The sequence below is a fragment of the Microtus pennsylvanicus genome, chromosome 4 (assembly GCF_037038515.1).
Source record: "Microtus pennsylvanicus isolate mMicPen1 chromosome 4, mMicPen1.hap1, whole genome shotgun sequence".
NCBI classification, from domain to species: Eukaryota; Metazoa; Chordata; class Mammalia; order Rodentia; family Cricetidae; genus Microtus; species Microtus pennsylvanicus.
Window position 1 is genome coordinate 5,337,501 of NC_134582.1, and position 239,805 is coordinate 5,577,305.

The 239,805-nt window shown below is 48.5% G+C and overlaps 1 protein-coding gene across 5 annotated transcripts; it reads right to left on the reverse strand.

Moving 5' to 3' along the window:
* Nucleotides 1-34,359: 34,359 nt before the first annotated feature.
* Nucleotides 34,360-135,737, reverse strand: Znf516 (zinc finger protein 516). Of its 5 annotated transcripts, none has more exons than XM_075968139.1 (6): nt 135,603-135,737; nt 85,648-87,586; nt 57,935-59,389; nt 46,126-46,230; nt 44,970-45,037; nt 34,360-38,368 (listed from the first exon to the last, which is right to left on the reverse strand). In XM_075968139.1, exons 2-6 carry the CDS (start codon nt 87,425-87,427, stop codon nt 38,309-38,311), a joined length of 3,468 nt encoding a protein of 1,155 aa, XP_075824254.1. In that variant the 5' UTR covers nt 87,428-87,586; nt 135,603-135,737; the 3' UTR covers nt 34,360-38,308. The 5 variants fall into 5 exon arrangements, with proteins under 5 accessions (XP_075824254.1, XP_075824257.1, XP_075824256.1 ...); XM_075968142.1 differs by lacking the exon at nt 135,603-135,737 and adding an exon at nt 135,161-135,248; XM_075968141.1 differs by lacking the exon at nt 135,603-135,737 and adding an exon at nt 132,246-133,247.
* Nucleotides 135,738-239,805: the final 104,068 nt, after the last annotated feature.

Consider the following 239,805-nt stretch of genomic DNA (forward strand, 5'->3'; position numbering starts at 1 on the left):
CTCCTTTGGTGGTCACAAGAGCTGCAGTTTCCACAGCCGTCAATGCGCTGAGGATGCTGGCTTTCGAAGCGGCTAAAGAACTCAGGCGTTTGGAGTGTAGGGAGCAACAGAACTCTCTGGACTCTGGGGAGCCTTTGTTCTGTCCTCCACAAGCAAACTTGACGCTCCCACTCCTGCGTCCCAAAGCTTCAGTCCCTTTGCTCCGCTCTCTTAGCCACACAGGTGCATGACATTCACTGTCTTCTGCTCAGACTTCTCCAGCCATCCTCAGCACCTGTCCAATGCCACCGTGCGTTTCTTACCGTAAATCTCCCAGTGGCTCACAACGGTGCATTTATTGATTGTGGAGCGTGTTGTTGTGTGTCCACATCACTGTGATCAACATTTTTCTTCATTCTTATCTTTAGCTGAGAGAGAGAGAAACCGCCTCTCCTGGAATGCGCTGGGCCTGTCATCTTGCCTGGGTTTACGGCAGCCGTTCTCAACAAGAGAATGTTTTTCCACTTGGATGCAAAGATCCACTTGGAAGAGAAGAGCCTGTGTGTGCCTGCAGTACCTTTTTCTTCTCTGAGATAATTGGTTTGCTTCTGGTTCTAGGAAATGACTTTGATAATCCTTTAACAAGCAAGGTAAATATTCCTTCTAATTGACCCATTCAGCAGTTTGTGTGCTGAGATCCTCCAGGACCACAGTAAGCAGACGTAAATACAGGGCCGAGAGAGGGGGAGGGAAAGGACGAGTTTGGGAGACCTAGTGTCCCAAGCTACGTATAAGAAAATGTACTAATTAATGTCTGGATTAAGTGTAGCAAGGAGAACATAATAAAATGTGATGGTTAATATTAACTGCCAGCTTGATTAGATTAGAAACACCTAGGAGATCAGTAAAACACCTCTGGCGGGTCAGTGAAATTAAGAATGGAATCTCTGCCCTGGGCAGGGACTATCTTCCCTAGGCGGGGAATATCTGCCCTGGGTGGGGACTACCTGCCCTGGGTGGGACCACACCACAGGCTACAGGCCTCTGTGCGAGGAAAGGACTGCTGTGGTTTGAATCTTAGATCCTCCCAAAAGGCTTGGGATGCTTGGGCCCTAGCTGGTGTCACTGTTAAGGGAAGCAGTAGAGAACTCTTGAAGGTGGGACTTTACTGGTGGAAAAGGTGGGGCAGGTTATCGGACTCTGAGGGCAAAGCCTGCCTCTGGTTCCAGCCTGGTATTTTTTGCTTCCTGGTCCACCACAGCTCTAGTTGCATTGCTGTGGTTGTGATTTTAAAAAGAAATACCCGGACCAAAAGCAATTTAGGGGATAAGGAGGTTTGTTGTAGCTCCGAAATCTAGGCTATAGTCCATCATCGTGAGGAAGTTAAGGCAGGAGCATCAAACAGCTATTTACCTCACAGCCACTGTGAGAGAGAAAGAACAAACACATGGCAAGCTTGTTTGTTGGCTTCTTTGGATTTCTTTACTCTTGAACAGCTTAGGACCTCCCTGATCAGGGACTGGTGCCACCCAGTGTGAGCTAGGAATTTCCACATCAATTAACTCACTTAAAATAATCTCCCACAGACCAACCCAATGAAGACAATCCCTCATTGAGACTCTTTTTCCAGGTGAGTCTAGATTGTATCAAGGTAACAACTAATGTTAGCATTGCATGAATGCCCCCTGCTATGCTGTCCCACCATTGTGGACCATTGTGGATGGAGTGGTTCTACCATGCTTCCCATGTGATAGTGGATTTCACTGTGAGCTGGTGTGAATTCTTATTGCCTTATGTTGCTTCTTTCAAGTATTTTCTCCCAGCAACAACAACAACAAAAAGTGATTAACACAAGCAGGGTCAAAAGATAGCCTGCTAGAGAATAGACTCTCTCTCTCTCTCTCTCTCTCTCTCTCTCTCTCTCTCTCTCTCTCTCCCTCCTGCTTCCTGGACACTGTGGGAATTAACCTACGCCACATACTCTCAATCAATGGAGCCAAAGTCTTCTTGGTCCAGAACCATAAGACAAAATAAGCCCTTCCTCCTTACATGGTTTGTATCACAGTGAAAAATCTGGATAACAGAGAAAATACTGGATCAGTAGAACATCGCTGTGACTAAAAGTTCATGCAGTTCTTAAACCTTTACAGCTGATTTTCTGGAAGGAACCGTCCCAGGAAACCCTTGACTATTCTCAGTTTAGTGGGTAATTCATGGGGGGTGGGGGTTAAAAGGCAAGAATTCGGGCTGGAGAAATAGCTCAGAGGTTAAAGCACTGACTGCTCTTCCAGAAGACCCAGGTTCAATTCCCAGCACCCACATGGCAGCTCACAACTGTTTGTAATTCCAGTTTTAGGGGACCCAACACCCATGGCAAAATGCCAATGCACATAAAATAAAAAGAAATAAATAAGTTTATGGGAAAACAATAACAAAAAAAAGAACAAGAGAAAGAAGACAAGAATTCTTATGTGATGTGAAATAGTAGGTCTAGGTACAGTGACTGATGTCTATAATCTCAGAATTTGGGCAAAGCAAGAAGAATCACAGCAAATCTGAGTTTCAGGCCAGCAAGGGCTACATAGAGATACTCTGTCTAAGAAACTGAAACTGAAACAAAAAGAGAAAGAGACAGGAAGTAGTAAACCAAAGGGGGGGGGGGAGAAAGAAAGAAAGAAAGAAAGAAAGAAAGAAAGAAAGAAAGAAAGAAAGAGGGAAAGAAAGATGTATGGATAGTAAAGGCTGTGTTTTCTAGGCTTCCAATACAAACAATAAACTAGAGGTCATTGTATTGTGGGAAAGAAAGAAAAAAAGGAAGGAAGGAAAAGGAAAAAAATTTGTTTTTTTCTTTCCTGACCTGAAACTTGGTGGGAAGCTGACCTAAAGGTGATGAATTAACTAATCTGATGGAGAAGATACTGAGTCAAGCCAGCAGGGACATGTTGGGTGAGCTCAGGATGTGACATGCTATTGCTAGTAGCTTTCAACCATATTTAAACAGCATAAGGCACAGCAGAAGATTTGAAAGATGTGTGCTCTGTCCATAAAAGGCAAAAGCTGAAAGCTGTGGACAGAGAGACCATGGTTGCCAAATAAGCTGTCTATGAAAAGCAAACCAAATGCTTTCTTTGTACTGGAGAAATACTAAGGTTCCTTAAGGGCATCTTAGAAACTTAAGTAGACTCTACCCATCAAAGCCCCAAGGATATAAAATTGCAAACACATTCAAAAGGCTTGCCCCTCAGGAGCGTGTGTGTGTGTGTGTGTGTGTGTGTGTGTGTGTGTGTGTGTGTGTGTGTGTTGGTGCAGAGAGCCATCTTAGGAGAGCACAGGGCTGTCGTTCATGGAGGCCTGAGCACTGGCTGAACTGGGGACACAGTGGGGTGTCATTCATGCTGTCTGTTGAGGCATGCAGAAGGTCACTGAGAATCCTTTTCACATGTTAGAAATAGGCCTGGGAGAGCAGACAGCTGTGGCATAATCTGAGTCCCACAGAAAGCCCCTGTCAACCTGTGAGGATAAAGTCTAAATTCCCATGAAGACCCAGAAAAGTTAGAGAAACCAGAAAAATTCAGTGTCCACCAAGGAATGCTTCAGGCAATGACCGAAGCCAACCTGAGAGAATAGGAACCAAATTAGCAAAGGCACTGGGATGGGGTTGCCCAAGCATTTTGAGGTTCATCTCATAAAACCACATGTTCCAGCTGCCAGGCATGGATCTACAGTGCTCAACATTGGCCTTGCTGGGTTGACATCTTCCGTTGGCCCATGCCTCTTTTCTATGACCCCATTTCCTCCTTTTGCAACAGGATGCTTGCTCTGGGATGTTGCATCCAGGTAGCACATAATTTGATTTTTCACTTGATAGGGGTTCACAGTTAAGAGCCTGCCTTGAGTCTCAGAGGAGACTTTGAACTTGAACTGCTGAAGAGTCTTGAGACAATGCAGACTCTAGAGATGGACTCATTGCATGTTTCATTCTGACATTAATATAGGAAATTTTGGGAAACAGGGGTGGAAAGTTTGGTTGAAAATGTGTTTGTGTCAAGTTGATGAAGAGTACATTTGTGATGGTTGATCTTGAATGTCTGTTTGATCAGATGAAAGATAAGCAATGAACACCTCTGAGTATGTCTGAAGATATTTCTAGAGAAGATCAACAGAAGAAGGAAGGATATCCTGAACATGAGCACCACCATCCCATAAAGGTGGGAATGTGGATAGAACAAGAGAGGAGAAAAGAATAACCCAGGAACAGAACTTGAGAGGCAGAGGCAGTTGGAGATCTATGAATTGAGCTCAAGATTAGCCTAGACCACATAGTGGTCCCAGGATATCCAAGGCTACATAATAAGTAAGATCCTGTCCCAACAATCAGGGAAAGTGTAGACACATTTTTCACTTTGGGGTTACCATGAAGTGAATAACCTCAGGTTTACACTCCTGTTCCTGCTACCACAATGTTCTGCCTCATCATGAACTTGGATTTAATGTAAGCACGGACCAGGGACTGAGTCCTTCACAACTGTGAGCCATACTATGTACATCCCCTTTATGCTGTGGAGCCAGGTATCTTGTGACAGCACAGAAAAGTATGACTCATTCAGAAAACACATATGACTAAGAACACGTTATTTAGATCTAAATTTTCTCATACAAAAGGAGTCTACCAAGCCAACATAGTTTATCAACACCTTGACTCTTCAGTAGTTAGGAGTGCAGACCTAAACAGAGAACTCTCAATAGAAGAATCTAAAATGACTGAAAGACACTTAAGGAAATGCTCAACATCCTTAGTCATCAGAGAAATGCAAATCAAAACAACTCTGAGATTCCATCGATGGAATAAGATCAAAAACACTGATGACAACTTATGCTGGAGAGGTTGGTGGTGTGCCTTGGAACCTTGTGAAACTCAAGAACGCATGGTCAAATATTTTGAGGAAGAGGGAGGCTTCCCCTCCTCACAGAAGCTGAGAGGAATTTAAACACATGAAAAGTCGTTTTCCTAGGCAGAAGGAGAAGGAGTAGGCCTCAGGTATTTTGTGGTATGATGCCATCATGGTCCAACTGAGGCAGTGGGTGCCTCCCTGGGATTCACTCAGCCACCGAGGAGACAGCTGTGTAAAGGAAGGTCTTGGCCTCTGAGCAAAGAAGGCTTGGTGTGACTTCCACAAACCACACACTGTCATGCTTTCGATGTGGTATCAATGTGTCTGAAAACTTGATCTCCAGCTGCTGCCGTTGTGATGGGAAGTTGTGGAACGTGGTCTGGAGGAAATGGGTCATTTTGGGGGAGGAGGCCTTCCGGATTATAGCTCAGCCTCCCTTCTTCCTTATCCGTGGAGATGTGAGGAGCCCCAGTGCACAGTGGCACCGACATGAGCTCTGCCTGCCCCTGGTTATCGTGATGCACTGCAGCCTCAAACCATATCCAAATAAACCCTCCCTTCCCTAACTCTTTCTTCTAAAGTATTTGGTCACAGAAAAGTAACACACACACACACACACACACACACACACACACACACACACACCTCTAACTGAGTAGGGGCTTGAGAAAAAAGCAGCAATCATTTTTAATCCATTTGTATGTCTTTTTTTTTTTAAATTTGATTCTCATGGGGAATCCCAACTGTAAACAAGAAGAAAAGAACCTTTATTTCTTCTGGCTAAAACTGAGGGAAGAAAGAGCTTTCTGAGACACATCTTCCACCCTCTGTCACTAGAGTGGAAGGCCCACTCTGTCCACAGTCTGCTTAGGTGTACATAGCGCTGAAGGTGGGGCCATTTCTCCTTCCCCTTCATTACTGTCAGAAATGAGAAGAAAATAGCAAGGGTCATTTATTAGCGGTTGCTTTTCATGCAAAGCACCCCATGTCCACTGTCATTCCAAAGGTGGCGTCTACTTCCTCACCCCCATATTAAGGGGGTTTCAGGTTGTAACCTTCCAGGGCACTCACAATCCCGGAACCTCTGATTACAGGCCAATTTACACATCCTTCAGCAGAAGCCGGTCTTCCATGGAAAGGGGCTGTAAATTCATTTGGCCTTTACTCTAGACTGTCTATGAACTCTGAATTCAAAGCAGGGTGCATTAAACGATATCACTTTGTCTTGCGATAGTGTTTCCATTAGCGGGATGCTAGTTAACCCTTTCAAATCAGACCCATCCGTTGTGGGCAATCTTTCCAATAAAATTAATAGTTGTCACTTACTCGAACTACCTTGACCATCTGATCCCATTTATGGGCTTCTGTACAAGAGAAAAATTCACATCCAAATCAGCCTTGATTTAATGGCCTCTGTAGGATTTGAAATGATGGAAATTTACTGGAAGTTTTAAGAACATCATTGAATTATTGCATCGTCACCTTATAGGAAGAGATCACCAATCATGGACTTTCTGATCTCAACAATAAGGCCACATCTTCTGTTTGCATCTCATGATCAATACATGCTTTGTTTTCTTAATTGGTCAAATTATATTGCCGCGCTGGCTGGGGCTGCTCCATCGAGTTGTCTGCTGGCTTGCTGCTTAGTTGCGAGTAGATTGCTGAAGACAGCTATACGTCATCGATAAGCTGTAGGTCAACAATCCATCAACTTGGTGTTACGGAGCCATTTCTAGAAGGCAAAATTTAACTAAGGAAAGTTGTTCATAAGCCTTGGCAGAGGAATGCTGGGAAACAGAGCACTGTGTTCCTATTGCAATTCCCGCCTCACTTTATTGAAGAAGCATGCTGGACTCTTTCAGAAACTGTGTTGATAATCCTCCTTAATCCAATACCCAAGATGCCCTGAGCTTTAAGACAGGTGCTGTATGGTGATCTCGTCCCACAACACAGTCTTCCTTCTGTGATGCTGCACACGTGGATGGCAAGCATAATCTCAAATCTCAAAAGGAATCTCCTATTCAGCCTAATTCCCATCGGAAACTTTTGAATGTCCTTTAAAATGTGTTTGCTTGTGCTCAAAAAAGAAATAACTTTATTTGTTCATGTTATGCTTTCTTTTAAGTATGTGCTCTGCTGGGAGTCTATCCTCAGGAAGTAAAAGTGGCAGGGCTGAGGAACCCAGAGTAAAGCGAAGAAGAGTTCTAAGATCAAAGGTTAGGTGTGCAAAATTCATCCCACTTACTCCTCCTCCTGGGCACAGGAGCCTCGGCAGGCCCTGTGGTGTTCTCCATTCCTCCTTTAGACATTATAACCTGCTTCTCCTCTTTCCCTCTGCCCATCACTTTGGGGACCCTGCATCTAGACCTCATGACTAGCACACGAGGAAGGGCCATCTCACTTTAAAGAACCCAGGGGCTGGGGATGCAGCTTTGTTGCTAGAATGCCTGTCTCAAGTGCACACAGCTCTGGATTCAAGATCGAGCATTATGTAAACTGGTGTGGTGGTGTGAGTGAGAATGGCCCCACCCCCATAGGCTCCTACATTCAAACATTTGGTTCCCTGTCGGTGCACAGTCTAGGACGGATTTAGAAGGTGTTGCCTATTGGAGGTGGTGTCACTGGGAACGAACTATGAGGCTTCAAAAGCCCACACCAGACCCAGTACCTATGTGCGTGTGCGTGTGCATGTGTGTGTGTGTCTTCCTATTTGTGGATCAGATATAAGCTCTCAGCTACTGTTCCAGGGCCTTGCCTGCCTACCACCATGCTACCCCACCATGACGGGCATGGATTCCACCCTCTGAAACTGGACACAAGCCCCCAGTGGAACACTTGCTTTTATAAGTTGTTTTGGTCATGGTGTCTTTTCACAGCAATAAAACAGTAACTTGGACACTAGATTATACTGTGATAGACTCTATAATCCTAGCACTTGAGAAGAGAGGAGTCGGAGTTGCAAAGTCAAACAAGCATTTCCAAATAAATGCAAACAGCCTGGGGATTGTCCGCTGCTTGGGATTCTATCCCCCGCAGCACACTTTCATTCCCGTGGGGGGACACAGCATCTGCCAAGGTCAAATAAAATCATGCAAAGAACAACTATCTGACCAAATTTCGCTGTGATCAAGTTAGGACCTGGTTCTTACCTCACATCAGCGGCAGCTGGCCGGTTACAATCCAGTAGCACACCCAGCCTTCAGAAACTGAAGAGCCTCCAGGCAGACTGTAGAGGAAATGCATTATCCCACTGAGTAGGAGCAGTGTTCTCTGCAAAGGGTCTACAGTTGGCATGAATAAACATAAACTAAGATGTAACTTCCCAGTCCAAGAACACACCCTGCACACATGCAGGCCGCTGTGTCTGTCATTCTGATTCCTTGTGCAGAAACTTAATGCTATACAATTTGCCGAAAAGTAACCAAGCATCTTCTATGTTTCCATGGAACGGAGAGGCCCCTAAATGTGTTTACGAAAGAGAAGGTGCAGAGATGGGGGGGGCGCAGAGGAAAACAACTGGTGACCCTAAGCAAGAATTAGAGAACTAGGGAGAAGGGACACAGTGGAAATGCCAGTGACCTTGGGTGACAGAGCATGGAGACCAGACGGTGATGTCCCCCATACAGACAGCCTTGGCTAGCCCAGCTGTTTTTGTTTAGTGTGAACAAACTCTCTTTTCCTTTGTGGAGAAGAGGGGCGACTAGGTACCCACTGGCCAGTCTCCTCCAACTGCTCCGCTCCCAGCACTTGCTTCTCCACGAAAGCTGTTTGCTATCACAGCATCTAACAGGACCCGGAGGTGATGTAGATGCCTGTGAGCCAGGTGAGGAGGAAGAAGAGGACCATTACTTGGCACAGCAGCTAGGACTCTCTGGGGAACGGTGTTCAAAGGTGTTCAAACTCAAGGTCAGCCCAATGACAAAGCGCTATGCACCGTCACTTCTCACTGAGGATAAGATGACAATGTGTGACGTTTACAAATGTCTCCTCTTTTCTGCAGGAAGAGTTTTGGGTGTTGGTCCTGGCAGCTGTAGAGAACAGATCCAAGCACATATGCCGAACCTCGCAACCCTTGCCCTGACAGGAGAATAATCTGGAAGAGATCCTGGGTGTGCGGTCTTATTACTTGAGACCAATACTTGGTCACCCATATCCCCAGGCCTGAATTACCATGGGGGAAATAATGCCTACAGGAGGATTTCTTTGTCGGCATGCGCCGAGCCCCATAGAAAAGCTTAAGTGTAAATAAACACATTTCCTATGTGCGGTGGCAGCAAGCAAAGCCACAGCAGGAAAGTGACTGCTTCATCCCACGTGCACTCGTGTTTGCTAAGCCAACCCACGAGCAGCAATAACACACAAGTACATTACTGCACCCAAATGCACCGTTCCTCATCAGTCATGTGCTGCCGGCTTTCCAGAAACAAAACCGCGTGGAAGCGCAGAGCCATTTTCTAAGTACCGTCCTCCCATGAAAATTTTTTTCCCTTTTTTTCATTGGCTTTTTGAGAACAGAAGATATAAAATGGGCCTCTGAGAATCCCATGAAATACCTCTACTTTATGCTCAAATAGGCCATAAAATGCACAGAGAGCCGTGAATATAATTTTTATACCCAAATTGAATTCCAACCCTTGACGGCTATTGTGCTATTGACTAGTTGACTGAACTCGTTAGCCCGCACAAACCACATGGGGCAAGCTGTAGCCCAAAGCCCCACGTTGGCCACAGCCTTTGCTTTCTTCTGAGGCCACAGGTGCTTTCGGGCTGACCAGAGTGGCCATTCCCATCTTCCCCCTCTGACATAGTAAGATCTGAATGAATGAGTGATCAGTTTGGAAAATGGCAAAAACCTCAGAAAAATGGTGGTGAGCGCAGACCGAGCAGGGCTCTGGCAAAGGCTGTGAGCCACCTGCCACGCCTGGATCTTCTGGCATGCAAACTATTCTACAGCAAGTGTACTTTATTGCTGCTTGTGCTCCGAACCGGGGTCATTACCACAAACACCCAAACCAAAGTTATGAACGATTTGTGATTAGATCATAAACCGAAAGGCAGGAATTACTTATAAATTCAGAGTTTGGGGAACCTATGGGCTGACCTCCACCCAGGGACTCCACTTCAGTGTTTGATAAATCTGAAATTACTGTGAGGGTTTGGTGAGACTGTACACCGGGAAGCATTTTTTTAAACATGCTAACACAGCCCCAAACACAGTAAGACACTGCTTATATCACACACTGCCCTGCACCTGAACTTACAATCTCTTCCCCAATTCCACTGCAAATGTCCAGCCCCTCCTGCCCCACCATGGCTCCCTCCCCCAGCCCCAGGGTAAATGCTGCCCCTTCCCATGGTCACAGAGGCCATGGACACTGCGCAGCTGATGGTGGCTTCCTTTTCATTACTCTCCCTCTGCTTCTCAGAGGAGGCAGGTAACCATCACGCCCCCCAGTGAACTTGTGTGAGACCCGTCTGTGCCCTTCAGACCACTTTCCCGCCGAGGTAGGGAACTGTGTTGGCTGTGCAGCTTCTCTGCCTGGCAACACAGAGCGAGCTTAGAGCAGCTGTGCACTGCCCCCCTGAGTTTCTGTCACTTAGCCTCTTCTTTGGCAAGAACAGACTTGCTCATCTCGAGGAAGATTGCCAAGGCCTCTCAAAACACTGTTCTCAGACACAAAAACTTGAAGAGACCTGCAAATGCCTATTGTGGATTTCAATGACACTAAAAAAAGAAAAAGAAAAAAAAACGCTTGCCATTTAAGCAACATGAATACACTCAAGACATGAAAGAGCCTAGACCTCAAGGACCTTGTTCGCATGGAGAGCTAACAGGCATTTCATGAGGTCAGCACAGGAGGCCCGGTCTCACACACCTACCCAGGGTCTCCTAAAGAGGTGCCTTTGCAGAGGACCTGGGTGCTACTTTGTGCCGACGACTCAGTGCTGAGGCAGCAGAATCCAGGAGCGGCTGAAAAGCCGGTTATGATTAACCATGTGCACAGCGCAGCTTGACACAGTGTGGTCATGCAGCAGGCGTCACAGGCTAAAGAGAGCCTGGTAAGATCAAGCTATGGGGCTTTTGAATTTTATTGTGAAATTTTATTGTACAATCCCTAATTGTAAAGATTCTTAAAAATTAAAAAAGAAGAAAAAGAAAAGGGTATCCTTTTGCTTAGTAGCAAAACAAAAGACATGGTTTTCACAGCTCTGTTTTTTTTTAGGCAACGCAATGAATAATCACACCAAGGCATTCCCAACACTCACGGGGAAACATTGTCGCCATTTAAATTTTCCAGGGGACAATTCAGGGAGACAGTCATCTGTGTTAGGCTATATCACATGCTCATTTAAAAAAATAATAATAACTCCAAACTTGACAGGTTGCTCTGCCTTTAAAGTAAAATATTCTGAGAGTTCATCAAAACCCACAGAGAGAAGACAGGGTCTTTCCACAGAGGGGCATTCTTCCTAGAGATGCCGGGCCCGCACTGCCTGTGTGCAGGTCTCAGATCTCAATAATCTATTTCAGGCATTATGAACATCCCGGGTTCCTGGGGCTTGTTATTGCCTAGCTCTGTACCCTTTCCTGCCACTCACTGCCAAGAGATTGGGAACAAAAGCCTGCTGCTTTAATCTCAATTTGATACACTAAAAATGCAAAATTAAAGGAAAAGGAGGAAAGTTTAATATTGCCAGAGAATGTGATTGATAACATTGTGTCATGTTACGATTTTTAATATTATAAACTGAGTTTTATGTGGCTGTCTTCTAATAGTGACATATTTAACATTTTAAGACTGGATATAATAATTTTATGGGGTAAAATGGATATTATTAGATGATTATACTGTAGTACTTTGTCAAATTCTTGTATATTAAATACAAAAGAACTACAATAAAAATAACAGAGAATTCTGCCCTCCGCTGAGTGAAAGAAAACAACGGCTGCTGACCTCCACGGTGCACAGTGCCACCCCAGCCCCAGCTCAGAGATCTGAATGACGGCTCTCCGACAGAACCAGCAACACGGACATGTCATCACCATGGATATTTAAAGTCCTGTGTTCCTGGTTCTCGTGGTTGTATCTGCACTCCATTCCAGGCGTGACGCCCCACCAAATCTCCTTCGTTTCCTTGAAAGCATCCATGGGCAAACCTGAATCACATTCTTGAAAGACAATCGTCCAGTGACCAGTTAAATAAGGGCTGAGAGGCTAAGGGAATTGGACCACAGGATGCCATGCTTCTAGAAGCATCTGCTTTAGCAACGCCACCTAAACACTGGAAAAAAATTATCAAAAGGCAGTTTCACCTTTTATAGACATCTTTTATGTGGGTAAAGCTCACATACTTCTTGAGACAAGGAGGCCCAATCTGTTTCCAAGACAAGGTGAACATTGAAGCTTTAGGCTACCTTTGCGGAAAGAGCACCAGGAGACAATGTTAGGCTCTTCACAGAGAGGAGAGGAAGGGCTGCGGAGCCCCAGCACATGGAGTCAAACACAGAGAGAAATCGAGGACATGACTGTAAGCAGCAGAGCTAGCCAACCCCTTCCGACTGTCGGTGATAAGCAGACATCATTGTTCACTGCTCCTTCTGGGTATGCAGGGTGGCACTGAGCAGTCTAAATGTGTCTCTGCTCATCCTCACAGAACAGTGAGGTGTGCCCTATTGTCTTCTGAGGGGCAAGAAATGGCCTTCCTTTTCCCTCCTGAGTCTTTTTGAGTAGCAAAGTGCTTTCCAGAGAGGAAAAGGAAATTAATGAAGACACCAGTGTCCCAGATAAACATCTAAGGCCAGGGGCACCCACTGAGACTTCTACTTTCTTGTGTCCAGTCAAGGCCAACAGACGGCACATGTGGTCTATAATAGAAGTAGGGACCGTTTATTGAAAACAAGAGAGATGCACCTGAAATTGGGAATGGCGGGTGAGTTAAGGAAATGAGTGGGTCAAAGTGCCAGACCACATGTCCCAAGACCCTTCCTAAATCATTTACATGGTGCCCGTCTTCTATCCCATGTGTTAAGCAGGCTGTTTCATGCCGATTCCATGTAGTTCAAATGGTGAAGGGTTTTCAGCCCTTTTTGTCATGTAGTCTTTTTTATATCCCCCTACCGCCGTGTGTGTGTGTGTGTGTGTGTGTGTGTGTGTGTGTGTCCATATCTCTACTCTCTGTCACACTAGGAATCGAAATAGAAAATGGGCCGCCCTCATCCACCTTGGTGTGCAAACTCTAGCAGAACCTCTGGGTCAAGGGGACTGACAAGAATGAGCTTAAACAAGAGATAATGCATCCTCCAGAACACATGGCTTCCTTTGACCAAGACTGGGAAGTGCTTTTAATCATCACCTTCATCAAGGTTAGAACTTACAGAGACAGGATGCCTGGGCCTCTCTACACTAGCCCCCTCTGAATGCCTCTCCCAAGTCCTCTGTTTGCCGAAGCACACTGCTGCAATCACTGCGGAGCCGCAGCCACCTGTTTCTGCATAGAGTGCTGGGAAGGACCCAAGACTCAGCTTCACTTCCAAACAGCGAACGCAATCTCAAGATGGACATCTGTGCCCTCCCCGCCCCACCCTGCCTTTTCTATTTTCCAACAAAACCCTGTTTCCACATTGGCATTCCTACAGGTGCATGTATAGGTTTAGGTATCACTAGAAATGCTGGCACAGGGAAGGGTCTACCTGCAGGCTTGTGTTAGAGGTGCGTGGACGTAGATAATCTGATGAACCTCGGTTACGTCTAACAATGTCAATGCCTGTGGCTACAAAAGCAAGCCAAGTTTAGACCAGATAAGAACCCCAGGGCACTGGGGGGTATTGTCTACTCCCTTAATCCCAGCCCTGGAGAAGAAGCAAGAGGCGGGTCTCTGGTCTGAGGTCATGGTCTCTCTTCACAGCAATATATATTAATATAGCAAAGCCAACTACAGAGCAAGATTCTACCTCAAAAAGAAAGGAAGAGAGGAAGGGAGGGAAATAAAATCAAAGAAAAGGGAAGACCAAAGAGAAAAAAGAAGAAAGATGAAAGAGAGAAGGAGAGGAGAGAGAAGAGAAGTGGAGAGGGTTGTGGGGGGAGAGACAGTCAGACTTTGAAGTCACAACATCCAAATTCAAATCCTGGTCCTTCCATTTCTTAATTGCGCAACTTTCATTAAGTTAACAACAAGTTATCCTGTCTTACTTTTCCTCACTGCTGTCACAAGAACATCTAAGAAAAGCAACTTCAGGAAGGAAGGGGTTCTTTGGGTTCACAGTTCGAGGGACAGATCATCACGGCCGGGAAGTCACAGCAGCAGCACTTGAGACAATGGGTCACATTTCGTCTGCAGTCAAGAAGAAAATGGTGAATGCTTGTGCTCACCTCGTGTTCGCCCCCTTATTCAGCTGGTGGGTCCCATCCCATGGGAGAGTATCACCCATTATAGGGTAGCTCTTCCCGCCCCATTTAAAGCAGTTGAGACTACTCCTCACAGGTACACTAGAGGCTGTCTCCTGTGTGGTTCCTGTCAAGCTGATGATCAACACTGGCCATCACTCTCTGTGCCCAGAACAACAGAAACATGTCCGAACCACCAAAGCCCAGGCAACAACAGGATCACCTGGAGAGGATCCTCAGTAGATAGAAATACAGTATCCACGTAAAGAGGAAAACAAGGTCATTGAAACCAAACTGATCCCATTAAAACATCAGGAAAAGCAAAGCAAAATGAAAAGTTGAAACTGGTAGGGGGAAAAATTCTGGGAATAGGTTTCAAAGTTCAGTGCACCCTTGTTAATGTTATTATTTATAACACAGGCGCAGTGACTAAGACATTTTGCCAACCACCACAGACAATAATATGGTCTCTATTTTTACTTAACAACCAGGAAAAAATAAGCAAGCCTCCAAGGGGTCTGACTAAGATGCTTCATTTTGTTTTAAAGGAAACAAATTTATATTAATATGGCTGCCATCCACATGTTATTTGTGTTGACAGAGGATATTATCACACACAGTCCCCCAAACCTGGAGAAAATATCCAGGAGAAAAAGAAGGGACTTGATGACATTGTAAATTCCTTATCTTATAACCTTAAAGAAAGAAAAAAGATTCCAAACCAAGTTAGAATGTCAATTTTAATTTTAAAAAATTAGGAAGGCACCAGAAAAGTCAGGAAATATAGAAATAATGCATCATCTGCAAGAAATTACTAGAAATAGCAGGTGGTGATTTAAATAAGAATGCCCCCCATGGGTTCATATATTTGAATGTTTAAGGAGTGGCACCATATAAAAGGATTAGGAGGTGTGGCCTGATTGGAGGAACTGTGTGACTAGAGGTGGTCTTTGGGGTTTCAAAAGTGCAAGTCAGGCCCAAGGTCCCTCTCTTTCTGCTGCCTGTGGATTCAGATGTAGAATTCCAGCTACTTCTCCAGAACCACGTCATCCTGCATGCTGCCATGTTCCCCACCACGACGATAATGAACGGAACCTCTGAAACTGTAAGCCAGCCTCAGTTAAATAAATGTTTTCTTTCATAAGCATTGCCATAGTCATGGTATCTCTTCACAACAATTAAACACAGACTAAGACACAGCAGTCAGACTATACTTGCAATATAACCCCAAGTTCAGGGGTAGAAGAGATCCAAGTTCAAAAGTACGTCCAGTCATCAGTGCTCTCAACAAACATCAGGGGGCTGTGGCCTTTCCCAGCTGTCCTATCTGGCACTGTAATAGGGAGACACGGTCACCTCACTCGCTGCCCAATGGATGCCACAAACACTTCCATCCCCAGGTGACAGTGTTCACAGGGAGCACTTTGTTCAGACTGTCCAAAACTCCGGACTCTGAAGTCCTACCACTACTAAGTCAATTGCAGGGACTACTTTATATTATGACATGCGTGTGGCACAGAACAATGGTAGCATATATCAAAACAAATAAACCTTTACAAATATATACATAGTGAATCTACCACACGAAGAGCTAAACAAATTATGGGATAGAAGCAGATGTCTGCTTCATCAGCTGAATTAATCCCTGAAGAGAAATCCAGGAAAGCTTCTAGAATTAACTGGGAACTACTGAGCACCAAGAGAAAGCCATGCTGTGATGGAAGGACAGAAATGGTGTGGTCACAGATGCAGGACAGAGCACCACCATGTGAAATGAAAATGCAATGCAACCAGCCACCAGTTGCTCCTGTGAGGTAAGTCTCGCAGAGGAGATGCCGAAACCACATGACTTGGAGCAGAAAAAGGAAGGCTGTCCCCAGGCTATTTATGTGGACACACTCATGGTCTCTGACATGTAGATTCTGGATAGCATCCAGCTGATTCTCCCTCACTTCTAATCAGAGATGAGGGGCTCAGTGCTAAGCCACTATGGCAACTAGTCCATAGCTGGCATGGTTGATGGGCATCAAAGAGACAGTTCTGGTAAGGAGATAGACAGCCATGCTTAGAAGAACATGATTGAAAGTATGCAGGGAGACGCTAAGAATGGATGCAGGGTGGGTTTGAACAGCTGAAAACATACCAACTAATGCTCTGAAAGGGCAGGGCTGTGTGACAATACTTTTCCTTGGAAGACACAGCACACACCTCAGCTAGGGAGCTCACAATAGGATCAAGTATGACCACCACTGATGTCCGGCGTGGTGAACCATTGAGGTTTGGGGGATCACTTACAGGGATATGGGTAATAAATGGTTATAGGAGCGGAAATGACTCAAAACAACCACATCATCAAACCCAACAGCCCACAAAAGCGGGGGGCCTGGAGCTCACTTCTCAGACAGCTCAGCAGGTTGGAGAGGGTCCTTTCCAGGTGTTTCAGTCCATCTAAGCCTCTTCCAGGCAGCTCGGCTGGCTTCTGCTTGTTGTAGGCAGCTGGTCTGGCCCAGGAAATTCTTTGCTGCTTGTCTTGTCTGAGGGTCTTCTCTGCAATTTGACTAGTCTAAGAGTGTCTTTCAATAGTTGTCTCTGTTTATACAGTCTTGGGACAGGAGAGTGAGCTGCCTAGTCTATGTCAACTTGACACAGGCTGTTTATCTGAAAGGAGCGAACCTCAGCTAAGAAAATGCCTCCAGCTGTAATGCATTTTCTTGATTGATTGGGAAGGCGCAGCCCATTGTAGGTAGTGCCTTACCTGGGCTGGTAGTCCTGGGTTCTGCAGGAAAGCAGGCTGAACACACCCTGGGGAGCAACCCAGCAAGCCAGACGTGCTAGAGGCCCCTCTATGGTATCTGCATCAGCTTCTGCTCCCAGATTTCCACCCTGTTTGAGTTCCTGTCCTGACTTCCTTTGAAGATGAATAGCAATGTGGAAGTGTAAGCCAAATAAACCCTTTTCTCCACAACTCGCTTTTAGGTCATGGTGTTTCATTGCAGCAATAGAAACCCTAAGTAACAGAGGGACTTGGTGAATCTGATCAGTTTCAGGGACTTTCTGAAACTATTTTGACTTGTTTACCTTCTGTCCTAAGGAGCTTCCCTGGGAGATGGAATGTTTCAATCTTAGAGGAAACTGCTCTGGAACAGGTATCCAGCCATCTTACACCCCACCATGAGAGTCAGAAGAACCCAACACATGCATGCATGGAGGTAAACACATGATGCTCCTTGGAGCATTGAAATAACAGAAAACAATCTACAGACCCATGCGGGTGGAATTGGCAAAGCAAACAATGCATCTACAAAATGAACTGCTTTGGAACCATCAAAAATATTTATTAATTGGAAGATACTCACTGTTGAGGACACAGCATGAAGCTCCTTGCGCCCCCAGATCTCCAGAGAAACCAGGAACGTTAAGCACACAGGATGACCTTCTCAAACAAATGGATGTAACAACCTGTTCTTCATCCAGAAAGCTGGGAACTGGGGGTGATTAACAGCCTGGCGATCTGTGTTATCTGTTGGTCAAGGCCATATCTAGCTCCTATAACCAGGACTGGGGGTGGCTAGTAATCTAAATGACCCTCTCAGCCAGGGGCTCCCCAAGCTCTCACAACCAAGGCTGGAGATGTCTAATAGTCTAAAGGACCCTTACATTATCTGTATAGCCAGAGGTTCCCCCAAGCTCCCATAGCCAGGGCCAGGGGTGGCTGATAGCCCAAATGACCTCTATGTTATCTGTGTGACTGACACCAGGCCAGACCCTCCCTTAGGCCCTTGAGCTAGTTCAGGTAGCCTATCTCCAGAACCCATTTTCTTGGAAGAAATGACATGGACCCTGAGTTGAGTTTTGATGTAATTATACTCTCTTGTGCACCAGGGATTGTGTTACACCAGGAAGGCTTTTTTTCCCAAGTTATACTGTTTAAATATGACAATAAACGCCCTGGCATCAGACTCCCTGAGGTGTGATCCAAGCTGACAAAGCCCATCTGAGTCAAGATTTTATTTTCACTTCTTCGGGGTTTGCTTCCCTGTCTGCTGTGACCACCTACAGGGTCCCCCTCCACTCACAGAGTCAACTGGACACGAAATAGCCTCATTTGGGGCAGTACAGCCTATTGGACCCTTTGGTGAGCTACAGCACAGCATAGAGCATGTATAAGAAACTATTTTGAAGTATGCTTATCAAGTATTAGTAGTGGTTATCTCTTTGACATCTGCCCTCATGTTATTAACTTTTCTTTTTGCTTACCTGTCTTTCCTTAGGAAAAAAAATTAACATGTAACCATTACTTTGTTTGGTAATTTAAAGACAAGTAAATCCAGCACCCTCTTCTGGCCCCAGTGAGCACCAGGCATGCGCATGGTATATATACATACAGACAGACAAGACACATAAAATAATTAAATAAATCAAAAGCAATTAAACCAATTGGTATATTTCGTCTAGCGGCAAAGGGAAGTCATTTGGGGGCTAGGGAGATGACTCGCTGAGTAAGATGCTTGAGGACCTGAGTCTAGACCCCCTCCCCCTGTCTGCACGCATGGGAAAAGCAAAGCACAGCGATGTGCCGACACCCATTTCTGGGGAGATGGACACAGGAGAGGCCTGAGGGCCAATCAGTTTAGATGAAACAGTGGGCTCCAGCACATGCATGTACACACACACGCTCAAACATGCAAAAGGAAATCATTTGGAAATTTAAAAATTAGCGAACCAGAAAAAAAGCCTGATCCTCTGCAAGCTGAAGAAGAGGGGAAGGAGCAAGAGAAACTGAGCAGGGAGGTGGAAGCCAGAAGGTCCAAGGCCCCATGACATGGAGTAGGGGAAGCAGAGGCCTGAGCAGCCTTTCTCCCTTCAGTCTTTCAAAAATGGCGTCCATTGCTGAGAAAGAGAGCCAGACATGGCCACAACCTCCTTCTGTTTCTAAACAAAAGGAGAAACTTAAAACCCTGAGCAGCTTGGCCCCTGGATGGCCTTGGAGCCGCTCAAGGTCCATAGCTCATCATTAGCCAGAGGCAGGACACATAATATGATGCCCATTGATTTCCCCTCCCTCCAATTCATTTGGAAGAATGGTGTTGCTAAATCTGAAATGAGGCGAGCTTGCCCGGATGGTAGTCATTCATTAGCTAGGCCGGACCCAGTGCCACAATATATACTTAAAGCAAGAACAGGGGGGAGACAGGACCTGTAATTAGACCGTCTCTGGGGTGAGGCTGGGCAACGGAAACACGCATTATTCATGGGGTGACACCAAGTAATGTCCCCAGCTCTTAGTAACAGTGTCTCCTCCATCAGAAGGTCTGGACCATGGGCATCAGATGGAGACCCAACCCGGTTCTCCACACAGTCCCTGTGCTCCTGTAGATCCATCCCTGGGGCTGCTCAGCACTCAAGTCTCACCCATACAAAGGGCATTTGGCGGTTATTCCTTCCGTGAGTACTTCATTAACCTTGTTTCTCCAGGGACCCCAGGTCCCACGGATGCAGGAAGAGTGTAACCATGGTCCGTACCTCAGACGACTGAAAATACGCACTCTGTCTAATATCAAGTGCTTTGTTTGACTATTGATAGCCAGTCAAACCTGGAAAAGAGCCTGTTCCAGAGAGAGCAGGCTAGAATGAACTCTCCAAGGGACGGCTCACTGTCTGCACTGGCTCCCCACAGGGAGCCCCCTTAGTACCATTTCACATCTTAGAGCCCTAGCTGGTATCAGCAGGAGCCCCACAATAACCCTGATAACTCAGAGTGGCTTTTCACCGAGCCTAATGCAGAGGAACTCTCTAGAATACACATGGCTCTCAATCATTAAAAAATAAAATAAAAAACCAGGAGATTTCTGACAAGTGAAGGGAATGCCTGGCTTCGATAGGACAGAGGCAGGACAGGTCACAATGACTGCTGTCATGTTAGACATACCCACTTGTAACCCACAGACCAGGATACCTATGGATGTGGCCTAAAACAGTGTGATAAACCTGCTTAAAACATTAAGGGTTTTTTCTCATTTTAATTATTTGGATAGCAATGTTCTATGCATTTTCCCCACTCCCCTTCCACCTCCCCCTTCCCCTTCACACTCTCAATTTACTAAGAAGATCTTGTCGTTTAAAACATTATGCTTTTGCAGTTTTTTGTAACCCAATTGCCCACAGCTTTCAATGCATGAACTCTGCTCATGACAATATCTGAAGCACGATTAATAAAAACTCAGAGACAGATGTCAGGTTTCAACCCGAAGACCAGAAAAGTAAAGCAACCAGACACTGGCTCTTACCTCGATCTCAGTTCGAAAATGGTGATCCTGACTCCCAGAAACCTCAGAATGAGACAGAGACTGACAGCTGTCTCTTTCCGCCTTATAATCCTCTCTAGTTCTGGGCTTAAGGGCGTGTGCCACTAATGCCTGATTTCTATGGCAAGATAGTGTGGCTACTGGGATTAAACGTGTGTGTCATTGCTGCCTCGTCTGTAAGGTTGGCCGGTGTGGCTGTGTTACTTCAGGCAAACTTTATTTATTAAAGTACAAATGAAATGCCACTACCCATATCCTATTACAATGTCGAAAGGTTGAGTGTGCATGTGTGTGTGCATGTATGTGTGTGCATGTATCATGTGAGTTTGTGTGTGTGTGTGCATGTGCACACGCGTGTACACAAGCTCAAATGCTGTCTAATGAGCGCAGTGGTGATGAGAGAGGCAGGCATAGAGAATAGCTTAGCAACCCACGCCTCTGCTTGATTCGGACCATCCACACCCTGCTCTTCTAATCATGCACTTGGCAACCAAAGACCCTTGTCCGTGTACTCTGCGTGCACGCTTCTCTCTAAACCACGCACCTAGCAGTCTACACCTACATAAATCTGCACACTCTTTGAACAATGGGGTAAGTTTCTTCTCCCCTTAATGTCCATCAGACTCAGACAGTTATAACTCAAGCTTATTGTTAGGATTCAGGCATCTGTGCTGGCCTGACCTTGGGGTCCTGACAGGAGATGACCTCAGCTATAGCCAGTAAGAGTGCCTGCTGTGCTCATTCACTATGCTCCCTCTTAAAGGGCCCTGCCCACCTCCCGTCTCTGTCCCTCCCTCCCTCCCTCCCTCCCTCCCTCTCTCTGCCTCTCTCTGCCTCTCTCTGCCTCTCTCTTCTCTTCTGCCACTCTTGTCCACAGAGGCTGATCTCCTCCCTCCCCTTCCCTATTTTTATGTTCCCCTTCCCTTAATAAACCCCTCCACGTGAGTTTCATTGCACGGCATCTTTCTCTCGCGTGCCATTTTTTTCTAAATTACAGCGCTTATTCCCAGTTTGGAAAGTATGAGACAATTCAGCCTACACTGGTTTCAGTGCATGCACAATGAGGCAAAACCATATCTCCAGATCAGTTTGTAGAGAGATTCCCCTGTATGCCATCCATGCCTATGCATTATTGCATTTACATCTAACTAAAATCAGACACATTGTGGGAATGAACCTGCATAGTGGAAAAATAGATACAACCTATTTTGTCAGTCAACATAAAGAACCACCCAAACTATGCTCCTAGTGACTAAATTCTCCCACCTCTTGAACACCTTAAAAGGTCCCAGGCAATACTCAGGGCCTTTTGGTATTCACCACATGGCCTGCTCCTCTCCTGCAGTGTCCTCTGGTCTCCTCTGTGGTTTTAACTGAACAAAGTTCCTTACTAGCTTACTGTGTGGGCTTTTATTTCACTCTTGAAAAAGAAGGCACGAACCCAGAAATATTTGTCCTAGACCCCAGCAGCAGCAGCTGTCCTGTCCGTCATTAGGAAAGATATGCCTCGGGCTGGAGAGATGGCTCAGTGGTTCTCCTAGAGGACCTGAGTTCAGTTCCCAGCACCCACATGGCACCTCACAACTATCTGTAGCTCCAAGATCTGACACCCTCACAGGACATATATGTACAGCAAAATAAATAAGTTAAAAAAAGGAAAGGTATTCCTCTGCTTTGTCATAGACACATAGAGACGTAGGACGAGTCCCACAGAAAACACACCTACATGCATTTTAATTTCTGAAGGTCGACTGAAGCAGGTATTGGGCAAACATGATGGTAGAGGTTTTCTCTGAGGCTGAATCCACACAACCGACTGCGACAAGCTGCTGGGTGGCTCCGGGCACACAGGGCTTCCTCTTAAGCTTCCACTCCAGGGTTGTTTCGTCTCTCAGTCGCTTGTGTGCCCTCTGCATCTTCACCACTACTGAGGAACTCGGGACGTGTGACAGCCTCCCACAAATAGAGTGTTACCATCGTGACATTCCACTACAAACCTACCCTCTGTATTGATCCTCCCTGAGGTGGCCACTCCTCAGAGAAATCTGGATGCTGGCCTTACGCCTCTGTCAGCCTCGTTCTTAGCCCACCCAGCTATCCCAGAGAATTTGACTTGCTTCCTAACACAACAGAATAAACAGGATGTTCTAAGGGGAGGGGACACATTCCATGCAGAAGTGACACTCCTTAAGCTTAGGAAGCAAAGGACTCAGAGAAGCTTCTAGAAGTCCCCGAAAATGACCAGATGCGCTAGGCTCCTCCTTTACCCTGTGTACCTAAGCAGTAAGGACCCACCAACATGCCTGGAAGAAGCAGAGACCGGCTGAGCTGCCCAGACAGAACACTCCCAGTGTGTTTAGCTGTCTGCAAGTTGCACCATGTGTTCTGAATCTTCAACTTCACTGAGCCCCCACCCATGCCGTGGTAGGCTTTTAAAGGCGATGCAGCTCAGCTGTCTCTAAGCCATTTCCGCTCCCATCAGTTACCTCAGTAAAACTCAAACCAAGTCGGATTTTCATGGCATGTATACTTTGGTCTGTCATCAGCTCCCTATCTGGTGTGAGGAGATATTTGTTCCCATCTCCCCAAAAATAGTGTCACCCAACAGCCAGGTTTCTGCCATCCATCCACCGCCTCCACCACCACTTCCACCCACCACACCCACATCCTCTGCCTTGGGCTTCAGTTTTCATGTTATTTTGGGGCGAATTCTCTGAGACCCTGCCACTGTAACTAAATCGGGGCTCCCTTTTGTATTTTCAGCATGAAAGTAGCAGGTCTCCATTGTCAGAGCTGCTTGCTTTTGGTTGGCCTTCTATCCCCCTTTTTCCCCGTCCCCAGACCGTGTTTTAGAAATGTGGGTATGTTTTTATGCTTTTGTTACTGCTTGTTAAACATCTTCTGAGCAAACTTGCAAGTATCTAGAGAACGGGATCCTGCTAATACCAGTGTCTGGTCCTGCTTCCCCCCTGCATAGCTCATGCGACCCTTGCTACCGCCCGGACGCATCCATCTTCTGTTTAAAGGGCTTCGTCTTTCACTAATTTTTCAGAACTTTCAAAGGAGAAAATGCACTTAGACTGGCAATACTTTTTACTTATTCATTGGCCATTTCCAGAACACAATGATGTATGAGCCTTAGGCTGGAGACAAAAAGTCGGGGGTCGCTGGCCTCATTCTTGGGGATCTTCCGTCTCTCCTGAGAGCTCTGCTTGCCTCGTCAGTGACATCTCTCAGCAGACATTGCAAGACTTTGCTAATGCACAGCTCTTTAAACTGCAGCTGTGTTTGTCTGTGGCTTGTACTTCCTCAGTTTCCCCAGTCTCTCAAAGGCCACTGGTGACAGACATCACTGTGATCTACAGGACTTGTGTCTTCAGGTGGAGGTGACTGAGCAGAGGGCACTCAACTCAACACTGCACTTGTAGAAGATATACCCTCAATTTCCTCCCCTCCTGCCCTTCTCTCCCACCCCTTACCACTCCCAACCCCCAACTGAATGCCAATCTTGGACTCATGTTTGGGGCATAGACAGTGTGGTCCTTCCCTCAAGAGGTGTCTCCCAACGAACCAACTCAAAGTCTAGCATGCAGCTGAAACCATAGCAAAAGGCTTACTAATACCAGGTCCCGCACTAGAGCATGCATTGCCTGGCAAGTCTAAGAAAACCCTTCAGAGACGCGGGAAGCTTATCACAGTTCCCGAAAGGAATGCACTCATTTTTCTCCTCCCCAATCTTACATTATAACAGAAGCTTCCTCATTTTCCAAAGTAGTGATATTATGAGAGAAACAGACTGGAAATCCCCAAAGACAACTTTCTTCCAAGAAACCATTTAAAATTATGTAACTGATTTACAGTGGCTGCTAGATCCTGTCTATTAATAGTGCAAATTTAAATTCTAATTCTCCAAGCGAACATTCCAGAAAAGGGCTCCTTATTTTGGTTCATTGCAAACCCAGCTGGTATCTGGCAAAGGGATGATGTCTTTGGGCTCCCCTGAGGTGCCAGGGCAGCAAAGTGGTGCCACTGGCTGATGCCTGGTTCCGCAGGGTACAGCCTGATCTTCCACCGTATGAATTCCACCCACCATTCGGGGAGAGTCTGCCTTCCCACAGCAAGCCGGCCCAGCTGCTGTGAACGCATTTGGCTTGGGCTAGCCATGTCTTTGCACGGACCTCACTTAGCATCATCTGGTCCACAGCAGCGCCACATTCTACCCGCCACGAGCTTCATTTCCTCCTCTTCCTTCCCACGTGGGCATCATCGTCCACTGATCCCTGAACTTCTTTTTACATTACTCTTCTTTAGAAAGCTCACACATTCTCCTGGCTTCTGTCTTAAGACTAGTTAATCACACGGGAATCTCTATTTTCAGCCTCTCCCAAATCCTCTGGTATGTGCGTCCACCTGGGGTGATGTTATTTCCATACAGTGCTAATAGTCACGATGAATTTGACGGCAAAGGCGGGGAGGACAACAGTGACGTTATGGTAATGAACGCGGCGATGGCGGTAACTATGGTTGTCTTAATTAGGGTTACTATTGCTGTGGTAAAACGCCATGGCCCAAAGCAACTTGGGGAAGAAAGCGTTTATTTGGCTCACATACCCTGAATCACAGTCCATGAAGGGAAGCCAAAGAAGAAACTCAAGACAGGAACCTGGAGGCAGAAACTAGGCAGAGGCCATGGAGGGGTGCTGCTTACTGGCTTGCTCAATCTGCTTTCTTATAGAACCCAGGACCACCAGCCCAGGAATGGAAACCACCCACCCCGTGCCGAGCCCCCCTGTCCCCATCACTGATTAAGAATGCCTTACAGCTGGATCTTATGGAGGCGTTCCTCCTCTCAGATGACGTCACTTACGTTGTTAACATACAAACTAGCCAGCTCAGTGGTGGTGGTAGCAATAGGATGACGGCGGTGTTGATGGCGGTGAGAGCAGGTGATGGTGGTGGTGGTGATGACACCAACATTATGGCCATGAGTAGGCCAATCGTGATTGTGGTGGCGGTGAGGATGGTGGCAGTGATGATTGTTGTCAAGGACTGAGACTGACTGTTGAACTGAGACCTGGATGGGACTTTCACACAACACACACTACACACACGCACGTGCACATGCACACACTCACAAGCATGCACACGCACACACGCACACTCACAAGCATGCACACGCACACACGCACTCACAAGCATGCACACGCACACACATGCACACACGCATGCACACAAGCACGCATGCGTACACGCACACACGCACACTCACAAGCATGCACACGTACACACACGCACATGCACATGTACACACGCACGCACACACGCACATGCACCTGTACACAAGCACGCACGCATACACGCACACACGCACTCACAAGCATGCACACGTACACACACACACATGCACACACGCACATGCACACACGCACATGCACATGTACACACGCACGCACACACGCACACACCATCATACTCAGGGAACATGGAAGAAGGAGGGATAGAAAAAAATGAAAGTGCCAGAGGAAGGGATTAAACATCCCAGGATGCTTTCTTCCAGGTGTTTACGAGGCCAGTGCACCTCTGAGCCCTCGGTAGTTGTGATTATTCACACGAGACCTGCACAAGATTGAGCTCATCAACCTCTGTCGCAGGAAGTACCAGAGATCATGTGTCTCTCATCCTGGATAAATGGAATCGCGGGGCTCAGATTTGTTGCCAGCGACCTCTTTGGCTCAGGTCCTCCTTCCCCTCTCTCAATTCCATGAGGTCTACTCCTCTTCTGCAGAAAGGTCCAGCCAGGTTCAAGGTGAGACAGGCATCCTCCAGGTGTGTCCACCCAGCTGCTGACCCCAGCCTCTGCCCACCTTCACCTGGTGTGGACACAATGCGGGGTGGGCACTCACAGCTTAGCCATTTGAGAACATGATGCTTCGTACCATGACAGACACACTCCCCCACCCTGTCCTCTCCACTCAGTAAGGAGCCCTGCCTGCAGGGCTGGTGGATAAGGCCTTTCATCTCCCAAATAAAAATCCATTCTGCCAACAGCACACAGGTGGAGTTTTTCTGTTTGGTTGGTTTTGTTTTGTTTTGTTTTGTTTTGTTTTGTTTGTTTGTTTGTTTGTTTTATCGTGGGCTTTTGGCTTTAGTTTTGCAGAACTGTTAGGAACAGAACCTAAGGCCTGGAGTATACTAGGCAAGCCTCTATCCGTGGAACCACACCCCAGCCCTACATAAACAAACTCTGACAAACATAACTAGATGTTTCTTCCTCTGCTCTGTGTCCCTTAAGAGTCACCCAACTCCCTGTGGTCCCCACTGCTTCCTCTCTGAGATACTCTCATCCAGTGCCCTCTGACATGTTCAAAATAAGAGGTCCCTTTCAACCCATGGTCCTCCCTTTGCCTGGATGGAGTATATTATATAGGCCTGAGATCCTGGGACATCCTCCTTTCGTGGGAGCCTGCAGCCTCTCTGCTTCCCACCCCAGTTCCCTGCTGAGATGTCTGCAGGCAGCGGTTTGTGTGACCCCAGAAGAAGAACTTCTGCCATCTGATCAGCCCCTGTCCCCCTGTACCTGGCTTTGACCAGATCACCAGGAGTCTGGAAGGAAGCAAAACTGCCACCTTCATTGCAGGGTCCTGGCGCTACAGCACCCTACTGTGCCATCTTCATCCTGGCAGTCCCTCAGCTTGGGAATGCTGTAGGCACTCAGTGCATTTGGAGACAGCAAACAAAAACCAAGCGGATGAATTTGAAGGAGGCATTCGCGTTCATGTGCGACCTCCATCCGCCATCTAGTGGTAAAAGCAGGAAACTGCACAACTGTATCCTCAGGCAGTCTGGATGCAGCAGAGACAGACGTCTAGGTCTAGATGGACAGGGTTGACCACGGCTGTCCTGGAGGCACCAACCTTTGTTTCCTAGAACAGGAGTTCCGCCGTGCACCAAAATCACCCATATTGTGAAGATAAACATCAACACAGAGGGGAGAAACCCTGTTAAGAATGGGAACTGCGTGGATCCAGGGGGAGGACCTGGGAGAGACACCGCCCACCTGGTCAGCCAGGGTAATTCCAGGCAAACCCTCTGTGGGGCCAGGGCTCAGATGTGTGTGTACGTTTTCACTGGGAGACGTGGGGACATCATGTTTCATATTTCCTGGGCCAACTTAGGGGAGAACTAGGAATAAATTAAAAGAAATGACAGAGTGCTGAATGTAAAGTTGAGGGGTGTTGGTGGAGAAAATTTATTATAATAAAATGACAACCAGCATGTTAGACCCCAAAGATGAGTAGAATATTCCGTGTGTAATGACAAGGGAATAAAATGAAGCTGACACCCGCGTGTCTGAGACAACGTGGGGACCATTCAGTCTTCAAAGGTTCACTTACCTCTTAGCTTTGAGCTCTGGTTTTGAGTTACCTTAACCCCCCCCTTGCCCCCTACCTTAACCCCCTTTGTCCCCCAACCCCTATCCCTATAAGAGTGTGTTAACAACAAGCGCGTGGATGTGGGGATTTCCTCAAGTAACCATACTGATGGGGGTCACACCTTAGACCGAAGGGTGGAAGTCCTATATCAAAGGTGCCATGATCAGTACCTCAGCCTGTGCTTTAGCTAACACTCTTCAAGGGAGCTAAGAGGATCCAGGAGTCCTGGGGAACAGACATTGAAAGCTGAGCTTGATGAGCCTTCCTGGCAAATGGTAACCCTGGCCTACAGGTGTGCACCAAACCGTAAAGCCACCCAGGGTGTCAGATGGATTCAGAGAGCATCTATGAACCCCAAGTGCCTGCCTGGCTTCTGACTACAGCGATGGTCACGGGGAAGGCAGCTTCTTCTCTGAGAGATCAGCAGGAAGCAGTAGCCATAGCCATGAGTCCTGCACACCCTGACGCCATGTCTTTGCCTGTGTGGTGATGGGGTTGTGATCCAGGTCAGAGCAAACCAGACTGCCACCTCCACTCCACATACAAGAGCCCTTTAGTGGTCCTATGCATCACTAGCCGTGGAGCCCATTCTCGAGAAAACGTAGGTTCCTAGCACTCTGGAGATAGAGGCAGGAGGATTATGATTTCTGGACCAGCCTGGCCTGTGTAGTCAGAAAATAACCAATAACCAAAAACCAAAAACCAAAACCTACAAAGGGCCTAGACACCAAAAAGTGGATGGCTTTTATAGCTGGTCCTCCCAAAGATGCCCCATCAACCCTTCTTCAGTAGGTGTTAAATAGGCAAACAATTCTGCTTCAACCACAGTCAGCTTGGTCATTGTCTAGCTGAGGCCTCCACCGCTTTAGGTGGGAAACAAATTCTAGTTCATTTGAACAAACAAAAATAAAAAGACCTTCAGTTGGTAGTGCTTACCTAGAACAAGATATAAACCAGGCAGAGTGGCACACGTTGTGGGGACAGAAGTTCAAAGTAACCCTTGACTAAAGGGAATTTGAAGTTTGAAGTATGAGACCTTTTACAAAAGAGAGAAAGAGAGAAGAAGAAGAAGTAGAAGAAGAAGAAGAAGAAGAAGAAGAAGAAGAAGAAGAAGAAGAAGAAGAAGAAGAAGAAGAAGAAGAAGAAGAAGAAGAAGAAGAGGAGGAGCAAGCTCTGAACATGGGACAGTGGCCTAACTTCCCAAGTGTCACATAAAACTACCCATTTCCTGTGTAAATGCAGGTTTGCAAAAGGTGGGGGATGCATGATTTAAAGATCTACTTGGTGGCAACTGAATGAGACTTGAAAAAACATAAACTCATCAACTAAATTCTCACATTTTTGTGCGTCATACTAACGTCTGGAAAGGGCCCTCATGACGTCGTTCACCACAGGACTGTGTCATAGAACAAGTGTTTACAGTTGAGAGCTTGCAATGAGACTAAGAGGGCGGACTGCTTTCCCAGCAAGCATAAAACCCCAGGTTAGCATAAGCCAGAAGTGGTGGCAAACATCTGTAATTCCAGCACTGCAGATATGAGGCGGACATAAAAGAAACTCAAGGTCATCCTTGACTGCATACAGAGTTTAAGACCATCCTAGGCCACATAGGGAGTTTGAAGCTAATCTGGGCTACTTAAGACACTACTTCTCCAAAAGAGGACATTACAGTTGAAAGATCACAACATCTAGGGTCATTTGGAACATCCATGCCAATGAGCAGACGGAAGGATGAAGACCAATCTTGGCAAAAATGTAACCATTGAATCTGAATGATCAGGAGTATCTGAGTATATTTAATTTCCCCCTGAAAAGGCTATAACAGAGCAATTGGAAGAAGTAATCATCACATTTACTAACTACACGGCCCCTGATAACCTCAGCGAGAGACATCCCAGACACCTCAGGATGCTGACGTGGAAGTGTGGAGAATCAGAGAGGGAGGATGTATGATGGAAGAAGGCACCGTCAACACCAACCTTGTGACACGGGGGCGGCTTGAACACCAACATGAGCGAGGAAAGACCCAGCCAGCTGAAGAAAGGAAGAAGCTAATGGATTCATGAAAGTCACACCATAACTTCAAAATCTGAGTCCACCTCTGCTTTCTGTTCCTACGAGACACAGAGCCAGCCTCTGCGGGAAAGGCTCAGAGAGCCAAAGCCCCAGGTCTCCTTAATGGACTGGCAGAACCCTGCCCTTCTTACCTCACCGGGTGATTTCCAGATCCATGAGAGATGTTCCTGTGTACCACAGAGTGGTCTCATCATTCCTCACCATGGGTGTGGCATCCCATGGCACACAGGGTAGGGACACATAAACCACAACAGATCTGAGCCCACAGCCCAGAATCTGATTCCTGCAAGTACTTGTTGGTTTTTTTTTAATATTTATTTATAATGTATACAATATTCTGTCTGTGTGTATGCCTGCAGGCCAGACGAGGGCACCAGACCCCATTACAGATGGCTGTGAGCCACCATGTGGTTGCTGGGAATTGAACTCAGGACCTTTGGAAGAGCAGGCAATGCTCTTAACCTCTGAGCCATCTCTCCAGCCCCCTTGCTGGTTCTTTTTATGGCCCTCCAGTTCTGCTTTCCACCATAAAATGGAGTTAGGGATGCTGATCTTGGATAGTACTGAGACGACAAAGCCACTTTTCCAGGAGAGAGTCGCCTTAAAATGACAGCACGTTCGTCTCCGTCAGAAGATCCAGGAGAAGATGGCCACTACCCATACCTGTGCCTCAGACCCAGGAACTTTTACAGGCTCTCCCTCAGTCTGTCCTCTCTTGACCCCTTACCTGGCCTGAGGCAGCTTCAGAGACAAGTTTCTCAAGTCTATTGTCTAAGTCCTTGACTTTAAATACTGGCTGACTTTGCACCAAGCCAACCTGTTCTCTCAGATCACAGCCGTCGGTGGACACCTTTTCTTCCTGAAGCTCACTCTGCCTGCCATCAAGCAGTAACTGGCAAGGATTCTTGCTACCTTCCCTCTGGCGAATCTGACGATACGTTCTCGATGCACTCTATCACTGCAAATCAATTTCCCTGGGCTTCTCTGAGAAGCACTACTGTTTTCTGCCTTCATCTTCAGCCATATCAACAGAGCTCTGAATGTCTTGACTGCCCCTGTGATGTGAGGTGACCTGTTCCTAGGTATGCGTGGGCATATGGCTTTGGACCCCTGGCCTCCAAGTGTCCTCTGTCCCTTCCGTGCACATCCTTATACACAGAACATCCCCCTGGACTGGAACCCATCGCCTCTGGGTATTCTCATTCTTGCTCCACTGTGAGCCCAGAGTACAGGCTGCTTCTTCCTGTGTCAGCATCTAACATGATTGTGAGCTCCTGACAGCCAATGCATTCGGCCGACTTCTAACATCTACCTATTCCTGTACACATCCCACAATTTTAGGGGAGCCAAAACTCTTGGTAGGGTGAGACAACCCGCTGCCCTAGCTCTCTGAGCAAGATTATATAGCATTCCTCAAAACCAAACTAAAAGCACTCCAGGGAATTGGCCACCTCAACTGTCCCACAGCTAATCTCCTGATGACTCGATGTGAGTCTGGGCTGCATTCAGCTGAGAAGACCACCCAACCTCAAGGCTGAAATCTCCAGACCTTTCAGGACACTACTCATTTGCATCAGCTTTGTGAACATAGCCTGTCCTCTGGCTCCCTAAGTTCCACACTTTCTGCGACTCTAGAAGAGTTCAGAAAAGGTGGAGGGTAGCATACGAGTTTAAGTGGAAGGGACCATCTTTGGGACCCATATATTGCTGAAGAGTTAAGGGGAAGAAACCATCTTTGGGACCTATATATTGCCTAAGAGTTAAGGGGAAGGAACCATCTTTGGGACCTATACATTGCCTAAGAGTTAAGGGGAAGGAACCATCTTTGGGGCCTATACATTGCCTAAGAGCTAAGGGGAAGGGACCGTCTTTGGGGCCTATACATTGCCTAAGAGCTAAGTGGAAGGGACCATCTTTGGGACCCATATATTGCTGAAGAGTTAAGGGGAAGAAACCATCTTTGGGACCTATATATTGCCTAAGAGTTAAGGGGAAGGAACAATCTTTGGGGCCTATACATTGCCTGAGAGCTAAGGGGAAGGGACCGTCTTTGGGACCTATATATTGCCCGAGAGTTATGGGTAAGGGAGCGTCTTTGGGACCTATATATTGCCCGAGAGTTATGGGTAAGGGAGCATCTTTGGGACCTATACATTGCCCGAGAGTTATGGGTAAGGGAGCGTCTTTAGGACCTATACATTGCCCGAGAGTTATGGGTAAGGGAGCGTCTTTGGGACCTATACATTGCCCGAGAGTTATGGGTAAGGGAGCGTCTTTAGGACCTATACATTGCCCGAGAGTTATGGGTAAGGGAGCGTCTTTGGGACCTATATATTGCCCTTGTGATCCACACCCCCTTGCCCTTTAGAGGTTGTCACCAGTTCGCTCTGATGTTCTATTCTTGCTGAGCCAAGGACTTAGTGTGGGATCCTACACATCTTCCTCAGGGGAGAGGAGACATTGCCACCGAGTGTTTGCACATCCCCAAGATACACACAACAAAACTTATCCCGCACTGTGGTGACCTAAAGTGATGGGACCTTTGGATGGTCAGGTCTTCAGAGCAGAACCAGCTTGGGTTGGATCAGTGTCCTTATGAAAGAGGTGGCAGGAGCTTCTCCCTTCCACCCAGGGATGATGTCACAAAGCCCACCAGTGAGGTACAGCTAGTTCCAACTAAAGGCAAAGTCTGGTGCTTTGTTCCTGGATTTCCCACTACCCAGAACTGAGAGCAGTGAATTTGCTGCTTAAAATGGCCCAAACTGAGGTATTTTGTTATAGGGTCCCAAAGAGAAAACCTTATTATCAGCTTTGCTCTTCCAACGGGGATATCTGATAGATGCCGAGACCACATGTCCCTATACCATACAGGACTTCCTGGAAGTCATCCTAGGCCGTGTGTTCAGTTCAGAGTCCGGGAATCTGATGGACGGTGAGATCACGTTCCCACACCCTACAGGACTCCCTTTAAGTCGTCCTAACTTTTGTCAGTACAGTATGTAATGAACAAATATGGCCACAAGCAAAAGGCACAATTCACTTTTCAATCTAGTAGTGTTTACCTTAAAAACAAAACCTGACCACAAGAATTTGTGTTGACTGGCACCACTAGCTTCATCACTTCAGCGTGTCAGAGGTGTGTGGATGTGTGACATGACCATTTTCAGCTCTCGCATCCAGATCAGGGACATGGTCATTGAGTGGTCCTCTCCCACCACCCCCCAAAGTCAGGAAGGGTCCCAGGCAGCTTGCAGCTGCATGCATGTTCTTCCTCTCACGCAGAGAAGGTAACATAGAAAGTAGCAGGGCTACTTTCCTGGAAGAACAGAGTGTTTCCATGCAGAATAAGGGAAAATGTGTGTCTCAGATGTGAACACCGGAGCAGCGTCAAGTCTGAGAGCTAGTCACCTGTCGCATCTCAGGGGCTGTTGCAGCTCAGCCCAGCTCCACCTCGGCTGCCCTGTGACAACCTGGTATTCCCATCTTCTCACTCCACATCTCACCCTTTTGCGAACCAGCCACCCAAAGGCAGGGAGGTCCAGAAGAGCCACACAGCTCACCTGAGCCAGAGCAGGCTGAATTTCCTCTGCTCGATCCCGAGACCTCTTAGGAAATCCCTCAAAACTGGCAATTCACCTTGAAGCACCGCAGGAGTGGGTAGAAGTGAGGTTGCCCACAGCTCTGCGGTTAGGGGAACTGAATGCAGTGATGGCCACTTTTGTGTTATCAAAAGCCAAGGATTTGTTCATCCCTTTTTTGGGGGCACATAGACATACAGGTACCTCTTTTAAGGCATGCTTTATAGTTAGACATCTGATGGGCTCCATTTTATTACCTAATCAGAGGGCCAAAGGCCCTAGGCTGCCTGCCAAATGCCCGCAGTCTGAGGCAGAGACCAGCCATGATTGGCAGCACCCAGAGCCCTTCCCCACACTCCGCTGTGACTCCCGCTGCACCAAGGGATTGTCTAATTTGCTGCAAATACTAAAGCAGTGTTCATGCAGCAGAAGAGGTGTATAGCAAAAAAAAAAATTAAAACATTTTAAAAAGGCTTTTCATTTAAAACAAAGCAAAAAAGGCATATCCTGGAATCCACAAAAGATGAAGAGGGGAGGGGTCCATCTGGCATCTTTTTAGGTGAATTGTCCCGTGGCTTGTTGTAAAACTATACAAATCAAGAACAGTAACATTTGGGCTTATGTTCAGCCAATAAAAAGAAATAAGCACAGGTCAAGACAAGGCTGTCGAATGATGGAAGCCACCTTCTAAAGGAGGGGCAAAAACCTTACAGCTCCAAGACGTCTTTATTTATTTCAAATTCCAATAGAGTGAATATGTTTTATCTAAATATCTTTTATCACACAGCTGTAACATTGAATCTTTTCTCAGAAATAGTTAAATACATCCATCTAGTTACAAATTCTAATATAAAGAGTACAAAATATAGCATTATAAACTGTATTTTTAAAAAGAAATACAAACTCTATGGTCTTCTGCGTCTTACCACCTCAAAGAATAGTTAGTGAAGTTGGTGAAGGAGGAACATTTGCTTGGTGGTCACTCATGCAGACATTGTCCCCGGGCGCCGCCACTGCAGCAATGACCAGTGTCCTAGAAGGCCTCGTCAGCAGGGCTTTGTTTGTTGTTGTTTTCTCAGCAAATATAAGTTGCTATTAGAAATTGCTGGATTTGTAAGCCTTAAAAAATACAAACCACGTTCTGCAGGTGGTGGCAGGGAAGGGTCCTCTTGTCTTATAGAGGTTGGTCAAAGTCTCTCACAAGGCCAAGGAGTACTTCTTCCCTAGAGAAGGGCACCCCCTAGGTGACCTGCATGACCTGCCCAGAGAGTGGCCATCCTCCTGGGTCCAAGGTGGTGAGTCAATCACCAGTTGCCAGCCTTTGAGTGGCCGGAGGTAGAACTGGCCACCTGCTGGGCTGAACGGGCACCTGGAAGGCCTGTGACTCCTGCCCAGGTGCCTCGCAGCAGCCAATCAGAAGAGGCTTCCCTGCAGCCTACTGGGACACTGGCACTCTTATTTTGATGGAGTGACCTTGTGCTGCCTGGAGCACCTAATTTTCAGAAACCAGTGTCTTTCAGGACTTAAAAAATAAATAAGTAAATATTGGGGAAAACTTCTTAAAATACCAAATACTTGTCAGAACCAAAAAGGCAAAGTCCACTAGACTGGAAAATTGTACTATGCCGGGAAGGCGGAACTGTCTCCTCCTAAGACTGAAGAGAATCGCAAGAGGCAGCAGAAATGTGGACAAGTACCCTGGGCAACTCCGCAGGGAGACAGCTAGAATCCACTATTTATTAATTATTTGTGAATTTAAATCTTCATTCTCTGAATTAAGAAAGACTAAATCACCTAAAAGGTTTTGAGAAACTCCGTATGTTATTTGCATTTGAAAGGAGGGAGAAGTGTGAGAGAAGAGGTAAGAGAAAGGGGAGACAAAGAGGCCAAGGGAGGACTGAGCAAGGCGGAGTGAGCAAGGCAGGAATCGGGGACAGCGCAGGGTGGAAGGGCAGGGCAGACACACAGAGCAGCTGCAGTGTAGACAATCAAACCCTTTATTGTCTAAGGTACATTAGACGCAACACTGTAAAAATCCCGTTAGGAAACAAGGAGACAGCAGATTCATAGAGGTAGTAGGAACTCTGTAACAGTCAGAAATGTGGAAATTATCGCAGGGGGAGCAAATCAAAACAGATTGGCTAAATAAATAAGAAAACACGAATCATATTAAATACTATGGTTGAGCTGAACATGAATGAATTAACAAACCAGTCCAATACTGATGGCCAGCGAGACAAAGAGGCCATACACCCAGGCCAGCACAGAGCTGGTCCCAGAGAGAGTGTGAGCTGGGTCAGGAGGGGGCGGGGATGAAAACTATCTGTGCTTTGAGAACCAGGCCTTCCCGGGATTGGCTGTTCTCCTGGCTGCTCTTCGGACAGACACTGAGCTGCAGGGACCCCATGCACCCGTCTTTCCCCAACCCAACTGGGAAGGAGGTCCACTGGAAGACAGACCCTTCCAGCTCTCGATGCCAGGTGTAGCTTCGGACACAGTAAAAACGCAGACGACACCTTTGTGTCCCTTTGTGTAGAGAACTTTTAATAACTAAAGCACAGAAAGAGAAGGGGCCGAATCACAGCCCCACACATCCTAACTGCCACCTTCACGTTCAGCCAAGAAAACAAAAAGGCAGAGAATGCAGAAACGATGGGGGGGGGGGGAAGCTATCAGAATGAGCAAACACAAATCAACAGGAAGGTACTCTGCTGCCTCAGGCGGAGAGAGGAATGTGTCTCTACGACCTGTTCAAGGTAACGTCTCAAAACCATCAACATTCCCAAACACTCGGTGGCAAGCCTTTCTCATACATACCTGGTGTAGGAGGATCAGGAAAAAATAAGTAAAAAAAATAATTATATATATACATATATATGCATATATGTATCTGCTAGCCAGTTAACATTGCATTGCTTGCAAGTGTCGCAGTCACCTGAACGGTCAAGTAATTAAAACAGTAACAAGTAGAATCCAGAATCAAACATTAGCTAACAATAACAATAACAATAATAATAATATAATAATAATAATCCAACAGATCATTAGAACAGAGAAACCACACGCCAGGGTTCATGTATACATGTGTGTTTGAACAAGTCTTTGTATCAGAAGCCCCTTTCCTACAAAACCTGCACTGACCCACTACTGTGTTAAGTAAACTGTCGCTCTCACCAGTATATTAAAGGTTAGGATAATTTCTGTACATGTAAAATTATTGCTTTTTTTGAAAAATATATTTAGCATGCTCGTCTTAATCCATTTCCTGCCTTTACAAAATTTCACAATAAAAAAAAACTAGTAAAGCTTTTGCAAAAAATTTCACAGAACGTTTTCATTCAAGGCAGCAGTAACTTTCGATAATGCATAAAATCATATGTGCAAACATCTGGAACTTGCAGAAGGATCGCCATCACACACAGTGTCATAGCAACGGGGAAAGGAAACGCTGCTACCTGCGGAGTACAGTTCCAAACGCACACGCTGCATGGGCTCAGGGCCTCTGCTAGGGCCTTCACCCCACTGCAGAAGCGTGAACTTGCGTGACTAAGGAAGAGGTATATAAAGCCGTCCTCGCCCTCAGGCCTGCTGCCCTCCCACCAACCTGTGAACAAAGTCACTCGTCTGATGGTGGTCACCAGGCCCAAGGGGGAGAGACATCTATATGCTGGGGTGGTGTGGGGGAGAGGTCAGGATGGGGAGGGGAGCAGAAGGTTCCAGAGCATTAGCACCCTAATGATTTAGGGCCCCCATTCTGCTCAAGGATTCTTCTGCCATCACTAAAACAGGCCCAAACTGGGAGGATTCAGTGGCTTCATCTGTTAAGACATGTAGTCTTCTCCTGTGAGCAGTTTGCAGAATGTAGCCCTGTTACAAAAAGGTCCTGAGAATAAACAAAGACGCCTGCTCTTAGTGTTCAACTAACTCTCTTTGCAAAATAGGTTTACATGTGTTCCCACCGCTGCCGTGCTTCCTGGGCCAGGCGCGGCCCAAGTGGTGAAAACACAGAGCAGGAGGGGGCGTGAGCGGCTCAGAGGGGGTCATGGCCAGACCTCCAGGCTGTGAGGTGTGAGGCTCTGTCTGTCATCACCCTGCCTTACCAAGCGTGAGCACCACCAAGCCTTACAGCTCCTGACCACCACACCCTCCGTCTTACCTGCTACTGATACCCACTGAGGCAGGGAGAGGCGGCAGTGCGGACCCTCCACAGCCTCCGCGCCCCAAGTCCTGACCGCAAGCACTGGAGCACCCTCCTACCGCGCTTAGCTTGTCCCTCCATCCAAAACACACTCAGTATCTTTTTTCCAGTGTCTCATGCTTGTCTTTGAGTAATACCGATGCCTTGAGCTCCCACTGTGCCTGCCAGTACCACTGCTTACCATGAGGAGACACAGGCCATGGTTATGAGCACATACGTGTGTGTGAAAGAGCTACACGGAATTCTAGGCATAGCATCTTCGCTGTCCCTAATTGTGACCAAAGGGAGGCATCTCCCTCGGTCTGCTCTAGCATAGTAGCTCCCGGGTCTAAGGTTATCTGGTCAGGAGACCCTGGCTCTTCTTCTCCAAGGTGGTCATGGTCACTGCTGGGAGCCTTCCAATCGCCCGTGAGGTCGCGGTCAACACCATCACGGGGCCAAGCGCTGGAGGCGTGTCTCTAGGTCCCCTTTCGGAGGGGCCCTGCTGGCACAGTCCCTGGGCTAGTATGGTCTCTCCCCTGCAAAAGAAAGAAAGCAGCAGGCAAGCTCAGTTGTCTTCCAGTCCCAAGAGCGTGTATCCTATGAATTTTCTTAGCAAGACCCAGAAACACAGGGCGCCCTTCACAAGCAGAGTGGCAGAGGCAACCAAGGCCTCTGGTGTTAGGGGCAGCTCATTGTACACCAGCATGAATACTGTGCTTTCACCTTGTTGTCCTCCAGGGGGCAGCACTAGGAAATCGTCCCCAGAGTTAGCATCAGGGCAATGGCAGACCTGGCTCCAAGCAGAGGAATGGAGGTTTGAAAAGCACACGTCTACGGTATGGAGCACATTCCCAGGTGAACACCAGAGCTTCCAGGGAAACATGGAGCCATATGCCAGCAAAAGAGAAGCCCACATCCATCTGTGGGAACCCGACAGCACTTCCCTTGGTTGCACAAACAGGTCCCACAGTGGAGAAGCAGAAGACCTAGGCTATAAGTCAAATGCAGAGACAAGTGGGAGGCAGGTGTGAGCCTGGACAGTGCTGCCCAGTGAGCTGGGCACCCTGGGGCTTTAGTTTCAAGGTTCTAACAGCGGGTCTCACACAGAATGTCTGCTGGCCAAGACACAGCAGAAACCAGAAAAGGAATCGGAGAACGTCTGAGGGACAAGGCCACCAGCTCCTCCTGCACAGGACGACAGAGAGGCAGCATGGGCTGCCTTTCCTTTTTTTCTTTTCTTTTTTTACATTTCTTGTTAGTTTGATTAATGGAATTATTTTTCCAGCTTAACTATTTTAAACTAACATTTAGAATAATAAAGAAAAACCTATTAATCACAGTCTTTAAATTCTGACAATAAATCCAAACAAATCAAGATTCTCTATTTCACATTACAGAGAAACTCTAAACTGGGGAGTTGGGTGGAGGATTGGGTTGGCTTCAAAAGTTCTTGTAACTCCTTTTAGAAATATCTTACTCCATGTATGTAGTCACAGAGTGTGCACACAGGCATGCACACTGCAGTGCATGCGTGGAGGTCAGGGACAGTGTGCAGGAGCCCTTCCAAACTTCATGCGTGACTCAGGTCATGCACACTGCAGTGCATGTGTGGAGGTCAGGGACAGTGTGCAGGAGCCCTTCCAAACTTCATGCGTGACTCAGGTCATGCACACTGCAGTGCATGCGTGGAGGTCAGGGACAGTGTGCAGGAGCCCTTCCAAACTTCATGCGTGACTCAGGTCATGCACACTGCAGGGCATGCGTGGAGGTCAAGGACAGTGTGCAGGAGCCCTTCCAAACTTCATGCGTGACTCAGGTCATGCACACTGCAGTGCATGCGTGGAGGTCAGGGACAGTGTGCAGGAGCCCTTCCAAACTTCATGCGTGACTCAGGTCATGCACACTGCAGTGCATGTGTGGAGGTCAGGGACAGTGTGCAGGAGCCCTTCCAAACTTCACGCGTGACTCAGGTCATGCACACTGCAGTGCATGCGTGGAGGTCAGGGACAGTGTGCAGGAGCCCTTCCAAACTTCACGCGTGACTCAGGTCATGCACACTGCAGTGCATGCGTGGAGGTCAGGGACAGTGTGCAGGAGCCCTTCCAAACTTCATGCATGACTCAAGTCCTCAGGCTAGGCAGCAAGCAATTTACCCACGAAGCCTCTCCCCAGCTACTAGTTTAACTCTGAGTTGTTGAACAATAAAATCATGATCAAAACAGTTTCTCTGAAATATTAGACAGTCTTTACCACGGATAAGGAACACCCACACTTTAGCATATAATTTTCAAAAAGTATTTGTTTTTTTCCCTAAGGACAGATGCTAAGGAATACCAGAACCTAAACATGGACATGATACATCATCCTTGGAATACTGTCCACCCTGTGATGGTGCACATTAAACAAAGACAGAGAGTGGGCTATGAGGGCCTGCCCTCCAATCAGGAGGCTGTACCTGAATGCCCTTCCACTGAGGAAGAAATAGTTCCTTAACTCAAGGCCAAGACCCTTCATCATTTCCTAAGTTTCTGTTTTTATTTTGTTTTTTACAATAATTGAGAGGTAGCAAGCAGGTCAGACAACAGGTCATGTGGCCAGAGCTGCCTTCTGTAAACTCTCCCGTAACTTCCAAGGTACAGCCTCGAGCCTCTTACTTCTTGTTAGAGACCTGTGAACTGGTGACGTGGCTTTCTGAAGGCCCTGGGCTCTGTGCTCTAGGACAGGCCTACATAGGACGTGTACAGGAAAAAAGATTACCCTCAGGCACAGCAGCAAATTAGCTCCCCTGCTCCAAGTTCATGTATAAAAAAGGCCGAGAGACGACAGGGTTAAACCAATCACTTCAGAGGTTTGCTAGATCCCATGCTGGTTCGATGGTGTCACCAGGAGGTGCAGCAGATTTGATTTTCTAAATCTGATGTGAGAAACTGAAATGCGGGTGTGCAAATGTTTTCCCAGTGATAGTGTCAGAACACCAGGCTGAGTAACTCAGGGAAGGAAGGGACCATTGAGCTCACAGTTCAAGGGTAAAGTCTCACACCTCAGGAAGCAAAGAGGGGAGGGGGAACCGGAAAAACCAGAAGAACCGACTGGAAGAAAAGCCTGCGCTCAGCCCAGCATCCCAGCCCATGGGACAGTGCTCCCCACACATACTGCTGTCCTCCCATCATAGACAGCCTAACCTAGAAACTCCCTCATAGACATACCCAGAGGAGGGTCTCCCACAGGGGTCTAGACCCTGCAAGTTGACAGTATTAGCCATGACAGTTGTTCTGTAGCTGTCAATGCAAAAACCTTGATGCCCCAACTCGCAAGAAGAGCTGCTGGGAAACCACACTGTCAAGATGACTCAAACCAGCGGTTCTCCTGGACTCTCCCTTTTATAAAGAAGCAGTGACTGGTCTCTCAAGTCCATCAGCACCCCTACAAAGGCTGGGTGAAGTGAAGACCAGAAGCCCCAGGCTAGTCCCTAGCATAAGCTACTACTGAAGGTCTGCTGCAGGAAGGGACCTGTGCACACTGGAGAGACAGACACAAGTGATGCGTTCTAGGTCCTGTGTGCACTCACACTGCAGGAGTTTTCCTAGACAGCTAATCACTAGGGCATCTGCCAACAGAGGCTCCCGCACAGTGCGAGGAATAATCTTTCTGCATGCTGTGAATATGCAGCACTCTCATTGGTTAATAATAAAGCTGATTGGCCTAGAGCAAGGCAGAACAAGGCCAGATGGGAAAGCCAGATTGAAAATGCTAGGGGGAAGAAGGACGGAGTCACAGAAATGCTAGCCAGTTGCCTAGGAAGACACCATGAACCACACAGACTAATAGAAATGGGTCGATTTAAATGTAAGAGTTAGCTAGTAATAAGCCTGTGCTATTGACTGACTTATAAGTAATATAAGCCTCTATGTAGTAATTTGGGAACAGGCAGTTGAGATAGGAATTACATATGGTACCCCACATTGGCCATCAGATGAAGTGTTACTCTAATTATTCTTTAGCAATAAAAATTCAGGAGTCAGACATCGAGGTAAGAGCCTGAAAGATAAAGGAAGCAGAAAAGCCAGCAGTTCTCACTACCTGCTCCATTCCTTCCTCCAAACAGAGCAAGAGCCCCAGCCCACCCCACTCCTTATCCCCCACACCCCCATCCCTGTGCCTTACTACTTCCTCTCTCTGTCCACGGTCTTCTAAAATCTCTGTGGTTAAATTTGGTTAACTAGTGGCTAACTCTGTCCTCTGACTCCAAGCAAGCTTTATTTGTCAGAACACATCAAAATATCACACAACACTGCAGTGCATGGCCTCCATGCCAGGAGCAGGGCATCTCCTGGGGACCATTGTGTCACCGTTGCACAGGACCGGGAATTACCCCATTGAGGTGAGAGCCCTCTCCAAACTGTACCTAATAACTTAATTATTCATATCTCGGAGTCGAATGAGCTGAGCTTGAATAAACTGAATGTAGATAGCCATTAAACATGAAGATTGCTGCCAAGATCATCTTCTTCTCCAATCTACCTGCTCACTGAGTATTCCTTCCAGTATTGCTAAAAGTCTTCTTAAACAACATGAATTATTCTGGAAATGGGTTCACCCCACTCCCCTACCCAGGCCTAGGAATAGGACAGGACCCCAGCCCGGCTCAGATCCCCGTCTTTCCTCATCCACAACCTATATCCGACCTGACTCCTCTCTAACGTCTCTCAGACCCCTTCTCCTCCATGCCTATGCCAACCAGGTTACACAGTCTCTCACTGGGATCCACTCACTGCCTCCAAGGGTTCATCTTCCTGGCTGTCCCCACGTCCAGACTCAGCTGAAATCTGGATGTCACCCCTCTGCTTCCTTCTGAATGGCAATGTCGCATGGTGACCAGACAGCACCCACACTTCTGCCTCCCGTGTCACCAAGCCCTCCTCCAGCCAGCTGATTTTCACACTGTTCTTCATGTTCTTGCTCAAGTCCTCGGCCCCAGCAGGAGTTCCCAGACACCTAGCTTCTGCTCTGGCAGACACCATTCCTACACCCTCTTATAAACCACCCACCAGCCTTACCCACAGACTCATTCCCCAACCCACACAGGGCCTGGCACATGGCAGCTGTCAATATATTTGTCAATAAGTGAAATTATTATAAAACTTAATTTTCAAATATTGCCTCAACTGGGTAATTTGGCATCTTTTATGTACATATGTTAAACCCCATCAACTTTTGAGTATTACCTAAAATGATTTTAGCATAAATAGTGTTGTACAATCTACAAAAGCCCAGAGCCTCTAAAGGCCAATTTGAATATTAATTAGCTAATGTTAGGGAAGGACATTGATAGTCATAACATGGTATTAATTTCTGGCATTAACGATGAGATAAACTAGTTCTAAATTAGTGTATCCTATCAAGACTAAACTATGAGAGTCAGGAAGAAGGAAGAGCACAGCTTATGCCCCAACCTATGGCAGATATGTTTTCTGACAACAAATTTCTTTAAAAGTCTTACAGTTCCAAAATCTGTTAGCAAAAGATGGAATTTCCATAAAGACCCAGAACATTCTATGATAAATTAACAAAAGTTACTTTCCAAGGTAAGGGAGGGCAAAGGGGCCAATGGAGCACAAGACCTTAAACATGGAATTAAACCAACTAGCTACTGGAGAGTTCCACAAGGGCCCGAGCTACTTCTATCCCAGACAAATGAGAGCCGACTTGCTGAGGCCTCATGGCAAAGCAAATGCGCACCCCAGGGCTGGATCCACACTAGCAAGATGTCAGTCCTGGGTGAGCATGAGCTTGACCGTAAGGACGGTGGCGATCAGTCTAAAGTGACAGCATGAGTTAAGAGACAGAGAGCAGACATCAGCATGCTTCTCGGCCAGCCTAAAACCTTAGCGACTTCAGCCATCACGTTCTTGTTTCCATGTGACGAAAGCCTGGGAACAAACTAGGGAAGGATGAGTCACAGCACGCAGGCTCCCCAGTTCTAAGAAACTCGCTGGTTCCTGGCAGATCTGCTAGTGCATCCCTCCCCATCAGATACACTTAGCAGGAGTGAGTCTTGGTGGTCTTGAGGTGGCCTGTGAGCAGGAAAACCTAGGGTTCATTCTGGCCGTGATGGCCCAAATGTAATCCTGTCCATATAACCTTCCTGTCACTACATCCCATGCATTCCACACAATGGTCCTCCTGTAGCAAGCGGCCGTTAGTTCTGTCAGAGCGAACAGCACTAACCTGATTCGGGAGCAGGTCCTATGCTGGGAAATCTTTCTATTCGGTATTCAGGAGAGGTTACATTTATTTCATAAACTGTCTCACTCTCACAAAGGAACGACTTTATATTTTTAGACCACAGGTTTTACTGAAATGAGCTAAAACAATGCTCAGAAGTGCCCCAAGGTCTCGTTATAGCGGGACTACAGTGGAGGCCTTCATCCTGTCATCACAGGCCATGGGACATGTTAGGGCCAGGCACACAGACCTTGGGCAAAGGGGAGAGTCTCCGCAGGTATGAGGGCTCCTAGAATACCTGATAACCAAAGCAATGCGAGGAGACTAGAGAGTGGGAGGGGTGGCGAGTGGGAACAGCTAACTATACCACACGCCGTCAGCCCAGAGTAACAGAAAAGCAACCTTGAGCACGGACACCCTTCAGACCCATATGAACCAAGCATGACACGGAGCTTTGCCACATCCCCTGCACATCAAATGGCGTGTGTGAGACAGTCACACTCCCACAGGAGAGGTGTGCAAGGACAGGTGCACACACAAGTGTGCCAATGCACAGGGGCCTTGCTCCACCAGGTGTTCACACAGCCGTGAAACACCAGGCCAGCATCTTTGATGGGTATCTCTTACTCAAAAGAAGTGCTCTTAAAGGAGACAAGATATGATTTATCCACACGACAGCTCAGACCCAGACTAAGAGTTTCCAACGTCTTGGTCACCGCCAACTCCCTCCCCTTAGCAGCGGCCATCATGGGCAGATCTGCAGCAGCTGGCAGCTATGTGGCCTCCCACTCTGTTCACCCCCAGACAGTCCTGGGTGGGTGGGATCCAATGACATGCCATTATTCCACAGCACACCCTATACACAGGTCTCTGCAGACACAGCGACACCCAGACATGCATCATAGGACATACTTGTTTGGGGGCATCCGTGGAGGCTGTGTGAACTTCAGAACCTCGTGGACCATCACACTCAAACACCACTGTGGAAACAAAAAAAAACAGGGTTTGTTAGCAGAGCGCTGGTGAGATCCCTGAGTACAAATCAAAGAGGCCGTTAAGGAGGAAGCATTTTCACAGGAAGACATCAGCGCCTGGCCTGCAGCTGGAAAACACCAATTTCCCATAACACGGTGAGAAACCTCAATAATGGAAGCCTGGGGCCACTACCCTTCCTAATTCAGAATCCACTCTGGGGAAGGCAGCCACTAGCTGCATACATAAATTATCAGTGCGTAGTAAAGGGACCTGTTTTCTGCTCTGCTGGCCACCTGGCCCGTGTCCCTGAGCTCGTGTGTGTGTGTGTGTGTGTGTGTGTGTGTCCCCATCCCACGGCTAGACAGTGTGCCCACCTCCCTAAGACTGCTGCTCTGTGGTGACACACAGGCAGGCCACGCAGGTCTCAGGCCCGAGTTACACAGAGGGCTGGAGGCACTTCAAGACGCCACTGATCAACCAGGGGGTCTGAACATAGTCACAGACCAGCTCTACCCATCGGGATGGAAGTCACCAAGTTTTGGGCTGGAAGAATCATGCCCTGGCTGCTGCCCCTGATGATGGTGACGTGGTAACTCATTGTCATCTCATACGGCCATGCCCCATAGTGAGTGAACAGGCAAATAAGAGCAACTGAGAGGCGAATGGCCCAGTAACAGCTCTGGCAAAGCTGAAACCTTAAATGTCTCCACTGTGGCAGTGAACGGCTCCTAGAAACGTCTCTGTGCTGCTTAGTCAAGTTAACCTAGAGTTACCTGGAGGAAAGAATCTCACTGAGGAAATGCCTGGGGCAGGGGGACCTGTGGGCAGCACTATGCACAGACAGTGGTCTTGGGTTGTATAAGAAAGTGAACTAAGCACAAGGCTGTAAGTGAGCCAGAAGGCATGCCAGCAAGGAACATTCCTTCACCTCTGACCTCTTGCCCTGACCGTGACCTGGAAGGACACGCCAATTTTTGGTTATGGCATTTGTCATGACACCAAAATGAAACTAGAACATATCCCCCGTCCCCCACCCCGCGTACAAACATGCATACACCTAGCACTGGCCAGTCACACGGCACAGGGTTGTTACCTGTGTGTGCCCGAAGGTGGGCCCTGAGTTGGCTGGGCTGGTGGAAAGTCTTGCCGCACTCCACACAGACAAAGTCTCCCTGGCGGGCCTGTGTCCGCTGCGTCCCTGTACGTGATGTGGCATAACGTGGGGATGAAGAGGAAAGAGAGAGGGGAGGGAGAGAGGGAGACACCATTAGTCTATGTGACATATCAATGTGAGAAGCCACCTCTGGGCCCTGGTGACAACTGTCAGCCTTGGCTTGGCTTGGCTGACAAGCCGGGCACACACAGGGCTGCAAGAATGCATAAATCACAGGGAATTAAGCATACGCTCCAGGAGCAGGACAGGGACAGGGTGGCACTGCCAGACTGTGTGGTGGGCACGCGGCTCCAAGCAGCTGGATACATGCCGCCCAGATGTCACCTGGCTCTATCAAGCAGCTGGATACATGCCGCCCAGATGTCACCTGGCTCTATCAAGCAGCTGGATACATGCTGCCCAGATGTCACCTGGCTCTATCAAGCAGGGTGATAAACAAACGTGACATCAGTGTGGCAGAGACAGAGCCTGGGGGTGACGGGGTCCACCATCAGCAGCCACCCCAGCTATGATCCCCACCTGTCTGCCTCTGGAGCTCCTGACTGCCAGCAAGCAGCAGACGGTAGCCCCCAGTGTAGGCTGTGCCTTCCGCAAGGCAGGAGAGCAGCAGGCACCTGTATACCCGGAGCCTGAGTTCCGGCCTTCCCTCAGAGCCAGGGGCATCATGTGACTTTGCCAGGAGAGGGACTCCCCCACCTTGGTTCCTTCTCCCACTTCCTGTACAGCCTGCTGCAAAGAGCCTTCCTCCACTGTGTGTCCTTCCCCAGTCACTCAACTGAACAGGAGCTGGAAGTTGCTCCTGTACCACGAGTCCTTTAAATGTCTCGTTTACCTGGATGCTGACGTCCCTAACATCCGAAAGGTGACCATCAAGGCAAGCAGAAAGAATTGTAGGAGGATACCTAACTCCAGGACAGTCCCCTAAGTCTCCATAATCAACCGGTAAGAACTGGCTACAACTGCATCCCATTCCTTACTGAGCAAATGAAGGAAATGGGTCTGCACTGCCTGAGACTACGGCACTTCATCTCCTGTAGGCTTCCTCGAGACACAAAGACGGCTAAGAACTAATGAGAAGTCGCTGATGAATGCACACAGCTAACACTCACGGTGGAAAATGAGGGTGACGCCATGGGAAAAACCACAGGTCTCATGGTCACGTGGCCTCTCTCTAACATATGACCTGGGCAACGGGTCCAGGGAAGAAAGGCAAAGCCATCAGACCTCACCAAGCCAGACAATGGAAAAGCAACCCACACGGTGACAAGGCCGCCTGCAGGGGAATGTGTGTGACCCTCACCTCACCTCACGACAGAACCAGGCACTTCAGGGCACAGAGGATCCCGGTGCCCACACAGCTCAGCCATCCAATCAGATCCCTGGGTTCTGCAGACTTAGGTCACACTTCCACAACAGAGCTCAGCCATACAATCAGATCCCTGGGTTCTGCAGACTTAGGTCACACTTCCACAATAGAGCTCAGCTAACCAATCAGATCCCTGGGTTCTGCAGACTTAGGTCACACTTCTACAATAGAGCTCAGCCATCCAATCAGATCCCTGGGTTCTGCAGACTTAGAAGCACACTTCCACTCCAGTCAAGTGCTGACAGGAAGCCTGTGGAGAGCGGTCCCCTTTCTGGGAACGCTCATCTGAAAAGGGATCTGTCCCCTTCCGTTTCTACCCAGCTGAATGCCTGACAACGGTCCACTCACAGTTCTTCTAGAACCTTCCTAGGTATACTTCTCTGGCACCAAAACACCTCATCCAGCCACACCAGAGACACCAAGGGATGACAACAGTGCCAACAGCTGCCATACAGCCCCCATCTCTAAGTCATTATCTTTCTCTAACTATTTTTGTCTACTTCCTGTCCAAGCAGTGTTCGCTGAGCTGACACACATCCGCCACAGCACCGCCCTTCTACTTTTTAAGAAAGGACATTTGCCCATGACAGCCAATGATACCACACCCAAGCTGCTGGAGAATTCCAAGTTACTAAAAATCTCTGCGATTTGAATAGAAGACTACCTTGGGAACACAGACAGCTGCAGAGTGTTTGCCTAGAGCCTCGGGCTGCGGAGAGAGGTGATAGGCTCTCCACCGTGAGGACACAGCTCTGCCTGTGCACAGAGAGAGGAGACAGGCTCTCCACAGTGAGGACACAGCTCTGCCCGTGCACAGAGAGAGAGGAGACAGGCTCTCCACAGTGAGGACACAGCTCTGCCCGTGCACAGAGAGAGGAGACAGGCTCTCCACAGTGAGGACACAGCTCTGCCTGTGCAGAGAGAGGAGACAGGCTCTCCACAGTGAGGACACAGCTCTGCCCGTGCACAGAGAGAGAGGAGACAGGCTCTCCACAGTGAGGACACAGCTCTGCCTGTGCACAGAGAGAGAGGAGACAGGCTCTCCACAGTGAGGACACTGCTCTGCCCGTGCAGAGAGAGAGGAGACAGGCTCTCCACAGTGAGGACACAGCTCTGCCCGTGCAGAGAGAGAGGAGACAGGCTCTCCACAGTGAGGATACAGCTCTGCCTGTGCAGAGAGAGAGGAGACAGGCTCTCCACAGTGAGGACACAGCTCTGCCCGTGCACAGAGAGAGAAGACAGGCTCTCCACAGTGAGGACACAGCTCTGCCTGTGCACAGAGAGAGAGGAGACAGGCTCTCCACAGTGAGGACACTGCTCTGCCCGTGCAGAGAGAGAGGAGACAGGCTCTCCACAGTGAGGACACAGCTCTGCCCGTGCAGAGAGAGAGGAGACAGGCTCTCCACAGTGAGGACACAGCTCTGCCCGTGCACAGAGAGAGAGGAGACAGGCTCTCCACAGTGAGGATACAGCTCTGCCTGTGCACAGAGAGAGAGGAGACAGGCTCTCCACAGTGAGGACACAGCTCTGCCTGTGCAGAGAGAGAGGAGACAGGCTCTCCACAGTGAGGATACAGCTCTGCCTGTGCAGAGAGAGGAGACAGGTTCTCCACAGTGAGGACACAGCTCTGCCCGTGCACAGAGAGAGAGGAGACAGGCTCTCCACAGTGAGGACACAGCTCTGCCTGTGCAGAGAGAGAGGAGACAGGCTCTCCACAGTGAGGACACAGCTCTGCCTGTGCAGAGAGAGAGGAGACAGGCTCTCCACAGTGAGGACACAGCTCTGCCCGTGCACAGAGAGAGAGGAGACAGGCTCTCCACAGTGAGGACACAGCTCTGCCCGTGCAGAGAGAGAGGAGACAAGCTCTCCACAGTGAGGATACAGCTCTGCCTGTGCAGAGAGAGAGGAGACAGGCTCTCCACAGTGAGGACACAGCTCTGCTTGTGCAGAGAGAGAGGAGACAGGCTCTCCACAGTGAGGATACAGCTCTGCCTGTGCAGAGAGAGGAGACAGGTTCTCCACAGTGAGGACACAGCTCTGCCCGTGCACAGAGAGAGAGGAGACAGGCTCTCCACAGTGAGGACACAGCTCTGCCTGTGCAGAGAGAGAGGAGACAGGCTCTCCACAGTGAGGACACAGCTCTGCCTGTGCAGAGAGAGAGGAGACAGGCTCTCCACAGTGAGGACACAGCTCTGCCCGTGCACAGAGAGAGAGGAGACAGGCTCTCCACAGTGAGGACACAGCTCTGCCCGTGCAGAGAGAGAGGAGACAAGCTCTCCACAGTGAGGATACAGCTCTGCCTGTGCAGAGAGAGAGGAGACAGGCTCTCCACAGTGAGGACACAGCTCTGCTTGTGCAGAGAGAGAGGAGACAGGCTCTCCACAGTGAGGACACAGCTCTGCCTGTGCACAGAGAGAGGAGACAGGCTCTCCACAGTGAGGACACAGCTCTGCCTGTGCAGAGAGAGAGGAGACAGGCTCTCCACAGTGAGGATACAGCTCTGCCTGTGCAGAGAGAGAGGAGACAGGCTCTCCACAGTGAGGACACAGCTCTGCTTGTGCAGAGAGAGAGGAGACAGGCTCTCCACAGTGAGGACACAGCTCTGCCCGTGCACAGAGAGAGGTGATAGGCTCTCCACAGTGAGGACACAGCTCTGCCCGTGCACAGAGAGAGAGGAGACAGGTTCTCCACAGTGAGGACACAGCTCTGCCCGTGCACAGAGAGAGGAGACAGGCTCTCCACCGTGAGGACACAGCTCTGCCCGTGCACAGAGAGAGGAGACAGGCTCTCCACAGTGAGGACACAGCTCTGCTTGTGCAGAGAGAGAGGAGACAGGCTCTCCACAGTGAGGACACAGCTCTGCCTGTGCAGAGAGAGAGGAGATAGGCTCTCCACAGTGAGGACACAGCTCTGCCTGTGCAGAGAGAGAGGAGACAGGCTCTCCACAGTGAGGACACAGCTCTGCTTGTGCAGAGAGAGAGGAGACAGGCTCTCCACAGTGAGGACACAGCTCTGCCCGTGCACAGAGAGAGAGGAGACAGGTTCTCCACAGTGAGGACACAGCTCTGCCTGTGCAGAGAGAGAGGAGACAGGCTCTCCACAGTGAGGACACAGCTCTGCCTGTGCAGAGAGAGAGGAGACAGGTTCTCCACAGTGAGGACACAGCTCTGCCCGTGCACAGAGAGAGAGGAGACAGGCTCTCCACAGTGAGGACACAGCTCTGCCCGTGCACAGAGAGAGAGGAGACAGGCTCTCCACAGTGAGGACACAGCTCTGCCCGTGCACAGAGAGAGAGGAGACAGGCTCTCCACAGTGAGGACACAGCTCTGCCCGTGCACAGAGAGAGAGGAGACAGGCTCTCCACAGTGAGGACACAGCTCTGCCTGTGCAGAGAGAGAGGAGACAGGTTCTCCACAGTGAGGACACAGCTCTGCCTGTGCAGAGAGAGAGGAGACAGGTTCTCCACAGTGAGGACACAGCTCTGCCTGTGCAGAGAGAGAGGAGACAGGTTCTCCACAGTGAGGACACAGCTCTGCCTGTGCAGAGAGAGAGAAGACAGGCTCTCCACAGTGAGGACACAGCTCTGCCTGTGCAGAGAGAGAGGAGACAGGCTCTCCACAGTGAGGACACAGCTCTGCCCGTGCACAGAGAGAGGAGACAGGCTCTCCACAGTGAGGACACAGCTCTGCCTGTGCAGAGAGAGAGAAGACAGGTTCTCCACAGTGAGGATACAGTTCTGCCCGTGCAGAGAGAGAGGAGACAGGTTCTCCACAGTGAGGATACAGCTCTGCCTGTGCAGAGAGAGAGGAGACAGGTTCTCCACAGTGAGGACACAGCTCTGCTTGTGCAGAGTGAGAGAAGACAGGTTCTCCACAGTGAGGACACAGCTCTGCCCGTGCACAGAGAGAGGAGACAGGCTCTCCACGGTGAGGATACTGCTCTGCCCGTGCAGAGAGAGAGGAGACAGGCTCTCCACAGTGAGGACACTGCTCTGCCCGTGCAGAGAGAGAGGAGACAGGCTCTCCACAGTGAGGATACAGCTCTGCCTGTGCAGAGAGAGAGGAGACAGGTTCTCCACAGTGAGGACACAGCTCTGCCCGTGCACAGAGAGAGAGGAGACAGGTTCTCCACAGTGAGGATACAGCTCTGCCCGTGCACAGAGAGAGAGGAGACAGGCTCTCCACAGTGAGGATACAGCTCTGCCCGTGCACAGAGAGAGGAGACAGGTTCTCCACAGTGAGGATACAGCTCTGCCCGTGCACAGAGAGAGAGGAGACAGGTTCTCCACAGTGAGGATACAGCTCTGCCTGTGCACAGAGAGAGAGGAGACAGGCTCTCCACAGTGAGGATACAGCTCTGCCCGTGCACAGAGAGAGGAGACAGGTTCTCCACAGTGAGGATACAGCTCTGCCCGTGCACAGAGAGAGAGGAGACAGGTTCTCCACAGTGAGGATACAGGTCTGCCCGTGCACAGAGAGAGAGGAGACAGGCTCTCCACAGTGAGGATACAGCTCTGCCCGTGCACAGAGAGAGGAGACAGGTTCTCCACAGTGAGGATACAGCTCTGCCCGTGCACAGAGAGAGAGGAGACAGGCTCTCCACAGTGAGGATACAGCTCTGCCCGTGCACAGAGAGAGGAGACAGGCTCTCCACAGTGAGGATACAGCTCTGCTTATGCAGAGAGAGAGGAGACAGGCTCTCCACAGTGAGGACACAGCTCTGCCCGTGCACAGAGAGAGGAGACAGGCTCTCCACGGTGAGGACACAGCTCTGCCCGTGCACAGAGAGAGGAGACAGGCTCTCCACAGTGAGGATACAGCTCTGCCCGTGCAGAGAGAGAGGAGACAGGCTCTCCACAGTGAGGACACAGCTCTGCCCGTGCAGAGAGAGAGGAGACAGGCTCTCCACAGTGAGGATACAGCTCTGCTTATGCAGAGAGAGAGGAGACAGGCTCTCCACAGTGAGGACACAGCTCTGCCCGTGCACAGAGAGAGGAGACAGGCTCTCCACAGTGAGGACACAGCTCTGCCCGTGCACAGAGAGAGAGGAGACAGGTTCTCCACAGTGAGGATACAGCTCTGCCTGTGCAGAGAGAGAGGAGACAGGCTCTCCACAGTGAGGACACAGCTCTGCCCGTGCACAGAGAGAGGAGACAGGCTCTCCACAGTGAGGACACAGCTCTGCCTGTGCAGAGAGAGAGGAGACAGGCTCTCCACAGTGAGGATACTGCTCTGCCCGTGCACAGAGAGAGGAGACAGGCTCTCCACAGTGAGGATACAGCTCTGCCCGTGCACAGAGAGAGGAGACAGGCTCTCCACAGTGAGGACACAGCTCTGCCTGTGCAGAGAGAGAGGAGACAGGCTCTCCACAGTGAGGACACAGCTCTGCCCGTGCACAGAGAGAGGAGACAGGCTCTCCACAGTGAGGACACAGCTCTGCCTGTGCAGAGAGAGAGGAGACAGGCTCTCCACAGTGAGGACACAGCTCTGCCCGTGCACAGAGAGAGGAGACAGGCTCTCCACAGTGAGGACACAGCTCTGCCTGTGCAGAGAGAGGAGACAGGCTCTCCACGGTGAGGATACAGCTCTGCCCGTGCACAGAGAGAGAGGAGACAGGCTCTCCACAGTGAGGATACAGCTCTGCCTGTGCAGAGAGAGAGGAGACAGGCTCTCCACAGTGAGGACACAGCTCTGCCCGTGCACAGAGAGAGAGGAGACAGGCTCTCCACAGTGAGGATACAGCTCTGCCTGTGCAGAGAGAGAGGAGACAGGCTCTCCACAGTGAGGACACAGCTCTGCCCGTGCACAGAGAGAGAGGAGACAGGCTCTCCACAGTGAGGACACAGCTCTGCCCGTGCACAGAGAGAGAGGAGACAGGCTCTCCACAGTGAGGACACAGCTCTGCCTGTGCAGAGAGAGAGGAGACAGGCTCTCCACAGTGAGGACACAGCTCTGCCCGTGCAGAGAGAGGAGACAAGCTCTCCACAGTGAGGACACAGCTCTGCCTGTGCACAGAGAGAGGAGACAGGCTCTCCACAGTGAGGACACAGCTCTGCCTGTGCAGAGAGAGAGGAGACAGGCTCTCCACAGTGAGGATACAGCTCTGCCTGTGCACAGAGAGAGAGGAGACAGGCTCTCCACCGTGAGGACACAGCTCTGCCCGTGCAGAGAGAGAGGAGACAAGCTCTCCACAGTGAGGACACAGCTCTGCCTGTGCAGAGAGAGGAGACAGGCTCTCCACAGTGAGGACACAGCTCTGCCTGTGCAGAGAGAGAGGAGACAGGCTCTCCACAGTGAGGACACAGCTCTGCCCGTGCAGAGAGAGAGGAGACAGGCTCTCCACAGTGAGGACACAGCTCTGCCCGTGCAGAGAGAGAGGAGACAGGCTCTCCACAGTGAGGACACAGCTCTGCCCGTGCACAGAGAGAGGAGACAGGTTCTCCACAGTGAGGACACAGCTCTGCCCGTGCAGAGAGAGAGGAGACAGGTTCTCCACAGTGAGGATACAGCTCTGCCCGTGCAGAGAGAGAGGAGACAGGTTCTCCACAGTGAGGATACAGCTCTGCCTGTGCAGAGAGAGAGGAGACAGGCTCTCCACAGTGAGGACACAGCTCTGCCTGTGCAGAGAGAGAGGAGACAGGCTCTCCACAGTGAGGACACAGCTCTGCCTGTGCAGAGAGAGAGAAGACAGGTTCTCCACAGTGAGGATACAGCTCTGCCTGTGCAGAGAGAGAGGAGACAGGTTCTCCACAGTGAGGACACAGCTCTGCCTGTGCAGAGAGAGAGGAGACAGGTTCTCCACAGTGAGGACACAGCTCTGCCTGTGCAGAGAGAGAAAGGACAGGTTCTCCACAGTGAGGACACAGCTCTGCCTGTGCAGAGAGAGAGGAGACAGGCTCTCCACAGTGAGGATACAGCTCTGCCTGTGCACAGAGAGAGAGGAGACAGGCTCTCCACCGTGAGGACACAGCTCTGCCCGTGCAGAGAGAGAGGAGACAAGCTCTCCACAGTGAGGACACAGCTCTGCCTGTGCAGAGAGAGGAGACAGGCTCTCCACAGTGAGGACACAGCTCTGCCTGTGCAGAGAGAGAGGAGACAGGCTCTCCACAGTGAGGACACAGCTCTGCCCGTGCAGAGAGAGAGGAGACAGGCTCTCCACAGTGAGGACACAGCTCTGCCTGTGCAGAGAGAGAGGAGACAGGCTCTCCACAGTGAGGATACTGCTCTGCCCGTGCACAGAGAGAGAGGAGACAGGCTCTCCACAGTGAGGACACAGCTCTGCCTGTGCAGAGAGAGAGGAGACAGGCTCTCCACAGTGAGGATACTGCTCTGCCCGTGCACAGAGAGAGAGGAGACAGGCTCTCCACCGTGAGGACACAGCTCTGCCTGTGCAGAGAGAGAGGAGACAGGCTCTCCACAGTGAGGACACAGCTCTGCCTGTGCAGAGAGAGAGAAGACAGGTTCTCCACAGTGAGGATACAGCTCTGCCCGTGCACAGAGAGAGGAGACAGGTTCTCCACAGTGAGGACACAGCTCTGCCTGTGCACAGAGAGAGAGGAGACAGGCTCTCCACAGTGAGGACACAGCTCTGCCTGTGCAGAGAGAGAGGAGACAGGCTCTCCACAGTGAGGACACAGCTCTGCCTGTGCAGAGAGAGAGGAGACAGGCTCTCCACAGTGAGGACACAGCTCTGCCTGTGCAGAGAGAGAGGAGACAGGCTCTCCACAGTGAGGACACAGCTCTGCCCGTGCACAGAGAGAGGAGACAGGCTCTCCACAGTGAGGACACAGCTCTGCCCGTGCACAGAGAGAGGAGACAGGCTCTCCACAGTGAGGACACAGCTCTGCCTGTGCAGAGAGAGAGGAGACAGGCTCTCCACAGTGAGGACACAGCTCTGCCTGTGCAGAGAGAGAGGAGACAGGCTCTCCACAGTGAGGACACAGCTCTGCCCGTGCACAGAGAGAGGAGACAGGCTCTCCACAGTGAGGACACAGCTCTGCCCGTGCACAGAGAGAGGAGACAGGCTCTCCACAGTGAGGATACAGCTCTGCCCGTGCAGAGAGAGAGGAGACAGGCTCTCCACAGTGAGGACACAGCTCTGCCCGTGCACAGAGAGAGGAGACAGGCTTTCCACAGTGAGGATACTGCTCTGCCCGTGCAGAGAGACATGTGCAGATGGCAGGGTTTCTCACCATAACCTTGTGATGGGTGATCTGTGAGAAGAAAGACAAGGCTAGAAACTACTCAAAACAATGAGACAGGTTTTGGGTTTTTTTTTTTAAGTTCTAATAAGGAAGTACAGGCACAGTGTTTTATCCAAAATTATCTCTTTTCCCTGCCTGCAATCCATACTATCATATAACACAGGCATTGCAGACTGAGGACACAGTGTCTTTCCACGACTGCTGTATGAACAAACCACTGATGGTATACCCTGGGTTTCCAGACTACGCAGTCACTCTGCAGAAAGACAGTGAAGACAGCGGGTTTATCCTGAGTCCTGGCCCCTAAGGCAGCAACAAAAGCAGGGGGCCCCACAACCCATCCCTACAAAAGCATCACCTAGACTAACCCAAATTAACATAGGGCACACACAGGGCAGGAGCAGCATGGGCCAGAGGAGTGGGGGAGAGGGACTTTCAAAGCAGGCCATCTTCTTCCTGTCTCCACAGCCTGAGGTCCTAGGGAAACACATGGAGCTGTTGGCTCTCAAGCTGGTATCCCATTCACACAGCAGTTAGTTCTGATTAATTGACACTTTTATGGCCTCCTGAGTGTGGGATCCCTGGAGGCCGAGCTCACCAAGGCATACACTGGCAGTAAAGAGCCAGATCCGTCATAGAGGCCACCAGAAGTAACTGGTTTAAAGAGAGGATCAGAGTCGGTCACTAGAACATGGTGTGGACATCCGGGTCAGTCACCAAAGGTCAGGACGACAGGGGAAAGAGATGTCAGGAACTGGACAGCCAAGAAGACACGCACCGGGGGAACGAAGAACAGCCTCCCACCCACAGCTGGCCCTTCTGGCACCTCACGACAGGGCAATCCACAAACAGCACAGGACTGCGGGCCCAAGAACCTCCCACATAGCCAACACGGAGACCAAGAAAAAGGAACCTCACCAGCAGACACAGCCCCAGATCAAGTGAAAACCAACAATCTCACCAGCAATCCACTGCCATAGAGGATTAGACTACCAACCCAGGTCTCCGGGGGTGCCATAGCCTTGCAGTACCCTAACGGTGCTGCCAAGATCCCAGATCTGAGCACTAGATTACAAAGACAGCTACGTCAAGGAGTAACGGCTTCAAGAAGTGATGGGCTCATGACATAGGAAGCTACTCAAGGAAATGGTTACGCCAACTGGGAGTGGCATGGATTTGACTTTTTGGTGCAGAGGCTCACTTAGGGAGCGAGGCTGGCCTTGAATTTGCCATCTTTCTGTCTTCTTGCTGTTGTTCTAACAGGTAACAGGCTCTCCATTTCCCTGGTGTTACGTTAAAGTGGAAGCGACCTCTGATTTACAATCAAGAACGGTGCCATCATTCAGGGCCACCAGGCCCAAGGCATCTCGGACCAGCAGGGAAAATCTGCAGGCAGGTTCTTAGGAGCGCTACTAGCTACTGATACTCCAGATGTCCACGTGATGCCCCAAAACTTACCACCTCACTCACAACGCTCATCAGTTCACGAACATTAAAAATCACTGTCCCCTGCCCCGCCACAACCACCTCCAGATTGCATGAATTTTGTCTTTAGACTTGGGCCCCATTTCCAAGATACTATCTATGCACAGGGAACTATTCCGAAATCTCAATAGATCCAAAATCCAAAACACCCTGGCCCCAAACGCATGAGATCCTGGACCAGCACTGCTATGAGCTGTCGAGAACGACAAGGAGGACTGGAGACACCATTACGTACTGCTTGAGAAGCAGAGACAGCTCAATCCTCCAGTCCTCATTCATACATCCAAGCTCCAGCAAGACCCTGCCAGCAGGGTCTAAGACCTAATCACCACATCCAATGGACAGTTTCTCTTTTAGGAAGCAACCACAGTGAATGTGGACCAACGCTTTAACGTGCCCACATGAAGTGTGGTCAGACCTGTCTGCTTCTGTCAAGCTGCAGTGTTACAGAGTAAATTAAGTGGGTTTCTAATTCAGTATCCACAGGAAGGGGACAAAGATTGAGACTGACCCAGACACACAGTCTCTAGGGGGAACTGTTGAGCTCCAGGTAGCCGGGTCAGGAAGAGCCTGCAACTTGCTGGTCTCTCTCTGCCTTGAAGACTCAGACAGGAAGGTATGTATACCCATGACCTTTAGGGCAGCCAGGGAGGAAAGGGGCCCAGCCTTCTTACCTCTGTGCTCAGGCCCAGGGCTGCTGACACCCCAGCCCTGGTAGAGTGTGGCGAAGTCCTTTGGAATGTACGTCTTAAAGATACTGAGGATGTCCAAGCGCTTCTCCTGTCCCTCAGCTGCCGGCTCCTGCTTGATGGAGTGTAAGATGGGGGGCGCACCAGGTGGGGCCTGCAAGGCTGGGTCCCCTCTGGACCCCGCTGCACAGGTGGCTAGCGTTCTCAGCTCCTGGGCCGCCTTCACAGGGGGTTCTCGAGGAGGTAGAGGAGAGCCTCCTTCGCTCTTCGTGGGAGGCTGACCCTGAGGCTGAGGACTGGATTTGGCTTTCAGAGAGTCTGGGGCACTGTGCTTATTCGGAGGGGCAAAGCCAGCCCCCACTGCAGGGACCCCGAGTTTCTCCACCGGCTTGCTATTGGCTGAGGGCTGGGCACCGACACGGGTTATAACCGAAGGTGTGGGGGTGGCACTTCTGCTGAGGCCCCCACTGCCTGGGGAAGGTGCCATCTTGGAGCTGGACTCCTGCTTGGGTTTGGTCAGGGGTCCCTGCACACCAGCGCTGGGAGGCTCCTGGCTATGGCCAGCTCTGGTCTGTCGATATCCATCGGGGCTGGAGGCCCACAGAGCACAGGGGCCCCCAGAATGGCTCTCCTTATTCTTAGGCATGCTAGCGGCTTTTGTGGTCACCCCAAGGGGAGAAGAGCTGCTCTTTGATCCTGGTACCCCACCTGGCACCTGGGTGCGGGTAAAGCGAGCAAGGAGCAGTGGCTGGCACTCCTTGCCCCCAAGAGCAGGCGGAGGACCTGTGCGCCCACTGCGAGCGAGGAAAACCAGGCTGCTGCGAATGCTCTTGTGGCCGTTGGGCTGAGTCCACGGGGGCGCCACGGAGCTGCAGCTGACCCTGTGCCAGATGCGTTTGTGCATCCACAGAACCTCGGGGTAGTAGGTCTTGTGGTTACAGTAAGGACACGGGTGAATGACCAGGGCCGCCTGCAGGGAGCATGCGTCCTTACTGCTGGGGTCATCCCGGCTCGACTTCATACTCAAGTCCAGCGGAACCAAGTCAGGGGCGGGTGCCCGCTTTCCTGCCCCACAGTGCTCCTTGTGCAAATCGGACAGCTTTTCTTTTGAATGTCCAGCCTGGCTGTCCAAGGTGAGCTGCAGGCTAGATATCTCCATGCTCGAAGGGAAGTCTACCCGGTCAATAGTGCTGGGCACCTCCTGCTTGGGGTGAAATGCTGGCATCTTTAAGTCAAGAGAAAATCTATGCTGCTCAGGACCCTTGGCAGTCTCTCTGCTGCTGCTTTCAAGTATGGACACGGATGGCGTGGCAATTCCCACCTTGGGCTCGCTGATGTCTTTCTCTGGCAGGTTATTTCCGAGTTGGTGACTCTGGTCTCCGTTGGAGAGCACGGTGGGTACCACCTCTCCAGTAGAGCAGCAGTGCCGTGCCTGGCCCCCTGCAGGATGCAAAATGTAAAAGGGGACGTTAACCACTTCTCATCAGAACAGAGTAAGACAAGGGGCATCGAGAGGCTAGGCAGGCATTCCAGGGCATGCCTGCCTCACATCAGGACCAGGGCTTGGTATCAGCAAACAGGGCGTTCTGAGATTGGGTCTGGAATGAACTACACAGAGAGAGGTAATGCTATATCAGGCGGGCTGTCAGTTTTCAATCCACTGAAATGACCCAAAACACAGGTGAAGAAATCACAGTATCTTGTTACATGTAACTACACCACTACTGATTAAAGAGGAGGTGGCCAGTTATAATTAGAAACTGAGGGCTAGCAAGAAGGCTCACTCGGGAAAGGTACTTGCTCCTTACTGCCAAGCCTGAAGGCGCGAGTGGGATCCCCAGATGCCACGCTGTAAACAGAGGGGGCACAGACCCCCCCAAGTTACCCTCCGATCTCCACGTGCATACTGTACGTGCAATGCAGTCCCACACGTTACATATATACAATGCAGTCCTACACGTTACATATATACAATGCAGTCCCACACATGTTACATGTACGCAAACAAACAACTGTAATAAAATAACACTTTCAAAGAAACGGGGAAGGGGGCTTAACTGTGACCACATGGTAATTTACATGCTCTAGAACTCTCTGCAAGACATTCATGCAATCTGTGGTGGCCACAGAGCATTCTGTGGTAAAAGCCAGCGCGGAGGCCTCCATAACCCTGATCACACTGAACAGTAGGGAAATAGATGGTCCCCAGGACCACCAGGCTCATCTCAGAAACTGCAGGCTACAGAGTAACTTCTAAACTCTAAAATCTCAATACTAAGTTTCCCTTCCCAGGCCTGTGCCTATGCACCCCAGCTCTGCTATGCTAGGTATCTCTACGGTATCACCTACAGGTCACCCAAAAACTGATAGGAATCCTAAGTGTCTCACTAAGCTTGGGCTCCAAGTGTGGCGGAGGGGAGCTCAGTGCAGGGGAGGTGGGTGCAGATGGGAGGGTATTCTGTGGATCCACACCCAGCCCCCTGACCTAGAAGGAGCATGTGCTGGCCGCACCACCAGCTGGTTAGGGCTAGGCGCTGCATTGCTACAGCAAAGTCTCCTTTAAATTTGTACTGATGTCCTGGTTTGATTCACACCTGGGTCTGAGCCTAGGACAGGACATACCTTGACAAAGTCTACCTTAAATTTTCACTATGTCTTGGGACTATTCACAATTGGGTGTGAATCTGCAGGAGGTGCCCCGGAGATGCCCAAGGCCTCGCTAGAGAACACAAAGACTCTTTACCACTGATGAACCAAACACAGGGCTTTTGGCTCACAGCCCTGACCCTTAGAGTACTGACTGAGATATCCAGAATCACTCGTGAGAGGGCCAGGAGTTTCCCAAGGCTCCAGAGATCGAGTATCGGGTAGAATGCGGGTGTTGACTTACTCAGTTCTTCTAAAATGTTCTCTGTAGGTTAGAGAGATAGGGCTCGGGAACGTTATCACACAAACTCTGTCAAAGGCGCCTTTGTCAGGGCAAGAAAGCACCTATGGCAGACAGCGTCCTGCGAGGAGGAACAGAGATAATGCTCCTTTCCGAGGAGAGGGGGCTAGCAGGCATGATTCTCAACTCCAGTCTCCTAGCAACTGGGACAGAATGCTGAGGTCAGGTAAGATGGGGGAGACGGGTGAGGTGTCCACGTCCTCACTCTGCTCAGTTCTAAAAAGCTGGCTGAAGGTGACTGAGAGTCAGGGAAGATATCTGTTCTGGGCCTATGCTACAGAGACTTAGAAACCACACGGCAGACACCATCGTCACCGCCTGGAATGTGGACACCATGAGACTCTGGGAAATGAGGAGGAAAATGAGTGGGGGTGGGACCATGTTTCCTAGCAGTAATGGCATACGGACTCACAACACTGAGCTACCCTGAAGGAAGCAGATGTTCATCACTGACATCCGGCAACCACGGCTCTTCTCAGGGGTCCCAATCATGGCTCCTCAGTGGGGGCTTTGGAACCAGGACCATGAAGAGATCCTCTAATCACGCCACTTTCCAGCAAGCCAAACCTAGTCTTTCTCCTCTGCACTGATTTCCATCAAGGTATTTTTTTTTTTATCAAAGCAGCAGAAATTAAACCAGAATGATGTAGTTCTGAAATTTCCAATTCTTTCTCTTCCAATAGAAAGCCATGACTTTTTAACATTTTTGAGACTGGGGCATCCACCGTGAATGAATGACATTTTCTTTATGTAGCCAAACACTTCTGAAGAGTTCATTGGGCAATTTCAGCGATTTGGCTCCACCCACAGGACAACAGGGGAGAAACCTGCAGGAGTGCAGTAGCCTGTCACCCCCAGCTGCTCGGCTCAAACACAGGACAGAGAGGAGGAGAAGCAGCTCCAGCTTCCCAAGGTGTTCCTCTGGAGTCCAGGTATCAGAGACAGGAAGGGTTTGCAAACCATGGGTTCCCAAGCAGGAGGAGTCTAGCCACTCCTCCCACCTCATGTCACTAGGCTGGGGGCACATCTGTGCCTCTGAGTGTGCTCCATGACAACAGAGCACACAGAGGCCCCTAAGTGAATTACTAGGTCCATTTGTGTGCTGAGTGCTCGACACACGTGGGCTTGGCTTGTCAGATATACTGAATGGCTAGAGTACCAGGGGCAGTGGCTCACAGACACAGATAAAAACACAGTCAGCAACTGACTGCCTTTACTGAGAAAGCTAAACAGGCCATCCCATGCACCCTGGCCGTGTTCTTCCTGAGATACCAACAGTTTCTAAGTACTCTATGCTGGGTTTGATCACGTATTATAAAAGCCCATGGATGATGTGACTCCCTTCATGAGAGCATTCTAAGCTGAGGACACAGAGGAATGCCTGGACAGGCAGGCACTCATCTTGGGGTCAAGGACAATGTGGCTGACTCTCTACGGCCGGGTGAGACAGTCCATGGTGCCTTACAGGAGGAGGGAAGATGTTATGATGTTCATATGCATAGGACGTCACCAGCACAGTCGTCCGTGACCACAGCAGGGACAAAGGCCAGAACAAAGACAACACAGAGACACAAGCCTGGAACCTGGAAGGGCAAAACTAAAAAGGGACAAAGTAGAAATAACGAGGAGACAGGGAAGACTAAGGGGTGCCACGTGAACGACTCTGACTCCAAGGAGACGCAAGACACCTGCCCTGAGGGTCAGACCAAATGAAAGGCATTTGGGCCACAATCCTGGAGGATGCAACCCCACACAGCAAGATCTCAAACACTGAAATCCAAATATCGGAATCTCTAAGCTATAAAAACTCCTAATTCCTTAAAATTCTGAAACAATCAAACTTCTAGTTCTGGGTTAAAACTACCAATTTCCAAGACCCCGTGAGATGGCTCAGTGTTAGGTAAAAGGGCTTTGCAGCCAAGCATACGGTGAGTTCAATCCCTGGGACCCACATGGTGGAAGGAAAGAACTTACGTCATGAAGTTGCCCTCTGACCTCCACATGTGAGCTTCCTAGCATGTGCATAGGTACACGTGAGCAGGGGTGCATGTACGCGTGCACACACACACACACCCTTCAAAATTCTAAAACCAAACAAAATTGTCCAATAGACATTTACTTACACCCTAAAAGGAGGACTTATTTGTGAGTCATATAAAAACATGAACACTTCGTAGACTTTATATGCTACTTCAAATCACAAATCATCAGAATATATGTAAATTCATACGTATAAACTTCGAGGCACACTAAGACAGAAGCTATGAGCAGCCAGACCATGCTAATTAAGAAACTGCCACAATGGTCACCACGGCATCAGCAGCTGCCAACACCACGTCTGGAGAGACAGCGGCTCTAACGAAACAGACCACACACAGCCATGTCTTCCCTCACCAGCTTCAGCCAAGATCCTTCGTGCATGCCCGATGTGTACAGTGTTTTTGCAATAACGTAGTTTTGCCAACTTTGCAAAACTGCACAGAACACATATGAATTCCATAAAGGTCTTCGTATGATTTATGTATCCAGTAATAGAAATGATGTGGAGATGGAACACATGCAGCGTGGTGAATTACTTAAAAATAATATTGGCAATTAAAATCATGAGGGGAAAACAAATACAAAAGAAAAAAAGCTGAGAAGAAAACCCAATCTATAAATCAGCGGAGTGGATTCTGGGAGATCCCACCACAGAGTCATGAAAAGCTGGCCGATTCTTGAGTCCACACGGGGTTTTCTCACTTCAAGATCATGGCTCAGCTCAGAAGGCAGACTCGCGTATACACTACTCAGCCCTGTTTCTGGAGTCACTGTGGTTTGAAGAAGGCTGGCATACACACTGCCCCCAGCCTGGCCGCTATACTGTCTAGGGCTGAGGCTGTACAGGCCCTGCCTTTGCTTCTGGAAGCCACTGAGGGCCCTGGTGCTCTGAGTCTCTGATGGTGCACACCTGCTAAGTGGGCTGTAACCAAGTAAACAGACACACAGAGAGGGAAGCGGTCCTCTGCCAGGTCAGTACCCTGTACCCTCTCCGTGGGTTTCTTTTTTATTGTTCAAGATAGGGCTTTCTCTGGATAGCCCTGGATGTCCTGCAACTTAGCTCTACAGACCAGACTGGCCTTTTGGGGTTTGGGGTTTGGGGTTTGGGGTGTGTGTGTGTGTGTGTGTGTGTGTGTGTGTGTGTGTGTGTGTGTAGGGGGGTTCCTTCTGGGTTTCTGCTCTCCAAACTCCATGCTCACACCTGGACATTGGCTGCAGTCAGATTTCCAGAGCAGGTGCTCCCCATCTGGAGACCGGCCCTACTGGACCAATAGTTACACGAGTTTCTATTTCTGAACTACTGGTAAGAACAGACCTTTAAACTGCCATCTCCCAGCAGGAAGTCCGTGTCCCACCTCACATGGCCAGCTGCCAGAACAGCTGGTTCCACTCCAGAACTTGGTTCCTGCACCTCAGCGAGCTTTGTCCCAGGAAGGTAGTGGTTTGAGAATCAGAGCATCAAGGAGAGCCACACTTAAGAAGGGGTACACTTAATAGTGCTACACTGGTACAAACTGGAGGGAAGATGGGGGGACCACTAAACAGTGTATGGAGGAGCCCCCGGAACTACTAAGTCACTCAGACAGCACTGTTCGAGACAATGGGTACCAGACCTGGCAAGGAGCCTAGGGGAGAGTCACCCTGGAAAAGAGAGCAAGCAACAGACATCCTGATTCCTGAAGAGAGGACACCATTGAGCCCTGGTGGCTTGGGAACCAGGGTCTCGGACAGAACATACAAGATGAACAACAAGCGGGAATCTCAGCTTGGAATAAAACTGATATTAAACCAAGCCAGTACATCAAGTGGGGGGGGACCCCACAGCAGCCCGGAGAGTGGAAGCTACAACTTCCCTGAATTTCCATGCAGACTGTCTTAGGGTTACCATTGCTGGGATGAAACACCTTGACCAAAAGCAACTTGGGCAGGAGAGGGTTATTTCACTCACGGTTCTGTATACAGTTCATCACAGAACGCCCTTGGGGAGGAACTCAAGTGGGGCAGGAACCTGGAGGCAGGAGCTGATGCAGAGACCATGGAGGGGTGCTGCTTACTGGCTTGCTCCTCATGGCTTGTTTAGCCTGCTTTCTTGTATTACCCAGCACCACCAGCCCAGGGATGGCCCCACCCACCATGGGCCGGTCCCACCCCATCAATCACTAATTAGGAAAATGCCCTACAGGCTTGCCTACAGCCCAGTCTTGTGGAGGCAGTTTACTAATTGAGATTCCCTAGTCTCAGAGGGTCACTTGAGTCAAGTTGACATAACACCTAGCGCTCACAAACTAAAAGCCTGTCTCTCGAGCTCCGCCCAGCCCAGGGTCTGAAGCTCTGCTTCAGAGCCTACAGAGGCTCCACCGGGGCGCACACAGTAAGAACTATAGCGCGCGCGCGCACACACACACACACACACACACACACCCCACTTCTCTAGCTAGGTTTGAACATACTCTGACCTAATACAATCTTTAACAGTCTGTGAAAGTTGACAGAATGGTAGGAACTCTCTCATAGCAACTTCTAGAAGCCCTGACCTGCAGTGCAGAGAAAAACGACTCCCAAGGAAATGCAGGGTTTCTGAACAGACAAATTTGCCAAATCACACACAAAAAAGTTTAAAGTCTGAGAAATATTTTTCAAAGGCTTTCTCTCATGAGTAAGGGCAGAATCAGCAACAGTATGAAGGTTAATCAAAGGTCCCTGGCCTCAGCGAGGGTTTCTGATACTAAATAGCAGTTCCTTACCCACAGAATCCATCCCATGCCAGCAACCCAGAATTTCCTGAGTCTTCTGAACTCAGCATGAAAACCCCACAGCTTGTTTTAAATTGGACGCACACTAGACTGATGAAATCTGTCTTTTTCCTGCTACCCCAGGTCTTCTACGCCTTCCTGGGTCTCCAGCACTAACGACCAACTATGTCTGAGGACATGAAGCTAAGAAGAAACTGGAGTAAGTTTAAAAGCCATTTCCTGGTTAGACAGAGATAGCCTCACTTACAAACGCAAGCTAGGCTGGCTCTGGGCATGTGTTATTCCTCACACGGAGGAGCTCCCCCAGAGAACTCCTTCAAGAACTGTTGGGAGAAGGGAGAGTATCAGTGGGAGAAGGGAAAGAGTATCAGTAAGAGTGAGCAGAAAAGCCCAGTGAAAACTCAGCATGCAACCCTGGCATCACCATTGCCCACCACACTGCACAGGAAGGGGTGGGCATGGGGTCTCCAGCTGCAAAAACTACACCATCAATAAACCGCTCACCTGTGCGCTTGCACAGATGACTCAGGAGAAAAGGGAAGAGGAGGCTAAGGCTCCAAAGGAGAGGTGTAGCTGTACCCTCTCATCAACACGGGCAACACGGCCACGGCCTAGCATGAATGTGGCAGAAAGGTCTCCTGTAGCAATGTATACTTATCCAAACACAAAATCAATCCAAAGTCTGTATACTGTATGAAAAAACTATAATGATCCTTCTTTTAAAAATAAAAAAAAGGGATCCGAATTATGTATTAGCCGAACCTTGGAGCTTACTGGACCAGCACGTGCCTTACTGGGAGACAAAGGCCGTTTCATAACACAAGCCTTCTGTGTTCTGGAAATAGAGGCAGACAGTGCTTGACTCAACAGCTGCCCTGACGGTGTCGTAGCCAGCACAGTGTGTGGGCATGACCACTAGGTGGCGCCTGTGCCCAATTTATGATCCATTTCCTAGCCCTAGGCTCCGTGTGTGGTCTGCTGTTTTAGAACACCGCAGGACAGACTACTTCTAAGCAGGTATTCATTAGCAGAAAATGCACCAAGCGCTTGCGCTATAAGGTCGTCAGACACGATGACTTCTTTGGAAACCTATCTGCAAATCCTGCAATGCACTATGTGGACTTTCATCCAAAGGTCTTAAAACATCTAAGTCTTGGTTTCAGTATTCCTCAATATTATCAAACATGAAACACAGGGGACTTTAGTAATGGACTTGAACTACCTGAAAAAAATTAATCTAAGCAAAATAATATATCTATATGCATAAGACTTAAATTACAGACTGTGCATTCAACTTCAAAGGTGTCTGGTATTTTTAAAGGCATCCAATTTGATGAGGTAGCAACCTGCTTTAAATACCCTAATGATTCAGTAACTGATTGAAGATGTCTCCCCCAGCAAGTGTTACTACCTTGACTTCAACACAGTTCCTTAGGAAGTTAGAGCACAGGCACCCCAGATGGCCAGGGACTGAGATTTTCCAGGGCCAATAGATTCAGCTACAAGGTCCAAATCCCAATACTGCATAACATGCATAACAGGGGAGACACCTCGCCCACACCACCCAGCCTCACCTAAGAAAGCTCCTCAGCCATAGGAAACCCGCACTCCCCCACCCCCACCCCCTTACAGTGCTGAGCAGGACTAACCAGCAGCAGCCACTGGGGAGAGAATGAGGAAGTCCCCAGGGAACAAGAGTCACCAGGAAGGGATAAGAAAGTCCGTAGGGTACGGAAGCTGGTTGGGGTGGAGTTGCTGCAGGACTTTCCAAGGAGAGAGAGTGAGCATCAAGGACAAACCACCCAGGGAGGTCAAATGCAGGGCTAGGGTGAGGTCAGCCTCTCCTGGCAGGTGACCCTTAGGACCACCTTTTAGCAAAGCGGGGCAAGACGAACAAGCCCCTAGATGGGGGGGGGGGGGGGGAGACCATCCAAAGATCCAAAGACTCCAGGAGCAAAGAGTGGGCACGGGGAGGGTCAAAGCATTCAGGGTATGATGAGTTCTCCCAATCCATCCACACGTAACTTTCTCTGTGTGAGACGGACTTTATTCTCTGGGTACTGCCTGTGCATGCTCCTTGACAGTAGAGGCCCTGAGTTGTTCAGGAAATCACGGTTCTGACTACTTGCTACCTAAATCACACATGCCCTACTACCCTGGTTAAAACTCTTGCACAAAGCAAAGTAAGTCAACACTCCAACCTGCCCCATGCAGCTCTGCTGCATGTTAACCTTACCATCAAAACGATATGGTTAAATGCATACAGTTCTTCAGTGCGTGAGATCAGCCATAAGGCAGCGTTACGTACGTCTCAGCAAGCAGAGCTCCATCCCTCCACAGCCCAGCCTGCCCTGTCGGGTAGTCATGCAGACTGGAAGAAACTGGGTTCTCTCACACCCTGTACCTGCCCTGAAAGAAGGGTGCTGCCAGAGCTCAGAGTTTCGAGCACACTCCGTTGCGCAATATTATTTTAAGATGTGTTACATTCCTTTATGCTGTGGAATATTTGTTTAATCATGCAAAGATGTGCTGCATTCTTTTACGTTGCATTTGTTTAACTCTGGGAAGCTGTGATAACTTGTCTGTCTAAAGCTCCTGATTGGTCTAATAAGGAGCTAAACAGCCAATAGCTAGGCAGTGAAAGGGTAGGCAGGGCTGGCAGGGAGAGAATAAAATAGGAGAAATCTGGGAAAGGAGCAAGAAAGGTAGACAGAATAGAGAGAGAGATAAAATCCCAGAGGCAAAGGTAGAGAGAATAGAGAGAGATAAAATCCCAGAGGCAAAGGTAGAGAGAATAGAGAGAGATAAAATCCCAGAGACGAAGGTAGATGGGATTTTTAACAAGAAAAGCTGGCTGAAAACAAGTCAAGCTAAGGCCTGGCTTTCATAAGAAAGAGCAAGACTCCATGTGGTTTATTTGGGCCCCCGAAGAGCCAAAAGAGTAAAGAGTAAAAACAACCAACAACATTCCTCCATTTCACATGTGCAGAACAGACAGAGCATGGGCCAAGAAGTCAGTCTGTCTGTGATGCAGGCTGGCGACCCGTATGCTTCTGGCCGGCCTCGGACGCCTGGCTCAGCGGTGGAGCCTAGCACCTTACCAGAGTGCTTCTCCCAGGGCCAACACCTGTCTTACCAACAGCACGATTCCTTTAGTGGACAATTCTGGTCCCATTGCCAGTTTGCTCGCCTACCAAGCAGGCAACACGCTACTGCCGCCATTTCCCAACTGAAGGCTGAATTTGCTCGCTGTACTATCAGGTGTGCTCCTAACAACGGATCCTACACCAGCTACACAAGTACTCGAGACTGAGGCTGGAGTTCTAGAGCAGAGAACTGCATCCTAGACCTCACTGACGGGAAGAAAACTTCACCTCGGAACACGAAGTCATCAAAGCCTCCTCCCTGGAAGCCTCACTTCGGTCCTTGCTGGAAGGAGGCACTTCCCAGTTTCAAAGCGCTCATTCTGCGTCATGCTGGCCTCTGCATCTTCCAGGCAGAATCAGCGATGGTCTGGAGCCCACCAAGACTGGGACAGAATCGGGGCAGACACTCCAGGCCAGCACGTCCCTGCTTCCCACTGACCACAGAGGTGACCGTCACACACACTTATTACTGTATGGGGATGTGTGCTTAGGAGCAAATAGTTAACTTTAATAATAGTGCTTCAAACTAGAGTGCCACCTAAAGCCCAGTGTTAGGAAATCATGGCTGCGATTTTCTTGTGGGTCTCAGGAAAGAAAAGAAAAAAGTTTCTCGCTTCATCTGATGACCTAAGTGAGGAGACCCAGGTATATGGTCTTTTCGGTACCCAAGCAAAAACTCAAAACATTGGTAAAATAAGTAAATCAATAATCAATCCTTCCTCTTACTGCCTTCTTCTTGGTGGATCCCAGATAAAGAGCAGCCCCTGCTTCCCCATGGCTCCCTCCTAAACATTAAAGGGAGCAGGGCCTTAATCTCATTTGTGATTATGGCTGTTGGTAATAAGCAAACAAAGGAGAAAGAGAAATTAATTCAGAAGTACTTTAGCCCTCCTCCGGTGTGGCAAACACAACCTGCAAACTTTCCATAAACAGGAGAACACGGGGCCAGGAGGAACACCAGAGGTGAACAGAGCCTCACCGTGCAGCGCAGCCTGCAGCCATGGAGGGCTGCTGTAGGGCTCTGAAAAGGAACTTGGCAGGAAGCGACAATGCACTGCTTTGAACTGGGAGGGCCTGGCTGCAGTGGCCACCAAGGGTTCCAGTCTCTGGCTCCACTTCAAAGATCAGGCTCCCCATCCTGGAGAGGGAGAACCGGGAGAGCGGAGTAACGTCCTGGAATGGCATGCTCTGGGCTCCATCCACTCTTCCAACATTTTATGAACCCCAAAGACGAGGAAGCCGGAGCCCTCATGAGTTACACCAGGAATCTCCAGAATCTAAGATGTAGACGACAACTCATCCGCCTTCCCCTAACCGAAGGGCCTAGCTTGTCTTTACCGGGTTGTTTTGTAGGACACGAGTTCAGTTTCCCAACACGCCTCATGAGGCAGTTAACTGGGAACAAACAAGATGGTTTTCTTTTACCTTAGCAAATCAATTAAGGAAATCCTCCACAAAAAACTGTCTGAATTCACACCCGGGATGTCTTGGCCGCTGAAAGCTGAGAAACAGTAACACTAGAAAGGAGTTCTTTCCTCTTCCATTTGTGACGCCAAGATTTAGATTACAGAAAACAGTGGGCGGGCAGGAGTCTCGCTACCCCAAATCCAAACAACATACACCCTCGTCGGGGTAGCTTCCACAAAGAAGCCTCAGGAAGCCTAAGTTAATGGTTGTATCACCTCAAACCCCGGTAGGAAGCGAAAACTAAATATTCAAAGGGTCAGAGTGCCCACCCACTACAAAACGTGAAAAGTCACAATTTTACTAGATACCAACCTGGTGAGTTTTCTCAGTCTGTGTCAGACACAGCTGGAAATTTCACAGTAAAGAACAAGCAGGTTTTGGAAAGTAATTACATCAATCAAGGGCATTTTTAGCTTCCTCTTTCTTCTTTATTTGCTCCCCCCACCCAGCATGAGCTCTTCCACTTCCAGGCATGTAGCGCCCTGGTCACACACTGGACAGGCTGGCCTGAGACCTGTGATAAGAAGGACTGTATTTGCTAGACCAGCCCCAAATCCTAAACAAACTAAAGCAGGCAAACCCTTCAGCAATAACTTCATTTTAAGTGTGATTATGATCTGTTTTCCCTTTAAGCACATGCAGCACAGTGCTAACCCCAGAGATCAAGAAACAATGGCTTTAACTTACGTGAGGATTTTGGGACCCACAGCCGGGGGAGCAGACGATGCAGAACCATCCTGCTCTAGGTGAAAATGCTAACTCCCACTGCTACCCTGTGCTATGACAGTTCCTGTGTTCCTGTGATATCCACAGAGAGCAAGGGGACACGAGAAGGAGCTGGAGAGGCCACAGGAGGACAGGACGGAGGGAAAGGAGGAACAAACAGCATAAAAAGGACTCAAAGAAAGCTGAGTAAACATGGAGAGCAACAGAGGAAGGCACTGACGCTGCACTGAGACCTCCACACGAACACGCACACAGCAGGTGCGAGCACATCCACACACATGTGCACACACACATGAACAAGTTTAAGACACGGAAATACAGAACAGGCCTGGTCTGGTATATCTCAACAAAAAAATCAGCAGCGGTTTTCTGAAAAGTAGCATCCTCTTTTTTTTAATCCCTTATCTGCGTTTTCTACAGACGTTCAAACGGATATGGGGCAAGCGAAGGATAAAGTGCACTGACTTCTGACCCTCGGCAAAGACAGTGAAGCACCAGTAGCCCCGTTTCGCTTTGCTTCTCGTACTCCACCTTCACCCACGGCCTAAAAGAGTGGTGCCAAGCCCGACATCAGTAAAACTCCAGATAGAAAGAGAACCCACCAGGGGGACTTAAGGCCAAAGACCTGCTTCACACCGTGTGAACGCACGCTGCTATGAGCTCGTCCGACACAGGAAAGAGGGGCTGTGATACTTCGCTGCAAATGGTAGGTAGACACGTCTGGGAAATCCTAACTACAAAAGAAGATCAAAGAAATGTGGGCAGAGTTAGTAACTCCTTCCTCAGCACCAGACAGGGACGGTGATGCTTCCCTGTGTCCTCAGGCCTCCCTGCGCAGGTCTCACCCAGGTCTCATCCGCTGGACACCAACTACTCAACAACAAATCTGCATGCTGACCAGAAAAACTGAACACTGCGGATGTCCTACCCAGCCAGACCCACATGCAGACCTGACTCTCGTGGGATTAGCGCATATGAACATTACATAAGGCGACGGCAGCTGAAAACACTACCCCAGAGACAAAGGATGCAGATAAACAAACTGCGAGATGTAGTGATTCCCAAAAGAAGACGAGTAGGAGACCACGGTTTCCGGGACAATCTGACGCTGGTGGAGGTATGGGGGGCAGCCGCTGGACCCATGGCCTGAAGCAGACCCATTTCCTTCTGGGAGAACCCTGCTCTTACACCCAAATACCACATGGGATATACTCATGCTTCTTCAAAGGAGTTATGTTTATCTACACTTCAGATTTAATCAAGCATGCTGTATTTTCACTTAACAAATCTGGCAACCTCAACTCCCGAAGACAAACACATTGTCTGGATAAATGACTTCAACAAGGCCCTGCACGCACCAACACCCAGGCCCCAGCACGCAGAGGCTGGTGTGAGCACACAAACACTATATAAAGAAGAAATCTGTCTCACCAGAACGCAGAGAAAAGAGATCTGCTGTCTGAGCTTTAGAGCAAATCAGTTCTAGGATGGCTGCAAGGCGACCAGGCTAGAGGGCAGGGCTCCTGTCCTTCCTCCCCTCCCCAGCCTGTGGGGGACTAAAGTGAGCACTGACAACCGCCATTATGTCCCAGCTCCCATACTCACGACTGTGTAACCCAGAGAATATGTCTAACCCTCTCAGCCTCCACAAACAATATCCACAACACACCTACCAACGGGAGCGTGATGTAGGATGCAGTCACAGCTCAGACAAGGAGAGACCATTAGTGTAGACTGTCATGAAGGTGTACGTGGTGATGTATATGGTGGAGGTGATGGTTAGAGTAGACTGTCATGAAGGTGTACGTGGTGATGTATATGGTGGAGGTGATAGTGTAGACTGTCATGAAGGTTTACGTGGTGATGTATATGGTGGAGGTGATGGTTAGAGTAGACTGTCATGAAGGTGTACGTGGTGATGTATATGGTGGAGGTGATGGTGTAGACTGTCATGAAGGTGTACGTGGTGATGTATATGGTGGAGGTGATGGTTAGTGTAGCTGTCATGAAGGTGTACGTGGTGATGTATATGGTGGAGGTGATAGTGTAGACTGTCATGAAGGTGTAGGTGGTGATGTATATGGTGGAGGTGATGGTTAGAGTAGACTGTCATGAAGGTGTACGTGGTGATGTATATGGTGGAGGTGATAGTGTAGACTGTCATGAAGGTGTACGTGGTGATGTATATGGTGGAGGTGATGGTTAGTGTAGACTGTCATGAAGGTGTACGTGGTGATGTATATGGTGGAGGTGATAGTGTAGACTGTTATGAAGGTGTACGTGGTGATGTATATGGTGGAGGTGATAGTGTAGACTGTCATGAAGGTGTACGTGGTGATGTATATGGTGGAGGTGATGGTTAGAGTAGACTGTCATGAAGGTGTACGTGGTGATGTATATGGTGGAGGTGATGGTTAGAGTAGACTGTCATGAAGGTGTACGTGGTGATGTATATGGTGGAGATGATGGTTAGTGTAGTTGTCATGAAGGTGTACGTGGTGATGTATATGGTGGAGGTGATAGTGTAGACTGTCATGAAGGTGTACGTGGTGATGTATATGGTGGAGGTGATAGTGTAGACTGCCATGAAGGTGTACGTGGTGATGTATATGGTGGAGGTGATAGTGTAGCTGTCATGAAGGTGTACGTGGTGATGTATATGGTGGAGGTGATAGTGTAGACTGTCATGAAGGTGTACGTGGTGATGTATATGGTGGAGGTGATAGTGTAGACTGTCATGAAGGTGTACGTGGTGATGTATATGGTGGAGGTGATAGTGTAGACTGTCATGAAGGTGTACGTGGTGATGTATATGGTGGAGGTGATGGTTAGTGTAGACTGTCATGAAGGTGTACGTGGTGATGTATATGGTGGAGGTGATAGTGTAGACTGTTATGAAGGTGTACGTGGTGATGTATATGGTGGAGGTGATAGTGTAGACTGTCATGAAGGTGTACGTGGTGATGTATATGGTGGAGGTGATGGTTAGAGTAGACTGTCATGAAGGTGTACGTGGTGATGTATATGGTGGAGGTGATGGTTAGTGTAGACTGTCATGAAGGTGTACGTGGTGATGTATATGGTGGAGGTGATGGTTAGTGTAGACTGTCATGAAGGTGTACGTGGTGATGTATATGGTGGAGGTGATAGTGTAGACTGTCATGAAGGTGTACGTGGTGATGTATATGGTGGAGGTGATGGTTAGTGTAGACTGTCATGAAGGTGTACGTGGTGATGTATATGGTGGAGGTGATAGTGTAGACTGTCATGAAGGTGTACGTGGTGATGTATATGGTGGAGGTGATGGTTAGTGTAGACTGTCATGAAGGTGTACGTGGTGATGTATATGGTGGAGGTGATGGTTAGTGTAGACTGTCATGAAGGTGTACGTGGTGATGTATATGGTGGAGGTGATAGTGTAGACTGTCATGAAGGTGTACGTGGTGATGTATATGGTGGAGGTGATAGTGTAGACTGCCATGAAGGTGTACGTGGTGATGTATATGGTGGAGGTGATAGTGTAGCTGTCATGAAGGTGTACGTGGTGATGTATATGGTGGAGGTGATAGTGTAGACTGTCATGAAGGTGTATGTGGTGATGTATATGGTGGAGGTGATAGTGTAGACTGTCATGAAGGTGTACGTGGTGATGTATATGGTGGAGGTGATAGTGTAGACTGTCATGAAGGTGTACGTGGTGATGTATATGGTGGAGGTGATGGTTAGTGTAGACTGTCATGAAGGTGTACGTGGTGATGTATATGGTGGAGGTGATAGTGTAGACTGTTATGAAGGTGTACGTGGTGATGTATATGGTGGAGGTGATAGTGTAGACTGTCATGAAGGTGTACGTGGTGATGTATATGGTGGAGGTGATGGTTAGTGTAGACTGTCATGAAGGTGTACGTGGTGATGTATATGGTGGAGGTGATAGTGTAGACTGTCATGAAGGTGTACGTGGTGATGTATATGGTGGAGGTGATAGTGTAGACTGTCATGAAGGTGTACGTGGTGATGTATATGGTGGAGGTGATGGTTAGAGTAGACTGTCATGAAGGTGTACGTGGTGATGTATATGGTGGAGGTGATAGTGTAGACTGTCATGAAGGTGTACGTGGTGATGTATATGGTGGAGGTGATGGTTAGTGTAGACTGTCATGAAGGTGTACGTGGTGATGTATATGGTGGAGGTGATAGTGTAGACTGTCATGAAGGTGTACGTGGTGATGTATATGGTGGAGGTGATAGTGTAGACTGCCATGAAGGTGTACGTGGTGATGTATATGGTGGAGGTGATAGTGTAGCTGTCATGAAGGTGTACGTGGTGATGTATATGGTGGAGGTGATAGTGTAGACTGTCATGAAGGTGTATGTGGTGATGTATATGGTGGAGGTGATAGTGTAGACTGTCATGAAGGTGTACGTGGTGATGTATATGGTGGAGGTGATAGTGTAGACTGTCATAAAGGTGTACGTGGTGATGTATATGGTGGAGGTGATGGTTAGTGTAGACTGTCATGAAGGTGTACGTGGTGATGTATATGGTGGAGGTGATAGTGTAGACTGTTATGAAGGTGTACGTGGTGATGTATATGGTGGAGGTGATAGTGTAGACTGTCATGAAGGTGTACGTGGTGATGTATATGGTGGAGGTGATGGTTAGAGTAGACTGTCATGAAGGTGTACGTGGTGATGTATATGGTGGAGGTGATGGTTAGTGTAGACTGTCATGAAGGTGTACGTGGTGATGTATATGGTGGAGGTGATGGTTAGTGTAGACTGTCATGAAGGTGTACGTGGTGATGTATATGGTGGAGGTGATAGTGTAGACTGTCATGAAGGTGTACGTGGTGATGTATATGGTGGAGGTGATAGTGTAGACTGTCATGAAGGTGTACGTGGTGATGTATATGGTGGAGGTGATGGTTAGTGTAGACTGTCATGAAGGTGTACGTGGTGATGTATATGGTGGAGGTGATGGTTAGAGTAGACTGTCATGAAGGTGTACGTGGTGATGTATATGGTGGAGGTGATGGTTAGAGTAGACTGTCATGAAGGTGTACGTGGTGATGTATATGGTGGAGGTGATAGTGTAGACTGTCATGAAGGTGTACGTGGTGATGTATATGGTGGAGGTGATGGTTAGAGTAGACTGTCATGAAGGTGTACGTGGTGATGTATATGGTGGAGGTGATAGTGTAGACTGTCATGAAGGTGTACGTGGTGATGTATATGGTGGAGGTGATGGTTAGAGTAGACTGTCATGAAGGTGTACGTGGTGATGTATATGGTGGAGGTGATGGTTAGTGTAGACTGTCATGAAGGTGTACGTGGTGATGTATATGGTGGAGGTGATAGTGTAGACTGTTATGAAGGTGTACGTGGTGATGTATATGGTGGAGGTGATAGTGTAGACTGTCATGAAGGTGTACGTGGTGATGTATATGGTGGAGGTGATGGTTAGAGTAGACTGTCATGAAGGTGTACGTGGTGATGTATATGGTGGAGGTGATGGTTAGTGTAGACTGTCATGAAGGTGTACGTGGTGATGTATATGGTGGAGGTGATAGTGTAGACTGTCATGAAGGTGTACGTGGTGATGTATATGGTGGAGGTGATGGTTAGAGTAGACTGTCATGAAGGTGTAGGTGGTGATGTATATGGTGGAGGTGATAGTGTAGACTGTCATGAAGGTGTACGTGGTGATGTATATGGTGGAGGTGATGGTTAGTGTAGACTGTCATGAAGGTGTAGGTGGTGATGTATATGGTGGAGGTGATAGTTAGTGTAGACTGTCAAGTTGACAGTATGCACATCCCCTTGTGGACAAGCTTTCATACACACCTGGAGTGAGTACGCAGACTGGTGGACACTGGGCATGCCTATGAGGGATTATCCCATCAGGTTGACTGTGATGAAAAGACCTACCCAGAACATGGGCAGCACCATTCCCTAGGGAGACACCATTTGAAAACCTGGGCTTGGGTCCCAGACTACAAAGGGAGGAGGGGAGGCTGAGCACCAGCATTCCCTGTTCTTTCCCCGGACTGTGGACATGATGTCACCAGCTGCTTCAAGCGTTTGCTGCCTCGACCAGGCAGCCATAATGGGCTGTACCTTATACTATGAATCAAAGTGAGCACTTCCTTCTTCAACTACTTTTGCCAGGGTGTCACCAACATGACACAGGTGGCTGGACGGTGAATATGAGAATTATGAAGTTCAAGTGTCAGTGTCTGTCCCAACACAAAAGGTGCAAACACCAGGAAGCAGCAACTTTACTGAAAGGCACAAACTACAGCCGACTCCTGAGTATTCATTCCCATGAGCTGCATTTGGGGCATGCTGACCACAGCCCAACACCTACAAGAAGGCAAATAACCTGAGCGTGAGTCAGCAAGTAAAACAAACAAACAAACAAAACAAAAAACAAACAGTATCTTGTAATACTGCGTGCAAGTGAGCACACATATGTATGTGTTATGCACGTGCATTATGTAGTTGGCATGTGTATAGTCTGCATGTTTGCATGCATGTGTGTATGTGAAATCCCTAGGCTGATGTCTGGTGCCCTCTTGTTTCTCTCCACTTAATTTTCTGATGCAGCCTCTCTATGGACCCCAGAGCTCACTGATTTGGGTATTCAATCAAGCTGTGAGACAACTTGTCCCAGGGATCGTGGCTCTGCCTCTCTTTTGTTGCTGTTTGTTTGAAACAGTCTCAGTAACAGGGTCCTGGTCTTAAACTCACAAAGATCTGCCAGCCTCTGCCTCCCTAGTACTAGGATTAAAGGTGTGCACCTCCAGGCTCAGTGAGTGGCAGGGGCCACCAAGCCCATCTGGCTGTTACTGGAACTCTTAGCCATGATGCCAGTGCACGGTCGGATCCCCAGCCCGTGATACACCTCTGAGCAAGGGAGGCAGAGGTCATCCCACCCACATGGAAAATTCCCTAAGGCATGCTGAGATGCTGAAAACAGAAGTTAAAGAGCAAGACAGCCTGGTCTCCTGAAATAGCAAAACCTGCACACAGAATCCACATAAATACATCCTTACACAAATGCCTTCCAAAGACCTGGGGGTGGGGTCAAAATAAAACTTTTCTGTGAAGTAGGTGAAAAAAGTCAGCCAAGGGTGACAGTCTCCTGCCTGAGAACATGGACGTGATTCAGGCTGTTCAGAAACAGCCTGCATATGTGAACTTGTAAAACTAAAGAATGGCTGAGCAGAATCCTAAAACCAACTGTAGAACCAGAACCAGGCGCAGTCCTGAATGTCAGCCCAGCTTTCCCAACACACCCAAGGCATCCTGGGTAAGATAGGCAGTCTCACCAGGTGAGCGGGGACCACTCTCTCCCTTGTCCTTCCTTTTCATCTCCAGGGAGGTCAGGGTCAGGCATGCCTGGTGAGGGGTGCAGAGTCCTCACCGAAGAGGATGGACTTGGAGACCCTAATCTTGTCCAAGAGACCCTCTCCCACCACAGAACATCAAGACACCACCCTGAGAAGAAGCCAGTTAGGCCAGGACCAGGCAGAGAAGATGAGAACAGTGCCAACGGACACAGGAATGGCAGGAAGTGACGCGGTGAGGATGCTGCGGCTGGACCACGACTATAGTCACTGTGAGGCAAAGGCCGGAGGCCACAGAAAGGATCAGCCTCTGGCCTCTCTAGAGACATCTGCTGAGCTTCTGGCTCAAACCTCCCCAAACGCCAACAGCTCCACCCCTTCACATCCAAACAAAACTATTTCCACAAACTAGACCTCACCCAGGACAACAGGGTGCCAAGAGAAAGGCGTTCGGAGGGTCTCGGAAGCCTGAGCTGTTCAGACCAAGGCATCACACCATGTAGCCCGGAGCACAGACCTTCACACCCACAGAGGGAACCTCTATCTGTGGCTTATTGACTATTGCCATGGAAACCGCTGGTGCTCTGGCTCCTTTTCTCCTCAGTCCAGCCAGTACTTTCCTGACGGCCGAATGTAAAACTTCCTACCCTGCTCCTCATCAACTTTCTGGTTCTAAGCAATCCAAGCCCATGATGCTAGCATTCAACTTCACCTAGGAGCTGTCTCCTGTTGATTCTATACCATTTTGGAAAAGGAAATGCCCACTGATTTTTCTTAAAATGAGATAATTCCCACCATGTCCCCATCAAGTTCAACGCCATGATGATCTGTAAAACCGTGTTCTCCTGAACCCTGTAGCTGTCAGTTCTCAGACACTAACAGTCCCTGTATTCCTCTCTTTTAAACGCTTGTTTGCTCCGTATGTGTCCACATACATTCTTGTCACGACACACGCGTGGAAGTCACAGGACAGCCTGTGGGAGTCAGTCCTCTCCTTCCACCATGTGGGTTACAGGGACCCGACTCGGGCTATCGGGTTTGGTGGCAAGAACCTTAACCCACTAAGTCATCTCACTGGCCCTAAATCCCTTTGTAAGTCAGAGTCAGACTGGACACCTAGCCATCACTTCAATATCAAAGATATTCTCTAACTGCCCAGTCCCTATATGAACTATTCCTATGGACTTCACAATGGACTCAATCACTGGTCCTGAGCACAGAAAACTAGATTCTACTCTGATGGACTCTCGTCCGGTCTCTGGTGTCAGATTCCTGCATATATACAGTTTTCCATAGGAGGCGAGCTCGCAGACGACAGCCCTGAATTGCCATTCACACACCACACTTCAATAACCAATTAGGCTATTAAGTAAAACCACATTAGATTTGGAAAACAGCTTATTCATAACTGCTGAAAGTAATCATTCTGGAGTTGAAGCAAGCGCATGAGTAACACCCAGACTTGGCACGTCTTTACATGAGCGTATTTGGCAGCTCACAGCCAGTCCAAATGTCTTATAATCTGCGAAAATACTTCTTTCAAATCAATGGCTTCCCCCATAAATAACGCAGGATAAAACGGTGTATTAATGCATTAACCTCACACACAGAACCGAGCAGAGGCCAGGGAAAAACGTACTACTGTCTAGGCCTATAATTAGCCCCTTCTTCAATCTTGATAAAACACGGGGACTCACTATACAGCTCTGGCTGGCCTGGGCCTCACTCTGTAGACCAAACTGGCCTCAGATTCACAGACACCCACCTGGGCCTGCCTCCCAAATGCTGGGACTAAAGGTATATGCCACCACTGGCTTGTCAATCTTTTTAATATGCAGAAACATACTCCAAAGTATAAACAAAGGGTGCCTCCTACAAGCTTTCGTGGAAAGCCAGCCTCGGATTAGATCCAGCACATGGGAAATTAGTTAGAAATGCCCTACACCGACCTCTAAACTTACATATAAAGACCTTGGACCATACATGAGCATGGAACACTCAGTGAGAGTCAATGTTCCAGCATTCAAAATCCAAACCTAATAAATAATTCATAATTCCCACATGAATGCACACCACAATCGAACCGCACACCACCAATTCCTGCCAGAGCTGAGGAACAGCAGAGCCACGCCCATGTGGAGAGCCACGCCCTGCAGGAAGAGACCACCTGGGGGAAACCTTGCCTCCGTGCACAAGCTCCAGTGGGCTCAGGAGGGCCTACCCTCGGTTCTGATGGAGATGTAGGGGCTTCTCTGAACAACACATCACACCAACGGACAAAGTGCATGTGCAGGCTTTACAACGTCTCTGCAGCCTGTGGCCCCATCCAAGAAATGGATCCACCTGATAGGAACAGGCTTTAGGCTCCACCCAAAGGTTCTGAACCCATCACTGTGAGCGCCACCGGTAGGCACTCTCCTGACAGGACCAGGAACAGCCAGTGCATTTTCCTTAAAGAACCCTACAGGGTGGGAGACAGTTCAGTGGGTGCTGCACCAGCCACACAAGCCTGACGGCCTGATTTCAGGTCCCCGGGTCCCCAGAAAAGCCAGAGGCAGCAGCTTAAGCACGTGCAATCCCAGTCTGTATAAACTGGTAAGGGTGGGTGGCCCACGGGGTAGGAGGAGAGCACAGCTGCATTTTCAGATCAAACAGGAACTTAGCAGCAGAGTTCCCAAAGGCCTATTTCTAACTGCCACCTCCACACTCAGCACACATCCAACCTACGATGATCCAATGACAATACAAGGACAGGTGCTCTGAGCAGGAGACGCACACATGTCCAGAGCAACAGACGCGGACAAGAACGAGGGCAGTCAACTTCGTTCTAATGTAATAACGTGTGAACAGCAGCGGGATCATAGCTGCTTCACGGGATAAGCATGTTGGTACCTGTGACGACTGCACTGGTCCATGGGAGTGCAGGTCAGGATGGCCTGAAGAGAGGACCTTTGTCACTCGTGCGATCTCTTCAAGGGTTGCTGGTCACTGTGTTCTACACAGCGTCCCGCTCACCTACTGACCTGAGGTCTATCATTATAAATGGCAGTTTTCTGAGCTCCTGGCTGTGTTTGTGCGTATAAATATTGGGGTTTTAGGTAGTTAAGTACATACCCTGTACCTCTCTTTATTAAAAATACAAACTTCTGCGATTTTCAAATATACGGTTTCTACCTGCGCTGAGTCATTTCTCAACAGCCCTGCTCAGCAGCTTTCCAGGACTCTGTGTTGATGACATACTAATACATCAGGGATGCTGGCTGTCTGGTCCAGCTCACGTTCAGAAGGAACCACCACGAGCAAGACAGCCCCCTCCTGGCAGATCCAGAAAGCAGCACCCACACAAACTCCTTGATGTCAAAACTACCATTCAGGTAAAATTACAGAGCAAATGGTATTTAATGGAATTTACAGAGATCTGGGTGTCAGTTTCAACACAGCCATGTCAGGCTGGCTCTCGTTAAGAGTTTCACTTCTCATCACTGATTTCTAAACACTAGCTGGACATCCCACTGATGACTTATGGGAATATAAAATACCTTATTTAAAGACTTGCAATCCTAATAGCAAGACAGCGAGCATTTTTCAAAGCTCTGTGCATGTTTGGGAAAAAAAAAGAGATCAAGAAAGGGGCACCATGCAGACCCCAGCATTCAAAGGTTTCTTTTCAAAAACAGCTGGTCCGAAGGCCTCAGCAGACCTTCCCAACAGGGTGAGAGGAGTCACGTGATGCTCCTTCAGGAGCAGCCAAGACCCATAACTCAGTTACACACCAAGTGCTCCTATGAGCAGAAACCTGGGCATTGAGGTGGGAAGACACTGTCCTTGGGAATCACAGAAGTGACATCAGCAGGTCTACAAGACTCTGCAACACTGTTATGCTCCCACAAAGACACTGACACACATCTCTCTTCTTTCTAATGGGTGCAACCTCACCTCTCTGCTCCCACAACTAAAATCAAATACAACATGCTATTTATAGGAAAATGTGAAAATATACATATATATCTTGATAGACAGACAGATAATAGATAGCTAATTTTTTTTAAAGCAAGAGTCTGGCTGGAGATGTGGCTGAGTGGTCGAGTGTCTGCCCAGCATGCACAAACCCTCAGGGTTCGACACCCAGTAATGCATGGACCTGCTGTGGAGGTGAACGCCTGCCATGGCCGCACTGAGCAGGCAAAGGACAGAGAAGGAGGAGCTCAGGCTCACCCTCAGGGACGTGGTAAGTTCAGGGCCGGCATAGGAGCCACTCTCTCACTTTACTGGAGGAAATCCTCACAATCTTCCGTAAAGGAGGCAACGGCCTCTGATACTTGATAAACTCAAGGGGAAACGATTTTAAGTGCGGCTGCAGAGATGGCTCAGCACTTAAAGCACAGGCTATTCTTACGAAGGACAAGAGCTCGGTCCTTAGCATCCTACAAGCTCACGACCACTTGTAACTCGTTTCAGGAGATCTAACAGCTTCTTCTGGGCTCTGTGGGCATGGTGTAATACAGACAAGCAGGCACACAGAGATGAGTGTTTAAGTGTTTACTTAAACCTTTGAAAAGCCAAGCTCATCTTGCTCAGCAGCCGCCTGGCTCCGAACAGACGACAGCACACTCACAACGGACTCACAGAGGATGGGGGTTAGAGTCCAGAGCTCTCCTCTCTGATGGGGCGGTGAAAGCCTGTAACCTCTGCTACTCAGGAGGCTGAGACGGGGATGAAAAGTTTAAGGCCAGCTTGGGTACAGAGTTAGTTCAAGACTTGCCTCCACTACTCCATGAGACCTTGTCTCGAAAAATAAAGACACTGGCAAGGTCACTCACTGGGAAGTGCTCACCTCACATCAGAGGCCATGGGTTTGATCCCTAATGCTACAAAAACAAATTTTTCTCCTCATGGTGGAAAAAAAGATACAATGCTTCCCTAATATTTTACTCAAGATGCACATGACAAAATGGTTGGTGTTATCAGAACACTGCCAGTAAAATTCATAGGTATACAAAATAAAGGGGAGAGGTTAAAGTTCAAAAAGGCCAACCCGGGGCTGCCATCAGCTTATCAGACTTTGCACCTTACACTGCCCGGAGGAATACAGAAGAGCCTCGGTAATGAGCCCTCCCCCTCACCAACACCTGTTCCCCTACCCCGCCCCGAGATGAGTGACCAGCTCCAGGAACAATGAGAGTGACAGGCAGCATGCTGCCCTGGTTCTCTAGTCCCTGCGGATGCTCAGACTCCACACAGAATTCCCCAAGGGCTCGAGAACTGGCTTCTGTGCGCAGGTCTGAGGCCTCGGTGGATGTAAGTGCAGCAGTCGGGTATGTAGCACAGTGCATAAATCTAATAATGAGCGGGGAAAAGTAACATCTGTCTAAGGAGAGCATGCAGGTCCTCCTTCCTCCCTGCTGCAGACACAACAGCTCTGTCACGGCGCCTCTGACTGTGGGTGCCCAACTGCAAGGAAAAGCAACAGTGTCCCTGACTGCGAGACAAGAGAGCATGCTGGCTGTGTGCAGCCACAGGTTCCACGCCTGGAGCACCACCCTCTCTTCAAAGCAGCTGCCCATAGCAAACAACAAAGGCAACACCAAAATGCTTAAAATTTATTTTAAAAATGGAAAAATTATGAAAATGTCAAGGCAGGGATCTGGAAACTGAAAAGAAATCTGTTCCAATTAACAGTCTCTAAGCCCACAGGGTTACCTGAATCCAAGGGGATTAATTATAACTACACAGAGATTCTAAGTTAGTCTTCCACCCAGATGTCTGGCACTAAGAGAGGAGAAGAGGAAAGTGTGTGTACACGAGCATGTTGTGTGTGTGTGTGCGCGCGCACACGTGCAAGAACAAGCTCATGGCGTGTGTGGTGCATGCTAAATATGCGATATGCGGGCATGTAGGACTATGCATCAACAAGTGTTGTGTGTTTATGATCTCACCATGTTTGTGCATGTGTTGTGATGTGTACATGTTTATGTGCTTATGCATGTGTGCTTACTGGGCATAAGCAAGTAATATGTGTATTTCTGTGTCTGTTTGTGTTTCCTTGAATTTGTGTGATATATGCACGTATGTGCACATGCAGGCTTGTGTGTATGCATGTGTTTTTATATGTGTGTCTAAGGTATCTATGTGTAGTGTCTCCATGCCTGTATGATGTATGCATGTCCATATTTATGTATATTTGTATGTGTTTGTTTGTGCAGACTAAGTGTATATTTGTGGATGTATGGTATGTTGAATGTGATGTGTACACATGGACATTATCCATATTTATGTATATGCATGTGTGCCTGTATACATGTGTTTGCAGTGTCTATATGTCTTGTCACTGTTCTATTGTGTGAAGAGACACCATGACCACAGCAACTCTTATAAAAGGAAGCATTTGATTTGAGGCTTTCTTACAGTTGAAAGATGTCATCCACTATCATCATAGCGGGAACATGGTGACAATCAGGCAGGCATGGCACTGAACTGAGAGCTTTACATCCTGAGCCACGGGCCGGGGAGAGAGAGAGAGCCTAGGCCTGGCATGAGCTTCTGAAACCTCAAAGCCCACCCCCAGTGACACAATTCCTACAACAAGGCCACCCCCACTCCAATAAGACCACCCCTTCTAGTCCTTTTCAAATAGTGCCACTCCCTGATGACTTAGCTTCAAATACATGAGCTTGTGGGGGCCACGCTACCTATGACGTTTCCAGCAATGTGTGTCATGTATGTATATGATATACACATGTGCAGGTGTATGTGCATGTTTTGCACATGAACAAGTATGTGTATGTTTTGAGTGTTTATATGTAGTGTCTCTCTGTGTGCATGTGGAGCATGCACAAGTGTGTGTATATTTGTGACATATAGTGAGAACTCTGTTCTGACAGATGCAGAGACGACAAAGCCATTTCATAGGAGTCTAGGATTCACGCCTTAGAGATTCCAGACACCCAGAAGAGACCATAGACTCAAGAAGCCAATTGTATGCTTTAATCAGCATTTGTAGGTAAGCAGCAAAAAGGAGAAAGAAGAGGAACTGACAGTGTCAGCTGCACCTTTGCAAACTCCAGAACTACTAGGTGCAGGATGCCCGAATCCATGCTCACTAGGATACAGAACTCTGAGCCAGGACAGAAGTAGGGTACAAGCTCACCAAAGCATAGGTGCACCCGAGGATGCAAGTCCCTGCAGCAAGACTGCCTGGTGGGTACAAGGGCAGCTGGGAGAAGGGTTCCGTGACTACTCGAACCTGACCCACCCACGTCCACCTGCTCACCTGGTGCGGGCTCGGGCACGGCCTCTTCACCACTGTCGTCCACCACCTCCTCGGCCAGCCCAGAGCCTGGAGAGTCAGCGATGGCACAGGCTGAGCCGGGACTGCTTGGCTGGGAAGCTGAATCCCCCTCGCTGAGTGAGCCACAGCGGGCACGCGCTGCCCGGTCCCCTTCGGGATCCCTGTCCCGGCGTGCGCGGCGGTGCACACGGGAGTGGAGCACCATCTGGTGGTAGGTGCGGAAGATCTTGCCGCACTCGAAGCACTCGGAGGACTTGCTCTGGCCAGTAGTGGCCGCAGCCCTGCGGTTGGGACGTGAGGCCGGCCTGGGGTCAAGGTGGCCAGAAAGCATGGGGTCCCCAGGTACACTGGCCCTCTTCCTGGGAGGGCCCTGGGTAGTAGGGGTGTCCTGTTCACGCTTGCGTTTCTCCTGGCTCACCAGGATATATTCACGCTTGTCCTTGTCAAAGGTTACATCCCCTGCCAGGGCTTCGTCCCAGGTCCCGTACTTGAGGTACTCGGCCGGCTCAGCCACCTTGCCCCTGGTGGCTAGCTGCCAGGCCTGATAGCTGTTGACGGGGTCCAACTCGGCCACTCGCTGCCCAGCCTGCCCGCTGGGGGACACGTCACCAGCCACGTATGGTGTCAGGTTCAGGCACTGTAAGAAGAACTGCTTGGTGTCCGGGGGGCCCTCTGTGTCCCCCTCCTCAGCCGGGGCTCGTGTCCGGCTGGCTTCGACTTTGCGGTGTATGGCGTTATGGGCATTCAAGCTGTCCAGGTTTGTAAACAGGTTCCCGCACTTTGTGCAGACCTCATAAAGGGACAGGCCAGCGACGATGACCTCCTCCTGCACCACATTGTTAATGGTGGCAATGGGGTCCAGGTCACTCTTGGGCCTGTTCTTGCTTCCTGCCTTGGGTCCGTGTGCCTTCATGTGGTTCTTGAGGAACCAAGGCTCTTTGAATCTCCGGCCACAGATGTGGCAGCCGTGGTCGAAGGAGCCCCGGTGCTTCTTCATGTGAGCCTTCAGGAACCAGGTCTGGCTGAAGGCCTGGCCACACACCTCGCATGGAAACTCCCCGGGGCTCAGCTCGGGCTTGCCATTCTCCACACAGGCCTCGCTGCCGCCGTTGGGCACCTGTGCAGTGATATGGTCCCTCTCGATGTGGCTCAGCAGAGACTCCTCCCGTAAGGTGACAAAGCTGCACAGCCTGCACTTAAAGGGCTTGTGGGCCTGGTGCACGTGCAGCTCCAGGTCCTTCTTCCGTTCAAACCGGCTCTTACAGAAGGAACACTGCACCGTGGCCTCGGCGTCTTCCTGGGCACCGGCCGCCCCCTCCGCCTCCTTACGGCTGCTCCTGAGCAGGATCTTGCTGTTGTCCGTCGGCACAGCCCCGTTCAGCATGCGGTTGCAGGCTGAGGTGCTCTTGGTAGGGCTGGCACACCCATCCAGGCCCTCGGAGACACGCATCTCACCCAGCTGAGCCTCGCCTGCCTCTGGCTCGTGCCCCTGAATCAAAGTCCCCGTACGGTGGCTGCGGATGTGAATCTTGAGGTTGCCCTTCTGGGAAGCCCTATGGTCACAGTAGGGACACTTGTAGGGCTTCTCTCCTGTGTGCTTGCGCATGTGCTGTGACAGCGAGCTCTGGAACGGAAAGCTCTTGCCACAGATGCAGCAGCTGTGGCACGCAGCCTTGTCTGCATCCACCTCATGGCTCCTGCCAGCCCTGGGTGGGCTGGGTCCCCTCCTCAGCTCCATCTCGGCCTCTCTGCTGCGATCCATTAGGACGATGCGGGTGTCAGAGCACAGCCTTGTGTCGTGAGGGCCTGGAGGTGGGTCTTATCTCTCCATTTTCAGAAGGGTTCCTGCTGCCCAGAGGGGAGGGAGGTACTTGTGATGAGTGGGTGCATATTCTGGGATGTAGCAGACAGCAGCAAGCACCTGTAACAGAGACGAAAGCCCCATAAATACAGCATCCCGTGTAATCGAGCGCACAGCATTGCCTGTGGTCAGCTCTGCATACTCCACCATGAAAATCTTCCTCAACTAACGAGAAAGGATGTTCATGGAAATGCACACAGGTGAACACCGAGCCCTTCGCCCCGTCATTAAAACTAAAAGTTCATGCTAAAGTAAGTGACTTCTACCACAACCCCACCAAAAGAGTAAATCTTTCAGAAAAACTAAAGAATACCGCTTACAGGCATGGAGAAATGCAGATTTTTGCACAAGAGGATGTAAGGCAATAAGGGCAGAGGGTCAGAGTAAAAGACGGAGGCAGAGTCCGGCTGGATCTGGAGCCCGCGGTCCCTGCGCCTCAGGGCTGAAGAGTGCAGGGGTTCACCACTGGAGAGGCAAAGCCCCCCACCAGGAACACAGGAACGCCCAAATCCAGAGGCCACGGCAACCAGATCCTCTGTGGCCACAGATCACGCTACCATGCTTAGCTGGCCCAGCCTAGTTTCCTTCCCACCTGACTCCTTGCTCTCATGTTCCAAGGAACCCCAAGCCGCAGCCACAGTACTGAGTCCTAATTGCAGGAAGAACCCCTTCAACCAAAAGGTAGTGTGGTCTCCTTCCTGACTCACTGTGTCCTCATGGGTCAGATTCAAACTCTAGCCCTAACAATGACCAAAAAGGACCCAACCCTTGTAAGTTCACACACTGTGTGATCACACCAATTCCACACCTATCCACCCACCAGAGAATAAGAAACAGGTTCTTCCCTGGGTCCTACCCACGACATGACAGCCACCCAACCCTGGCCGGCTATGTCCGGTGCAGATAGGGATATGGTGCCGAGGCCCACCCTCCCTCCCTCCCTCTCTCTCTCTCTCTCTCTCTCTCTCTCTCTCTCTCTCACACACACACACACACACACACACACACACACACACACACAAACACTTCACAATGCAGCATTTTACAGAACACAAATGACATTCTGAGTTTCTGTTTTCATTTAGTGGTGTGCTCACACCTGTCTTAATCAAGCACTCGAAAGACCCTTAGGTACCAGTTCCTTGCCTGCTCTGGGCATCCCCTGAACCCTTTTGCTGAGACAAGCCCAGAAGGAAACCATCAACCAATAGAGGGAGCACTGCTGCAAGTCACTGGATATAGCAAGCATCATCCAGAATCCTCTCAGGAACTGGGGATTCTGAGTGCCACATGACCACAAACACTCCACAAGGTAGAGAAATCTGAGAGTGACCTTAAAACACAGATGGAGATGAGGAGAGAGCCCAGACCACCCAGGGCTGGCAGGAACTGTGAGATGGACCGGGACAGGACTGCCTGCCACAGAACAGCTGCTGCGTCTGTTGGAAGGGCTTTCCCCTCCAGAGCCTGCTGTCAGAGCACATGCTTAAACATGCAGGAGAGAAACCCCCTACAGGTCTCCAAGGAACCTAAGTGAACACAGGCAAGCCAAGCTGGGCAGCGCCCCCTACAGGTCTCCAAGGAACCTAAGTGAACACAGGCAAGCCAAGCTGGGCAGCGCCCCCTACAGGTCTCCAGGGAACCTAAGTGAACACAGGCAAGCCAAGCTGGGCAGCGCCCCCTACAGGTCTCCAGGGAACCTAAGTGAACACAGGCAAGCCAAGCTGGGCAGCGCCCCCTACAGGTCTAGAAGGAACCTAAGTGAACACAGGCAAGTCAAGCTGGGCAGCGCCCCCTACAGGTCTCCAGGGAACCTAAGTGAACACAGGCAAGCCAAGCTGGGCAGCGCCCCCTACAGGTCTAGAAGGAACCCAAACGAACACAGGCAAGTCAAGCTGGGCAGCACCCCCTACAGGTCTAGAAGGAACCCAAATGAGCACAGGCAAGTCAAGCTGGGCAGCGCCCTCTACAGGTCTAGAAGGAACCCAAATGAGCACAGGCAAGTCAAGCTGGGCAGCGCCCTCTACAGGTCCCAGAGAAACCTAAATGAGGCCAGGCTGGGCAGCTCCCCCCCTACAGATCTCTAGGACAACAAAATGAACATAGGCAGGCCAAGCTTGGCAGCCTCCTGCAAGGCGTGCCTTCCTGGCTCCTCCACAGACTTCCTAACAGCAGGGACAAAGCCCAAAGCTCACTGGCCCAAAATGTAAAGCAAAAATATAAACTTCTCAAAATGGATAAACAAGTGATCTTGACCCTGTCTCAATGACAAGTGTATTTAAATAATTTTATCAAGAAGTTTTATATGGCTGTATTGCTATTTACAATGGTATATTATATATAAATTAATATAAAAGGCAAATAATTCCTAGAAAGTACCACCTTTTCCCAGACATTACTTCAGCACTCCTGAAAATGCTCAATGAGAAAATATAAAAATACAGATAATTATTTACATGTAACTTAAGGACCAAATAGGGTATAAAAATCTTGTACATTTAAAGAATTATATAGTGATAAATTATGGGGAAGAAAACAAATCTTCAGACTCGGTATACTAACTAACATGTATCTGTCAAGGGTGTTCAATGCCATCCAGCTATCCAAGAGAATTATATGGTCACATGCCACAGCCTCAGGAAAGACAGAGAAAAGACAGGCACAAGGCAAGCAGGGACCACAGAGGTAGCCTGCAGGGAACAGTTACAGAAAGAAGGCCTGAAGTGCCCATGCCATAACCCACATTACCTCTGTAGACGACACCCATGCAGCTATAGACACGTGGTGTGGAATCCCGCCTCTACGGCAGCACTGCACGGCTAGTCCTGGCCTCTCCCCGTCACCTTCTCCCGTACCCCACCCCGTTGGGATGACAGGACAGAGCCGTGTGTACCTGGAGAACCGAAAGGGATCTGTGTTGTTCTGCTCAACCACTGACATGTGCCCGTCTCTCTCCTCCCTATCGTCTCAAAGCTTGGTCTGACTCCAACCACCCCAACCCGTCACAACAGGACACCTGACCTCAGAGACTGGTGCGGGCGGTGGGCAGCCGCCATTTTCTACCTAGCCATCTCCAAAACTAGCTTACAGCTCTACCTAGGGCCATCAAGTCAGGCACTATAATGAGCAAGACATCACTCATTCAGAGTAGGGCCTCGGGACCATGGGCAGTCGGTACAGCCTTCTGCCAACTGCCCACCAGGCCCTCAATAAGCAGCCCTGAAACAAAGCCCAGGAGAACCAGCCAGGCTGGATTTCTGAGCACTAATGGCGCTGAAGAGAAACTGCAGTCATATGAAGTGCAGAATGCACGGTGCACACAGCCAAGACCAGGCATTATCACCTAAGGAGCTGCATGGAGACCTAGCCGCTCTGACCCAGAGGCTGGGTCACTGTTCCTCCTAATTCCACCACAGACCCTCATAGGGTCCCTTAGGGGCCAACCCAACAGACTACACGTGTTCCTTTGGCTACAGGTGCAAACTGCTATTAATCAAGAATGTCAGCTGCAAAACTGACCACAGATACTGATCTCAGAACCCTGACGACGAGATGAAGCAACCACAGGGCTGCCCAAGCACCCATACCAACCTTCTGTCCTTAAAGCCCAAGGCCTCAACGGCTAGGACAGTCTCCAGTGATTTACCTACCATATTCTTACCCAACAGACAGTGACACACACACACACACACACACACATACACACACACACACACACACACACGGTACCCTGTGACCAGACAGTCAGCACCATCTGGCTAGCTGGGATTTCCATAAAACACATCAACCTGCAAGTGATCAGTCGATAAATGCTAACTTGCTACCTAGGTGAGGGTGACAGAGGTGTCCAGAGCCACACAAGCACAGGGTGGTGCGTTCTGCTGCTGTGAGGACACCAGGGCGTCCAGAGCCACACAAGCACAGGGTGGTGTGTTCTGCTGCTGTGAGGACACCAGGGCGCACGTGAAACACTGCAGGTTGGTTTTGGACAATGTATACCCATTTTTTCTCTGCTGAAACCCAGAACTAGACAGGCAAGGCTTTAATGAATTGTTTTGGCTGTTCTAGCATATTAAAATAAATTTCCAGTGGGTTTCTGCTCTATGTGCAAGTTTCTCCAAGGTGCAGAGAACCAGTTAGGGTGAAGCTGCTTTCTAGAAAGTGCTTTGTAGCTGGGTGGTGGTGGTGGTGCACGCCTTTAATCCCAGCACTTGGGAAGCAGAGGCAGGCAGATCTCTGAGTTTGAGGCCAGCCTGGTCTACAGTGTGTGCTCTAGGACAGACAAGAGAAACCTTTTCTTGAAAAACCAAAGAGAGGGGAAGAGAGAAGAAGGGAGGGAGGGAGACAGAAAGAGAGAAAGAGAGGGAGAGAGGGAGGGAGGGAATGAGGGAGGGAGAATTTTATAATTTCTAAATAGTGTGTTTCATTTTATAAAAGCTGAATAATCAGATTTACTGTGTTAAATAGGGGAAAGTAAAATATTAATGTGTCTTAGATATGACAGAGATGGAGAGAACGGGAATGGATGACTGAACTTTTAAGAAAATTACATAAACATCACTGCCCAGACCTGACAGCACCAAGTGTCGCACCCCAAACAGCTTTTTCTGCCCCTCGATCACCCAGGTGACATAGGTAGGTCAAGTGACTCTCTCTGGATCTGAGGCCACCAGGCAGCAACACCCCATACAGAGAGTTTCTCTCCAGTTCCCCAGGTCACCCAACCGGCTCCATCAGGCGAAGTAGCTGCACTGCCTGGGTATCAAACTCCACAGACTGGAAAGAGTTACCTTCTGGACACCATGCCAACCATGGATCCTCCTGATGAGGAGCCCTACAGCCCCACAGCACAGGCATGTCACCCCCACTCATCCTGCTCTGGGCATCAGTGACACCAGTGCGCCTGGGATCCCTCTATGGATACGGGGAGTAAGCACCCCAAAGTAAACCCCTAGATGCTCATGAAGAGGGAATATGATCGAGGCACTAATGCAAGAGGCCGAGTCATTCCCAGCACCCCAGGACTGATCACATGCTCCCCAACTGCCAAGCACCCATCTAAGGCAGCCATGAGAAGAGGTCCTAGATGAGCTGAGCATGCTGGGACGGACAGGAACTGAGCAAGGCAGGGCGAGAGAGAGTAGCATGCCTGCCATGCGCTGAGAGGACCAAGAGATGTTTCCAGAAGGCCCAGATGGAGTGATGCTCCATTTGTGAGCACAGACAAGATCTTCTGAGGTACTGCATCTGAGACTGCAGTGTGGCTGGGCTCTGTGCATGAGGACCTGCTCCATCTGGCCTGTTGGTGTGGGGGGACTAGAACCCCATATGACTTCCTGGGAGGGGACTAGGGCTCCATATGACTTCCTGGTGGAGGGGGGACTAGGGCTCCATCTGACCTACTTGGCAGGGAGACTAGGACCCCATCTTAACTGCTTGAGGGGGGACTAGTACTCCAACTGTCCTGCTTGTGTGTGGGGGGGAGACTAAGACCCCATCTTAACTGCTGGTAGGGAGACGATCCCTCCATCTGACCCATTCTGAAGGGGAGAGGACTCAGACTCCATCTGACTTGCTCACTGAGAAGTGAGACTGGAACTCTGTTAGACCTGCTGGCTTGGAGGTGAAGCCAGAGCCTGCTGCCTTCAAAGATCTGTCTAGTTTAAAACTCGTTCAGTTCCAATTCACTCATTAACCCCACCGGGCTCTACACGGCTCTGACCTCCCCAAGGCCAGGTGTGTTTGTCTGTGTGCTTTTGAAGTCTCTCCCAGAAAGAAGCTGGGCTTCTAAGAGGAACTGGTCTCTGCCAGTGCTAAAGGCCTGCTGTGGGGACGTGGCCGTGTGCTCCCTCCTCTGTGGACAGAGGAGAGCATCAGGAACGTGGGCTGCAGGGGGTCAGAGGGGCAGGGCAATGTCCCCACCCGCCTATCAGTTTGTAACGCGGCTTAGCCTAGAGAAGGCTGAAGAGTAATAAGCTTGTCTACAGAGGCTCTGGGAGACGCGGCAGACATGGCAGGGAGCTCTGCTTGGCGTGCCTCTGGGCGGTTCCGGGAACTCCAGGAGCTGGAGCGGGTGCAGGGCCCAGCACACCCCACACACCATGTGGGAGCAGCCGGTCTGTACTGCAGGACACTGTGGGCTTGTTCTCCCGAAGACAATGGAAGGGCCTCGCAAGTCACACTGCAGAATTATGAGCCATGAATTAAAATACATCATTAACATCTTGGGCAAGCTTATCTGACTCCTGCAGACAAAACACGTATTATCTGAACAAATGGGGGAAAGTCCCCAACAACAATGAAGAGTCCCTCTCCCTCACAAACCAGTCTGCACCAGATTAACAATTGTGGTTCAGTGTCCCCAGACTAGGGTCTCTCAGAGGTCCATGAAGGGATGCATTCACTGCTCCAGAGTGTGCAGGCCGCAGGGCAGGGTCTGTGTCCTCAGACCAGCAAGAATCCGTTATGAACAGGAGTCCTTTCCATTCTAACAGAAGACCTGAATGCCAGTGCGCTTCAGCTATGCTTCATTTGGAAAGGAGGGGTGGAGGGATAGAATGTAGTTGTCTTCAACAAGACTTTCCTTTAAATTTTAGCAAACCCCAAACAAATTAAAGCAAGTACTTATCACACCAGTCCACAGATACAGAGAAGCATCCACTCTACTGTCTATGACTCCATGGACTTCCTACTTCTAGCAAGTTCTGCACCTCAGACCAAGGCAGTGGATACGATGTGCAATCACAGTAAAAATACCATGTGGTCTAAATGGATTTCCTCTGCCTGTAAGTTACCTTTCAACAAACAAAAAGCCAAATAAAGTCCTTGTTCCAAACAGAAGAAACACTCCATCTTCCAGACGCAAGTCTGAGGAGAAAGCCTTTGTTCAGGACAAAGGTCGTCTCAAAAGAGAGCATGGCTGAGAGATGGCTCAGCAAATGGGAGCACTTACTGTCCTTGCAGGGGACCAGGGTTCAAGTCCTCCTAGCACCCACAGAGTGACTCAAAGCTGTCTGCAGCTCCAGGAGATCCAGCGCCCTCTTCTGGCCTCTGAGGACATGCACACACAAATAAATAAGTCTTAAGAAAAGAAGAGGAGGGGCAAGAACCTCTGGGTTCTTTCCCTTAATATGAAGATGGGTAGTCACAGCTGAGGAACCAAGGGTCAAGGGTCACACCCAGAGAAGCTCAAGAGTAAACGACAATGGACACCCTTCCCTACTCATTAACACTACCTACCACCGTCACGACAGCAAGCAGAGACTTTCATAGGACACAGGGCTGGCATTCTGGATCACCTACCTGTCTGTGCTGCTCTGAAATTAACAAATTCCTGGGACTAGCTGTGCACTATCTGCTAGTTTTGGGGTCTCTTATCAGTGACTTGTCAGTAGGAAAGTAAACACCTCAAAGCTAGCATGGCCAGGGCAGCAGGCGCCAGGCTGCTCCGCGAGGCTCTCCAGATAAGTAAGTACGTGTGTCTGTCCTCTCCCCGGCCACGCGGGGCAGCACTGTGGCCTGAGGGAAGAGCCTATAGCCTGAAGCAGTTTCCAGCAACGTCATCTTCTTCTCGAGGTCTCTGTGAAGGGCCCCACTTCCTGGCTCTGAGACCTGCACCAGCACCCTCCCTGGACAGCCTGGACGGTGCACCTTCTGTTTGTCCAACAGCGTCCCTAAGACAGTTGGGCTCTCTGCACTGTGACACCGGCCAGTCTTTCAGACTTTGGCATCCTCCCTCACCACCAGTAAGACCAATGCTGCAAATACCTCAGGAGAGTTGAAAACTGGAGAAGTGGGTTGAAAAAACATGAAAATCCATAAACCTCTATCTTTAAAACCAATGTCAGAAATCAGGAAGCCTTCACGAAACTTCAGGAATAGTCCAGTTTAAAGGTGGCTGAGAGATTTCTCACAGAGGTTGACTGATAAGAGAACCCTCCCCACCCTGGTGTCTAACAAACATCTTCAAATTCTTTCAGAAACTGTCAGCGGTGAAAACAACTGAATGCCCTCACAGAAATGCCCGTTTCCTATCAGTGGAGGCAAAATGCACTTTCGCTACAATGTTTCCACAATGGACTATGTCACTTACCCCCAGCAACAGGCGCTTGCCCAACTTCACAGACACTGCCCTAGCTGTAGCCTCTCACCTGACCACTGTGCAGCTGCTGCTGACGTTATCTCAAGCGTCTTTCGGTGTGGGGAACAGCCTCCATCATCACCACGGTCACAAACTGCTGGAGCAGGAAGCAGACAACTTGCAGCAAGCTGCTGAGCTTCCCTAGGAGGCAGGCCAGTGTGTAGGAGACACTCCCCACACCAAAAGAAATCCCTTCCTTACCAGCTCATGACAAAAACAAACTCTCCGGCAATCAGTTTCCCAGACATCAAAGAAAGAACTCAGACACCTGATGCAAGCAAGCAATGCTCTTAATTAAATGCATTTTGGTAAAACGGCTGAAAAGGTCTTAAGATTTTGTTTGCCGTTATGCAAACACCAATCAATATACCCCAAAATCACTGAAGGACTGATCTCCCAAAACGCTTAGCTAAACATATAGTGCAAACACTACACCCACTTAAATGTTCCAGATTGACGACCGCCAAGAGTGGCGACAACCCGGTTTATCACTGACGTGCACAGCCCTTCTGCAAAGCAGCCGGAGCCCTACGGGAGGGTGATCCTTCAGAGAATGTTTACAAAGACTGATTCCTGAGGAGAACGTGAAGTCACATTTTATGGGATTTACCCTGCTCTCCCTGTCCAAAAATACACCTTCAGACACGTTTACTGGCGCTGCGGAAAGCTCTAGCATTGGGGACGAAATGTGGTTCCTTGCTAGGAACCAAAGACTCAGCAAGCCGAAGGCTGCCGTAACTTTCTGGAAGGCTCCGCTGTGTTCTCCATGAAAATGACGGCAAGGCTGTACACAGAATGGCCACTGACCTCGCAAAAGTAAGACAGTGCTCTAGGGAGCAACAGTTTCTTAGTGAAAGCGAACATAAAGTTGTTTTTTTTTTTTTTTAAGTTTCCAGGTGTTGAGCTCCTCCCTGTGAGCCCCTAGAGCAGTGATTCTCAACGTGTGGGTCACAAACCCTCTGGGGGCGGGGGAGTCAAACATGTTTTTCATGGGATCACCTAAGTCCATGGGAGAGCACAGATATTTACATTACAATTTCCCACAGTAAAAAAGTTAGTTATGAAGTAGCAACAGAAGTAGTTTTATGGTTGGGGTCACCACGACATCCTGTATTCCAGGGTCGCAGCATTAGGAAGACTGACAAACACAGACCTAGAGAGAAGTGCTTTCTGTGGGCCTGCAGAAGGAGCTGACACACGGAAAGCTACATCACATATCTTAGGATGTCACCGGCTCATGTTAATCACATCAGGCTCGCAAACATTTTCCAAGAACCCCAAACCATGTCGTTAACCGTGTGGCTGCATAAGGACGGCCCCTCTGCCATAAGGTCAGGACTGCTGTAAGCACGTGTTATTTAGTGGTGCACACAGGGGGACACACAGCCCTGGATTCCTCCTCTCTAATTTGTCCAATGCAAATGCTGTGAGCAGATGTGCAGGGTGCTGCTAGGAGACGGGCAGAGATGAAATGGAAGCATCCTGCATCCGGCAAGGTGGGGCCTGGAGGTGGAGCTGCTGGACCTCTGCCATACTCAACAGGCCATGCTGTTCACAGGCATGATTCTGTGCGGTTCATGACTATGACTAACATATGAGTGTTTGTAGGAACAACCACACACTCCTAGCTGGTAACAGAGAAAGTCATTCAAGCTCACCACTCAATACAGGCACTTGTTGAATGGAGAGATGCTGTTGGCTGTCTATGTGAGATGCTCTTCTCTACGGAAGACAGAAGCAAGACAGTGGGCAGTTAACCTGCCAAACCTGGCACTGGAGACTAAAAGAACCCAAAGCCAGGCGTCTGCCAAACTGAGTATCTGTTTGACCTGCCACACGTGATTCTCCAGTAAACATGAAGCAATAGAAGAAGAAGCCACTCTGCCTGCAGACTCTCCTCCCTGCTGGGGCTCCGGGATGAATATGCAGGGTTGTCTCCAGGAGGATGAGCCGGTCTCATCTGTAAGGAGACACCATACATGCAGACCATGTTCAGGTGGCTCTCCCCAGCAAGGCTTCCAGCCCATGATGCTCCAACTGTGTATTCGTGTGAATCACCAGTACTGAACATAAAGTCTTAACTGAGCCACCACACATCCGTGCAAGAATACAACCAAAGATACACAATTCAACGCATCCGTCCGGGAACCATGACTTCACATGTGTGCTGTGGGCCTCTCAGCTCTACGCCAAAGCCCCAAGGTCAAACCGTTTCTGCCCACAGCTATCATGGCGCTGCTTCCAGCTTCTTGCTTCATTTCCTGCTGAGTTGATTTTGCTTTGCAGAAATCACTTTGCTGCCCTAAGTCTGTGTCCATTCGACAGTGCAGTAAGGCCTGGCCCTGCCTGCTCTGTCTACAAAAGGGAAAGCCCCAGAAAGGAAAGCCACAGGTATCAGGCTTGTCCCTGATGAATTAAGTTGACGGAACACCAGAGGAGGGAACAGCCCATCCGTGTAACCACGGAGAGCAGACAAAGATCTTCGAGTCCTCACAGGAGAGCCGGTATGATAACTATGTTAACACAGAGAGTAGACATGTTCCTGGTGGACAAGAATCTCCCTTGTAGAATGTTCTTGATGGTAAACAGCGCTCCTCATTCTCTCATTCACAGGACATCTCCACTGCAGACACGCAAACCATACGCTCTCAGAGTCAGGGTAGTTTCCTAAATCCATCCCCAAATCTCTACGGGAAACTAAGTAGGAGGGCGTCTTTCACAAACAGAGCCGAGGGCTAAGAGCACGGCTCAGCCAGTAAAGGGCTTGCCACACAAGCGCGAGGGCCTGAGTTCAGACCCCCAGCATCCATGTGAAAAGAGCTGGGTTCAGTAGTGTGTTGTCTATAATCCTAGCAGAGGAAGACAGAGACAGGAAGATGGCTGGATTCCGCTCACCACAGACCCTGGACAAAGTGGGGAGCTCCACGTGCAAGGACAGACACTGTTTCAAAAAGCAAAGAGCATTTGAGGAAGACATCAAAGTTAACCTCCGGCCTCTACAAGGGCTCACATCAACATGTGCATGTACACACACACACACACACACACACACACACACACACACACACAGAGTTTCACTGCAACCTGCCCCTTACTGGGTCTCGTGCATGGAAAGGTGCTGACCATTCGACTTCTTCACCCTGAAGATGTCCTTTCCCAAAACACATGAATCCAGAGCTGGGCTTCAGAAAGAAGCTGCCTCCGCACTTCAAGCTGCCTTCCCAATGGGAAGCTTGAGGGTCCCCTCACCACGCTGCCAGTCCACACAGCATCAGTGCCGCGGACACCCTCTCAAGGAGCAGTACACAGGCTAAACGTGTAAAGGTCACCTCCCTCACAACACAGGCACCGCTAGCAGCTGCTCTTCCTGAAGCGCCAAGTCCTTAGAGAAAAGCCACCTAAAAGGAAACCTTTCAAAAAGCCAGCGTGATGGGGGTCACGGATGCCCACGCTGCCTTCCTCTGGTGGTGCTAATGGGCAAGCCACTGCCTGAGCATGGTCCTTACCAAGGGAGGCCCATGTGCAATCGCATCCACTGGAAGAACCCAGAAGAGAAGCGGGTCCTAGAGCCACAGAGGACACAGACTTGGGACCCAACCATAGACCTTGAGACCAGCCACTATGCACGTGTGAAGAACGGCTATGAGCGTGTGAGCTGTGACTGGGTACGCATGCTTCTGCCAGTGCATGAGCATGTGAAGCCATGGAACATGCAGGCACCTGTAGAGAGTGCCTGCATTTTAAGTGTGTGTACCTGTCCCATGTGAGAATAAGTGTTAGCACAACCTGAGTATGTCACGTGCTAGTGGATCTGCTCGGCAGCTACTGTGGGAGGATGCTGGTGCCTTCTAGCATACACACACACACACACACACACCACACACACACACACACACACACACACCACACCACACACACACCACACACACACATCACACACACACACACCACACACACACACACCACACACACCACACACACACCACACACATACACACACATCACACACACACCACACACACACACCACACACACCACACACATACACACACACACCACACACACCACACACATACACACACCACACACATACACCACACACACCCCACACACACCCCACACACACCCCACACACACACACCACACACACACCACACACACACCACACACATACACACACCACACACATACACACACCACACACACACCACACACACACCACACACATACACACACACACACACCACACACACACCACACACACACACCACACACACACCACACACACCACACACCACACACACACATCACACACACACCACACACAAACACACCACACACACACCACACACACACAAACACACCACACACCACACCACACACACACCACACACACAACACACACACCACACACACACACCACACACACACACCACACACACACACCACACACACACACCACACACCACACACACACCCCACACACCCCACACACCACACACACACACACACACACACACACACACCCCACACACTCTGCCGCCAACACAGTCCTGTCCCTCAATAGACAGCTCTGGCTTCACCTCTGTGACGGTGGAGACACTCGTCCTGAGCATCCCTATGGTTTCCCCCACAGTTCCAATGTCCCTGAGAGCAGTGCTTCCCTTCCCAGCGAGAGATTCAGCCCACCACAGAGAAACGTACAGCCTTCACCCTAGCCAGGGCAGCCCTGCTGCTGCTCAGCCCAGTGTGGATTCTTAGCAAGCACGGTCCATGCACACACCCTTGAGACCGCAAAGGGCGAAATTTCCCACAACCCAGCACATATTCAGAGGAGAATCCATTCTCTTGTGCTGAGGTGCCTTCTGCTGGCAATGCTCCACCAGCCACGCTTCTCAGAGCACCTGCAAACAGCAGAGCCCGCCCTAGGGCCTCTACAGAACTTCCATGAGAAAGCACGGGAACCAGGATGGCATGCAGGTATTTTTCTTGGATAGCAGTGGTTCCCATTACAACTTGGAGTGATCCAGGGACGCGCTGCAGGCCCATGAGGCAGAGATTAGGACAGTGGTCAACCTTCCACAACACACGCCAGCAACAGGTAACATGGTCAGCCACTGGGAGAGGAATGAGCTGTTGGCATCCATTAGGTGGGGTCTGTTCTGCGAAGGACCTTACTGAAATCCTGCAGGTGGTTCTCACTGTCCACACACCATAACCGTGTCTGAATCACTGCTTCCTCATCGTTCCACCACTGCTGACGTAAGGGTGTGAGCCAACACGCGCACACATGAGCATCGTGCCTAGAAAGCCCCATGCTGAGCTCTCGGTTGGAGTCACACCAACCATTCCTGTGCCTAGAGAACCCAACAAGAGGCGCTGAACTCCCCCATGTGGCCAGAGGGAGAACTCGACCTCCTTGCTGTCACCAGATGTGCCCAGCACTCAGCATGTCTGCTGGGATTTGAGCCCAGTTCAGAAGGCAGCACTCAGAGAGGACAGTCTGGGAGCATCTCTCTGGCCTGTGTCCCTTCCACCTCAAAATTCCATCTCACCCTTCCAGAATCTCCAAATTCGAATGTCTACAGTGAACCCACTCAAGTATGCTAAGAGTAAGCCTAGGCACAAACAGATGTGATAGGAATATAGAACATCACCCGGACTGGATCACCACTCTGGTCATCAACCAAGCATGCTACAGCCACAGACTTTGCAGACCCCAGACTCACACAGTGGAAGCAGAAGGCCATGGCAAGCTGGCATATGAACACATCTGTAAACCAGGACAAAACCGCAGGGATTTGATGAACAGTCTCCGCTGACAAATGGTGCCCACCATCTGGGGCATGGATCCACATGAGACCTAAAAAGAGCTTAAGAAAAACGTAAAGAAGGCTTCTAGACCCACAAAAACGGGAGTCAAGTGTAGCTTTCTGGTAGCTGCATTTCTTCAGATAGGCACTGCTGGCTGGCAGCGAACAGAGGCGCAGCTCCTTCAAGAGAAGGCTTCCTGATTCCGCACTGGCAGCAAAAACTGCATGGCTTCTCTGAGAGACAGCTTCCTGGTTTACGCTGGAACTCTGGCCCTTTGGGGAGCTTCTGCACTTAAATGGAGTTTGTGAGCGTCGTGCTACAAACTGTTATGTCCCTGGAGCTGGGCAGTGAACATGGCTTGCAGAGGCAGTGAATGTATCTTCATCATGCTGGGAGGCAGAGCAAAGAGGCAGGACCACCCACTTAGCATTTAGAAAAAAAAAAAGGCAACCCTTGGTCAGAAAATGTTTACATAATAAAGACAGATTCAGAGAGAAATAAACCTCTGAACAGGTCATAGTGTATTTAAGAAATGTATATAGGCTTGGGAGAGAAAAAAGAGAATACACAGAAAAAGTACAGATAGGCATAAATTAAAGGAGTAAAGATATTAAAAAGTAATAGTTTTTTTTAAAAAAAAGTCACACAAAAATAGAAAATACACAGAGTCTAGATTGTGTATATTATTGTGTTTTCTTTGAATCTTTTGACTGCAGAGAGACGTTTGATTCTGGAGGCTGCTAAATTAAACCAACGTAAAGGTATCTTGACTTCAAAATTTGGGTCTAAGGACATGTTGCTTTGGAAAAGAGGTTCTACTTTTGTTTCCACAGAGGATAGAAGCCTGTGAATTCATTCCTTCCAGGCTAATATGGTTTCATGGAACAAGACCTCTCCCCCCTCGAAAGGTCTCCATGAACCCAAAAAATACTTCGTCTAACAAACAGCAGGAAGCAGTTTGAAGAAAACCATGCCCAAATTCCCAAAATGATTATTTATAAATGTTTGTTTTCATTTAAAGGAGGTTGATTATAAATGGCTAATGGTTACAATCAAGGTCTTTCTAGAGAAAAATAATAATGGGGATATGATATAGAGATAAATACTTTGCATTGGTATGGATCTTGGTCTATTGATATAAATTTAAGATTGATTTTCTTACACGGTGTATATGTATTTCTGCTCTTGTTTAAGGTATTGTGTTTGTGCAACATTACATTTAAAATGTACTGTATAATTAAGAAATACAGATTAATAGATAGTCATCTATAACAGTCAAACTGTAGTCAATGTTAGTTATGTTTTCTAGATGCAAAGAAATATACTTTAGATGGATAGGTACTCTTCAAACCTCTCAAAGGACTATAGAATATGAAATTTAAAAGGTTTTAAGAACTCAGACTTTTCGCAACAGTGAGACATGTCTGCTCCTGGAAGCACCAATTACTTCAAGAGGAAGATGGGCATTGAAGAGTCTCCTTAAGGAGTTTGCCAGCCATTTGGGGGGAAAAACTGCTCTTGCTTGGACTGTTTAATGATATGCTGTATGAACTAGACATGCAGGACACACAGAAATGACTGCTGAACTTGCCTAAAGGTGAGACAGTCCTTCAAGGTTCCTGCTTCATGAAAGAGTCTGCCAGACTGCAGACTGCAGGACACAGAAGACAGTGACTGACAAACTGCAAATATAGGCAAAACAGTCTTTCAAATTTCCTGCTTCATGAAAAAGTCTGCCAGATACTATGGGCCTACAGGCTGAAGATAGATGCCCTAACATTAAAAACAAACTTTGGGTGACTGTCCAGGCAGCAAGATGTCTCTATCAATTTTAATACTCTGGAAGTTGCTTACAATGCACTTCCCGATTATTTAAGTGACATTATATCCTTCTGGAGTCTTTTAAGAGTTTAAAACAGATAGTTTTAGTTATTGTTTCCTTAGTTATAATAAATTAGATATAAACTTTAGACTCACAAATATAGGATAGAGTATTTTCCTTAATTTGCCAAATGTAAATGAACTAAATAGTTCAACTATAATTCTTGCTTGATAACTATTTTGTATAGGCAATTTTACTATATTAAAGTTAAAACCTTTCTTTTTATTTAGACAGAAAAGGGGAGATGATGTGGGATGTCCTTCTGCATATGTGGTGCTTGTATTGGTTAATGAATAAAGTTATGGCCTATGGCAGGACAGAAGATATCCAGGCTGGAAGAGATTCAGAGAAAGAGTAGGCGGAGACAGGGAGATGTCAGTCAGAACCTTAGGTAAGCCACAGCTTTGTGGTGATAAACAGGTTGACAGAAATGGGTTAATTTAAGATGTAAAAACTAGCTGGAAACACGTCTGAGACATCAGCCAAACAGTACTGCAATCAATATAGTCCTGGGAAAAGGACCAAAAAGCCCTATATACCTGTCCCAGAATATCACTTCAGGTAGACCTGGTAATAGCACGCTTGAAGCCTGAGGTGAGAAGGCTGGTGGCTCAGGCTGCTGAAGACCCACCAGGAAGATACAGTCCACACCCCAGATGCTGGAGGTGTGAGAGGAGCAGCCATCAACTCTCAAATCACCTCCAGGCCTGCTGCTGCTCTCTGCCCCACAGACACACCGCCCAGAAGGAAGTATGTTCAGCCCGCAACCCAGATACTCCATGCCTAAAAATCTGAATCTGACCAGAGGGTTATGCAGAGAGCTGTAATAACATGGAGAAAAAGCAACTAGTCTTGTGGGCAAGTTGTGATCAGAGGTAGATATTTAAGAAAGCACATATTGAAGAAAAATATGCTGCAGAAAAATTTTAAAATACAGACACATAGCCTCCTAGGCTACTATACACATTTTCAAGACACACTGAAGCACTCCAATATAGGCTCCAGGAAACCATCAGGTGAGGATGTGACCTTTCATGTGTATGCAGGCAGCAAGCACAGGAAACACGCTGGACAGAGGCTCAATGGCAGAGCAGACACGCGGGCATCTAATATCCCACCTCTGGTCACAGCCAGTGCCAATGCGGCTGTGGAAATGTCACCAAGGAAACCTGTAACGGGTAGCCTTGGGTTCCTATGCTGGCTTCCTGTGCACATCTCAGACCCCTGACAAACATGTCCTCCTCTTCCTGAGGGCAGTCCCACATCTACAAAGCAAACCACTCAATTACAGGGCCAATCTGTGGTCAAGACACAGACCTGTCTATCAAAATAAACACAGTACTGTAATCAGAATGCCTCCATCTTCGTCTGTACAGGTGTGTCCCTGTCCTCAACCAACACAGAAGTCACTGGTGGTGAGCTTGGAAAATGACAGGGGAGCATAACCTCCAGGGATATGATAAAACGTTTCTAACGTCTTGGTGCTAAAATTATACAGTCTGTTTATTTGCTTATGTGTCTGTTGACTAGAAAGGCAGGGACCATCAAGACATCATGTCCTTTGAATGATCATGAGATGATTCTGTGGACTCGAGAGTGGAAACCCCTGGACTGAATGGCAGCAGGCCGGGCTCTGCAGAGTCTCAAGACAGCCAGAAATCCAGACAGCACTGCTAGGAAAGCCCAAAGGCTCAGAAGAAAGTAACCACACACACACACTAACAAGACATGGCAGAGTAACCCCCAACCCCGAGAAAGGTATGAGGAGCTAGCTTCAGAGGCCTCTCCAGAACCCTGCACGTGGGCATTCACACAGATGCTGAAACAGATTGCTTTCTTATCTTGGAGTCTATGTATTCTGTAAGATCTGGCATCGAGTCATTCAATATTGGGAAGCTGGGCAGGGCCAGGTGGGACAGGGATAACCAAACCTTGCATTACCAAGAGCGACAGAGAATCTATGCTACAGGTAACTCACAAGTGTATGTCACATCACAGAGGACAATCATGGCCTCACCTCAGATCACTTCCGAGGAGACGCCAGCCACAAGGACCGGACAAGGGGCCAGAACCCGCCTCCCTTCTGCAAACGCTCTCCAGCTTCATGCGCGGTGTGCCCTGTGGCCCCCTGGCTACTGTTTCCTCATCTTTAGTGTTTAAACAGCTCTGCCTCCTGCTCATTAACAGCCCCAGAACCCAAAGCAACAGCTGACTTCCTACCTAGGACACCCAGCCGAGGTTTTATGGCACCATCTGAACCCCTCCAGGAAGCTGCATATAAGACACACAAGAGCCAACAGCCAGCACCATGTGTCACACGGGGCTGGGATGGACTTCAGTCACAGAATGCTTGCCTGGCACAGGTGACACCGTGGGTCTGCCACTCAGAACTGTCGAAATGAACACACCATGTATCAGCCCAGTGAGTTTGTGTACCGCCCTGAAAGCAATTACTACCATTCTGCCAGTGTGTGGATACAGGAACTAGGCCCAGAGAGGGTACACACACTGCTCTGTGCCACCCAGCTCAGAGTGGCTGAGAGAGGGATGCTGACGGGATCTGGGGAGCTGAGAGTGAGTTCCATGCCAAGATGTTTGAGTTATCCCCTCAGGAAGAGGCTGTGGGAAGAAAGAGATGAGGTGGGAAGGAGATGCAAGGGCAGGACTCCAGAAGACAGGGCTACAAGGACAGGACTAGCCAGGGCACACCCATGTGCAACACACACCCCTAACTCAAACACAGAAAACACAGAGGCACAAGACCCATGAGCTCCGAAGGTCTTCGGACATCAGTGACTCCCCTCCTGCGGATGTGACACCCAGTGGCTCATCCAAGTCCAGCCTCAGAAGAAACTGCCAAGCTCTCCCAGAATTACTAATCCAAGCTCTGTGAGATAAGTTAGCCACTAATGACTTTGATTCCTGCTGGGAAACACTCAACAGTGAGACCCGCTCATAGGGGTCACTCCACTCTGACCTTCCAGAAGCTCTGGATAATTTTGGGAGAGAATGAAACAGGAAGAAAACAGCCAGAGATGACATTCTCTCTGGAGTCCGGTGACTGCTGCCTTCCTAACTGTCCCCCCCGGTGTCCCTCAACACTACCTGTAGCACAGGATGTACTCTTGCCCAGCCTCGCCAGCTACCCGTGGTCACGAGTGCGAGCCAGTGTGTGGTAGGCAGATCCACCTCATAACAGAGCCACAGGCCAGTGTGCTCAAAATAATCAAGCCAGAAGGTGCAGGACACCAGGAAGACACAACTGCACAGCTAGAGAGATGGGGTGGCCCAGGAGACCCCAGGATCCACAGCTGGAGGAGCACCCCAGTACCAGGCAGCTGAGTTCTAACTCAGAAACCAGGACAGGCAGGGGGACTGAGGGACAGCGTGAGCCAAGGCCATTCATGCTAGATGGCCTAGATGGCCTAGATGGCCATACCCTTAACTAGAAAACAAACAGGAAGCCAGAAAGCACCTGAAGAGGTGAGCTATGACAGATTGGGCTGTGAGCACACAAAGGCAACAGTGATTCTGAGCACCAGTGTGTGGGGAAGCTCTGCAGGACTGTCTCCACAGAGATTCAATGATTGGACAATGGCCAATGTCCCGGCACCTCTAAAAAAGTCATCACTATTTCCCATGGGGTTCCCTTGGTCACTACTAAAAGCTGCATGCCACTGCTCACCAGAAAAGGAAGATGGGATCATGGAGACTCTCAGAGTCCTAGGATACCCTACTCCCTCCCAGTGTGATCATGGGGACAGCATACATGGAGATAGGACAGGAAACCCTCTCAAAGTTCCACAGGAAATACTGTTCCATTACCTACGCAGCTCAGTCTTCTCAGCAGGAGTGCAGCCATTTCTTGTAGATGTTAACAGGCGACTTAAGCACGCTGGTTTCCTGCTTCCCTTTAAATCCACTTTCAGGCATAAAACAGTAACATGCACCTTACCCTCTTTATGCAGCCAATACAATGCATAAGTGCAAACCAGAAACCAGTCCCTACCCACCGGAATACTAGTTTGCTGTATGGGCAGCCTCACAAATCGATACAATCCACCCAAAACTGGCTTGGAGCACAGAGGTCTCTTGAGACTGCACCAGGTCAGCATGCCAGCCTGCTGCACACCCCACTGCCCTGCAGAGGTAACGTGGGAGGTCATCCAGTGGACTACAGAGGTCAAGACTGGAACTGCATTGTGTGTTGTATTTATCTAAAATCACAGATATTAAGACAGGTTGTGTCTTTCATCCTGTGAGCGGCCTGGACAGGCCTGCGGTCACCAGAGATAAACCACTCACTCAACTAGGTGGAGGCAAGAATTCAGTCTGTGAAATGCTTACGTCATGAGCACAGGACCCCAGTCTGATCCCCAGAGCCCAAGCGGTGTACACACTTGTAACGCCAGAAGAGGACGTAGGATCCTGAGGCAAGTTTCACCCAATCAGCAGCCCCAGGCCACACACACACCACAGACTCACACCCCCCCAAACACACACATGCACACACACACATATGCCCCCACACGCACTCACACATGCTCACACACACATGTCCCACACACACACACGCACGTGCCCAAACACAAACATCTCCCCACACACACACATACACACGCGCGCGCGTACACACATGCCCACACATTCGTGCATGCACACAAACGCCCCCCACACACACATACACACCACCCAACTCCAGGACCACAGATAAAGACACACATCCCTGTAACCATCCCTCCCCAGCTTGGTCCTGGAGGAGCCGTTGCTGTGAGGCCTACATCATCCTCGCACATCTGTCTCCTAGTGAGGAGAGATCCAGAACCTCCCAGAAACAAGAGCGCATGAACAACATGGCCAGCACCCCAGAAGAGGCCCAACACCCACTCCTCAGAAGCTTCAAGCTCACTCCTGAGTATCCCGTTTGTTCTAATGAAGTCATACGGCCCCCCCTCCCAGATGTGGCTCTGAAGGCCTGAACAGAAACGCCCAGTGGGGTGGAAGCCGGCACGCTAACCTCTGCTGCCTGGCAGAACTTTCTGCCTTCTCCCAGCAAAATGTAAAATTAGTAAACTGTCAGCAGGGTGAGATCACCAGGTCACAATTACTCCCAGACTACTACTTCCTAAGAATCTGCTGTCCTGCTCCTCCCGGGGTTGGAACAAGCCACACAGCTCCATCTTTGTACAGGGCTGCTTGAGAACAGGCTTCCATGGAGACTTCTGAGCGTACAGGCCGTACAACACAGTACCACACTCGGAATTCTAAGCCACAATCCTGCCTTTCTGCTCCGAAATAACTAAAAACCTGGTAATAGTTTCCACTACTGCCTGGGGAAAAGATGGTTTCTCTCAATGGAAGAAAAAGTCAGAAACTACTGGGCTTCGGCGAAGGTGGGAACTCAGAGGAGCCATGGAAACTCTGGCCTTCCTACCAGAGCCCTCAATGTTTCTGAACAGAAGGAACTGTGAAATTTAACAGAAACTTCACTCTCCAGGTTTGCCTTCTTCCATTAGAAAGCTTGGAGTCCTAAAAGCTATCCTGAAAAACAGGCTGCGGTGGTCTGGATAAGAACGGCTCCCACAGACTCATGTATGTGAATGCCTGGTCCACAGGGAGTGGCACTATTAGGAGGTGTGGCACGGCCTTGTTGGAGGAAGTGTGTCCCTGTGGGGACAGGCTCTGAGGATTCACCTATGGTCAAGCTACTATGGCTGCCTGCAGCACACAGCTCACTTCCCATTGCTTGGGGATCAGGACGTAAAACTCTAAGCTACCCCTCCAGCACCATGTCTGCCTACATGCTCCCACCATGTGATAATGGACTAAACCCCCAGTACTGTAAACCGGCCCCAATCAAATGTTTTCCTTTTAAAAGTGGCCGTGGCCACGGAGTCTCTACACACCAACAGAAACCACGAGACACCGGAACAGTCAGCGCATTTAGGCGCTCTCACCTAACAGGCCTGCATTCTTAATGTGGACACTGAACAGGACATTGAAAGGGTAAAAATGGCATATTTTATACTACACACAAATTATCACAATAAACATACAAAATGAAGATTTTTAAGTGCTTGAGTCCTTATATATTCTGCTGTGTACTTCTCCAGCAATCTACAACATAACAGAGGAACTAAACTTACAAAACTGCACCAAGAAAACGGCGTTGTTTTTACTTTGGATGCAGCTTATTAATCACTGATTTTTAAGATTTATTATCTTTTTAATTACGGGGAGCGTGTACACTTGAGCACAGGTGTGTATGGAGGCCAAGAGACGGACAGGACAGCTGTGGACACTGACTGACCTGGGTGCTGGGATCCAAACCCAGGTCCTCTGCAAAAGCAGCAAGTGTTCCTACCCCCGGAGCCAGCTCTCTAGCCCCAGTCCATTTGATGCTTGTTACCACTCAACAACCACCCTGGGCTAAAAGCACTCCACTTGTGACTAACGCCAGCCAGACTCCTTGCCTGTGATTTTCTGTCTGAGCCTGGCTGGTTCCAGGAGTAAATAAAACTGACGAATTAACATCCTTCCTATCCTTCTCCCTTCGCACATCTTCTCTAAAGGTTCTGTGTTAGCTCGCTGATCAGAAAACACCTTCCAGACTGGCGACATTCTTCAGAATAAGAAACATAAGTAAAACTGATGTGGAAACGCTGCAAGGAAACTGCAGTGGTGTGCACAGTGCAGACGCTATGGGGCAGCTGCAACAGTGTACACAGTGCAGACGCCGCAGGGCAGCTGCTGTAGTGTACATAGTGCAGACGCTATGGGGCAGCTGCGGTACTGTACACAGTGCAGACGCTGCAGGGCAGCTGCAGTAGTGTACACAGTAGAGACGCTATGGGGCAGCTGCGGTAGTGTACACAGTAGAGACGCTATGGGGCAGCTGCGGTAGTGTGCACAGTGCAGACGCCGCAGGGCAGCTGCGGTAGTGTACACAGTGCAGACGCTGCAGGGCAGCTGCAGCAGTATACATAGTGCAGACGCCACAGGGCAGCTGCAACAGTGTACACAGTGCAGATGCTACGGGGCAGCTGCGGTAGTGTACACAGTGCAGACGCTGCAGGGCAGCTGCAGTAGTGTACACAGTGCGGACAATGCAGGGCAGCTGCAGTAGTGTACACAGTGCGGACGCCGCGGGAGCAGCTGCAGTAGTGTACACAGTGCAGACGCTGCAGGGCAGCTGCGGTAGTGTACACAGTGCAGACGCTGCAGGGCAGCTGCAGTAGTGTACACAGTGCGGACGCCGCGGGAGCAGCTGCGGTAATGTACACAGTGCAGACGCTGCAGGGCAGCTGCAGTAGTGTACACAGTGCGGACGCCGCGGGAGCAGCTGCGGTAGTGTACACAGTGCAGACGCCGCAGTGCAGCTGCAGTAGTGTACACAGTGCAGACGCTGCAGGGCAGCTGCAGTAGTGTACACAGTGCAGACGCTGCAGGGCAGCTGCGGTAGTGTACACAGTGCAGATACCGCAGTGCAGCTGCAGTAGTGTACACAGTGCAGATACCGCAGTGCAGCTGCAGTAGTGTACACAGTGCAGACGCTGCAGGGCAGCTGCAGTAGTGTACACAGTGCGGACGCCGCGGGAGCAGCTGCGGTAGTGTACACAGTGCAGACGCTGCAGGACAGCTGCTGTAGTGTACACAGTGCAGACACTGCAGGGCAGCTGCTGTAGTGTACACAGTGCAGATGCCGCAGGGCAGCTGCGGTAGTGTACACAGTGCAGACGCTGCAGTGCAGCTGCTGTAGTGTACACAGTGCAGACAATGCAGGGAGGCTGCAGTAGTGTACACAGTGCAGATACCGCAGTGCAGCTGCGGTAGTGTACACAGTGCAGACGCTGCAGGGCAGCTGCAGTAGTGTACACAGTGCAGATGCTGCAGGGCAGCTGCAGTAGTGTACACAGTGCAGACGCTGCAGGGCAGCTGCAGTAGTGTGCACAGTGCAGATGCTGCAGGGCAGCTGCAGTAGTGTACACAGTGCAGATGCTGCAGGGCAGCTGCAGTAGTGTACACAGTGCAGACGCTGCAGGGCAGCTGCAGTAGTGTGCACAGTGCAGATGCTGCAGGGCAGCTGCAGTAGTGTACACAGTGCGGACGCTGCAGGGCAGCTGCAGTAGTGTGCACAGTGCAGACGCTGCAGGGCAGCTGCAGTAGTGTACACAGTGCAGACGCTGCAGGGCAGCTACAGTAGTGTGCACAGTGCAGACGCCGCAGGGCAGCTGCGGTAGTGTACACAGTGCAGACACCGCAGGGCAGCTGTGTACACAGTGCAGACGCCGCAGGGCAGCTGCGGTAGTGTACACAGTGCAGACGCTGCAGGGCAGCTGCAGTAGTGTACACAGTGCAGACGCTGCAGGGCAGCTGCAGTAGTGTACACAGTGCAGACGCTGCAGGGCAGCTGCGGTAGTGTACACAGTGCAGATACCGCAGTGCAGCTGCAGTAGTGTACACAGTGCAGACGCTGCAGGGCAGCTGCGGTAGTGTGCACAGTGCAGATGCTGTGGGGCAGCTGCGGTAGTGTACACAGTGCAGACGCTGCAGGGCAGCTGCGGTAGTGTACACAGTGCGGACGCCGCGGGAGCAGCTGCGGTAGTGTACACAGTGCAGACGCCGCAGGGCAGCTGCGGTAGTGTACACAGTGCAGACGATGCGGGGCAGCTGCGGTAGTGTACACAGTGCAGACGCTGCAGGGCAGCTGCAGTAGTGTACACAGTGCAGACGCCGCAGGGCAGCTGCAGTAGTGTACACAGTGCAGACGCCGCAGTGCAGCTGCTGTAGTGTACACAGTGCAGACAATGCAGGGAGGCTGCAGTAGTGTACACAGTGCAGATACCGCAGTGCAGCTGCAGTAGTGTACACAGTGCAGATGCTGCAGGGCAGCTGCAGTAGTGTACACAGTGCAGACGCCGCAGGGCAGCTGCAGTAGTGTACACAGTGCAGACGCTGCAGGGCAGCTGCAGTAGTGTACACAGTGCAGACGCTGCAGGGCAGCTGCAGTAGTGTACACAGTGCAGACGCTGCAGGGCAGCTGCAGTAGTGTACACAGTGCAGACGCTGCAGGGCAGCTGCAGTAGTGTACACAGTGCAGACGCTGCAGGGCAGCTGCGGTAGTGTGCACAGTGCAGATGCTGTGGGGCAGCTGCGGTAGTGTACACAGTGCAGACGCTGCAGGGCAGCTGCGGTAGTGTACACAGTGCGGAAGCCGCGGGAGCAGCTGCGGTAGTGTACACAGTGCAGACGCCGCAGGACATCCAAGAAACAGACATTCAATAACAATGCGCCTCAAATAAAACCTAGACAATGTACAAAAAACCAAATCTACAAGACTATACATACAAGCACCACCAAACGGTGAACATGGAGTGGTGTGGAGGGCAGGCAGGAGCAGAGGACAGCAGACAGCAGGAGCCCCGCTGCCCGCCATCGGCTGGCGGCTGAACAGCCACACACAAGGGTTCAGAAACTACACATGTAAACCAGTGGGGAAGCCAACAAGGTGCTTTCTCAATGCCTCTGGCCAGGAATTAAACAGAATTAATTGATGCACCAATGGAAGTAAAGGGAAGCGCAAAAAAGCGTGGAACAAAGGCTTTAAGTGAAGACCACAGCCTAGACTACAGAGTGAAACCTTATCAAGAGGAAAGGGAGAGGGGAAAGGGAAGAAAGGAAGGGACAGACAAATAAATGTTTCTGAAATGAACGGAATAAACTCAAAAGAAACAATGCATGCTAGGATTAAAAGCTAAATACGGACTATTTGTTCCCTATAAGGCATTCCTAAAATTAAAGACCTCTGGACATCTGAGCAAAAATAGCAGGCGAAAATATACTCAAAAGAAAGAGAAAACCAACAGTAAAAATTAAAATGTCATTTGAAGTTGAATTCAGGGCTGGAGAGCAGCCCTGTGGCAGAGCCCTGCCCAGCATGCACAAGGTCTTGGTTTCGCCCCCAGCACTGAAGAATGGGGGAAAATAGTTCATGCCTACTTTCAAAAAAAAACCCACTAGAAGTAAACTACACAATTATAAAGTAAGAAGATATCACTGACTACACTTTTAAGACAAATAACAGAATAAAACGCAAAGCACAAATTCATGAACACAGCAACATCAACAGAGAGAAAGGACGACCCAAGAAATGTGATAAATCTCTCATAACCATGGATGATTAAAGCAAAAATAAATAGATCTGGAAGGGGACCAATGCCTCCTCTAACAGGCAGCAATCACATGCCACCGTCCATACACAAAGCCCCACCCACCTCAGAAGCCAGCAGAGGCCACCGTGGGCTCCATGCATACCACGTGACAAAGTCAACCAGGAATCCACAAACAATATTCCCTGTGAGAGGAGCCCTGTGAGAGGCTCTCAACTCTCCACAGTAACAGGGGAGGTCAAAATAGGCTGCCAAACAGGTCCACAAGTCCAATACACAGAAAGAAGCAAAATAAATACCCAAAGCTAACCCACAAAGAAACAGGACCAAAGAAATGCTTAGTAACAATGGGGGATACAGCAAAATGGACATATAAAAACCAACTACTGATCCTTTAATGACCCCAGCGAAGCATCTGGACAGAAGGAGTGGGTGGAGTCCAATGGCCTCACCGCAGGAAAATGAAGAGAATATAGTGGGCCATGGTTACACATGTATGTGAACATGGGGGGCTGAGGTAGAAGAACGCCAGTCTGAAACGCAGAATGAGCTCCTGTCTCAAATGATAAAACCAAGGCTGGAGAGATGGCTCAGCAGTTAAGAATATACAACTCTTGGAGAGGACCCAAGATAAAAATAATTTTAAGTGGGCTGGAGAGATGGCTCAGAGGTTAAGAGCATTGCCTGCTCTTCCAAAGGTCCTGAGTTCAATTCCCAGCAACCACATGGTGGCTCACAACCATCTGTAATGAGGTCTGGTGCCCTCTTCTGGCCTGCAAGCATACACAGACACAATATTGTATACTAAATAAATATTTTAAAATAATAATTTTAAGTATGTTCCATAAAGATATTTGGATGGTTGCCGGGTGGTGGTAGCCCACGTCTTTAATCCCAGCACTCAGGAGGCAGAAACAAGTGGATCTCTGTGAGTTAGAGGCCAGCCTGTTCTACAGAGTGAGTTCCAGGACAGGTTCCAAAGCTACAGAGAAACCCTGTCTTAAGAAAAAGAAAAGAAAAGAAAGGAAAGAAAAGGAAAGAAGGAAGGAAGAAAGGGAAGAAAGAAGAGAAAGGAAAAGAAATTTGGAACACTTAAGAAATGGCTATTATCCAGTGTTCTTGCAAATCAAAAATTTTATTGGTGGAAAAACTGAGTAAATAATTGAGCAAGTGATTTTTGAGAGAATCAAAATGATCTTCAAACATTAAGAAATACTTATCATCTTATGATGCAATGGTATTTCAGGCTGGTCAAGAGTTAAAAGACTGATAACATCAAACACAAGCAGAGAAAACCAACAGGGAGTGAACCATGCCACTGGGGCCTCTGTTGGGAAGACTGGATATTAACCCATTAAAATGACACTTTGTTCCACATACCACACCTTGGGGAACTTACCCTAAACAAAAATTATCACAAGGACATACACTGCGTATCTGGAAAGTCCCATGCTACAAACTCCGGAAACAACCCAACATCCACAGACACAAAAAACTCAGGGCGTGGAGTTGGTAAGCACGGCACTCCCTGAGGGATATCTGTGGTCAAGGCCACCCAAATAGTCTGTGCTTTTCACACACTGGGCACTGAGCGTTTCAAGTCGGTGTGCACACACAGGACCATGATTAATGCATGCCTTTAAATTCTTATACTTAGAAAAACACAAAGAGAATGTAATGGTGTTTGCTAGGAAAGCAAGAGAACCTGAGTTCAAATCCCAGCACCCATACAAAAGTCATTCATGACTAATGAATGCCTGTGCCCTTAGTGTGAGGAGGGCAGAGATGGGCAGATTCCCCAGAGCTCACTGGCCAGCCAGGCTCAGTGAGGCTTTGTAGCAAAAAAAAACAAGATATGGGGGTTGGGGGGGCTGGAGAGACGGCTCAGTGGTTAAGAGCACTAACTGCTCTTCCAGAGGACCCAGGTTCAATTCCCAGCACCCATACGGCAGCTCACTGCTATCTCTAACTCCAGTTCCACCCCCACGCAGACATACATGTAGGCAGAATGCCGGTGCACATAAAACAAAAATAAATAAAAATTAAAAAAAAAACAAAGATGGAACATTATATAGAGGAAGAGACCCCTGAGGTACTCCTCTGGCTATGAGTGGACATGTGCCTGCATACACGTGTGCACACACACCACACGTGTGTATGGACACACTAATGTGTATGTATACAGTTGTAAAAGAACTCAAGTAACATGACACCATTTGAATTTGTGACACTGAGGGCGTATATGTGGAAAATCTTCACACATAACTAAGCTAACGTAGTTAGAAGCCCATCAGACTAGCACAAAGAAAATGGCTCACATAAAATTATTTCCATGTTGTACAATGTCTAATATTTTTCCTCCAAATGCCATTTCTCCTTTATTTTATAAATATTCAACATCAAAGACAATGGCATTTTTTTAGTCATCAAAAACACACATTTTGCTTAAGCACAAATACAGACAAAGATAACACACAATTTGAAAAATAAATCATTTAATCTGGGCATGGAATATGCCACCCCAAGCATCTGACTATAATTAAATTACTAACATAGATGCTGGAGGGCTGGAGAGAGCAGCTTAGCAACTAAGAACACTGGTTATTCTGGCAGACACCTCAGTTCAATTCCCAGCACCCACACAGTAGCCCACAATCTTCTGTAACCACAGTTCCAGGGGAATCTGATGCCCTCTTCTGGTCTCTGTGGGTACTGCATATACATGGTGCACACACGCACACACGCGCACGCACCATCTAAACATCCACCCATACACACAAAATAATAACAATTTTAAACTTAAAAATATTAAAACAAGGGCTGATGCCTCCCCAGCTACGAATTGCTGTCCTGGCCGGACTCGGATTCAGTTCCCAGCACCTACATGTATTTCACAGGGATCCAATGAAGGCAACAGGCGTGCTCAAGGTACATATATCTAGATGAAGACAATCTCTCGCACAGATAAAATAATTTATTAATGACTAAAATAAATCTGTGGCTGGCAACCAAAGCCACAGTGATGGCTGGAACCTGTGCTGTTGATGGAAGAGGGGCAATGGGCGCTTCCTGCCATCTTGAAAGCTTCATGGACCTTTACCTTTGAAACTTTCTGGGTGTCTGCAGGACAAAGTCTGTCTTTGCCCTTGAGCAGTAAAACCGTGAGAACACCCAGCAATCAGCTCCTCCGGGTGAGTAAGTAAAACACATTTGGAGCCTCAACAGCTTCCCCTGGACCACAGCATTCAAGTCCCCTCACTGCCAGGCAAGAAAGTGATATGGAAGAGACAAAGTCCACCTCTGAGCCTAGTGGGGACACGGCCCTGCTCCCTCTCAGCCGCCACAATCCCTTCCGCTTAAAAATAGGACACAGCCCATTTTCTTAGCCCCAATGGCAGACATCTTAAAGTGTCTTAAACAAAGTGCCTTTCAAACGCCTGGGAAAGAATTCTGCCCCGAGTGATTGACTGTAAGCCTGGAGATGTGTTTTCCACTAACCTCTGAAACCGGTCAGGCTTTGTCTAAGAAAGGGATGTTATAATCAGAACACTTTAACTTACTGTGATGCTGAAGTCCGTCTGACCAGCAGATCCTAAAGCAATTGAATAACCATAAATTTCACATGACTGGTTAGAAACAGCCTGAGCTCTTGAGCCCCCAGATGTGCAGTCAGCAGGGGGTGACTGGCTCTGGCAACTTAAATCATTTTCAAGACCAGAACCCAGCGATGAAGCCTAAAGTCACAGAGACTAGGAGATTTCTGAACCCAGGCAGCAATCAAACAAGGTCCGTCAAGGACCCTCGGGACATAGCTTTCTGTTAAACAAGTATGTCCACTGGCCACAGCAGTATAGTGCTGACGGGCACTTCCTGTCCTCGGTGATGGGCACTTTCTGTCCTCAGTGAGCAATGTACGCTTAGCCTCGGTGACCCCACCTGAGCACAAGTCAATCTCACGTTTAAAAGCCGAGCAAGTTTCCTGAACACTGATACCGCCATTCCTCGAGATAATAAACAGAGTTCCGGGCTGTTTCAGCAGCAATTTCACTTATCAAAACAAGCAACGGGGTGATTGATACAGCCAGGAACGGAACTTGACCCTCAGTCAAAATAATAAACCTGCTGACCAGAACATATGCATTTACAAGCAGGAAAAACTGGTAACTAAGAGTCCCCAAGGCCCAGCCTAGAACCAGGAAGCAATTCACATTTTGCCTTGAAAGCGGGATAAAACTGTATTAACCAAACCAGGGGGCCTGAAAACCACTTGAGGCTTTGCTGGGTGCCTACACCCAGCAGGAACATGGAGCCCACCCTTAAGCCCCTTCCCTTCCAGCTGGTGTCTCACATGGCCTGTTGTGAAGTGTCTCTCTATGTCACCCTCATTCCCAGCAGGAGTGATAAATGACCACATCGGAAGGCTGGGAGCCCTGGGATGCTGGCGCCCCCTCCCCAGGGTGGCAGAGCCTCAGGCATCTGGGCAACTTCAGTTCACTCCTCCTCTCCAGAGCAGCAATGCTTCCAGCGCGACTGTGGCCTGGACACTGTCACTGCTACCCACGTGACAGCGTGTGCCCTGTCTGATAGAAGAAGACCAATGAATGCTACTGCCCTGTCCTGAGCAAAGAGACAAGTGGTCTGCTGCCCCCACAGTGTGCCCTGAGCAAACCCCAAACCTAACCATCTTCACAGACTCTAGTGCCACCTTGTAACCCCACAACCATGATGGAAGCTGGCAGGACCCCGGTGCGAGGAGGGGAAGGGGGCCCTGGCTGGGAAGAAAGTGGGCCCATCTTCTACCAGGGCGATGTTTTCACAGAAATGTACATCAACCCTCCCTGCGGTTTCCATCTGGTCTACCTCAGTCCTAGACAACATTTATCAATCTTCCAATTACCTTGGGTTGTGAGAATCTCAAAAACACACCAAACTATGGCGGGGGAAAAAAGTTTAAGGTTTAATGTACAAATAGCATCTACTCAATGAGTGAGGCCCATCTCTGTGCTGTTTTGAACAGCACCACGTTTACCAACACCACACACGAACCAACTGAGCAAACCAGCCAGCTCAGTAGTCTTTAAACCTAGGAAAGACAGTGAGTGAATCACCTGACAGAGTTTACACTAGACCGAGAGCTAAACTGTCATCAGATGATAGAGGACACAGGCTCATCTTTGATCCACACCTCCTCGGAGCTAAATACCAAATTAAAAACTAATTCACCTCAAAATTGCAAAATCACCCTCAGGATCCCTCAATCTAGCAGCTGAGTTTACGGTGACTACCTGGAGATCTGGGGGCCCTCTGGGTCTTTAAATACAGGAGACAACACTCGGTTACAGGAGGTCAGTGCTCAAGGACAACACAGGGGTACCCTGGTGTTCACACCATCCCTCACAGTGCACAGGGGCAGCCTGGTGTTCACACCATCCCTCACAGTGCACAGGGGCAGCCTGGTATTCACACCATCCCTCACAGTGCACAGGGGTACTCTGGTGTTCACACCATCCCTCACAGTGCACAGGGGCAGCCTGGTGTTCACACCATCCCTCACAGGGGCAGCCTGGTGTTCACACCATCCCTCACAGTGCACAGGGGCACCCTGGTGTTCACACCATCCCTCACAGTGCACAGGAGCACCCTGGTGTTCATACCATCCCTCACAGGGGCAGCCTGGTGTTCACACCATCCCTCACAGTGCACAGGGGCAGCCTGGTGTTCACACCATCCCTCACAGTGAACAGATGCATGTGGGCACACATGCCACACCTCCCAGCAGGATGATGTCAAGCAGAACAAGAGCATAGGTCAAGAGTGGGGACCGGCAGGGGTTCCAGCCTGACCACTATTCGCATTTTTTCCTCTTTGCAGATAGGGGTGTTCACACATGCCCAGAGACCTACTGGATCTGAAGACAGAAAACCAAGCCTATCTTGCTGAGTGTCTTTAGAGTAATAATAATGCTAGAATCCTGCAATTTATCAAACATGTGGCAGAGGTAGAAGCCATGGTACAGGAAGCACCAGTCATAACCCAGAAAAGGTGATGCTGTGTTCCAAGTGTATGCAGGAGGGGCAGATCCTGGGGGTTACGTTCCTAGGTATCCCCACTGTCTCCCTCAGTGCTCAGGGTCCCAGGACTGCCAATATGGTCTCCCAGAACAAAGCTGGGGAACTATCACCCTTCAGAATCCATTTCAGCTATCTCAAAAGTAATATACTCTCCCTTCCAAAACAGGTAACAGGACAGTGAAACAGAGGTTCGTGTGGCCTGGGGACTTCCCTCACCATGCTGGCCACTGGAACCCAGAAGGCTGACAAATGGGGCTTGTCCACACTGGGACGGGCTGCCGGTATGACCACACATAAGTTTCAAAGATCTGCACAGAAAGAATAAAAACTACATCAATATTAATTCCTGGATTGCTTGCATGTTTTTAAAGTCACATTAATTTGCGTGTACACACGTAGATGTGCACGAACAAGGGAAACTGATTCTCTCCTTCCGCCAAGCGGGCTCTGAGGCTCCAACCCAGGCTGCAGGCCTTTAGCCCCGAGCCATCTCCTGGGCACTCACTTACAGGGTTAAGAAACACTCTGAAGGTATGAATTTTTAGAGACATCGTTAACTTTACCCAAGTGGACCACACTCCATCTGAAGCCTGTCTCTAAACAGCCTGGGGATAAGAGCAGCTCTGACGTGTGTGATGGTTGGAGGCAAAAAATAACATTGCGGGAGACATCGAAACATAAGAAACCCCAATCCCAGGGTCCATGACACAGGCTTCTCTAAGGTAATGGATGCTCTCTAGTGCTTTAGAGCTTCAAGGCCAAGACGACAGAGACGTCCTCACTGGGACCAAAAAGCCTACCTGTAGAAAAAGTGTGCTTGGGCCAGGGAGACGGCTGGGGGGCTAAGTGTGCTTTTGCTCTGTGAGTATAAGGACCTGGTTCAAATTCCTAACTTTTTTTTGTTGTTTGTTTTTGTTTGTTTGTTTGTTTGTTTTTAAAGAAAAGGAAAGAAAAGAAAATCCAGGCTTGGCTACATATGCCTGTGACCCCAGTATCGTGTATGGGGAGTGAAGACAGGAAGATTACTGGGGCTGTCTGGCCATCAGTCTAGCTCTGGGTTCACTGAAAGACACACACACACACACACACACACACACACACAGACGAACAGGAGGAGGAAGGGAGGGAGCAAGATGGGGATAGGCGCTCCCCCCAAATGTTGCACCTACAGACTTGGGTGTGGGAGGGGGCAGCTAGGTAGGAAGAGTTTCCAAAGTCCCTATCAGCCCCCTGGGGCACAAGGCCACTAGGATAGAAGGACCCAGACTCGGCCGAAGGCCCCAGATGTCTGGAGCCCCCAAGTCCTCTTGCATTGGTCTTCCTTAGTTCATTCTTAGTAGCTACCTGAGCCTCATGATTATCTTCAGACCAGATGGTCACATAAGTGCAGCACAATTAATAAAAACCCAGAGACAGAAATTGGGGTTCAACCTGAAGGTCAAAAAAGTAAAGCAGCCAGCCACTGGCTCTGACCTCTACCTCAGTCCAAAATGGCGATCCCACCTCCAGGAATCTCAGAATGAGACTAAGAGCTTTCTCCTCCCATTTTATATTCCTTTCTAGTGTTGGGAATTTTTTGTTGATTTTATTGAGCTATACATTTTTCTCTGCTCCCCTCCCCTTCAACCCTCTCCCACGGTACCCATGCTCCCGATTTACTCAGGAGATTTACAATTTTTCTACTTCCCATTTAGATGAGATCCACGTTAAGTCTCTCTTAGGGTCCTCACTGTTGTCTAGGTTCTCTGGGATTGTGATTTGTGGGCTGGTTTTCTTTGCTTTCTATTTAAAAACCACTTATAAGTGAGTAAGTATGATAACTGTCTTTCTGGGTCTGAGTTACCTCACTCAATATGATGTTTTCTAGCCCCATCCATTTGCCTGCAAATTTCAAGCTGTCGTTATTTTTTTCTGCGGTGTAGTACTCCATTGTGTCAATGTACCACATTTTCCTTATCCATTCTTCAGTCGAGGGGCATTTAGATTGTTTCCAGGTTCTGGCTATGACAAACAACGCATGGTTCTAGGATTAAAGGCATGCACCACTACTGCCGGTTTCTATGGCAAACTAGTGTGGTTACTGAGATTAAGGTGTGTGTCACCACTGCCTGGTCTGTAAGGCTGAGTAGTGGGGCTGTTTTACTCTCTGAGCTTCAGACAAGTCTTATTTACTAAACTACAAATGAAATGACACTACACAGAAGAACTGGGGAACCGGAGGACTCCACAGCCAACCAAACTCAGATGCATTGCTATGGTCTCCTCCAGCCTCTCTTGAAAAGTTCACCTGTAGGAATGGGAAGTGGGTCACAATTCCCAAAGTTCTCCTATTTCAAATGGCTCAGACCACGATGAAACTCCATTCTACAATAATTTCAACAGGAATAGCGGGTGCCTGGGTCACAAACCAAAGACCAAGGAGGTCGCCTGCCCAGAGAAGCCAGCTTCTAGTCTAGAAGGGTTCGAGTTTCCATGTCTACACGGGAAAAGAGGCAGAAAGAACTGCCCAACTTCCTCCGGCCGTTTCGAATGTGAAATAATACATACGGAGGAGCTCACAACAGGGCCTTGCTCAGGTCAGGTACCAGAGGAAAGGGCCCTGACACGACCTGGGCTCTCACCAATTTAAGCCTACAATAAATAACTGGCAAGGAGGATCCGCAGGGTAACTCAGCCAGCACAGGTGTTTGCCACCGAGCCTGGCACCCTGAGTTCAATCCACAGGACCCACAAAGTGGAAGGAGAGAATCCACTCCCACAGCTGGGGTCCTCTGGCCTCCACACATCTCCTGAGTGTGGCACACGCTGGTCTATGCACACACACATTAAGTAGATAAACAGGAGCTCCTTGGGCGTCAGATACAACACAAATTCAAGTGGGTCTTAATAACAAAAGCCCAAAGTCAGATATAGGGGTTAATGCTGAAGATCAGAGAAGCAAAGAGGCCAGCAACTAGAGTTCTTACCTCTACCAACACTCAGTCCAAAGGGGAGATCCTGTCCTCAGACTGCATCTCCAGGCTCCTTCTGTCTCACCAAACCTCAGACTTCCTGAGTTTCTGTCTCCTCCAGTCTTATATTCCTCTCTCTGCCCAGCCTGTCTCCACCTCCCTAGTGCTGGAATTAAAGGCACGCGGTCCCAACTGCTGGGGGCACCTTTGGGTGTGTTTTGTTTCTCTTTTAGTCAGGGTGACCTTGAACTCACTCCCCCTTCCCACCTTCACCTCCCCAGTGCTGGGATTAAAAGTGTGTGCCACCCCTCCCTGGCCTCTAGAGGCTTAGCTCTCCACTCTAATCAGGCAAGTTTTCTTAAAAAAAAAAAAATCACTACAGTTTTATTCTTATGACCTCAGCTTTTTGGTATACAAGCAGCCCAAAGGGATCGCCTCTGAAAACCTCTACAGTGTCTGCCTTGACACTCACTGAGCACCAGAGTGTGTAATAAACAGCGGAGTTAGAGCCTGAAGGAAGAGCATCCTGTGCCACACACTGAAAAAGAATGCTCTCCCCAGGAAGGACCCCCGTGGGGTCTTCCAGAATACGTGGTGCAACCACGTATTATCACCGTGGCGTGCCTTTTATTTTGGTTGCCAGAAAGCTCTGATCCTAAATCCTGGCTTATGTGTCCCCCTGGAGGGAATCTTGAGGTCTGTATGTATGAACTTAGCTTCCCACCATCATGACCAATTAATTAGCCCATGTCCTGTGTCTCATTTGTACTTTATGACATATTGAATTGTGACCTTAAGAGTTCTCAGCCTTTCACAGTAACAGATAGATAAAAACAAACTATTAACACCAACGTGACCATAATGTGATTTCAATCACTAGATACTCAAGCGGGCGGGTCACACACACACACACACACACACACACACACACACACACACCCTGTTGTGACACTAATACAGTAAGCCTTGACAGCTCTCAGTTGACACTGGCCGTAACATATTTTGAAAAGTTTTTAGGAAGTTAGCAGATTGCCCAGTATAGGGCCAGTGAAATAGTTCAGATGGTGAAAGCATTTGCCAGATTTGATACACAGGACCCATGTACCAATTCCTCTGAGTGGTTCTCTGACCTCCACACACGTATCGCGGCAATCACAGGCTTCTTACACACTTAGGAGTTAAGAGCACTTGTTACTCTTATAGGAGATCTAAGCTCAATTCTCAGTTTTTGCCAACTGGCTCACAACTGCCTGTAACTCCAGCTCTGGGGTTCCAACCTCCTCTTCCAGCTTCTCGGGTATCCCAACCACACACACGTACCCACATAAACGCATACACATAACATAAATATTTAAATAAATATTTAAAATTACTAAGCATGCAGCTTCAGGTCAACAATGAAGACACAATCCTCTCTGGAAAGTGACCATCATTCTAAGTGTGGGAATCAATCTAGACATCGCTTCTCCTTTCAGGAAACACCCAGAATGGCTGGCTATGTCTACTTGGAGTATCTCAACTGAAAAGGCTAGGGCTTTTATGCTTGTTAACAATAAAGAATAACTAAACATCACAGGCCTGTGGAGGACTGATGGGTGACGGTACCACTACAGGTCATTAATAATCACAAATGGCCACGCAGACGTCAACCAGGGCACACAAGACAAAAACAAAAAACTCCAAGCCTGTGGGCGACCAACGCTGGTCACTCAGCTGAATTACCAAAGAGAAAAGGACCCTGCTCAGGTATCTGGCCTCTGCTCCATCCTTCTACATCTCTTCTTTCTCGCTATCTTGTCTGTGTGTACCCCACTCCCTGGTCAGTTCTCTAGCTCACCAGCCCAGGACACGCCTCACCAGCTTGTCCCACCCAGGCCTCTCCGCCAACGCCTTCAGCTCCTGTTCCCCTGTTCCCCACTGAGGACAGCCATGCCACAGCTCTCAGTGTATGGCTTTGAGCACAGGGCACTGGCGATTCATCACAACGGCTCCTCTGACTCCTTTCCCTAGTCTGCTGGAGACTCCTTTCTTTGAGGCTGTCTATATCCCATGCCAATAGCTTGCTCTTACAAAACGTGTTGCTCCTAGCTAGGAATCTACAGATCAGTGAAGAACTTTCCAAACGAAAGAAGCCCTGGGTTTGCTCTCAATACGGGAGGTAAAAATGAAGTCTGGAGATGGCTCAACCAATTAAATGTTTGCCATATACACATAAGGACCCTTGAGTTCAGATCCCAGTACCTACATAAAAACGGGGCACAGTAGTTTGTTTCTAGAATCCCAGTGCTGGGGAGGTAAACACAAACAGATCCTTGGAGCTTGGTGGACAGCCAGCCTAACCTAATCAATGAGCTCCATGTTCATCAACACTTGCATGAACATGTGCGCACGCACGAGCGTGCACACGCTCACGCACACACACACACACACACACACACAGCTATTGGTATTGGTAGCTATCACTGGATTTCCTTGAAAAATCTACCCCTTTGCCCACAGGGCTGACAGCTGGCTGGCCAGGACACAGGGCTCTCTGCTTCCTCCTGGACTGCACTCTGCAGAGCTGCTATGGCCTCAGATGGCGACAACTGGCCCAGCTCTCACACAAACACTTCACTGTGGAGAGAGGCAAACACTGAACCCACGCTTTCTCTACCGTCCGGAGCTGGTGCTAAGCACCTCAGGTGAGCAGAGGGGCCGCGGTACAGGCCCTGCTTAGCAACCGCTCATTTGCCAGCCTGGAGCTGACTCAGCACAGGCGGACAACCTTGTCCTCTAGGTGGACTTTCAGCACGGCTAGTCTAGCGTGTTCAGTGCCAGGATCCTGGAAAGAAAACCAACCTGGTGCAAGGCTCCCAGGCCAAACCCCGCCCCATCGTGGCCTTGACTGAGCAACCAGATTTTCCTGCATTTCAGCACCTACAGAACCCCAAGTTCACCCAAAATCACTTCTGAGACACCTAAATGCAGTAAAGTCAAAAAAAAAACAGAAATACACAACAAAATGCAAATTATTATAAGAACACTATCGTGGTATATAGAGAGGCCCTGTATCAAAAGTAAACAAAAAGTATGGGAGGCAGAGGAACTGAGGAGAGAAGAAAACCAGACAAAAAAGGAGAAAAGCAAGGCCTAACTAAAGTCATACTAGCTCAGACCAAGAAGAGATAGCTAATAATTTATCCCTGGGCTTGGAGCACAACTCAGTGGCTGGACACTGACCTCCCACACACACACAAGGCCCTGGGTTCCATCCTCAGAGCCGCAGCAAGACTAATTACAACCCGCCCCCACGTCAGCACCTAAGGAAGCCTCCCTGAGCCAAAAGATGTACTGCACTTTCTAAAATGGGTGCCTGTTCTCGCAGCCAGCAGGACTGAAGGACCGCACCACATGTTCCAGCTGCCCCTGCACTTGTACGACGCAGGGAAAACACATGCTGCACAATTAGATCCCGAATTCCAACGGAGACAGACACTTAAAAATGTGTGCCTATCGGGAGCGCCAACCACTGACTAAAGTTGAGATTCAGGACAGCCTATAATCTTCCACCAACCTAGAAAACAAGTGATAAGCCCATCCACCAGTAAAACCATTAACATACCCCGCTTCTCTGTCACCAGGGTAATTTACAGAGGCTAATTTTAATCCTACCACTAATCCCATGATTCCACCGAACCGTCCCCAAGTTTGTGTTGCTATGGCAAGTGCTCATGCACTAGGAAGCCACTTACTGTCAGTCGGTTTTAGGAACAAGACTATTCTCCTCCCTCTAAGACTCTTCAGAGTAAAAAGCCATTTCTGGGAACAGGAAGACAATTGGGTGCCTGGGTAGTACGTTCCTCTCATCACAATGACCATTATGGCCTCATGCCAAGTGCTACTCTGGGACAGAACATCATCATCATGCTAATGGGACATGCTAAAGACATGGTAAGGACTGGTATGATTGGAATGATCCATCTGGGCCTGGGGGAACACGGTTATCAAGGAGTGATGGTCTTTCCTCACACTGGCACAGAAATACCGTAGCACTGGTCATCTCAGCGTGACTTGTGCAAGAAGCACAGCTCCATGTTCCAAACTCTAGGCAGTGCCCTGCCTACAAAGTCCACAGAACATGGCTGGGGACACGCAGATGGCCAAGCCTGGATGTTTACTCCTGTCATTGGAACAGGAAAACCAGGAAGATGAAGGCTAACGAGGCTCTCTCACATCCAGAGATGCTGGGGCCCTAGAACAGCACAGTCACACATTTGACGGTGTAAACATTCTCTTTCTGACCAGCAGGATCCTTAGTCTTACTCCCACGGGAAAGTCTCACCATGCCTACAGAGTGCTAGGTCTTCCTGAACTGGCATAATCGCTCAACACTCGATGGCAACCTATTTTCTATAAACACAAGCCTCGCTTTCCATGCCTAAATACCAGCTGAAGAAGCTGCGAAAGCCACAGCGATCTCTGGGCGCAACTTCCGACGCATCAGTGACTGGACTCAATTTCAAAGAACATTCTCGAACGCCAAAATAAATCAATGTCCAGCACAGCTCCAGTCAGCTCATGCAATATAGGTTAAACAGAACCATATGGTAAAGACAGACACATGTTGCCCTTTGCTGAAACAAAGGACAAAAATTCTTAAACAAATTGTCCCTAACCCTTTCACACGGGAGGGGGTGGCGCTGATGAGAAGGATTTCTGAAGTGCTAAGAATGCTGGGGTTGAGGGGAGTACTGCCTCACCATTAACAAATATGAGATTCAACAGGGCACCTCCATTTTTGAGTCTCTCTAGGCCTCGAACGCTAACACCAAACTGTAACCTCTAAGTTTCCTAACTCAGCAGGAAGAGGGTGGGCCAGCTGTGTGCAAGAGGCAGTAGCAGCAGCAGGTCCCCAGGGTGTGAGAGGCAGCGAGAGACAATCTACCTGTTCTGCGGGAATAAAGCACCTGCTCAACTGAGCTTGGAAATAAAACAGCAAGACAGGCACCCACCTCTTCCCAGTGCGGAGGCAGACCTCCTCCGTTCTATCGTGGACAGAAATAATCTGGACTGTAGCGACTTCATTAAATTCCTGACTCAAAACAAACTCCCAGAGCAAAATCATCTATCTACCAGGATGAACACATCCCGGAACACAGAGGCACGTCCGATGAAATGCCTTCTAGATTAATGTTTCTCCCTGTTCTCCAGTTTTGTGTCTTACTCATTACTTAACATATATTTACATGTTTGCCTTCTAAAATTAGCCGTAGTTCTAATTACGCTGCTTAGTAATTTCCAGTACCATTTGGGCTGAAGAGCAAACGCCAGATCTTTCTTCAGAAACTACTTGGAAGGCACAAAATCATACTTCTTGACAATCCCGATGTGTGCACGGGAAAGCATTTCCCTCCACAGACAAACACCAGAGCTCTCAATCTGGCAGAGAAGGCCACAGCTGCCAGAGTCATGTGTAGGCAGACACAAGGGATAAAGAAGGCAGAGTGGGCAGTCTGCAGCTGCCAATTTTCACCAGTCCTTCAGAAATATACCTCATTTACCTCAGCAGACAGGCCAGGACACTGACCGACCCAGAAAGGTGGTCATACGCCTGAAGTATGGCTCTCTGGGATAAAATCAACTTTAAAGTAGAGTTGTTTTGTAAGTTCCAGATAAACATTTCAAATTCACACTCAATGCCTCCCTTCGTTCTTCCTTCCATAAAATTAATTTTATTAATAAATTTTCCATAACAGAAATACTAGATAGGATGCCTTTCTTGAAATGGGCTTCTGGTTAACTTTAAAAATTTCTTGAAAATTCTGAAATAATCACAGCTGGCTCCCAATGACAAGAAGATTCCCCGCCCACCCTCCTGGGCAGGAGAGGAGGGGAAGGGAACACTTGGAACCAAGGAGAAAAAGATCCTACCTCCCCCAGCTGCAAAATCCCTCCTGGTGGAAGACGGGAGGATGGGGGCCAGGGCTTGAACGTGCAAAGTGCTGCCCCGCACATGCCCCTGATACTCTAAACCATGAACAGGTGGTTGCCACGACACTCCAGACCGTCTGGAGCAAAGGCTGGGATCAGAGCCCCACACTCATGGCGGCAGGACAAGTCACAGAAGCAGACTAAGAGTACAACCCTACCCACAGCCGGAGCAGCTCCAGGGCGCACATCCACACCTGCCTCCCAGCATCCCCACGTTCCTCTCCTCGGCCAGGGATACTGGCCGTTTCGGATTCCAAAAGCCCCTTCCTCCTTCCTCGGGCTTCACCACAGCCCTACATCCTGAAGCTGGGCTTGCTGGGAAAACGCAGCTCCTGAGGAGATGCAGTTCCGTGCAGCACCAGAGGGGTCGCTCGCCTGCCCTGCCAGCTACGGAGTAAGGAAATTAGTCCCTCAAGCTTCCACGTGAATAATTCTGGAAGCTAAGGTCAAAGGTCCCCAATTGTAAGCGGCCTGGAGAAGCCTAGGGAAGCAGCAAACAAAACTCCGGTGGACTCTCAACACAGCTCTGAGGTACAAGCCTGGAAGTCCGGGAGGCAGGGAATTCCCCTGCTGTTTCCAGAACTTGGGGTGGGGGTGGGGGGAACTAACAAAGAGAGGCATTTTAAGAAAGGCCTTCGTCAGAATAGCTTTTCCCAAGCACTAAAACATATAAACACGTACTTGGTAAGCTGTCTGCTTTTGAGGAAGGAATGCTACTCGCAGGTCCAAAAGTTTATACAGCAAATACCTAACAAAACAAATTTGTTTCTCTTTTCTTCCGTGAGTGCCACAAATAATGATCAAATCCGCGAGCAGCACTAAGAGAAATCTGGGTGATTTGGGGATAAATGTGGCAGAAGTAAAAGAAACAACCACAAGAGTAAAAGCCACTCTGTGCCCTGCACGGTACCAGCCATGACTGTTCTGGTTGTGAACCCAGGGACAGTGTAAGCAAAGGGTATCTGCTAGTGCCTTATTAACACCTGTCCTCTTGTGGAATCGGAAACAAAACAGTGAGCTGACCAGGCGACCCTCTAGAGGAGCAGCACTGTACCGGGAAAGAACACAGGCTGGGGCATGCTCCCTCCCTCCTGCCCAACATAATCAGCTTACATTTCAGCTCCTATTTCCACAGCCTTAAGGTAGAACGCAGCTGAAATTCTACACACAACCGCAGGTCCCACTCAACGCCACTCCCACAAAACTCTTTCTCAAAGATTACTTCTGGTAAACTGTGAATAAGGCAAAATGTATCTTGCATATGAATACACAAAAACCTACAACAACCCCTGAAACCTAGGACTGTTTTTTTTTTCCCAAGAAGGAGCCATGACTAAACTCCACTTAAGTTGCCAGGGTACATTACCATCTTCCCCCAGTTGAAGACTGGGAGCCATCTGTTAGAGTATTCCCCACTTCAAAGTATTCTAAGAATCTCTTTTTCTCCTCCACATAATTGTTGTTAAACGTAATCACGTCAAATGCTCCACTTAGAAAACTCAAATATCTCCTGGTAGGAGTCAGTAAGGCAAACAGAGTTAAAAGTTTCATTTATGAACGTGGAGACATCCTGTGACCTGTTGGGGAGGGCTCCTCTCAGTTCACTTTAATGTCTCTGGGACATAGTGGGAAGTTAAGAAATAAGATTTCAACATCCCCGGAGAACTTTTAGAGGTACCTGAGTTGCGTCTACAAGGTGTTTACAAAGAGCGGTGTTCAACAGCTGCCCAGATAAGCTACCAGGAGATCACATCAGCAATTAGTATCAGATGCATATACCAAAGTGAAAGTTTTGGGCCCCCAAGACGATTTCATATGCTAGATTTTTAAAAGCTCAGAAACAAACACAAATAATCAAAACTCCCTTCTCTCTGTCCACTGTTGGGAGCAGCGAGGAGCCAGAGTCAGTGACTGGGGTGTTTTGTTCCCTCTGGAAAGCCATGCCTACTCCTCTTGCAGCTAGCTTGATTACAGACCTACTGGCATGGGCTTCCTTTTTAGAATGTGAATGTGCTCTGAAGGCTTCAGTATATTCAAATTAGCAAGTGTAAGGGAACAAGTTCTCCCAATGAACTAAGAACATATTAGACATGTATTTATCTTAACACATCAGGATTCTAATTTGATTATCAAAACAGTTCTGAGCCTTTCCCTGAGTTCAGTTTATTCCAGAACCCATTCGAGATGGCTATGGGGTCACTGTCCTGGAACTAAAGCTGTCCTCTCCAGTGACCCAACTCACACCCCTGACACCAGGGCAGCTCAACTCCATCTCCAATTTTGCTGGGGGGGGGGGGTACCTTAGAAGTCACGCACAATAGTGTGGTATATTTAATTCTAGCCGGTCTGGGTAAATAAAAATAACACAGCTACTCTGATGAAACAATTAAAGAATGCAAGAGAAAATGAAGGAGTGATAAAAATGGGCTCTTGTGTACTGGGCAGTAGCGAGTATCATATCAAATAGCAGGCATGCCTAGTTCCTTAAAGTAACACATTCCTAAACCGAAATACTTCAATCATATTAATAGGGAGGTTTAAAACGTAATCTGTAAAGATCCTGCTCGGAGAGCTATCCTCTCTGCTTCTACGCCGCCGGTCAACGCACATCAATTTTTAAATTATATTTAACCAACATTCAAGACTTAATGGTAGGTTCATCGGGACGTGACTTTCTGCTGTACCTTTAATTAAGATGCCGTCTAAAGTTCTTCCGAGACTTGCTGGTGAAGTGGGCACCGCGAGTGGACCAGAGAAGTACAAGCCTTCAGTCCTTTGTTACTCAATGGACACCCTGGAAGGCCCGCCCCAGCCCAAGGGCACATCTGGGCTTCTAGAAACAGCCCAACGTCCACTCGGACCTCCTCTCCACCCAGACATCGATTGGGTCTCAAGCGTAGACCACAACAGCCCCCACCCACACCGTGTACCCCGCGAAGCAGTCGCCAGCACCCCGTACCCACCGGCCCCTCCCGCCCCAAATCCGCCCCTCGGGGAAAGCAGGGCCCAACTCAGGTGTGGAGACTTACATAACCGGCCCCCCGGAGGGGGGGACGCCTCCCCTACCGACCCACCTCCGACAGAACAAAGTGAAGTTGAAAATAGAAACCCATTACCTGGCCTGCCCGCGGGGCTGGGCCGCCAAGCTCCGCCGCGCCTCCGCTAGCCCCCCGCCCGGCCGGGCCAGCCCCTGCCCGCCCACGCATGCCCACGCCTAAGCCCCACGAGCTCGCCGCCCCTCCCCTGCGCCCCCCCGTACCCACGCCCCTCCCCCACGGCCCGCGCCCCACGGCCCACACGGACCCCAGTCTTTGTTACGGTGCGAAGTTGGGCTTGCGGGTCCCCGTCTCTTTCACTTCTTGGGTTACAGTGCAGGCGTGTGACGTCCGCTGCACATGACGGGGGCGGGGGGCGGGCGCCGGAGAAGAAGGGGGGCGCGGCGGACCCGGGGGCCTCCCCTTCGGCGCCCCGCCCACGGCCCGCCCCCCACAGCCCGCAACCCAGCAACAAGCGGCCGCCGCCCCCGCCCCCGGGACAGGCAGGTGGGTGTCCCGCCTCCCCCAGCCGCACGCCACGCCTCAAGGGCGGGCAGGTGGTGCCCCGCCCCCGCGCACCCCCCCATACCCCCACCAGTCACCCAGGCCCACGCCCCCACCCACCCAGAGGCGCCGGGCGGCCGGGACGCACAGAAATAGGAATGATTTAATGCAACGACATACCCATTCCTCAAGCCACCAGCTCTCGGAGATTGGAGAGAGGGCCGAGAGGGGTGGCAATCCGGTAGGGTGGAAACGGCCCGCGGAGGAGGGAGATACGCGGACCGACAACACCTAGTAACCGAGTTGGAAATCTCAGGAGTGGAGAGGACACCATTGAAGTGAGCTCGGTGCATCCAGGCACTGCCCACCGGGTGTGGACACTGTGCCTTCCAAGGTCTGTGGCCCCACAGGGGTCTCTAGGACGGGGAGGCGCACGCGTGTATTTAACCCAACATGGCATCATCCCCACCAACCCCCCCAAGTGAATCGCGAGGCAGACCACCGAGCGCCCCCAAGGCCCAGGACTTAAAACACAAAACTAGGCAGTCCAGGTCCAGCCCGTTCAAGTCCTGAAGTGAGTGCCGCACTAGTCACCCATTAGGTGTTCCTAAGGGCGGCGCAGGTTCGGGCAGTAGGCAGCATGGTGTGGCCCGTGACACACTCTGCCCGTGATATGTACCCGTTGTGCAGAGCAGACACAGCCAGGGCAGCACCGGTAAGACCGGTGAGCACCAGAACTTTGATTAGCCAGGCGCAGTTCGCAGTCTAGAATTTGCCAGGGACTAAGTATCACTCCCCGCGAGAAAATGAAATCGGAAGTTGGAAGACGAACGGTGCCCTTCAGTTTTAAACGCAGTGAACATCCTTTTCCACGACCCACGATCTCTGCACGTGTGCTATCGGCAAGGGGCTGCAACACGACCCCACTGGCGCCCGGAACCAGGCGGATGGAGCTGCTCCTGACTGCCCAATGGTTGAGAAGTATTATCAATCGTTCCTCTTTCCTTCCCGTGTGGCAGGTTTCGACTTGAATCCGAAAGTGCCTCTACTGCCCAGTCTTTGCAGGAAGACGTTGGGAGGGGCCAGGGTCGCCACTTGGACTGCTGCGTGCGCATCTAGCTGGACAGACTTGGATAAAAGCATGTCCACGTCTACAGCACACATCTGTACAAATGCGGGAGCCTGCGGATGCGCGCGGCTGGCCAGACTCTGCGCCGACACATGGACGCGAGCACGCGCGTGCGCGTACACACACACACACACACACACACACACACACACACACACACTCACACCAAATTACCTCCGGGATAGAGAAAGCTGCTGCGGATTGGCCGACAGAGCCGTCACTCACACCCAGGGGGCAGGGAGACTTTGCAAGGCAGTTTCTTTTCTCTCTCTCTCTCCCCTCCCAGTCGTTCTATTTAATGGTAAAACAACAGTAGAGCTCTGAAAGTTAGCCATCTATGCGGAGTTGGTCTCCCTAACGAGGCCAGAATCAGAAGTTACCATTTAAATATATCCCGTAAGTCCACAATGGACGAAAAGGGAAATAGGCAGCCGGAGCGAGGAGTCTGGAGCAAGGAGGGGGTGGGGGGTATCTGGGCGGGTAGACTCGGGGTAGAGTGTTCTCAACGCCCCAAAAGAGACTTCGACCTTTGAGAGATTTAATAATTAAAAAATGTTTTCACGAGTCGGTTTATAACATATGTTTGTCCCTAATTTTTGGAGTCATTATTTTATTATTTAAGCATGCTGAAGCAAGCATGTTTCCTTAAGAAAGAACTGACCTATTTTTGGCTGGAGATAAACGATCATGTTAACAGATGTTAATCTTGTAATCTGTTTTTCCTGTAAAGCACTTCACATACCCGAGCTTCAAGACCTTAAAAATAACATCTTTTCCAAAAAGACCTGACGTCACAATCCACTCCCTGGGAAGAAAAAAAAATCACACTCCCCTCCAGTTTTTCTCTCCCGCAATGATTTCAAAGACATTAAATCTTTTCACTTTATAAGTACCGATTTGTTCTGCCTCAACTCCCACAGGCTTTTATTTGCATTTCAAATTCCACAGGTTACACCAGTCGCCTTTTCAAAAGAAAAAAAAAACGTAAACTAACAATGAAGCCGTAAATGGCTTTTTGTGCATCTTATTTAATAAGACACCGAATGAATATATTTTAAAAGAGGGGGCGAGCAAGTTGATCTGCGCTCACCCGGAGACCAAGTGACTCTTCCTCAGCAAACCAGGCAATGAGTTAGCTACACACACAACCCCGAAGCTGGGGGTTGGGGGAACTGGGCTGGTCGGCTGCGGAGAGCTTGTTAACGCTGGTGATGGATGTGGCTGACTTACAGACCCACATATTTCGGGTAAAAGGCTGGTTCTCTGGAGTCCTAATTGCAGGGATCCACTGGATTCCCAACTCACAAAGCCTGGTAGTCATCGCACGCCAGCCTTCCTCCATGAACCGCTGTCTTAAAGACCCCACTGGCCTGGCTTTTGACAAACTTATTCAGACAAAGTTTCTTTAAAACTTGACGAGGCGGTTTAATCTAAATACTGATCTTAACTATTCGGTATGTTCTCCCTGGAAATGGCAGAGGAGGCGCCTTTCCAACCCCCACCCCGCAGTATACACCCCTCTGCATTCTCTTTCACACACCAGGGTGTAATTCGTGTGTGTATGTGTGTGTACACATATATACATATATATGGTTATCAATAAGGCCCCCACCCCCACTCTACTATACCCCAGCAAGGCAAAGCGCAATTCCGAGGAGTCCCCGCTGCGCGGATCTCCTTCCCACCCCACTCCGAGTCACTTCCAGAACCTCGCCCCCGCCCCCACCCCTACGCGAACTTCCCTTTCTAGAGATCCCACTTCTTTAGTGTTAGGGTCACTCAAATCTCCCCGCTGACCGGCAAAAGCCCAGGGAGGGGACAGTGAGAACATCCCCCCCCCCCACCGAACACAAATACGCAAACAAGTCCCCTAGGCAGCAGCGCTCGGTGCCCACAGGCATCGATCCCCTCCGCCAAACCCTTAATAATTGAAGCGGCTCCTCCGGCCCCGCCGCCCATCACCCACCTTCATTAGCCAGAGCGTTTTACTTTAAAGTAAGGCAATTTGCTCTTTGTCTCCTAATGGATGAGAGCGCATCCGAGCTCCCCTCCTCCCGCGTCGCCTTTGACGAAGTGTACAAAGCCAGAGCCTCTTCCGCGCTCCCACCCCGGCCCCCACCCCGCCCCTCCACTGCGGTAAAAGCCACCTCCCGGGCGTTCGCCCCGCCACCCGAAGTTGCATCTTCTCCTCTCCTGGAATTGCCGAGCGGAGTAACTACCAACACAGAAAGCCAAATCCCCCTCCTGGCGCCAGGGACCGTCCACAGGGCGCGCCCCCTGCCCAGCACGCCCCCACCCCACCGGGCACAGTAGGGTCTTGGGCACGTTGTGGGTCCCGACCCTCCCGGCCCTGCCTGTCGATACGCCCTCCCACGGGCCAGGAAGCGCCCCCGCCCCATGGCCCCTACCTTGGAGGGGAGGCGGCGGGCCCCGGGAGGAGGACGCGCACGCCCCGCGCATCTGAAGGTGAAGCAGAGCGCCCGCGGCGCCGAGCCGAGCGCTGCTCTAGACCGACCGCGCCAGCTGCGCCCGGGCGCGGGGGACGCGCGAGGGCGCGCGGGACCCGCCACGCGCCCGGCCCCCCTTCGCGCGCCGCGCGCGCTCCCGGGACGCACCCGCCCCGCGGGGGCCCAGGCGCCGACAGGGCTCGGAGGGACTGCACCGAGCAAAGACCGGGACCCGGCGTCCGCGGCCGGAGCAGGCCCGAGGCTTCCCCCAGCCCGGGAATGGTCTGCCCTGAAGGAAACGCACACGCTCCACTATTGTCTCATCAGCACAAAGTTCTGCCACACTGCGGAGAAAGTCTGGAGGCTCACGATGACTCAGACCCAGATAATTCCTCCCCTAATAGCACTGAATCACGACGTCCGCGGCTAGTGGTCGCCCCTCAGCTTCAGGTCTCAGGTTGCCGCAGCTCCAGTTCCTAGAGGCTGTTTACGCGCGAGCACACCACACACACACACACACACACACACACACACACATCCATACGTGCAGACGTGCCTGGGATGCATGTCCAGCCTTCTCAGGCACCTGGACGCTGAACCTGGAGCCCAGATTAAACCGTGTCCACCCTTCCCGCGTGTCCCCTGAACTTCAAGAGAGCGAGTCTAGGAGTCCTGCATGCAGCGGGAAGAACAGGACAGCTTTGGGGCTGAGTGGAGCTTCGACTGTGGCTGTTTACTCGTGTCTTCAAAGTTCAACTCATTTTGCTTTGGTTCTGAAAACTTCATTTGTGTTTCCCCCCCGCCCCCGTGTGCGCCCTTACTACTCTCCGTGGGTCGTACTTGGTGACGATATATTGAGTCTGTGAATCAAAACCTTGATTTGACTCTCCCGAAGCTTTCTTGGTACTTGGCAGGGAGGGGCTGCGGGAGGGGGGGGAGGGGAGCGGGAGCAGAAGGAGGAGAGAGGAGGAGGGGCCGGGGAGCGCGCCCCGCGATCCGCGGTGACGTAGGCCAGGGGAGCTGTGGCCTGCGGAGGGGCACTATCTTCTCCCACCAGGCTCTTGGCCATATTGTTCGGCTGCTGCGCGTGATAACTCCGCAGTGGAGAAGCATTCGGGCCAAGACGCCGGAGTTGGCTCAGCCTAACAATCGGCGCCAAGATCCGGGCGGTTACCTTTCCCAGTGGCTTTTCCCGGTGCCTAGCCCTTGCTGCTAGTGCAGCTCAGGGCCCTCCCTGGCCACTGGTTTTGCAATAGAAACTCCTGTGCGGACGAGCTGCATAGGGCGGCGCTTGTACCCTGGCAGAGCTGGCAATCGGGCGGGGGCCTGGCTGAGAGTGAGATGTTTCCGTGTGCAAGAGTGTGTTTCCGCCGAGGAGGGGGCGCGGAGGGAGGAGGCCCGCTCGGAACGGCCCGCGAATCATAAAATGTAAGCCCCGTGTGATTAATGGTGGGCACTAATTTGGAAAGCAGGCGTGTTAAAGGTCATGGCCAATTGTTGCTAGTTACAGCCTGAATGCTTAAGTGGGATGTATTCCTGAACAATCACATTTAAGTCTGATTCACACACACACACACACACACACAACTATTGACGTGCCCACAATTCATTACAATACCCTGCGAAAATTCACAAGAAAAGCTTCACCCAACTCAGCTAATGACATGAGTAGAAATAGCATGTGTAGATGTTACATGTGTGTACACAGTCTCCAACACAGACTCAAATATGCACAGCACAAATTTTAATTGAGGATGTTGGGGAGGGGTAATATTTCTAAATCGATACTGGCTCATAGCTGAGTCCACGGCACGCACGAGACATCTACCCACCTCTTTTGCTCTAGTTTTTGACTACAAGTTGCATTAATAATTCCTATGTGTTGAAAAATTGACAAGTTAGAGTAGTAAACAGTAAGAAAAACAAACCTCCTCTAGTACAGTTCTATAGTTTACATGACGTGCCTCCTTCCTTCAGCCTCTCCCATGGGATTTTACCCCGTGCTTCCTCTGTCTACAATAATATTGTGCTTCCAAATGGTTTTCTTGCACACTTCTGGACAATACATTCGAAATCTGAGAGTGAAATTTGAGAGATGGTCAAGAGTCAGATTCGCGTGCCCATGAGACAAACCTGGAAAAGGCAGCCTGAAGGCCCAGCCAGTTTGTTACTAAGTTGAAATGTGTTTTTCGGTTGTTGCTCCAAAGCCACCGAGGCCATTTATTGTCATCATGCAGTACTAGATTTCTCTACACACAAAGAACTATGGTAGAAAATGAATTCGAGAGGGTTCTCGAGCTGTTGGTACAACCATACTGCAGCTGTTTCATTTCTTCAAATATCTCTTTTTAAAAAAAAAAAAAGCCATTCAAGATTCAGGACACCTTCTATGCAAACCCCTGGGAGTCCTTGGGGGTGCAGGGGTCCTCTTGTTCTGATTTAAGTAAATTAGAATACTGTAGCTCAGCAAAGCAGCGATGTTAATGGTTAACATTTGGATATCTATAACGTTAACCCGCTGATCCTTCTGGCTGATGAACAGGAAAGGAAGAAAGCACCAACTCCCCTCTGCTGCCGCCGCCGAATGAGTGATTTGGTTCAGTGTTTGAAACTCTGCTCCTTCCAGCGATTTGATGGGGAAACTGTGCTCCGTGATCAGGGATGTTTAGATAAGAAACGTTCTTAGGGGGTTCCAGTAAAGAAGAGCTAAGAGTAAAAAGCAAACAAAAAGCACCACTCCCCTCCCCCAGAAAAGGCCTTGCCTGTCTGAAAGCCTGAAGTGAAACTCTGCAATCGAGCATGAAATCCAAGGCAAACTACCAGGATCTGCTAGATAGCCAGGCTCTAAGTGTGAGCCCTGTGGAGGCCAGCGGGGGGGGGGGGGCACGAACACAAATATTAATCCTATCGCTTTGAATTTATTAAGACCGTGTGAATTATAGCTCAAGGAGGGTGGCATTATTTACCCAAGCCCAAGCCCAGGGCAATCTTTTGCTCTGTAAGCTAACTTAAGTGCACAGAGAGAACGTCAAAAAAACCAGGAATTCATAGGGAATGCAGTCTAAATTTGATTTACATCGCCAATGGGTATTCCTGGGTGTTCCATGTGAGGGACAGGGTTAAATTGTTGGGAATAAGAAACACCTAATGTAGAAATGGAAATTGGATATTTGCTGCTATTTCAAAAATAGTGCCCCATTCCCAACTTGGTGCTCTTTTGAAAAATCTTCCCTTCCCTTAGAGTTTAAAAATTCTCTGTATTGAGACTCCAGATGAGCGAGGACTAGCATCTCAGCTTGGATATGTTGGTAGGAAGTTAGCTGTCAATCACCCATCGGAGGGTGGGGAAGCTGTGCCTATGTCTTAAAGGCAGTCTTTTGAAATGCTTCCCACCTACGTGAATCTAAAGCTGATTGTATGAGACGTTTTCATCTCGGTTTAGACTGTCTCGGTTCTCTTCAATCATCGTTCTGTTTAAGGGGTGGCTAATAGAAACGTAGTGGTGAACTTCTTGCGCACACACACACACACATTTCGACACAACCACCTCTAATGGGAACTGTGCCCAGATAGTCCTCTGTTTACACTAAGGGCAATCTTCTCTTCTGTAGTCATTTATATACCAGATAATGCAGGGACAATGATTCCATCAAAGTTGAGATCTTCATGTTCTTTCAAACACTTGTGAGAATTTGTTCAATCCCCCCCCCCTTTCGAATCTAAGCCTGAGGATTCTGTACAAATTGTACCCATGTGTGCAATGACAAGAATGCTTTGCTCAGTTTTCCCCCAATGCAGAATTCTTAAAAATTTTTCTCATAGAATCATCATTTAACAATCTTTCCCTGATTTCTTCACAGGAGTAGAAAAACAAGCAAATAAATAAACACTAAGAAATCTGCACACTGGCCTCTACACTGTCCTTAGTGTCACGCAGCTTTTCTTGTGCTGATTTTTGCTGTGGTTATCTTTAGCAAACAACACTGTTGAATCACAGAGCGAGCGAGTCCCATTCCCAACTGAGGCACAAATGTTGTGGAAATTATCCAATGTTTAAGCCAGGCAGCGATATTTTCTCACTATTTGCAGGTTTTGGTGACTTCACAGCAGGTAGAGGACCCTCAAGTCTGTTCCTAATTTCATCCTAACTAAAAGGCCCAGCAACAGCTGGCTTCAGAATAGCTGACCCTAGGCTCCACAGATGTGGGTCAGGGCGGGTTGAAGAATAAAAGGAATGGGGCTACAGAGCAGAATTCATCAAAGGAGAGACAAATTCAGTAAGTGTTCGCTTCTGAAAGAGTCCCCATGTTTGGGAGAGGGAGGCTGTTTTCTGTGAACTTCTGTCCCAACCCCACAGCACGGTAAATGCCTCAGCAGGCAGGTTGTGGCCTATTAACATCTCACATCCCTTACAACAGCAAAACCCTTGACTGTCTCAGCCCCCAAATCTCATTAGATGTCGCCATGCATAACTGATTACATGTGCGCATTGACGGGAAACTTTCCCAACAGAACTGAAAGGAGACTAAGAAGCGGCCATGTCTCCCTCACTGTGGTAGGCTCAACACACTTTTCCTGAAAGGGGAAGAAGCTCTCAAAGGCCCTTCCCTGAGACGTGACACATTTGTGTTACAGTTTAAAGGACAGCAGCCGTGGCTCAGAGGGGTCAGTAGGAAGAAAGTCAGTGGCCACAGGATATAGGAGACTTGCCCAAGTTAGGGACACTGTGTTGAGAGTCTGGGAGCAGTGGCTGGAGTGGGGGCTCAATAACCACACAGAATGGACACCTGAACCGTTTTTAAATACACTGCTGGCACCTTTCACAAAGTTGTATAAGTATCTCCACAGTGCCGGCCTGGAACTTTTCCGTCACTTCCAGCAGAAACTGCAAGCCATTAAACCCTTCGGCTCTCCCTCCCCTCCCCCAGCCCCTGGCATTCATCACCCTCCTTTCTGTCTCTGCAAGCCCCTCCAGTACTTGTCCTTTTCAACAAGTATCATTTCCCTTCCATCGAGTCCTCGAGGCTCATCCGTGTTAGAGAATGTAGCTGGATGTAATTTTGCTTCCTTCAGGAAAGGCAGAAGTAGGCTAGAGACGAAGGGTTGGTAAATCCTCGGTTACAATGGCTGCCTGGTGCATCCACAAAGCCTTGAATTCAATTATCAACACTGGGGAAAATGATTATAAATGGAAACAAGTAATTTGAAAAAGCAATAATAAACTTGTTAATGAAATGGCTAGAGCTTCTCTAAAAACAAACCTCAGGAATTTTTCTGTGACCCACAGTGATTGATCCCCCTCTGGCTGCCTTAGTCTCTGCAAGCCTCATAAGCATCAGCAGGAATCCAGCCCTTCTTTCCACCCCGTGGTACCAGCAGGCCTGTGTCTACATGAATCCGAGGCCTGCTTTGAGTCAAGTTCTCTCTAGTTAGAATCTGTAGTTTATTTATGACTTATAAGCAACCTCTTTTAAAATAAACACACACACATACCCTACCCGCTCCCAAAAAAAGGATAGAAAAATGGAGGATATATGTTAAGGCCTATAAATACAAAGGAACAGAGAAATTAATGTACCAGGCATTGGAGATGTATTAAGAAACACAGATGGGGCCTGAGTAAATTCAAACATCCTAGCCTCAAAGAAGAACCTTTAGCTAGAGCTGATTTCTCTGGAGCCAGAACCCAGCCTGGTCTCTAGGCAGTGTGGAGGTGACCCACTTTCAAAGGAGGGTGCTCCAGGGGTACCCAGGAGGCATGAGGACAAATTTGGGGATGCACACGGAATCTTTCGGAAACACATGGTCTGATCTCTACTGAGTCAATACCGCACAGGCTCCCACTTCTGCACTTGTGGTCCTTGTGACAGCATCATGGGACCAGTGAGAGGCGCGGGGAAGCAGTATGAGCCTGCCAGACACTTCTCTCATTATACACCTTCACAGTATCTCACGCCGGCCATAAGCATTTAGACAGACAATAAGGCCAAGCAAAACGGCAGCACTGAGGAGGCCGAGACAGGAAGATCAAAGATCAAAGCCATCCTGGACTACCTAAGGAGATCCTGCTCCAAAAAAAAAAATCATATAATAATAATGATAACAACAACAATAATAATAATAACAATAATGGAGTATAATATATAAAGTATAAGCAAACGTTTGCTACTTTTTCACAACTGTATCTTTGTTCATTGATTCCACATTTACTCTTGAAGTCTGGCATTAAATCAAGTGCTAATTATAAAAACAGAATTGATTGTATGCTTATTATCAAATAACCTGCAGTCTGTGAGCCATATGCGCCAAGTGCAGCTAGGAATCCAGTCCAACACAAAACTGTAAGCTTCAAACATTATGAGATTTGTGTGTGTGATTTTTCCCCCAGGTCAGTTGTGCAGTTCTGGGCTGATGTCAAAAGGCTGGTTTTAGCTGGGGAGAATCCCACAAGCAGCTGTGTTTCGTGCCATTTACTCTGCTCCAGTAACACAGGAAGAAGGGGCTGCTGTTAGCCCATTTCTCAGATGCCAACAGAGGATCTCAGAGTTCACCCAGGAGACCAGTGGGGAGAGCGGGCAAGCAACAGGGCTGAGGCAGAATGCAGTGGTCTCGGCCATAGCCACAGTACCCTCTCACCTGACAGAAACCACAACCCTGCCAGTGAAAGTGTAGTTCTATAAAAGGCAAAGCCAGCCCTGGGCTTTCCATGATACTCACAAATCCCATATCTACCGCTGTTCTACTTATTGGCCATTTGTGCTTATGTAAACTTTGTGATGTCTTCAGAAACCACCCCCAGCATGGCCTACGTCAGCAGCCATCTTTACCACCATCCCATGCTTTTGCATCTGATGTTCATCAGGCTGCCAGCTGTGGTGGACAGAGCCCCCTCTGCAATGGCCAGAGCCCCCTCTGCAGTGGTGGACAGAGCCCCCTCTGCAATGGTGGACAGAGTGCCCTCTGCAAATCTCATTTATTTACTCTCTTGGAGTTGAACCAGTTTTGGAAAAGAAAAGAAAAAGTTTAGCATACACGTGGCATGGCAGTACACCACTGGAATCCCAGCCCCAGAACGCTGAGGCAGGAGGATGGTGAGCTGATGGCAACCTGGGCTACATACTGAGATTCTGCCTCAAGTTTTAAACAAGCAAAACATACATATTTGAAATTCAGAAAGCAATCAGGCCAAGAAAAATAGAGAAAACGAACGAAGCAGGGCGGGTGTGGACTCAGCCAGGGTGAGCACAAGACACTCTGGTAGGTCAGAGATAACGGAGATTTCCCCTCACTGTGTAGCTAGTGGGCAAAGCCAAGATGGAAGCACATTCTTCACAAGATCTGTGCTGCCTGTAAACCAAGACTCTGTGGGCTGGATTCCCAGCGCTGCTACCAAAGGGGCAAATTCCTACTTTCTCCTCTTTACTGCGTGGAGGCAAAAATAATCAACTTATAATTTAGCAGAAATTGATACTGACTATGTGAAAAGTGGGAATTACTATGAACAAGAAATGTAACTGTCTACAGAACAAAGGGTACTGGGAGGAGGAGAAAGGAGTGGCAAGGGGGGTGGGGTACAGGCTCCAAGGACCTTATATGCTGATATCAAAGTGCCCTTATGGAACCCAGAGCCATGTGCAATTAATATTTGCCAATGAATTTTTAAATTGCATTTACATATCCGCTTTTGGAGAGGGGGCAGTGTGCTTGCCATGCGTGGTGGCTGCAGTGTGGGGGTCAGAAGACAACCCTCAGGCTCGGGTCCTTGGACTAAGCAACAAGCACCTTTACTTGCTGAGCCCTCCAGTGGGTCCTGGGGAAAAGATGATTTGATATCAAAGAAAAGCAAATGTGGAAAACATTTAAGGGTGTTTCCAGGCTATGTCAGCCCGGAGGTGCGTATGTTCTTAACAACACAGATCCCCCCACCCCAAGTAATGGCTGATGCACCCATTATTATAAAACTGTATTACAATGGGAGATGTCTGAAAAACCAGAAAGCCACGACTGCGCGCTCTCTCTTAGATTGCAGTGAGGCTCTGCAAACATGCATCACTTTTGAAATCATTCCTGCTTTTCCCGTAACTGTTTTTTAAAATTTTACCTATCTTTATAAAACATTGTTGGTACAGACCTAAGATTGTGTCCCTGAGCACAGATGCACACCACACACACACACACACACACACACACACACACACCCTGCACCCATGTTCCTCATGAGGCCTGTCCCTTCCCCTGAGGACTGCCCGGGGAGAGCCAGCGTGGGCTGAGCTTATGTCCCCCAGACCCAGTCCAGCAGGGAAGCTTCCTCAGGGTATGTCAGCACTTTTGACTCCGTGCTGTTGAATTCCAGGGCCGACCAGCCTGGCCTCTTACCTCCCCAGCCGCTCCTGGGTGTGTAGAGCATGAGGCCTTCTAGTAACTGATGTCCGGGCAGGCTCCGGGACGCACTTTTCCTTCTTTATTTCCTGTGGCTTAAACCCTTCGGCTTCTAGAAAAGCCTTTATTTAAAATAAATATAGAGAAGATGTGCTTTGCTGTGAGCTGTAATACAAAACAATCCTCCGCTGAGTGCCGGACTCTGTTCAAATAAAGTTCACGGATGGACTGACAAATTTACAAAAGCCAGGGACCCCAGAGAGGAGGGGCTGCCCCTCACCCGGGTCTCCCCGCGGTGCTGAGCAGGCCTGTCACCAGGCGCCAAGGGGGAGGGGCTGGGCAGTTGTCTCTTGTAGGGGAGAGGGGGTGCAGAGAGTGTGGGGGCGTCGGCCCTAAGTAGGGGAACTGACAAAGTAAAAGAGAGCCTTAAACCGAAGTGGTGGTCTCTGTGCCCCTGGTTCCCAGCGAGTAAATTACCCGCCCCAGCCAGCCGGGTGGAAATGAGACCCCTCTACTCTTCAACCCCTCCCCCGCAACCTTTTTTTTTTAACTGCAATTGAGCTGCTCCGGTTGCTAGCACGTGGGCTTCTGAGTGGGGCAGAGAAACTGTTAGGAACACTGAGGCTACGCGTCGGTTTAGATCTTGTATTCTGTAGGAAACCTTCGAATACAGTTTTGCTGATCTAGGTTTTTCAGAGTCTGTAGTTATGAAATAACACGTAGCTAAACTCCTTACCCTTCCCCGTGCCAGGGAACGCCACTGTATCCTTAAATACTCGTGCACATCCTATCCTGAAATTTTCTGTCTGTCACACGAAAACACAAGGAGAATTTCAAAAACTGAACCACGGAACTGTAGGCTCACAGGAGGACTCTAAAATCCTAGGAAAGGGGGAGAAGTACAAGCCTATAATCCCAGCACTTGGGAGTCCCAGGCAGGACTGGGACTTGAAGGCCTGCACAGAGAGCCCCTCTCTCAAACAAACAAAAAGCAGATTAAGATAGGGCTGGAAGGCTAAGTAGTTACGAGCATTTACTGCTCCTTCAGAGGAATAGGGCTCAGCTCCCAGCACCTACATGGCAGCTCACAGCCATTTGGAGCTTCATGCCCAAGGAATTGGGTGTACTCCCTGACCTGGTCTGGCACCAGGCATGCGTGTGCTATACAAGCATACTTGCAGACAGAAAAGATAAAAATGAGCAAAACTTTTTTTAAAAGGTAAAAATAAAATAGTGTTTCTTTTTTAAAAGCATGTGACCATGCTACCTCTGTTAGAAATGCTGCTTCCCTTGTCATTCGGGATTGCGCAATCTTAACTTCTCCCTGATGTGCTGTCTAAAGTCACTGGAAAGGGAAAGGTGCAGGCAGCTCTGAATTTCAGAACCTTCCAATCCAGATGCCTGAAACTTCACGTTTGTACGAGGAGAATGTGTCATGGTTAGGATCCTGAGAGTGCCCCAATGCCCACCTGTTAAACACCTAGTCCCTGGCTTGTTGCTATGGAGACGCTGCGTAACCATGAAGAGCTAAGCCTGAAATGAAGTTAGGTCTTTGGTAGTATCCTTGAAGGTGATTATGGAACCGTGGTATACTGGCTGGCTTTGTGTGTCAACTTGTCCACAAGCCAGAGCCATTAGAGGAAGGAGCCTCCGTTGAGGAAATGCCTTATGAGACCCAGCTGTAAGGCATTTTCTCATTTAGTGTTCAATGAGGGAGGGCCCAGCCCATGGTGGGTGGGGCTATCCGGGGGCTGTTGGTTCTGAGTTCTATAAGAAGGTGGGCTGAGGGGACTTGGAGGACTCAGGGGTTAAGAGCATTGGCTGCTCTTCCAGAGGTCCAGGGAATTCCTAGCAACCACGTGGTGGCTCACAGCCATCTGTGCCCTCTTCTGACATGCAGGCAAGTAAATAAGAAAGAAAGAAAGAAAGAAAGAAAGAAAGAAAGAAAGAAAGAAAGAAAGAAAGAAAGAAAGAAAGAAAGAAAGGAAGAAAGGAAGAAAGGAAGGAAGAAAGGAGAAGAAGGTGGGCTGAGCAAGCCATGAGATGCATAAGGAGCAGCCCGCCGTCCATGGCCTTTGCATCAATTCCTGCCTTCTGGGATCCTGCCCTATTTGAGTTCCTGTCCTGACTACCTTCAGTGATGAACAGCGATGCTGAAGGGTTAGCCAAATAAACCCTTTCCTCCCCAGTTTGCTTTTTGGTCATGGTGTCTCTTCACGGCAATAGAAAAGTTGACTAAGAAGACACCCGGTCTCCTTCTGTTGTTGCTGCTTCCGCTTCCCAGTTGCCGTGACATGAGTAGTTCCATCCACGGAGCACCAGCCACCATGTCCACGCGGCCTGCCGACACTTGGCAGGTACCGCCTAAGCTGTGAACTAAAATAGGCCTTTGTTAAAGGTGGTTTTTGATGTTTATTTCACGTACATTGATGTTTTCTTGCATATGTGTCTATGCGAGGTTGTCAATGCCCTAGAACAGGAGTTACAGACAGCCGGGAAGCTGGGAATGGAACCCAGGTCCTCTGGAGGAGCAGCAAGTGTTCTCGACCACCAAGCTGTCACTCCGACCCTTCTTTTAAGTTCATCTCCAGTGTTTGTTACAGTAACATGAAGCTGGCATGGAGATTCTAGAAAGTTTTGTTATTATACCCTGAAGAAAAAAAATAAGAAATTGAAATATTTACTAAGAAGCTTTAAAAGTGTCTCATTAAAAAGTTATTTCAGGGAGATACCTTTGTGGCAAATAATTCACCTACTATTTGTTTTTAAGAATTATAAGTCAGAGGAAAAAATAAAAACCAAAAAGAATGTTTTGATTGAAAAACTTTCGGTATTACATCAAAATAATTACTTCAGAGAGTGTAGTTCAATGGCAGAACATTTGCCTAGCATATGTGAGACTCGGAGTTGAAACTCCCAGTCAAGGAAATGTCTTTCCCATCAAAATGTGATGGACGTCCACACTGCGGTGGAGTTTAAAGGCCAATGATGGCAAAGGCAGGGGCAATACACAACAGGTGACAAACTACAGGTCAGAAAGAGCAACCGAAGCAAGGCCTTCCGTGTGTGCAACCGTGTGCGTCCTCACAACAGCATGGTCCTTTCACGCCTTTCATCCCAGCACTCGGAGGCAGAGGCAGGCGGATCTCTGTGAGTTCGAGGTCAGCCTGGTCTACAAAGCAAGTGCCAGGACAGGCTCCAAATCTACACAGAGAAACCTGTCTCAAAAAAAGAAAAGAAAAAAAGTTCAAACTCGGGGCCATTGTTTAGCTTTTCTGTGACTTATCAATTAGAAGCCGGGTTGTTTTGAATCCATATGAATTTCCAAGATTTATGGGTCTCAGTGCCGTTCTTAAAATCCATGTGCCCTGTCCGTATGCTGGAGTGGGGAGAATGAGGGGGGGATCTCTTTCTGGTTACTCCAGGACTGCTCGCTTGTAAGATAGCACACCATCTTGAACAACTGTTCTGCTCTTCATAATTCTTTGTGGAAAGGCCTACTGAAAAACATTATCATAATGTTGACTGTCAAACCAAGATATTTTGCCACAGAATGTAGCTACAGCAAGCTGTAAATTTGTGACAATTGCTGAATAGGCTCAGTCTATGAATTAATGTCAGATGCACGCATATAACTTCAAGAGGCTACACACAATGAGTGATGCTAAGAGACAGTGCACAGGCTGAGGCCTCCAAAGAACACTGCATATAGCATCGTAAGGCAGGACAGTGTATAGCCTAATGTTCATTTAGTCATGACACTTGGCCCCGTCCCAAAGATAACATTAAACACATACGATGAGCAGAGATGAAGCCATTCATTCGTTCAGCTAGAATTGGTTGCTCATGTTGTGTAAATTTGCCCCGTGTTGGTTTTATTTCCGTGGACAAGGACTCTGTGGCTTAGCTAGATTCCAGCGTGGATAGCATGCCTTGCCCAGAGGCTTTGCCCACCTGTCCATCTTGACTAGGTTCCCATTGTCTCCCATCTTATTGGTTGAAGAACCTCTTGTGCCCACCCACCATCCCACAGAGTCCCACCTCCATCCTGTATGTTGCCCACTATTGTATGGCAGGTGACTGCGGGAAACTAGCTGGAACCTCAGTCTTAGAGAAGACATTGAGGAGAGCTCTTCAGCCAGCGTGGTGGTCCCACTCTCTATGTCTGCAAGGGCTGTAATTCTGGCAAGAGGATAAAAGGGAACACTAGGAGCAGGGCTTCAGGCCAAGGGAGTCCAGAGTCAAGAGTTCTCTGACTTTTCCTGGAGTGCAGTCATCTGAGGAGGTGGTCATTAGGGATGTTAAGAACATGTCCCTTTCCCTTCTGCCATGTGAAGACACAGAAACCCCCTCACTGGAATGCATGCTCCTTGGTCTCAGCGTTCCAGTCTCCAGAACCATGAAAATAATTGCGCGTTGTTCAGAAATCCCCCAGCTGGTAGGAATTTGTTTGAACAGCACAGATAGACTGAGGAAGCCCACAGCCTAAAGCAGCTGCCCCTGCAGTGAGTGTGTTAAATCCTGCACTATCAGCTGGGCCCACAGAGGGAACAGGTGGTGCTCAGTAAATACCCAACCCGTCCGGAGGGAAGTGCCTTGGGCTTCCGCAGAGGCTCCTGTCCTTCCAGGCCTAGGCCTACCATCAGAGACATCTGAATCTGGGAACACAGTAGGAATATTGTTTTGGTTAGGGTTACTATTGTTGTGATGAAACACTAAGACCTAAAAGCAAGTTAGAGAAGAAAGAGTTTTATTTGATGTGATAGTTTGAAAGAAAATGGCCCCCAGAGGGAGTGGCACTATTAGGAGGTGTGGCCTTGTTGGAATAGGTATGATCTTGTTGGGGGAAGTATGTCACTGTGGAGGTGGGTTTTGAGGTCTCATATATCCTCAAGATATTGTCGTATGTCTCAGAATATTTTCTATTGCCTGCAAGTCAGGATGTGTTACTCTCAGCCCCCTCTCCAGCACCACGTCTGCCTGCATGTCACCATGATGATAATGGGCTGAACTTCTGAAAATGTAAGCCAGCCAACTAAATGCTTTTCCTTTATAAGAGTTGCTGTGGTCATGGTGTCTCTTCACAGCAATAGAAACCTTAACTAAGACATTTGACTTACACTTCCATATCGTGTTCATCATCAGTGGAAGACAGGACAGAACTCAAGCAGGGCAGGAACCTGGAGGCAGGAGCTGAGTGATGCAAAGGCCATGGAGGGGTGCTGCTCACTGGCTTGTTTCTCATAACTTCCTCAGTTTGGTTTTTACATAATCCAGGACTAGCTGTGCAGGGGTGGCACTGCCCATGGTGAGATGGACCCTTCCACATCACCCATTAATCCAGAAAAGGCCCCCACAAACATACTCACAGGCCAACATGATAGATGCAATTCTTCAACAGAGGTCCCCTCTTTCTGGGTGTCTAGTTTGTCAAGTTACTGGACTTGGGGAGATATCTGCTCATGGATATGGGATTCCTTTTCTTTTGTAGCAAGGATGAAAATGTTTGGGTACCAGATATAAGTGATAGTTATAAAGAAAATGTGTGCTTGCTAAAAGTTGCTGAGTTGTGCATGTTAAATGGGTGAATGGTATGTGAATTATGTTATATTTTTTTAATGTTGGTTCCACTAACACTGGTCTTACTCAGTTTCACACAAAAATTAGACTCAAAGGTCTGAAAGCCAATGGCTCTTCCTGGGCTACATAGGCAGGGACATAGAAGGGACTTACTCTGCCATATACTGGCTATGTTAACCTCTCTGGATCTCCAGTAGCTCATCTCAAAAATGAGAGGCCAGAACTAAACAATTCCCTCACATAATAATTCCTTGATCCATATTTTAAATGGCTCTCTCTACTCTCATGTGCAAATATGAGCCTAACCATGAGAACAAAACATATGTGCTTATTTATTTTTTAAAAATACACAGCCATGTGTAAATGTGGCTGTCTGTGTGATGGGGCCGTTAGTGGTTCACTTTCCGTCTCGTGTGCTTTTCAGTTCTTCCCGAAGAAGCGTTTTTAATTTATACTTGGAAACGCGTTTCATCAAGGGGGAAAGGAAAAGATTATACCACATTGATTAAAACGTGATAACCTGGCAGAAGCAGGCTCTGGCGTGGTTGCTGAGGGCTGGGGAAACAAAATCAGTGACCGCCCGGCAATAGGTGGAGATATTTGAAGCCCCTGGCATTCCTCGAGTCGGAGTCTTCTGGACGAAGTTAAGCGATGTATAAAACTGGTCTTGGCTTTCACACTGAACGGAGACCACTTTGTTTGATTCGTATAATGTAGGAACAAATGCTGACCTGATCTTCATAAAAACTGGGGGCGGGGGAGCAGGAAGACACTGGCCCCCAAAAAGGAAAAGGGGGAAATAATACTTCATACTCAAAAAGCAAGACCTGGGGTGTTGACTATGCAGCAGAGGAGAGCTGTGGCTAAGCAGGCTACCGTTGGTTACTGTGCCGGTGGCCACAGGGCTGTGCAGTGGTCCTTCTTGGTTTGGAGTCCCTCACCAAGAAACTGGGCCTGGGTGGCAGGGAGCACTTTGATTAGATGGCAATGAGATTTGTTTAAACTAAAGACTGTTGTGTGCACATAGTCAGCATGGCCATTTATATCAATAAAGTTAAAATATAAGTTGCATGCTTTAAGAAGTGAACAAAAGAAGCCGGGTGGTGGTGGCTCAGGCCTTTAATTCCAGCACTCGGGAGACAGAAGCAGGTGGATCTCTGAGTTTGAGGCCAGCCTGGTCTACAGAGCAAGTTCTAGGACAGGCACAAAGCTACACAAAGAAACCCTGTCTCGCAAAACCAAATGAAACAGGGAGAAAAAGTGAATAAAGAGACCAGAGATATGTCTTGGTGGCTAAGAGCATGAGCTACTTTTGAAGAAGACCTGGGTTTGATCCCAGCATGCATGTAGTGACTCAAAATCATTCGTAACTCCATGTCCAGGGGGTCTGATGCCTCCTGATATCCACGATCACCAGGCACACACGCGGTGGATACACATGCATGCAGATGAAACACTTATACATACAAAATAAAAATGTAAAAAAAATGTTTTTAAAGAAGTGAATAGAGCTGGTGGCTGGCACATTCTTATAACTCCAGCACTCAGGAGGCTGAGGCAGAAGGATCACCCTCATGAATTAGAGATCTGAGCTAAGAGTAAGACCCAACCTCAAAACTGAAATAAATAAATAAATAAGCAAGCAGTTAAAGATCTAATGCCCGATGGTGTTTTGATGCCCGAATCAGACACCCACACACATGCTATGACTGTTCTCTAAGGCTGAAGTTCTCGCTGACCCCAGATGGGCTGGCACTGGGTGGGGGGCAAGTGTCCTTCATCCTGAAGGAGACTGCCCTGCAGCAGGACGGGACCAGCCCCTAGTGCACTGGGTATTTCTGTACTTGCTGTTCTCTGGGGTTCAGAGCGCAGAGATGGGGTTGGGGAAGGAAGAAATGTGTGACAAATGTCGGGTCAGGAGCACCTCTCTCTGGATGGCTTCTTCATTGCCTTTGTTATTTAAATGTCCGGTTGTGAAAGTGTGCAGACAGGAAGCCTGTTACACAAAAGCTTTCCCAACAGCGTATTGAGTTTCACATACTCAGATGGGCTCCTGTTAGGGGATTGCTATGTATATTTCAGTTTTGGGAACTACAGCTCAGTTTTGCATTCTCTGGGAAGAACATTCTCAGGACTTCAAAAAGAGCTAAGAGTCTAAGGAAATAGGTTATAATGCTCGCTATGCAAGCAAGAGGATCCAGGTTCAAATCCTCAGGACCTAAGTCAAAAGCCAGGTACTCCTACAACTCCAGCGTAGGGAAGGAGAGACAGGTGGGTGCTGGGAGCTCTCTGGCCAGCTACCCTAGCCAAAATGTCTTCATCTGGTGTCTGAATATGTGCACAGGCATTTACACTCGTATACGTGTGGATATATTCCCTAAACCCCAACCCTCCCACTAAACACACATGTGTATACACCCTATTCCGCATCCACATCCACACACACTAAGCACACATGTATGTATACCCTATAACCCATCCCCCATACACACTAAACACACACGTGTGTATACGCCCTACCCCAACCCCCACAGTAAACACACATGTGTATACACCCTATACCCCATCCCCCACACTAAACACACATGTGTGTATACCCTATAACCCATCCCCCATACACTAAACACACATGTGCATATCCTATTCCCTATCCTCCAACCTCCCCATACTAAACATACATGTGTATATACACCCTATAACCCATCCACACACACACTAAACACACATGTGTATATATCCTATCCTTCATTCTCCCCCCCACTAAGCACACATGTGTGTGAACCATACCCTCTCCAGTCTCCACACATGTGTTAAAAAGAAGCCAGAAACAATCTGTATAGATTTTCACAGTTCATAATTACTGCTCAGGCCTACAGCATGTTTTTTTATAAGATTTATTTACTTATTATGTATACAGTGTTCTGCCTGTGCTTGTGCCTGCAGGCCAGCAGAAAGCACCAGATCTCATTACAGATGGTAGTTGGGAATTGAACTCAGAACCTCTGGAAGAGCAGTCAGGGCTGTTAGCCTCTGAGCCGTCTCTCCAGCCCCCTGACAACAGGTTTTGATAATTCTCCATGTATCCTTCAAAAACACAAAAGTCTTGTGATCAGCAGGAGACGGTAACTGAACAGGAAGTACTTGTTGCAGTATTTCTGCCAAGTTCTGCCAGGCTTTAAGCTAGTAAGAATCTCTGTGCACATAGGAGAGGGGTCCATTTGCAAACCAGCCTGCCCACCTGCCCTGTTCCAGAGAACGTGGGTGCCCTTTATCCACGGCTGGACCAAAGAACACACAGAGCAAAGCGCCTTCCTTCCATGGCTAGGGGCAGGATGGCTCTCCTCTGAGTCCTTTTTTGGTGTGTTCATTTGTTTGTTTGCTTTAAAATACACACACACACACACACACGTGCATGCACACGCACATACACACTCCTAAAGTAAGGGTCTGAAAGAACACTGATTTAAAGTCACACTGGGTTTGATGGCTCATGCCTTATAAGCCCAGAACTTAGGTGGCTGAGGCAGGAGGATCAGTGAGAGTTGGAGGCCATTCTGGGCCACAATAGGAAACTCTACCTCAAAACAAACAAATGAAACATCCCCAGACAAAACGCATTCGCTGCTCCCAAATTCAGCCTCTCAGCACTTGTGTGCCTGAGATCAACTGGCAGAGATGTAGAAAAGCAATCTTTGGGGGATGAGATGAACATGTTAAATCCTCAGCACGCTGAATTTTATGTGATGCTCTGAATCTCTCCCTCATGCAGAGGACAGTAGCCCCTTTGCTCAGCTCAGAGAAAACAAAGGCCTGCTGGGTGGGAGGAGATGGGAAAGGGGCCTTCACAGCTACCACTTCCCCAAGCTCACTGCTCACAGGCTGAAGTTGAAGACAGAGTCCCCAAGCAGGAAGTTCTTGGGCTCTCTCCCTTCCATGCTGGACTGGGAAAATGGCCTCTGTTAGACACTAAAATGGGCCACAGCTCTCTGTTCCTGACCTCTGCAGACAACTCCATACAATAGTGGCTCGTTACCCATTTTAACACAGAGTTTGGAGCAGCCACCCAAGAAAATGATTAATACCTTCTTTTTAAAAATCACGGTCAATAAATAGGCAGGATCTCAAAATTCTGACAAAATTTAAAAGGATATAAAGTCTAATGTCTGGGAGGAACTGATTACATTTTTCTATGCTGGCTTCGAATAGGCAGTTTGCATATAACATACTAATTTGTATGTCAGCAAACTTTATTACGCCTACTGTAGTGATATTTTGTTTGTAATCTAACAAATGAAGATTGCCTGAAGATCAGAGTGCAGAGCCATAGGGGCCAAGCATCGACGGCACACACCTTTTATCCTAACCCTCGGGAGACAGAGGCTGTGAATTCAAGGCCACCCTGAGCTTCGCGAGATTAAATCTGTCTAAAATAGAAACAGAGCTCACACAAAGGTGATCCCAGAACTTAGGAATCACACACCTTTAATCCCAGCACTAGGGAGGTGGAGACAGGAGGGATATGACTGGGCAGGGAAATGAATATAAGGCAGGAGGAGACAGGAGCTCAGGGAAGTCTAAGGTTTCATAGAGAGAGCAGAGACTCTGAGGATTTGTGGAGATGGATTTGGTCGTCTGAGGCTTTGTAGAGACAGACAGCTCCTTCGGTCTGAACACTGCTACCATTGCTCAGTAAGAACTCTCTAGTGGTCGTCTGCTCTGCTTCTCTGATCTTACCTCTCTATTAGACTCTGGGTTTTTATAATTAAGATCAATTAGAACTCATGCTACAGTCTACTACAATTTAAAAGCCACGTGAAGAGCAAGGGAGATGCAACACATTATTTTCAGACAAAATCCACTGCCACGGCCACCTCATTCCCTGTGCCTGGCTTTGATTTACTTTTCCTCTCTGAGAAAGAACATGAAGAGTGTGATTTTGGTAGCAAGGGGTGTACTTTTGAGTAAATCATTTTGAGAGGTCATTTATATAAATAAAACTTAGTCATAATTAATTTATGGGTAGCATGGCCTCTCGGTTGGACTGCAGTTGTTTGGCCTTTCCCAGGGGCATCCCTGAACCTTGGTTTGAAAGCCTGGTAAGCCGACACCTCAAATTCAGAAGGCACTCCAGTTAGACTCTACATCTGTCTAAAGCCAGCTCCTTGGTGTCTGGAATTTCCTGACTTCTCAGAGTTCAGGAAAGGCTTTCCTGGTCCACTGAGTTAGGAGAATCATTGAAAACCTATTGAGTTGGGTGGTGGTGGCACACGCCTTTAATCCCAGCACTCAGGAGGCAGAGGCAGGCGGATCTCTGTGAGCTCCAGGCCAGCCTGGTCTGCAGAGTGAATTCCAGGACAGGCCCCAAGCTAAAGAGAAACCTTGTCTCAAAAAAGAAAAAAAGACAAAAAGAAAACCTAGTTAGGACCATATGGTGTAAACATATTAGCTTTGTTTTCTCCTGCGTGCTGTTAGCTTGTGCTCTGCTGTGTGTTAGCCTGTGTTCTGTTGTGTGTTAGCCTGTGTTCTGTTGTGTGTTAGCCTGTGTTCTATTGTGTGTTAGCCTGTGCTCTGCTGTGTGTTAGCCTGTGTTCTGCTGCGTGTTAGCCTGTGCTCTGCTGCGTGTTAGCCTGTGCTCTGCTGTGTGTTAGCCTGTGCTCTGTTGTGTGTTAGCCTGTGCTCTGCTGTGTGTTAGCCTGTGTTCTGCTGTGTGTTAGCCTGTGCTCTGCTGTGTGTTAGCCTGTGCTCTGCTGTGTGTTAGCCTGTGTTCTGTTGTGTGTTAGCCTGTGCTCTGCTGTGTGTTAGCCTGTGCTCTGCTGCGTGTTAGCCTGTGCTCTGTTGTGTGTTAGCCTGTGCTCTGCTGTGTGTTAGCCTGTGCTCTGCTGTGTGTTAGCCTGTGCTCTGCTGTGTGTTAGCCTGTGTTCTGTTGTGTGTTAGCCTGTGTTCTGTTGTGTGTTAGCATGTGTTCTGTTGTGTGTTAGCATGTGCTCTGCTGTGTGTTAGCCTGTGCTCTGCTGTGTGTTAGCCTGTGCTCTGCTGTGTGTTAGCCTGTGCTCTGCTGTGTTTTAGCCTGTGTTCTGTTGTGTGTTAGCATGTGTTCTGTTGTGTGTTAGCCTGTGCTCTGCTGTGTGTTAGCCTGTGTTCTGTTGTGTGTTAGCCTGTGCTCTGTTGTGTGTTAGCCTGTGCTCTGCTGTGTGTTAGCCTGTGCTCTGCTGTGTGTTAGCCTGTGTTCTGTTGTGTGTTAGCCTGTGCTCTGCTGTGTGTTAGCCTGTGTTCTGTTGTGTGTTAGCCTGTGTTCTGCTGCGTGTTAGCCTGTGCTCTGCTGTGTGTTAGCCTGTGCTCTGCTGTGTGTTAGCCTGTGTTCTGTTGTGTGTTAGCCTGTGCTCTGCTGTGTGTTAGCCTGTGTTCTGTTGTGTGTTAGCCTGTGCTCTGCTGTGTGTTAGCCTGTGCTCTGCTGTGTGTTAGCCTGTGCTCTGTTGCGTGTTAGCCTGTGTTCTGTTGTGTGTTAGCATGTGTTCTGTTGTGTGTTAGCCTGTGCTCTGCTGTGTGTTAGCATGTGTTCTGTTGTGTGTTAGCCTGTGCTCTGCTGTGTGTTAGCATGTGCTCTGTTATGTGTTAGCCTGTGCTCTGCTCCTGCATGTTCCCAGAAACAGAGAACAAAGCAGTGATTCTCTGAACTCCTAAACCTGCTCTTTCCTCATTTCCTTCAAGCCCTGTGACACATGTGGTCCAAAATTTGTAACTGAACACTGAGGACCTGAGACCTCAAGGCAAGAATGCCCACCCCCTTTAGTCAGCTCACTATGGAGCCGTGGCTGGCCTGGAGCCCACCGAGTACACCAGGGTAGGCTCAGACTTACAGAGCTCTGCCTGCTTCCGCCTCCAGAGTGCTAGAATGAAAGGTATGCACCGCCACACGTGGGCAAAGATTATTTTAGTGTGTGTGTGTGTGTGTGTGTGTGTATACACATGTGCTCTCTGGTGAGTGCAGAAGAGGATGCTCAATTCCCTGGAACTGGAGTTAGAGTCGTTGTGAGCACCTGGCTGTGAGTGCTGGGAACCGAGCTCAAGTCCTCTGCGAGAACAAAGAGTGTTCTTAACGACTGAGCATTTCCCTGGCCTCTAAGATCAGCTGTTACTGTAAATTAAGTATTCTAAGTGAGTGCTCTGCTTTCACTTTGCTGTTCTTATTTAGCCCAATTATCTTCTGAAGTAAGTGCAGGCTGATTTGGGCTCCAGCCAACAGTGCACAGGTTATCCCCAGACTTTCAGCAGAGCGCAGAGAACGCAGCAAGAACAGGGCATATTTGTATTCCCACTGAAATACCATCATCTTGCGGAAGTTAATGATTAGCATTAAAACTGCCAGGCCTGAGTCTCAGCCTAGAAGAAAAGCAGAAACGAGCCAAGAAACCTGAATAGTGCCCCCTCCTTGTTGCTGTTGTGTGTGGTCCACTGGAAACGGGATGGGGGCAGGATGATCTGGGGCTTAGGTGCTCAGAGAAACGGTCTGTGAGGTCCTGGTGAACCAGGCAGTGATGGGAAAATAGAGAAGGCCGCTCATTCCATGGAAACCACAGCCCCAACTGCTGCCCTCCTTGGGGCCAGGTCAGCCCTTTCCCTCACGTCTTAAAGATCATATACTAGTTTTTCCCCAAGGCTGCCTATCTAGAAGGTTTTTGTTTTATTTCTTTTCTAAACAAATATTTATTTAATGTATATGAGTGCTTTATCCGTGTGTACAAGCTTTTGCCAGAGATGGCTGTGAGCCGCCTTGTGGGTGCTGGGAATTGAACTCAGGTCCTCTGGAAGAGCAGCCAGTGCTCTCAACCACTGAGCCATCTCTCCAGCTGCTCATTTTTGTATGTTTGCTTGTCTTTTTTTTTTAATCAACACTACCTTTATAGCTAAATGTCTGTGCAGTTTATACCCGGAAACAATACTTTCAACTTTGATGTCCTAAACTTCGGCGTGCCGCTTGTCCCTGTTCCAGGGGGCATTTCTTTCGCAGAAGGCTTTATCAACATTATCAAGACAGACTGCTCAGCTAATATCCCTCCTTGTAAACCAAGTCTCCTTTCCCCCTTAACAAAATTATTTGCTGAGGTAGGCAAGAAGGTTCAGCAGGTCTAGACACTTGCCGCGCAAGCCTGATAACCTGAGTTCAATCCCTGGCTCAAACACTTGCAAAAAGTGGGATACAGAGTCACAGATCTGAAACCTCAGCATTCTGTGGGAAGGCAGGAGAATCATCCCAGAAGCCCATGGGTCAACCAGAATGGCAGAAAGCAGAGACAGGTTTCATAAACAGGGTGAGAGGGGGGACCCTCCTTCTGAAAGGTGTCCTCTGATCTCCGCACACTTATCAAATCACACGCTCTCAAATTCATCTACACATCATACAGTGATAACATGATAAATAAAAATGGAACACTGCTTGCAATTTAAAAGTGACTTCCTTCCTGCTGTCTTGATGTACTTTTCCATGTCTTTGGCCAGTTTATTTACTGTAGCATGCAGGACCGATTTGCAAGGCTTTATTTTTAATCTCGATGCGGTTTGAAATCGTTCTTCGGTCTGAGTCACATGTTTTGCTAGACACACGGGTTCTGAGCCTGAGTGAGCTGCACCCCACATTGTGAGTGATCCTGCCCCTCATACTAAGAGATGATGCAGCTTGCTGGCTCTACAGTGTGGGGGAGCAGTCTCCATTCCTGTCCCTCGGCACTGGGGCACACGGGCCACAGGGAACCCTGGTCATAGGGAATGACTCCTAAGTGAGTCCCAAGGAATTTCCTTCCATATGTCAACCACAGTGACGACATGAAAGGACGCCGCCGACTCCAGATCATTCCAAGCCGTACATCGTTTAAACCCTTCGAAACTGGCGTGGCGTGTGAATTAACGACGTATATCCTCTTCTTAGGGCATTTCCGTGGCTAATGAGAGAGGCTGAGATTTTTGCAAAAGGGGTTTTAAATGAAGACAGCATTGGGAAGAATGATGGACGCTGTTAGCGCTAAGGCACACTGAGCAACCTTCAAACGACACCCTGGTTTTAGCCATCTTAAGGAACTAGTTTTTTTTAAAAAAATAAAGGACTGAATTAGCCAAGGTTCTCCATGTCTGTTAACAGGAAGTAGGAGTGGAGGGTTGAGCAAAGGGAGGCTGACAGCTTCCCAGGGTTTTAAAAGCAAGCAATCTGTGTTGTTCATGGAGCCTGAGGCGCAGGAGCCTATGAGAGCTGAACATGAAAGGCCAGCTATAAGAGGCCTATGATAGACAAAAAACTCACCAGACATCCTTGTCAGTGTGACAGAGGCCATTTAAAAATTGTATGATCTGCAGCAATACCAGCAATCCTTCCGTAGCAGTGCTCGTGACAAACGCTGACAAAGTTAGGAGACTTCATTTCCTTAACTGATGTGCTTGTCTTCTGCAATGCATCTCCTACAGAAGAAAACCAAAGCGGCGGTGGGCTTTTCCTTGTCTTGCAGGTTGCTAGGAAACAGGTGTTTCAGTTGAGTAATATTATATAGAAGAGATGAGTATCTGCCAACAGCCCCTTTTGCCTCCATCCTGTGTCTTTCCACAAGGCACTGCCACTGTGACCATCAGTGCCTTCCAGGGAGTCTGCCCTGGGGCGTCCTTTGTCTTATGCTGGAAGCCCCAGGTGCACCAATTCAACACTACCTCAAGCCTGCACCCCCGCGTCTGCAGTGACTCAGGAACCTTAAATGTTTTGTGTGTGTATACGTGCATATAATATATGTATGATGTGTCTATGAAACACATGTGTGTATATGTGACTTGCTATGGCATGGGGGAGCATGTAGAAGACGGGGGGCGGGCAATCTTGAGTGTTGTCCTCACCATTCACCCTGTTTGAGGAGGACAGGGTCTCTTTGCTGCTTGCTGCTGCGTTGTGTTTATACATGCGGCAGCCTAGCTGCCCCTGCCTTCCATTGTTTTACCATAGGGCTCCGGGGTTACACATATGGCTGCCACTCCTGGTTTAGGGGATCTCAACTCAGAAACTCACACTTGTTTAGTAAGCACTGCATCCGTTGAGACAACTCTCCAGTCCCTGGGAACCTCATACTTCAAAAAGACCATTTCTCTAAGACAATAAACAACACTGGCAATAATTCAGACAATTAACCTAGCTAAACATCCATCTAGACAGGCCTGCAAAGTCCACTGCTGGGAAGAAAAGCTTGAGAGACTGCGCTGAGTGTGTTCAATCTAGGATAGGAAAACGAGGTGAATTTAAGACTTTCTTCCTTGTGATTTCTTTATCTTCTTTCCAAAAAAAAAAAAAAAAACCTCTTTTTCTTTTCTTCTTCTTTTGAGACAATTTTTTTTTGGTTTTTTTTTGTATTCTAGACAGGTCTTGAACTCTCCACGTAGCAAAGGATGATCTTGGACTTCTGATCCTCCTGCCTTCAGTTCCCGAGTGCTGGAATCGCAGTCATGTATTAACACACCCAGCGTTTGTGTTGCCAGGGATTGAACCCAGGGCTTGCTCCGTGCATGCTAGACAAGTACTCTGCCAACTGAGCAGCCCTTTCCCCACGCTTTCTGTTGCCTGGAAACAACTTCGAAGGGAAGCTAAAGCGTTCCCTTGTTTTACACTCCCAAGGATCCTCCAAGATGAAAGACATACTGTCTGCTAAAGCCATTGCAAGTTCTAACTCAGCATAAATATAAAAAATAGCAACTGTGAAAACCAACAAATTGATACTTTTCAGTCACAGAAAGTCTGGTATGAAGCACCGGGCTGTGGCTATGTTCCATGGACAGTGGGCTCTTCCAGACAGCTTCGAAATCCACTGAAAAGTTGGTACAAACACAGCAATCCACTCATGTGACAGAATCCATTACGTTTTGTAAGAAAACTTTGGTATGCCACAAGCATTGGGTAAAAAGGATAAACGCAATTTCCTAATTAATGCCATAGTTCAAGCATCTGTCTGTGAGCACTGCCTTTACCAGGATGACAAAATTAATTAATACTTCCTTGCCATGTAACTATTGTGCTTAGAACATCTCCGATTCCCCATTAAAAATCCCACTGTCCTCTTTAAATGAGGAAAATCAGCATTTATTTCTTTATCAAGTCTGTATGTCTTCCGTTTGTTTTGTTAATCTCCCTTGGAGACTGGTCAGGGCTCTCTCACCAAAACCAAACACACCATTAAAAAGCACTAGAAACATACAACAGAAGAGAGTGGAAGAAAAGCGAAACTCAGGCTAACTTGGATGCTTGGATAGGCAACAGTCTTGTCGGGGCATCGTAACCAAGTCCTCTATGTTATCTGGTCTTTAGTTTGCAGAGAAACTGACTAGGCCAGTGCGTCTGACATTGCCAGTGAAAGGCTGTTGTTACCCAGGGCACACGTGACACCTGGGGGGCAGCTTGGGCTTCCAGGGAGTGTCTCCGCTGGCTTTGGCCTCTGGCTTGGTGGCTCTAGTGTTTCCTCTTATAACAACAAAACTGTTTGCTGAGGTTCAGGACAGGGACACTTCCACAGAGGGGACGTCGATGCGCTGAGCATCCCCCATGTCCACTAAGTATAGCTTACACGCCTGTTTGCTCGGCACCGTGTGCTGTTCTCATGAGTGTCAGATGTGTGCGGTATCTTTAAGAGAATCGCCATGCGGGCCTTCAGTCTCGCTGTCTGCACTTCTACCTGTAATCTGATTGTGGGGGAAGGAGGGGACCCGGAGTCCCTCCCTCCCCAACACCCTGTTACTAACAGCATTTGTTTGGTTAGTAATTCTATCTCGGTCTGGACTTTTCCCATTCCAGGCGTTTGTTGCAGTGTGTGCATAGCTGCATCTCCATGGCAATGGGAAAACAGGATGCTGGAGATTCAAGAGGGGCCAGGGAGGATGAAACCCTACCCTCCTCTGGCCTCCCGGGAGGGGCCGGCTAATTTATATGTCAAGTTAAGAGATGTGGGACTTCAGATCAAAGAGGGTCATGGGGTGCTCTTGCGCGGGGAGACATTTATTGTGTTTAATATAAATACAAACGTGCCCCAGAAAAGAGACCTTAAAAGGCGTGTGGACTGTGGCCAGTGATCAGAAGTAACACAACTGAGGAGGGGCACACCGCTAAGATTAACCAGCACTTTGAAAAGCTGTCTTAATTTAAATGGAGTAAATGAAGACAGTGATGGCCTACACATCACTGGGAAACACTGATGAAGACTGCCGACTGCATTGCTGAATCGTTTTGTAATACCTCCTGGCTATGGACGTGAAGATTACCAAATGCATATTGGAAATTTCTAGTTTCACTTCTTGGCTCTCCGTGTTTCGTTATTAAGAACATTTGTTTCCTGTTGAGAACTGCCCACTTACACTGGGCTCTGACACGGCATTGATTTGACAAATTAGGACGCGGAGCGTGAGGGCTTGGGGAGGAAGGGAGGCGCTTCATGTTTGGGGTCTCTATTACTGAAGAAACTAATAAGCCTACCATCCAAGAGATACAATGGGGACCCTACTTCTATTTAGTTACCTGAGTTATTACTGCTGATTGAGGCCAGGCGAAGCATAGATAATTGAACTTTAGAGATAATCCCAAAATCTCTATTTAGCCAATAACTTCAAACTTCTCTCCCATCTAAGCAACTACCAGAGGAGCTAACAAATAGGGCAAATGGATTACACTGAATTTCACTTCCCTAAAGAGTGCTGCTATGAGGCCTTTCATTGATTAATTCAGAACTAGCACCAAAGATCAACTATATTCCAGAGGTTGAATTACGGGGATTTCCCCAACAATTCAAAGGGAAGAGATGACATTCCAGAAGGCGGCCTACGAGCAAGCCACATCTGTGGCACAAGACAGCTTTGTCTCACAAAACTAAGGTGCTCCTTGTGTTTGCGGCCCAAGCGTGCATGAATCCCACGAGCATGAGAGCTACATTTCAAGTTTCCAGGTCTTAACCAATCCCTTTGAATCTAAAAGCTTATCCTTCAGTTAATAAGTCTTTCTCACCCATAAGTCTGGGTTTTTTATTTGTTTGTTTAATTGAAGTAAAATGAAACAACTCCAAATTAAACTTCTCCCCCCTGCTGGCGATCAAGTAGGCTACATCTCCAGCCTCAAACGAACCCATTATGGATGAGTGTGTGAGTGTGTATGCGTGTGTGTGTGTGTGTTGGTGTGTTTGCATGTGCAGGCACATGGAGAGGCCAGAAGTTGAAATCGAGATGTTTTTCTCAATTGCTTTGCCCCGTATTTTTTGAGACAGGATCTCTTTTTAGCTATACTCCTGACCAGCAGCCAGTGGTGTAGGATCTGCCTGTTTCAGTCCCACAGAACTGGGGTTACAGGCTCACAAGGACACATTTGGAGGCTTTAGGGTAGAACCTGGAGACCTAAACTCAGGTCTTCATGCCCCCAAATAAACCTTTTTAAAGTGTGTAACTCAGGGCTAGAGGGAAGACTTGGTGGTTATGAGCCCTTGCAGCTCCTGCAGAGGAGAGGACCCACGTTCAGTTCGTAGCACCGACATGAGGTCTGTAACCATCATAACTCAAGTTCCAGGGATTCAGCACCCTCTTCTGACCTCCACGGCCACCAGTTACCCACACAGGGCACTTTCATACGTGGAGGCAAAACACTCCTGCACAGAAAATAATAAGAAGCATACTTTTTGATCGTGCAATGAAATAAAATTTAGTGAAATCACATGGCTATACAAGCATAACTCCTACCTAATTTTAAAATGTTTTCATAGTTTGTGAAGGAGACCCCTTTGGGGTTCATTAGTGGCCATCCCTTCTCCCACATCCAGTCCTTAGTAACCACCTACCTGCTTTCTGTCTCTGCGGGTCTGCCTACCTTGGACCTGTCCCACAAATGGGCTCCCACCATAGTCAGCTCTTTGTGCCTGGCTTCTCTCACTAAGCAGGTATTCTCAAGGTCCCTCTGTGTGGTGCATTAGTGATTCATTCATTCACTTCACGGCTGAATGGTAGCCCATTGTGAGGACGGTTAGAGTTCGTCAGTTGGTGGGCCCATGAAGGGTTTCCACCTGCGGCTGTGAGTTGTGCTGCTGATTGAAGCTACATTTTCATCCTGATTTTCTCTGATTCTTGTGGAAACCGGGATCCACAAGGAATGTGGACATGGTATGGGAAGCAGGGGTCCCCTGTGGGAATGAGCAGCTCTGTTACCCCCTGGGGCTGGGCCCTGAGGATATGGCATCAGTGAAGATCACTTTAGGGTCCCAATAATGGAGATAATCCCAGGTAGGAAGAGCCTAGAAAACCCTGTTTTCTCAACAGGGCTGTGGATGCTCATATTCCAAAGACAAGCCCTTCCCTTTCTTGTCATCAGATCAGCTTTATCAGCTCCTCAGTTAGCTGCTATTCCTCCCCCAAAACAAGAACGAACTCTAAAAATCCCTGTGTTTTCAACTTGGTACATATACATACACAAAATGTCTATCCATTTGCATGCATGATGTATGTAAGTATGTAGACACAAGCTTATGAGATGATACATACTCATTGGTTAGTTTTATTAGTTCTACAAATGCCATTATAACCAAAAAAATTGTCAACAGAATATTTTCTACATCCAATCATCCCGGACATCCACACCTCATCTAATACTGCCTTCCTTTCGATGCTCATTGTAGATTATAAATATTTGCTTGCTTCTCTTCCCTGTTATCATATTCCCTGCTCTTTCACAGTGAAGCTTTTAAGCATCAACAACCTCTAGCGGGTGGTCCTAGCAAGGATGACCTTAGTGGACCGTGCTGCTCAGGAAAGCCCAGTGACACAGAGTCAGACAGGTAGGGGATGAAACCTGCCCTCTGCAGGAGGCCTGTGTTCCCAGTAGGCAAAGTGGTTGCAGATTTGCACAGTTTCACGCCCCAAGGAGAAGAGCTGTTCCAGAAGTTTCCGGGTGTGTGGAAGCCTGGGAGATTTAGCTATCCCGTCTTGGGAGGTACTGCTCCTGTTCGTGCCGCCTGTCCCGGGGCAAAGTGCTGCGGGGCTTTCCCCCACCTCTGCCTAGCATGGAGCCGGACAGCTTTGTGGCCCATTGCAGCAGCCACAGGGCTCAGGACACTCCAGCTGGACTGCTGTCCTGCTCCGGGCGCTGGAAGTAGAGAGAAGGTCCTGTGGAGAGAAGTGGGCAGGGAACAGGAAGTGCTATATAGACACATCTATATAAAACCTAGGATCTACAAACAAAAGAAAACACGATTTAACATTTTTTTTTAAAACAATGTGAGACAAGGCTTAACACAAAATAAACGTTTCCCCAAATAGATCAGGCTTGGAGGTGTGTAAGAAAGAAAGCCCTTTGAAGAGATGCCAGAGAGCATCCAGCAGCGACTGAGACACAGCAAAAAGCCGTCAGGATCCTTTCAGCTATCCACCCGTGGGCTGTTGCCTTGCGACCCAGGGCTGAGAACAAGTTCGTGGAGTTGTTGGTGTCCCAGGAAGCATGTCAGACTCCTCTGGGCATAGATCCGCAAAGGTGGAGGTAGGGTGTGGGGGCTCAGGGACGCTGGCCGAGGAAACGTTCTAATCAGCCACAGAGGCTGGGCCAGGTGGCTACGTTCCGGGGCCAAGGAATGCTGCGCCATCACAGCTGATTTGGGAAGCACATTCGATTGTGTTCACTTATAATATTAAAGATTCATAATACCTTCCAGGAGAACACAAATGTCTGAGTGTACGCATTTGATCTCTGTAAACTCAGGGAAAAAAAGGCAACATTAAAATTTCATGTCAGCCCTGACGGTGAAGGCTTTTAGATCAGTATCCCTATCATCTCATTGGCTGTAGATGTTGGCTTTGATGACAGGGTCACATGTTTGGGTACTTTCTGTGATGCAGTCGATGGGACAGTCTAAATGACATTAGACTTGTTTATTTAGTTTCTGGTGTTAGGGACAGAAGCAGGGCCCCTGCAGTCTACAGGTGGACGACACCCCGGGCCTGCGGCATTATGATTTGGTCCGTCAGATCCCATCTCTTCTTCCATCCCAAGGCACTTGCCATCGAGCCCCCCAAGTCACTCTTTTACCCATCAAACTATGGGGTGCAGGAATCTCAATTTGGGGATCCTCCTCTGCGTCAGGTGTGTGGAGCTGAGTTTGTGTGTATGCAGTGTGGAGCCAAGGTGTTTGTACTGTCCATGCTGGGGTACACCTAGACCACTGCCCCCCAGGGGTGCTTCTGACCCTGCAGCTCGGGGACCAACTTTTGCTCCCCTGAGATGTTGCTGAGGCATATAGCACTCCTGGGCTCTGGGTCTCATGACCACAGGGATGGATCTACTGCTTGGAGGAAAGGCTTTGGTTCTGCCCTGGAGAGCATTGGACGGGGAGTAGGAGTGTATGGGGCTGGAAGGGACGCAGTCTTGGGACTTCATAAACTTCTCTATTTGACTTTTTAACAATCATAATAATTTTTTCATTTTTTTGTTTGTTTTTTGAGACAGGGTTTCTCTGTGTAGCTCTGGTGCCTGTCCTGGAACTGGCTCTGTAGACCAGGCTGGCCTCAAACTCTGAGACCCACCTGAACAAGGCTTGTTTCTCTGCATCATCCTTGTTATTGGATTGTGCATCAGCCAATAAGGTAAGGGAAAGAAGAGGTGCCACCATTCTATACAGTCCAAATCACTTTTTCCAAAGTCTTCCTCCCTTCCTTCCTTCCTTCCTTCCTCCCTCCCTCCCTCCCTTCCTTCCTTCCTTCCTTCCTTTATTTTTTCCTTCTCTCTCTCTCTCTCTCTCTCTCTCTCTCTCTCTCTCTCTCTCTCTTTCTTTCTTTCCCTCTAGTTCTTCGTCATGCAGTAGAGTTTTCAGCCATGTAAGCAGTGTAGCCCTTAATCCTCATCTTCAAGTCATCCCAATTCTGCCAGCCCTCCTCTCTCAGGACCTCACATCTCACAAGTGTGTGAAGGTGAAGACAGGATGCAGAGCTATGAGACAGGTCCCCTTCCCAGTCCAGGTCCTACCCTGGCCCTTTCCACGTGTGCATTCACATTGCAGGAGCCAACAGCGTTGGAATTGCAGTGAGGTTTTCAGTGTTCACTAAACAGATCCCTGCAATCCATGCATGTCAACACACGCCTGCAATCCCACTTAGAGATGATGCTCTAGCCTCACACACCGGAGTCCCCGGGCAGCTCTCTTTCTTTTGTTGCTTTTTAGATTTTGCTGTGCTGGGCATGGAGCCCAGGGGCTCACGCATCCTTGGGGAGGCAGTACAAGGGTCAGCCTTCCTTACCCAAATAATGTTCTGAGTGTGTCCTGGGTGCCGCTCTTGAGACATTTAAGACATTGAGATGACTTTCTGCCTGGCATCAGTTACACTGTCTTTCCGCCACAACATCTTTAAAGTCAGGGATCCATGAACAATTCAACTTGACCTTTCCTGAGGAGCAGGCTGAGTAAGACTTAATTTAGTGTCTCTACTGCATACCTCACCAAATCCTCCAAGCCTTCAGCTACAACACAACAAAGCCCAAGCTTTTGCCTGGGGGTTCTCTCTCTTCTAACTCTCCCCTGAAAGCCTCCAAGGAGCCACATGGGGGCATGGCAGCCTTGGCCCACCTGCACCCTGGCAGGGGCTGGGCTCCTTCTGTCTCTGGCTACCCAGCAGAACTCCAGTTTCCTGCTCCTCAGCTCCCTTCCTTGCCTTTCCAAGCTGGCTCAGCTGACTCCCACAGGGATCCAAGACACAGAGAGTTTTCTGCCCTCCTCCTCCACTTTCCCCTGCCCATCGAGGGAGGGATTCTTTTGTTTCTCTTCTCCTGGATGTTTTCCCACATTCCTTTTGAGCTTTGGTGGACAGCACTGTCTCCTGCTTTGCGGTTCACCGAGTTCCCTTCACCTGGGGAGTAAGATCTTTAGGACAGTTGCCACGTGCGTCCCCTCCCTATCTCTAACCTTTATCCTGCGTCTACTCCAGACTGATTCATGTGGATATCTGCTAACTTTGATATTATTATTTGAATCTTTATGCTTTCAAGTTAAGTGTCTTGTAGAATAATCCTTATTAAACAAAGCTCAGGAAATATTTTACATAATAAAAAAGGCTGATCCGTGGCTGTCCACTGGAGCATTCTCTCCTTCGTTTCTCAGAGCTTGTCCGGGTGAGATGCTGCTGATTCTGTCTCTCAGACTCGGTCACAGACTCTTAGAGACAAGCAGGGATCCTTTCATTTTCTGGAGCTCAGTGGGTATCAAGGGCGAGGTCTCTCTGGCATCCCAGGGGAGACAGAGAATCTCCACAGTGGAGCTTTAAACTTGGTGCATTTCGCTTTGCAATAATCACTGCCTAAAATGTTAATTCCAGTGCAATTTCCACCATAGCCATCTTACTTTTGAGAGAGAGAGAGAGAGAGAGAGAGAGAGAGAGAGAGAGAGAGAGAGAACAAAAAACCTCCGGAAGCCTCTGCGTGTGTCCTATGGAGATTATCCACACGCTCACTGTGATAGTGTGTCCTGTGTTTAGGGCGGCCTGAGAGCCCAGTTCCAGGATGAAGTCAATTCTAGGACTCAGGGTCAGCGCGCAGGCTCCCTGCACCAGGTGTGTGTGGTTGGCTGGTGGTGAGAGGTGTGACCTTGGTTCAGGTCATATCTAAGGATCACGTTGCCCTTGAGGATCGGCCTCTGCCCACACCCATCTTCTGCTCTTAACAGTGGCTTCCTCTTTCTTCAACGTGAAGAATATTTTTCTTCACGTTGGTTCTTCTGAAGACACGGCAGGAAAGGAAACCAAATGCAGTTTGGGAGACATCAGTGGCCTTTGCTTCCTGGATCACTTAGACTTTACCCCCCATCTAAACACTGCAGCCTCTTGGAGTGTGGGGAAAGGTGAGTGGCTGGTTCTCCATCCACCAGCGTTGGTCACTTTCTTTATTTGAGTCAGTGGGATGGAGACCAGATCATGCTGGGTCTAGTCTGCAGGTATTGAGTTCATCCCCATTGTGTGTGTGTGTGTGTGCATGTGTGTATGTGTGTGTGCATGCACATGGGCACACACTAGCATGTGCACAAGCATGTGTGCTCAAATGTGCTTGCACCTTTGTGTTCTTCCATGTGAAGGTCAGGGGTAAATACCCTTTTAGATTGTTCTCCATCCTATTGCGTTAAAATATTTTTTGCTTGTTTTCCGTTTTGAGGCAAGATCTTGCTACCTAGCCTAGGCTGGCCTGGAATTCACTATGTAGACCAGGCTGAACTCACAGAGATCCTCCTGCCTCTGGAGTGCTGGGATTAAAGGCATGCACCACCACTTACAGCTTTCCTTTTTGACATAAGGTCTTTCCGTGAGCCAGGATCTCTGGTAGACCGGCTACAGGCAAACTGGGCAATCTTCCTGTCTTGTCCCCCAGTTCTGTGGTTACAGATACCATCACCAAGCTCATCTCTTTATGCACGTGCTTGGGATCTGAACTCAGATCCTCACGTCTGTCCTGCTTCTGTTTTTGAGGCCACTGCTGTCACGCTTATCCTGATAAAAGGGCAGCCTGACTACACCATCTGTCATTCCTGATCATCATAAGCACAATCTAAAAGCCTGCTTTCCTCCCTCCCTGACTTTCGGTCAAGGACGTAAGAGTAGCTGCTGCCTTTCCCTACTTGAGCTCTCAGGACTGAAGTTTGTGTAATAGCCAGTACTTCAAAACAGTCCATTTCAAATGCACCCTCATCTTGACTCCTGGAGGAACAGGAGTGGGACAGCACCCCCATCCCCCACTCCCCACAGGCCACATCTCCTCAGGCCACATTGGATCCAGCCAATGGGCCTCAGGCTGCTTACCTTTGAAACACAGCCCAGAGCCACTCAGGACACTTGTCTATGGAGCACAATCACCTCCTGCCTTGGGGCTTGAAGTGGGTGGGGCGCAGGCAGCATCTGGACAGAGGGTCAAAGCCCTTTGCTGGTCAATGCTTATCTCTGCTATCATTTGGCTTAGAGCTCATTATGGGGGTGTTCTTATTTATTTCTCCCCTTTTCTGTAGTAGAAAATATGTACTGGCAATTCTCACTATGACTTAAGAATTCATATATCATACTAAGAACAGCAGGAGATTTTAAAAGGCCAACAAGCCCCATGATCTTTTGCTGACTGTCTTTCCCCTACATTATTTTTAAAAAACATTTTCTTTCTGTTGGTGATAGGGTTGGAACCCAGGACCTCATCTGTGTTAGGCAAGCTTTCTACCCTTGAGCTACACACCCATTCCTTCCTTTGATTCCTGAAATTCCTTTCGTGGTGGTGCTTACCCCTGTTGCTCAACTCTGCTCTTCTGAATGCAGGCAGGCCAGGGGGTAGTGCCCCACGTGTGGGCTGCTCCAGGAGACACCTTAGGTGTGCTGGTGGGCTCTGGGATTAGCTTCAAACTCTCCTCACCGTCTGATGTCAGTATGGGGTCGAGGTCATGTGTGTATCTGCATGTGCACGTGTGGAGTCGCGATCATATGTGTAACTACACATGCATGTGTGCATGTGAACAGGTGTGTAGATACATGTGCACGTTTGGAGTTGTGATCATGTGTGTATATACATGTGTATGTGTAGATTCGTGATCATGTATGTATATGAATGTGCACGTGTGGAGTCGTGATCATGTATGTACATGTATGTGCACGTATGGAGTTGTGATCATGTGTGTATATGCATGTGCACGTGTGGAGTTGTGATCATGTGTGTATATACATGTGCACGTGTGGAGTCGTGATCATGTGTGTATATACATGTGCATGTGTGGAGTCATGATCATGTGTGCATATGTATGTGCACATGTGGAGTCGTGATCAGGTGTGTATATAAATGTACACATGTGGAGTCATGATCAAGTGTGCATATGCATGTGCGCGTGTGGAGTCGTGATCAGGTGTATACATGCTTATGTATGTGTGCAGATGCATATCCATAGGAGTATATGTGTTTGTGTTGTTGGGGTTTTCCTGAGGCAAGGTCTGACTTGGTACTCATTTCAAACTTGTGACAATCTCCTATGCCAATCTCCTGAATGCTGAAATTATGTTAGAGCCACCACATCCAGTTTCTGGTGAAAATGGTATAGAAATTTTTCGTTCCGCGCTGGGCCTCGGAGGAATGACTGGAAAATGTGTCTGTTTTCTGGGTGCCAGGACGTGAGGTTGGCTTCTTTTTCTCTTTCTTTTTTAAGGTTTATTTATTTCATCTAGAAAGAAAGAAAGAAAGAAAGAAAGAAAGAAAGAAAGAAAGAAAGAAAAAGATAGCTATAGATAAATGAATATACCACATGTGTGCCTGGTCACACGTGCATTCAGATCCCCCAGAACTTGAGTCACAAATAGTCGTGAGCTATCTTGCTGGTGCTGGGAACTGAATGCAGATCCTTCACAAGAACAACAGATGCTCTTACCTGCTGAGGCATCTCAAGTATGTTTTTTTTATTGGTCCTAAAAAAAAGGAGGCTCACCATGGGTATCATTGAGTGTTTCTGACAGAATCCTTCCTGTTTTTCTGCTAGAAAATGCCCTTTAGGGGGAAAAACGGTTAGCACATTCTTTTTTTTTCTATTTTAATTTTTTATTCGTTTTATGTACACAGTTCCTCCTCCCTCCCCCCTATCATATCTCACACCACTCCATTTCCACTGTGTTATTTGATGGAGACCTAAGCATCCAGCAGTCACTCCAACCCCCCCCCCCAGAAAAAACCAAACAAACAAACAAAGAGAACAAAGCATGACTTCAGTCACCTCAATGGTGTCCACTAGCCACCTTCTTCTGGCTACCTTTACCTTGGAAAAAGTGTTTGACCCTCCTCCTCTCTATTTTATCTCCCCCTCAGTCCTATATTTATTGTGGTTTCATTAATTCTTGTTGAAAATCGATTTCATTAGGTCTATCTTGTTCTATCTCCTGGCAGTTCGGGGGATAGAACCTGTGGCCTCATACACACAGGGCAAGGGTTCTACTGATGCCCTACAACCCAACCCTGACTCTAAGTTTATCTATTTCCTCACTTTTTAGACACTTTTTGTGTTTAAATTGTGCTATAAGAACCATAGACCCCGGTTCTTCCTCTCTTCACACCCAGTGACCTCTGGTCTACTTACCGACTCTGCAAACTGTTCTAGGTGTTTCACCTACAGAGAGGACGGCTAATGCTGTGTGCCAATTTGGTTGGGTTGCAGAACCCCGATATCAAGTCAAAATATTTCCGTAAAAGTATTTCTTAAATGAGTTTAGCATTTGTATCTGCAACAGGCGTGGAATAAAGTAGATTCAACCCCACAATGTAGGTGGACGTCACCTGACCAGTTGAAGCCTTGAAAGACAGCGACCGAGACGGATCTCGTCAGGGATGCTCTAGCATTCCAGTTCTAGAGTCTGGACCTCCCAGCCCCACTCAGCGGGTTAGTGGTGTGAACTGGTTGTTCAAAGTTAACCTCTGGGTCACCTGCTCCCCCCCCCCCCGTCTCTCTCTGTCCCTGTTTTTCTCTGTTACTGAAACAAATACTTGAGATGCTCGTCTTGTAAGAAAAGGTTTGCTCAGGCCTGCAGTTCTGGAGGGGTTTGCTCCGTGTTGAGTGAATGGTGCCGTTGCTTTAGACATGTGGCAGGCAGGACAGTGGCAGGAACGCATGGCAGATGAAGAACCCCATGGCCGTAACACAAGAAAAAAGACAATGACAGAGACCCTGGGGGCTTAAATCTGATGGCACATTCAAGTGATGCGAAGCCCTCGGATGTGGGATTCCCCTCTGTGTGCTGTGAATACCATTGGTTAATGAAGGAACTGCTTTGGGCCTATAGCAGAGCTATAGGGGAACAGAGCTAGGTGGGGAAAACTAAACTGAATGCTGGAAGAAAGGAAGTGGAGTCAGAAGCCATGTAGACCCGCTGGAGCCAGATGGAACTTTAGCTTGTAAGCCACAGCCACATGGTGATACACAGATTAATAGAAACGGGTTAAATTAATATGTAAGAGTTAGTCGATAAGAAGCTAGAGCTGTCCCTCTTAGTGATGATGTGTTCTTTATTTAAAGATTTACTTAAAAAAATATTTTAACCTGGGAGGTGGTAGTACATACGTTTAATCCCAGCACTCGGGAGGCACAGACAGGTGAATCTCTGAGTTCGAGGACAGCCTGGTCTACAGAGTAAGTTCAAGAACAGCTAGGACTACACAGAGAAACCCTGTCTTAAAAAAATTCTTTTAAAGATTTATGTATTTTCATTTTAGGTGCATGTATATTTTGCCTACATATGTGTTTATGCACCATGCATGTCCAGTGCCCAAGGAGGCCAGAAGAGAACAATGGATCCCCTGGAACTGGAGTTACAAATACTTGTGCTGGGGATTGAACTGGAATCCTGTGGACGAGCAGCCAGTGCTCTTAACTGCTGAGCTATCTCTCCAGCCCCTTAAAGATTATTGATTTGAGCTGTGCATCTCTGTGCTTGAGTATTGTGCACGCTATATGCCTGTGAGTGCCCTTGGAACCCAGAAGAAGTCATCATGCCCCCTGGAACTGGAGTTACAGATAGAAGAGAGCAACCATGTAGGCTCTTGGGATTGAACCAGAACGTTCTAGAAGAGCAGCCGGTGCCCTTAACTGCTGAGCCATCTCTCCAGTCCCCAGACCCTGCATTCTTAAAGTCAGGCTTGGATCACATCATCCCTGTCTCTCTTATGAAAAGCTGTTTTCTGGCAACAAGAGTCAGCGTTACTGAGGCATTCCCAGGAACCCCCATTTGCTGGTGGCTGAGTCTTGCCTCTGTGAGGTGAACCAGTCTCATGAAGCACAAGTTTTGGAGGGTTGGAAAATATCACCTCCGCAGGAGTGTCCCGAGCACCCGGGAGGCCACAGGGTCTAGATGGTGCACAGGCATCAGCCCAGTTGGCTCCACAGTCCATAAGGAAGACAATCTGCCCACTGTGTGGCTGCTGTCGTCTGAATGGGCATTCATCCACCGTGGATGGGCACCCTCAGTTCTGCTTGTTCTGTGCTCCTGAGACGCGCATGTGATTCTTCGTTGCTGATAGTCATTTGTTGCACATCTGGTGGAATGGGAGAACCCCGGCTCTAGAGCTGTCTTGGTTTGAATCCCGACTCCACCTCTTTTCTCTAAAAGTCGACTCAGTATTCCCTGGCATCCGTTTCCTCTTCATAACCTTGGAACGGTTATGAAGTTGTAAGACATAAGACATACTCATTTCTCGAGAAGACTGTGAGAAGCAGTAGCACCGACGGGGCCCTTGAAATGACGAAGCATTAAATAGTCCTTAATGTGTGTAGCTGGTGTGTAGCTCAGATGTAACAGGGCTTGTCAGCTTACTCCATGTCTCAGGTTTGATCACCACACAAGCCCAGCAGAGAGGTGCCTATAACCCAAGCACTTCTGAGGTCAAGTTCAAGCCTATTCTTAGCTACATATTGAGTTTGAGGTCAACTTGGACTATAGTCTGTCTCAAAAAAAAAAAAACCCAAAATAACAAAACAACCAAAAACATAGCACACAAAAAGTACTCAATGAGCAGAGTATGATTTTAATTGTAGCACTGGGTGGGGGTGGGATTTGGAAAGCCCTTGAGTCTAGGACCAGTCCAGGGTACATAGGAAAGACCCTGGAGAAACACACAGAGAGAGAGAAAGAGAGAGAGAGAGAGAGAGAGAGAGAGAGAGAGAGAGAGAGAGAGAGAGAGAGAGAGACGGGGGGGGGGTTGGAGATAATTGCGTTCATTTTGTAAGACATAAAATTGTGATATTTATAATGACTGGTTATATGGTATATTCTTATCTCTTGACTTCACTGTAGATTTTTTGTACTTGTAGGAATCTGGCCTTGAAGTAGATCCTTTCAAAAGAGAACATTGAGTCGGGCAACATGAAATTGCCAATTTTTAGGTTAAAAATGGCCAAATACAAGCAATTCCATGTGGTTTTGCTTAATATTCTCCTCAAGCAATGTTTTTAGTTGTATTCAGAGGGGAAAAAAGGCATCAGATGAACGATGCGTCCATGATCAGCATTATGCCATCAGCGTAGACTGCGGCAATTATCAGCGCCTGCACTAATTTTGAATAGTCAAATTACACTCTGTGTCTATGCATCCTAGCGCTGAACAGTACCTAAGAGATCATTAATCTAACGTCATTTTTAAGATATGGAAATAGCATTTCAATGAGGTTAATCACACATCCCGGACTGGAACTCCTATTTTTTTTTTCTGATTTCCAATTCAGCGTTCACTGGATTTTGTGCAGCCGTCCTAAGGCAGTGTGTGCACACAGAACAGCTTGATTGTGGAGGGCCCTGGTGCCTGTCAGATTTGCATGAAAAAAGAGGCAAAGAAGCTGCAGTTCTACTGCAGGGTAAATAGCACCTAAACAGAAACACTGGCTGTTAAAATATTAAACATTGGCTTGGTAGTTTTGCTCAGTTCGTCACTCCTAGGACATACGTGTTTTACAAACTGCTTAGGCAGGCTGTGCTCCGAAAGGCCAGGGTGTTTTGCTGGAATCCGGCTTCCTTGTTCCTGAAGCAGTGAGGCCACGCCCACCAACGCCATACAGTTGAGGGAAGGAGCTCCAGGCTCTTGGCACTGGGCCCCTTTCTACCTCGGAGGCAGCCCAGCTAAGCTTGCCCACAAGAGCCTGTTAGAAACTTGTGAGCGTCCGACACTCCTTAGGAAACAAACGCTTTGCTTGTCGAATTGAAACCTGACCTTGCCCATCTTATTCCTGTGTGAGGGGGAGCATCTGTAACCGGAACCACCCCGCCTGGTCCCCAGGCAAAGATGAAATGCCTGGGCTTTCCCTTGAACCTGTGCGCAGTGCTGGCTTATGAGGCAGATGACCTCAGCGGCTGAGCAGAGCATACTTTAACATAATTGGTTTCTCCTCACGATGACGAAAGCAACACCTACCGGGGCTGCAGAACCTTCCACGGCAGGTCAAACAGGATGGATGGACAGAAGCACCTCAAAAGGTTGCTTAAATAATAGATTAAGGCTTCAGCATGCGCAGACAGACACACGGAGGGAAACCCCGTGTCTTATGCGTCCAAGCCGGGTCTTTGTACCCACTGCTCTGTATCTCTGTGGGAGAATCTTCGAGTGAGCCCTCTGTTTGCTTCCTCAACCATGGCTTCTTCCTATACAGAGTGGTCCTGAGATGTGGCCGCGGCGCGCGCGGGGGGAGGGGGGAGAGGGGATGGAGTGGGGGGGATGAAGGAATGTGTGTGCTGTGACACCATGAGGACTTGTAACCAGGCAAGGTGGACCTATGTAATGGGAATTGAGTGCTGTCATCTGCCACCAATTTGTGAAATGACATTATTAAACATTCGTTTAGTCAGATGAAAGGGTCCCCCTAGCTGGCATGCTTTTGAAATGGAGCACCCTGCGGGGTGCAGCAAGGCCGGTCTCTGAAGTCATTACCACCCATTAGCAGCTGGGTGTGAATTGGTTCGTCAGCTCTGGGCCCTGTGCTTGGCAGGCCTGGGTCAGAGAACTTGGAGGGAGTCAGAGAACTTGGAGGGGCAGGCTCCAGCAAACCCCTGCTGGCTGTTTCAAGGCTTTTCTAACCAGGAGCCTGTTCTTAGACCCCGCCCCCAAGGCCAGGGCTATTCATTTATCTGTGCACATCTGCTTTTCCATCTACCCTGTTAAGAAGAATGGCTCAGAAGCCGTGCAGTGGGGCCCTCTGCAGAACACCCTCTCAATGCAAGCTGGGACAGCTTGGCTTTGCAAAGCCACCCGGCTCCCTCCACAGTCACACAAGTGTGGGGTCAGCAGCTGCCTCTCCCAGGGACCCAGTTCCTAATCAGATAATGCCTCCAGTGGGGATTCACGTGCAAATATCTGTATGTTTGTGTGAGTAGACACAAGAGTGTCCCTGCATGTGGGAAATTACGCTGGGTCTTTGTGTGAGTGTACTTGCGTGGATTTGTGAGTTCGCATAGTGAAGAACCATTTAGTATCTAGCTATTTAAGTGTCTGGGGGAATGATGGTCTCAGGGCATGGTTTTTGCATAGTCAAAAGTGACTCAAAAAACTGTCTTAAGAAATAAATTGTTATGACAACCCCTGAGTTATTTAAAGAGACCACGTCTGAGGACAAGGAACAATATGCCACACCTTTCTCCAAAAGAAACCGTAGAAATCTCAGGCTGCAGGGAGACATTCTGACTCCCTGGCAGTTCCTCTGAACCCCCAAACACCTAACTTCAACTTGTGCCCAGTGACTCTTGGAATCTGGCTGCCAGCTCCCGAAGCCATGGCTGCAGTGTGGGAGGAGGGCGCGGTTTCCATCCTGCAGCCCGTCCTCCGTGGGTTTTCCTAACTTGGTTATATTGAGCACAAATCACATCTTTCTCAGCACAAGATGAAGCCAATGAGGTTAAGCTAAACCTGCGTGGGCATTTCTGAGGCTCGGTGAGAAACACCCTTTGTAGTGTGTCCCCGCCTCACAGGAGAGTCTGAATAGTGCCCTTATGAAGGTCTGTGTGATCCCCACGGTGCCACAGGACCTGGCATGCAGCCCAGGACGGCTCCGGTCCCGTTGACTTGCCCGAGGCTGAGGTCACACATGTCACCCCAGAGCCAAGGAAACCCTCCAGGCTTTCCTTCAGTCCTGATCAGGGACACGGAAGGACGGGAGTGTGAGGTCAGCCCTGCTGCCACTGCTGAGGACAGTAGGACTCTCCAGAGCCTCAAAGTCTTACTCATGAACACAGGGAGAACACACCATCCTTTGTCTAAATTCTGCTCATCTCCTGTCCTGCGTTTGTTCACCTGAAGAAAACAAATGAGGAACACTAGGTAAATGAGCAGAAAAAAAAAACCAGAATAAACTTACCTCTAAATGTATTAGCCTAACTGCTGTGCCACTGGATTTGGGTGAGAGGTCAGAGGGTTGAGGCAGCGGCCACCCTGCACAGAACGAACGACTGAATTCCTGTGTTTATAATATTCTCAAGTCTCCAATTGTGAAACAGATTCTTTCATATGTTTTTTTTTTCCTTTTGGGGAAGCCTTGTTTTATGGGGTTTTCTGCTCTATCGTTATTCATAAACAAACATCCATTAACAATGGTGGGGGGGGTAGGCAGGAAAGGAGGAAGAGCGAGTTTCCCGTGGAAATAGAGTGACTACAGAATCGGGAGTTTGGGGGCACAGAAACATATTTTCTCCTGACTCTGTTCTTGAGTCTCAAGTATGCTACAGATAGCTGTGCAATTAATCTTGACATTAAAAAGACTGGCCAGAATTCTAAACCTCAGGAAAACACACCTCAGCAAATCCTATATGATGTTAACATAAAAAGCAAGGAGCTGGAGACGGGATTTAAATTATTAAAAACAATTCTAGCACACACACCCCATGTCCACACACCCTTACGCATTTTCTCCATCTTCATTGTTTTATGCTGTTGGCTGGGGACGGGGGAGAGAGACTCCAGAAACAAGGTATGTGTGGGGGTGATTTTATTTTCTTATTTTCTCCACCACTCTACTTTAAGGCTCTTCCAAGAAGGCACTCCACTGTCTCCTAGGGTAATTCGGTCAAAGACACAACATCCTCTATGCTGGCAGTCACATCGTTGCATCTCTCTGGAAATCTCTTTTCTCCAGAACAACATTTCCCCAAAAGCCACATCCCAGCGTTTGCCTGGAATCCAGCAACCTCTGTCCTGTGTCGTCTTAAACCTTTCAACTCCCATTAATTACACACTTGAGGTTTCCAAAGCCAGTGAATGCAATCCCACCCATAGGCTGTTCTCAGGCAGAGCGCCCTATCAATTGTAAATTGGTGTAAAGCTGGAAGGATGAGAGACTCGCGAAGAGTGGTAGCCGGAGCCACCCGCGGGCCTTCAGCTCTGCCCCCAAATCTGAGTGAGCAGCTTAAGGGAAGAGAGAACAAGTCCTAGGGGTAGCTCCGGAGGCTGGGACTCCTAAACAGTGAGGTACCTTGCCTCAAATTTCCACTTTCATGGGCAATTGAGCCTCAAACGTGAGGAAAATACATGGAGGGGGAACACTGAAGCATGCTCCGAGTGGAAAAGCCGGTTAAAGAGATGGTCTCACTCCAAACACATCAAAAAACCCTCAGGTGAGGACCCAGACCCCGCGCCCTCCTGCTGGAGCTAATTATGCTTTCCTCTTCGGTTAGTACATACATCTTCCTCCTGCTCTGGCCTCTTCCTGGTGCAATTAACTGATTAATGAGCATGCGTCCCTCTCCTTTCTCCTCGGCATTCCCAGCCCCGCCCACCACCGGCAGGCAGCCACCATGGCTGTGTTTAATGTGTGCCTTGTTTCATCTGTTTACTCGACAAATGTATTATTTTGCGCTGCACTGTTTTAAGTGCACGTGGATGGCATACATGACATTTTGTTTTGCTCCCCCGCCCTCACTAATGCTGCTAGGGTCCACTGGGTCTGATAATGAATATCACAGGTGGCTGCCAACTGCTAACACGTAGCTTCTAGTTCTCACCAAAAAGAGACAGACATCCCCTACACAGTGAGCATCCCTCGGTTTGCTCCCCCGGTAGAAAGGAGCAGCTATCTTCCTAAAATAAATCCGAGCACTGGGTATGCAGAGGCTGCCGTGCCTCAGCCGGGGCACGTGCACCCTTGCGCAGACCCAATGTACTGAGGACCTCTCCGTGCTCGCCATTTCTTTGTTCTTGTACAAATAGCAGCAAGAGCAATACAATATGAACTCAGATTTTTTTCTTCGTAAGTGACAGAGGAAATCTCCACGTAATTATTTCAGGTTGATTTACCAACTGGTGGGACTGTAGTCTTTTGTAAATTTCTTAAAAGAATCCAACATGGGAAGAAGGTGGGCACAAAACCCCCGGCACTAGCTGAGGTGCTATTGACATTTGATAGCTGCTGGGAGAGAGGGTCTCAGTCTCCTTTAACGCTGTGACCTTTGGTGGGTTGACCACATACCAAGGCAGGCCCTACTTCCCAAAATAGCTAGGCAACACAAACTAGACTCAGTGGGGAAAGAAGAAAAGAAAACAGAAGTAATCTCAGAGTTTAGTGGGAAAGGATTCGAGGGTGGTAAGGGGAAGTGTGTGTATGGGGGGGGAGGTTGGGGTAAAAAGGCCCAAAACAATGAAGAAGAAATAAAATTGCCTAGAAACATTAAAATCTTTAAAAAAAAAACAAATTTAAAACAGATACTCAAAAGCCTCAAAGAGAATACAGCTTGAATTCTGACTGATATGGAGTTGAATTTGTAGATTAATTTGAAGATAACAGAAAGCGTTTAAAATATTAAGTGATCCCACACAGGACAGGCTGTGTTCGGGTCCTCTGTCTCTTTACTCTTTGTTTTTCTTTTTAAAGCTTTTCATTTTGCAATCATTTCCAGCCTTGTGAAAAGGTTGCAAAAAGAGAACAAAAATGCTCACATTTCCTTTGCCCGGTTTCCCCATAGGCAGCGCACAGTTCAGCAGAGGTGGTTAGCGTGGACGACTGCACCCTGCTAACCGGCCTGCGAGCTCACCTCCACAGTCGACCCCCGCCCCATAGCTCTCTCTCACCACAGGCCTTCCGCAAGCTCAACAGTGACCTGTCCTGTCCTTTCTCTGGCCTCCACTGCAGCTCAGACTTGCTCACACATTTAACTGCCATGCCCCCAAGCCTCCTGCCCTCTGGGACATATTCTCATGGTTTCTTTCTCTGCCTGCCACAAACGTTAACAGCCGGCAGAAAAGGGAATTACGATGTACCGGTTTGTAGAATACCCCCTTTTGGATTTTTGGGTGTTTCCTCTGAGTACAGGTTGTATGTCCCCCCCCCCCAGAATACTGTATAACCATGGTCAAAAGACGAAACACACTGATCCGTATGAATATTAAAAACTCTACTCACTGATATTCTGAGATTGAAGTTTTACGGTGCATTCTGTATTTGTGAGCACTATGGGCGTCTAAGCAAGGCTGGCTCTGTGTCCACATACAGACTGCACATTTTGGTATCACTCATTGACAGAGAGAGTGGCTAAGATACTACGCATGGGTTTTTCTGCTGAAAAGTTATATTTTTCTTTTTTAATTGTAAGTCTGTTGTAGAGATATTCAGAATGTATATGAATACCCTGTTACCCAAGATTAATCTCCATGGGTGAATTCTGACACAGAGCAATTATTCTAGTAGCATTTGCAAAATGGAGACCTTACGTACCTGCTATTTCTGTCATATTTGTTAATTGGAATTGTGCTCTATGAAAGATCCATGCATTCTCCTCGAATAATTTCTTTCTTTTTTAGTTCTTTGAGACAGGGTTTCTCTGTGTAGCCCTGCCAATCCTGGAGCTCTGTTTGTAGACCAGGTTAGCCTCAAACTGAGAGATCTGCCTGCCTCTGCCTCCCAAGTACTGGAATTGAAGTTATGCACTACCACACTGTCTTGATTGATTTTATTCTTTTTTAAATTTATTTTTATTTTATGTGTCTATGTACCACGAGTATGCCCGATACCTGTGGAGGTTAGGTCCCATGGAACTGTAGTTACAGATGGTTGTAACTACCATGTAGGTGCTGGGATTTGAACACAGGTCCTCTGCAAGAGCAGCCAGTGCTCTTAACCACTGAGCTGTTTCTCCAGCCCTGGTTTCTTTATTCAACTACATTTTATGCCAAAACAACTTGTGAGTATTAACTTCACCCCACTGGACAAAACTGTTGGGATGTGGGAGTGTGAAGGGCTCTTCTGTGAAAGGCTCTGCTGCTGTCCTGGGAGCACTTCCTTGTAAGGGAGGATCCTCTTGCCTCCCACGTTCGTGTTCCAACTCTGGAAGCAGCCTTTCCTCCAAGAACCCATAACCTGCCTCCTGGGAAACTTACCAAGAAACCAACTGTGAGGTGGAGGCCAAAGAACGAGGAGTTTGGTGTCACATCAGATGCTTGAGGCTAGTGAGAGCCAGTCTTGGAAGGAAGGAAAGAAGGAAGGAAGGAAGGAAGGAAGGAAGGAAGGAAGGAAGGAAGGAAGGAGAAGGAAGGAAAGAGGGAGGGAGGGGAAGGAAGGGAGAAAGGAAGGGAGAGTGGGAGGAGGAAGGGGAAGGAAGGAAGGGAGGGAGGGGAGAAAAAAGTTATAGAGGGGAGAAGGAAAGAAAGGAAGAAGGAAAAAAGAAAACCAAGATTGGGAGTGGAGATGCAGTTCCTATATTCTTTTTGTTATCTTTATAAATTTTTTTTTTAATTTTTAAAGTTCCCCATTGGCCATTGTAGAAGGTGAGGAGTGCTGTCATTTTCTTTCTTTCTTTCTTTCTTTCTTTCTTTCTTTCTTTCTTTCTTTCTTTCCTTTCTCTCTCCTTCTTCTTCCTCCCTCTCCCCCTCCTCCTCCTCTCCCCCCTCCTCCACTGCTGCTGCTTCTTTTGCTTCTTCTTCTGATTTTGTTTTGTTTTGGAGACCAGGCTGGCTGTGAACTCAGATCTACCTGCCTCTGACTCACAAGTGCTGGGGTTAAAGACATGCGCCACCACTCAGAAAGAAGTCTTATTGTTCTCATAAAATGTCTTATATTTAACGTCAAATTTAAAGCCTCTTGTTCTGATATATAACTGATTTTAAATACGTGATCAGATCAAATGCCTGTCATGAGCTCTCTTAACTCTCTTTTCCCTTTTACCTTCCCCTCCCCCTTCCCCTCCCCTCCCTTCCCAGCCTCTTCTCTCTCCTCTCCTTTTCTTATCCGATTGGCCAAGGTTAATGTTACTATGTAAAATCATATAGTCATGAAAATAGACATGATTTCTTCTAAACTCAGAGGGAATGCATCAAAGCTGTTGAGAAGTATTTACTTTAGACTTTTGACAGGTAAGCCTTACTAGATTAAGGAAACTTCTTTGATCTAGGTGGCTGGAAGAATAAAATAATTTAGTCATAAATTAGTGTTTGTCTTCTTTAAATATTTTATCTTGTACTGTTGACTTTTTGACACAATCATATAAATCATATTAGTACATTATAATTTATTACTATTATTACCATCGCGGTGACGAAGATCAGACCCAGGCCTTATACATACTAGGCAAACTACCAGGGAACTCTACCCTCAACTTTTTAACTTTTTCATTTCCTTAATTAATGAGAGAAGGATAACTATTTTCTCATGTTTATCTACCCCTGCAGCCCTCTTTAGACTCAACTATTGTAAACTATAACTTTGTATATAATTTTGTTTTTTGATTTTTAAAGAAAAGGTTTCTTTGTGTAGCCTTGGCTGTCCTGGAACTCACCCTGTAGTCCAGGCTGGCCTGGAACTCAGAGAACCTCCCGCCTCTGCCTCCCGAGGGCTGGGATTAAAGCTCTGCACCACCCTTGCCCAGCTAAAATATTGAATTTTTAAATTTCAATAAATTAAGTTATACTCGTGTGTAAGTCTGAGTGCTGCTTTCATGTGTATGCAGGAAGTCCAAAACGGAAGTTGAATCTCATAGAGCTGGCTCTCCGGGTAACTGAGAGCTGTCTGACATGGGTGTTGGGACCCAAACTTGGGTCCTTAGGAAGGTTAAACAAGTGTTCTCAGCCACTGAGGCATCTGTCCAGCCCCCACTGTGTTGTTTTCCCCTAGCTATCTAGTTACTTATTTTTAAATATGGTATTATCATTTGCAATGCTGACGACTGAACCTACAGTGTGTGTATGTTAGCACCCTCTTACTGAGCTGTGCCCCAAGTCTTTTATTTTCTAGACCAATCCTATTTATAGGTTATAGGAAGCTATGCTCTCTTTTTACACTGCCTTTTTCTGATTTTGGAATCATAATTTTCTATGTATTCGTGTGTGTGTGTGCCTATGTGTGTATCGTGTGTGCACGTGTGTGCACGTGTGTGGGGTATGTGCATGGCTGTGTTTAAACATGCAGAGGGACTGAACCCATGCTGGGCCAGCCCTCTGCTAAGGAAGCTACATTCCCAACCCTGTGAACACTTGAGTTTTGAAGAAAGAATGAATATAATCCAATGGGAAAAAGTCATCTTTTTCAAGAAATAGTGCTGAGACAAATGAATATCCATGTGGAAAAAATGGAATTTGACCCTATGCCACATTATACATAAAAATTAACTCAGAGCAGGAAATGGGTCTAAAAGTAAGCACTAAAAACCATATAACTCTTCAAAGAAAGAAGAGAAATGGGTCTCTGTGGCTTTGGGTTAAGCAATAGCGTCTTGGCCATAGCCCCACAGTCCTAAGTGATCAAAGGCTGAACAACTGAACTTGGTCAAAATTGAAAACTTTTGCTGAGTACGGTGGCATTCATCTATAATCCCAGCACTTGGAAGGGAGAGGCAGCAGAGCTAGGAGTTCAAAGGCAATCTTGGCTAAGTACTGAGGCAGAGGCCAGCTTGGGATGCATAAGCCCTGGCTCGAAAATAAATAGGGAGACTGGAGAGAAAGACCAGGGGCTAAAAGCACTGTCTGCTCTTCCAGAAGACATAGATTTGATTCCCAACACCCACGTCATGGCTAACAACCATCTGTAATTCTTGTTCTAGGGGATCAGATTCCCTCTTCTGGCCTCCATGGGCAGTAGGTGTGCATGTGATACATAGACACACATAGAGGCAAAACACCATATACACCAAATAAATAGAGAGATTAACAAAACATAAATAAATAGGGGCTGACCAGGTGGCTTAGCGGCTAAGTGCATGCACTTGCTGCTCTCCCAGAGGACCTGAGTTTGGCTCCCAGCGCTCATATTAGGCAGCTTGGCTCCAGTAACTTCAGCTCAGGGGATCCAAGCTCCTCTTCCGGGCTCTGGGGTAACTGGAACATATACACATTCAGACACACGTATACAAACACAGACAGAGGCACATAAATAAAAATAAAACAAATCCTCAAAATTAATTCATCAATTAAGTTAAAACTTTTGTACCTCAAATGACACTATGCTGAGAATGAAGGTGACACGAAGATTGGGTAGCTATATCACTAAATCTTATATTTTGTAAAGGGATTACATTCAGGGAACTTCACAACTCAGTAGTAAAATGACAACCTAATTAAAAATGAACAAAAGATTGGAATAGGCATTTTTCCAAATGGCCACCAAACACTCAAAGGGAAGCTAACAATTACTAGTCACAAGACTTGTAAATACAAACCACAGTGATGTAGCACCTCCCGTCTCCCAGATCAGCTGGGACCAGAAGGAGAGAGGGTGACTAGTGGGGGAAAGGGTCCATGTAGACGAGCGGCGGGAGCAAAGATGGTGTAGCCACTTGGCAGTTTCTAAAAAGGTGGACACCGGGCTACCTCCATGATTCAGCAAGACAGGGTCTCATAGACCAGGCAGAACTGGAACTCATTGTGGAACCCAGGCTGACCCAGATGTGAAAATCCTCCTGCCTCTGCCTCCAGAATGCTAGAATTACACATATGCCTCACCCTGTCCTGCTTGTGATCAGAGAATTGTATTAATAGGATGTAACCAAGAAAAAGAAAAGCTGTAGATTGCTTTTGGTAAGCTTGCCATTTTTACTATGTTAATTGTAACTACCCAAGAGCATGGGAGATATTTCCATTTTCTAGTGTCTTCTTCAATTTCTTTCTTCGAGATTTAAAGTTGTTGCCATACAGGTTTTTCACTTGTTTGAGTTATTCCAAGATATTTTATGTTATTTGTGGCTATCATGAAGGGTGATGTTTCTCTGATTTCATTTTGAGCCCATTTATCATCTGTATAAAGGAGGGCTACTGTTTTTTTAAGTTAATCTTGTATCCTGCTATATTACTGAAGGTGTTTATAAGTTGTAGAAATTCCTTGGTAGAAATTTTGGGGTCATTTATGTAAACTATCATATCATCAGCAAATAGAGTTTGACTTCTTTTCAGTTTGTTTATATGGTAGATAACATTGACAGATTTTTTTGTATGTTGAACCATCCCTGCATCTCTGAGATGAAGCCTACTTGGTCATGGTGGATAATTTTTCTGATGTGCCCATCAAGATCCCACAAAAATTCTTCACGGATCTCAAAAGAACAACACTCAACTTCATATGGAAAAGCAAAAAAAAAAAAACTATCCAACCAAATAAACAAACAAAAAACACAAAAAAACAAAAAACAGGATAGCCAAAACAATCCTGTAAGGAACTTTTGGAGGTATCACAATTCTTGACTTTAAATACTACTACAGAGCTACAGCACTGAAAACAATCTGGTATTGACATAAAAACAGACAGGAGAACCAATGGAACCAAATCAAAGACCCAGATATCAACCCATACACCTACAAACACCTGATCCTTGACAAAGGAACAAAAAATATAAAATGGAAAAAAGAAAGCATATTCAACAAATGGTCCTGGCATAACTGGATATCAACATATAGAAGAATGAAAATAGATCCATATCCATCACCACGCACAAAACTCAAGTACAAATGGATCAAAAACTTGAACATAAAACCAACCACACTGAACCTCATAGAAGAGAAAGTGGGAAGTACACTTGAATGTATTGGCACAGGGGACCACTTCCTAAATATAACCCCAGTAGCACAGCAACAGTTAATAAATGGGACCTCCTGAAACTGAAAAGCTTCTGTAAAGCAAAAGACACGGCCAACAAGACAAAACAGCAGCATACAAAATGAGAAGAGATCTTCAGTAACCCCACATGGGACAGAGGGTTGATCTCCAAAACATACAAAGAACTCAAGAAATTGGTCATCAAAAGAGCAAATAATCCAATAAAAAATGGGTACAGACCTAAACAGAGAACTCCCAACAGATGAATTTAAAATGGCTGAAAAACACTTAAGGAAATATTCAGCATCTTTTTTTTTCCAAGACAGGGTCTTGCTGTAGCGTTAGAGCCTATCCTAGAACTAGCTCTTGTAAACCAGGCTGGCCTCAAACACACAGAGATCCTCCTATCTCTGCCTCCTGAGTGCTGGGATTAAAGGGGTGCACCACCACCCCCCAGCTTATGTTCAACATCTTTAGCCATCAGAGAAATGCAACTCAAAACATCTCTGAAATTCCATCTAACAACTGTAAGAATAGCCAAGAACAAAAACACTGATGACAACTTGTGCTGGAGAGGATGTGGGGTAAAGGGAACACTCCTCCATTGCTGGTTGGAGTGCAAACTGGTGAGTCACTTTGGAAATCAGTACGGCAATTTCTCAAAAAATTAAGAAGCAACCTACCTCAAGACCCAGCAATACCACTTTAAGTATATACTCAAAGGATGCTCAATCATACCACAAGGAACATTTCCTCAGCTATGTTCATAGCAGCATTATTTGTCATAGTCAGAACCTGGAAACAACCCAAATGACCCTCTACCAAAGAATGGATAAAGAAGATGTAGTAATTTAGACAATTACTACACTGTAGGGAAAGATGACATCTTGAAATTTGAATGGATGGATCTAGAAAACATCATATTGAGTGAGGTAACCCAGACCCAGATATATATATTCATTCACTTGTAAGTGGCCTTTAGACGTAAAGCAAATAAAACCAGGCTACAATTTACAATCCCAGAGAATCTAGACAACAAAGAGGACCCTAAGAGAAACATAGATGTGGATCTAATCTACATGGAAAGTAGAAAAAGACAAGATCTCCTGAGTAAATTGGGAGCATGGGGACCATGGGAGAGGCTAGAAGGGAAGGGGAGAGGAAGGGAGGGGACAGGAGAAAAATATATAGCTCAATAAAAACAATTTTAAAATTTAGTGAGTATAAAAAAAGACAAAGAAAACCCACATCCACACACACTCTGTACTCCACAGTTCACAGCCACAGAGTAGAACTAGCTCAGATACCAGCCAATCGATGAGTGGAGAAATAAAATGGGGCTTTTCTACTTACTGGGACATCTCTGAGCAACACGATTGAGTGAATTATTGACAAGAGCTACAGCACGGACTTAATTTGAAAACGCTATGCTACATGGAAGAAACTAGTTGCAAAAAGATCACATCATTTTAGGCAGATATCTGGAATTGCCATGTCTATAGGGACAGACAGTAAACCCCGGGCTGCTGGGACTGAAGAGGGCAGGGTGAGGTGGGGAAGAGAATCGGGAAGTGGTTGCTTATGGTTTTTAGGGTAGTGAAAACGATCTAAAACCAGACTACGACAATTATTGCACAACTCTGAAAATAATAAAGCCGTTGAAAGGTGGATACCCTCTAGCAGGTGAACTTTATGATATGCGTAAAACCTGTAGAACATGGAGGGGAATCGTGATCCACTGTGCCTGGGCTCTGTGTGTGTGTGTGTGTGTGTGTGTGTGTGTGTGTGTGTGTGTGTGTGTGTGTATGAGAGAGAGACAGAGACAGAGAGAGTTTGAGACAGAGACTTTGAAGCCCAAGCTAGAACTCACAGTAACCGAGGATGATCTTGAACTTCGAACCCCCTGGCCTCCACTGAGTGCTCGATCAAACCTTTCCCCCTCCACATGCCAGGCAATCACTCTCACAGGCTGGTCAGAAGGGCAGAGCTTTTGATGGCCACTCAGTGTCACTGAGACCTAGTGTCTCCCATGTATGGCATCTGGCAATTCTCTTGACCACTCTTCTCTTCCACTGATCAGCGGAGTTCATTTGGAGAGGAGTAGGCGAGACCAGCGTTTGTAGCCCCTGACCTCCCGCACTGTCTCCCGCTTCCTTCCCAGATAGCTCTGTTTCCACTTGGTCTCCTAACAGTTTCTGTCATTTGGGAGATGTCCGACAGTAGTTTTGTTCTGTCTCATTGAGTTGTGCCTTTGTCTTCATTGTTTCCTCCTTAGTTTTGGGTTTCCCAGTTTGCCTTTTTCAACTTCTTATGTGGATTAATCAGCATATACCAGTATGATTTCATTTCCTCATAAGTGAAGTCAGGAACTAGAAATTCTATATATCTCCCTCTTAAGTTCCTCTCTTCTATCCCAATTTTTGTTGGTAATAGTGATTCCATAGTTTTAAAGATCAATTTTCTTCGTCATGTTTATCTTTGTTTGTATGTTGTATGTGGTGTGTGAGTGTGTGAGCACATACGTGTGAGGTAAACAGCACGCCTGTGCATTCGTGTACAGCCAACGGTCTGTCTCGGGGGTTCTTTACTCAATCACTCTCCACCCCTTCTGTTTCTTCCCTGAGACGGGGCCTCTCACTGAACCTGGAGCTCACTGGTTGAGCTAGACTCTTTCTCTGCCTGTGTCCTTCCTGCTAACCCTGGTTACAAGTGTACACGGCCACACATGGCTTTCCCCGCGTGCCGGGGGTTCTTTCAGAGCACATGCTTGACCCACGGAGCCCCTGAGACCCTCCGGTTACTTTCTAGTGTAAGAGTTACTAAGCAGTGGCTGGGTGTGGGGTCAGATGCTTGCAATCCCAGCCTCCCAGAGGCAGAGGCAGGAGGATGGCTATGGATCTGAGACCAGCTTACAGTGTACAAGTTAGGGAGTCCCAGTCAGACAAGTTACAGAGCAGTGTCTAAAGCAGAGAACTGGGCGTTTACCAGTGCACTGGTTTCTAAGAAAAGAGGCTTTCAAAGGTTATCGGTGACTGCCTGGCAATTTCCATTAAAAAAAAATCAAAACCCCACTAACATGTTTATCACGTGCGAGTATGTACGTGTGTGTGTGTGTGCATGTGTGAGTGGGTATACATTGGGGAGACGTATGTGTGAGTCAGGGGACAGCTTGGGGTCCGTTCTCTGCACGCTGCCCTCTGACCTTCTCACACCCCCAGGTAGGTTATGGAGCTGGAGCAGCTGTGGAAAAGGCTCTTGGGCAGGGTCCTTCCCAGCTTCTCTCTCTTGCCAGCCACAGCCATTTCTACTCTTTGGCATAGAGGCGTGGGGGGTCTCATCTGAGCCATGCTCTCTTTCCAGCCTACCCTTGACCTATCATGTAACGGCTTCCTACACACACTCAAGGCCATGGGTGCTCGCTCTCTCCAGGTGAGTCCTGTTTGAGAAGACCTCATTGCTGTCCTTGGATCTTTGGTGTCTGTGGTTGAACTCTGATCTTCTCACTTGGCCCATCTTGGAAGGGAAGAACCAATGTCCCCAGCTACCACTGAGGGCCCTGCATCACCCACGGGGGGGTCTGTACCCTGCTGAGAGTGACACCATCTTTTGCCTCTTACAGCGTCCTTAGACTTTAGGTCTTCTATCTCAGATCTGAAGAGTACTATGCTAGGCCTCTCTATTCCATATTTGAGTGTGAATTAATAATCCTCATATTTTCAACACTGCATTGTCTTTACTCTCAGTGTGTCTGCTCGGTGCTTGACCTAGCTAGAGAGTTTTCTACGTTCAGTCGCTAGCTGATAATAAGTTCTGTGCAAACCTCACTTAGTGTTTTTCTGTGCCAACCTTCCTTCCCACCCTTTGCCCATGCTCTGCTGGGCCGGTCACACTTTCCTTGGCAGGATTAGAAGTAGTTCGTTGTTGTAGTGACTCCTTTAGTCTCAGGGCATCGTCTCCCGGGTGTGTCCCGGCCGTCCCTAAGGTTATGACAGTGGGGTCACCTAAGCAGAGGTCCTTAGAGCCGTCAGCTCAGTACCCTTCCTGGCTTCTCTGCTGTTTATGCTCTGCAGAGTTAAAATTCTAGACTTTCCAAAATAAAAATATGTCACCAAAACGCTTGTATCCACTTGACTTTTTATCTCGGACAGTAATTTCTGGGGACATTTCTTTTACTTTTAGTACCTTCCTCCCAAAGCCATTTTCTTATGGAAAGTGGACCTGGGTTTAGCCAACTGCCTGAGGTAAACCCGAGAGTGCTTTTACTCTGCCTTTGCTTTTTGCTCACTCAAGTGCACACTGTCTCTTGGTTCCCGGCAGCTAAAACTACAGTTAGTTTATTTGTTTCTTTGATTATTTATTTATTTCAGATGCGCAGGGCATTTGTCTAGAAATGACACCCTAGGCAACAGTACATGTCCTCTAGAACCTTGCATCGCTGCTGCCTGTGTCTGGTGTCATGTTTCCACAACAAAGGGCAGCCTGACTCTCCAGCGTGGCGGGGTTGCCCTTCACTCCTGAAGGCCTTACAGTATTTCCTTTGTAGGGGGCAGGCTTGATTTCACTGCTGTCCTTGGGTTTTCCTGTCATTCCTTCCTTCTTATTTTTGTTTTGTTTTTCTAGTCTATGAACCTTTTCCTTTTTGAAGAGGGGGCAATGATTCCAATTCCATTGACCTCCTTCTGCAATCTTTGTGCCCAGACTCTCACACTCCTGACTTCCTTCCCTCCTTCCTCCATCCTCTCTCTCTTTTCTCTTTCCTGATGTCCACTGGGAAAATCCCTCAATCTGATCTTGCAGCTCATTCATCTTTAGCTGTTTCTTTTTTTCTCTTATTTGTGTTGGATGATCGCAGTTTGAATTGCAACAATATCAAAAATATATCAAAATAATAAATGCCTTTTAAAGTAGATTAATATCAAATTAATTTGATATATTGAAAGTTTAAGGATTAGGAATTAATTAAGACAAATAAGACATCATTAAATACATGTTTTGTGTGTGTGTGTGTGTGTGTGTGTGTGTACTACACAAACCTAGAGTATATTCCAGATCTACTCCCCAAGCCTTTCCAAGGCCATCTTCTCAGGGATAGGGACATTTCTGGCAGCCTTTAGGATGGTGACATGGTAGCTGTCACCATGGATGGGCTGTCCTTGTGCATGTAGGGACCTTCTGGGAGCTCTACATGGGAAGGAGGGGTGACTGTTCCCAATGGACAGTTGGTACCTTCCACGCGCTGGGAGAAACAACAAGGGTGACAAGGGTGTCATTGAGCTTTGGCCCAAGAATCAAGGAGTAAGTGGACAGCCCAGGGTGTGTGGCTCTAGTGGAGGGGCTGCACCCCACATTTGTCAGATCATACAGGGGTGAAGGGAAATGAACACAGGTCAGGGAAGGACACTGAGTAACTTCCTTATTACATAGTCATTGTGGAATTATATGAGGAAAAAGAAAAGACTCTGGGTGACAGAATGGCAGAAATAATAACATTCACCAGACACTGGCGATGTTTAAGGCGTGACCGACTTCACGGCCATCATTCGCTGACTCTTCCCAAGCACAGTTAGCCCTCCATCTAACAGGTGATCTATTAGAGAATCGTGTGGAAGATGCCCATGAGCAGGTGTGGAAACATCTAGAAAAGCCAACAGCAATGCTTACCTCTGTATAACCTTTCTCAGAACTGAGACTAAAAGTACTTGTCTTAAAATAAATGGAAAAAGAATTATAGTCGGAAATAGAGTTGAGAAAAAAATGACAATTTTTAAAACTTTTGATGTCTCACTAGTGTTTCATTTAAATTAGTTGGAAATTAGCAGAGACATTGGTATGTATTTTTACCAATAAAAGCAAAACATGCAGTCAGCTCCTGTGTGCATTCATGTATGTACATATACATGGTGTGCACATGTGTACGTGTGCATACATGTGTATGTGCAAGGTGTGTGTGAAGACATACGTTCACATGCACATTTGTTTCCTGCTTGTGCATGCATGTGTGTGCGCACACGTGTGTGTCTATGTCTGCTCTGCTGTTATTCACTAGCAGAACTCCGACAGCTTCAGCAGTTACACCAAGAATGAGAGGGTTCCCATCCCAGCAAGATGGCTTCTGCCCTGGGAAGCAGAAACATTGCTCCATGTCACAATCAAAATGCTAACACAAGGCTGGGCCGTGGTGGCACACACCTTTAATCCCAGCAGTCAGGAAGCAGAGGCAGGCAGATCTCTGTGAGTTCAAGGCCAGCCTGGTCTGCAGAGTGAGTTCCAGGACAAGGCTCCAAAGCTACACAGAGAAACCCTGTCTCGGAAAAAAAAAATGTTGACATAATTGGAAAGTAACCTGGTTGTCACAAGAAGGCCCTTCTGTTTCGATAACTGCGTTGCTTGGTGACATGTCATGACGTGGTGGCTGCCAGCCTGTGGTGAGAGTGTAGGACTATCATGGAACATTCTCCATGAGCTTCTGTGTTTCTCGGCATCACTGCCCGGACACACTTTTATTTGTGCAATTTTGTCCTAGACCTTGTTGCTTTTATTGTTTTGCAAGTTTTGGATATAGGACTCAAATATAGCAGTAATTCTGATCCTGGAGCCGTGCAGTCCCAGTAAGGATTGTTGTAGCACATGAGACTAGATCTGAAAACAAACAAAATAGCACTATCATTTCCCATTTGAGGGAGAGAGAAAAACAAGATGGTTGTTTTGTTATGAAGGGAGCAGGATTGTGACTGTTTAAATATTAAATTCCAAGAACCAAGTGTGACTATATTACAGCATTTAGGAAGCTGAGGCAGAAAGGTCACAAATTTGAGGACAACCTAGGCTATTTAGCAAGACGACATCTCAAACAACAAAAGTAGGGGCTGAAGAGATGGCTCAATGGTTAAGAGCACTTTTTGCCTGTTCAAATAATATTATTTCCCTTCTCAGGCATTCGATGGGGTTGAAGATTAGATAGTCATAGTTACCTTTCTCTTATGATTTAGCCAAGCTTATTTCCGATACAAGATTTAGACTCCTTCAAATAGAATGTTTATTAAAACATTTGTCATGTGTTCTTTGCTTAATATTGTTTATACTGTTGATCATTTTATACTTGATATCTGCTCCTACTGTATATAATTTTGCATTGGCTTTGGATTGCTCTTCTTTAGACAAAAGGGGGAGATGATGGGGAACCTTGTTAGCCAACCATCTTTAAGAGGTGGGTCTTAGTTAAGATGTGGCTTTGCTGGGACTCAGGGTAAAAGGTGTGGACCTCCTTGTGTGCCCTCTCTGCACCTTCCCCTGTGGGACATTTCTGTGCTTGGATTTCTCATTTCCTATTTCGTGAGTTTTCCCCTTATAATAAATAAAATATAATGGTTTTATCCTTAGCTAGCCCAGTTATTTCTACATACTTTCTGTTCATGGTTGTGTATGTTTGAGGACCCAGGAATACCTAACGTGGAGATAGAGCAGGTACAGCAATCTTTACCCAAACCTCTGCGTTGGTGGAAGAGCTTCCTTGAGCATCACGGAACCTGCTAAGCCACAGTGGGCATGGGAGAACCAGGAAGCCAGCTCTGATCTGCCGGATGGACCCTTCTTCCTGTCGACTGCTCATCAGTGTTTGTGCTATTATTCAAGCCCACCTGATGATTCTGCTAATGTTTTCTCTACCATCGATGACCACGCATTACGTAAAGTAATCCTTTAAGGAGCTGAACTACGTTAGGAAGACCCCCACCCCCAGCAAATGTTTCCAACAAGTCTTAGACAATGTGGGTTATAAGCAGACAGAGCGGGATGGATGCCATGGAAAAGAGTTTGGGTGTAGCCTCCTCCAGAAAATTTTGACATTTCCTTCCGAGTCATGGAATTTCTAAGTCAGCCTGCATTATAGACCACATTTTGTGCTATGGAGGTGAATCATTAAATTCCTTTGGACTCAAGTGCCCCGATTTGCAGAATGACAACAGTGACTTCTACAGTTGAATGTGACCTGGGAAGACCTACACAGTGACTTCTACAGTTGAATGTGACCTGGGAAGACCTACACAGTGACTTCTACAGTTGAATGTGACCTGGAAAGACCTACACAGTGACTTCTACAGTTGAATGTGACCTGGAAAGACCTACACAGTGACTTCTACAGTTGAATGTGACCTGGAAAGACCTACACAGTGACTTCTACAGTTGAATGTGTCCTGGAAAGACCTACACAGTGACTTCTACAGTTGGATGTGACCTAGAAAGACCTACATAGTGACTTCTACAGTTGAATGTGTCCTGGAAAGACCTACACAGCCACCGGTTATCCCTGGAGGCCAACACCGTCATGAAACAGTACAGCTTGGGTGAGGTAAGAGAGTTCTTGCTCTTCTCCTTATATAATCCTTACTGCAGTGTGAGGCGGGTGTTGGCCTGTGTTTGTGTCTTTCATTTATCCCGTTCTTTTCACCGCGACAAAGACCCTAAGCGAAGCAGCTAGAAGAAGGGAGGACCTCTTCTGGTTCCCGCTTTGGTGGATGCGCTCCATCATGATGAACGTAGCTCCTGGCGGTGGCTCTGGGAACTTGGCGAGAGGATTGCTCACGTCTTGGCTGTGAACAGAAAGCCAAGACATGAAGTGAAACAAGGCCAATCTATAAACCTCAAGGGCTGCCTCCCAGCAACCCACTTTCTCCAGCACGGCACCAGTCAGCTCATCTCACAGTACAGGACCACCTTCTGAGGACCAAAACACACCAGTGAGTGGACGGTGGGGGCATTTCCCATCCAAGCCGTAACCCGTCTGTCGTCCTCAATTCCTTGTAAAAGTGGAAAGAAATGCTATCAGATTATTTCACAAACAGTGGAAGAACAGCTTGCTGTTACTCCCTCTCAGGTGGAACCCCTGGCGTTCAGCAGGCGGGTTAGACTTCCGTCACCGACCTTTGCAGCCCCCATTTCCACGTCTGCGAAGCCGACATTCCTCACCTTCATGCCCAGGTTTCTGTTGGGAGACTGAGATAATTTATGTGCGACCCCGACAGAATTTGCAGGCTTCTCAGCCTGCCTCTCGGAGCTGTTGTGCCTCAGGACCCCGCCGGCCTTTCCAGAACTGGCATAGCGCTTTCCCAAATTTCCAGGGGTTTTAAATATAACAAGCCAAAGAAATGTGAGCTGGAAGGATAGGTCAATTCAACTAACCTCAAATGGTTGCAGAAACAATTCGCTGATTCATTGAATCTGCCAAGCACAGGACTTTCAGCATTTTTCTGTTAAAGGACCATTAATATCTTATCGCTTAATTGGAGAATATCTGTTTATAGTCAGTTTCTGTTTGTTCCGAATTGTCCCTTTGTCTGGCCTTACTCTGCAGATTGCTTTTCTTTGGGGGGGGAGGGAGTGCCTGTGTGCAGGCACCATTTCTTACATGTTTTTATACTTAGAGTTTTGACTTGAGGATATTTATGGACAGAGACTCAGGTTTCAGCGGGTGGGAGGAGAAGAGCTTCGTCCAATCAGAAGGCGCACTGGCTCGCATATTTGCATCTCACCGCCCACTTTGCCGCGGTGCAGTGACTCCCGGAGAATTATCGTTGGGGAGACGTCGCAGCCTAGCTGAGGTTTCTTTGGACTCCCTGGCTGCCGGGGTCGTAAGATGATCGATGTTTCTGGAGTGCATGATGCGCTTAGGCCGGCAGAGCTGCCTAGCGACTGTAAAGTCGCGCCCAGGATGTGATCGCACCTGAGGAAAACATGAACGGCCATGAGCTTTCTGTTCCCCCGGTATCACTGAGCTCAGAGACAACTGATTGACGGCTTGCTGTTTCTCTTTGGTGCAGTGTGACATCAGGACCTACAACAAGCAAGCACGTATGAAAATGCTTTTAATGCAAAAGCCCCTACCCCCTCCCCTTAAAGGTAATAGTGTTCTAAAATTTTAAAAAAATGTAACTAGGGTCAAAACTCAAACCCAAACAAAAAGGCGTTAAATAAACCTTGAACAGATTCATTCTTTCTTCCTAGATTTTCTGTACAAAAAAGAAACGTGCTATTAGATGAGTGAGTCTCTTTACTTGACCGTATATCTCGCACAGAATTTCCAGTGTTCCATGCTTCCAGCTTTTCAATGCTATCCGGTCACCTCCAGATGCCAATAATAGATCTACGATTGAAAACAGATCTTATTTGAGGATATGCCGCAAAGCCCAGAATGAATACCAGACTAGGAGGCAGGAACCTTCCTAAACGCCTGCCCCCCTGGACTCTGTTACTGTTAGATTCCAGGAGGGATTCTAGAGAGGGAATTCAACTTTCAAAATGCTGTGTTAATGTTTGTATACATGAAGCCATCTACGGAGAAGAAAACAAAACGGGAAAAAAAAGCTCAGATACAAATTCGATCTGTGCTGGACACACCCTAGGGAGAGATGGGAGGAATGCATATTTAGCAAAGTGTATAAAGAGGGGACGGGAGTCATGGAAAGGACTCTCCGAAACTCTCAACTCTTTCCATCTGTAAAGGTGCCAGTTCCCCCACCCTCCCTGAGGTCCTGTCTTCCCAGGAGACCCAGCATTGCCCCCATTTGCTTCAGAAATGGAAGTGCTGCTGCATTTTAGTGTTTGGTGCAAACACTAAGTGAACAGAAAAAAATGAAGCAAGATTGAAAGCCTACATATAGCTCAGAGATCCTGTCCCCCTCAAGATCTGTTGAATAGACTCTTAAAATTTTCTATTTAATTTTGGCTCATAGGAATAACCACAAGACCCTTGTAGAGAGACTGCAGTTGTGTGGCTTCTGCAGCCTTGCACCAGATACGTCATTCTCATCCCATCTCCTAGAGGGACGTACAGCTGAGGGGATTCCATATCCTAACTTGTGTGAATTTGTTTCAATGAACGTGGTTGTGCAAGTGTCTCCAGGGCGTGCTGACTTAGACTCCTTCAGGGGCATCCCCAGGCGTGGTGTAGCTGAGTCACACGGTCCCTCTGGGTTGGTTATGAGAGAAAATGCCAGACTGATGGCCATAGCAAGCAGCTGGATGAATTTACATTCTCACCAGCCGTGTGTGAGGGTCCCACACACATCCTCCGCAGCTGTCCTTGTTTTCTTAAGGGTAGCCATTCTGACTGGAGTGCTGTGGAATCTCCATGATGGTTTCATTTGCATTCCCTTGATAGCTAAGAATGTTGATCATTTTTTTCCCTTAAATTTTTGCACATTTTTAGTTTTGTCTTTTGAGAACTCTCTGTTCATTAGCCTATTTATTGATTGGGTTTTGTTGTCCATCCCTGCCCCTGAGACAGGATTTCTCTGTGTAAAATCCTGGCTGCCCTGGAACATGCTCTGTAGACGAGGTTGGCCTAGAACTCACAGAGATCGGCCTGCCTCTGCCTCCTGAGTGCTGGGATCAAAGGTATGGGTCACCGTACCCCGCTGGGTTCTTTCCATAGCTATTAAGATATAAAAGTATTGTCAGATGTATAGACAAATTTTCACCATTCTGTGTTTTCTTGCAACCTATGCATTGTTTTTCCTACATGGTGCCTAAGTTTGTAACTCCACGGAACTCCATTCATCAACTACTGGTGTCGGCTGAGCCAACAGAACCCTTTCAGAATTTCCTAGTCTGAGCCCACACATGGAAGTATTTACCTGATCTATTCCTTTAATGCTCTGAGTTTCTGGTCTTACATTAATGTATTTGATCATTTTAAATCGATTCCTGTACGGGGGTAGAGCTGCAGATCTAATTTCATTCTTCTACCTGTGGGCAGCTAGTTTTGCCAGCAGTATTTATTGAGCCCCCCCCCCCCATAGGTTTTGGCATCTTTGTCACAAATCAAGAGACCTTGGCTATGTGGGATTGTCTCTGGGCCCTCCATTCTATCTGCTTGTCTGCTCGTCTGTTTCTGTGTTGGGGCACTGTGGGTTTCCAGTTCACGTTGAGATCAGGTGCCATTTCTGCTCTGATTGCTTTGCCTCTTGAGCGTCTTTTGTTCTTTCATATAAATGTTAGGCTTGGTTTTCAGATTCTGTAGAGAATTCCATTGGAGCTTTGGTGGTGAGGGCATGGAATCTGTGGAGTGGCTTTGGGTCTGTATCCATTTTCATAATATCAATTCTTCGAACCCTTGAGTGTGAGTATGAGTGCATGTGCGTGTGTGTGCATGTGTGTGCATGTGTGTGCATGTGCGTGTGTGTGCATGTGTGTGTATGTGTGTGCATGTGCGTGTGTGTGCATGTGTGTGTATGTGTGTGCATGTGTGTATGTGTGTTCATGTGTGTGTACATTTGTGTGTGTGCATGTGTGTATGTGTGCGTGTGTGCATGTGTGTGTATGAGTGTGCATGTGTGTGTATGTGTGTGCATGTGTGTGCACGTGTGTGTATGTGCATTGTGTGCATGTATGTGTGTATGTGTGTGCATGTGTGTGTACGTGTGTGTATGTGTGCATGTGTGTGCATGTGTGTGCATGTGTGTGTGCATGTGTGTGTATGTGTGTGTATGTGCGCCTTTCTATCTTCTCTTTGTTTCAACTTCTTTCTTCTGAACATTTTCACTGTAGAAGTCGTTCCCTTCCTTGGTTAAGGCCCTGGCGCTACACTTTGCTGCGACTGTGATGAACGGTTCTGTTTTCCTAATTTCTTTCTAAGCACGTCTGTGATTTGTATTGAGGATATATACTGATTTTTCAAGCTGACTTTATATAGAGGTAGGCTTTCCATTTGAGCCACATGCAATCCACATTTACTTTTGCATGCATGTTTTATTTGTTTTTATTCATTTGAAGAGCTTTCTTCTTCTTTTTTTTTTTAAGTATCCAAGGTGGGCTCAGAATGTGCTATGTATCGTAGTCTGGCCTAGAACTCGTGATCCTCCTGCCTCAGTCTCTTGAGCGCTGTGTTTACAGTGAGGTGCCACCTCACCTATCCATGCTGACTCTTAATTTGCCTTTTCCAGGAGGGGGCATGTTTTACCATGTTGACCAGAATGTCTGGAAGTAGCGGGCTTCATTTCCGCCTTAATTCCATTTTTTGTTGCTGCAATAAAATGCCTTGACACAAAAGCAACTTGGTGGAGAAAGGATTTACCCTGCTTACAATCCCATGTTACCATGTGTCACGGGATGGAAGTCACAGCGGCAGGAGTGTCACACTGCTAGTCATGTGACGCCCGTAGGCAAGACCAGAGAGGAACGAGTCCATATGCACGCTTGTCTGTTTGCTTGTATTTAACTTGAATTCTCTACTCTTATCCAGTTCTACGACCACCGACTAGGGAATGGTGCCACCCACAGTAAGCTGGGTCTTTATCGATGGACTTCATCAAGACAGTCCCCACAAACATGTCCACAGGTCAATCAAAGCGAGCAAGCCCTTACTAAGACTCCTTTTCCAGATGGGTCTGTGTGGTGTCAAGTGACAGAGCTAACCATCACTATCTATCCCTTGTGAACTTTACACTAAACACGTCGCTTTAAAACAGTGTCCTTCTGCCTCTTTCCTTGTGTTAATTGCTTTTCTGTTTCTCTGATAAAATATCATGACCCAAAGCAACGTAAGGAAGAAGGTTTTACAGTTTGGGGTGCTAGAGTCCATAAGTCTGGGACCAGGGTGGTGGCAGGAACAGACTTCTCATGTTTTTGTCAGCACACAGGAAGCAGAGAGAGACTATAAATCCTCACAGTCCTCCCGGCGAAGGACCTCCTCCAGCAAAACCTCCCCAAACAGTGCCACCAGCTAGTGGACCAAGTGTTCAAATCCACAAATCCACAGGGGACATTTGTCATTCAAACCACTGTAGACCCTGAAGATTCGTGTTCATCTCACAATGGAAAATACAGCCCAGCTTTAAAATGTTTCTCAAATCTTTAGAAAACCCACAAAGTCTCTCAAACCCGTCACCTGTAAAACAACAAAGTTATGTATTCCCAATGAATTATAACACGGAGGAAGCATGCTCACTCTGGGAGGGAAGAACAGGGCACACAAATGAGCGATCAGCCCTGGCCTTTTAAACCTGGCTGCCTCTGGTGTATCTGCCGATGCACCCTGAGAGCCCCTCCATGGGAAGCATCAGGGAAACAGCGGGCCTAGGAGTAGCCTAACCTCTCCCTGGCCAAGCTCTTGTGGAGCTGGAAGCAGCAGCTGGCTCTGTGGTCATGGCCTCCTCCTCCTCCAGGCTCACCAGGTCAGGAGAGTCTAAAGCACATGGGACCCCTTTCTCAAAGCACTTGCTACCTGCCTCCACCCTATTCCTGGTTTCCATTCAGCTTCTAATACAGGAGCAAACTGGAGTTGGGTAGTCCCCTGCCTCTCACTGCCCAGGATTGGTGGATAGGTAGGGCATGAGAGGAAACACTCGGAAGATCTGAGCTATCTGTGGCCTAGGACCTGAGTCCTCAAGTGTTTAAATGGAGACCTTTGCTTTGTCCACAGCGGGAGGGCGCTCCTCCACATGACATTCTAAAATGTGCCCTATGGTACTGAAGAGTTGTGTGAAACACACAGAGCTAAGCAGAAGTGAGTCTTGCTGGGTCCAGATGATGGGCGAAGATCTGGCTGGTGCCTACCTCCACTGACACAGCAAGCAGGAACCGTGGATGCAGGGCCAAGCTGGATACCTCAGCCTGAACACCCAAACAAAATTCTCCCCCTCCCCACCAGGCTCTGCAGGGCAGCAGTCCTGCATGGCTGTGGAGGGTTGCCAGTCCCAGCCACGGCTTGTGCAGAGGGCTCATGGCTCAGGGCCACAGCAGCTCAGAGCTGCCTTCTATGGGCCTATGGTCCCACACTTCTGCTGATGAGTAGTCAGTGCTGAGGGAAGCCTCCCTCCCTCCCCTCTGCCTCCAGACTCTGCTCGAAGTGATCGTCCACTCTCTCTAGCAGAAGAGTCCACGTTTACATGTCCAAAGGTCTAGTCTTTTGCCTCTTCTCTGAAAATGCCAGACAATTAGAGATCAATGGGAACAGTTTGCCACTCAATTTTTCTTTCATTTAACAGCGAGAGCCTCTTCCACAGACTCAACGAAGGCTTTGATTCTGTATCTACAGTGCACCCCATGCCTCATTTATCCGGTCACTCCTGCTTGTTAATGGGCTGTTGGCGATGAGGAATGCCACCCTCCGAAAAGGTGGTTCTCAACCTGTGGGTCGGGACCCCCGTGCGGATCAAACAACCTTTTCACAGGAGTTATCTACTATCATCTGATCAGAAAACACAGGTATTTACAGCACGATTCATAACAGTAGCAAAATAATTATAGTTAGAAGTAGCAACGAAAATAACTTTATGGTGGTGGGGGGTCACTGCAGCACGAGGAACCGTATTAAAGGGGCACAAGGTTGAGAACTGCGGCTTTGAAAAGAACGTGGAGATTTAGGAAGCGTCCAAGGGCAGATGCGTTCCTAGGAACCAGAGCACACAGAACTCTTAAGAGGAGGCTGTCCTTCAAGGGTATGCCACTTACAATGCTCGCTGGGGAAACACACTCTGGTATGGCCGTTGTCATGGATGCCGCCCGGCCCTGGCTGCCTCCCCTGCTATCCTTCCCTCTCCACAGGGATCTCTTACATTTCCCAACTCCTGTGTTTCCTCTCCTCACACAGACCCTCCTGCAGAGGCTCTCCCTTTCTCTACAGCCCCTTCCTTTCCTCCTCTCTTGCTCCCTGTGTGCAGACCGTCTCTCTGACGTGCAGAAGCGGGGTCACGCACCACGTCAGCCACGGCAGCTCTGGTAATAGGTCTGCTTTCTTACCACCCCGCCCCTAAAGCACTGAATGATGGGAGGTGGTACTGAGGATGGAGCGGTGTGGGGGGTGCCTACAGGGAGCCTTCTGTGACTGATCATCTACCGCCAGTGTTCTCTCGTGTCCCCTTTACTTCTGTGGGCTCTGACTTGTGTATCTGGCACCTGCCGAGGTTCCACACATTTCCACAGGAGTTCATGTGATGGGAAGTTTACTCTGGATTAAGCATTTTGGGTGTGATACTTACTTGATTATCTCATGAGGGCTCCACCCTCAAGAACAGACTAATGCCATTATCTTGAGTGTGTGCTTGCTTTAAAAGGACATTGGTCCCATCTTGCTCTTAGGATGACACAGCAAATGTGGTGTAGGAGGGTCTTCTTTCTGTGTTGCTTTCATTGGTCAAATAAAGAAACTGCCTTGGCCTTTTGATAGGGCAGAACTTATATAGGTGGGGAAGACAGAACTGGAGGCTGGGAGAAAGACAGCAGAGTCAGGCAGATGCCAAGGCTCTCCTCTCCAAGGCAGATGCTAGTTAGACCCATGCCGGTAAGCCACAGTCAAGTGGCAATACACATTAATGGAGATGGGTTAAACTAATATGTGAGAGTTAGACAAAAAGGGGCTGGAGATAATGGGCTGGGCAGTGTTTAATTAATACAATTTCCGTGTGATTATTTCCAGCATAAGCTATCCGGGTGGCTGCCAGCCTGGGTGTAAGCCAGTTGGGCAGAGGGACACAGCCTGCCGCTCCATCTACTCCAGAGTGACGGGTGCAGCTGCTCCTCACCACTACACAAATGGGTCTTCAGCAGATCCCAGGACTGCAGTTTGGGAGTTCCTTGGGCTCTAGAACTTTGAATGCTAAGTTTCTCTCCGCCCTTTCTAGGTTCTCCGGATGATGGTACTGTGTCATAGTGGCAGAAAAGAGGACCAAGTGAGCTGCGACCTGATGTGGGATTCCCCTCTGTATGCTGTGAACACCTTGCTTAATAAAGAAACTGGTTTAGCCTGATAGGGTAGATAGGCAGGGGTAACTAAACTGAATGCTAGGAGGAAGAAGGCAGAGTCAGGGAGAAGCCATGGAGCCGCCACTGGAGACAGATGTGCTGAAACTTTGCTGGCAGACCACGACGTTGTGGTGACACACAGATTAATAGAAATGGGTTAAATTAATGTATAAGAGCTAGCCAATAAGAAGTTAGAGCTAATAGGCCAAGCAGTGATTTAAGTAATATGGTTTCTGTGTGATTATTTCGGGAGTCTGGGCAGCTGGAAAACAAAGTAGCCTCCCACAACAGTTACCAATGGAAACCCAAGTTGGTACCTGGACTTCCAAAACTAAAGTTTCACAAGCTTTTCCTAAGTGAAGATGAAATGGATTTATCTAAGGACCCAGGTGACTGGGCTGCAACACTGTATTTGAAGGGGAATGGCAACACCCAAGATGAAATAATCCTACACTAGCTCCGAATAGGGTGTAATAAGGGGCTTTTTAAAGGGGAGTTCACAGATTACAACAGGGAACAGGAATAGAATCCAGGTGTGAAAGCAGAGAACGAGAGAGAGAGAGAGAGAGAGAGAGAGAGAGAGAGAGAGAGAGAGAGAGAGAGAGAGAGAGAGGCAGGCCCACATCTTTTGGTACACAAAGCCACACCCAAACTGGTCCAACCTCTCAAAGGCCATCCCCTTTTTGTCTAAATAAGAAAATTCTAAAACCAATGTAAAGCTATATACAATTAGAACAGATATCAAGTATAAAAATTAGAATTACAACCAGCATAAACAATATTAATCAAGAAACATATGCTAAATGTTTCAATAATTATTTTATCCTAGGGAGTATAAGTCTTGTATTAGAAATGGCTTGTCTCAGGACTAAGTCAGTGACCTGGGCTGGAGCGGGCCTGGGATGGTGAACTCCACAGGATCAAGACATTTACACAAACTACACAGCAGAAAAAAAAATGACATCTTGAAATTGGCAGGCAAATGGATGGAGCTAGAAAACATCATATTGAGTGAGGTAACTGAGACCCAGAAAGACAATTATCATATGTTCACACTTATAAGTAATTTTTAAACATAAAGCAAAGAAAACCAGCCTACAAGTCCCAATCCCACAGAACCTAGAAAATAAAGAGGACCCTAGGAGAGACATACATGGATCTAATCTATATGGGGTCCATATCTCTACACAGGTTTAATTAAAGTCATTGTTGTTTAAAGCGACATTCACTGGGAACCGGAGAGATGGCTCAATGGTGAAGAACCCTGACTGCTCTGGAGGACCACTGTCCTGTTCCCAGCATTGCCACGGCATTCACAGCTGTCTGTGACCCTGGGCCCAGGGGATCCAAGACCTTCTGGCTTCCGTGGCTACCAGACAAGCATGTAATACACAGATGCACGTGCAGACAAAACACTCCCACACAATAAATAAATAGATTTAAGTGACGTTCTCATTATCTTCAGTTTTCCTAAATAACTTGCTCCACAGAGTTCCTAAATTAATGCATGAACTTCACTCATATAAACTTTGAACAATGTGAGTTGCCTTTATCAAGATACTTTTTTCTCTATCCAAACCCAAGCTACTCTGGAAGAAAGGGAATTGCTGGTTTGAACCAGAATGCTGCCGTTGAAGGGCTTCTGAACACATGGCGTTTATGTTAAGGCTCTGTGGAGAAAGTGGCCCACAGGAGATGTGTTGTGTTGGAGAGTCCCCTGCTACGCAGCTGTATAGAAAGAAGGGGCAGAGAGAGGGAGCGAAAGGGAGATTGGATGAGTGACTCAGGGGACTGTTCTGTTTGTGGGGTTCGGAGAGGGGTCTTCGGTGCCTAGGGCATGCCCACCGGATGGAGACTTAGGGAGGGGACAGCTGGTGCTCCAGCCGAGAGTCTGCACCACACAGGGCAGCAGGGAAACTGAGGCAGGGTCTCTGGCAAATCTTCCCAGGACTCTGTTTTCACTGAAGGTACGTGGGCTTTGCTCTAATAGCTTTCAGCTGATTGTGATATGGGCGGTCCTTCTGTGTTGGTGTTGCTTTTCTTGGTTAATGAATAAAGCGGTTTTGGCCAGGGGCTTAGCAGAGTAAAGCTAGGAGGGAAATTCAAACACACACACACACACACACACACACACACACACACACACATATATATATATATATATAGAGAGAGAGAGAGAGAGAAGGTAGAGTCAAAGAGATGCCATGTAGCTGCCAAAGAAGACAGATGCCAGATGGAACCTTACCAGTAGGCCAGAACCTCATGGTAATACATAGATTAATAGACACGGATTAATTCAAGATGTAAGAGTTAGCAAGGAATATGACTAAGCTATTGACCAAACAGTGTTGTAATTAATATAGTTTCGGTGTGATTATTCAGGTCTGGGTGACTGGGAAACAAATGAGCAGTCTCTGCCTACGTGATTGGACAGGGCTCATCCACATTTCAGAAGACAATGTATTTTCCTCGAAGTTCATTGATCTAAATGCCAATTTCAAGTAAAAGTTAAAAAAAAATCATCCACAGCAGCACGTATTGTGTTTAATAGAATAACTTGGCACACCAGCCAACAGCCAGCTACAGGAAAGCTTAAAGCAAAAAAAAAAAAAAAAAAAAAAAAACCTATTTGGGGCCTTGCTGTGTAACCCGTGCTGACCTGAATTCTCAGCTCTCCTGCCTCTGCCGCCATGTGACTTGACAGCTATTTGCCTCCATGCCTTGCAAGGAGATGAATCAGCACAAGTTCTAGAAGCAGCTTTTTAAGAACTTGAGAACCCTTCTGGATAATCAGTGGATGTAAAGGCGCAGCCTCCCAAGGCAGCCAGCCTTGAAAATCATAGGCGGTGAGCATGTCCACATATGCAACCCTGTGGGCAGACAGTGTCTTTGCCCGGCTCGTCCTCAACTTGCAACATTTCAGCATGGCCTGGACACTAAAATGCACGCCGCTGTTGTGTCTTAACTGTCTGACACAAGCATTTTATACACAGAGAGAAACTGGGGATGAATAGTACCATTCCACGAGCTTTTTACACATGCAGGAACTGAGCGGTGAGTAATGCCGTGTTAGCACATTTCCCTAACCCCAGGCTCCCCAAGCAAAGGTTAGGGAGATGACTCTGGATGAAGTGCTTCCTGCACAAACGGGAACCTGAGTTCCTATCCCTGGAATGCATTGAAACAGTCGGGCATAGTCACATGCGCCAGTAACTCCAGCTCTGAAGATGCAAGACAGGAGGATATCACAAAGGACAGCCAGACCAGTCAAAGAGGAAAAAAAAAAAGAGCCCCAAGTTCAGTGAGAGACGCTGCGCCGAAGGGACTAGGGCGGAGAGCAATGGAGCAGGATGACCCTTGACGTGCTCTGCAGATGCGCACATGCATGCACACACATGTTTACCTGTACTCATACAACACACGCCTGTGTCAGAGCACTTGCCCAGCTGGAACAAGGCCATGGGCTCCATCCGCAGCACGGAAGAAAATCAGAGCTAATGTACTGTCCCCCAAGAGACTGCTTTCAGAGAATTATCCAAACCCTCAAACACCCCAAACCAAGGAATCTCCCAGTTCTAACCCAACTGTTGTATTTTAAAATGGACCCAGGGTATCACATCAGCCAATTCCACAAATGCTGGACTGTTCAGCCTCTTAGGGAGTGAGTTCTGGTCTGGGGATGGGACTCCTGCACAGATGGACTCAGCTTTGCCGGAGGGAGTGTGGGCCCAAATGCCTTGCCCATTAAGACAGAGCTCCACAGAAATGGATCCCCACCCGGCCTAGACAGCCCCTAGGGATGCGTGAAAGGGCCCCACTGCCTTCTCAGGGGCTCTGTACACCAGCCTCTTTGCCCATCAAGGTAAGAGGCTGGCCCAGGCAACACCTCTTCTGAGTGTTGAAAGTAGGCTCGGCTCCTCTCAGGATGCTCTGGAAGCCAGGGAGCCATTAGCAGTGAAGGCAGACCTGAAGGGAGCTGCTGGGAGGGGCTCTGGGGTCAGGCAGTGTGGGGAGATAACCATCACCTCAGATGGGGGTCATGATCCTACACTTGGAACATTTACAAGGCCAGGCCTCCTTGTCCTGCTCCTGGGTCCGCCAGACCACTTCCCAGGATGTCACTCAGTGACAGTGTTGCGGCGGCCTGTCTGTAGAGACCATCCAGGTCCCCTCTGTTCTTTGAAGTGATGCCAGCCTCCACACTCCTCCGCAGTTAAGTCTTTTCCAGCCGGAAACTGGCTGAATAAACTCTGAAATCTGTAGGATTTACCTAAACCATGAGTGGAGAGACGGCAGGGTCTTCTCCGTGGCCATCAGGGCCCCAGGGCAGCTTCCTCTTTCTGGATTTCTCTGCGTTCACCATGGACAACCATGACTTTCTCTGCTTGAGCCCACCGGCTTCTAGACCCTAAAGATAAATTTGTTTTAAACTGTTTATGAGTTTAATGACACAAAGCACAGCTCCCACCTTAAAAAGAATCAAGGATAGTATGTTCTGAGCCAAATATGAGTGACCGTTGCCTGGACAAAGGATCCAGGTGGTCCCCAGATTGCTTGTTCTGCTGTGGATGTGGTTCTGTGAACTTTTATGTCTGCAGATCTAAAGACAGCCGTGAATCACAGCCTTTAGCAAATGTGTTGGTGAGAACATCAGTGAACAAGGGAATCTCTGCTAAAGGTCTCAGAAGTTACCTGATGGCATTCTTAGCATTTGGGTCGGTGGACGCTAGTGTTGAGTTAATGCATTCCAAAAGCCCGACCTGGTAGTCAAAAGGATGTTAGGTCAGACACCACAGTGCACCACAGTGTACCCTAAGGAGACTGAAGGTAGCCCAAGACACTTCAACTCTGGATCTTCAACATTCCAGCTTTCCAGACCCGTGGCATTCTAATCAATTGATCAACCTCGTAGAATCTTTAACATAGGTGTGGCTTGATTGGTGTGAGGGTAGGGGACTTCAGGCTGTGCTGGAGATAAGAGGGTGGGGGAAATAGAGTTACCCTCTCTCACAGACGTGTGATACCCTAGTTTAGACCAGGTGATGGGAGGAACTCCTCACATCCCCACACAAAGCAATTAGAGAACAAAGCAAAGATAATAATCACATGCAAAATCGTGTGATTTAGGTGAAACACAATTTAAGGAGTTAGAAAGAAAAGGAGCAGAGGGCTTTGTTTGAGGCAGCTTCATTATCACCTCACAGATATACTTTAAAAGACAAGCAATAAATTGGCAGGGAACCTTCCTTGAAGGGTCCAGTCGAAGGGGCTGTGAGGGTGGAGGATGACTGTGAGCAGTTACACACAGTCACTGCTAATTTGCGTCAGATCCCAGCTCCAGGAAAACAAACACCTTCTGTCGGCCCTTGCACGCGCTTGCATGCTGCAGTTGGAGAGCCCGGGCTAGGGAGAGTGAGTGTCTGGGAGGTGTTTCCCTGCCTCCAGAGGCCTCAGCCTGCCTTTTCCTTCATTGGCTCTTCAAGCATGCTAATGCCTCTCTAACGGTATTAAAAGAAATCTGTTGAGCCTCTTAGGAAGCTGCACAACAACCAGTCTTAAAATAGCTGCACTTCTGGCCAACTCCCTCATGCTCACAAGGCGATTCCTAACCCACGGCTGCTCAGAAGTCCAAGCAGGCTCCCAGGCAGGCAGGGCTGGCTCCACAGGACTCCCCTGTGCCAGAGGAAAAGGGGCCAGGGCAACCCAGGCATTGACATCACCATGGTGAGGAGAAGAGAGCAACAGCGAGGAGTCTCCAGGCTACTGCGTGCTTCTTGGCTCTGGGACTAGGGGCCTGGGGACAGCACAGGATGGGAACTGCAAGATAGATTTCCAGGATAGACCCCTCCTCTAGTGGACCCAATTCCCTGTACTTCTCTATGCTGTTCCCCAAGTCTAGATTTTTCAGTAAGTACATACTTGACTGCACTGCCCACTTGTGTGTGTGTGTGTGTGTGTGTGTGTGTGTGTGTGTGTGTGAGAGAGAGAGAGAGAGAGAGAGAGAGAGAGAGAGAGAGAGAGAGAGAGAGAGAGAAATCTTTTGAGATGGGAAGATACACCTTTAATCTGGGCCATACCTTCTGGCTGGCAGCCTATAAAGGACACAGAAGAAGGAGTCTAGCTCTCTTTGTCTGTGTGTGCTTGCTTTTGCTAAAGTCCATTCCTGCACTGTCATTAGAGCCTGCTTCTTTGGGGTTCTGGCATATACTGAAGACCAGCTGAGACATCCAACCTTTTGGACTGAACTACTATTGAGTTTTTGGACCTTCCATTTGTAGACAGTTATTGTTGGACTAGCTGGACCACAGCCTGTAAGCCATTCTAACACCCAAATATATATTTAATTTCTGTTCCTCTAGGGAACTCTGATGAACTTATCAATGGACCTTTCTCCTCAGCCCCCACAGTTCCCCAGTGGTCAACACGGGCAGCCTCTAAGAGAATCCTGGTTGCCCCCACCCGCATCACCAGGGTACATCTGGGAATTCCTACACTGAGGTGGGGGTCTCTAGGAGGCCACTTCTAGATGTCATGTTCTTTCCTAGAGTGAGACAGATTAACTGTAGCACGGTTAATAAAAGCCCACAGGCAGATATTGGGGTTCAACCTGAAGGTTCGGAAAAGGCAAAACAGCCAGCCACTGGCTCTTACCTCGACCTCAGTCCAAAATAACAATACTGCCTCCAGGAATCTTAGAATGAGACTGTGTCTGAGAGCTGTCTCCTCCTGTCTTATATTTCTCTCTAGTGCTGAGATTAAAGGTGTGTACCACTACTGCCCAGTTTCTATGGCAACGAGTGTGGCTACTGGGATTAAACGTGTGTGTCACCACTGCCTGGTCTGTTTTACCCTGTAAAACTTTGCAGGTTCCCATGAGAGCATTCATTTCGGTGCTGACCCACGGTATGGCCGTAGATCTGATGACTCTCCTCGTGGGGAAGATGGACCGCCTGGGAAAGTGCGGAAGTGTGGAGACACGGCACTACCCAAACCTGGGTCACCATGACCTAACCACCAGGGCTGCCGGCCTTGTGTCCAGCATGTGTGTCTTTCCTTCAGGATGACTGACGCTATGTCTCACCATGTCACACTTCTCCCTGCTGACTGCAATGGGGGTGGCTGTGCTGCCTCAGTTTCTCCTGCTGTCGCAGTGGCAACGCAAAATGTTTCCTACAGGCCCCTGCATTTAAACACTTATTCCTCGTGTGGGTCGCTGTTTGGGGGAGGTTGAGGACCCCTGGGAAGGCACAGTCTAGCGTGGAAAAAGTAGACCTCTGACAGGCAGGCCTTGATGCTTATAGCCAGAATGGTTTCCTCATGCTGGGAGACATGAAAGGTGGCTGGCCACTGCGCATCCCCTGGTCTCCACACCTCCTCTGCTGTGATGGGATGTATCATTGGGCCCCAGGTAGAGCATCCTTCCTTCAGTGGCTGCTTGTCAGCTATAGGGTCACAGCCATGAAAAAGAAACCGATAGCCCTTCATCTCTGTCCTGCTCTGCCCTGCTCTGGGACTGGTCTTCAGGTCTGTTCCATCCCCTGTTCAGTACCTAACAAGGGATCCTTGGGGCTTTCGAACAGCCCTGAAAGCCAGCACACAACTACCTGCCCCTCTCTGTATGCCAGGCATCCTGATGGGCACCTTTCAACATCTTCCAGGATGTAGGAGCATGGGGAGCTTTACAGAAAACCGGGCTGGGAGCCCTGGGTGCACAGATGCAGACACTGTGGCAGAGAAAATGACCCCAACGTGGTGGGCGCCTGAGCGGCCACTCATTGCTGTCTGTGCTGCAGGCAGCTCTAGAGTGGAGTGAGCCCCATCTCCTACCCATCTGCCTCTTCTCTCCCCCTGCTTCAGCTTCTAGGGCCTCTCTGCTGCCCCCTACCTGTCATCAGGGTGGGGACGCCATCACGACAGCCTTCAGGTGCAGAGTGGATCCAGTGCTGTGCTCCGCCTGCTTCCCAAGCCTACCTATCCACATTTGTGTCTCTTTCATGGGAAGGGCTCGTGTCTCCTCTCCGATGGTGTGGGGATGGACTGCAGAAAGCCTTGTGGGGGTGCAGGAGGGCGGAACCCATGCTGCTTGGATTTCCCCTTGGGGCTGGCTGTACCTTCCTTCCTGTGAAACTGCTTAGTTTAAAAAGGAAACTTGTCACAAGACAAAACAAAATCTGATTCTCACAGGAAGCCCTAGGGGCTTAGAGCCAGACTGCCCTGGACTCTAAGGTTAGAATCCCACCAAGGAGAAGCACAGTTCCTGAGGAACAAGGTGTCATCTTCAAGACCCACAGCAGGGTAGCTTACATCATGGGACAGTTAGGACAGAGGCAGAAATTATTTCACCAGAGCCTCTGTGGCTTAGTAAAAGGCTTTGGCTGTCACACACACACATGCATGCGCGAGCACACACACACGCGTGTATACACATGCGCACACACGCACACATGTGTACACACATGCACATACACACTCACACTGTTTTGAGATTTGGTGATCCAAATAGGGGAAACAAACGAATGACCTTCCAGGGTCAGATATTCTGTATCTACCTCCAGGTCTGACCTGAAGAACAATTCGACTGTTGTCAAATTAAAATGCCTGTGAGCTCCACCTCCTCTGCAGCAGCCTCGGAATTGGCTCTCAGTCCTACCTCCCATCCCGCTGATGAAATGAACCCAGAGATTAGATGGTCTGGTGTGGGAACTCAATGCAGGAAAGAGGAGGGCGAAGAGAAGCCCATGAAGGCAATTTCTCGGAGTCAGTCTGCCTGCTGTTCTATGCATTTCCTCCCCTAAAGCCTCCAGCCAGGCTCTGCGCCCCCCGCCCCGCCCCCACTTCCTAAGGTAGCAGTGGCTTCAGGGTCAGAGAAGGGTTTTTCCTGCTTCTTAGGTGAGTTCTTCTCAGAGCAGCTTTAACCCTCTCTGCTAGCAATTTCCTCCTTTTAGTTAAGGAATAGCAAGATGTTGCTATTGAAGCCTCTGCTCAAAGAAATAATGAATATTTTCCACCTGATCATGTGTGTCTTGTGCATGTTTGTTTGCTCTTGTGTGTGTGTTGTCGTTCATGTGCCACCGCACGCCCCTGGAGGTCAGAGGGCCTTCTTAGCACCAGGGTTTCTTGTTGGTCACTGTGTGTCCCAGGCTAGGAGGCTCATGAGCTGGGATTCTCTTGTCTCTGTTTCCCCACTGAAAGCGGGACAGCTGGAATAGCAGACTCCCGTGACCACCTCTGAATCTGTGCGGCTCTAGGAAACTGAACTCGGCTTCTCACGCTGGAGCAGCGAAGCCGTGAACCCTTTACGCTCTGGCCACCCCACCCCCACCCCATCCGCTCTGCTAATGTGTTCAGTAAAGCAGGTAGGCAGTTACGAGGCATTTGCTGTGCACTAGAAACTTCTTTATATGTTTGTATCAGTGTGCGAGGGTGTTTACAGCAGACAAATGAGGAAACTGAGTCAAAGCCACAGAGGGCTTGTAGGGTTTATACCAGGAAACTTGGTATAGGGTGGAGGTCAGACAGGAAGGGGCCGCAGGCCCTAAATCTTCTCTGCTAGCCTCTCCCTGATTTTATAAAAAGACTGGAGATTTTTTTTTAAGAAAGAAAGTGCAGCCCCATAAAGCGACTTCACAGACTTACTTCTTTTGTATATCTAAAGGTCTCACGGTATAAAACGCTCAGACAGATTCACTTGAGTGTACTCTTCGTGTTTGTATAACGGCTGCACGCTCTTCTAATCCATGACCCACATTTGCCTTGCTACTCCCTGTTGTTGGATATTGACCTTGTCCCAGTTCTTCAAAATAAAAATAAATCATGCTCCAACGAGCATCTTTGCCATGTGCTTTCTCTCTACTCTCAAGGATGGGTGGAACAACTGCCCATAGCTGGAAAATTCGCCAAAGTCCACACAGCCTGGGTTACTTACGTACTTTCAGCACACGGGTGCCACGCACCGCACCCCCCCCCCCCGTGTCTGTGCTCGGTGCGCTGGCACCCAGTTCGCGAGCTTCGGGCAAGGGGGCTGGAGGTTAAAATACACAGACACACACAGACAGAGAGACAGCGACACGGTCATTCTTGAATTCCCCAAGAATGCCCCTTTATTGTGTTCAGGGGCAGGTTATATAGAGATAGCCACGCCCCAGCCAAACCCCCCAGAAACCACTCTCCTGCCAGCAGGAACTCCTGAAGGTCTCGTGCTCAGAGCAGCTGTAGACACTCAGATCAGGGGATTACAAGAAATTCAGGATCTGGGGTCTCACTGCTCCCAACACATGGGGGTCCCTTTCACACGTGGAAACTACAATCACAAACAAGGCAGAGGAAAAGAGAATACTCAGGACCGATGTCATTTGAGAAAATGAATACAAAATTTTAATTGAACTACTACCCAGATGAATCGTGGATTGCATGTAAGAGCACGTCACAAGCATGCAGGTGTCGCCCCGGGAGATCAAGGACTTCACAACATGCAGATGAAAGGCAAGCGTGGCCACAGCTCAGATTAAAGTTGCGGTTTAAAGCTTCAACCACCATTCCTGGGGAAGAGTCTTGCTTAGGAACTTTGTAGAAATAATTAAAGGCTTAAAAGAGAAGCGATAAGAGGGCCTGGTGGTGTTATCTTCATCTGTCTTGGTGGTTTGAATATTACGTCCAATATTAATACTAATGTAAAAATGCTGTAAATTAAAAAAGCTAAGATTATCTCTGGATCAGAGAATATTATTTCAAGTTTTAGACGTCCCAAAACTTAGCAAGAGCAAGCGTGATCCAGTTTCAGCAAAGTCGTAAAAGCACACAAAAGAGCTGTCTTTCCACATGCCCACGGGCGTACAAAATGCTAGATTGCTTTCTATATGCAGTGGCTCACTCACAACAGTAGTGACTGCTGCATCCCTCATAATCATACAGATATGACTTACACTAAATAACCACATTGCCTCGCAGGATAAAGTTCAGTATTCCACAGCAGTTTCTTCTCCTCAAACAGAAAGTTTAACCCAAACCTCACTTTGACACAGAAGAGCATCCCTTAGGTTGTGAATGGAGGTGTCAAGCAGGCTAAGGAAGTTTGCAGAGGAGGGAGTGAGGGCCGCAGGCACCCTTCCCTGGTTCAGTGCCTGGAGCTCAGAGGGTGGAGACAGGAAAAGAGCAGAGCAGAAAAGGGGAGGTGTGACCTCTGGGTGACAAAGGAGCGATCCCTGCACACACACAAACGGTGGAAGACATTGATTATTCCCAGGGGACGGAAGGACATTGGTGCCTAGCGGGAATAAACTAATATGCGGCTGGAAAGGTGGAGAGACGGAGAGCTAGCACAGGTTGGGGAGGGATTTGTTGCTGTTGTTCTTGCATAAGATCATGAAAAAAATACGAGCAGAAAAGTCGGTGCTCCGACCAAAGACATCACAAATGGCAGGCAGACTACTGCAAAGCTGGTCTACAGACAGAGCTGTGAATCACTAATACACAGGCAGAAGTATCTACACGGTGAAGAGCCCCAGACAGAAATATGAAAATCACAGGACACTCAGTCCCCAGGAATAAACACCCTGTGGGCAAAGGAAGTCAAAGATGCTAGTGATGTTTAACACAAATGAGGAATGGATATTCACGTTCACCCGTCAGATCAGCCAGGTGATATTAACATCCCCTTTTGGGTAAAGATGTAAATATATTGGCAAACCATGTGACACACTTCATAAAGAAAAATGAACAACCCTTACTGAAGCCATAAATATAGCCAACGTTTCACAAGGAAGTCCACCAAGAAGGATTTACCTTTGAAACACTCAAAGCATTCAGTCTTATTATTAATGCACACATACACTGATATGCATCGCGGAATTTTTTTAACTGAGAGGACTTTGAGAAGTTCATTGCTCCCCTAAGAGAGGGGAGATGAGTGAATTCTGCTACTGTTGTAGACTGGAATCTTAGCTTTTGCTAACAAAATGAAATTGGCCGACACTGTGCTGGGATGCAGATGACTGCAGCAGAGTTTCAAGCCACAGCTGGAGGACGACTGGACACGCGGGCACGCAGAGACGCCTCGTGCCTGGCAATTGCTCACACGTTTGTACACGACTGAGCAGTGTGCAGTGTGCACCTTTTTTCAGATACATACCAAGAGAATGGTAAAAACCCAGGGCTGTGCGCATGATGCTTCATGGGGGGAGTTAAAAAAAGAAATCGCTGTCTTTATGTGTGTGTGTGTGTGTGTGTGTGTGTGTGTCTGAGTGTGTGTCTGTGTGTGTGTTTCTGAGTGTGTGTGTCTGTGTGTGTGTCTGTGTCTGTGTGTGTGTCTGTGTGTGTGTGTGTGTGTGTGTGTGTGTGTGGGTCTAGGGGGCGGGTAGGTATGTGCACGTGGGTGCAGGTACCTATGGAGAGCAGAACAGAGAATGTCGGCTCCCCTGGAGGTGGAGGTACAGGCAGTTGTGAACTGCCCCAGGTTGTTCTCTGAGAGGGCCACAGGCAATGTCAGCTAACCAGTGAATCAATCTCTCCAGTCCCCAAATAGGTATTTTATGTGTGTGACTGTTTTGTCCGCATGCATGTCTGTATATACACGTGTGCAATGCCTGATGAGACCAGAAGTAGATGCTGGATCCCCTGAAATGGAGTTACAGACCATTGTGATCACCTCTGTGGGTGCTGGGAATCAAGCCCAGATCCTCTGGAAATGCAGTCTGTGCTCTTAACTGCTGAGCCATCTCTCCAGCCCCAAGTTCCAAATGATCGTTTTAATCTTCCATGCTGTTTATGGTTATCTATTAATAGACATTTCTCTTATAGTAATACAAACACACCACATAGTGGTAACACTTTTAGACAAAGATGATAAAGGGCTGAAGGTTTGGGCAGCAGCAGATGGAGGGGGCCACGTTCCCCTAGCCTTCTTCAGGTGAGGACTGCCGGCCACATAGCCTGAGGTGCAGTCTTCTGTCAACTCCGCTGACAGCGTAGAGCTATCCAGTGTGAGTCATTCCCAATCCTGTCACCTCTTTTCCCACCGTCCTCCTCACGTGGGTCTTCCACGCTGCTGGCTGACCTCTGACCTGGTCCTAGGATGAGAGCAGAACCCATCAACAGCCCAAAATAACCCCACCTGCTGGTCCTGCTGTTGGTTGGCACCACTTGAGGTCAGAGATAAAGAATCCTGAAAACAAGGGTCCCACGGAGCACAGGAGCTCCCGAGACACTTCCTGCGAGACAGCTTCTGGACATCCTGCCCTTTGCTCCGCTTCTACTTGCTCCAGCTCCTCATCTAGAACTCTGTTTTTATCTCTTCGCTCATCGCTCTTTCAGTAAGCCATGTAATTACTCACTCTCCAGATGCATACAACGCTCCCTCCACTCCCTGACGATGGAAGGGTCCTGGTGGGAACCAGGATGCTCAGAGACACGCTCGCTCGCTCGCTCGTCCCTCGCTTTGACCATCAGGTGGTGCGAATAACAGACCTCAAGACACTGGGATTTCCCCAGGTACCTCCCGCTGGGAAAAGACAAGGGCTCAACCCTGGTGTCAGCCACCCAGGTGGGGAGCTTGTCTCCTAGAAAGCCGTTTGGAGCTCTGCAACTTGTCTTGACATCTTGTAGCAGGAGACTGAAGCTGAGACAGACAGGCGATGGATCAGGGATAGACAAGACCACACATGCCTTAACTGAGCTGGCTTGGTTATGCCCTTCTAATTTAAACCTAAGCTTTGTGTCAGGGCCTGGAGGATGGGTTGAGGGCCACTGGACCTCTTTATTTGTTCTTCTCCCCACTGTGCCCACACTGAGCAAACCCTTTTCTGCTTCCTGCTATGACTCACCTGTGTCATGGGCCTGGGGGTCTGGCGTGGTAGCATGACTAGAGCACCCGGACTTGGACAGCAAAGATCCTTGCTCACTGATAGGACCCAGTGGCATCAGCTAGGCTGAGCAATTTGCTCCCTGTGGTAAAATGGCAGGTCAGTCGAGGAAACAACCCCTAATGGTGTTCTGCTATACTCATAGATTGGTGCCTAGCCCAGCTGTCATCAGAGAGGCTTCACCATGGGAGATCCAGAGCCAAATACCAGATGGAGCCAGAAGAACCTCACAGAAGACAAGGAGGAAGGATTGTAGGCGCCAGAGGGTTGAGGACAACATGACCCCCAGAATTAACTAAGCAGGGCTCATTGAAGTGACAGTCATGGAGCCAGTACTGGTCTGAGCTAGGTCCTCTGCATATACCTTATGACTGTGTAGCTTATGACTCCCCGCAGTGGGACTAGGGGATGTCTCTGACTCTTTTGCCTGCTCTTGGGACCCTTTCCTCCTACTGGGTTGCCTTGTCCAGCCTTGATATGAGGGTTTGCATCTAATCCTATTGTAACTTGTTATGCCTCATTCTGCTTCTAACCCTGAGAGGCCTGCTCTTTTTTTTTCCTTCTTTTAAGTGAATTAGAGGAGGAATAATCTGGAGAGAGGGAGGTATTAGGAGGGGCTGGGAGGAGTGGAGGGAGGGAAAATTGTAGTTGGCTTGTAATGTATAAAAGAAGAATAAAAGAAAAGAAAAGGAACAGCCTGTCAGTTTCTCCCCAGATTCCCTCCCTAACTTAGGGCATGGCTCCAGGGCTCTCCCCAGAGCCTCCCTGGAGGATAAGACCCCTAGTCATAAAACCCACATCTTTCCTGGCTCCTGGTACCTAGTTTTGGATCTGGTGCCAGGAGCCATGTAACCCAAACACAGATCAAAGCCGAGTGCTCCAAAGAGTCCTGGCCTGGCCTGGAGCCGATTAGCTCTCTAGGCCATAAACGAGGAGTTTCAGTTTTAAAGTCTTTCTCCTTTTCCTTCTGGAAATGTGGGCCTCTGACTCCAGCACCCATCTCACTTGGATCCAGCTTCCCTGCCTCCCAGAGGCTGGCAGACCCAGGCCAGGGTCCTCAGGAAGCCAGTGCTTCCACACAGGCGATCCCACGCCCTCCCTGTCCAGTCCATCACATCTACGCCTTCAGGTCCTGCATCCGCACCCCCACTTCAGACCGCCCGCTGGCTCTGTTCTTCATTATAAGAGCACTGCTGGCCAGTGGAAATGTGCTCTTTAGGAGTGAGAGAATGAGAAGGCCCTTGAACGCTAAATTAGCTTGGGGTTTCTGTTGTGTGGTTTTGAGTTTTGTCTGTCTAGTGCTCTTCCTTCATTTTAGTATGTGTTTATTTTATTACTATTTCTGCAGAGCCTGGACTGGAACCCAGAGCTTTATGAAGTCTAGGCAAGTCCTCTCCCACTGGGTTGCATCCTCATTGAGCCCTTTTCATTCATTTGAAACTTGGAACATCCTTTTCTTTTCATGAGTTTTTCATCCTGATAGTAAAGCCCTTTCCGAGCACCACAGAAGTTGGCTGCATGGAGTGTTCGGGCTAGCCTAGGCTATGTGAGGCTCTGTTATTCCTTCTCCATGCATTTTTTTTTAGCAGCACAAGAATATAAACTAGTGTATAAATGCTTTTTGTGGACACCATCTAAAGTTGGAGAAAATTGAAGAGGGGCTTTTATGGAGAAAGCTGACCGAGATGCTCAAAGACCAAGAGTCTGTGTTCCTTCCCAACACGATCAGGAATCCATGCCGTCATGGAGAGGGCAGCAGGGCCCAGGCTCCTTATCCCCAAAGCTGAGTTAACTACACGTGTTCATCCATTTGAGGACTTAATGTGTCATGCCTAAGAACCCAGGTGGGTGCCAGCACACCAGGGTGTCTGCACAAGACCTAACACGGGACAAAGGCGTGTCCACAGAAACACCCGTGAGGTGGTCAGTGGCCAGCTCTGCAGGAAGGATCCAGATGAAGTGTGAAACTCAGGATTTATCCCCACACGTTAGCTCCTTGTCTCGTTGCTGTGATCAAACACCTGCCCAAAGAAACCTGAAGAAGGGTTCATCTGGGGCTGCGGTTCCAGGGGGCAGACGTGAGAGCAGGAGCTTGAGGCAGCTGCTCAGAGTGTGCCCTAAGTCAGGAAGCAAGGGATGAACGCTGACGCTCAGCTCAGTTTCTTTCTTTCTTTTCCTTCCTTCCTTCCTTCCTTCCTTCCTTCCTTCCTTCCTTCCTTCCTTCCTTCCTTCCTTCATCTGAAGCCTCAGGCCACTAGCTTTAGAGTGGTCTAGTTACCTAAATTAACCTAATCTACAAAGTCCTTCATGGACACACACCCAGAAATATGTACCTTAGATGATTCTAGAGTCTGTCAAGTTGCTAACCAATATAAGCCCCCAAATCATGGTGTACTTCATGAAGGGACTCTGGCTGGCCAAGCATGGCTCTGGCAGGCCTTGCCCTTCTCCCCCATTCCCTCTGCCTTGCTAAAAACTGATTACATTCCTAAAGCTAGATACCAAGTTCTGTTCTTTGATTTGGCCACTTCCTTCTGCTGAGGCTGACCACCAAAGTCTGGCTATCAAAGTATTGAAGCCCAACAATGAAAAGTCCTTTTGGCTCACCTGATTAATATGCCCAAATGAAATTAAAGACCTCATTCTAGCACAGGCTTTCCCCTTGTGCCTTTATCTGCTGCTAAACCGCCATTGTCCTGTGGGCCACAACTGTCTCCTCTCTATCCACAGGCAAACCTTTGCTATCCACCTCCCCCAAACACATACGCGCACACACACAGGCACACACACACATACACACACACACACACACACACACACACACACACACACACGACACATACCCCTTCTCCCTCCCCCTTTTCCCCCTCCCCTTCCCCCTCTTCCTCTATCTCCTGTCTTTATCTCTTATCCCCTGCCCTCTGTCCCTCTGGTGCAAATAAATCTCCTTTGTGCTGAGGACTTTGTCTTGGGGTCTTGATCCTTTCACTTAAGATATGAGGATGGCTTGAGTGTTTGAGGAAGATGGCATGCTGCTTACTGCTCTGTGTTGAATTTGGGGTTGGTGTTTTATGTAGAACAATTCCCACTTCCAGGGCACTAGTTTATTGTGTGTGTGTGCCAGGGGTCAACTCCAGGGACTCCTGCAGGCTGGCCAAGCACTCTGGCCCTGAACCACAACCCCCTAGTACAATGTAATCTCTCTCAATCTTGTAAAAGCTTTGTGAGAAGCCAGTCTCACAAGCCTCTGAAGGGCAGCAGCGTAATTTTAGAACGGGCATGTGCCTGCGATCTTCCACACCACACAACGAGACATGTGGCTCTGGAATTGTCACTCTGACGCAGTGTTTCAGCGGGAGAGGAAATGAAGATTATGCAGATGAGCCCAATCAATGAATTCTGTCACCTTGCTCGTCTTGCAGGGAGCCACAGTTGCTGTGGCTGCGTTGCTGTGCATCAGTAGAGGCTTCCAGGATAAATATTTAAACTATAGCTTGAACTACCCATAGTAACATTAAATTGTAGTCATTGCCTTCAGGAGGGGGACATACTTCTGAGAGACTTGGAGTCCCTCCTCACTGTGAGGAGACACAGAGGCTCATATTCAGCACCTGCTCTCCCTTTTTATTTAAGTATACACGTGCACTAAGGCCCTGAGACACACACACCCTGCCACGTGGGAATCAGGAGCCCCTCACGCAGCCACCTCATGATGTCGCAGACTGGGATATTTCTGTCACTCCTGTTCAGGTTGTATTACAATGTTCAGCACATATTTTTTGTCAAAGGAAGTATTATTTTACAGGATTATTCCTCTGTCCACATCCAGAGATGTCAGGTGTTGCTAATGTAGCTCACAGACAACTGCAGGAAGCGTCCTCGGGCTGCAGCACGGAACAGTCCGCTCAGTCCATTCTTGGGGAAGCAGGCCTAGTTGGGGTTGATTTTACTCAGTCTTCCTTGATGTCACCGTGCTCAGGGACTGACGGACCTGAGCCCACTCGATGCACTGTGCATGCCATGCAGGTGCTCTTTACCACGGAGCTTTGGTCGCAGCTGGAGATCCTGCGTTCTTCCTTTCTTCCTCCCTCTGTCTAGTTATTTCATACTCACAGAAGCCAAAAAGCACAACAAACAATGAGATATGCCTGTTCCTTGGATTTTTCTAGTAGAGAGCTTGTGGGAAAGCCCCCTCCTGGGTCCCAGGCTCCTGGTTCCAACAGAACTCGGGACATGGCCCCCTTGTCTATACTTGTGGTAAGTTCCTCCTATTTCTTAATTCGCATCTGCTTTCATAGCTCTGCATTTAACATCAACACCCCACCCCATCTTGTTTAGGAAGGCACTGCTGTGGTCACACTGAGGGACTGACTCTTCCAACCTCCTTCTCTCTCTCTCTCTCTTGCCCTTCCCCCTCTCCTTCCCCTCCCTTTCCCCTCCCCTTTCCCTGTATACCCCTCCCCTTCATCCATCCTTCTATTTATAACCCAATCATCTATCTACACAACACCTCATCTGTCAGACTCTCTGTTCATCTACCCTTCCCTCCCTCCTTCCCTCCCTCCCTCCCTCCCTGTCTTCTGTGTGATTTTTTTTTTGAGATACTCTCGCTGTATAGTTCAGAATGCCCTCCAATTCCGAATTGTCTTTCTTGTCTTGGCCCTCAAGGGCCAGAATTACAGACATGCACACACTTCCTGGGTTGTAGTATGACTATTATTTTTAAATTAGTTTGTGTGTGTGTGTGTGCGTGTGTCTGCTCCTGTGATGGATGCAGGCATGTGCACCCACAGGGAGTTTGTGGGTCTTAGGATAGTTTTTGGGAGTTGATTCCCGTCTTCCAGCTTGCTGCAGCAAGTTCTCTCTTGTTTCTGCTGGGCAAACTACTCCAGAGCAACTGGGCTGAGCCTCCAGGTGGCTCTCCCATCTGTGACTCCCAGTGTTGGGGTTACGTATGGGCACTACATCATCTGACTCTATAGAGGGGCTTCGGGGATGGAACTCAGTTCAGCATCTGACCCTTGCCCTCACCCCCACCCCCATATTCTAATCACTTTTGAAGAGACAATTCAAAATCCCATGGGATTTGGGCTAACAGTCACAATCCATGTTTAGATGGGACCAAACATTTAGACAGAATTCACAACGAACTCAACTTATTTTCCCTTTATGACTGATTGAAACTCTTAACCACCACTCGGACTTAAATAAAGAAATAACAATAGGCCAGTGACAGCCAATCACAAGGCTCTTGTCAGCTTCATCTGAATAATTTTCTGTTATTTTTGCCCCTGGTGTTAATAATGACTGGAGTAGAGGAGTCACTGTAAGATTCTAGGACCTTCTGGAATGTTTGTGACACGTTGGAAACTTCAGAAGCTTCTGGCGATGGTGCCCTGGGGTATGATCAGGTCAGGGGGCTCTGCTACAAGGATGGGTTAAGGTCCTTATAAGAGAACCCAGGGGACTCTGTATGAGGACACGGAGGCAAGACCTATGACACTCAGGACAACAGACACCAGAGTGGATGACACATATCCTGAGCTTCTCAGCCCCCAGATTGTAAGCAATTAATCTGTGTTAGTAAATTGCCCCAAAGTATTTCATTATAGTCCCTCAGATGAACTGCAGTGTGAGCCCTCCCAGCCCTCACCCACTGGCTATGGATAAACTGACCCATGAAGATTATCAGCTTTCCTAACTGTCTGCATTTAGAAACAAGAAGCTGGCATTGAGGGGATTCTGAGAGCCAAGCCCCTCTTTCAAAGCTAGGAAAGTCAAGTGTCTGTGAATGTTTGCCCCCAGAAGCTCAGTACTTGTATTATATCACACTTTCTCATTCCCAAATCAGTTTGGCAAGTCCTTTTGTAAATAAATGGTAGAAGCTATCGAGTTTAATGCCAGCACGGGGAATGTACGCTGTTTCGTAAACCAGGGCATGAGAACATACTAGGGGAGAAAATAAAGTGTCAGAGTATTTTACACAAGTATTTAAGTCTGGATTCCTTAGCCTTCTGAGCGCTGGACCGCTTGAGCAAGGATGCTCCCCCACACAAGGTTTTACTCGTGTCTGTTGCACAACTGTCCTTCCAGCAACCCCTCACATATGAAATTGCTCTCTGGGCACCTGGAGAGGGAGAGCGCTAACGCATGCTGAGTCACACATGCCTTTTCCAAAGAGGTCTGAGATCTGCATTTCTTCCCTTCAAACTCCTGAGAGCAGATGCTAATTGTAATTTCGGAGAATATTTCTACCTTCTTAAAACTGTCTCCCCCCAGCCCTCCCGGGGTTACAGACGGTAAGAACTTAGTCTCAGGGGCCTCTCTGTTCTCATGGGGACGTTGTTTTCCACGGTCACCCAGGTATCCAGCAGCGACAGAGCTGGGAGTTCGTGTGAAAAGACAGCCTGTTTTGAAAACTACAATTAATAAATTAACCCGTGTCCTTTAACGTGTCTGATTGTACCACGGAGAAAGAGATGGCCACTAAGTATGGAGGTCCCTTCTAGCCCAGATCCTTGTTGGTGTGAAGCTGCTCTTTTATTTGTGTGTGTGTGTGTGTGTGTTCATGGTGTGGTGCATATGTATGTGTATGCATGAGTGTAGAGTTTAGAGAAAAAACTTGGGTGTCGTTACCCAGGCCCAGTCTACCATTTTTTAAAACAGGCTCTCTATTGAGCAACAGGTCACCAAGGAGGCTATGCTGCCTAGCCAGCCAGTCCCTGCAATCCTTGTCCCTCCACCGTGCCCAGTTCTTTAAACACAATTTCTGGGGTCCCCATGCTTCTCAGCCAGGCTTGTACAGCTGAGGTCTGTCTCAGTCTCTGGAACTGCCCTTTGAAAGGCAGAGCTGCCTTCCTTGGTCACCACCCCAAATAACAATGTCACCAAGAGCAGCGCGTAGAGAAAGGAGATCAAGTTGATTCTGTTATCCAAACACCATTTATCCTCCAAGCCCTCAGCACACACTGCAGGAAGGTAACTTAGTTCTGGTCATTTCCAAGGGGCGGGGGAGCAAGTTAGCTTAAAGAAACAAAAGGTGACTCTATAAACAGCCCGCGGTGCTGGGAGGGGCTCGCTCTGGACACCTCTGCCCACTCTGACGCCATCTCTGCTTTCTTCTTTGCTAGACGTCCAGACTTTGCCAGTTGCTATCTAGAACATCGTGGTTTCTATGTGAGCTGCTTAAATATTTAAATCATGTAAGTTTAAACTTCCAGCCACTTCTCACCCCTCTCCCCCTTTTTGGCAGGCAGGTGGTGGAAAGAAAGATAACAGATCTGTGTCATTCAACTCAGGGCTCACAGGGACATGCGTCGTGGGCACAGGTTTTCCTCCTCCTCAGCTTGAGTCTAAGGTTCCCACCTCCCTAACCCCAGCTCTGCCCTTACAAAAGTCTCCCAAGCATCACTGACCAGTGTCAGACAAAATTGCCTTTGCATGTATTTTTTGTTTTGTTTTGTTTGCAAGAGTGACTTGGACTGCAGAGAGAGAGAGAGAGAGAGAGAGAGAGAGAGAGAGAGAGAGAGAGAGAGAGAGAGAGAGAGAGAGAGAGAGAGCAGCGAGAGAGCAGAAAGCTTGAGCTGCTGCCAAGGGACCCAAGCTATTGGTGTTGCCTGGGACTCCAGCCAATCACCTGAGATCTTACATCCTTACCCTGTACCCCTTGGTGATAAGCTCAGACCTCAGACCATTGTGTTCCACTGGACTGATGCCCACCGCAGGCAACTCCGGTCTTGTTTTTAAAGTAAAGTAGCTGGGCTGGGAATGCAGCTCAGGATAGTGCTTGCTGAGCAAGCACCAATCCTTGGATTGGATCCCTAGCGCCCCATATGTTGGGTGTGGTGTTATATGCCTGCAAAGCCAGTACTAAGTGGGGGGGGGGGGGGGTGGAGGCAGGAGGATCAGAAGTTTAAGGTCATCCTGGGAGATTCTCTTTCGAAAATATTAAGTAAATAAAAGTAAAGCAACGTTTTATTCTCCAATAGCTCTGCAGGAAAAAAAAAGCACGGCCCCCTGCCAGGAGCATTTAGCAAAGATGTTGCACTAACAACACGAGTGAAGATGCTTCTTTCCTGCACATGCTTTAGTTAATGCAACTGAATTCAGGTGTGTGTGTGTGTGTGTGTGTATGTGTGTGTGTGTGTGTGTTTAGCTATGCAGGTTGCTATGTAAAAAACCAATTTTTAAAGCACTTTTGGTAAATTATACATAACATTAAATGTGTTATTTAATTCTCTTTCTCCTGGATAGCGGTGATATAAGCCCAGGGCTTGGAAGAATTTTCATTTCATCCAGCCTGAGCGTTAGATCTAGCACAGGGCTTATACTCAGTGTTGTATAGCCACCAGTTCCGGTTACTTCCAAATCTGAGCCACCTAAATAGCTTTAGACCGCTCTCGACCTATGTGTTGGGACCCCTTTGGAGTCACTTAAAGACCATTGAAAAATACAGATATTCACAGTAGGATTCCAAACAGTAGCAAAATTACAGTTACGAAGTAGCAACAAAGTAATTTTATGGGTGGGGTCCTCACAGCACAAGGAGCTGTGTTAAAGCATCTCAGCATCAGGAAAGTTGAGAGTCACTGATTCAGACGTAAGCAAGCAGGTAACAGAAAAGAAAGTGAACTACAGTGGGTGACCAGGGCGAAGTGTTTATTATGAACATGGAGGTCTTCTTTCTCTTTTCCTTTTCAAAAGAAATATTATTTATGTGTATGGGTGCTTTGCCTGTGTATATGGGTAAGCCCACCTGGTACCACATGATGCTGGGCACTGGAGGAGGCTAGAAGAGCTTGTTGGATCTCCTGGGACTGGAGTTACAAACAGTTATGAGCTGCTGTGTGGGTGCTAGAACTCAAACCCAGGTTCTCTGGAAGAATAGTGAGTGCTCTTGACTGCTGAGCCGTCTCTCCAGCCCCAAGACCTTCAAGTCTTGAGCCAAGTGATTAAGCTCAGAGTGTCCAGGAGAATGCAGGTTTAGGGCTCAAGTTAGCATCCAAGTGAGCAGCCTGCATCCCCCCCCCCAACACCCCCTTTACCATCACTGAACTTCATCTCAGGCCCTCCATGACCCTGGTGCTAAACCAGCCAGCTCTAACTGGCCACTACTTTCCTTTTGTTTTATTTCATAGAGAGTTTGCTGCCCCGAACATAAACAAACACTTCAGACGGTGTTGTTGCTACAAAGCACATTTCTGCTTGGAAGCCCTAAACTTGCTCTTCTTGCGTTGAGGAATTTCTTTCTTATTGATGTAGACTTTTACTACAGCCTTGCGGGGACTGGATGGAGGTGCTGAGTCCTCCTGATACAGGTGGCGGTCGGGGACAGGTCTGAAGTTCATGCTAGCTCCTCTGAGCCTCGATGGTGCCAGTGCCTCCACTGAGTTGTGTTTGTAAGTTGTGAGTCACTCGCTGACACCCCAACCTGGTGGGGCCTTCAGGCTGCACCCCCAAATCTCTCTGCATTTCCCTTGCTGCTGTTATACACATAGCTAACCCAGAGCTGAGGAGTACATTCTCCAAGAGGGCTCTGCCCTTGGGTAGATCCGTATCTATGGCAACAGTAAGACGTTTTTTGTGAATAACTAGGGAAAAGGGCTTCCCACTCTCTCCTTCTAAACTGTCAATGCATAAGTTATTTCTGGCTTCAAACAGTATTTTTAATGAACACATATTTTCCATGTAAACATCCAGCACTCTCTTTAGGAGCGCTGTGTTCCCAGGGTGTACGATGGGAGGTGTGTGGTTTCATTTATGCACTAGGGGAAGATGTTGTGAATCAGAGAAAAGAGCCAATTATGCAAGGAGCGTGTGTGCACGTGGGTGTGCGTGTATGTGTGTGCGTGTTAGGATACTGAAACATTGATCGTCACTAGTGCTCTGATTGTTGCAGGGTGGGAATACCACAGATCTAAGACACACGGGGTTCATTGCCAATGTAACTGAAACTCACCAATCAGAGGACTCAGGCTACTGTGTGGTTGTGAGCAACAGAGGTTCCCAAACGCTTGCCTTCTGGTTACTTCTGGTCAGGCTAATTCTCCAAGACAAAGAACAGGGATTTCCACTAGAATCCTTCCTCAACCCAGAGTGAGGAAACTTCTGTGAATATCGTGCATTTGAGCCAGCTGTATAATCACAGATACTAGGTTTGGGTGATGTTAGGTCATGGGAAGGTCAAGGGGCTCACATGGAAGGATATAGTTGGCCCCTCTGTCCCAGGTCCTTCATCTGGCCCCAGCCTCCCTGGATGTTCCACAGCTCTAAGTTGGAGACCAAGCAGCCAACCCACTGGGAATATGGTGGGCCTCACCCCAGCAGCCTGTCCTGCTAGCGGGTACATCCAACACAATGGTCTCTAGCTGCTGAGTTCTGTGGAAAGAAACTCCTGACTCCTAGTGCCTGGTACACACTATGCTCCCGAGACCTCCAGGAGGCATGAAGACGTTTCAGATGTAGAGAAAGAAGAGCTGGCTCGCTGTGATGGGCCGGAAATGATATTATATGGGGCACAGCTCCTGTGTACGGACAGACGAAGAAGGGGGTATCTCTGTTGTGACTGCCCAGCACAACAGCCCCATCTTCACGCTGGCCACATCTCCCAACTTTCCCAGCCATCCTGAGAAAAGACACTGAGGCAGGGCTCCCAGGTAAACTGAGACAGACACCTCTGAGGAACCCAAACTTGTGTTGGATGCAGTGACAAACTGAATCTTCAAGAGATGGTCGCTCGTCCCATAATGCTGGACAGTCATAGACATAGTCAATTACAGGATACAGTCTGAAAACTGGCTCTTCTATCGGACTGTCTAAGTCCAAATTATAGAAAGCTTATTTGTGTTTCATTTTGTTTTTTTGATACAGGGTCTGTGCTGGTAATTTTTTTGTTTTGTTTTGTTTTTGTTTTTCGAGACAGGGTTTTGGAGCCTGTCCTGGAACTAGCTCTTGTAGTCCAGGCTGGTCTCAAACTCACAGAGGTCCACCTGCCTCTGCCTCCCGAGTGCTGGGATTAAAGGCGTGCGCCACCACCGCCCGGCTTATGCTGGTAATTTTTATGTCAACTTGACATAAGGTAGAGCCATTTTGGAAGAAGGAACCTTAATTGAGAAAATGCCTTCATCAAACTGGTCTGTAAACATTGTCTATCCAGCACTTTCTTGACTAATTGTAGATGTGGGAGGGTCCCCCCACAGTGGGAGGTGCTACCTCTGGGTAGGGGCTTCTGGGTGATTTAAGAAAGCAGGTCAAGCAAGACTTGAAGATGGATCCAGTAAGCAGCTCTGTCCCATGGCTTCTGCTGTAGTTCTTGCCTCTAGGTTCCTGCCTTCAGTTCCTACCCTGGCTTTCCTTCATGATGTGAACTGTAAGATGAAATAAACCCTTTCCTCCCCAAGTTTCTTCTGTCACGGTGTTTATCACAATAGAAAGCAAATTAAGGCAGGTCTCATCTAGTCCAGGCTGAGCAGGAACTCATTACATAGCCAAGGTGCTCTCTGACCATCCAGCTCCTGCTCCCCACCGCCCCCCGAGTGCTGAGGTTACGGGTGTGCACTACTACACCAAGTTTTTGTGGTGCTGGAGAATGGACCCAAAAATTTTTGTTCATTTTAGGTAAGTATTTCCAGGCCCCCTTTTAAAAGAATCACATTTTTATTATTAATTTTCTTCAATATTTAAGACTGGTTTTCATTATGACATCACATACATACACACCATACACACACATATTATATATATATATATATATATATATATATATTATTGTGCTCACATTAACCCTCCAATTACCCTCTCTTGTCTCGCTCTCTGCCCATCAGCCCTGTCCTCTAGATCAGTGGTTCTCAAACTTACTAATGCCTCGGCCCTCAAGCTATGGTGGCCCCAAACTATAAAATCATTTTTGTTGCTATTTCATAACTGTAATTTTGGTACTGCTATGAATCATAATGTAAATATCTGATTTTCAGGATACCTGGCATGTGACCCCCGTGAAAGGATCGGGACCCCCAGGTTGGGAACTATTTCTCTACATAGTTTATCTGGATGTAGGGATGCTCAGATGTCCAGACGCACCCCCTGAAACTCCCCCCTTCCTTTCCTCTTTACTGCATACTGAGCATTCTCTCCTGTCTTGTCTCTTCTGTGATCGTCACTCTTGGCCACCACAATGACCATAGACAGCCACTGGCCATCTGATTAATACGACAACAACAAAAATAACTAGCCATCCTTGCCCTGTGCCAGTTAGAGCAATCCAGCATGTGGTAGGAAACCAGGCACAGCGGGGCACACACCCAGCTTCAGCTGAACGTGGCTAAGTGGAGATGTGAGTCAGACAGAAGACACCTTCCTCTGGCCTTGTTCCTCTCTTCCTGAGGTTTCCATGGCAGCAGTGAGCAGGGTCATAGCCAGGCGTCCTATGGCAATGTTCCAAGAAGGACCGCAGTCTGGATGCCCCCATGAGCTGGTAGGAACAACATACAACAGAAATGCAGAGGGGTTCTCTCCAGTCATAAGGAAGGGCGGGGTTACATCATTGGCAGGAAAATGAACGTAACTGAAGATTGTCCTGTTAAGCAAAATAATCCAGATGCAGAAGGACAAACTTCTAATTTTCTATCACACACAGAACCTACATTTTAAAATATGTGTATTCGGGCTGTGTGGTGGTGGCGCACGCCTTTAATCCCAGCACTTGGGAGGCAGAAGCAGGCGGATCTCTGTGAGTTCGAGGCCAGCCTGGTCTATAAGAGCTAGTTCCAGGACAGGAACCAAAAAACTACGGAGAAACCATGTCTCAAAAATTTAAAAAAAAATGTGTATATGTGCATTCGGGCTGACAAAATAACTTAGTGGAGTACTTGCTGCCATACTTGAGAACCTGAGTTCAGTCCCCCAAAACCATATTGTGGAAGCAGAAAGCCTTCCTATGCTGAGTTATGTGGGTGCTAGCTAGGGGCTGGCTCACTGGAGTACTTGCTGCTCTTGCAGAGGACTGGGGTTCATTACCCAGCATAGAAGGTGCATAAGTGCCTATAACTCCCATTCTAAGGAATTAGATACCCTCTTCTGACCTCCAAGAGCCCTTGCACACTTGTGGTGCACACACACACACACACACACACACACACACACACACACATACATACCTAACCACATACATGCACAGAAATTAAAATAATTATTTATTTAAAAGAGCGACATAAAATATAATTAAATAAAAAATAAATAAAAGAGCGACATCTGAATTCACAGCAGTGGACACACTTTAACAACCCATGATTAACCTGCCAGGCGGAGCATCTCTGCAGTCCCAGCTGGGCAAGACTCTGAGGCCATAGGATTGGAAATTCAAGGCAGCCTGGGCGACGTAGTGAGACCTTGTCCCCAAATTAAAAAGCAACGGGAGAGCTGAGGATACACTTCAGAAGAAGAGCACTTGTCTAAACAGCTGCTGGGCTTGGGTTTGATGTCAGTACTGGAACAGACAAAGAAGCAGTGACCCGGGGATCCCATGGTGGCAGTCGTCACCTCCTCCTCTCCCCCCACAACTTATAAAGATACAAAAGGAAACCAGCCCAAACAATTCAAATTAATTTGAGTTTTTAAAAGATTTACTTGATTTTTATTTTAAGGGTGTGTGTAAGCGCATGTCAGTGTGCATGCATGTAGAAGACAGCCTTGCATCCTCTGAACCCCCAGTTACAGATCATTCGAAAACACCATGTGGGTGCTGGGAATAGAACCTGGGTCTTCTGTAAGAGCAGTCAGTGCTCTTAACTGCGGAGCCACCTCTCCAGTCCAATTAGTTCCCATGACTACAGAAAAGGCAAAAGGAGATGCTCTGCCTTCTGGAGGGAGTTGTCTGCAGCGATCTTTGTCCTTGAACTTGTGCGAAAGCGGCACCCAGACCCTTCTGGTTAAATGAGTAGGAAACACTCCTGGCAGTTGGTACCCAATCATCACTGCCATCATCCCTTCTCCCTAGAACATTTTCCACTAAGTGCAGCAAAGGGGCATCAGAATGAGTCAGACCCTGTGAGTGCCTGAGCCTCCCAGGTTTAGCGATTTTAATGACGCATTCCTCGGCATATAAATGGCGTGGTCTCAGCGTCAGAGGCGCGTCAGACACTGGTCCTTGTTCCACTCCGCCTTTGTCTGGTGATGTATGAGGCCAGCCTCTGGGGGTCCAGGAGCAAGAATGTGATTTCGTTCAGGTGTAGGAGACTTGGTTATTCCTGGGATAAAACAGTCCAGCAAGCTGCCTTCCGGCTTCAGGGCAGAGCCGGCAATGCAGGTATGTCAGGCTGAACAGGGTAAGAGGGCCCTCCCCATCTCCATGATGGGAGCCTGAGGAAGCCCAGGATTCTGGTGACTGAAGGACTGGACAGTTGTGGTGGGTGGAGCTCAGCTCAGTGCTGAGATTGTCACCAAGGAAGGTAGACAGCAAGTGAAGGGGGCAGTGGCTCCTCCCCATTCCTGCGGCAGGACCTGGAAGGGTGAAGGATGTAAGGCAAGGATTAGGTCAGGGGAAAAGGCCCTTCCTCTGCCCCCTGGGTGCCATGGGGAAAAGGAAGGTGTTTCTATGACCTCAGCCTCCATTATCCCATTGTGTTCTACAGAGCGATTCCTGCTTCATTGTACTAGCATCTAAAACAATTGTGTGTGTGTGTGTGAGAGTGTGACTGTGTGTGTTAGTGGGTCACCATGAGGTCAGAAACATCTGGTAATGTCCTAGTACCCAGGGGTGCCCCATGGTAGGAGCTAGTTGCTGTCTTCTTGACTGTGACCATAAATAGTAAAACGAATGATGAGACAAGGAGAAATACTGAGTTAGGTTAGTGTCGGGAAAAACAGATACACCAGGTGCACACCTGCAGGAGGGTAGTGGCACACCTGCAGGAGGGCGGTGGCACACCTGCAGGGGGACAGGTGGTGGCACACCTACAGAGGGATGGGAGGTGGCACACCTGCAGGGCTTGGTGGTGGCACACCTGCAGGGGGACAGGTGGTGGCACACCTACAGAGGGATGGGAGGTGGCACACCTGCAGGGCTTGGTGGTGGCACACCTGCAGAGGGATGGGAGGTGGCACACCTGCAGGGGGACAGGTGGTGGCACACCTACAGAGGGATGGGAGGTGGCACACCTGCAGGGCTTGGTGGTGGCACACCTGCAGGGGGACAGGTGGTACCACACCTGCAGGGCTTGGTGGTGGCACACCTGCAGGGGGACAGGTGGTGGCACACCTGCAGGGCTTGGTGGTGGCACACCTGCAGGGGGACAGGTGGTGGCACACCTGCAGGGGGACAGGTGGTGGCACACCTGCAGGGCTTGGTGGTGGCACACCTACAGAGGGATGGGAGGTGGCACACCTGCAGGGCTTGGTGGTGGCACACCTGCAGGGGGACAGGTGGTGGCACACCTGCAGGGCTTGGTGGTGGCACACCTACAGAGGGATGGGAGGTGGCACACCTGCAGGGGGATGGTGGTGGCACACCTGCAGGGGGACAGGTGGTGGCACACCTGCAGGGGGACAGGTGGTGGCACACCTGCAGGGCTTGGTGGTGGCACACCTGCAGGGGGACAGGTGGTGGCACACCTGCAGGGCTTGGTGGTGGCACACCTACAGAGGGATGGGAGGTGGCACACCTGCAGGGGGATGGTGGTGGCACACCTGCAGGGGGACAGGTGGTGGCACACCTGCAGGGGGACATGTGGTGGCACACCTGCAGGGGGACAGGTGGTGGCACACCTACAGAGGGATGGGAGGTGGCACACCTGCAGGGGGATGGTGGTGGCACACCTGCAGGGGGACAGGTGGTGGCACACCTGCAGGGGGACAGGTGGTGGCACACCTGCAGGGCTTGGTGGTGGCACACCTACAGAGGGATGGGAGGTGGCACACCTGCAGGGGGACAGGTGGTGGCACATCTGCAGGGGGACATGTGGTGGCGCACCTGCAGGGGGACAGGTGGTGGCACATCTGCAGGGCTGGGTGGTGGCACACCTGCAGGGGGATGGGAGGTGGCACACCTGCAGGGGGACAGGTGGTGGCACACCTGCAGGGCTGGGTGGTGGCACACCTGCAGGGGGATGGGAGGTGGCACACCTGCAGGGGGACAGGTGGTGGCACACCTGCAGGGGGACAGGTGGTGGCACACCTGCAGAGGGATGGGAGGTGGCACACCTGCAGGGGGACAGGTGGTGGCACACCTGCAGGGCTTGGTGGTGGCACGCCTGCAGGGCTTGGTGGTGGCACACCTGCAGGGGGACAGGTGGTGGCACACCTGCAGGGGGACAGGTGGTGGCATACCTGCAGGGGGACAGGTGGTGGCACACCTGCAGGGGGACAGGTGGTGGCACACCTGCAGGGGGACAGGTGGTGGCACACCTGCAGAGGGATGGGAGGTGGCACACCTGCAGGGGGACATGTGGTGGCACACCTGCAGGGCTTGGTGGTGGCACACCTGCAGGGGGACAGGTGGTGGCACACCTGCAGGGGGACAGGAGGTGGCACACCTGCAGGGGGACAGGTGGTGGCACACCTGCAGGGGGACAGGAGGTGGCACACCTGCAGGGCTGGGTGGTGGCACACCTGCAGGGGTCGAGGACTAAGTTGCTGCTGGGAGCTGAAGTCTGTAAAGGTGGCACCCTCTGGTGAGAGAGGGCAGAGACAGAGGATCCCAGGCCTCCCTGATGCCAACCTGTCTCCCTCAGCATGCCACTTCCTCTGAGAGTGGCTGGAGGCAGAACGTGACCAGATTTTCAGTCCCCACCAGTGCTATAGCCCCAGGATATAGCCCGGGACTGGGCTGCGCACAGCGGGTTCTCAGTGAAATGGGGGCACCATGGACAGATGTGTGAATGGTGAATGAAGGAACAGAGGGAGGTTGAGGAGGTGTGGCTTCAAGGGAAGAGCGAAGGGGCTGGTATAGGAGCATAGGAGGTAAACTGAGTCCCTGCTTTAAGGGGGCAGCATGGCAGGGTGTGTTAGCTATTTTTCTCCCTGCTTTGACAAACACACCTGATGACGTCAGCTTAAGGAAGGGATTTGGCTCAAGGCTGGAGGGAGCAGTCCACGCTGCAGAGAAGGCAGAAGCCTGGAGAGGAATGGCTGGTTTGCATTCAAAGTCAGGAGCAGAGAGAGATGAGCAAGCCGTTAGCTCGCTTTCTCCTCATTCAGTCTGGGACGCCAGCCTGCAGAGTGATGCCACCATAATTAGGATGGATCTTCCCAGTTCAGTTAACCCAATCTAGAAACTTCATTACACAGATGTCCAGATGTTTGTCTCCTAGGTGACTGCAGGACCCGGAGAGCTGACAGTCCGTATTAACCCTCACCCGGGGATGGGGAGACACAGCCACTCCTGAGAGCTAAGTGGTCTAAGTGAGGCCAGGCTGCTGCCAGGCTCCCCGCAGCCTGGGATGAGCAGGGGTGGGGTCCAGGGTGTGGACCCTGGGTTAGGAGGTGGTCACGGTGTCCTTTGGCTTATCAAGGGGCGATACCATTTTTTCTGCCGTTTGAAAATCCCAGAGGCCTGGCGAATCCCGGCTGGTCTGTAACACCCAGGGCTTTGCGCTCCTCTCTAAAACAAAACGTTTATCTTAAAAGGGAAAACAAATCTAATACAGCGTGTTCCGACTGCAGTGGCACTCTGGCTCTTTCCCAGGTCTGTGGGGGCTGGGGGAGTCATGGGTTCACTGGGGCAACACAGGAAAGCAAACCAACTCTTCATCCCCCTCCCCTTCTGGTCCTCTGTTCTCGTGTGTTGAAGTTACATAGGAAATTGAAGTCACAACAAAGGGCCACATAACTGTGGATGCTCAGAAAAGCCTGGCTCTGTACCTAGGGAAAGATGGACTTGGAATAGAGACCCTGACATTCCAGATGGGAGGAGAAAAGGACAAACACTAAGGCCTGGTGTTCTGTGGGGGCATCTGAGGGCTTGCGGGGAAGTCCTAGCTGCGAGTCTCCAGTCCACAGTGAGAAGTCAGTTTCCAGGTGACCTGGAAGGAATGACAGGTCACCCCCAGGTGACTTCCAGTTCTTGGCCAGCCTTGGCTCAGTGGGTCTCCACGTGTGTCAGGCTTCTTCGTGATCTTAGCAGGTCCAGCGCTGAGTCTAACTAATTGTAACACTCTGCCCTTTTGTGATTGGTGTGGTGAAGGCCAGTGTCTGGGGGGGGGGGGGACTGGAAGCCTGGATGAGCCATGAGTCAGAATCCTACCTTCAATCGGTCAACTGAAAGATTTGTTCAAGGTGGTCACATTGGCAAGAGGAGCAGACACATCCCTCTACCTCCATCTTCAGGGTCCTGACATGAGGCTTCGATTTAAACAGGTGTGCATAGCAAGCAGGCTTGGTTAAGACATGGTCCTGCCCATCACTGACCCCTGTTGTCTGGACTCTGCTGCATCCTGTCAGGTGGTCTAAGGGACGTGTTTCCTCTCTGACTGGCAAGAGAACCTGAGACTTTTCATTTTCCCCATCAGAGACAGCAACTGGGAATTCCATTTCTTTGGAGTCCATTGTCTTCGTGGTCTGCCTTTGAGAGGAGCACAAATGTCCCCTCAGAATATCATCATTTCTGCCAGGAGGGTTACACTGTTCCGTCAGCCTCCAGACACCCAGCCACAGGCTGTGCTAGGGCAGAGGGAGTGCCTGCATGTGCCAGTGGTCGGCGGCCCGAGGTTTTTAACACCGCCTGATGGAGCTTTCTGTGCCTGAGAAAAGCAAAACCAGTGCTGCTGGCCGGTGGCTGCCTGTTCCCAGGGTGGAAGCCAGGGTTGTCGCCGGCCTCTGGCTAAGGTTCCCCCAAGGCACTCGCAGCAGCAGTGGGAATGAGGTCACCAATTGTGCTTGGCGGGGGTGGGGAGGGACAGGAAGTGGGATGAAAAGAAAAGAACTGGATCCAGGACTGAGGCCAGGCCAACTCCAGAAGCAGCAGGAACGAGCAGACTTTCCAAGGCCTGCAGTGTGAGGATTCAGCCTCAGGCTGTCACCACCCTTGGAAGCTGTGCTGACGCAGGATGTGTGTGTGTGTGTGTGTGTGTGTGTGTGTGTACATGCGCGTGTACTCTTGACATCTGTCTTGCAAAGAAATCATCTTAGAAAGGGCTCTCACCTCCTAGGGCAGGAAACAGCCAATCTTGTCTTTGTGTGCTTTTAGTGTTCGTTTTGGGGGTGAAAGGTTAAAGACTTTCTTCCTGGCCCTGCTGTTTGACCCTCAGATTCTGTTCCCTGCTTTTCCAAGCAGCCTCCATCCGCTCACTACCCCACAACAGTTTGCTTCTGGCCTTTGTCTTTGCTGTGAGCTTGGGTGCGCCCCCTGCTGGCAGACCTTGGCCCTGCATCGGGCTTGCGCTCAGGGAGTTCGCTGAATTTTCTTGCAGGGCTGTGGCCACACCAACAGAGGTCGTCCAGTTTCCCTCTGATGAAACTAAAAGCTTAAACGGAAGTGGGAGTGCGTTTAGCCCTGCAGTAGCAGGTTTCCTTCTGAACTGAGGCCGGCTGGCGGGAGGACACACAGAAGAGGATCGGCTACAACCGTTCTTTTTCAGCCGAGCGATTCTTGCACCACTGCGGACAAGAGCTTCTGAAAAAACGTCTCATTTAACCTTTCCAAGGATCTTGTCCAAGTTGCAAGATCTTGGCATGCCAAAACCCTTTTTTTATGTCAATATACCAAAGTGCTCTTACTGGGATTAAATGCAAAATGCCAAATTTTCATTTAAAAACATAGATTCTGAATAAATGCAACGTTAGCATATTTGCAAACGGATGCAAGACAGGCTCTTTGAGAGCCCTCCCCAAATCCCCACCCACCCTCTGTGGCCTTTGTTAAATGCAGTTCGCCCAGAGTTTCAAGAATGGAAGATCTTGGGAGCCGAGAGCTTTCGCTTCCTTGCTGGCAAAGAGTGATTTGGCTTCTCAGAGTTTTAAATCGCTGACGACTGAAGTGTGTGTGTGTGTGTGTGTGTGTGTGTGTGTGTGTGTGTGTGTGTGTCTGGAAAAGCAGACTCCTTTTAGCTTAAGGTGGCACAAAGATCAAATCCCTGGGCCCTAGGACTTCATGAGAGGGGACTCTGAGGTCCTGGGCCCAGGGATGACCCCTGCTGTGGCACGTTGTAGGTATTCGGTAATTAAACAATAAATATTCAAGAGAAATGCAATTCTGCTTATGAGATCCTCCGCAATGCACTGAGCTTTTGAGAGGCAATAAATGAAAGGCTCCTCTATTAAAAACCAGAAGATTAATGAAATCATGACGTACAGGCAGGAACAAAACAACCCACAGGCTCAAGACAATGTGCGCAGAAGCAATTTGCTTCTGAAAGTTAAAGCCTGAGACTCTTTAGTGTACCCTAGCAGCTCTCAGAGAGAGAGAGAGAATAAACAATTTCACAGGGAAGAAAACGACCCTTTCAAACGTAGCTTTTTCTCTTCAGGAGAGAAACATAGCAGACAGAGCTGATGGCTAAGATGTACTCGTAGCTCCCAGGCCTGGTGCCTTCCATTAGGAATCAGATGGTAAACACTGATTCCCCTTAGGAATCAAGTTAGGCCAGCCTCCGCCCAGCTGGGAGCAGCAGCTAGACCTCTGGCTTCTGCCTGTTTTGTGATTAGAAGCCCCGGTCCTGCCTCACAGTCAATGGCTACTATTCTCTCTTCTGAATAGGCTGTTCACACAAAGATTTAATGACTTAACAGCAACCTTCCTGACCCGTGAGTAGCCTGGTCTCCTGCGTTTCTCACATGAACATGTCCAATTTGACGTTAGGAAGGAAGCTGGCGGGAGAGGCCGCCCTGTAACACCGGCGGGTTCTATTCCCACCGACAGCTGTTTCTCTTTAGAGCGCTCAGAGCGTGAGATGAGAGACTGACTCAGGCGAAAGTGCCTCCTGGGGTCGGGAAGCCTAGGAAACGTCGCCCTGAGACTTAGAAGGACTCTGCCAGCAAAGCTTGGAATCACTGAGACAAAAATGGGCTCGGTCCACACAAATCCTGCGAGACTAGAATGTGGTCCTTTTATCCACTCCCTCTCAATATTGGCTGGACTTTGTGTGGTACAGGAGCCTGCCACCTCCTCGGCAGCCACAGTTCCAGGGGAGCTGGCGAGAGAGGCAATATGCCCAAGGGCCTTGGATAAGAGCAAGGCTCTTCCAGTTGTCATATAATGTTGGGGCCACTGTGGGTGCCTAACCCCAGAATTTTGGTGTTCTGGTTTTTAGAAATCAGACTTGAGCATGGCACATACCTTTAATCCCAGCACTCGGGAGGTAGAGGTAGGTGGATCTCTGTGACTTTGAGGCTAGCCTGGTCTATATAGTGGTTTCCAGGACAGATAAAGTGTATAACATAAAGACCTCCTCTCAAAGAGAAAAGATTCCAAGTATACCTTTAATGAAGCCCAGAGCCACCTGCAACACGTTCCTGGTATTCTAGAAGTGACGAACAAGGTGCCACCCTGTGTGGCTGCTCCGTGGAGGTGGAGGAAGCAGGGACCTGCTCTGTTCAGGAGTGGCAAGCCCTAAGGAGCACCTCCAGCTCATTAACCAGGAGTCCCTCCTCTCCCCATCTGTGCCAGGTCCTACGCTGCAAGCGGAGTCTAATAGCTGTGATTGGATTGCTCTTTGTTCAAGTAAACAATGGCCTCCCTGAGCAACAAGAGATCAGGGTCAGGCAGAAGGCTGCCCTTCCAGGCTGCTGTTAGCTTGCGCCTTTTTCCTGGAGAATCAAGTGCAACAGTCGCCCAAGACTGATCTGAAGTTTGGAAGGCAAAGATCTGTTTTACTTAACAAGGCAGAGCCTGGAGCCTGGTGTCTCAACTGTATTTCTTTTTTTCTCTTTTATTTCCCTAACTGAAAAGCTGAAGGCAGGGGAGAGAGGCTGCCAAACGTGGAGAGTCAGAAGTTAGGGTCTGGGTGTGCGTGGTTGAGATCAAAGCAACAGGCTTACCCCGGCGCCCTATGACTTGGGGAATTAGGGGGTTAACTAGCTGGCCAAGGAAGGCTTCAGAATGAAGACTGAACCAGAATGGGCTCTAGGCAGCTGAACCCTCACGTGTGCCGAAGGAGTCTCTGCCTGGTGTGTGATCCAAACACATCTGACCTGAAACTTAACCCCAGAGAGATATGGGAGGAGCTTTGTAAAATACCGCCTATTCCCACCCCACCCACCTCGTGTGTGTGTGTGTGTGTGTGTGTGTGTGTGTGTTTGTGTGTTACCTGCATGTGTATCTGTGCACCCACATGCCTGCCTGGTGACTGTGGTGACCAGAAGAGGAAGGGTGTGTGTAGTTGGTTTTTATTACTTTGCTCTGGTTCTTTGTGGGAGGGGGCACCACCCAGCTTCCAAATAATTACACACGTGGAGACCTTTTCTTTCTTATGAATGCCTGGCCTTAGCTTGGCTTGTTTTTAGCCAGATTTGCTTAGCTTAAATTATTCCATCTATCTTCTGCCGTTGGGCTTTTATCTTTCTCTATTCTGTATACCTTTCTTTACTTCTTACTCCATGCCTTGCTGTTTGGCTGTGTGGCTGTGTGGCTGTGTGGCTGTGTGGCTGGGGGGCTGGGTGGCTGGGTGGCTGGGTGGCTGGGGGACTGGGGGACTGGGGGACTGGGGGACTGGAGGGCTGGCTCCTGGCATCCTCTGTCCTTCTCTTTCTTGATCCTTGATTTTTCTCCTCCTATTTATACTCTCTGTCTGCCAGCCCCACCTAGCCTTTCTCCTGCCTCACTATTGGTTGTTCATCTCTTTATTAGACCTATCAGGTGTTTTAGACAGGCACAGTAACACAGCTTCCCAGAGTTAAACAAATGCAACATAAAAGAATGCAACACATCTTTGCATCATTAAACAAATGTTTCACAGCATAAACAAAAATAACACATCTTAAAATAATACTCCACAATGGGCATATGTGTGCACATGTGTGTGAGCCTAGGTCTATGGATGTGAATACTGGTGTCTTCAGAATACTGGATGTTCTGGAGCGGAGCTATAGGCAGTTGTAAAGTCTGACATGGGTGCTGGGAACCAACTTAGGTCCTGTCCTGACTAATTTATTCATTCGTTTGTTTGTTTATTGTCAACTGGATGCA

Coding starts and splice junctions, on each gene's coding strand:
- Znf516 (XM_075968139.1), bottom strand. CDS start 87,427: ATGGATCGCAGCAGAGAGGCCGAGATGGAGCTGAGGAGGGGACCCAGC. Junction 45,038..46,125: donor CCACCTTCGGGCACACACAG/GTAACAACCCTG, acceptor TTGTTTCCACAG/TGGTGTTTGAGTGTGATGGT. Junction 38,369..44,969: donor CCACGGATGCCCCCAAACAA/GTATGTCCTATG, acceptor TTTCTTTTGCAG/GGGAGAGACCATACTAGCCC.